Source organism: Maniola jurtina, chromosome 15 (genome assembly GCF_905333055.1).
Source record: "Maniola jurtina chromosome 15, ilManJurt1.1, whole genome shotgun sequence".
Lineage (NCBI taxonomy): Eukaryota > Metazoa > Arthropoda > Insecta > Lepidoptera > Nymphalidae > Maniola > Maniola jurtina.
Genome location: NC_060043.1, coordinates 7,793,391 through 8,081,748, shown reverse-complemented (window position 1 = coordinate 8,081,748; position 288,358 = coordinate 7,793,391). Strand labels below are relative to the sequence as shown.

The 288,358-nt window shown below is 35.5% G+C and overlaps 7 protein-coding genes, 1 long non-coding RNA gene and 1 other non-coding gene across 16 annotated transcripts in view; 2 read left to right on the top strand and 7 right to left on the bottom strand.

Annotated features, from left to right (window-relative positions):
* The window catches only part of LOC123872694, a 15,793-nt gene extending 8,946 nt beyond the window's left edge, over positions 1-6,847 (bottom strand). The window contains exons 1-2 of the long non-coding RNA XR_006797515.1: positions 6,838-6,847; positions 4,867-5,030 (exon numbers count right to left, since the gene is read on the bottom strand). This is a non-coding gene — a long non-coding RNA (uncharacterized LOC123872694). The remainder of the gene's footprint in view (positions 1-4,866; positions 5,031-6,837) is intronic.
* Positions 6,848-125,087: 118,240 nt separating this feature from the next.
* Positions 125,088-125,160, top strand: Trnaa-agc. Its single transcript has one exon. It is a non-coding gene; the product is annotated as a tRNA-Ala (tRNA).
* Positions 125,161-125,883: 723 nt separating this feature from the next.
* LOC123872594 (glutaryl-CoA dehydrogenase, mitochondrial) lies at positions 125,884-127,576 on the bottom strand. Its single transcript, XM_045916961.1, has one exon. The coding sequence runs from the start codon at positions 127,275-127,277 to the stop codon at positions 126,000-126,002; it is 1,278 nt and encodes a 425-aa protein (XP_045772917.1). The 5' UTR covers positions 127,278-127,576; the 3' UTR covers positions 125,884-125,999.
* A 14,374-nt stretch (positions 127,577-141,950) lies between these two features.
* On the bottom strand, positions 141,951-146,029 carry LOC123872591 (UDP-glycosyltransferase UGT5-like). The gene is made up of 5 exons (XM_045916956.1): positions 145,851-146,029; positions 143,890-144,124; positions 143,205-143,803; positions 142,843-143,065; positions 141,951-142,672 (listed from the first exon to the last, which is right to left on the bottom strand). Exons 1-5 carry the CDS (start codon positions 145,851-145,853, stop codon positions 142,161-142,163), a joined length of 1,572 nt encoding a protein of 523 aa, XP_045772912.1. The 5' UTR covers positions 145,854-146,029; the 3' UTR covers positions 141,951-142,160.
* A 574-nt stretch (positions 146,030-146,603) lies between these two features.
* LOC123872590 (UDP-glycosyltransferase UGT5-like) lies at positions 146,604-150,938 on the bottom strand. The gene is made up of 5 exons (XM_045916955.1): positions 150,766-150,938; positions 149,223-149,457; positions 148,538-149,136; positions 147,665-147,887; positions 146,604-147,510 (listed from the first exon to the last, which is right to left on the bottom strand). The coding sequence occupies exons 1-5, from the start codon at positions 150,766-150,768 to the stop codon at positions 146,999-147,001; spliced, it is 1,572 nt and encodes a 523-aa protein (XP_045772911.1). The 5' UTR covers positions 150,769-150,938; the 3' UTR covers positions 146,604-146,998.
* Positions 150,939-151,476: 538 nt separating this feature from the next.
* On the bottom strand, positions 151,477-157,041 carry LOC123872592 (UDP-glycosyltransferase UGT5-like). Of its 2 annotated transcripts, XM_045916957.1 has the most exons (5): positions 156,446-157,041; positions 155,283-155,517; positions 153,761-154,359; positions 153,437-153,659; positions 151,477-153,123 (listed from the first exon to the last, which is right to left on the bottom strand). In XM_045916957.1, the coding sequence occupies exons 1-5, from the start codon at positions 156,446-156,448 to the stop codon at positions 152,615-152,617; spliced, it is 1,569 nt and encodes a 522-aa protein (XP_045772913.1). In that variant the 5' UTR covers positions 156,449-157,041; the 3' UTR covers positions 151,477-152,614. The 2 variants fall into 2 exon arrangements, with proteins under 2 accessions (XP_045772913.1, XP_045772915.1); XM_045916959.1 differs by lacking the exon at positions 156,446-157,041 and having other exon boundaries at positions 155,283-155,606.
* Positions 157,042-161,300: 4,259 nt separating this feature from the next.
* On the bottom strand, positions 161,301-168,912 carry LOC123872589 (UDP-glycosyltransferase UGT5-like). Of its 3 annotated transcripts, none has more exons than XM_045916954.1 (5): positions 168,846-168,912; positions 164,011-164,248; positions 162,923-163,524; positions 162,173-162,395; positions 161,301-162,035 (listed from the first exon to the last, which is right to left on the bottom strand). In XM_045916954.1, the coding sequence occupies exons 2-5, from the start codon at positions 164,147-164,149 to the stop codon at positions 161,527-161,529; spliced, it is 1,473 nt and encodes a 490-aa protein (XP_045772910.1). In that variant the 5' UTR covers positions 164,150-164,248; positions 168,846-168,912; the 3' UTR covers positions 161,301-161,526. The 3 variants fall into 3 exon arrangements, with proteins under 3 accessions (XP_045772910.1, XP_045772908.1, XP_045772909.1); XM_045916952.1 differs by lacking the exon at positions 168,846-168,912 and adding an exon at positions 165,105-165,332; XM_045916953.1 differs by lacking the exon at positions 168,846-168,912 and adding an exon at positions 165,032-165,084.
* Positions 168,913-170,473: 1,561 nt separating this feature from the next.
* On the bottom strand, positions 170,474-281,906 carry LOC123872588. 5 transcript variants are annotated; one of them, XM_045916951.1, is made up of 12 exons: positions 281,594-281,906; positions 265,673-265,773; positions 245,302-245,338; positions 244,805-244,974; positions 244,151-244,226; positions 243,163-243,350; positions 182,999-183,151; positions 182,414-182,515; positions 181,945-182,095; positions 181,700-181,786; positions 175,574-176,792; positions 170,474-172,042 (listed from the first exon to the last, which is right to left on the bottom strand). In XM_045916951.1, exons 2-12 carry the CDS (start codon positions 265,751-265,753, stop codon positions 170,854-170,856), a joined length of 3,453 nt encoding a protein of 1,150 aa, XP_045772907.1. In that variant the 5' UTR covers positions 265,754-265,773; positions 281,594-281,906; the 3' UTR covers positions 170,474-170,853. The 5 variants fall into 5 exon arrangements, with proteins under 5 accessions (XP_045772907.1, XP_045772902.1, XP_045772903.1 ...); XM_045916946.1 differs by lacking the exons at positions 265,673-265,773; positions 281,594-281,906 and adding exons at positions 247,079-247,324; positions 262,081-262,292; XM_045916947.1 differs by lacking the exons at positions 265,673-265,773; positions 281,594-281,906 and adding exons at positions 247,079-247,307; positions 262,095-262,292.
* LOC123872596 (N-terminal Xaa-Pro-Lys N-methyltransferase 1-like) lies at positions 183,694-201,521 on the top strand. Its single transcript, XM_045916964.1, has 2 exons — positions 183,694-184,457; positions 201,509-201,521. The coding sequence occupies exon 1, from the start codon at positions 183,773-183,775 to the stop codon at positions 184,436-184,438; it is 666 nt and encodes a 221-aa protein (XP_045772920.1). The 5' UTR covers positions 183,694-183,772; the 3' UTR covers positions 184,439-184,457; positions 201,509-201,521.
* Positions 281,907-288,358: the final 6,452 nt, after the last annotated feature.

Sequence of the window (288,358 nt, the reverse complement as noted above, 5' to 3'; positions counted from 1 at the left end):
ACAAAATTCAACTCACACGTCTTTCCTAGAAAACAACTGTTTACTTATATGTGGTCTACTAAAAATTAAAATGATAGCGTTTTTTTTTTTTGCTAGACAGATTTTGAAGCTTTTCAGCATGGTATCGTCAACTGCTACAACAACTAGAACTGATGTTTAACTTGACGGATAAGACTTGGCGCAAACGAGCCACTCACGAAAGCCCTACGTCGCGCTGATCCCAGCGAGTGGTGCTCTCACTCGCCCGTATTGGTGCTCCTGTTACAAACGCCGCCGTAGACCGTGCTTGGCGTGGACGCTGGCGTGTAATGCTTATTGTAGGAATGCACTAAAGTGATATTTCTCGCGTAATTTCTTTCGAAAGATCATTTTTGGGCACTTCCATAATAAGCATTTTTGGTCGTTCGCGTTCAGCGTCACGCCGGACAGGCCCTACAGCGTTTGTAATAAACCACGGTCTCAAGTGCCGTACGAGAGCAGTCTTTTTATATCTTTTATATCAGTAGGTCCTTGAAACTGTTTAATTTCCAACTTGTCGCTGGCCACGTGGTAGCGAGTTGCTCGTTTGTGCACACCCTAAGGGTAGGATGATCGATATTTGAGTGGAATTTACCATTCATCAACATTGACATTATCAGTCACTGTTATAATAGCATCCAGGTTTATTGTCGTGATACGACTGTATTGTGACAACGTTAATTACGGGCTCATACTATCCGGTTACATACTTCAAGTATTAGATAACGGGATTATTCGCAATAGCGGAAATTAATCAAGTTAATGGACACTTGCTGATTAAAAATTAACCGTAAAATTATATTAAACTAGCTGATGCCCACAACTTCGTTCGCGTGGATGTAGGTTTTTTAAATTCCCGTGGGAACTCTTTGATTTTCCGGGATAAAAAGTAGCCTATGTGCTAATCCAGGGTATATAATCTATCTCTATTCTAAATTTCAGCCCAATCCGTCCAGTAGTTTTTGCGTGAAGGAGTAACAAACATACACACACACACACACACACACACACACACACACACACATACAAACTTTCTCCTTTATAATATTAGTGTAATGTAATGTAAAGTGTGATGAGACCTGAGATAGGAAAAGTTTTACTAAAAACCACTTATGCGTCGTCGTTTTGAAAGTTGGTCCCGTCCAATGACACATTAGATATGAATATATGACGTACCTATATACTCGTAATTCGACATCGGTGATGAGTAAGACAGAATAAAAGAAACACATAGTGGAATTGTAGTGCTCTACAATTAATGTGAATCATGTGTCCTAGTTTTAAGTCTTCACATAATATGTATTTAACATACGTATTTACTTTTTTTACATATAAATTTTTATGGGTCCCGATAGAAAAGCAGAGCTCAGGTTTCTTAAAACCTGCATCAGGATATGCTGAGTCGAGGCTATTTTCTTTTGTTTCATGTGGATGCAGAACTTCCTTGCTTTACCGAAGGTATGTTGAAATACTTTATATCCCACTTAGCTGTAAGCCTACGATCACAGTTTTATTAGATCGTAAAACTGTGCTAAGATGCCTACCGCATGTTGCGGAACTATTTTTTTTTTTTTTTCATTTTTTCTAATTTCTTCTGCGCGGCAATCTACGTTGTGTGTCTACGAAGAAAAAATTAAGAAGATTCCACGAGGATTCCATGACCCGTAACCTGTGACCCGTGACCCGTAGCCAACTAACCTCCTCCTTATGGTATACCATGGATCATGGAAATATCTAACAAACAAGCATATCGGAATGCCGCATTGGTAATAATTTTCAAAATCCGTATTTTCATGTATTTTCGTTTCGGCTAAATGAAACTCTCGAGAAAACTTATAGATATAGATTTGTTCAAAGAGATAAAATCAAAGTATTTTCGCACACAATCCCGGAAATTTCCATATCTAAATGGAAAACCGACCCTGCACAATCAATTTATCCCCCCAATATCCTCGAGCGGTTTTATATCACCTGTACAGTAAATATTTATATTTCTTTTCTCTCGATTCGTATCCTTCACCATATTCTTGAATAGAATAAGAAAGCGGAAACAAAAATAATCAAGCCCTATGGTATAAGACACAACTCTACTGCATGAATTTTTACATTTGCGTGTTTGCGGGAAAATAAAGATGTGTGCATCCATCAGCTGTAGATAGGTACAGTATACTACAGGTACAGGTACTATTAGTCTGAAATTGACATGCGTGCACTTATGGAGATTTGGAGAGCGTGCCAACAAACACGGTCCTCCTCCTGAATTCTTTATTATCCTGCTAACCGCCACCCTAGCAAGGTGGTCAGGCCAGTAATAATTATCTATTATTATTAATGACTGAGTTTCAGTGTATACCTAGGTACTCATCGCGTCATTATTTCCTACAGTATTTTTTTTTAAATCACCCAGTTAACCAAATTACCAAGACGTACTTATGACGTTGAAGATAAAAAGAGCGAAAGTTATTTAAGTTAATTTAGATTATTAAGTAAAGTTAGTTAGTTACGCATTTTAGAGAACTTAAACTACAATCTACTTTAGCGTCTAAACTATCGTGAGTGATATCCATCAGGTATAGATAAAACTAACTAACAACTACTTATAGTCCGCGACAGGTTGAGATGACAATCGGGGTATGAGGGGGGGGGGGGGACGCCCCGTACACCCGCACGTCCCCCGCAGTCACCCACATCGGGTTAGCGATGTGCAAGGCGTTTCCTCCCCGGTTGAAATTTTAAACCAGTCGCGTACTATTATAGATTAGTCGAAGTAAAGTTTCTAACCCGTTCGAGATCCTTTCTCAAAGGATCTCTGATGCTCGCGAAGCGACAAGAATGAGGGTCAACGGTCGGTTGGATTTACTTCGACTAATCACGTGCGTCTAGCCTTTAATTACATGTATTTACATACAAAATCTACATATTCCAAGACTAAACGATAAACAATTCACTACTTTTATATTAATACTAGGGCCGATTCTGTTGTTCTCTAAACTAAATTTAGAGTATGTGCATCTTTTTCTATTTAATTATGCTAAATTATAAATTAAATTAAATTGAAATGATCTAAATTAAATTTAAAACTGTCAAACTGTGTCTTTTGAACCCCCGACCCAAAAAGAGGGGTGTTATAAGTTTGACGTGTGTATCTGTGTATCTGTCTGTGGCATCGTAGCTCCTAAACTAATTTTAATTTAGTTTGTTTTGTTAGAAAGGTGGCTTGATCGAGAGTGTTCTTAGCTATACCTAATCCAAGAAAATCGGTTCAGCCGTTTGAAAGTTATCAGCTCTTTTCTAGTTACTGTAGCCTTCACTTGTTGGGGGTATTAAATTTTTTTTAATTTACACTTGTAATATTGCTAAATTATAAATTAAAATAACAAACGAAGTACCACATAACCCATTACCAACTCTATTAATCCGACCTATATAACTTAATCGTAGATCGAAATCGCAGTAGCAAATGGGCCATAGCGCCCTCCATACACAGCTGTCCCAAATGTATGCACCCCTTTTTGGTCCGGCTTAAAAAAGAACTTGACTAATACTTTCCCGAAACCCCTGATTGTGTCACGTCTACAGGCATTAGATAGGCTTACGTGTAATGAAACCAGAAACTAAAGTAAAACTTTGGACTGTGATACTGATAAGAAAGGCTTACCTTCTTTAGCAGTGAAAAAGAAAGGGATTATAGTGAGGGAAGAAACGTAAATAACAAAGTAGATACGAGTATCTCTACTTGGTTGTCGGGAAACTTTTTATTAGACCACGGCTTTTCTGACGTTTTGTCCTTTGTCTTTTTCAAGATGGATTTATTTTTGTACGCCCATATAAAAAGTTTGTACCGCAAAACATTTTTGCACACACAAACTTACAAATAAAATTAAATATACGAAAAAAAAAACGGTCAAGTGCAAGTCGGACTCGCGCATCGAGAGTTCCTTACTTGCATATTTTTTTCGACATTTTGCACGATAAATCAAAAACTATTATGCATAAAAATAAATGAAAATCTCTTTTAGAATGTACATGTAAAGTTCTTTCATATGATACCTCACTTGGTATAGTTATCTTACTTTGAAAATTTAGACACATTTTAATTTTTTTTAATGATGTAACCACAAATTCACGGTTTTTGGATTTATACCTTTACTTGTGCTATAAGACCTACCTACCTGCCTTTCATATTTCTAGGTCAACGGGAAGTACCCCATAGGTTTTGACAGACACGACAGACGGACGGTTGAACGGACGGACAAACAGACAGACAGACAACAAAGTAATCCTATAAGGGTTCCGTTTTTCCTTTTGAGGTACGGAACCCTAAAAATCACATAGATATTACGACAATAATGATAAATGGACTACCAATAAAATTAAGTTCGTTATGTTTAATATTACCTAGGGTACTGAGTATAACTTTTGCATACCTTTACCTTTGCCTAATGCCTACCCTATCCTATTCTAACTTGGCTAGATTTAAATTTTCAATTGGTTATTCCGGTTATTGTTTAAATTTGTATTGCTTCCTGAATAATAATGCAAATTGTTTAGGGTCATATGTTTGTTCAGGATGATATTTTCCTAAGGACCCAAATTTAACCGACTTCATTAATAAAGGTGTGCATAATACACTAAGTTGATTTTGCATACTCATAGGTACCCGTGTAACGAACTTAGACTAAAAGGTCAACCTATAGCTTGGGATAAACATTATAATAACATGAGTTATGTGGATCTGGTGTGACCTATAATATAAGTAATAGACGTAAGAGTGGACAGCTAACACAACTCTCATAACAGGCCACCATTTTTTGGAGCACGCTCGAAAGTGCTAAAAGGCGCGTAAACAACAGAATCAGCGTCAATGGCACCGATTCTGTTGTTTTTCGCTAAGCTAAATTTAGAGTATCTGCATCCTTCTCCTTTTAATATTGCTAAAAAAGGACAGAACATGAATTTTACATTGAAAGACTCTTTTCAGTGCACGCTACCAATTTAAACTATAATAGGCTCTGTCACTACGCCTATTGTGTCATGCACATAAGCATACTAATTTGTCATCACATTTTAGAATCTAACTGTATGAGCTTTCATGCCTATCTGGAATTTTATTCTTTGTACTAACACTGCTTAACCACAAAGGATGAAACCAAAGCCACAAAACTTGGCAGCAAAATAATTTTGAAAAGAGATATTAGCGTCCATTTTTTATGTTTTGTAGGGAAATTGGTCGAGGTGAAATAGTCGATTTGCTTCCATGGCTTTAGTATTTAAATAAGGCACGTCTGGTTTGACAATCCTCTCGGGAAATCAATGATCCACATTCATTGCAATCTGCTGTCGCTGACCTACAGAGGACTTCTCTTGCTCGATAAAATTAATGAAGTAGACTTTGAACGAGAAATAAAATAGCTAGGCATATTGTGGAAAATACATTCTCCGGCTGAATCATCATCATCATCATCTTCTTATTCATCAGGTTATTTACAATTCTCTTCGTGCTACAGTTCTCTAAGTGCGGATTGGCAGAATTCATACACCTTTGAGAACATTTTGGAGAACTTTCAGGTATGCAGGCTTCCTCACGATGTTTTCCTTCACTGCTAAGAAAGTGATATTTAAATTCTTAAAACGCACATAACTCCGCAAATTCATCATCAGTTCTCCATTATGTTCTCGGCGGTTTGTCTGTCCGTACTTGGCGAGGGTGGTGGCATAAGCCCTTCTCATTTTAAGAGGAGATTCGTGTTTAATAGTGGGCCGGTGATGGGTTGAGGTGATGATGTGATGATGAAGAACGCTCTATGGTTTGTAGCCACTGCCCATAAAATACTTATAGTAATTTGGAAATAGCTAAAATGCATACCTTTTCTAAATTGTCAAGAGCAAAATACGAACCAATATTTCTTTTCCCGAAATTTCCTTCGCTACTCAGGTATTTCTCGTTAACAGTGTTGCTTGTCGTATTGGTCTCATGGCGGCAATTTGTTATAAAATGCCTGGGGCAACGTAAAACACACTAATCCTCACCTGCGCTCAGCCTAATAAATAAGGAGGCTTGACCCACTTCGGCTTATGAACGAACTAATGGCGTGGCTCCGGAGTAATCAGTACAGAATTTTATTTATTCCTTCATCTCAGCCGAAAGCAATCATCACCGAAAATAAAATATATAATTTGTATAACCTACCTAAATAGGTACGACGGTACGACGATAGGTTTCTTAGGACTTTAAGCTTTATTCTAATGGATCAAGGAAAGAAATAGCTTCAAACTAGCTTACTTTCTTGTTTGGAAATCCTAAATGACCTAAACGATATTTTAAAGATTAGTTTTAAAATTTAAAAGTTATTAATTCAAAAAAGAATAAAAGATCTTATCAAACAAGAGAACATGACCAATTACTTAAAATAATATACAAAAGGGACTAGATGCTTATAAAAGCATCTAGTCCCTTTTGTAAAAATATTTCTAATATAATCAAAATATTTTTTTAAAGTTCGTAGGCCTACCTTCCCACTAGATTAAGTACTATGTACCGCCTTACCAATTTGTCATCATCTTGGTTTCTATACTTTAATTTTTATTGTATAGCTTAACTCAGTGCCCAGTTAAACCAACTGTGGATTTTGTGGCGCTGAATGTAAGAAAAACCCTCTGTATATTTTTTTTTCAGTTAATAAATATACATACATACATACTTACACTTAAAAATTAAATAAATTGAAAAGAATAGGTACCCAATACCAACTACAGCGTTTTCCTACTATCTTGAATGCAGACACAAAATTGGAAACCGGAAAAAGAGGCCCTAAGGACCGCGACTGGGTCTTTATGCAAATTCGAACTGTACAAAAGGTGAAAGTGAGATTGGAATTTCCATACATTTTCACGTCTGGGTGCTGAATTGAACTGAAAAATTAAAATAATACATTAAATGAATTCGGACAAATCTTCGTAAAATAATGTGAAAGTGTGTCTGTCTGCTGTTACTTTTTCACGGCCCATCCAGTTAACTAATTTATTTTGACGTTTGATATACTAGAAGCTTGGATCCCTGAAGGATATAACCTAAGTATTTTCTATTCTATATATCCTATTCTGTAATATAAAAGCATACCCACAGGATTTGCAAAAACCTAAATCTAGGCGGACGATATCTACTCTCAGAAACACTGACAGGTACCTACATTTCAACGTACGTATATATACGTTGGTATAGATATTAGTTTCTAGAATATGTCTGGACTTTGGTTGCTTAATATTCAAATGAAATTGGAACTACGTTTATATGGAGCGAGTGACTGAGAGACCCCTCTTAAGATTTTGCCTATATGAATAAGCTTTCTCAGTAACGTTGATTCCAATTAATAAAGGCTTTTCAGATATTGCAATTGATCGAAGAGTTTGAAGAGAGGTGAGTTGACTAGTTAATTGGATGTAGTTATTAGATTCTTGGATTTCCAAAAATTATTAATTTTAATGATAACAATAACAAAGCAAAATTGTAACTGATAATGAATTTTTTTAATCTATTTTCTAAATTAAATTGTCAAACACAGTAAGAAATCTTTTGAACCAAAAGCTCTTGTGCTTGCTGCACTAGTTGCTAATTAAGAGCAAACAACGCCTCTAGCAACGTATCTCTGTACTCATTTAGAAGTCTTGTTTGTACACAAACTAGATTCTCCCGGAACCTAATTTGTCTTGAACCAAAACTGTTTGTTTACAATATCTATATCTCTAGCTCTTTGCGTCATCTTCTTCATCATGAGATAAGGGCCTACATTGACTCACCCCCGACCAGAGGCGTGCAAAGGATTTAGAGTCAGAGTAGGCATTCAATAGGCAGGAACTTACTGTGTGGCAAATCATATTGAAAATCAGCATTGAACCATTACAACTAGGGTAAGCAGTGCTGTTATGCCTTTATAAACTGCACGCCAGCAGAGGCATGCAAAGGATTTAGAGTCAGAGTAGGCATTCAATAGGCAGGAACCTACTGTGTGGCAAGTCATATTGAAAATCAGCATTGAACCATTACAACTAGGGTAAGCAGTGCTGTTACGCCTTTATGAACTGCACGCCACTGCCCCTGACTGCCCAACACTTTTCGCTATAGGCTGAAATAGTATTGTTGCAGCAAAAATTCACCCAATTACAACAATTATTAAGATAGTAAAAATGATTGATGCAGTTTTTCCGGAATCGACCAGCAAGTCATTCAGGAACTATCCAGTCACAAATTTATAAGTATAGACTATGTATTGAAACTCGGAAACGTACCTAAATAATATAATATCATGTTTCATTTTTCAAAGCGGGAAAGATGAACCCCCTGGGAAAAGAATCCAGCGAGGCGTTTAACGGATAATAATGCGGACGGAATAGGTGTTTCAGCTTTGGAGATTGCGATGTATCAACGAGAAATGGGTTTCGTAACGGATGGAAAATAATACAAAATATGAAAACAGTGCTGCGGAAATTGTAGGAAAATATCCGATTCCTTTTAATGAGTTACACTCGTTCATCGAAGTTAATTGATGTCCTTTCAGTCTTTTAATCGTTTGCATTTCAGGGGTGCGTTATCAATGCTACTCGCCGAAAATATACATACTATAGAGAAGGAGAGCCAGCGCATGCGAGGCCTTCGTTATTTTATAAAAGCTGAAAGTTTCTCTGCGTATTGTCCCCACCCCAGCATAGAGAGGAAGGATGTCAACTATGAACTTTGGATTTTGGTGGTAATGATGGCTTCTTAGACCGCCGAGAACGCAAACCGGCTTCCCACATAAAGACGATCATACCAATCAATCATCTTATTTGGTGAACAGTGGGAAACATGCTGAAGTCAGCGGCGGACTAGAATCATCGGAGACCCGAGGTGGCATGGCATGTCTGAATGAGACCCCTGATTTCTTTTATGGTCTTTCCGTATGTTTTTTTTTTGCGTAGTTCCAAAGAAAGTGAAAAGGAAATACCAGGAAGCAAACGGTTAATAAAAACGCGAGCAAAGAGCCTATCTCTATTCTCTGGCGGCTATGGTTCTTACTGTCATACTCGTAGTATAAAATAAAGAACTAGGGATAAGCTGATTTGAGATAAATAATTCGTTTGTATTCTGACCATTATGATTATTCCTCATCCAAGTTATACTATACTGTTTCAGCAATTGTCGTATAGGTCTCATGTCGCCTATGAGTTATGTACTTTATACCTCGGAGCATCTGGCGTAAACATCCTAGGGTACACCTGTGCATAATAAACAAGCAAGTTGGACTTCCTACGGGACTATAGATCCTGTGTATTCATGGACAATAGTGGGTAGCATTGAGATGGGCCTTATAAGAGAACACGCAAACTTTACAACACGACTTTTCAGTTGAAAAATATAAAACAAAAAGTTATCCGGAACTTATGGTCTATTCTGGAAGATCTTTTACTGATAGATAACTACATTATTCCTGATTCTAATAGGCTATACAGTACGCGAATGAATCGCAAGGAAAAAATTGTATCTTATAATTAGGTACATAGTAATATTTTAAAGCGAAGCTGTGACAGCCTAGTGGTTAGAACGTCCGGCTCCTAACCGGAAGTCGTGGGTTCGATCCCGGGCACGCACCTCTAACTTTTCAGTTATGTGCGTTTTAGGCAATTAAATATCATTTGCTTTAATGGTGAAGGAAAACATTGTGAGGAAACCTGCATGCTTGATAGTTCTCCATGTTCTCAAAGGTGTGTGAAGTCTACCAATCCGCATTGTGCCAGCGTGGTAGACTATGGCCTAAACCCTTCTCACTCTGAGAAGAGACCCGTGCTCAGTAAGTAGTGGGCCGTCAATGGGTTGATCTTGATGATGATGATGAATATTTTAAACTGTACTAAGATAATTAACGAATGATTAATCAAACACGCCATTAAAATGTAAATAAATAATGCAAGCATGTAACTAAGTGATACTCGTGAATGAGCGAAAGTTGTACTAAAAAATATTTTTATTGTAATCAACTTGTGATTAACATAACTCTAAAATGGTGAGCCTCTTATGAAAATATCCTAAATAAATACCTTCCCCAGAATTATGATCTATACATAATTCAACGGGTAAAGATTAGACTACAAACAACATGGTGTATTCCGTTTACATCTTCTCTTTACATAATTAACTAAAAGTAAATTATGCCATATTTAACAGATCCAAAACAAACTTACCTTATGTTGAGTAGAAGTACTTAGTCGTGACCTTGTAAAAGTCTATGATAAACACGAACAAAAAGCTTAATTTTCTATAATAATCCACCAATCCAGAAAAATCGGCGTGATATAGAGTTATAGACTGCAGCATGCTATATGCATCGCCTTCCTCTTGTTTAAATGCAGGAACCGCAAGCAACTAAGTGTCACGCAATATGGCACAAATTCTCCAAAAAACACCTACGCTCCACTCCACTCCAACACCGGAGCATCTTCAGCAGAAGTTGATTCAAAACTATGTACGTAATTCATGACTTGCTTCAACAGATATTAAAATAAAAAAAATCGTTCATTTTAATACTTGCCATTACATACTGAGGCACTAGGTACATAGGTACCTGTAGACATTTGTGTCTGCATCCAGTGCCTTTATATGGGGCTATCAGGCTTTTAAGACATAACCCTCAGCGTGGCAATGGTGATCCCTTCATACTGCGCGTCATAGATGCGTTTCGTTTGCACATCACTTTAAGGTGGATGCGACGGGTCTGGCCGCGAAATTCAAATTTAATTTGGTTTTTCGCAATTTGTAAACTAATACGACAAAGTAGGCTTATGGCACTTGATTTGCGCCAATAACTCACAAACTAGTCGATACTAGAGCTAATTTCTTAAACAGGACCCTTTCAAGTAAAGATTTTTATATAAACCTGTGAGGATGATACTGCCATTGGCGCAATTAAAGTGTCATAAGCCTACTTTGTCGTATTAGTTTACAAATTGCGAAAAACCAAATTAGATTTGAATTTCGCGGCCAGACCCGTCTCATGTTCCTTAAGTCATCTGTTTGCGCGTACGCAAACATCATCCGTTGCACTGCAGCGTCGAGGGAGCCCCCCACTCACTCTGAAGGAGTTACAATTTAAATGAATAATATGACAGTGAAATAGAAAATCTATTCTAGTATCTTATGCATTGTCCTCGTAAATAAGAGTCGAGCAAAGAAACTCGTATGACAAGATAGCTTGGAACATCTCTAATGTTTCCGCAGTCCCGTGGCGGCGCATGCATTACTGGGAGTTCTTTGTTTTCTTACATCTGATAGCGCCTAGACTAGCGATTTAAACGCTAACATTTTTATTATAAAATAGCTATGATACCTAACACTCCACTTCGCTCTGTGAAATTCGTGTCAAACCGTAATATTTTCATTTGTAGAACTTCTAACATACCTACCAGTTTTATACGCTCTGGCACCATTAAGTATGTTTGGCTGAATACGAGTATTACAGCTTTCAAACTATGAAAGTATTATTTCATCAAAAAAATCAAAATTGGAAAGAATAAATTGATAGATGAAGTTTATAAGCTTGAATTAATTTGAAGTTATTCTTTTTACTAAATATACAGTCAGCTAATTTAACACTCTTACAAAACCTATAAACATTCGTTAAAGACAACGCCTTTGTAGGACAACTATAAGTAATATTAATTTTCGGATAATTAACTATTTATTCTAAAAAACAGTTAACGTCTGATTTTCATTTTGCAATACGTATTCCAATACCATAAACATCATCAAAATAATAGGTATCGCACAGCTCAATAGATTTTTCCCACGAAATGTAAAGTTAGCATGACTGTTGCTTATAATAATAATATATACATTGTACACCGTCTGGTTATATGAAGTATTATGTTAAGGATTCGCAGTTGATCACTTCATTACTTATGTTTCTGGAATTAACAAAAACCGACGCGTTAGAAACGTTCGTCTGTTTCTTCACTCGTGAATAAATCATTTCCCATGGGACAAGTAGATAGTGCGTGCTACTTTAGGAAATTTGCTTTTTTAAATTTCGTAAAATTTAAAATATTTTCTTCCGTTTTAAGTCCAATATCATTTCGTGGTAGTTTCTGGATTAAAATTTTGTGTAGCGTTTTTGTGAACCTGCTCTACTTTTTCTAAGCCTAGGTGTATCTTGAACACGTACAAAAGCGTGACATTTTTTTGTTGAGTCCTAAACCAGAAGGAATTTCAATTTACTCGAAACTACTTTATAAATTAAGTTGGATAATTAACTTAAATTGTTTATTGATCCTATGACGCGGACAGTGGGTTTAAATCTCCATAAACGTAGGTAAGTACTTTAAGATTCTCTTAATAAATCATTCGCTAGACGAAATACCGATAATAAAAACCAAATACGACAAAAAATGTAAATTATTTAAAATAATGGCGCATTTTATTAGCCTCAATAGTTATAAAATTTAATATTAAAAGGAACACAAACTTCTTAAATACGAAGCTTGTACAAACTTAACAAGGGCCCCGACAAAAACTTAAAGACTTTAAGCTCATTCCGAAAAGTTCGGCAAATGACAGCGCTCTGAGAATATTTTGTATACCTTCAGAAATGGATTGCTTACGAAAACTTTCCTAAGAAACATTATATTACTTTAGTTAAGCTTTAGGTAGACAGATAGATAGAAATCTTTATTGCACACAAAAACATGTAAACGAACAACACAGAAGGAAGAAAACAGAAAAAACAATTGTGTCCAAAGGCGGCCTTATTGCTTAGAGCAATCTCTACCAGGCAACCTTTAACACTTTCTATTATTTTTTAATCTAAAAATTGAACTCATATTAGTATAAAATCACTTGTATACATAAAAAGGTTATGTATTGGGGTTTTCTGGAAATGATCAGTACTAGCCGAGAGTTTAAAGGTTGGTGGTGTTTTGTCCCGTGCCTCGCAGAAACATCTCTTGGAGATTGGCTACCATGCCCGAAACTCAGTCGTGAATACATTAGATGTAGGTACTACCACAAAATATACTAGTGTGAAGGTTATAATATAACCTAACAGCTGTTCTTTTGAACATGTTATTTTACGAATTCCGCATCAATGAACTCGATCTAAATTAGTACTGTCTGGAGATAATTGCCTACCAATATTGGAAGTTGGTCAGATTACCCATAGGTTTCCGGAAACATTTTTTTTTGCCCAAAGTTTCCAGTACGGATCGTAGGTAGTTACATAGTACTTACATTCTCATAAGTTCAAAATGGCACCTTTTGTGGTTCTATCCAAAGAAAGGCGTAGTCGTTTCTCCGCCAAATTCTGATTATATAGTCTGCCACACTCGACGCGTCGCATTCAGACTCGAAATGGGAAACCCGGAAAAGAGACCCTGAGGACTAAGACTGGCTCTTTATGTAAATGGCGGATTTTACAAAAGCCCGCTTAGTATAAAAGTGAGATTGGAACGTGCATAACTATACTACTTGCACGCTTCCATAATTGACGCTTCACGCTTTATTACACTTACCAAATGAAAATTAGAACTAAACAGGTAGTTTGAAAAGTTTTCAAAAAACCGATTGCGGCTTGCACTGAATCCATGCATGTCTGGATGTTTATCGAATGAATAAAAAATATGTAGAGATGCTATCTACTTAACTTTCAAGAAACATCATCCTGATTTTAAAAGACCAGTTCAAGACATGCGGACTCAATAATATTCACCATCATCATCATCATCAGTCTGTGGATGTCCACTGTTGGACATAGGTCTTCCCTAAAGAGCGCCACCACACCCGGTCCTCAGCCTTCCTCATCTAGCCACTTCCCGCCAGCCGTTTTATATCGTCGGTCCATCGTGCTGGAGGGCGTCCCACACACTACGCTTGCTCAATAATACTCAATAATATGGTACGCCATTTTTCTGTCTCTACCGCAATTTTTTTCGGCCATCGTTTAGGTTTTACAAATGTACCCTTTTAAATGATCCATCCGTAAACCAATTTTGATGAAATTTGGTAAAGAGATAGTTTGCATTCTGGCGAGGGACATGGCTACTTCTTGTCCCCGGAAATCAAAGAGTTTCCATGGTAATTTTAGGATCCTAAATCAACGCGGATGAAGTCGTAGCCATCATATTACAGTTAGTTATAAATAATCGCACTGTGACCAATAGGTACTCAAGCTCTGAAAATAAATTTTATCGCTCCATAGTGGGGTCCAGTCACGTCGGATGCATAATCTGAGTGTGGTTTATCCGGGAAATGAAAATCGGCGTCCTTTTCGAGATATTCGGATTTCGAAAGCAGCACCTGTGTCCGGCGAGTTTTTGGGGCAAAACATTTCCTACTTCGCTTGTAAAGCGTTTACATACTGGCTTTCTTGTTTGTGAATAGTCAGAATACGAGAATACTGCAAATTGTACATTTTAGCTAGTCATTATACTACTAATATACTAATATGAACAAGAATTTCAGCTGGCTAATATATTATGAGGGAGAATTTCAGCTGGTTCAAATTATTATGAGTGAGCATTTCAGCTGGGTCATATTATGAGCGAGAATTTCAGCTTGGTCATATTATGAGCAAGAATTTCAGCTGGTTCATATTATGAGTGAGAATTTCAGCTGGCTCATATTATGAGTGAGAATTTCAGGTGGCTCATAGAGCGAGAATTTCAGCTAGCTGAAAAGTATTATGAGTGAGAATTTCAGCTGGTTCATGAGTGAGAATTTCAGGTGGCTCATATTAAGAGCGAGAAATTTAGCTGGCTCATATTCTAATATAAACAAACAAAGTCAGAGATATAGTTATAGAAGTAATAGATACCTACTAATTAATTACTTTATCATCCATTATAATTTTATTTTTCTACGTTCTGAAATTATCAATTAAATAATAATTAAATTTCTTGGAACAAGGTTTTGTTAAATTGTTTCAGCGAACTTGTTAGCCGTGGTATTAGAAATTCCCTTGAGCAAATTTAATTTCATATTTAGATAGAAACGACCGTGTAAGCTTATTAAACACAATAATTTAATAACTTTGTATAAAGTGTCGCATTATTACACGACAAAATATTATTTTTAAGAGCTCTTATAATTTCATCTACTTATTACAAGTACATATAGGGTTCTGTAAAATTTCATAATTTGTAATTTATTTATATATATTTATTTAGGGGCCTTTATTTCTAAGTACCAACCCGTCAGCCCCATTATTATAATTTTTAGGGTTCTGTAAAATTTCATAATTTAAAAATTAATGTCTTAGGGCTCCGTACCCAGAGTGTGCCAAGGGGACCCTAATACCTTAACTACTAAACCTACGCTCTTCGTCCGTCCGTCCGTCCATCTATCCTTCGTTCGGTAGAGTCGTAGGTAGAGTGTATTTCTATTGCGACTATAACAACAAAATATAATAGAAATTCAAAATGGCCGCACGAAACCCTTCGTTTGCGAATCCAATTCGCACTTGAACGAATTTTACCGCAATCCGAGCTCTAGCTGTATTAAAATTAGGAAGTCAGTGACGCGACCTTGAAGTTTCTACCCGTCCCGAAATTACTCAACGTTACTAAAAAAGTTTTCACTTCAACAGAAGGAATATAAATTAAAAAAGCTTCAGGATCTTCTCAGACAGATTTTATTGATGGTTGTAATTTATTTCATCGGCGCCCGCAGTGTGCTTGAAGAGAAATATGAAAAGCATTATGGCAAAAAGGCCTCTCAGAATTTATGAGAATCTCACTCACTGGTTGATAATATTCGAATTTTCATGATGCTCGATTTTAAGATTGGTTTCATTTGCTTTCATGGTTCTAATATCTAGCGAAATGATCGTGATTTAGCTTTTTAAAGACATCCCTGGTCTGGCATTGGTGAGCGCCGTGGTCTTTATGTTTTCTTACGTTTGATTCTGGGTAGAAGCAATTTCATTAATGATTTTAAATTATCTGTAGTCTGGTGAGGAGTTTTGGTAGTGGCTAGCTACCACCCAACTGACAAAGACGTGCCGCCAAGCGTATTCTGTTCCGGTACCTGGACATTGGCTTAAATAAAACTTCCAAGTTATCCCGCTTCCATCTTAGAATGTAGTCAAATGTTCATTTGCCATAAAGTTTACCTCATCATCAAATTAAAATACCGCTGATCAAGATGGAAAAAGAATGAAATAATACAAGTGTAAATTAAAAATTTATAACACCCCCGACAAGTGAAGGTTACAGTAACTAGAAAAGAGCTGATAACTTTCAAACGGCTGAACCGATTTTCTTGGATTATAGCTAAGAACACTCTCGATCAAGACACCTTTCAAACAAAAAAAACTAAATTAAAACCGGTTCATTCCTTTCCGCGCTACGATGTCACAGACAGATACACAGATACACACGTCAAACTTATAACACCCCTCTTTTTGGGTCGGGGGTTAATTAGGTACCTACAGATAAATCAGAAGTAGCAAACAACAAACATCAAAAAAGCTGTCTAAGTTATATTTACAGTAGGTACTAATTCGCATTATAATTAATTATTCATAAGCGGTTGTAAATAGAAACGAGACGAGACTTTTTAAGACTTCGGCCTCTTGTTTTATTTTCGTTCCAAAATACGGAGACAAACGGCACCACTGGGACATACCTACTCTTTTACTTTCAGAGACGCTCTACTCTTTATTTCAAAGAATCGACTGAATTACAGATAAATATTATACAAACAGGACGATACGCTAAATATAATACCGACGTTGGAGTCCTAGAACTTTCCTATAACGGCGATATTGTACTGGAAAGCATAGCGTTGGCAGATCTACCAACATCTACGTGGCATTGGTTTGTGGTCAGACGACATCAAACGAGTCCTAGGGAGTCGCTGAATTCAAGCACGCAAGACCGTGGCAAGTGAATCTCCCTACCAGAGGCAACGATGATTATTATGATGATGATGATGTTTACGATAATATAAACAAGTAAGTATGTAGTGTTTGACAAAACGGTAACCGTAACGGCGTGACGTAACTCACATTTAAAATTTACATTTTTAACCCCCGACCCAAAAAGAGGGGTATTATAAGTTTGACGTGTGTATCTGTCTGTGGCATCGTAGCTCCTAAACTAATGAACCGTTTTTGTTTGAAAGGTGGCTTGATCGAGAGTGTTCTTAGCTATAATCGAAGAAAATCGGTTCAGCCGTTTGAAAGTTATCAGCTCTTTTCTAGTTTTCTTATAGAGGTTTTTGTGTCGGGGGTATTTTAAATTTTGAGTTATGTTCAATTCGTTCAAATTTTACTTCATACAAAAAGACGCAACTTCGAATACAAATATAAAGCCTGTGCCTTCAGAGCCTCGGCAAAAACTTGAAGATTTTAAGCTTAGTCAGTAAAGTTAAGCAAACGACACCGCCGGGACAGAAATATTTTGCAATCTCTTCAAAGTCGAGCTGCTTTTGAAAACTTTACCAACAGGTCTGAAACATGTAGTGAACGCGAAGTGACTGTATCTTGAGACAACAGACAAAACTAGGAGTTACTCGAGAATATGTACTGGGATATTTTCCTTTACCTTTATGCTTTTCTACATGTACTTTAGAAGTCATACGAGCAGAAAACACGATTCCACTAAGCACTAACTTAAAACATGTGCATAGAATTTATTATGTATCTGATTTTCTGGGATGAAAGTAGCTTATAATGTGTCCGTCCTCGGGATGCAAACTATGTTAGAACCAAATATCATATAAGCCGGTTAAGCGGATGTGCTGTGAAAAGGTAGCAGATAGGCAAACAAACACACTTTCTTATTTTATATTTAGGTACTATATTAGTATGGAAATGTATTTAGCAGGTTTAAGGTAATAGCGGGTGTGCGATTTTTGGTCTAGAACAGATTTAGGACAATAATGCAAAATTGATGTATGACAGCTTAGTACACGACAGGTCGAAATGGCAATCGGAGTGGGGATGCCCCGTACACCCACACAGCCCCTTTTTTGGTCTCGTGAGGAAAATCTGTCATGGATACCACCGACCACGGGGCAGCACAGTGGTTATGTCGGACTCCTACCGACTAAAAACCTCATGAACACAGAAATCCAAGTATTTTATATCTATGCTCACTAAGTTCCATCCCACCGCTGATGACGGAACACAAGGGACGGTAAACACCTCGTTACTCCGCCAGCGGATGCTCAGCAGACCCACCACTGGGACACTACGTGCCCCTAAACACAGTTAGAGGCATGCCGGAACCACAGCACGCAAACCCCTGCCCCTGCGCTAACCCTGTGTGGGATAGCGCGGGTGACATGCGGGTGTGCGGGGTGTCCCTCCAACCTCATACCCCGATTGCCATCTCAACCTGTCGTGTACTATAGATAACTTTACCTATTATTGTTTGATACAATTTGCAGGAGATACAAACCACGAGGATTTAGTATCGGTCGACTGATATTCTTGGCGCACTTGGAAGTTGGGAATTAATTAATCCGGATTACAACCTTCCCTTATGGCAACGTGAGATAAACGATACACACGTATTCGTTTACGAGACTAGAGGAATCCCGTTACTTTATCTGGTTTAAATAAATGCAGAATGATCAAACACGATATATTAAAAACACCTAAGGCAATCCATTTTTGGACACCATTCCAAATGATTTCCTTTATTTGACTGAGTACCTATGTAAGTAGATTTTTTTTGTATTTAGATGTTTGTTCCTAAGATACATTTGAACAAACATCTGCGTCTGTGTTTTTCCGATTTTTTTAAAATTGTGTAATTTTAAAGTGACATCGACGCAAACATTTGTATGGAATTTGAAAAATCACAGACATAATATAATGCTAATTTCTAGATTTATGTTTACAAAATTTCATTGAGTTTGATTGATATGAGCTACGAAGAAATTCCTCTTAAAAGAAGGATACCTCGTATAATGGAGTCTGCAGAATTTGGTGTCAATAAAAACCACGAGTCAGTTTTTTACAACTAAGTCCTTTATTATCATATCCAAATAATTGTTATTCGTAGCCCAACACATAACTCCCTCAATTGCTGTTCGAACAATTCACTTATGTATTAAATCAACTCTCTTGCACAAACCTACACGTACATATAAGTAACAAGTGTAAATTAAAAATTTATAACACCCCTGACAGTTAAGAGGGCTCTCTCCGTCACTCGTTTCCACTCGTTTCATACAATCGTAGTTCCAGTTTCATTTGAATATTAAGCAACCAAAGTCCATGAAATTTTGCAGACATATTCTACAAACTAATATCTATGTCTGTGGTTTTCCAGATTTCTGTTAAAATATTCGGTTTCATAGTTACGCGGTCTTAAAAATTTTCATACAAATCTTTGAGCCCCTGTAATTTTAAAACTACATATTTTTATAAAAATCTAAAACACCACAGACACAGATATTAGTTTCTAGAATATGTCTGCAAAATTTCATGAACTTTGGTTGCTTAATATTCAAATGAAATTGGAACTACGATTGTATGAAACGAGTGGAAACGAGTGACGGAGAGAGCCCTGTTAAAGGTTACTGTAACTAGAAAATAGCTGATAACTTTCAAACGGCTGAACCGGTTTTCTTGAATTATAGCTAAGAACACTCTCGATCAAGCCACCTTTCAAACAAAAAAACTAAATTAAAATCGGTCATTAGTTTAGGAGCTACGATGCCACAGACAGATACACAGATACACACGTCAAACTTATAACACCCCTCTTTTTGGGTCGGGGGTTAAAAAGCAAATACATCTATATCACTAAATTTAACAATTAAGTCTAGCCCTCGCTTCATTTGCCACATTCATCGTCGTTCTCCATTACATATGCCAATAAGGCTTTTGCTCCAGACCGCACGGTAATCCTACTAAAGGTAATTTAGCAATGAGAAGATAGCATTGGTTTCACGTATTATTGATATACAATAGCATATTGGAATACGATTCTGCTATCTAAATGATTACACCTTGGCTAATAATAATACCTACTAAGTAAACTACACAGTCCATAGAGTCTAAACTTTATCAAAGATACCTTCAAAATAAAGCACAATTAATTTCAGATAGTTTCTAGAATATGTCTGCAAAATTTCATGGACTTAGGTTGCTTAATATTCAAATGAAATTGGAACTACGATTGTATGAAACGAGTGACGGAGAGAGCCCTGTTAAACTACAAAAGGGTCTGGTATTTCCCAAATATTTCAATTTTGCCATTTTGGTTCTTTGGCGTCATGCAAACAAGCAATTTTTCTTTCTCGCAAAAATGAATTTTAAGATTTAACTAAGTAGCTACAGTTTTCATATTTGCAAGAACGTGTAAACTTTTAAAGTTAAAAATGCATCTCAAACAGTTATTATTTTACGTTCTATTAAGCATGAAAATACAGCAATAATGAATTAAAATTGACAGAGTAACTAAATAATTCAGAGAACATAAACTTTGTACTTTGCAGTTAAGAGCACCAGATGCCTGTTCTTCTCGCTTAAAAGTTTCGAACTTGATAAAAATGTAGAATACATTACGGGGAAACTCATTGTTTAATGGCGCCTTTTTAAAATTTATGCGTTCAGGGAATTAGGGAGCACGATCCGATATGAAAATGGAAAAGGTGGAAAATTTTACTATGCAATGGAGAGACAATATTGACGAATTAAGTATTTTCGGGCGGGTATTAATTTACTGGCATTAAAATATTTAGTAGAAATATGAGCTCAAGAAATCTAAATAATAATTAATACTTATATAAAATGAATAGGCCCGATTTATGAATGCCCAGCCCAAATACTTGGACCTTGAAACCTGAAATTTCGCATTCTGAAGACCAGGAATAGGAAGACTTGTCTAAATTCCTACAGGAGTAAAACCACGGGCGGTCTACACTTATTATACAGAGGTAATGTAAGGAGGTAATCCCCTACACTATATTTTATTTATTTTATTTATTATTTTAAGGTACGCCCACAGCATGTTCACAAAACACTTAAAAATACAATAGTATAGTCTATATTGATTTAAAAAAATGTTTCACTATTTGGAAGTTCCATTACTCCAGATTCATACAGATAGGCTAATGTATATTAAGTTAATGTATATTAATATGAGCGAATGTATATAAGTTCTATCCGTGCGAAGCCATAAGAATCAGCCCCCCGATTGTGTAAGAAAAACGTATTCATCGTAATCGTAATCGACAGCAAATTCTGCCTCTTGATTGGTTGAATTCTTAAAATTCGCTGTTCACATTTTTTCACAGCCAATCAAAGCGCAGAATTTTCTACCAGATTACAAAGATTACAATTACGATGAATAGCAGATTACAATTACGATGAATAAAAACAGGTTTTTCTCACACAATTAGGGAGCAATTCTGAACGTTAAAATAAAATGATAAAATAAATGGTTTTTTTTGCATTTACATTATAAGAATTTAAATATTCAATGACGATATTTTATAAAGCATCGATATTTGATAAATACGGCTGTGATGGAATATAAATTAAATAAGTCGTAGGATTTCTCGCTGAGATTTTTATTGATGGTCGTAATTTATTTGAACGGCGCTCGTAGAGTGCTTCGGGAGAAATATGAAAGGCATTACGCCAAAAGGCCTCTTTGAATTGATGGAATCCTCTCTTGCTATTTGATAACATTTGAATTTACAGATAAATTCTAAAAACCGGTCAAGGAAGCAAGTCGGACTGGCACACGAAGAGTTCCGTACCATCGTAACAAGAAGTCTCAAACCAGTATAATAAAATATTATCGCACCAACAGCTGTGCATCACTGCAAGTTAATCACGGACAGCGCCATCTATATATGATTTAGGAAACACATTATTTGGTAGTATCTTTTATTTAATGGTTAAAGAAGGCTTTGCCTCGTGGCCCGTACCCCCGCTTGGCCTTTCCGGCCATTTGTGATGTAAGCACAAATTCGTGGTTTTTGGACTTTTCCTTTTACTTGTGCTAGAAGACATTGCAACCTGTCAAATTTCATGGTTCTAGGATAATGATTCCCTTGGCGGGTCTTGACCGACACGACAGACAGACATCAAAAAGGGTTCTCTTTTTCTTTGGAGATATGGAACCCTAAGAATCACAATTGGTTCTAAAGATTAAATAGCGATCATTCGGTCGCTAAAGTAAACCCAAGAGACCAAGAGCCTATAGATTGCGGCTTCGATAAATCTATTAAATGCGGCTGTTCAATACTAATTGCTTAGTTTTGATATACCTCGAGACGTGATCTAATATAATTGAGTTATGAGATAGATTTTTATAAAATACTAGATGAAGCCCGCGATTTCGGCCGCTTGGATTTAGGTTTTTGCTTTTTCGGGATAAAAAGTTGCATGCGTGAATTTCCGGGACGCAAGGTACCTACTTCTGTACCAAATTTCATGTAAATCAGTTAGACGGATGGGCCTTTGAGAATCCCGTGGGAACTCTTACATTTTCCGGGATAAATAGTAGTATAATATTTCCGTCCTCGGGTTGTGTAAGCTAACTCTGTACCAAATTTCATCAAAATAGGTTAAACTGTTATGCCGTGAAAAGTTGTCTGTTAGCAGACAAACAGACAGGCAGACAGACACACTTTCGCACTTATAATATTAATATAGTATCGACTAGCGAATACGGCCTGCGTGTGCAACTATGCTAAAAAAAGAATATGCGTTGCATTGTTTTAGTGGTCTAAAACCATCTTCGCATTATTGCCTTTCTAATGAAACCAGTTAGGGGTACATGGGTTGAATAGTTTCAAAGTCTATAACGAACGTAGGTATATAGAAAGAAGTTTGATTCAATTAACTTTAAAACTAGGTAGGTTAACTAACAAATCAAAAGATACAGGTAAAAATGTCTAAATACTTAGTTTGTTTAGTTGATTGAATAATATTTAAATAAGGAACGTATTTCTTATGTATATCTTATGTCTACATAACCATGAGATAACCAAGGGTGCTCTTAAATTTTTGCAGATTTTTTGTCACGTCTTTTACAATGAGGGCTACAGGCGGATTAAGGTGCCATATTATTAAAGCTCTGCTAATCCACACTCACCAGGTGGATTAAGGCCAAAACCCTTCTTTCTCATTCTGAGATGAGACCCGTTCTCAGCAGTGAGCCGGCAATGGGTTGATCATGATGATAATTATTTATTCTATATATGGAGCTAATAGTTATAGTTATAGTAAGTATAGTTAAAACAAGCACCATTGCTTTATTACTATTAACAGAACATTTAAATGTAGTATTGACTTGTTTAATATATTAAGTAACTCTCTTCATTATTAATTAATGCTTTCAGATTAAACAAATAGGTAAGTACATTCGATAGCAGTAGAAATTATTAACATCGGTTATATCAATTTGAACGTTGAGCAAATTGAAAACCGTTCAGTATTAATTATAATGTGAGTGAATAATACCAGTATGAGTTCGTATTAGAATTACCTGCAAGCTTTATTAAATATTATTCCGATCATTACTTTTATTGAAATTTTAAAAATTATTTGTTAATAAAACGTAGGTATTAAATTGCAAATTATTTTATTTTTTAAACATTTTTCAGAAGACTTAATAATGGTTTATTTTCAAAAAAACTGCTGAGAGGCGAGTTAGCTAGTCCATATTCATATTATATATACTCACTAATATTATAAAATCGAAAGGGTGTTAATCCGTCTGTTTGCTTTTATCTTTTCACGGCCCATTCATTGACTTGATTTTGATGAAATTTAGTAGGTACAGAGATAGCTTGTATCCCGAGGAGGGACATAGGCTAGTTTTTTCCCGGAAAATCAAAGAGTTCTCAGGGGATTCTTAAACAACCTAAAACCAGTCGATAAAGTACCTATTTTTTTTTACAGACAACTTGCATTTTGGAGACGGACTAAGGGCGCCTGTGCACTCATTCGTATTCAATTAGTTCTACGTCGTCGACGAGTCGGGATTCAGACGTAGCGGTTGAAAGGACGAAGTGCGTAAGACACTAGGTTTATTCGTACTATGGAAAGTTATACCAGAGTAGAGTCCCTAACCAGCGTGCCACGGAGTTCCATTTCGCAAAGGTCGGAAGCACACAAAAGTCGAGTCCCTTACGATCGGAACGATCGCAGTGCAAGCGAAAGTCGAAAGCGCGACACATAGCACTGCTGCTGAGTCCGGCGAGTGTCTCTATACGGAAAGCGCTTCGTAAAAAAAACCTTAATCCACGCGGAGCAAGTTGCGGGCATAATCTAGTCTAGTATTTCATAAAAGCTTGTAAAAAGCACAATAGATTCAGTAGGTATATTATATTACACACTTCAAAAGCGACAAGGAAAAAAAGGTGCCATAAATTTTATTTTCCTCGGAGATTTCAGAAAATAAAAGATATTCCGTAAAAATGCCCCAAAACTTTCCCAAGTGTTCTCTACTTAAGTTTTACAAAGAAAATTACTGAGGGTCGGGGTCTTTATAAGAAGTTGGGAATTGTTCGAGAAGAAAACTGTGGCGGGGCGACAAGTTCTTAATATAAACAGTGATAACAAGAAGCTTACCCTATCTCCGTAGGAATCGAATAAATTGTAACTTGTAAGATGTAAATAAAAAAATTTCAAAAGAAAAATAAAACCGACTTCAAAACCACAAACACTAAAAAGTAAAAAATAACTTTTGTTTAGCTACACTTGTAATGTGCCTAGGTATGAAATCGAGCGAGCATATTGAAACAAAATTAGAAATCCAAGAGTGAAGCTCGCCCGACTTCATACCTAGGCACATTACAAGTGTAGCTAAACAAAAGTTATTTTTTACTTTTTAGTGTTTGTGGTTTTGAAGTCGGTTTTATTTTTCTTTTGAAAATTTTTTATTTCACAATTTTTAGTGGCCCCACTGTACTATAATATGCTATGCCCAGTTAAAACCCTACTGTTTACTAAGCTATTACACTGATCGCGAGCTATTTGCTCCTATCCATTGAGGAGTTTTGTTCTCCATCTCCGAAGATATTCATCAGATCTTCACCAAATTTATATGGGACCACCTGCACAGTATACCCTTTCAAACAAAAAAAAAAAATTCCAAATCGGTCCAGGGGTCTTTGAGTAATCGGGGAACATACATTAAAAAAAAAAAAAAAAAAAAAAAAAAATAATAATAAAAAAAAAAGATTCCGACGAATTGAGAACCTCCTCCTTTTTTGGAAGTCGGTTAAAGAGTGTAAAAATAATCGATAACACGGTATGTTATTTTAAACAAATAATTTTGATAAATTTAAAAATCTACTATACTACTACTACTAAAATAAAAATAAACTTTATTGGATCAATGATGGATTGGATACTCTAATCATCATTAGAGTATCCAATCCAGATATAAGCTGATTTCCAGTTCCATTAGAGTCTAATGGAACTAGAAATAAGCTTAGCTTGTTGTATCCATTTGTTCTGTGCTCACACTCGTATTAAAGAAAACATAATATTACTTAAGTTAAACTCATACATAGGATAGGTAGGTAGGTATATGATATTATTATCAGCTATATTGTGGACTACAAAGAAAACAAAGAGAATGCGTGATGAACATCACAAATGATTTGATTTGTGAGATTGGGGATCCACAATACCGCTTTGATGTCTTTATGGCGGCCCTAATAAATAAAACGTTCATGAGCAACGGTCGATCAAACAGACGCAAAAGCCATATTAGGGGTGTGGTTTATATATTAATGGGTTTTGAGAGGCCAGAACCAAGCAATAAATGTAAGAAGCATAGATTTATTCTCTGTAGTGTACCAAGAAAGAGATGGGAATAAAACAATGTTAGCCACCACGAGATCAAAAAATTAAATTATAGCGTTTTAAAAATTAGCTAGGTATGTCATCAAATCAAAAACAATTGGGTAAGTACAATTTTTTTAGTTTGAAAGATATTAGAATTCAGAAGTTGTTCATGTAATTACCTACTCTATTTATTTCTCTTGGCGTAAGTAAAGTACATACCATACATAAATTTAACAATACATAAAAAAGAAAAATATCCAATTAGTACTTACAGATGAAAGAAAATAAGTAAATGATATAAATAAAATACAACAACAGCAATTATTTAAACGTTTATTTGCAATCATTTTGTTGCAGGTACCTACCTACCTACCTATTTACATAAAGTTTTTGATTTCGAATAATGTTTACCTACTAATTACAAACTGCTTATTGCCTAAGTAAATTACTGGCATGCTTGAATTACTAGTAGGTACTTAGGTTTTGTAAAGTTAACCTAAATAGTAAACTGAGCCTACGCTTTGTGGTTTACCAGAAACTACACAAAGGCCTCACACGCGTATGCAGGCATTTACTCCGTAGTTTATATGTGACAATGTTGGGGACATAACTCACATAGTAACACAAATTCCTTTATTTTACTCGTAACTATCTTAAGTTAAACTATCTTAAATGTAGACATATAACCGCGCGTTTCTAAAAAAAAATCGGTCAAGTGCGAGTCGGACTCGCCACGAAGGGTTCTGTACTACAGTACAAGAAATCACACTTTTTATTTTGAAATATTTATTTCTAGCTGATGCCCGCGACTTCGTCCCCGTGGATTTAGATTTTTCAATATCCCGTGGGAACTCTTTGATTTTCCGGGATAAAAAGTAGCCTATGTGCTAATGCAAGATATTATCTATCTCCATGCCAAATTTCAGCCACCTCCGTTCCGAAGTTTTTGCGTGAAGGAGTAACAAACATACACACACACATACACACAAACTTTCGCCTTTGTAATATTAGTGTGATTGTTTGTTGTTATAGCAGCAACAAAAATACACATTCTGTGCAAACCTCAACTCTCTGCCTATTATATCACAGCTGACGAGATACAGCCCGTTGACAGACCAACGGACGGATGGAGAGCGCAGGCTCCCTTCGGATACGGAACCCTAAAAACGTGATTCTCGAAAGTAGTGATACAGAATCGTAGACAAAGGCATAGCATAGACGTAGCATATCAAAGTACAGCTCAAACTACTAGTCTCTAGAAAGTTTTAATTTTTCACGTGTTCGGTCTAATGAAAAACACAAGCATATAATAAGGACGAACTTATGGCTTTCAGTTAGTCAATATACTATACCTAAATGGTTAGGTATTTACTTATTATTAGAACTCGAATACTGAAAGGGTACTTCATCCTAATCGATTGCAGAATCGCTTATAGATTTCAAAATACTTCAGAATGCTTGAGATGAGAGAAAGCCTTTTCAGTGCGCTATTAATAAATAATAATTTACTTCAATCGTGCATTTTAACGAGTAAAACTTAATATTGGGAGAAAATTTATGTTATGTAAATATTTAATAAACAACTTAACTTAATAATAAGGTCAAAAGCTCACTTTCGCAACTGAATATTTTGCTTGGTGAGGAACCATTTTGGAATAAATAGGGACGAATATAATCTTTTCTAAATTAATGCACATCTAGTCATGGCTAAGTGGATATAAAACGCGGTTAGTATAGTTCTGTACTGGCAAAGAGATAATTGTCTACAAGCAATATAAATAATTTCAATATTTTGTAATTTTGTTTTTCTTGGGTTTCAATGTCTCCAAAATGTAAGCTATCTACGAGTATACGTAGCTTTCATCAAGATCAATTGAACAGTTAGGCTGCGAAAAATACCTGGAAAGAATAGGAGAATTGCTGTAAATACCATTAAAGTATTAAAAATTATCTATATCTATTTTATAGTGAGGTGAAGACGCCAATACCGTTCCGTAACGAGATGCAAGACAGTTTTGATTAATCGCTACATAATTAAATTCATGCTCCACCGCAAATTGCTGAGATGAAGGGGGTTATGGTGCATTCTAATTAGGTATCTACTATTCTCAAAATAGCAACAATGTCGTGGACTGGTTAACTAGGTTAACTACTTAAAATATATCACACTAATATTATAAAGGCGAAAGTTTGTGTGTATGTGTGTATGTTTGTTATTCCTTCACGCGAAAACTATTGGATTTGGCTGAAATTTGGAATGAAGATAGATATCCTGGATTAGCACATATGCTACTTTTTATCCCGGAAAATTAAAGAGTTTCCACGGGATTTCGAAAAACCTAAATCCACGCGGGCGAAGTCGCGGGCATCGGCTAGTTTATAAATAATTGCCTAGTTTTAACTATTACTTAGTTTGTATTCAAATTATATGTACACAAACAAACTGCGATGCATTCGTGTCACCAAATCAAATAATTTGCTAGCTTCAGAGAAAGTTTGTGCAGACTTTCAACAGCCCCATATATTTAAAGCTCTGGTTTCCTATAGGATAGCGTTGGAGAGAGCGTTTTTGACCACGATGTTAAAAGCTCTCGAGACAACACCCACAAGATGGAGTGGCGCTGATAAATAATAGGTTTTGTATGTATGCTGACTACCATGCATAACCCAAAGCTTGGTCCTGGTAATTTTTGCTGCTCTCCAGGGCCCACGCTCTGGCAGCGCCCAAGTTACGGCACTGGCCATTTGTTTGGACCATATTACTTATTATAACTATGCACTTACCGCCACTCAAAGCACCGCGAGCACTCGCAATTTCGTTGCATCTCAGTCATTGAACTAAATTACTTAGTAGGTATTATGTACCTATAGAAAGATTACGCTTCTTGTCCTAATTTAAAATCGTATTTAATGAGGCTCTTAAAATAACACTGGATGGACATCGTCATCGCGTGCCCCCATCAATAAGAAGTTTTACGATCATCATACGAAAAGCTTCTCCATCTAAAGCCGCTTCCTTGAACTGGACATCAATTTACCCCAAAAGAAAGACCCGTCTAATGGAGGAGACTGCATAGAGGTAGTTAGTCTCATTTTATCTAGATGTCATCCTTTTCAAGCCTTTAGCCTAAATACTTAAACCCATTTTCTCAATGAGCAGTTGCTAAGTTAAACAATTTAGTTAAGTACTCTTTGTGTTTGCCAATACACTTAAACAACTATGTACAAAGGCTTGTCTTTAGTTAGTACTTAGTTCGCCTCATATTTATTCAGGTTTTCATTAAGTAAGAGGCCATAAGTATATTTTTGAATACAATGGTTGTGTAATTTTATTTCGTTGTGTAATTTTGAGTCCCTCTCTATCTCGTTCACAATAAATAAAGTTATATCCTCATTAAAGCAATCTCACAAAGGAAATGCGAAAATAATGTGGAACCTCGTAGCAATAATAATGATGTAGAGATATTACGTGCAAATGTACTCAAAAGGCTACACTTATTTGGCTGAATTAAACTTTACCAAGTACCTACTTGTTTCAGTTATTATTTTATGAAATTCCCGTGAGAACTCTTTGATTTTCGGGGATAAAAAGTAGCCTATGCCACTGTCCAGGCCTTTAACTATATTATATGCATGCAAAATACCACCTCAATTCGTTGTTCCATTGCGGCGTGATTGAAGGAAAAACCAACAAACAAACATTTGCATTTACTATAGGGGCAGTGGCTAGAATAATGATAAGACATGAAATTGTCTCCGTGTAACCTCCTAAGTAACCTATTTCCATCTTCTAGATGCAAAACTATCTACCTCTGTACCGAATTTCGTCAGATCGGTTCAGCGGATGATCTATTAAAACTAAAGATTGACGCACTTGCATATTTATTGTGTGAGAATGGATAACATGTGTAAGTAAATTGACTAAAAAGCCATTTATTTTATTTTATTCAGATACAAGTTAGCCGATTAGAAATCTCACCTGGTAGTAAGTGATAATGCAGTTTAAGATGGAAGTGGGCTAACCTGGAAGGGGTATGGCAGTTTTCATTAAACACATACTCCTTTGGTTTCTACACGGCATCGTACCGAAACGCTAAATCGCTTGGCGGTACGGCTTTGAAAGTACCGCCAAGCCCCTTTTCGTGAAGCAGTTGGGTGGAATTTGAACCTTTAACATTTTGGATATCTCCGCCTTGTATTATACCTACGCGAGAGAGATGCGTCACGTTGATTATGCTCGGGCTGCTGAAATGATTTTATTATTATCAACCATAACAAGTGTAAGTAAATTAAAAATTTAAAATAGCCCCGACTAGTAAAGGTTACAGTAACTAGAAGAGAGCTGATAACTTTCAAACGGCTAAACCGATTTTCTTGGATTATTAGCTAAGAACACTCTCGATCAAGCCACCTTTCAAATAAAAAAAACTAAATTAAAATTGGTTCATTAGTTTAGGCGCTATGGTGCCACAGGCAGATACACAGATACACAGACACACAGATATACACGTCAAACTTAGAACACCTCTCTTTTTGGGTCGGGGGTTAAAAAGTCAATGACATCGCGTAAAATCTAAGTATATGCTCGAATATGTATGAAATACGAATGTAGGAGCCGTTATTTGGCTAATGTAATTTGCAGAGTACACCGCAAGGATTTATTATCGAAGGGTCGAATTCTCCTCGTACTTCGGAGTTGAGAATTAATTAATCCGGATTTACTGACATTCTAAACGTTAACGTGAGATAAACTGCTACACGCTAGTACGAATATCTTTCTATGTCATATACAGGCTGTAACCAGAACGCTAGCAAAAACTTAGCGTTATTATTATACTGTCTTAACACAATCCAAAGGGAATAACCATTTGCCTTATCTTGTAGTTTTAGTGATTTAATATTTTTCTAACCCGCATTGTATGGCGTGCAAAACTCGGGTCAATACCCAACCTACGACGCGGCATTGACTTTGAGTGACCTATTTACGGGACGTTCATTGACCTCTAGCGTCAGTCAGATGTTTTATCTGTAATATATTGTGAAATTTTAAAAAATACAGGATTAAAAAAAACGTTGTTGTTTTAATGGTATCTTATCAGTAATCATCAGTAGGTACTATCACCTGTCCTCGTTTTTGCTAGCGTTCTGGGTACACCCTGTATTTACAGTACAATAATATATGACTTTTGATCGGTGGTAGCCTAGTAGTTAAGACATCGGTTTCCTATTCGGGAGGTCGCGGGTTCAATTCCGGTCACGCACTTCTAACTTTTCGGAGTGATGTGCATTTTAAGCAATTAAATATCACTTGCTCTAAACCATCATGAGAAAACCTGCATGCCTGAGAGTTCTATTTATGTTCTCAAAGGTGTGTGAAGTATGCTAGTGTGGACTAGGCTAGCGTCACGGACTATGGCCTAAGCCCTTCTCATTCTGATGGGAGGCTGGCATGGGCTAATCAGGATGATGACATAAGTTGATGATGATATGAATATGACCTTTAAAGATGAACACACACTTATCCGAGCCGAACGCGCCGAACGAGTTGAACGAAACGAATTTTAGAATTCTGTATATGATATATTTTTTTTAATTATATAGGCTAGCGCTTGGCTGCAATCAGACCTGCTAGCAAGTGATGATGCAGCCTAAGATAGAGCGCGCTTGCCTAGAAGTTTCCTATTCACTCTTGACTTGAAGGTACCCATATTATACTCCGACTTACTCTTACTTAATCTTCTTCCGATTCGGACGATTCGACGCGGGAAAATGTGCAAGATTTCATGAGAGTTCATATATAGAATTCAAAAATTCGTTTCGTTCGACGCGTTCGGCTCGGATACATGTGCGTTCACCTTTAGTGAGCGTTGGTTGGACCTTGGAATGATAAACTATTCAGTGGTAACAACAGACAGACACACTTTCGTATGATATTGGTATGAATTTGTTTTATACATTTTAGAGAAGAGTGGACTGGACAGGAACAACACCACGAAACCGTGTTTGTACTCGTAATAGTCGATAAAACCTACTAGGAGGAGTTTTGTCGCAAAAACACGGACGCAGGTGTTGTCCGTCCAAATTGAAATGCTCGGAGCGGCGACGATTTTCATTTCCCGAACAAACCACACGCAGATTATGCATCCGACGTGGTTGGACTTTGGAATCATAAACTATTCAGTGGTCACACTTTCTGGAAATAAACAATTTCGAACCTGATGGCACATTATAATATTTTTTCATTTGGTTTTGTTTTTACCCGACTGCGGCAAAGCCAAAAGGAAGCAAGGACTGCGATCATCATTTTAATAAACGCTGAAATATTAGAGTAAAATTGTTATTCTGTCGCTTGGTATATTTTAATGTTGTACATTTATATTCATGAGCCTCAGAATTTTCTCCTCTTTCATTTTGACATCCCTGTCGATACAATAGCAAATAAAAATTTTTGGAGACGTCCACTTTTTTTCATGTAACATCCGATGGGTAAAAATTCTTTTCGTATTAAACATAGCCTATGTTACCCGGACCTTTACAACGAATCAACTGACACCTCATTCATCAAAATCGGTACAAAGACTGCTAAAATCATAACCCTTCCTTTTGGCTTTGCCGCAGTCGGGTAAAAAGAAGAGTGAATAGCGCCTCTATCACCTACAGTTTGTTGTGATTGCAGTCATGTGAAAGCCTTTATAGTTAAATAACCCTTATGAAAAATGGGTATCGAATCATCTCGAAGGCCGGTAAACATCGGGAGTGGAGACCGCGTACCGGTAAGCGCAGTGTGGGACGATCTCCAGCCCGCTGGACCGATAACCTGAAGAAGGTGGCGTGGAGCGATGGATGAGGAAGGCGGAGGACCGTGTTTGGTGACGCACTCTTGGAAATGCCTATGTCCAGCATTGGACGCATACAGGCTGATGGAATGGAAAAAACATCAGGAGATCCTAAGACGAAGAAAATAATTTCAAGCACTAATACTGACACAGTTATGAATTTTTTTAATCCATCCGTATTCCTACATAACCCGGTTCGTTGATCGGATTATACAAAATAGCTTCCGCACCAATAAATCGAGATCGCGATCGCTCGACGTTTGAGCTGATATCCGGGCTTTAAGCCAATTGAAAACATTTTCCAACCTTCAATATCTAGCACTTTACGGAGCTTTATCCAGTGTTTGGTTATTATCGTTAACTAGATTTTACAGGTCACTAGTTTTATTAGGACCAATCATGGTAATCGAAGACTCTTATATTGCTCAAACGGCTTTCACGCGGTGAGCTTTATTGATTTCGATTGTCGATTTCGAGAGCACTGAGTCGGTTGTAGAGAGTCACAAGACGATTGTGAAAATGTGATGTACTCTGTAGAGATACCCTTTCTGTACGTCGTATTCCTCATTAGTGAAGATTGTGATCACTTTCACATGATAGTAGAAGTTTTCTTGGGGTCATAATGCGGTCGGTTCTCAAATCTTTCCGCAACACAAGCTCGACTACTAGAATTCAAGATTTCGACTCTTAAGTACACAGTTATTATTATATGCTAGTGATACAAACCAACCGTGCTCTCTGAGGTAGGTATGGAGATACGAAAAGGTCTTTGATCTCCAAATTCGGTTACCCATCCATTACCGACCGGGGTCAACGTTACTTAACATTCGCAATCGATTGATATGCGTTATCACAACTAGGCTGTGCGCCCCTCCACCAACACCAGACGTACCTACCACTTTGCTAGCAAATTCACCCTTTCATTGTGATTACTCATTACAATATTATTCGCCTCAGTAAATAGTATGAAGGAAACACGACAATCTATTACGCGATACTGTGTGACAATGTTCAAATTTCTAAGACAAAACCTTTGAACATACTTTGAACAGACGTCTTCAAAGTGACAAAATTTAACGAGCCGAGTTTTACATTGGATTATAAAATACAATTAAGTATAATGATGAGTGTCTGAAATACAATATGGTAAGCATTGTCACAGTATGAAGAGAGATACAGTTGTCCAACACCTTTGATCTCGTGGTAAATAACAACCACGACGAGCCTTCAACTTAAGGCCTTAACTTGCGGGTTGGGTCGCTCCTTCGTTCCGCATTTGCTTAGCCCACGATTGCTCTGGCTAGACGGCTTCATAGAACCTCTGTAATGTAATAATATCATATCCTTACTCTGTGGTATTGTACTGTGATGTCGCATGGCGGCGAATTCACTGATATCTAAAAACGATGTTTAAAGACCGTCGTTTCAATCAAAGTTGATGTGGTACAAACCTTATCACATCAGCATTTGATTGAACTCCACCCAGAGGAGTACTATGCAGCAGAGCAAATAATATGTAGGCAGTATATTTTTTTTTAAAGAATAGTAGCCATGCTAATCATGACTAATTTTCCCTTTCCCCAATTAAGCGTAAAGCTTGTGCCAGGAGTGGGTACGACAATAGTGCAACGGGTGGGGTTTGAACCGCCGACATTTCGGAATTCTGTCCGATCCTCAACCGTTGAGCTATCGAGGCTCTTACAGAGAAATTACAGAGATTAAGTAGGTACAAAGCTTAGCTATTTGAAGCTACAAAACGTTGTTATACTGGGAGTGACTAAATCTAGCCATCATTAATATCAACCAACCACATGAATAGTAATCATTCATGACATACATAATTCCGTGGTCACTAGCGGAAACTAATTTTCCAATGTCCAACACAGCGTTATATCAATCCTTTCAGTGTAGATTCAAATGATATTTGATTAGCAATCAAACAGGATTACATTGTACCTATAAGCTCTAAATCAATTGCACGATTTAATAACATTGTTACAATACTGACGTTCGCTAATAGTATCGTAATTGAAAGGCTCAATTTGTGCCACTATTCTATTAATTGTGTATCTACTAACCACTATCTACCTGTATGTAGTCTTTTGGATAACTTTTGCAAGATAATTGGAATAAATAACAAAGGTTGAAAAAGGTCAAAAGGGTTTTGACCATAGTTTACCACGCTGGCCGAGTGTGGATTGGCAGACTTCACACACCGCCGAGAACAATATGGAGAACTCAGGCATGCAGGTTTCCTCAAGATGTTTTCCCGAGTGATATTCAATTACTTAACGCACATAGCTCCGAAAAGATAACGCTGCTTGCCCCGACCCCTTTGAATAAGCGGCCGAACGTCTTAACCACTGGCTTATTCTGAGAGGCGACCCGTGCTCAGTAGTGAAACGGCGATGGGATTATTATGATGACGAACAAAGATTGACGCAACGCCATAGTTTTCGTGATATTAAATGAGTTACTCAAACACTGTAAGACACTAAATCTGAAAAAAAAATCGAGCAGGTTAACCCAAAATCGTAGAAGAAAATGAGTTTAGTTAGTTATATCGAAAAATATTCAATCCTTTTAGAAATACATCTGAGTGTATCAGAAAAAAACAACTTGAATATTTTACTAGTACATTCCATTATTCATAAGAATAACAATTAATAATACATGAATCTGGGTATGGGTAATGAATAATTCTCGTATATATGTATGTGTAAATAATATCTATCATCCTTACATTAGGTAGATACTAGGTATATGAAGGAGTAGGTTCTTAAACGTTGAAGGAGGTATGAAGATAGCATTCAATTCAAATAAAACGGGCTAAAAATAAGCTGGTTATAAAGGTACTTTGAAAGCTTTATAATTTAGCACAGTTCAGTATATACAGGGTGGTCAAAAAGTCGTGGATCAAACGCAATAGGGAGATAGAGGAGGTCATTTCCAGCAAAAAAAAATTCTACAGCATGGCCATATTTAAATTGCCCTAAGAGTTATGAATATTTTTGGGTTTTTAAAAAAAATACCAGATTCTCTTACAATTAGACTAATTAAAAAAAAATGAGATAAAAAACAATAAAACAAACGATGCTCTGTCATTACTAGATAATGTATCAGTACTACAAACCTTCTATTGAGGCTCTGGCTACCAAATTACAGAAGCAATTAATTTTTTTCCAAAACTTTTAAAGCGTTACCAAAAATTAAATGTCACTTTAAAAGCGCACTGTGAAAAAAAAATGTACTACGGAAAAGTGACCCTGTATTAGAAAAACTTGCTGATTTAATGCCAATTCAAATGAGGTATAACACATTACTCTTTGTTTCGTAATTCTGGTATTATAATCGTTTTTTCATATCAAGGTGCAAATTTCAGTAGATTAGTTTACTTCAAAATAATTTTGAAGATTATCATGCTGCTAATTAAACTGCTAGTTTTTTGTACGTTGGAATGCTAGAAACATCACTGTGCTTGTCACACTTAAAATTTGTGAAAAGAACAGAAACTCTTCACTACCACCACGTGCCAGAACTACCCAGAACGCCCGTCTTGCAAGTCTCTTTCAAAATCTTTTCTAGGAAACAAAAGGATAAAAAAACTATGCCTCTCGTTCACACTAATCATCCTTTCTATTTGCATTGTTGGAATAAAGAAGGATGTGAAAGAGAGGCATAGTTTTTTATCCTTTTTTCCTAGAAAAGAGGGCGTTCTGGATAGTTCTGGCACGTGGTGGTAGTGAAGAGTTTCTGTTCTTTTCACAAATTTTAAGTGTGACAAGCACAGTGATGTTTCTAGCATTCGAACGTACAAAAAACTAACAGTTTAACTAGCAGCATGATAATCTTCAAAATTATTTTGAAGTAAACTAATCTACTGAAATTTGCACCTTGATATGAAAAAACGTTTATAATACCAGAATTACGAAACAGAGAGTAATGTGTTATACCTCATTTAAATTGGCATTAAATCAGCAAGTTTTTTTAATACAGGGTCATTTTTCCGTAGTACATTTTTTTTTCACAGTGCGCTTTTAAAGTGACATTTAATTTTTGGTAACGCTTTAAAAGTTTTGGAAAAAAATTAATTGCTCCTGTAATTTGGTAGCCAGAGCCTCAATAGAAGGTTTGTAGTACTGATACATTATCTAGTAATGACACAGCATCATTTGTTTTATTGTTTTTTATCTCATTTTTTTTTAATTAGTCTAATTGTAAGAGAATCTGGTATTTTTTTTAAAAACCCAAAAATATTCATAACTCTTAGGACAATTTAAATATGGCCATGCTGTAGAATTTTTTTTTGCTGGAAATGACCTCCTCTATCTCCCTATTGCGTTTGATCCACGACTTTTTGACCACCCTGTATTTATAGTTAATACCAAGATTGCTGGTTGCAATTAATAAAATTAGTCTAAATCACTGATATATTTTGCTAATGCCTAATGCAAAGAACGATATTTTTGATGAAATTACAATCACAACGATTCTAATTTCTTTATTATCTCAACTCAACATAAAACTAAATGCTGCCTAAGAAAATAATAATAACAATCATGATCATCATCAATCCATTACTGGCTCACTACTGAGTACGGGTCTCCTCTCTGAATGAGAAGGGTTTGACTATAGACTACCACGCTGGCCAGTCTGAATAGTTATCCCAGTCTGAATAGTTAAAATTCACACACCTTTGAGAATATCATGTTGAACTCAGGTATAACTCTCAGGTATAAATGTTTTCCACGCGATGTTTTCATTCACCGTTAAAGTAAGTGATACCTATACATCATTTCTCAAAACGCACATTTTTTAGTCTTGAATTCATTACAGGCACACGCTTGACCACAATCACACCTGCTAATGTGGCCTGAGTAGGCTGTATTTACTTACCTAGAAGATGCCTACACACTCTTGTTTTGAAGATACTCGGATTGCAATTGGTAGGAAACACAGATCGCGGAAAAATATTCTAATTCAGCCATGCGTATGAGGAATGGTAATGCAAAACGTTTCGTGCATGTAGAACTTAACTTCGAAATGTTATGTGCGTAGCCAAGATTGAAGCCCAGACCCTCTGAATAGGAAGCTAACGTCTTAACCATCACGCTATCACCGCTTTAAATAAAATAATAAATCATTGTAATTATTCTTGCAAACAACAACAGGATGGACTCCCATTGTTGAACACTTAAGCACATTGTTTATCTTTATAATCTGCAATACAGACATCAAAACACTATCGATAAATCGTAACAAACGACTGTACCCCGGATGTATCGGACAAGATGTTGAAATAAATAAAAGAATTGTAGAATCGGCGACAAAACTACAAGTGATTCCCGATTTAAAAATATGTACCCTATTTTTAAGGTCATAAGGTTTCTGTGTACAATGCATTGTTTCACAAACCTCGGTTTTCGTTGTACATCCGCTTGCTTTCGACATTGTTAAGTAGGTAAATATATTATAGGTATCTTATTTTCTTTATTGAAAATGTTACAAGCAGAAAATTAAATCATGAGACAAGAGAGGGGGACTAAGATTGCTTTATAGAGCAAATTTTGACTTTACTCAGACTTAAGACACTTAAAACGAGACAGCGTTATGTCACTGATATAAATCTGTCTCGTTTTAGTCAAAGTAGGCTGTATCGATCTCAGTCTAAGATCTCAAACCCTAGCAATTTTACTAAGTACCTGTGAAACTGTCAGTATCCGTAAGGATAAAATAAATGATGTCCGTAACTTTGTCCGCGTTTTACAATTTTTAATAATCCGGTGGGATTTGTCAGGATTAAAATATATCCTATGACTGTTTCACACTTTCACGTTATAGGTTAGGTAAGTAGTAGGTATGGATTTATTATTAGAAGATTTTCGGGTGGTAATCGGGTCAAACTTCGTTTCGAAGAAGGCACGAGGTGATGAGTATGAGATTAAGTGGAATAAGAACTACTACTACAATTATTAATAAAAAGAAAAAAATCTTATGTAATAAATATTAACCGAACAAGTTTCTATAAAAGAACTATACAAGTTTCTATAAAAAGAAAGTTTCTATTCAAAGACGAATTTGTCAATATTTGTTCCTGTCCAAACAGATTGCTAGAGACGACAAAGAGATATTACACCATTTTGTCAAATTATTTCGTCAATTACTTTTGGTTTCACAATCTCTTTTGATACGTACGTACCTATTCGTTATTTTTTAATTTCCTGATAAATATCATGGAAGTCAGAAGTTTTTAGACATATTTTGAAAACATTATGAAAAACTTTTGGCCATGCAGGTTTTCTCACGATGTTTTCTTTCGTTAAAGCAGGCGTTAAAGCAAGTGATAGTATTTAATTACTTAAAACGCACATAGCTCGGAAAAGTTGTAGAGATGCTTGTCCGGGATTATTAAATTATATTGCTTATAGCTGCAAAATTAATTTATATTTTTCGTCCAGCTAACTACGAGCGCCTAGTGCGGACTGGCTTAGGAGCTATAGCGTAGTTACACGCATGGCTGGATAACTTACTCCAAACTTATTGAGGTTGTACGCTGCAGAGTTAGTTACACAACTTGACCTCATCCTGTTAACGTACTCTGATGTTTGAAATTGTTTGTTTAGCAAGCGTTAATTTTATTTTTGTTGTGTTAGTTCCTCAGTATTTTGTAATCAAACTCAATGCATGTGTTTGACTTTTGGTGCTCTTCTGTACATTTATTTCTCAACTCCTTAGATGCCAAAAAACAGGGTTTATGCGGAATTAAAAAGAGAAAACCGGTCAACTACGAGTCAGACTTGCACACGAAGGGTTCCGTACCATCGTGCAAGATAATATACCTACCTAATACTATTTACTTTTCAATTTTCTTTCTAATTTGCATGGACGCCTATTTTAAATTAAAGATCTTGGTTTTTTATTATATTTTTGTCATAGGGGCAACAGAAATACACACTGACCCATTACGGTTCATAAGATACTGCCCGCTGACAGACAGACGGACAGACAACGGAGGCTTGATAATATGACCCCATTAGCACCCTTCAAGTACGGGGGTCCTAAAATAACCTAAATTCACAAAGGCGAAATTGCGTGCAAAAGTTGGAATCAACAATAAAAGTAGAAACGGAGTTATATACCTATTAATGTTAGTATTCACGACCGGAAGGCTATATTCCTAGATCGTAAATCACGCGGCTAATATGGCTTTTGCGTTCACTCGATTGCCCTTAACGCATAAACGTTTCAGTCACGGTCGGCGTAAAGACATCAAAGGTACAATGCAATCCCCCTACTCAGCAGTAATAAAACCATTTGGGGTATTCGTCACGATCTACTTACGTCGGTACTGGCTCCTACAAAACTATACTTACAGGATCCTTTAATTTGTACCCCCGGGAACGTAAAATTTATAAAATAACTTTCTCTACATTGCACTTAAACAAAATATGGTAAATAAAAAAAACCGGCCAAAATCGAGTCAGACTCGCGCAGCGAGGGTTCCGTACTCGGGTATTTTTTCCGACATTGTGCTCGATAAATCAAAAACAACCGTTAAATCAAGTGATATTGCTACGAACAAAGATATGTAACTACGAAAAGTTAGACACTATTTTTTTACAACAGTTTATTATTCATCATCTGATTTAATCAAAAGGCCCTTCGCAAATTGCTATCACTCTACCTCGCTGCTCCCCTAATTAGATAAAAACTGGCAACTTTTTCAAATATGTATCTAAATAATGTGCCAATTTCATGTTTATCTCCCCTTGTATTTTGGCTATTAGGTACCTTTGCTTTTATCTTTAACTCTACAGACATGACATAGGGACCTAATGATCACGGGGGAATGAGATGGAAGGAAAAGAAAATGAATAATGAATGATCACAGCGTGCAGTCTACTGGCGACAAAAATAAAGAATGTTCTTATTTGGTCTGTGTAACAAATAAAGTGAAGAAAAACCGGCCAAGTGCGAATCAGATTCGTGCACCGAGGGTTCCGTACTCAGGTATTTTTTCCGACGTTTTGCACGATAAATCAAAAACTATTACGCATAAAAATAAACAGTAATCTGTTTTAGAATGTACAGACAAAGCCCTTTCATATGATATCCCACTTGGTATAGTTATCTTACTTTGAAAATTTAAACACATTTAAATTTTTTTAAATGATGTAACCACAAATTCACGGTTATAGGATTTATTCCTTTACTCGAACTATAAAACCTACCTACCTGCCAAATTTTATGATTCTAGGTCAACGGGAAGTACCAGGTTTCTTGACAGAAAGGACGGACGGACGGACGGACAGACAGACAGACAACAAAGTGATCCTATAAGGGTTCCGTTTTTCCTTTTGAGGTACAGAACCCTAAAAATTGGTGTTTGCATGTTACATTGTGGTTTCTTTCCATTTGCCTTTTTGTTGCTTTTGTGTCGAACATTGTAAAATACTAAAATATTCGGTTGGTTTGGATATTTTGTTTGTATATTTGCACTAGCTAACCCATTCCGGCTTCGCTCGGTTGGCACTTTTGAAATTCCTTTCTCAGTGGAAGTCGAAGCCCACCAGCCCGGCTAGCATGGGCAGTAGATAAAAATTATATCCCCCGATTATATCCACTGATGTCATAGAAATCAGTGGATATAATCGGGGATATAATTTTTATCTACTGCCCGTGCTAGCCGTGCAGACAGAGATTGTGTTGTTATTATTAGTATAATAGTCTTTAATGCAATTTTTAAAATATTTGTATGACGTTATTATTTTTTATCTTATTTTAGCGCAAAAAAGGTTTTTACACAGCAGATATTATAATTGTTAAAATATAATGTAACAATAATTTTAGGTATGTCATCCCTGTTTTGTATATAGCAACACTGCCCCATATTAACTTCCTTCCCTTTTTTTCTCGTGAAGTGTGAACGACCTGCTGTACCACGGACCTTTGTATTTTGTATCTTATTTTATAATTATTATAATAAAACAGTCATCATAAGTAAATATCTCTTTTTAATTTTTCAATACAATATCAGGTTAGGGCCTAGGTACGTGTGGACAAAAAGCAGGTCGATAAAAATACTACGCTGTGTGACGGCGTGGGTTCGCCATCTTGGAAACACCCGGTGTTAAAACGCAAGTAAAACGTGAATACGTGAAATCCTATCTCAGGACACGGAGTAATCACGGTTGTAAAATATGGAGGACAAAGAAGACTCCAAAATTAAACTACGGGGCGAAGAAAACTGGACGATTTGGAAGTTCCAGGTTACACTTCAACTAAAATCCAAAGGGCTTTACGACACACTTTTAAAGGAAGAAAAAGGTACCGAGAAAGACGCCAAGGCTATGGCATTAATAGTAAATCGAATGACCGAAAATGTAATACCGCACGTGTTATCATGTGACAGTGCAAGCCAAATGTGGACAAAATTACTATCAATATTTGAACAAGACTCTCATGTGAGTATTCATCTCTTGTACCAGCAATTTTATTCCATAACTTACGAAAGTAATATAACAGACTTATTAACAAATATTGAAAACATTAAATCAAAAATTATTGCTCGTGGAGAGAATCTGACAGATAAAATGATCATCACAAAGGTATTGATGAGTTTACCTCAAGAATACAAACACTTTATCTCAGCGTGGGAGTCGCTACCTAAAGAGCGTCAAACTTTGAATGAGTTAAGTGCACGCTTACATTTAGAAGAAACACGGTCAAAAGAAGGCGAGGCCAGCGAGGCACTACTAGTTAAACAAAGAAAACAACATCCAACATACAATAATAAAAATAAAACTCAATGTAAATTTTGTAAAAAGTATAATCACACTATAGAAAATTGCTGGTTCAGACAAAGGAAGGTTCAAAAGAATACACACAAGGATACCAACGCATTTATCCTAGCATCAGATGAGGAAACCGCGGTAATAGCATCTTCTTCAAGCGAGTGGATCCTGGACTCCGGTGCTAGTGAGCATATGTGTTGTGATAGGTCTATATTCTCAAAGTTTAGTGAAAGTTCTCAGCGTAAAGTGAAAATAGGTGACGGCACCTCGTTAGATGTGTTAGGAATTGGTACTGTACAATGCGAGGCTTGGAACGGTATAAAGTGGATTGAAACAAAACTGTCAGACGTATTGTATGTTCCATCATTAAAAGCAAACCTTTTCTCTGTTGGTAAATGTTTAGATAAAGGTTATTTCATGAAAAGTGATCAAAATTATTGTAAAATTTTAGATTCAAATAACTGTGTGCGAGCAATTGCTAAGAGGTTAGATACTAAATTATATAAATTGTTTCTTAGAGTAGAACCACCTACTGCTAACTATGTTTCTAGTTTAACTGAGTGGCATGAAAAGTTTTGTCATCAAAATTATCAATATGTTAAAAAGTATCTTGATCTTCATAATATTAGGTATGAAAATTCCAAAGTGTATCCATGCAAATCCTGTTTACAAGGCAAACAGCACAGAGTGAGCTACAGTAACAGTGAGTCTAGATCTTCAGTGCCAGGTGAGTTGATACATGCTGACTTATGTGGTCCTGTAGAATCTTATTCTATCGGTGGCTCTAGATATTTCTTGTTGCTTAAGGATGACATGTCAGGTTATAGATTTGTTTATTTTCTCAAACATAAAAATGAAGTAAAACAACACTTACAAAATTGCATAAAATTAATTAAAAATCAGACTGGTAATTGTATGAAGTATTTGAGAACTGACAATGGCTTAGAGTTTTGTAATAGTGATATAAAGGCCATGTTAGACAACTTAGGAATCTGCCATCAGAGAACCGTAGCTTACACCCCTCAACAGAACGGCCGAGCAGAACGCGAGAACCGGACTATCATGGAAGCTGCAAGAACATTGATTACAGGTATGTCTAAACGTTTTTGGGCTGAAGCTGTCAACACAGTGGTATTTACATTAAATAGGTGCGGATCCAGTCCAGTGAAGAATAAAACTCCTTATGAGGTATGGTTTAATAAATCTTTTGATATTAATTTTCTTAGGAAGTTTGGTATGCAATGTGCTGTACATGTTCCTAAAGAAAAACGCAGAAAACTGGATGGGAAAACCAAATTTGGGATATTTGTAGGTTATGATACCAATGTCAAAGGCTATAGAGTATATTTCTCTAATACTGATAAAGTTGAGACGGTGAGGGATGTCATCTTTCTGCCGGAAAGTGGGGAAATTCCACTGAAAAATCAGGTAATCAATAGCCATCATGACTCTGATATAATATCTTCCAGTAGTGAAGAGTCCGAAGAGGAATTGCAAAGTCAGAGCAGTAAACACTCTCAGGAGGTATTAAAACACTCTCACAAGGTACTAAAACACTCTACGGAGGAAAAACACTCCCAGGAAGGTCAAGACTCTACAGAGATTACTGGTGAGGTTATAGGCAACAAAACTGATGTATCTTCAGGTAAAAGTTCAGGTCAACGACAAGCGGGAGATATCATGCTGCGAGGTCGTGATAAAATCATCAACCCAAAGAGGTATGAAACTGAATTTTTAAGTTATGCTTACATGACAGAGTTGGAAAATGAACCCCAGTCCTACCAAGAGGCTATGGAATCCAACGAGTCCACTAAATGGAAAGAAGCTATTAATACTGAGCTGAAAGCTTTGGAAGAAAACCATACTTGGGATTTAATAACGGTAAACCCGGAAGAAAATATTATAGACACCAAATGGGTATTTAAAAGAAAGAAAAACAGCGAAGGTAAAGTACAAGTTTATAAGGCTCGCTTGGTCGCTCGAGGTTTCCTTCAAACAGGTGTATCCTATGATGAGGTTTACTCACCTGTCACCAGCTTAACTACGGTAAGAATCTTAATTTCTATAGCTGCATATCATGGCTGGAATATCTATCAACTTGATATATGTAGTGCCTTCCTACATAGTTCTATAAATGAGGATATTTATATTTACTTACCAGAGGGTCATAGTCAGTCAGGCAAAGTTGGAAAACTTAAGAAAGCTATTTATGGGCTAAAGAAGGCACCTAGATACTGGTATGACACTTTCTGTAATTTCATGATTAGTCAGGGTTTCAAAAGGTCTAAAACAGACATGTGTTTATATATTAAAATTTTTGAAAACACAAAAACATTTGTCATACAGTATGTAGATGATATTCTGATAATAAGTTCTCATGAGTCTATGGTAGAATACCTAAAACAACAAATGGGTAAAACTTTCAAAATTAAAGACTTAGGTCTTGCATCATACTACCTAGGCATTCGAGTTATGCAGAATAAGGATTTCATCTCACTAGATCAGTGTGAATACTTAAAAAATATATTACAGGTATTTAACATGTCAGATTGCAAAGGTGTGACTATCCCTTTAGAACCAAATTTCAACAGTTCACACTTGTTAAAAGAAAGCTCTGAAACTCCAGAAATAGAAAATAGATGCAGAAAATTAATAGGTTGCATTATGTATGCTATGTTAGGAACTAGACCTGACTTGTCAATATCCATAAGTATACTAAGTAGATTTCAAAACTGTGCAAGTACAGATCTATGGAAACACTTAAAACATATACTAAGGTATATAAAGGCTACTTTAGATATAAAGTTATTATATAAACGGAATTTAAATAATGTTATTTGTGAAATTCCTTTGAAAGCCTATGTGGATGCTGATTGGGGAGGTGACATGGTTAGTAGAAAGTCAACCTCAGGTTATTGTTTTATGGTTTTTAATAACCTAATACTGTGGTGTAGTAAAAAACAAACATGTGTCTCTCTATCATCCACTGAGGCTGAATATATAGCACTAAGTCAATGTGTCGCTGAAGCATGTTGGTTAAGAAATCTGTTTTCAGATTTGTCGCTGTTATCTGATAGTGAACTTAGTGTTCTGATTTTTGAAGACAATAGGTCTGCAATCTGTGCTGCTAATAATAGTGGCATTTCAAAACGTTTGAAGCATATAGATATAAAATATCATTTTGTTCAAGACAAGTTATCTCAAAATTTAATATTAATAAATTACATAAAAACTGAAGAACAAATTGCAGATCTCTTGACAAAGCCTTTACCTAAACCAAAATTTGATAAGTTTAAAAATTGTCTTAATTTAATTTAGAGTTTACATTTTCGAAGGATTTTGAGCCTATTCATTTTTTTTTTTTTTGTAAAAATTGTTCCATTAAGGGGGGGTGTTAAAATATAATGTAACAATAATTTTAGGTATGTCATCCCTGTTTTGTATATAGCAACACTGCCCCATATTAACTTCCTTCCCTTTTTTTCTCGTGAAGTGTGAACGACCTGCTGTACCACGGACCTTTGTATTTTGTATCTTATTTTATAATTATTATAATAAAACAGTCATCATAAGTAAATATCTCTTTTTAATTTTTCAATACAATATCAATAATAGTTGAATTCAATCTGCTCGTACATTTTTCACCGATACCTGTGAATAATCCTCGCGAACTACGTAATAGATTTTGAGAGACCGGAACAGGAAGCTATAAATTCACAACGGAATGAAAAGCCTTTTAATATATCAGACTATGCGACAGCAATGTAAAAAAAAATCTATTCGCCCTAAAAAATCTATGTAAATACCCGTTTATAAGCTCTTAAATACTGTTTTACAGTAAATAATTTTGGTCTGGACCTGGAGGGCTTCAGCCGTGACTAGTTCCCCTACAGATCCTATCGGCAAAGCCGTGCCGCCTAGCGGTTCACCGTTCCGGTATGACAGAGGGATCATCAGAATTCCTTCCAAGTGGGCCCACTTCCATCTTAGACTGCATCATCATTTACCACCAAGTGAGATAGCAGTCAACTGCTAACTTGTAACGGAATTTAAAAAACGTCAAATTGGGTTTACGCTTGAAAACCATCTGAAAACCTCATAAATATTAATATAAACAATGAAATACTTCTTATTATTTACCAAGCAATCCGAAAACTTTGACTCCTTAACAAAACAGATTGGTTGGGAATGCTCTAACAAAAAAAAATTGGACTTTCAGTGATAAGGCACACAGAGGGGAAACATGAAAGGGATAAGACCACTTTTATCCTTTCAAGTGGCACTTTCTCCCATTTTTCATGGGTTTGTTGAGCGTATATAGGATAGGTAAAGTATAGGTACGTATGCTATTGACATGTTTAATGAAAAAAACTTTTAAAGAATATAATTTCATTTTCTATATAAATACACAAGAGACCCATGGGGTCATGGAGTCTTAGTGCTAAAAAAATTTGACGAGACATTTCATCGCGCCTCATCTGATGACAAAAGGGCTGCATCATTTTTTGCGCAAAGAATCATCCTGGCTGTCCAATGCTGTAATGCAGTCAGTATTATTGACACGTATTCTACGCGAACATGTTTTACTTTAACTTAGAATTTTATGATGGTGGATGAACTTGCTTTTTATAGATTGGTATTTTTCTATCGTATATTTGGTTATCTAACGCAGAATATTTTCTTAGGATTATTGAAATAGGGATCGGTAAATAAGTCATTTTGATAGAGGGACTAAACAAATAGAATTTAGTATCAAGCCTTATTTGAATCAATCTTTGAGGTATATTATAATATTATTTGAATCAATGTTTTAGGTAAAATATAATCTTTTTACTCTCTCGTAATGGTATATTAGTATTGTATGTAGGGCGATGGAGAGAGCTATGCTTGGAGTCTCTCTACGTGATCAAATTAGAAACTAAGAGATCCGTAGAAGAACCGTAACCGATACAGCCCAAATAGGCTGCAAAGCTGAAGTGGCAATGAACAGGGCACATAGGTCGAAAAAACCAAGAGATTTTAAGTGCTGTAATGGCAACCTCGCATCGAAAAACGCAGCGTTAGTAGACCGCCTACTAGACGAACAGACGACATCAAATGAGTCGAAGGGAGCCGCTGGATTCAGGCGGCGCAAGACCGTGGCGTGTGGAAGTCCCTACAAGATACCTATTACCTCTGTCCAGCAATGGACGTATATCAGTTGACGATGATGATAATTTTATGTAGAAATTACGCTTTTCTTTCTTTTAAAAATTCAAAATTCAAAAAAAATTTTATTCAATTAAACTTTTACAAGTGCTTTTGAATCGTCAAAATAATCTACCACTGGTTCGGAATGCTGTTCCTACCGAGAAGCATTAATTAATTTAATTTTACTTCTTTTAGTGTTGGAATTAAGTCTCCTCATTTTTAATACAAAAACTTCCACTTCTATTTTATTTTATCTATAGGTAGCTATCATTTAATTTCAGCAGATGGTATATGTATTTTAGTCTACGATGCCTTCAACAATGGGGTAAATATTTTATGTTCACCCCAGGACAAAACGCGTTTTATCTTATGAAACCAACTTTTTAAACAGCTCCAGTTTTAATTAAAAGAATTCATTTATCTCTGTGGCTCTTTTAAACGGGTGGTAAGATTAGTAGAATTTTTTTAATTATGGCTGTCTAGACAAAACTTCGCCTTTGTGCCGTCGACATAAGCGCTAACAATAACGTGAATTGTGTAATTATAAATGCACACCAGGCTCGCGAGTGGAATATGAAATATTTACCCTTTGTTCAAGATTCGCGCTTATCGTTGGTATACGAGAGTAAAATATTAAATACCTGCTCAAAGATAGGTAAACATCCACACACGTCTTTGGTCTGCACTATAGATTTTTTTTATGTCATGATAAGCTTGCGCTTGCCGAGAATCATGCTTAAGAGGGGTCTCTCCGTCACTCGCTCCATACAAACGTAGTTCGTCTCTCATTGGAATACTAACCAATCATACTCAATGGAATTTTGTAGAAACGTTCCGGGAACCACAGGCACAGATATTAGTTTCTAGAATATACGTCTGCAAAATTTCATGGACTTTGGTTGCTTAATATTCAAATGAAATTGGGACTACGATTGTATGGAGTAAGTGACGGAGAGAGCCCTGTTAAAATAGCGATGATGATGTCTAGGTTGGAGCACGCTTGCCTAGAAGATGCCTATCTTGCTTCTTGCTTTGAAGGTATTTAGGCTATACATGACAGGATATTTTATTCTTTATTCTTTATTTATTTGCATTCATGTTTTACATCATAATAGAAAATAATTATAATATTACTACATGAAGCCCCGTCAGGGCGCTGCAAAGTGATTACATATAAATAAAATGTCACGTATATAAAAATTAAAAAATGTTATGGAAATTCCTAACTAATTATGTCCTATTAATTATATTATTAGTAATCTTTAAAAAAGTATCAATAATTTTTTTGTAACTATATCGTGTTATTGAGGTCTATTCGTTCAAAAATTCTTTCACGCTGTAGAAACATTTTTGTACTAGCTATTTAAAAAGAGACAAAAAAAACCCCAGCTCTGTGGCGGCATCTAACTAATCTTACTATGCATGTTGAATCCTAATGACACTATCTCACTAGCAACCAGTCGCGCTACCAACAAAATGATACAGCTCTATGGAGGGTACCTCACCCCATGTCCGCTTGATTGCGCAACCAAATTGGTGGCGGCGGCCTTGATCACCCACTGGCGTAACCACTAAAATGTAAAGAGCTACTTGGCGTGCCTCACTCATTCGACTACCAGTTGCACTACTAGGGACGTCGTAAGTAGTACGACCGGTAGCGCCGCCATGGTGTCCTAGTATGATATTAGCCTAAACTTATTAATTCACAAATCACACTCTACTCCAAGAACGCTAATTGCGATAGGAATTACTAAGCTAAATCTTGGCAAGCAAGCCCGTCTGGGGTAGAAATCAAGCGGTGTGTGAATTTTTTGCGGATTCCTAGCGGATGTCTACGTCATAATAGCTATTAATTTGTAAGTACTAAGTAGTAGATACTACTAGTAGGTACTAAAATGCATAGTTGTAATACCGAAATCAATCGATTGCAACTCTGTAAAGTTGACCCAAGTTGGTAACTGGACGTAATGACCGACTTTGGAATTCGAATTTGGCCTTTACGTGTCCTCAATGCCTCGGAAAGCACGTTAAGCCATCAGTTGCGGTTACTATCACTAACTTCTGATCATCATCAACCGATAGGCGTCCTCTGTTGGACATAGGTCTCTTGAGGACACGCCTCGGTCTTGCGCCGCCTGAAACCAGCAGTTCATTGTGACTCGTGTCTTGTTGGCTGTTCACATAGAGGGGGGTAGTTCGGATTGCCACTTCCGATGGGGAGGGGGGGGGGGGGGGGTTTCTGATTTGATCTGATAATGAATCTGTAAAAATCTAAGCGTAGTCAATCTCTTAGTCGAGTAGAGTGATGTACAAGATGCGGAAGGATCTGGGAACCCTTTTATTATTATTAAAACACAAACTCAAATTCAAATCATTTATTCAAAGTAGGTACCTTTGCACTCCTTTTGATGGTCAGAATTGTTAGATTTGTAAGATGATATAGCGGTGCTAGTTTAGTACATAACTTAAAACTAAAGCGACGAGGGTTCCAAACGCGCTCAGGTTTGAGAAGATCCCACAACTTTAGCCAAGAAATTCCAAGAAAACCCCTATCGTTATACGATTAATGCAAAGGTGTCACCACCCTCAGCAATGAATATACGACGCACAAAGAGAGAGTTACAATTAACCTACTTATGAAATAATTTCACTCGTTCATAATCAAAAATGTTTAAGGGGTGTTCTAATGTTATCTCCCCGAAATATTTCCAAGCTACATTGTTGACATTGTTCGGACGAAAACTCGTGAAAGTCCCGAGCTCGTAACAGCGACGTGAAGTATCTTTACTGCGCTGTAAGGTGGGATCGCGTCAAAATTCTATTAAGAGAGGCTTAACTTGTTTGCCTTTGCCTTGCGGCACTTTGTTTATGATACATTCTTTCTTGTTGTGTGAACCTCTACCCTGGAAGTGTTGCCATATATGTTTTTTTTTTATTCAGATACAAGTTAGCCCTTGACTGCAATCTCTCCTGGTGGTAAGTGATGATGCAGTCTAAGATTGAAGAGGGCTAACCTGGAAGGGGTATGGCAGTTTCCATGTAGATAGCTAGATGCTGGAAGCGATTTAGTTTTTAGAAAATCTCGGTGACGAGATTTTCTAAAAACTAAATCTTACACTCTTTGAATACACTCTTTGATTTCCCGGGATAAAAGTAATCTATGCCCATCTTCAGGATGCAAGCTATCTCTTTACCAAGATGGTGCCCGCAATGCCACAACGTCATTTATGTTTCATAAACATCCCGTAAGAACTCTTCGATTTTCCCGAAATAAAAGTAGCATATTGTTCTGAAATACAAGCTATCTCGATATAAAATTTTCTTTCAAATCGGTTAAACGGATATAATAGACAAATATAATAAAGATGACACACTTTTGAGTTTATAATCCGAGCATAGCTTTTGAAAACAGTTTCACTTGAAATTTTCAACATAGCTGTACTTAGGTACTTTTTATAAAAATCAGTATTTCTAAATTCTAATGAAATGCGTGATTAGCAAAATTAGATACCATACCTCTACACTTGCTTACGATTTGCTTCAAATCTCAATTCATAATTAATTTGTTTAGAACGTTAAAAAAAACTAAAAGGTCTCTAAAATATTCCTCAGAAGATCTCCTCATATAAATTGTTGACGTTGTCCGATTGAAACGTGGTTCAAAGTCATAACGAGCATGACAGTACTCGTAAAGTAGGTCTATCTGTATTGTTCCTGGAGGTTCTTTTCGAAGATGCCCAAGTTGTATGCTCCGGGCACTTTTTACTTCAGCACAACTCTTGAGTAGGTATAATTTCTTGTGTGAGCTTGTACCGGAAATCCTAAATTTAACTTTTATGTATAATTTTGCGAACAAGAAAACAAAGTCGTGATTGTTTTACCCGAACATGCTATTATTTTATTATGTCCCATCAATTAAATATCCGAGTTTCTTGCTGGTTCTTCTTGGCAGGGACGGTATTCCGAACCAGGAAGTGGTTATTTTGCAAAACCACTTGTAAAAGTTTATCATATTCTAATTTATAAATATTTAATTTCATTAATGTCTTCTAAGCTGAACAAGAAAGGATGCCAAGCGATGGAAATACTTACGGTGGATATGGTAATAACTAATAAGTACTTACCTGATAATATATTGCGAAGATTATGGTTTATTTAATAAGTATGGTTGCATATTCATCAGTCTGAAGCTTTTCTTTTAAGTCCGCGTGCTGTAAAACACATAGGTAACATTTATTCAAAAGTATGAGTATTGAGTAGGTACCTAATGAAAAATCTAAAACTAGACCCAGCAGTTTGAGCTGTGCGATTTGATATTTAATTATCTTAGTTAATCAGTTTATCCTTAAGATTATAATATTATGCCTAATATAATTCCTGAGTCAACTACATCTAAGATTTTTTACGTCGTATTTCAACGATAGTTTCATTCTAGATTCATTCTAAATGTAACACAAATAAACGTAACGTCTTCCGTCTAAAATATTCTCGGTAATCCAAATATAGCCAGGAATATCTAGGCGCTACGCTTCTCAATCAAAAGTCCCAACTCCCGGCTTACCCGCCAAGCCAAAGAGATAGCATGTTACTGGAAGAGCAAACCTCTGCATTTAATGCTTACACAAGCTTACGTTTGTGAACATTTTTAACCAACAGCCAAAAAGGATAGGGTTTTTTGTGTGTTTTAAGTTAACATACACTTATCATGCTACTTACCGTATAAATCAGTTCAGTAATACTCGTGATTTCGCTATCTTTACCATAATATGGAACTATCAGTATAATTATTGTGACAAAGATTGCAATATTATTGACATACAGAATAAAAGCAGGTACGTCAATTTACTGAATGACCAAAAAGCATGACTGATAATTTTAACCGGTTAGGTTAGATCTATTTTGGATATTGTACTCTAGCAGGCCAACGAGTGACGACTCGTACGTGCGATCGACTTCCTGGTTTTAGTCCTCAGAGCTACCACGATCTAAGCAAGTAGACGAGTATTATTCAATCTTAAAGGTACATCGTTATTTTGTAGAGTAATGCAACTTCTGCATGTAGTATTTATTCACGTATTTTGTGGCTCTAGTAATATGACAACTCTCTGCCCGCCACGCCAGCCGACTTGTGCATTACCGAAATTGCAGCGAACCAATTTTCTTTATGCGATATTCGGAAGAAGTCGTTTATCTTGTTTGATCTCTTAACTTAAATCATCTTTCAGATCTGATTTGAAAAAAGGTCTTAAAATAAGCTTCTGATTTTTACTTTTAAATGTACCTACCTGTATTTTTTCTTTGATCTTAATTTTTCTTTAAGGTAAAGTAACAAACGCATATCAATAATCAAAAAACTTTATATACTGGGGCAAATTTTATAAAGTAAAAATGGGAGTATTAAAGAGTTGTCGTTAATATACCTATGTACATTAACTTGTTCAAAACTTAAGTAGGCAATAGGAAGTAGAAAATATAAGCATCTTATAACTCTCAAAATGTCCTTATAACGAATGAAAGCACCCCATCACAAGAAATTCATGCGGACGTCAGCTTTTCAAAAGCACTCGTCTTAAATGTCCCCAATAGTGTTATGCGGAGGGGATGTTGCATTTTAACTGATATATTAAACCGTCCAAGAAATGGGGGATAGTTTACGTCAGCAGTACCCTTAATACCAAACGCGGCTACAAAACCATGAAAAATGGTTACAAGACAGACATGAAAGGGATAAAGATACTCCTTATCTCAAAAGATTCAACAAGGCGTAGGTGAACATTTTTCTTTTTAATAAAAACGAAAATACTTTCGTAGCTACTTTACGTACTATGCTAGCTATACTATACTTTGACCTGTCTTTATTAATGTTAGACTGTTGTTCATTTTTATTTTGTACTCAATAATCTTTATTTTAATCTGGGCATTCAACAACCTTTGATGTAAATTTCAAAAATATTGCAGTAACAACCGCACTGGGTGATTATAGAAAAACAATATCCACCACCCTAAGCTAAAACATCAGTCAATGCCACTATTCAGTTTTCCAAGATCGATTCACTTAAGAATTACACCACATACCTAATATAATAATAGCTTTAGCTTATTACTTAAGTAGGTACGCATCGACATGCACACATGCACTGGTTTGAACAAAAAATCTAACGTAAGTAGGTATACTGCGAATTAAAGAACATTGCGTTTAACAAAACTCAAAATCTGGAAAACCCCCGACAGAAAAACCTCTGTAAGAAAACTAGAAAATAGCTGATAACTTTCAAACGGCTGAACCCATTTTCTTCGATTACAGCTAAGAACACTCTCGATCGACCTTTCAAACAAAAAAAAACTAAGTTAAAATCGGTTCATTCATTTAGGAGCTACGATGCCACAGACAGATACACACGTCAAACTTATAACACCCCTCTTTTTGGAAATTCTTATTCTTATTCGTGACCCAAATCGCGTGTTCCACCATAGCGTGTCGTTATATTAGCAGTCATTACAAAATTTTCCAATAATAAGTCAGTAATATAGAGCGCCGTCGACTCCACGAAAACAGCACTAATCATCCGTCTTTGCGACTTTAGAAGTACGCAATGTACCTACGTGTAATTTATTTACTTGTATAATATATATTTTTTTTTTATTTATTATTATTTACATTAAAAATATACAGAGAGTTTTTGTTACAGTCAGCGCCACAAAAACCACAGTTGGTTTTACCAGGCACTGAGTTTATTAATTATAGCTATACAATACAATTACTTTGTTGTATTGATAGAAAATTTTATACCTACTTCAGTATCCTTTTCTTAGTAGATATAATAGATAGAATAATATGTTGAGGAATTAGCTGCTGCCCTTGAATTCATCCGCATGGAGTTTCCTTTTTTTTCGAGATAAAATTAACCTCTCTTTTATTAATCTCTCCAAGTCTTTATCCGTGCAAAAAAATCACGTAGTCCGTTGCTGCATTGCAGCTCAATTTAAGGATACACCAAAAAATCAACCAGCAAACACACTTTCGCATTTATAATAATGGGTAGTAATACATAATTACCTACTAGATATATATCTTAAAACTGTTCCTGAAAGTAGAAGCTATTTCGGTACTTCCTTAAATTATAATAATACGCACATCATCAAGCAAATCATACACATAAACACAATGAATATACTACTTGTTGAACTAGAACTTTTATCATATTCATAGATTATTTATTATTGCATTTGCATTGTGCATAGGCCCTGAGTTCAATTCACCACAGGCAAATTTGAGAATTTATAATTTCCGAATAGTCGCTAGTGGAAGATTTTGGCTGTGGCTAGTCATCAAATTACCAGCAAAGCCATACTGCCAAATACTTAGCGTAGAAAGCAATAATGGTTTAATGAAACTAGGACTTTCAGGTTAGCCCATTTCCATTTGTTGCATAATCACTAATCACCAGTGAGATCGCATTCAAGAGCTAACTTTTATGGGAATAAAAACAAATTTGCTGCGTGACTGTCTAGACAACGCACATATACAGGAGGATTTTCGAAAGTTAATTACTAGCACTTGACACCTGCCGTCTGCCCGCTACCTGTTAATTGTTTCACGGACAAGCCCGCAACCGATTTGCGATCCGATTTAACTCCGGATTTCGCTGTGGTGTGAATTTTTTATTCTAGCTATGACATAAATAGTTTATCATTATACGTGTGCTATTTTCGATTATTCAATGATTTTTCACACTTACTTAAAAATATGTATTACTAGCTGTTGATGCTTGCAACTTTATCCGCAAGGATCAATTTTAGTGACTGGCTAACCTTGTGAAAACTTTTGATTTTCCGGGATAAAAGTAACCTATATCCGCCTCAGGAAAGCAAGCTATATCTGTACACGTCACAATTGGCTTAATGAGCGGGCCATAAAAAGGTGACAGGACTTAAAAACCGACACACTTGGACATTTAAAATATTAGTATGGATATGGAATATTTAGAAAAAAAATTAAAAAAAAATTCACTATGACGGATTCTGAGGAAGTTCGTCACTTAAGGAACTCAGAAAATGCCCAAGTCCTGAAGTATGAAAGTCCTACAGTGTTAGGTACTTAGGTAGATTATGGACTACTAAGTAACCAAGTTGATTCTATCTAACAACTGTGATTTCAATGGAATATTAATAAAGTCATCATAATTTCAAGTTAGTTCAACCATTCAATAAGTAAAAAGTACTAATCAAGTAACAACACTTGGGCTGGACTTTACTCGTTAGGATCGCTCGATTAGGTCGAATCGTCTAACTTCTCACATTAAAGTCAAAACAAACTCAAAAGTTCTTGCCCGTGCCTGCATTTTAAACAGACCAATCACAAGTCAATCTATTTTCTGGAGAAATGTGTGGCCAGGCTTATGTCGATACATAAATTGATCACCTTATATTCAAAAGGTATTTTAGTCAATGTACCATATTGAAGAGTAAGTAAACTCATTAGGCACCTATGGCCAATGAATAAACGTGTACCTAATGGCTATGGCTTCGGCCATAGTCTGCTACGCCTTGTGCAGATTGTCAGCCTTTGAAAACGTTACGAAGAACTCTCACGCATGCAAGTTTCCTCACGATGCTTTTGTTCTTCGTTAAAGCAAGTGATGTTTAATTGTTTGCTTATCCGAAAAGTTAGAGGTGCGTGTTCGGAATCGAACCCCCGACATTCCGAATAAAAGGCTGACGTAAACCACCTGGCTATCATCGCACGAAAGTGTATGGTTGTGGCAAACCCTTTAACATACGCTAATATACTTAACAACGCTAACATGAAATCGGATTCTATATAAAAGCCCAAAATGTTGTATATACCTACCTATAATAAGAAATAATACCTATATGTAGGATTCTACATTCAGCCAATATCTACCTACGAGCACTAAACCAATACTAAAACCTAAATTTAGCTTCGAATCTCGACGGACTAATTAAAAGCAAACAGTTTCATATTGCCGCTATTGATTTGGTTGACATAATTAATTCTGTCAGTTAATCATAACACCATCTATAATCCTACGGTTTAATTTGACACAACACTAAATTATTTGCTCCCAATACCGACCGCAGAAATATGTGTTCTACGAATATTCAGATACGTGGTTGATTGATCACATTGATAGTACCTATCATTAAGTGACATACTTAATAGTTTTATTTTGTTACTCAATAGGTACCTACAATAATTTTAAAACCAACTTACAAGCACTCTATTTATACCACGTGGTACGGCTAAGGGTGATATCACACTGCACACCGCGCGATTTTCTCCGCAAAGTTCTGTGACATGGAAATTGTATGAAGCCGTTCGCATCTAGGGTTTCACGAGTGTATACGGTTCCATACAATTTTCATTTGTCACAGAAAACTTGCAGTGCGGGCTAACTCTAAGATGCAAAGTACAGAGGCGAGGCGTAGTGTCCTTCTTGATAACAACTTAAACTAAGCTTTATTTTCTTCGGCACAATAGCAGTGGCAGGCGGTAAGCCCAGAAGCGCCTAAGCACAGCGTGCGTCTCTATTATTTTTAGCATATTTACCAATTTCAATGGCATATCTATGTAGCTTTTTTATTATTCTGATTCAAGTTAGAACTTGACTGCGATCTCACATGGTGGTAAGTGATGATGCAACGAATCCGGGACCTCCCTCTTATAAGGCCACAGCGCTCACCACTGCGCACTGTACATAATTAAGATACATGTGTGTATGTATCATAGGGAGCTTTATATAAAACTGAATTTAGGTTGTTATCAAAACTACTCGACTCCACTCATCTGTGAACAACAGGCTTAAGCCTTATTGACTTTAAAAGTCTAATTAAAATGAGAAAAATCTCATTTCAATCATTACTATTTTATTTTCCTTACAGCTGATGTAAGAAATTCAATTCTTTAGTTTGAAAGTTCTTATTGATAGCAAAAAACGTCCAATTAAATCTATCTCTACGTCGAAAAACTGGTATAAGAGGTAAAATGTAGACAGGAGCGCTGGAAAGCACTTTAGAATCGTTCAAATTAACGTTTTAACATATTTAAATGCTTAGTTATTTTGATTCAGAAAATGTGGAGGAATTTAAATTTTTGCGTCGCTAGGTTATTTAATATGTCAGCTAATATAATTATATTATAAGTGAATATCGCGTGATTTAGGTTGAGTCTTGTTTATCTGAGAAGTTCAAACAATTTTCTAACTTATGAAAATATTAAGTGCCAACTCGGCTTTGTCATTACAACCTTAAAACTTAATAAGTTAGATCTTTTAATTCGGCTCCCTTGCCATCATAATTTTATTGAGTAACAATTTTATCAAAACCTTCATTTAAAATTTAATACTAAAATATTTAAATTAATCATTGTTTACACGAACAAAAGAAGTTTAAAGCTTACCTTTTGTTTACGCGGTAAGCGCGTTCTTTATGAACTAAAGTACAAATTAATTAATGTTATAATAAATCCTAGTACCGTTTACGATGTAGTATGTTCGTAAGTATCTTAACATATTGTATAATAGCCAATTAACAACGTGCTTAAAGGTAGAGAAGCCAAAATATTTACAAAGATAACATAAAGTGCTAATAAATCTCCTTAGCAGCGCTTGGCCGGTGTTCTTATACAACTATCTACACGAAGAGTGGCCAACAAACAATGTGCTTGAACAAGAAAAGCCATTTATCGTCCAGCAAAAACTATGTGCAGCCCTAGCTACCAGATTAACTAGAACCGAGTTTATTTGGAAAAGATAATTGTTTACTAAATTAAACTTACATTGAATTACACTTTCGTATTTAGGTACTAGAGGAAATCGCGGATCAACCCACGTTAGCTGAAGTAGAAAAGATTTTTTTTCGTGAGGCAAGTCCTTCATAGATACCACCGGGCTTGGGGAAGTACGATGGTTATGTCATACTACTACCGACAAAAAACCCCACTTACTACTGACGACGGAGCACATCAGGGATCGGCAACTCATTGTAAATCTGCCAGTGGATGTCTGCCAAAGCAGACCCACCACTTAGAACACTAAGGGCCCCAGTAAACACCGTTAGAGGCATGCAGGAACCACAACATGCCAACCAACTTGAGGACGGCATTTTGAACGATGGACCGTACCGTGTTCATCACCTTCAGGTCCTCTTGGAGGACAGAGAGAGCGGTTCCCTCTCCATCCCCAATACGTCCAGCGAGTGATGCCTGCCCGCCCGCCACCTCACCCGTCACCAAACTATGTCAACCATAAGTCCTGTGGAAGTGCTATTATAGCACTTTGGACTTTTACGATTGGATTGCTATAGCAATAAATAGGGTCGTTATGTTTTGGACGGCCGAATGGGAGATGAATGCATCAACCTGAAACATGCTATGCCATAAGACTAATTCGTCGAGCCTCATAGTGGATGCGAATGAGCAAACTCTTCTATTTGACAGCCACTTATGCGTAGGTGATAAATTATCACGTCATCTATAGATAACCTGATTGGCCTCCTTAGCTGCGCTCCGTTTCAGCTGTTCAACACCCAGTTTATGGAGAGGAGTTAAGGTTTCTTTTAAACATTGTAGTGGTATTGAAAGGCGTACGTGCCAGTTACGATGTTTTATTTGCGACTGTTTTAATATAATAATTTAAAATAATGTCTTGATAAAATTATATCTAATTGTGGTTCTTTGTGTGCGTGAAAGGCGTCGAAGTGTGCGTGATGTAGGTGAATAGATGCGAACGATGCATATTTTATGAACCTATCTTATTTATTAAACAGTTTGTCTCTTGTCGTGACAACTTAAATTATTAAACAAAACAAGAGATTTTTTCCTAAACCTTGCGTTTGCTGCATGTTTATTTTATGAAGTTTTCTTTAACGTTTCTAACTAAGCACATTGAACACGAACTTTCATGTTTTCTATGTACTTGCATTCTAATGACCATACTTATGTTATATTTCTAAAACGCTAGTGCGCTATTTTAAGTTTTATAGAAACTATAAAAAATCGGAAAGCTAATGATGCTTTTTAGGGTTCCGTCGGTAGGTAGGTCTTATCGCAGAAATAAAGGCAAAATCCGAAAACCGTGAATACGATGGTACGGGACCCTTCGTGTGCAAGTCTAACTCGCATTTGACTGGTTTTCAAATATATCAGAATAGGCATTTAAGAAACTTTTACATAAGCTACTGAAAAAGATAAGTTATCTAGAATAAATTAGTTAATCCCATGATTAACTAGTTTAGCTCTTCGAAAGCGTTACTTCTAGCATGCATAGAAGCAATAACTTTATTTTTGATTTAGTTCGCTATGCTGTGCTTGGACCGGTTCAGGCCTTGGGTTCATTTGCAACAATACAAGGCACGGAAGTGGCATAATCTGGTATTGAACAAATAAGTTACCGGGCACCAACCCGGTGAAAAACTACCATTTACTCTTTCAGTTTCAATATTAGTAACGCGACCAGCCGAAGGCGCTTGTCCACGTTATAGTAATTACCATCAGTGTTATTTTGTGAACGGTCAGTGAAGCTAAACTTTATTAAACGATTAGAAAATAGAGATAGAGGAATTTGGTCCAAAGATCCATAACGTTTATTTTTTCTAACAATTGTCTTGGAGGAAAGTGCGGGTTGATTCCTAACCTGCGTATGAATAATTTTTTTAAAGAATTACATGTTTGTATCTCTAATAATTTAAATTTTGATCTCACTAATCGCTCTTAAAAGAACACAATAATATTACGTTCTAATCAAAGATAAAACGAAGAAATATATCTAATCCGTTAAGAAACCCTAATTTTTATTTGTGACCCAAATCGCGTGTCGAACCGTAGCGTGTCGTTGTATTAAAAGTCATTACAAAATTTCCCTTTAATAAGCTTGAAACATTAACCGCCCTCGGCTGCACGCAAATACTTTAATAATGGCTCAACTGTGCGATAGTACGTAGGTACCAGTTCGTCATCTGCACAGAATGTTGAAAAGTTTTATACTCCATCCTTATATGAATGTCTTCTCTGCGTTGTAACTTGTAATCCTCATAGCTAAAGGTGGACTTTTGAGTCGAGCGTCGAGCAGTAGATTAACGTACGGTCGGCCTCAGAATTTGAGTAGCAATTCCACGATACTGTTGCATCAAAAATCTGTCGCACTTATGACCTTTTCCTATGAACACAGTACACACCACACACACCTAACGCATGTGCATAACCGTGCCACACGAATATGATCATTAAGATGCTTAACGACTTACGGCCTTTGACTGTACATTACTCTGACGCTCTGTCGCGGCGTCATGGATTCCACAGACGCTCGGGTCGAAAAGATCTGTTTCATTGAATAAAAAAAATGGTGTTAGTTTATTTAGTTATACCAAAAATATAGGCCTCCCACTCAGATCCTTCAGCATAACTCGATCAAGAGTAAAATACGATTTAGATCCTAGACTAATGAAGGGGCAGATGTTATGTTATGATGATATGACACATTCGTAGGAGTTCTGTGGATGATACCTATGATTATACCTATAATCGTGACCGATAAAAGTCGAACTCAAACATCTAAAGTCAGTCAGCCTTCCAGTTATATGTTAGGTCAATGTTCAATTGCCAGCGTACTGCATAATCGATTGATCCACTACGTGCTGCCGCAATTAAGCCACATCAACCTCGATAGGTGTTTAAAAGTGCTTACTGATTTGTTTGACGTTTGACAATCATTAAAATCACACACGATCGATAAACAACCATTACCTACTTAAGTATTGATTTATTGATCAGCAAAAATACCTACTATATCAATGGGTATGTTGCTAAGACATTTAATCGATTTTGTTTGAATACACGTGTCGATCGTAAAAAATTGAGAAAATCTATAGGCACCTATATATAGCAGAACATTAGCTACGCTTCATCGGGAACCAGTATTATTAAATCAAAAGTTCTTCTTTACATTTGCGCCGCGGAGGAGGCGTGGGCTGATTTATCAATGTGTCTATTAACGTCGACCCGGACCGTGTTCGTCGAGTCTTAGGGGACCCATTCTTTCATTTGCTTATAGAATTGGAATAGGCTAAAAAGCCCGCTAATGCTAATGTATTGCATTTACTAAGGGCACCTTTAAGGAATGGGGGAAATTCTTCGAGAAAGACGTTATAAGATTAAATTAATTTAAACGAGGCATTTGAGGCAAATATTTACGCCTTGGATATAAATAACCAAATGTTAGCAAAACTATTAAACTGTCAAAAATACGATGGGCAGGATATGTAAACCATGGTCGACATAAGAATTTGTATTATATTAGCGTAGAATACATAATATTATTGTAATGTAATATTAATAAACTAGCTACTTTTGTTAACGAGAAATATTTTAGTTTCAAAGAGAAGGTTTTTCTATATTTTGGTCCTTTGGCGGGTGCAGTCGTAAATTACATGAAAGGAAATGAGCCGAGCCGACGGAAAGAGGAAAAATGCTAATAAAATTGTACCTCCCTGTTAATCTCAACCCTCGCCCTCGACACTCAATTTGGTTCAGATTTCGGACGGTCTAGCTTATCAGGAAATTTTGTTTTCGCCTATTTTTCCACAGCAATACAGTGAGTTTCTTGCTGGTTCTTCTCGGTAGGAACGGCATTCCGAACAAGCGATAGATTATTTTGACGATTCAAAAGCACTTGTAAAAGTTTAATTGAATAAAAATATTTTGAATTTGAAAAACCACATCATGATATTTTCAGCACACCAGAAAATAGTACAAAATACACACGATTTGTGATATTGTATGTTGCGAAATATGTGAAAAACTCCACCAACAAAACAATTAACTATCTTGGATAAATATATAATCCAGCTGCAAAATTATAAAATGTAACTAAGTCGAAATATCGATTATTTAAGTATAGTGTGCGACAGGTTGAGATGGCAACCGAGGAGGGGGCGCCCCGCACACCCACACAGCCCCCGCGCTAACCCGCTGCGGGTGAGCGTGGGTGACGTGCGGGTGTGCGGGGCGTCTCCCCTTCTCATACCCCGATTGCCATCTCAACCTATCGCGTACCTACTATACTAGTACATGGACATGTACTACGATAAATACAACAATAGTATAGTAGGTACGCGATAGGTTGAGATTAACAGGGAGATAGGATACTTCACATTATATTTTTATGCCGATAAACATTATTCATTCAAATATTTTTCATAAACTAAAGTTGGTTCTACATGGATTTAAATATTATGTACAATGTACATTTTTTTAAATATGCTTATTTATTAGTGGAAACTGAATTCGTTTAGTATTTTTTAAATAGCGCTTTTACACATTTTACCAATATGGCAATTCAATACGTTACACTATATATAGGTACTAATGGTCATAAAATTGATGAAATTGTAAGTTGATATCGGGTTCAATGTGTTAGGTACCCACTGAAAAATAATATATCTCCTCTACCAGTTAATATAATATTTCAAAGCTACAAGTTTCAACAATGCTCCCCAACTTTTCAAGATTTGGCAGAACGTACTGGATCACATTATTCATATTTCCTCTTCCCCGTTCTCCCCTTTAATCATTGCGTTATGATATTGTATCTTCACAATGAAAGTTTGAAGTAATGCAATAAAAGGGGAAGATAAATATAATATTGCCGTATCATTTACATACTTCAGGAAGTAAGTGAAATCTTTATTATGAAGGAGTTGATAGCAAAGTAAGCTCTTTGTTGAGTTTTCAATTTATTTTATTCAGATAAAACTTAGCCACTGACTGCGACCTAGTGACAATTTAAGACTTCAGTGTAAGTCCTAAGATGAATGTGCGCTAACCTGGAAAAGTTATAGCAGTTTTATTAACCCCCGACCCAAAGAGAGGGGTGTTATAAATTTGACGTGTGTATCTGTGTATCTGTCTGTGGCATCATAGCTCGTAAACTGATGAACCGATTTTTGTTTGAAAGGTGGCTTGATCGAGAGTGTTCTTGAGTGAATCTAAGAAAATCGGTTCCGCCGTTTGAAAGTTATCAGCTCTTTTCTAGTTACTTCTTCACGGTAAATAAAAAACAGCAAATACAAAAAATTGTGTCTTGTATTTTTAATACGGATACAACATGGAATAAAATTTAACACACCTACTATAATTATCACGATGATACTTATAACCAGTAACATTTTGCAGCCGAATTCGTTGCAGTAATTTTCACTGTAAATTATAGTCCTACCGCGGAACATAGTTTCAAAGTATTTGCTGGCTGTTTTCAGTATTTTGTAATGAGTTTTTAATTACAATGAAGTATGTTTGCTCTCGACACCTCATCTAGATTTATTTATTGCATTTTATTTCATCTGAGAAACATACATACCTACTTCAACATTCAAATTGTTACAAACGCATAACCGTATTCGCAATCTTTACTGCTTCGTAGGGTAATTTCGACCCCAGATTATTAAAATGATCTAAACCCATTTTTTTTAATGCTAGGCGACTTGACTTGCCGTTACATGACGCATTCGGTCTGCGCTAAGTAAACGAAATGCTTATTAATGTTTTATTGACAAGTGTAAATTAAAAATTTATAACATCCCCGACAAGTGAAGGTTACAGTAACTAGAAAATAGCTAATAATTTTCAAACGGCTGAACTGATTTTCTTGGATTATAGCTAAGAACACTCTCGATCAAGCCACCTTTCAAACAAAAAAAAAACTAAATTAAAATCGGTTCATTCGTTTAGGCGCTACGATGCCACAGACAGATACACAGATACACACGTCAAACTTAAAGCACCCCTCTTTTTGGGTCGGGGGCTAAAAATCATTTATCATTTTAGTGAAATAAAATAAAAAATAAGTTTACCAGCAACTTAGTCACTTACCTGTCTGATTTAATTTCTATGGCATCGGGCATTCTATGTATTTACATAGAATCAGAAACATTGCACTGAAAACGTAGCACACTACGTTATATAGTTATATATTTTCTGACATAGTAGGTAATAGGTACCATCAAACGCACAACATAGGTAACGAAAGACGCATTGCAACTCATGACTAGGATATTAACTAGTATAAAATTTAATTTACACAGCAGTGTACATATAAGGCTACTAAAAAATTACTGTTTTAAATTAAAATTGTTAACATGGAACTTTCTGAGGATATTTCGTATATTTAATTAAGCTGAAAATTCTTTTCATCGTCATTTTGGTGTTTAAAATTTGACTTTGAACATCCCACAAATTCTTTAACGAACAAGTAACTGTTGAAATATTTTAATAATGACATTCTTTTTCAAATTATTTTAAAGTAGCTAATATCCGTGACTTAGTCCGCGGGAATTGAGGTTTTTAACAATCTTTTGGGAACTATTTCATTTTTATATTAAACCAACGAACAAACAGACTTTCGCATTTATTTTGATTATACAGATACTTACATACTCTTTAGCTATTTACTCCAGAACTCCATAAATAATATTGTTACCCAGGTAATAATTATCTTCATAGGGTTCTTCTAATTTTTTTATACCATATCTACAAACAACTACACACACTTAATGGCAGGTATGATGTAATGATGAGCCTAAGGAGGAGCACGATTGCTTATAGGACTCCTATTCATTCTTGATTTGAAAGGTCACCGATACTAAAAGGGAAGGGAAATGGAAACCGGAAGGACATTCGACATCGTAGAGGTGTGAATCAGAAACGAGGAAGCAAATTGCTTCTAACGTGTCAGTGAAATCTTAACTATGTAGGGGTGCAGACTATGATGATGCCGAAGGTAGAAAGGTGAGGGAGGAAGCGGATCAAAAGTTTTTGGATACTCCGACATATTATATCCTGTAGAAAAAAAAATTAGAAATATCCTGTAAAATACTGTCAGATAGGCAACTTTGTTGCCGATGTTCCAAACTGCCGACTGTGCCGATTTTCGAATTACCTACTTTGAAATTAAGATTTATACAAAGTTTTATGTAATTAGATAGACTATCTTAATTCTTAACCTACGTTCACGCTGGAACAAAATTCGCTAACTCAGACCCAGAAATCAGTGTCTAACTTGTTTCAAGTCTGGTTGCCGAACTATTAACTACGCGGGAGTTTGTAACTAAACCACTGACTACTAAACTTGTAAACTAATGCATCACTACTTGCTAACTAGTATAATTATCTTCCCTTGATATTTTTTTCTTTTGAATTACACTGGTTCTCATCATCACCATCAACCACTGCGTGTTTTCTGCAAATTTTCACACAATCTAGAACGCATCTCTTACTATCTTGAAACTCTTATCTCTTTCTCTCAGAAGAGAGTGGCCCCCAAGGGGTGCGCCGCACTAGGTATGTTTCTCAGGGCACGTGACCAAGTGAGCCCGGCTTGGTTAATGAAGTCAATACTGGCTTCATTAACCAGTAGACGGACATGCCTTAAGTCACTTACCTGGATTTAACACTTACGATTCTCCCAGCTCCTCTTGCTAGCTAATTGACGCTATGACGATTCGACATTTGAAATACCAGGAGGTTTACCTTTACTTTTTTTATTGTACAGACAATTTTATTCTTCTCAGAATAAAATTCACTAACATGATAATTTACTCTCGTAAATTATGATAATCATGATAATTTACTCTCGTAAATTATCATGTTTATATTCCTTGGGCCACTGAGTAAGTTGCCGATTTCTCGTTGGTTAGGACATTCCAAATCAGTGAAGTGTTTATTTGACTTTAATTAAACAAATAATTTATATTGAAAAAAGAACTCCGTGAAGAGGGGAACAAATATCGCAACAGCGTCCATGTATTAAGATGTTTTTTCTGTCTTTTTAATCGATATTTTATAAAGCCGTAGGTATATTTTAACCAAAAGGGTACCTATCATAAGCTTGAGAGTGGTAAAGTCTACTTTTATCCCGGAAAAATAAAGGGCTTCTGCGGCGTGGCATGCCATTTGTCACGCCTTGGTCTTTCGAACACGCTGCGAAGTTCAATGGACGTGATTTTTCACTTAGATATACTAATAATAATAATCAAAGACCTTAAAAGTGACACATAGGCTGAGAAAACAAAATGGTTCCCAGGCAATTTTTAAACGCCTGCATACAAGCGTATTCGCAAACATCAGCTAGTTATATCTATAAATGAAACATTTGAGCTTGATCTATAAATCGATGGTCAGAGAAAATTAGCTGGAGTTGTCTATTGACTCCTATTTACGCACAGGCTAACTGTAGCGCCGGCTGTCCCCAAGTTAATTACCAGCACTTGACACTTACCGCCGTCCCTACCTGTTAGCTAATTGACACACGGACAGGTCGACATCTACACTCCGGCCAGATTTACCACAGTATTTTTCTCTAATATTAACTCTAGGGTTATATTGGTTACAGGCTTACGTAAAAATATAGAAAAATATAGTATTCCTTATAATTTACTGACCTGGCACGGCTTCGCTTGAGTGCAATTTTTAAAAATCCGACCGAAAGCCGGCTTGAAAGCTTTTCATGAACAAAACTTGACAATACAAATCCAAATATACAAACTTTTTTCCATGTCATTGTTCACAGTTCATTAAGTACATACTTATCCAAATTATTTAATAATCATATTACGCTAATGCCCGGGACTTTATAGGGGTTTTCATAAGTCCCATGGGAACTCTTTGATTTTCTGGAATAAAAAGAAGCCTATGTTGCCGCTAGAATACAAACGATCTTTGTACCAAATTTCGTCAAAAGCAGCTAAGCATATGGGCCTTACAAAGATGATACACAGACAGACATACACACAGACTGGCACACTTTGTTCTTTCTGTAATATTAGTATGGAAGTATGGATTTTCCATCACATACTGGTAAATATTTCAACACTACCGTTCACTGATATCAGTGAATACTCGTAATTCTCGGGTACACTTCAAAAGGACGGAAGAGAAATCGACTATAAATTCGGGGCGGACTCAAAACCTTTTTTTCAACATTGGAATCCGTGAGAGCGGCGTGTAAAAACTGACTATTAAAAAAGTAACAAAATCTTCTATTTTCCCCTTTTCAACAAATTAAAATTGCATATTCAAAGGAAGGAGTGACACATCCATTAATCGTATCCACTAGCGATAAAGTTTGCAGAAGTCAGCTGTCACATCAATGCCCATTTTTGGAACTTTTCACAGCGTTCAGTGGACTTACCAGAGTTTGGAAATCCAAACGTAATGTAACTTTGACGTAAGCATGTTAATTTGCTGTTTCAGTACTATACAGTTTTTACTGGACTATTTAATATCTCATGGTGGTATTAAATAAATAATAAAACGCAGTCAATGAAGACTGCTGACGGAAGTGAAAACTTAAAATTATGAAATAACAGTGTTTTTTTTTTTAAAGTAGAACTTAGTGATAAAAGTAGGCGTTGCTTTGACATATAATCTATTACAAGTGTAAATTAAAAATTTATAACACCCCCGACAAGTGAAGGTTACAGTAACTAAAAAAGAACTTTCAAACGGCTGAACCGATTTTCTTGGATTATAGCTAAGAACACTCTCGATCAAGCCACCTTTCAAACAAAAAAAACTAAATTTAAATCGGTTCATTAGTTTAGGAGCTACGATGCCAGACACATAGATGTTTTTAAAGCTTTTGCTCGCAACTTCGTCCCACCCGAACGAGAGATTAAAGTTATTCAAAAATCCCGTTCAAAATTCTTAGTTTCCTTTGGATAAAAATATCCAGGAGCTATCTCAGTGCTAAACGTCAAGATACGTTCAGCTTTAGAGTCAGAAAACGTAACTGACAGACAGACATACAGATATAAGTATGAAGGTAGAGCTTGAGAATTCACGTATTAGGTACGTTTTCTCTATAACGAAACTAAAAGGATTTTCAGAAATTCCACGTATGGGTGCCCGCACCGGGGCAGCTATAGTAAATACGAGTAAGTATGCTTTAGATTTTATCATCATTATCTATGTAACCGTCGCTGGCCCACTACTGAGAATGGGTCTCCTCTTATAGTATCTCCTCTCAGAAATAGGGTGAAGCCCACAAAAATCCTACCTAATTCTACATCCACCTCGGATGCATTGGCAACGCAATCACGGATTGGCAGATTCAACACACCTTTGAGAACATTATGGAGAACTCAGGCATGCGGGTTTCCTCAGGATGTTTTCCTTCGCCGTTAAAAGAAGTGATTTTTAATTGCTTAAAACATACATATACTTACTTCTGAAAAGTTTGAGGTGCGCGAATGAACCTTGGACCTCTGACTCCCGGAATCGTAGGCCAAAGTCATTAACCACTAGGCTTTCACTGCTTTTTGCAGTAGGTAGATGTTATGTGCTTATGTGTCAAGAAATAATAGTAAACTTAAGAGGCGTTTATTCGTAGTGCGTCCCAAACTAACGTAAGTAGTTTGGGTCTCATTTGAACAATCAAACTCAGTCAATGTTTAGTTACAAAGTTTCGCGGTCTCAATTTTTTTAAAATTCAGATTACAAGTTAGCCTTGCAACTCAGGAGATTGCAGTGAGACTGCAATCTCACCTGGTGGTAAGTGATGATGCAGTCTAAGATGGAAGCAGGCTTACCGGGAAAGGGTATGGCAGTTTTCATTGAACCCATACTTACTCCTTTGGTTTTTACACGGCATCGTACCGGAATGCTAAATCGCTTGGCGGCACGGCTTTGCCAGTAGGGTGGTAACTAGCCACTGCCTAAGCCTTCCACCAGACAAAACATTGACATAGGTATACAAATCTTTAAACCCGTGTAATTTTAAAATTAGTTATTTTTAAGGAAAGCTGGCAAACCATAGACAGATTTTACATACCAGAACGTGCCTATAAAATAACGTCGAGTTTCACTGGTTATTATTCCAATGAAAACTAAACTACGTTTGTATGGAGCAAGTGACGGAGAGTCCCCTGTTAACTTCTTGCGCGAAAGTTGAACTGGGTACGAAGTAACAACACAAAGTTTGGGCATTATAATCAGTTTATTATAGCTGGCGGCAGCCAAGCTTCAGGCTTGTTATTGGGATATTTTGTAATGACTGCTAATAACACGCTACGACAGGGCACGCGACTTACTTCACGAACGGATCTTAAAAACTTATTTTTGCTTTACCTAATGCATCGTGGAAAGAGGTCACTCACTGCTTTTTCTTTACATTATAATGAATATTAAACCTAAGTGCTAGATTGATGAATGTGACCCAGTTTGAAAAAAAGGAGCTAATATTAAATAACAATAATTAAGAGGGCTCTCTCCGTCACTCGTTTCCACTCGTTTCATACAATCGTAGTTCCAATTTCATTTGAATACTAAGCAACCTAAGTCCATGAAATTTTGCAGACATATTCTAGAAACTAATATCTATGTCTGTGGTTTTCCAGATTTCTGTTAAAATATTCGGTTTCAAAGTTACGCGGTCTTAAAATTTTCATACAAATCTTGGAGCCCCTGTAATTTTAAAACTACATATTTTTAGAAAAATCTAAAACACCACAGACACAGATATTAGTTTCTAGAATATGTCTGCAAAATTTCATGGACTTTGGTTGCTTAATATTCAAATGAAATTGGAACTACGATTGAATGAAACGAGTGGAAACGAGTGACGGAGAGAGCCCTGTTAAGAAACATTGACCTGAAACATTGAACTGTTGTGGCCAGTAGGAAGGTACATAGCCCGCAAATTCATCTACGCGGATTTTTTTTAATACCGTGAGAACTTCTTGATTTTCCAAGATAAAAAAGAGTCCATGCTCTTTAAATCGGAACCAATTTTATTTTTTTATTTCAAAGGGTAAGTAAGTATATCATTAAGTTGCTTCCATTAAAATTTGGTGAAAGTCTGATAAAAATAGGTAGGCATCATCCTTCTCCAGTTCGCAAGTCATCTCTGAACTATCACCGGTTAAGGAATTTTGCCGTGAAGCAAACAGACAGACACTTTTACCGTTAAAATATTAGTGTAGGCACATGTTAAGTTGTAATAATGAATATTAATCATAATATTCTCCCCGAAACGTGCAATTAACACGAAGTTTCATGTAATTTAAATTCAAACACCAAGCATGTTTAATGGCTATAGTTTTATGAACCGGTTTGATTAATAGTTTTTGTTCTGGAAAACAACGCTTCGTCTCTATGTATTCCAACCAAACGGGTAGATTAAAAAAATTAGACATGGTTAGGAAAAAATAAACTATTTAGAATGTATGGTTTGTCTTTTTTGTTGTGAGTTTTACGTCATTCTATCTCCGTTAATATTTTATCAACAGACGATCTAAAATGTAACAAGCACGCCAAAGGGTCATTAAAATTTTTAGTGCAATAAAAGACATGGCGTGTGTAGCGTGCAAAGGATACAGGCGTCATTTTTTGTGTGGTATTTTGTTACACAATTAATACACTTAGATTAAATTATTTAAAATCACACAAATTATTCTAAATCACTCAGTTAAGTATATATGTACTTAATTTTTAAATTAATGATACAGTAGGCATACTCCTGACTCAGGGGTATGCCTAAGTCCTGACCCGACACTCCACAAAAGTGAACTGATTTATTTACTACTACCGAAGCACCGACCTGTACGGACTCGATATTTGCGTTGTGTTATGCGGTTGTAGGATTGAGCGAAGCCAATCTAGCGGTTCGAAGACACCGCTATTCTTGCATAAGTATATCAGTTATTATTACCTATGTGTTCTGTGTGCATGATTTTAATTTTGCACAATTCCATAAGAGGTAAGTATAATTCTGTATTTAAAACTCTACAATGCGAAAAAAATTGGTGCACATCCCTGGTGCGTAGTTTGGGTTCGGGCAGGCTCTAACAGGACTGAAGGCATTAATTTGCTGGCATGTTTTAATAATTATCAGTACATACTTAATTTTTTTTTAAAGAATATTAGCCAAGTTTATTATGCTGACTAATATTCCCCTTTCCCCTCCAACTAAGCTATTAAACTATATTTCTGTATATATATTGCGAAAGATCACAATTCATTACCACGATACTCTAACAAGAATAAGCGAATACATCGAGGAAATGCCGAAAAACCGCGATAGAAAACTTTCTTTTTAAAGTAATAAAAGACTAAAGTCCGAGCTTAGCACAATAGGTTTTTAATGTTTCACTATAGTACTCCAATACGAATGGTAGAGGCGAAAGATTTTAATGAGAGATCGGGTTTTTCAATTATCCTCACTTCAGCCAACTTCACCTCTAATTTCTACGACGTGAAATTTTTATTAGGTCCATTGGAATCGGGCTCATTTGATTTACAACCTTTGAGCTACCTACCCACCTAGCTTGATTTGAAATAGTGGGAAATATTTGAAAAAAAAAAAAAAATCTAGAGATGAACTCCAATAGTTACTACTAGTCCATTCTAATACTATTAAATGTGAAAAGCTGTCTGTTTCTTTTTCACGGTCCATCCACTTTACTGATTATGGCATTAGCTCTTTTTTTTTTACGTGGTCACGTCATTCAATCATCAAAAAATACATCATTATATTTTTAAAAAGTGCTCATGTGTAATAGATCAATTAATATTTTAGAGCATCTAATAATATATTCCCCTCTTTATCTCATACAATGAATCATAGAAATCTCAATACAAGGAACCGAAAAAAAAAATGGATTCCCACAGGATTTTTAAAAACTTAAATCCAATCGAAAAAGTTGCTGGCATCTTTTCCTCTGCTATGTATATCTACATGTAAAATTGTGAAAGTCTGTTTGATAGTAATACCTTTTCACGATTCAATCGCTTAACCAATTTTGACATTTGGTATAGAAGTAGCTTGTATTCTGGAGACGGACATAAGCTATTTTTGTACCAGAAAATTAAAGAGCTCTCATGAGATTCATAAAAACCCTAAATTCACGACCAAATCGCAGGCATCTATACTTATTATATTTTGAACAAGCTTTTTCCTACAATATTACAATTTACCAATAATTTTTTAACGATTATTTTGAAATTTCCTTCTATATTTTTCCATTTAACCAATTGGTTATATGGAAAAATATAGAAGGAAATTTCTCAGTAAGTTTTCTAAGATATATAAATGAGATAGGTATAAGAATTTAATCCAAAAATATATTTCTCGTATATTTTTCCATTCACATTTCAATTTATTTTATTAAAACCTTAATTCAAATGAACCTAAAGTGCTTTTCCGTACTTTATTCTACCTCTTACCATTTCCTAGACGAGGACATAGTTTTAATTAGACTCTTTCAATTTCTTTCAAGAGGTATTTGAATTTTTCGCATTTAATTTGAAGAAATTCCTTTTAACGGAGAAGATTAATTAATTTGTATTTTAAATTTCAGCGTTGGTGGGTACGCTTCACTTATTTAAAGTCAATTTTTACATTTACAATATTAAGAGCAACTAGTGTATTTTATAAGCGTTGAATTCCGTGGACATTTTACTTAACTATTTATTTAAATCCTAGAATTTCAAGAACTTCAGATCTAATAATAGTTTTAAATAGGAACTTTGCAAATAAGGAAATGTAAGTATCTACTCTCGAATATCGTTTAAATTAACGAGTAACGACAAAAAAAAATTAAAAAATATAATTATTGTACTTATTATTGATGAATTAAGATTTTTATTTGTAACGAGGATTCTATGGACAAAAAATCGATTTCTTCCAAAGTGTTGTTCTTTGAAAAAAAAAAAGATTATGCTACTCACTAGCGGTGAGGTTAAAATAACGCAAAAAGTGGTTCCTTAGCTTACACTTTGCTCTTTCTAATAAAAGTTCATTTTAATGACTGTTTAATGACTACTTATTATTATTATGTTTTTGTTTCTTTTGTCGATAGTAATTTGTAGGCTAGTTTCACTAGGGATTGCACTTAATCGAGGGACACACTGTATCTCAGGGACAAAAGAAAATCTAACAATACGCACCCTACTTACCATTCACTGTTGCGTAATTTAACTTATTCATTTGCCTTTGGTTGAACAATACAATAAGCTCCCAATACCTACGTCCTACGCCCAAATCTCAATCTGTAGATTAAAGGGAAGGTAGACGTGATTACGTCACAAATGGTTTGATTCGTCCCGAATGAGACGTCGAATTGAGGCTTTGATGTCTCTAACTTGACATATTATATTACTCGACATCCGTTTATAGTATCCAATAATGGATTGGCAATAAATATATATATAATGTAAAAATTAGATTATATACATACGTTACATACGTACCTATCTCTTAAGAGATAGCGCTCTTAAGAGATAGGTACTCTTCTACTCTCAAGCATTTTTATCTTCTATCTTATTCGTCACTAAGCACGAATTATTTTATACGTCATAATAGTAATATGAACGTAACATGTCTACCATAATACCTATGTGTCATTGTGGCTGGGTATACCAATAGAGCTTTATCAGTAAATAATATAATTATTGATATCTGAACTTACTAGTTCATAATACTAAGAACCCCGACAGAGTTAGGAACTAGTCGCGCTAACACCGATTAAAACATGAATTCAGACGTTTTCTTATTAACAAATTGATTACAAACAACAGCTGTTTTTAATTACTTTGTTAATAAGTTAGTTGTTTGTTTGACTGTGCGGGAATAATTAATTTATTAATTAGATTAGGCTAGCTATGAGTTTTACTGTAAGCTGTAAGGTTTTCAACTAAAACAAATTGAAAACATAATAGTAACTTGTTGTTTTGTACTGTAACTTTTTTGTGCATGCTTCTGTCTACCTGAACCTACGTCTGTGTGTCACAGCCATTTTATTCTGAAACTATTGGAGCTGTAAAATTCCAAAGCAGAGCATGAAAACTTGTAACCTTTACCATTACAAAAAAAAAATGAAATAATGAAAAAAAACACATAACCGTCTGAACATGAAAAGTAAGTGAGAGAATGTCATGTTATACCCTATCTAGTGGGATCTCGTTACGGACAGATACACAGATACACACGTCAAATTTATAACACCCCTCTTTTTAGGTCGGGGGTTAAAAACCAAAACCTAAAATATCTTCGTCGAGAGTTGTATGACACTTCACAATATTTCCGGCCATCTCTCCGTTTAGCTGAACGATAAATAGCTTTTCTTGTTCGAGGACATTGTTTATTGACCGCCACCCATGTTTATTGCTTCGAAATATCGACGCAGCGCTACTAAAAGCGGATTTATATGACCATATTTTTACCTTTGTGAATGTGTTGACCTTTTTCACCGTTAAAACAATAGACGATACATATTTATTTGATACGCTTCAGAGGCTGTTTTAACTTGTAAATACATAACATACATCAGAGGCCATGTACGTGTAACTTTTAAACAGGGCTCTCTCTGTCACTCGTTTCATACAATCGTAGTTCCAATTTCATTTGAATATTAAGCAACCAAAGTCCATGAAATTTTGCAGACATATTCTAGAAACTAATATCTGTGTCTGTGGTGTTTTAGATTTTTCTAAAAATATATAGTTTTAAAATTACAGGGGCTCAAAGATTTGTATGAAAATTTTTAAGACCGCGTAACTTTGAAACCGAATATTTTAACAGAAATCTGGAAAACCACAGACATAGATATTTGTTTTTAGAATATGTCTGCAAAATTTCATGGACTTTGGTTGCTTAATATTCAAATGAAATTGGAACTACGATTGTATGAAACGAGTGACGGAGAGAGCCCTCTGAAGATAGCTAACATTATATTTAGCATTACGTGCGTTTATGTACATCTGTCATCATAAAGAATCCACCGTGGCCTATATTTGTAAAAATATATTGTATTATTGTGTACTTATTTATTGTTTTTGCTCAACGTTTCTCATGGTTTGGAACGCTCTTCCGGCATCAGTGTTTCCTGCTACATAATATAACTTCAAGGCAAGAGTGACTAGGCATCTTCTAGGTAAGCGCGCTCTAACTTAGACCCAGACTATCCGGCAATGATTAAAAAAAAAAAAAACAGTATGTACACTTCTAAAGTTTTGATAAGGTATAGCTAGGTAAATTGCTATATTGTAAATAAGTGGGTGTTAAGAAATTAATAATTCTTCTCTAAATACTTGTATATCGTTAAACTTACCTACATATCGTTTAAGACATTAAAAGAACATCAAGTTTTATCACATACGGCTACAAGCAACGTAGAGATAGCAGGAAAATGGTTCCAAAAACTGAAACCATTAGGATAGATTTAGCGGATAGATCCCCTTTGTTACGGGTACTCTGAAATATAAAAGGCCGTTGGATGCCACTCTCACAACAACGAAGCTTTATCTAATATGTAGAGACAAGCTAGACGTGTGGTGTGGCGTTATCGTGAGATAACAGCGTAGTAATATCATACCTAATGGAGAGCACCGTTGAGTTAAAATATTTCATTCATCATCTTCATGATCAACCTATCGCCTCAACCCACTACTGAGCCCGCATCTCCTCTAAAATGAGAAGAGACCTTAGGCCATAGTCCGCCAGGCTAGCCCAGTGTGGATTGGCAGACTTCACACAAAACTCTCAAGCATGTATAGGTTTCCTAACAATGTTTTCCTTCGCCGTGCAAGACTCTGTGGTGAAAGCAAGTAATATTTGATTACTTAAAACATACATACGAGGTATTTAACTCGAAGTGCCCGGCTTTGAATCCCGATAGGCGCTTGGTAAGCTCAAAAATTATAAAGAGCACATAACAAGGTAGGTATAGAAGTGCTACCGGAGACTTTTTACGACAGAATCAGAAAATTTGCTAAAACTGAGTTGAATAAATGAAGCTTAGTGCATAGTAATTTTGTTCGATATTACTTAAGTTTAATAATACCCTAACTTATTTAATACAAGACAGTTATGTCTTTCTCATTTGAGCTCGTTTTTACCATTTTTACTGAGTGTAAAGACTATTTTAGAAATTATAGGTATATAGCAAATAATTAGTTTGATATCTAATTGTCGAGTATGCAAGTATGCTAGCGAGGTTACGTTAATTCAGGAGCTTAATCGGCATATACGTTAGTAATTAGTTTTGATTACCAATCAAATTCCATTTGACATCAAAGTGATTAATTCTAAGGTGTATTCAATGCTAGATACCTCCAGATTGTAATCAAAATTTATTTATTTATTTATTTATTCAAAGGTACACACAACAGGTTGTAACTAAAAATGGTCCAAACATAAAAACAAAAGATCCTAATCTAAGTGACAACCCCTAATAGGTGTACACAGCAATACTATACCTAAATAAATACATTACACAAGATATACACAGAATTTTTAACATGAAGGCTTAATAAAAATTTACAATAATATTTACAATATAAATATTATTGTAAATTTTTTGATTCATAAGTAATCATAATTAGGCATGAAATCAACTATGTATTATAATAGGCGTAGGTACCTATTAGGTATGTATCATATTATGTATGAGGTATGAGGTATCATATGAAAGAACTTTACCTGTACATTCTAAAACAGATTTTCATTTATTTCTATGAGTAAGTTTATGATTTATCGTGCAGAATGACGGAAAAATACCCGTGTACAGAACCCTCGGTGCGCGAGTCTGACTCGCTCTTGCCGGTTTTTTTTTCCAATAAAAACTGTAGGTAGAGAACAAACTTCATAACATTAAATAAAGGAAAAGTTGGTAGGATGAGGTCAAGCTGCGAAACAGAGTTTGCATTATAGAACCGGAACAAGCTTCACAGTTAGTTAACGTTGTCAAGATTTTGTTGTTATTTAAAAGTTTCAAAGGCTATTATGAAATTTGTTTAATTTTAACAACAGTATTATTTTATGTGGCATAACTTTTAAACATTACAAAATTTTGCAACGGAAAATATTTTCACTGGAGTTATTTTTAAACTACACAACCGAGAATTATAAGTTTAATAAGGTTGGCTTTTATACTGCTGACTTAGGGCCGGCACATACATTCCACAACTGCAGACATTTTCTTTCACGAAAATAGACGTGAAATATTTCATTTCATCTCATTTATTTGCTTAGATTTAGGAGTACAATAGTCGTTATGCTTATGAATACAGTAGGTAACTACAATCTGTCGTAGAGTGGCATTCAAAATAACGTAAATATATCACATACACATGCTAAAATAAATTACGAGACATTTCATCGTGGTTGATAGCCCCAGGGCTGGCTCATTTTTACGCAAAGGATCTGCGTGGCTGTCCAGCGCGAAATGCAGGCAGTATATTCTTGCCACTATTCCACGCAGGCATGGTTTGTACAGTAATTAGAAAAGGCTAGCTCTAAGTTTTATTGTAACATATGTAAAAAAAATATATAAAAAGAAACTTTAAAGAAAAACAAAAATCCTAATAGAAAATTCTGCAAAAGACTAAGGATCTAGCACCAATTCAATCTTGTGTACTATAATATAATTATATCAACTGCTAATACTGAAGCCTAAAAGAATAGTTTTTTTTAAACTATATTTTTTCGATGAGGTAAGTACATTACAAAAATTATACCTAAAGCAGTTCACAAAAAAAGTTCCGTGCCCACAAAGGCTGTTTCATAATAGGTTCACCGTTCATAGTTAAAGATTGGCATGTGCTCAAACTTCCTAACTAAAATAAACATTTTGAACAAGTTATGTGCTTTGTGGCGAGGCACGCTTTTGGCGACCTCCCAGGGCAAACTTCTTCTACAAAGAATTCGCTTCCAATGCCCGGGTTAAAGTTCACGAATGACACAAGAGAGACCGCGATAATTCACAGGCTAATATCAAAGTTGAGACTTGTTAGAAATTTTTACTCTAATAAAAGAGTTCTGTGATACCCTCTCGATCTTTGCAGTAAGAATAGAATAGTGGTGCAAACGTAACAGAAAAAAGTACTGTAATTTTTTTATCGAGGATTCAATTTATATTTTTTCAATACTGCACTCTGAGCATTCACACAAAAAATTCGTTCAAATGGGAGTCGGACTTGCACACGAAAGGTACCGTAGGTATGAAACCCTAAATAACAAAGAAAAGTGTTACCACATATTGGCAATGAGCGCATCAGTGCACTTTATTGTGAAAACAAACATATTTGTATAGCGTTTCAGTTTTATTTCAGTGTCTGGATGCCATTCCTATTATGGATGAATGGATTGCCATAATTCTAAACTCAAACTCAAACTCAAACTCAAATTATTTTTATTCAATTAAACTTTTACAAGTGCTTTTGAATCGTCAAAATAATCTACCACTGGTTCGGAATGCTGTTCCTACCGAGAAGAACCAGCAAGAAACTCGGCGGTTGCTCTTTTCAAATGTACAATTTACAATAATATGCCATACTGTATACAAGCAATTGCAGCGCCGTATATTGCTGGAGCGCATCAAATCCAAGCTTTTTTGTCATTTACATAATCTTCGATTGTATAATAAGCTTTTTTCAGGAGCATACTTTTAATAGATTTTTTAAACTTGTGTAAAGGCAAGTCTAAAATTGATTGTGGAATTTTATTATAAATATGTAATATCATTGGAATGCCTTAACATTAAAATGCCATTATCTAATTATGTGTGGCTACCTACACTAATATAACAGAGGTATAATTTGTAAGTTTGGATGCAAGAGGTAATCTCCAGAACTAATGCTCGAATTGAAAAATTCTTTCACTGGATAGCTACCTATCTCCCCGAGTGATACTGGCTATATATAGTAATTATATCTTACGAACAAAGTCGCGGTAAAAAACTAGTAAACTAAATAAACTTAATAATACCAACTGAATGAATATTTTCATAATAATATTATACCTACATGGTGTAGCACTATATTCCTTATCTTAACTGTTGTCGCCACACAAGCCTGAGGCATTTGTCAACTACATGTACAATATTACACTGCTCTTGCATAACAAGGCTGCTTACGCTATAAAAGCTGTACCTACAACACAAACACTAAGTAAAATACCTAGATGCTTACATGCTATGCACCCTATACTGTAGGGCATGGGACGTGGTGCTAATTCTTCAGCTCGTCGAGGTAAAATGAGCCGAGGCAACGTGAACACAAGAATGTAGTTGAGTCCCACACGTCACCTTCCCTTATCTCAAGTGTGAGTCAAAACAATTTAAGTACGAATACCTTAATAGCTGTATGTTTAACTATACGCGAGTCATAGGGCGCGAAGGCAAGGCGAAACATAACTTTAAGTCCGTCAAGTTTGAAATTGAAATTGAAATGATGATCATTTTATATAAAAAACTAGCTGATGCCCGCGACTTCGTTCGCGTGGATGTAGTTTTTTAAAAATCCCGTGGGAACTCTTTGATTTTCCGGGATAAAAAGTAGCCTATGTGCTAATCCAGAGTATAATCTATCTCCATTCTAAATTTCAGCCCAATCCGTCCAGTAGTTTTTGCGTGAAGGAGTAACAAACACACACACACACACACACACACACACACACATACAAACTTTCGCTTTTATAATATTAGTGTGATATACCTTGACAAAATTATAATATGCATAAGAGAAAATGATCCCAGCAGCTCTTGCTTCGAGCACGTCCATTATTATTGGCGACACGAAGTTCACTGTTGAGTCTTCACAGACACCTCACACCACCTCGTGGGTCTAGCCTCGCCTTACCTTTGAAACTTGACTGGCCTTACTTCGATGAGAATGAAGACCTAACATGATACATGATATAGTGTCTTACACCACAAAATCATTCGCATATGCGCCCGCGTGAAACGTGACGTCGCTTCGGCATATCATTTTTAACCCCCGACCCAAAAAGAAGGGATAAGTTTGACGTGTGTATCTGTGTACCTGTCTGTGGCATCGTAGCTCCTAAAATAATGAACCGATTTTAATTTAGTTTTTTTTTGTTTGAAAGGTGGCTTGATCGAGAGTGCTATAAGAAATCGAAGAAAATCGGTTCAGCCGTTTGAAAGTTATCAGCTATTTTCTAGTTACTGTAACCTTCATTTGTCGGGGGTGTGATAAATTTTTATTTACACTCAATGACTTTTGTTTACACTTGTTATCTTACTTGCCCACTGTGACAAGTTGTGTTTGCAGTCTAGTGGTCAAATCTAAATCCATACTATAATATTATAAATGCGTCTGTCTGTCTGTCTGCTACGTTTTCACGGCCCAACCGCTGAACCGATTTTAATGAAATTTGGTGCAGACTTGGGATACATCCCGGGGAAGGACATCGGCTACTTTTTATCCCGGAAAATCAAAGAGTTCCTACGGGATTTAAAAAAACCGAAATGCACGCGGGCGAAGCCGCGGTCATCCTCTAGTATTACCATAAATATTTTCAATCTCTTCAAATCCATACAAAGGTAACCTGCGAGGTGTTTTACTATCGTACAGAAAACAATTTTAAGAGTAAGTACTATGGATTACACTCGAAGAAAAAATTTTAACGGACGGTGCTCAGAAGTTTCTTTCGAAGACATAAAGCCCCTTGATCTTTCTATAAAAGAAGTCGGTATAAACTTTTGCTTTCTGCTTGTTTAATAGCCGCTTTTAGCTATCGACAAATACAACCGTTTTTAAATACGAGAACAATTTTCTTTTCGTACTTTTTCTTACGAAAAAAATAGCTTTCCCTATTAAATATTCTCCATATTATTTTTTAGACTGAGTACAGCACTTTTGTTATTCTATGCTATGTTATTATAATAATATGTATCTAATCATGTTAATCAATTCAAAGGAAAATAAATTCAAATTCAAATTGAATTTGCGTTTCTTTGAATATTCGAATTAAAGTCCAGAAAATTTCCATCTAAGTTATTTGCTTGATTTAAATCAAAAAGTCGTTATTACTTCATCTAAAAGTTTAATAATTAAGACAGAAAAATGTGCTATGTGGCCAGATATCGTCCTGGCCATCGCCCAATATAAACTTTCCTGGAAAGAATTCCCTCCAAAAAACGCAGGTTCAAGCTGGCTTACAAATGACACCGGAGAGAACGCGATAATTCACAAGGTAATGTCAAAGTTGGGACTTGTTACAAGTTTTTACCCTAATAAAAAAGTTCTTTTATACCTATTCTGCTATTCTATGTTGACCTTAGAATAGTGATGAGATTGCATCGTTGTGATAGTATGAGATTAGAGGAATTTAAATCTAAATAGACAAATAATGTTCCTATATTTATTTCTAAAGTTAATTGTAACGTAACTGACTAATTAAGTATACATGCCAATATTTTTATAAAATCAGAGTTGACCCAGTAAAGCAGTAATAATACTAGGTGACTTGCTCTCTCTTCACACGAGTCTTGGAATAAATTATATTATGTAATTGCACTTCAAACCTTCTCCAATAGACACTTATGGTGAAAACCGTAGAGAAACTCATTCAGTACTTTTTGAGATAGACGCAGATGCTGATCATAAGTACTTAATGATGATCAAAAATTGCAAAACGCTGGGAAAGTGAAAAAAAATCAATAATAAAAATGCATGCGCGATCAATTTAAGCATGCAGTATGCAAAATTTTTAACTTACGTTTTTACAGTAGAGAACAGCATAAAATTCTCGTCTGCATGCAAAATTTAAATGAAATTTTTCACGTGGCTTGACGGATGCTACAGTGGAGCCATTTTGTGATTTCCCCTCGGGAAGGCGTCAAGTTTGAAGTAAATCTACGATATCCCCGGAATGTCTCCCCTGGCGTTCCAACGGAGCTCGCTGACCGTAAAATTGTAAAGTCTGATATAAAACTGAAGCTCTACTTAGTCGAAGACTATCAATCTCTGAAACTTTGAGTTTATCGTTAAAAAAATTGCTGTTAGGCCCAGATCTATACTTAATATTATAAAGGCGAAAGTATGTCTATCTGTCTGTCTGCTACCTTTTCACAGCCCAACAGTTTAACCGATTCTGACGTTTGGTACAGGGTTAGCTTATATCCTGGGGACGGACATAGGCTACTTTTTATCCTGCAAAATCAAAGAGTTTACACAGGATTCATAAAGACCCATCCGCTTAACCGATTTGTATGTTTGGTACCGAGGTAGCTTGCGTCCCTGTAATTGACATAGACAACTTTTTATCCCGAAAGCTGATTTGATAAAATATAAGTTGCAGCAAGACTCGCATAACTTATTACAACAATAATTGCAAGTATTCCAAAGTAAAAAGATGTTTAAGCCTCAATAGCTCAACGGTTATAGGAGCGGCCTGAAATCTTAAAGATCGGTGGTTAAAACCCCGCATCCGTTGCACTATTGTCGTAACCCACTCCTAGCACAAGCTTTACGCTTAGTTGGAGGGGAAAGGGGAATGTTAGTCATGATTAAAATGGGTAATATTCTTTCAAAAAAAAAAAACTTCTCAACACGACTTGAAAATTAGCCCCTCCCACGTCACGTCTTCTCCCTCCTCCCCCCCAATTTCATAAATTGCACATGTTATATAAAGCATCAAATGTATAAGTTGGTTTATTGTCTGCAAAGATGTTACTCTTAATTTTATACAATTACCTGATTATGAAGAGCTATCGCAAGTCGCAATTCATCTATAGTATAATAAGTAAAGGTTCCTTTGAAAAATAATCATCACCATCATCATCATGATGATTAACCCATCACCGGCGCACTACTGAGCACGGCTCTCCTTCCAGAATGATAAGGATTTAGGCCATATTCTGCCACGCTGGCCCAATGCGGGTTGACGATCGAATGAAAAAGTCTTTTAGATCATTGGTAGGTGAGCTCGGTCAGCCAGATACCTTTTTTATAATACAAGTAGGTACACAAAGAAAATAATGTCTTTGGGCTCAGGTTCTATCAAGTACAAATGTCTGTCTTTAAACGTTAACAACAAGTACTTCATATTGCTCACCTCTCTGATTCTGTGTGCTTAGTATGAGATTTTATGAATCACCAACGTTGATAGAAATCGAGCGTCGAAACGTAATAACTTCAGAGTGAAATGGACCTAATTAGATTAGTTTAAAGCCAAAAATTCAGTACTATCGATTTTAATTTGGCAACGTTTCCGCTTAGAGCGTTGGCTGAAGATATATTGGCTCACTTGAACTTTACGATATGGCTGTTAAGGTCCTTTTTACTTTAATGCTGAAGTGTTTTGGCAATCGAATTCTATCAACGTTGCCGTTGGTGAGGTATAAAATCTTATTCTAAGCCCTCTATTAATGCTGTTATATATCACGGCACCTCTTTGTCTGTAGATTTACATAGACAAAGGCCTAGGTTTAGTGGATTACTGCGGGTTAGCTTACTTGATTTAGAAGATTAGTTAAGAAAAGCTTTTCGCCTTTTTGGAAATGGCAAAAACCCCAAAGGCACAAGGCTCACAGACAAGAGGAGTGGAAACTTTAATGAGGTTTACTAGATCAGATCAGCATAAAACTTGTGAAAACTTAGTTTTGCGGTCTCAACTAAAAGGGATTCGGTTTTGAAGCGGTAGATTAATTTAACCAAATAACTATATTTATCGGTTTCTTTCCAAGCTATGCATTGGTATAAAGATGACGATGTTCTACTGCTTCTGTTGAAGTAAGTAGATATTAAAAAAAATTATCAACTCATTTAAAATATGATTAGGCTTATTCTGCTCATAATGATTCTATGGCTCATTTAGAATCGTCATTGGTTATAAATGTAGGTATATTCTTTGATAGCAAGAAACGATTTTCAGAAATCCCAATGGTATTCTAAAAAATGCTTCACACTTTGGCATGATTTTTGATTTGACCAATATTTGTAATTTTTTTTTTTTGATTGCAGCTAAGTGTATAAAACAAAATGTCCCTAAATAAATAAATTAAAAAAAATCTTTCCTCTTTGTAAATAAAATGTTATTTAAGTACGAAGCAAAACTTAGAACAAAGAAATAAAATAGTCTTCTAAAAATTTCAGTTAACATCAGCAGCATTGGCATTGAGATAAATTTAAATTATACATCCACACATGAAAGGGTTGCGGGGTTACCTTTAGAAGGTCTACAAACTTTCAATTCTCTAATCAAACCCGCTTCTGATTGGAATGTTATTGATTTTCATCCCCTACGTTAGATTTTATCTACACACATTCTCTATTGAAGATTATATCGTACATTCGTTTAAAACATTTAATGAAAGACGCTTGGAAGGGTAAAAGGTTGTCAAAATAACCACGTTCACCCTACCTTTGATCACCCTTCAGTAAAATGTATTATTTGCTCTGAGGGACGTCGTTATTTCAGAAATTGAATGTAATGGCCTTTTGATATGCATTTTTTATTTCTTTATCAAATAAATGAGAGACTGAACTGAATTTTCTAACTGATATTTTATCTCTAAGGCTTATCTTGTGAGTTCGATTCCCGTACCTACATGTTAAAAGGCCATTAGGTTTTTTGAAAAGATTCGGATCCTATAGAAATCGAATTGATTTGGTAAATTCTAAATAGTAAATACTTCGATAGTAAAGCAGTCCTATAAATCTAGGGTTTATTCTGACCTATAATATGGAAAGGATGGATTGCATCCATCATTAAGGTAAAATCAAATCTTCATCAAATTGAACGAGTTTTGTATGGAGATTACAGGTGGTAACCAAATAGGATTTGACGAAAAATTACATAACAACTTTTCCTAGCTTACGACTTCGTCCGCGTGGATTTAGGTTTTTCAAAATCCCGTAGGAACTCTTTGACTTTCTGTAATAAAAAAATGTTTTAATCCAGGGTATAATATAATATATCCATTCCGAATTTCAGTCAAATTCGTTCAGTAGTTTTTGCGTGAAAGAGTAACAAACAACACACATACATACATGAAACTTTCGCCCTTATAATATAGTGTCAAGTGTGATAAAGTGTGATAATATTTTTACACACAATATTATTTTCAAAGGAAACGCTGAACGTGAATTTAATAGACATCCAGCTTTAAAAGACGTTATTGTCAGCGCGTCTACGAAATAATGAGGGGGTGTTCTTCCTATCTTTGATCACCCTCACATGAAAACGCAGCCGTTGAAGAGCTTCGTTATTTTATAAATTGAAAATAACGGCTGTTTGGTATGCATTTTCATTTCGTTATCACGTCTGACAAACTGGGGTTGTTTTGAACAAGTCGTAAAGGAAATGAAGCGTATGCATTAGTCTTTAAAAATACGTGTAGTTAGTTACAAAAAGTACAGGTTTAGATAAGAGCCTTGATAGCTCAACGGTTGAGGTGCGGACTGTGATCCGGAAGGTCAGCGGTTCAAACCCAACCCACTCCTGGCACAAGCTTTACGCTTAATTGGAGGGGAAAGGGAAGTCATGATTAGCATGGCTAATATTCTTTAAAAAAAAAATAAGTAACCCGGAAATCAGCGTACCTTGGGAGGAATCATCAAAATAAATGCGAGAGTATGTGTGGTTTGTTCTAAAGTTTACTTTAGGTTCCTACTATTACAGAAAGTTTTGTATAGTTTGTCCTACAATTACATCACAACGGAACAACGGGATCGATGTGATTTTTTGGTTATAGTTAAAGACCTGGAGAGTGACATGGGTTACTTTTTATCCCTGAAAATTATAAAATTCCCATGGAATTTTTGAAACCCTTAATCCAAGCGTTCATGGACCATCCATCCATCCATCCATCAGCCTGTAAGCGTCCACTCCTGGCCTTTCCAAGAGCGCGCCACCAAACACGGTCCTCCGCCTTCCTCATCCACCCGCTCCCCGCCACCTTCTTCAGGTCATCGGTCCAGCGGGCTGGAGGTCGTCCCACACTGACATCATGGACACCGTTCATGGACACCAGCTTATTATATTAATAGAACCGAGCTATAATGGCAGAGTGAACTGTGGCTAATTGGCTATAGTGCTAAATAAATTCAATTACCTTCTTAATTTTTTTATTCATTAGATACTAAACGTTAGTAACTTCTCTCTTAGATTTCTTTCTAAAATGCTGAAAATAGAACCGCATTTCCAGAAAAAAAATACACACTATATTCGGATTAAGTTGGAGTGAAACTAATACGACACGTAACTCGTCATATACCTACACAAACATGTGTTCCCCAAGCTTCACATGACTCAAAGTTTAAGTTAACAAGCACGTAGCAAGCTACTATAATATGCAAAATGGATACATTGCCCAGACTGTGTATCTACGGAGACACTAAGACTAATTTAAGCTTTTTCATTTCCTAATTAAATTTAGGAATGAAAGAGCTTTTTTGAGAAATAATTCAGAGTTTTTTTGTCTATACATACTTATATTTAAAAGCGAAACGCTACTGTCTGATCACGACTAGTACTATAAAGCCTTTTTTTTGTTGACGGGGTGAAATCTTCACAAGATACCCGACCTTTTTGAGTAGAGATCGGGTTATATGGGATTTTTACCCACTTAAACCCTCTCGATGACCATCCTCAGCGCATATTACTCGTAAGAGGCTCCGGGAACTCTTACGAACCGGTACCGCTCTTGCGCGACGACGCCCAGTGAGCTCATCCTGGAGGATGCCCTGGCCCCGAGCACTTTGCATGTAGGCACGACAGCTTAGGTCGTTCTTCCAGGGTCGCCAGCCAGAGCTCCACTCCAGCCACTAGCGGCCCGGTCCCAGTGCCCGGGATTACTGAAATCAGCGCCGCCCTGATGTCGCCGCCTCCGAGTAGGATCGGCTCGCGCGCGATCTACTATAAAGCCTACAAACTGAAAACTAAATCATTTCTAGGTTGTAGGCATCTGCTAAGAAACAGTTTTGAAAAAAGAACTCCTAAGGGGGTTAAATGGAAAAAAGTCTAAATGTAAAATATCATCATGACCAACCAATCGCCATCTCCTCTCAGAATAAGAAGGGTTTAGGCCATAGTCCGCCAAACAAATCGGACTTTACACACCTTTGAGAACATTATGGAGAACTCTAAAGCATGCAGGTTTTCTCACGATGTTTTTTCTCTCCGTTAACGCAAGTTAAATTTAACTGCATGGTTATCATTTTTTATAATATAGCGAGCAAACGAGCAGGCGGGTCACCTGGTGTTAAATGATTACCACCGCCCATGAACATTTGCAGCACCAGAAGTACCGCTGATGCACATAACTCCGAAAAAGACAGGTTCATGCCCTCATGTCGGACCCTTCGACTAGGACGCCGACGTCTTAACTATATACTTGGCTATCCCCACTAATGCACCTTTCGAAACATATTTACATGGGCTTAAAAGTAAGACTTTATTGTCTATTCCGGAAAGGGTCACGCAATGCTCTAAAGTACATAGAGCAATATTAAAGCTTTAAGTAGCTCTAAAAGTAAGTAGAATTTTTTGCCAAGTTTGTGCAAATATCAATCCTTTTACACATTGGTATGCGGGGTACGCGGCACGAAATGCAAAACACTTACCCGCACTAGGGTTCAAAGCGTAAACTTTTTCGCTCTCAAACATTATTCCAGTCTCGTAGTTTCGCTCTGGCTTTGGAGGATTTTTTCGGTTGAGCCCCCTTCATTAAAAACTTCTGAACTAATATTTACAAAGTGATTGGGTATGTTATTCACAGACCTACATTAATTTTAATTTTTTTTTAAACATGTATCTTTATGTACACAAAATAAATTTAAAATAATTGCGAATAAGAAATTAAATTAAAAGCACCTAATGGTCATCGTTAATTCTAATAGCTTATATTGTAAACGTAGTTAAAATCGGATAAAATGAAAACATTCCACAAACTATACCCTGAGGAGTAGCTTAAAAATTTAATTAACTCTCGAAAAAAAGAAGTATAAAAGTTACAGGAGAGCTAACAGTTAATACAGCGCCTTATAATGTCGACTTTAGAAAGAATATAAAAGATATACTTAAGCGGGAAAACTTGGCTACTAAAATACTCTGCGGTATCTATTCTTATGAGAAACGAGATTTTATTAAACCAAAGTAATTTAATGATCTCACATAGCTGCACGGATTTTATTGTCATTTACTGAACGGTCAATTAATTTGTTATAATAAGAGCATCTTAAATAATATAAAGAGCCTGTTTTTGATATTTGTATGGAGACAAAATTTCACAACACATAAAAAATGCAAGATCATCTCTGCAAGTACTTAAATGTTTCCCTAATAAGATATACCTATTTACATATTTGCGAGGGATAGGTAAAGAGACAGATGTGTAAAAAAACAGTCAAATCTTGGGAAAAGTACTAAATTAGATTTTCAAATCTTGTAAATTGCTAGTACGCGACAGGTAGATGGCAATCGAATCGGCCCACACACCCGCATACTTATAGATGGGTATTTCTTAATGTTAAGTTATTGTTGCCACCCATGAACACCCACGGTCTTCAGAACAAGAACCAGTGGGTTTTTAAAGAATTTGTTTATATTTGCTCATTGAAATCATCATCATCATCAAGATTAACCCACTGCTGAGCCACCACAGAGTATGGGTCTCCTCTCCGAATGACAAGGGTTTAGGTCATAACCTGCCACTCTGATCCAGTGCGGATTGGCAGACTTCACACAACTTACCTATGACATTATAGAAAACAACCTTAGAACCTTATGGAGAACTCTCAGGCATGCAAGTTTCCTCACAATGTTTTCATTCACCGTTTAAGCAAGTCACGATTGACTACTAGACTATCACCGCTTCATTATATAATTATTCGTCCATAATATGAGTGGTGTTGGGGAAATTAGTAAATGGGAGCGGATTCTTCAATTCGTATGAGATTTTCTTTGAACGTCTTGTCTCTGAGATCATATACTTAACTAGTTGCCCGCGAATCCATCCACATGGACTACACAAATTTCGAACCCCTATTTTACCCCCTTAGGGATTGAATTTTCGAAAATCCTTTCTTAGCGGATGTCTACGTCATAATAGCTATCTATCTGCATGCCCAGCCCAACCGTCCAGTAGTTTGAGCTGTGCGTTGATAGATCACTCAGTCATAGCTTTTCCTTTTATATCTTTAGATTGCGAGATTATAACTATTGGATACTCGTAATTCAGAAGCCCTTTTTGTTAAGTAACCTTTCCCGATCCCTAAATCTCTGAGAGCTGTGACTAATAGCGGTATTATAGGACTCACACAGCGCGTGTGACAAAATATTACTTGCTGTTAACGTTTAAAGATGGGCATTTGTTTCGTGAAAAGGTCTTACCTTAGTGATCGCCGGTGGTCACAAAGTATTAACAGTTATAGACCGAAGGTGTCTAACTCAGCAGTCCAAAACTTCTGCTTCTATCTACATAATATTATAAAAAGTAAAGTTTGTAAGTTTGGATGTGATGGAAAATCTCCGAAACTACGCATCCGATTTCAAAAATTCTTTCTTCCATTTGCAAGATGCATGAGCCCAGATGGGCCTAAGCTTTTTTTAATCCCAATACAAGTTAGCCTTTGACTGCGATTTTACTTAATGGTAAGTGATGATGCAGTTTAAGATACAAATGGACTAATTTCGAAAGGATATAGCAATTTTACTAAACCCATAGGCCCCTTAACGCTTTTTACACGATATCGTACCGGAGCGTTAAATTGCTCGGCGACACAGCTTTGCTGGTATGATGGCAACTAGCCACGGCCGTAGCCAGACTAGACCAAAGATCAGAAATCGAGCCCGGGACCTTTCACTTATAAGAACACAGCGCTCACCACTGAGGTCATTAAATATAGCTACATTATGAATATTATGTTATAAATTTAGCCGAGCGAAGCTGGGCGGATCAACTAGTTATAAATAAAAAGCAAACTTGTCAGTGAACTGATGCAATTTTACAAATCCTTTAAGCAGGGAGCCGAATTCAATCGGATGCAAGGATGCTCGCTTTGAACGTGCCTTGAACACAGCATTTGCAAAACGAAAAGTAAAACGCTTAACGACATTTTATTTAATGCTTCTGAGCTCCGCTCGGCGCTTGCAAGCACTAAAAATGTGATTTGACGAAACTGGCAACGATTATCTTTTACTCAATTCCACTCGTAAGAACCTGCACAGTCTAAAATCATAGTCTGTAACCTTTTGCAGTTCACAGGAGAAATAGCGCCTCTTTAGTACATCATTTGCTTCTGTTTCTGGTTTTTTTTTAAATACGAGTGTAAATTAAAAACATAACACCCCCGACAAGTGAAGGTTACAGTAACTAGAAAAGAGCTGATAACTTTCAAACGGCTGAACTTCGGCTGAACCGATTTTCTTGAATTATAGCTAAGAACACTCTCGATCAAGCCACCTTTCAAACAAAAAAAAAACAAAATTAAAATTGGTTCACTAGATTAGGAACTACGATGCAACAGACAGATACACGGATACACAGATGGATATAGAATAGAGCAGGCGCGTGCGTCGACTTCACGGTTATTTATGTTCACGTGGAACTAGCGCCGCAGCCACGCGTTGTACGTGAACAAGCACTAGGCCTCGACCGTGGGCGAAGCGGTAGCGGTATTATATTAATACATCTTAGTCATTGCTGAGGGTTGTTACCTCTTGCCATCAAGCACATGGTAAGAGGAATTCTCTTAGTTCTCTATTGGTAGGAGTTCTCTTGGAATAATACCTAATGCAGTGGGTTGCCAAATGTTTCCTGATTTTGTTTTACACTAGGTATTTAGAGAAATGCAATCTTCATCATCATCATCCTCATTTCATTCCAAAATAAATACAATTAAATTTATTTTTAATGAAAAATTAGTTTGGCGAGAATTATGTTTATATTTGTTTGCATTAAATTCTACTTGCTTTTTTGGAAATTCGAATCTGGAAATTAATTCCCGTACTACGGAATGCTATAAATCTGTATGGGGATTTTTACGGCCGCTTAAACGCTTTAATGTAGGCGCCATATTGAATTTAATGGATAAACCGATAAATAATAAATTTATTAAACAGGTAAAATGCGCTTAAAATTGATGTAATGGAATTCGAGCTTATTACACTTGGTACCTATTAACTAATTACTTATTAATTTTACAAAATGTCATGGCTCTTTATTTTTATTCCATATAGATAAAAAGACCTAGTTTTTCCTACATAAAAGGCTTTTAGACAGGTTTTTTTTTCAAACATTTTTTAGGGTTCCGTAGCTGAAGGGTGTAAACGGGACCCTATTACTAAGCCTCCGCTGTCTATCCGTCCGTCCATCCGCCCATCCCTGTATCTCGTGAACCATAATAAATTAGATAGTTGAAATTGAGAATGTGTATTTTATAACAACAACAATAATTTACAACAACAAATAGTAGAAAGTTCAAAATGGTCACAGTGAAAAAAAAATATATTAAAAGTGTTATTTACTGTACAATAATAGTACGGAACCATTAGTGTGCGAGACCGACTCGCAATTGACCAATTTTTCACTTTAATAAAGTTCATACCAAACCCTCTCTGAGACGTGGAATGTGTGACCGAAACGTACCTAAACGATGTTTAAATTTTTATTAGACAGGAGTTCTAATAATTTACCTACAGTTCACATACATTCTGGAAATATATGATTTTCTTTAAAAAAAATCGAGCCTATATCGTTACTTTATACTTGATGTACCTACCTACTTTAGAAAATTCTTAAAATAAATTGTCAAACCTGGACGGTTTCCAGACAAGTTAGTGATTTATCACTGTTGTTTATCTAGATATTTCTTTAGCACGGTTTTGCTCCCTTTATGTAATAGGATTTTCAAGGCAAACCAATAATTCTTCTGATAAATTGCTATAAGAGAAAATCCTTGAAGTGGATTATTGAGCACGTCTGGCTATTACTATTGTTTTACTTGTCATGTATTATTTACTATATATAGAAACATGATGTTCACAACTTTGCCCGCGTGGATGAAGGACCTTTTGATTTTTCGACATAAAAAGTTCGACAATAAAAAAAATTATGTGTGAATTGAAGGTATATAAGTTATCTCCATTTTAAATTTCTGCCAAATCAGTTAAATCTTTGTGGCATGAAGGAGTATCTAATACAAGTTTATAGTTTTATTATATTTTACTAATATTTTTAGGATTAGATGATAATTTCCTTACAATTTCTCATAAATTAAAGTGATAAATAGTGTGAAACAGAAATTTGGTGGTAATTGGAACATTATTAAAATATAGCCACGATAATAAGTTTCTAAATTGTTTGTGACTAGCTGATGTCCAGAACTTCATCTGCGTGTCTGCGTGGGTTTAGGTTTTTAAAACCCCGTGGCAACGCTTTGATTTCCAAAGTAAAAAAAACATTCCAAAGTAAAAAAAACACATGTGGCACTCTCCAGGTCTTTAACTATAAAAACTGGTAAAGCGATCTTTTTTGACAGTGTACTTTGTATAAATCATAATATTATAACGTTCGTTCCGTATAAATATAGGGAAGTAAGCGAATATGAAATTTTTAATATATCCCTCGGCAAACGAATCTCGCTGTCTAGGTGTTTCAATATTTTATGAACACTTTGCGTTACTTTTTATACACGCGTATATTATATACCTACCTACTTTAAAGACTTTACTTTTGACTTTACTTTACTTTACTTCTGCAAGTAATGTATTTTGCTTAGTTTCGTTGTCTGATTTAAAAAAACCCCGTGGAAAACCTTTAATTTTAAAAAGTAGCCTATGTTACTAACTAGGTTGCATGAGTATTGAGTATGTTAAAGATAACATACCCATGCAAAAAATCACATCCTTCCATTGCCCCATTGAAATGCGAACAAAAATAAACCAACGTTAAATCGTAAACGTGCCGTCATGTGCATTCAAAAAAATGACTATGTTATATGATTACATATCACTCATAGTATTATGTATTACATATACATTGTTTTATTTCTAATTGTTATTATTTATATGCTCTATGACACAATAACTAATTTTAAACGCCCTGTAAAGGAACGTATCATGTCTTGGTTAAAAGTAATTGTTGCAACTACTGAGAGTTGAAGCAGAAAATCAAGCAGTCTGACATACCTAAAGGTGAACTCATGAAGTTTCCTTCACGTAATACGTACGTATTGACTAAGTTTTAATTGAGTTTTTGTTACGCCCTTCCGTGACTTACGGTTTTACTCGTGCGTTACGTAATTTCAATCGCTTTTCGTAAACTGGATTAATAGATTTAAACAATACTTCGCTACAACTCGTAACAAAGAGAAATTCTATACTTATGTCGCAGCATTCGGCATCTACTTACTTAATTCATACCTATACCAGTAGCATTTGCAGAACCAAGTCACTAAGCAGATAATATATTATGTGTTCCAAACAGAAAAACTTCTAAACTTCTACAATACAAGCTAAGTATACCTGAGCAATTTTACGAGGTGGCCTTATGACTCCATGCCAAGTACCCTGACTGTGTATGTATGTCTATGATAAAATAGGTATGACTTCGCACCAAGGAGAAATAGTTGTTTTTCAAAGAGTCTTGGTGCAATTCACAAACGCATTGGAACATTGGCTAATGCTCGCCAAATACGTTGAATCAACGTAAAGCTAAGTTTATGTTATTTTTTTAATAAAAATAGTGAGTAAACGAGCAGGTGGGTCACCTGATGTTAAGTGATTACCGCCGTCAGATTACCGTCAGATCAGCCGTTGATTTCACAGTGTGCATGTGCGTAGAAAGGAATGAAGATAAAAAATCTACCATAGACTGAGTTAATAAAGCATTTAAGGTGCGCGACGCGCGTACGTCACTGCGCGCGGCGTAGCTGGAGAGAATATCGTGCGGGGCGATGACGCGACGCGCAGTTCCGCTGCAGTGCAGTTCGAGTGCGTGGGCACCTTTAACATTGACTTTCAATAATAATAAATTTTAAATTATATCCAAGCATTGCCTACAATTTTCTCCAAAAGAAAGACAATCTACAAACTGATTTCATATTTTCAAGAGTTTTACATAGGAGAAAATACATTTTATATGTATTTAGCATTGAAAGACGTTGCGGGCGGCACGTCTTCCATGTAACGAGGGATGTTCACCCTATCTTCGATCACTCCTACGTGAAGGGGCGTTATTTGCTTGAAAGAACATCGTTATTTTCTAAATTGAAAATAAAACAGTTTTTGACTGGACAGGTTTGCGCTTGGTGAAACCAATCTCACTAGATAATGAAAAATGAGAGCGATGAATGGACCGCTGTAAACGATCTCTATGATGACCTCTGTAGTTTTAAATAACCAACGGCATACCTATTAGGTACCTACCACCTGTATTGAAGGATTGAAGATATTTTCTGACATTTGTAAATATTTTTAGTTCATATTAAAAATGGGTATGATACCTACTCAGAGAGACGTGAGGTTCTAATCCTGTATTACAAAACTGTTGGTTAAACACTATAATAAAATATTACAAATAGTATTTACCGAGATTATAGCTTTTCTAACAAAGTCTCAATGCTGGCCACATCATCTTATGTCCGAAGTTCTTTAAAGAAATACCTGTACCTACGAACGGTAGGTACAGTTTATACCGGGGTCCATGTTTCATAGGGAGTAGGGACTCAGCTCGCTGCGCATCGCGATTAAGACGGAAATCACTCACGCATTAAAATTTATATCAAAGCACATACATATAACATATCATTGTACATACATATTATGATAACTGGGGTTATTGTGTAACTATTTAAGTTAACGTTAACTGCGCGTATCTGTCATAAGTTCATATAAGTAGTTTACTTGAGTATTTTAGTATACGCCATTATTTTAGTGATCCCTCCTCGTAGCATGGGTTGGTAGGTACATCAACGTTGAAGTAAATCTACGGCACCCCGTAATGTCTCCCCTGACGTTTCTACCGAACTCACTGACCGGAAAATTGTACGAATATAAATACGATAAATCTCAAGCTTTACTTTTCTGTGACCCACTTATTTATATACATTTAAGTACCTTCGTTTACATTGAAATGAAAAATATGTTTGTATTTACTTTGATTTTCTTAAACACTTTACTCATTATATTTACAACAGCCCCTATGAAACATTTGGTTTGATATTCTTACATTTTAGCCAACCATGATCATTGTGTGGGTGATACCAGATACAAGGGGATAAGTTAAAGCATTAGCCAAGCGAACTAAGGGTGAGATTTATAAAGCGCACTTTGACTTTGCTCAGACTTAAGATTGAGTTAAAACGAGACAGATTTATGTGAGAGATATACATCTGTCTCGTTTTAACTCTGGCTTAAGTCTAAGCAAAGTCTGAGTGCGGTTTATAGATCTCACCCTATGTTTCGATTTAATTTAGAGAATCTGCATCTTTTCTAATAGAAACTGCTTTCCTCGAAATATCTAACATAAACCCTCTTAAATTAGCACATACCTAATTCTAAATATTTCATGAAGGCTTTAGGTAGGTACATGCGGTCGTGATATCATCCTAAGAATACAACTAGTTCATGATCAACCCATTGCCGGCCCACTACTGAACACCGGTCTCTTCTCGGAGTGAGAAGAGTTTAGGTCATAGTCTGCCACGCTGGCCCAATTCGGATTGGCAGACTTCACCAACTTTGAGAACATAGAGAACTCTCAAGCATGCAGGTTTCTTCACGATGTTTTTCTTCACCATTAAAGTGATATTTAATTGCTTAAAACGCATATGACTGAAAAGTTAAGGGTGCGTCCCCGGGATCGAACCCCCGACTTCCGATTAGGAGCCGGACGTTCTAACCACTAGGCTATCACAGCTTTTTCCACTGGTTATAAAGTATAATCTAGGTATATATCGTGATAATATGTGACTACTACTGGTTAGGAAAATATAATCTATAAATTCTTTAGATGTACCTAAGTAGGTTAATGTCGCTAAGAACCTCAGTGAAAGCGGTTTAGATACAGTAAAATAGGTTCAATTAAAACGAAGAAAAATTATGACTTAGCCGAACTACGAGACAGGAAAAATGTTTGAAACAGAAAAAGTTTACTCTTTGAACTGTAGCGAGGTTAAGTGATTTGCATTTTGATCAACGCATCCCGCATACTAATGTGAAGGAATTTCGGGTTTACAAGTTTCCTTTGTTAGGCATAACGCCCACCGCTAGTGTGGAGCCAAGGCGCAGCATCTTTTTTATATCAACATAAACTCAGCTTTATTTACTTTGATAAACAGTTGAAATTGTTATAATGGAATCAAACGAAGGAGACTCAAAGCGGCGTGCAGCGCTTATAAACGTCTCAAATACTTCCTCAAACCTAAAGGATCCGTGAGACCTCAAACCGACTCCCTAATAATTAAAATGACAGTGCATTCTCTAATAAATAGCGAGCACTTTGTAAGAAGTTAAGTATTTATTAGCTCGATAAATATTTTCCGTTCCTAAAACGAAATCCTAAGAATGGTTGAACTTTCTTCGCATTGCAGTGGTGCAGTGCAATAAAAGAATAAAATAAGCAGAACTATTTACCAACTCATACAAAAGGAGCCAAGAATTATAAAGGAAAACCATTCTATACCTACTCATGGATTTTTTAATCTGTGCAAAAATATTATTAGATAATATGAGTACATTGAATGTTTATAGAACTCCCTCGAGAAGATATGACTTCTCAGTTCTCACGTATTTTACAGTGCGCCTGATGGCACTCATGGTTTCTTACATTTTCTGTACTGAAAAACTGATACAAACACGCGTGAGATAGAATTTCTTATGTCATTAGTTTACTGTCATTATTTCTCAAACAGTAGTTCTTGCAAAATCTGTACAGATACCTATTTATCAAGGTATTTATACCTATAGCTCTACATTCGAGAGACTAAATCGTTTTTTTTCGACTCATGCTTATCGTGTTCGGGATACCAGGAAAAATAATAATTTTTTTACTAATTTTAATAAGTAGGTAGGTATGCCTTTTTATGCCATGGTAACAGGTTTCTGTGCTGAATTTCATATCGACTTTACATCCCAAATACTTTATTATTAAAATGGCCGTAACACCCCGACAAATAGACAGACGGACTGACAAATCTATAAGGGTTTCTTGTTTTTTTCTTTGTTTTCTACGTAACCTTAAAAAAAATTAAATGTGTCTCTTGCGCCTCCTTACAGTTATTGCGCGTCTTCCAGTTCCTCCGGGCGCGATTTCCTTAAAGCTTGAGGAAGTAAAAGTTTAAGCCAAGTTCTTTTGTGGAACGATTGCAGGTTTTTAGATGTCTTTAGAAAAAGTTCGCACCGTTCGATAAAATCTTTCCCCGTGTAATCCCGAAATGCTCCTTGATTTGTCTTTGCCGTGATAACGGCGAAAATTAGATTAGGATTTTATTTTTTATCTTTATTTATGGCGTATTTCTTTTGTTGAATCTCTAACTTTCTATGAAAAGTCTTAAAACTAGATTTTTTATTTTAATTGGCTCATTTTTTGCACAGCCTGGCTATTTTACCTGAAAATACAACCGAGCACATGAGCATGATTTGTATAGTAATTAGGACAAGGCTAGTATAAGTATTTCTATTCTATTCTAGTTTCATGTAGTATCTTTTGCTGTTAGTTTTCAGTGAAATAAAAATTAATGAAATGAAGTGGTGCGCTGTTTTGAGCTAAACACTTAAGTAGATTACTTTCAATATGCACCGGCGCTAGCTCCGACATTGTGAACAAGCCCGTGTTTCATACAGAACTGTCAACCGGCTCGTCAGACTATTTGGGCTGCAAATTGCATACACCAGTCTCAGTTTTTATCTAGTACTTTAGTCTACAAAGTTCGGTGTAAAATGTTCACTTTCCATTAGATCTGTAATGAAATAAAATAAAATATAAAACAAATACCCCTACATAACCCACCCATAGAAAGGTTAAAATACAATATTGTCAAGGAAACTAAAGGTACAATTTCCTCTCACCGGAATCAGTGAGTTCAAATAGATGTAACTGCCGTGTGTTGGCAACACGCGTTATTTGTCCTCTGTAATAGAGCTTGTTGCCTTGAAAGGTCCAAATTGCCTCGTAATGCAAGAGCACTGCCTTGTACATGAAGTTGACAAATGCCTCGGGCCGCTAGGTGTTTGTCCACACTCGAGACAAGTACGTGAGATGACTCGAGGACATGCTTGGATATGTTATTTGTTAGTACGAGTATGAGGCATGCACTTGTAAGTAAGTAATAAAAACACTCAACTCATAGGAACAGATTTTATTCCATCTACAACGCTTACTTTAGTTCTAATCATTGATGTTGAAAGAGCCAGGTGCTAACTATTAACTTTAACTAACCACTTTTCTTGCCCTCCATTTTTCCTCTGTCTTTTACATTCCAAATTCAAAAAGATTTATTCTTTCATAACATACCAGCAGCCTTTTTTCGATAGTATATTTCTTTTTTTAATAACTGATAAGTATTATCTGGATTCTAGCATTTTGATCTGATCTGATCTGGTGTTAATAATACTTTAATTAAATTATCCCATAAGTTACCTACTAACGCACTAAGATAGCTGTAAGTCACAAAGGCTTGTGAAAAAGCTTCTACTGAAGGAAAAATTTCGGACTAGCCCAAACTTCGGCATTAAGCTGTGAATTATCGCAGTCTCTCCGGTGTCATTTGTGAACTTTAAGCCTGACCCCGGGTTTGTCAGGCGAATTCTTTGCGGCGGAAGCGCACCCTGGGCGGTCGCCAAAGCGTGCCTCGTCACAACTTGCTCGAAATGTTTAGTTTATACACATTATGCACATGCCAAAGTTCCTAACTATGGAGTGATTATAAAGTTTAAGCCTCTTTGACGAATTTCAGTTTTTAAACTATGTAACAAATTTAACGAAACCTTTGCTTGGTTAGAGAATAAGTTGGTTAAGTACTTTAAAGACTCAATTGAAAATTAAAAGAGATCGAAGAGGTCGTATCGTGTAGTTGACATATCTGATGTCGTCGTCGTGCCGTATGCGAAATGGACGGCTTAAAACTCATGCGTCATTTAAAGAAAACCAATGTGAAAATTATGTACCTATTATTTAATGCCAAGTTTTTTCTAGTAGTTTTCTAGTATCAAGTTAGCACTCACGCGGCCTTTCCAAGAACGTGCCACCAAACACTACTCCAATTAATACTGCCAGCTATTTTCCTTCACGTGTTTATCCATATAGTAATAATATATATAAAATAATAATAGTATAGTAATAATATGTGCAGAAAGGCAGCAAAGCACGAAAATAAATTAATTAAAACATTACCCCAAAAATATATTCACGTGGAAAGTTAAAACGAACAACGGAGCAGAGCAGCACAAAGGTGAAAAGACCAAAAGAATATTTTAATTAATCTATGAAAAATGAAAACGAGCTGGTTCCAAGGACGAAGAGCCATTATCTCGAGGCGAGATAGTAATCTACAAATGGCGCTTCATTTACACGAACAGAAGGACAAATCAAAGAAAAAGTCCGCCCTTTCATTCGCAGATTTCTTTTGTACTGATTATTATTATCTTGTTCACCATTTGTTTTAACTTTTCACTGATTGCGCAGCTTGTGTCTCGTTTTGCATTCTTGTTTCCAATAGAAACAGTTATTACAAAGAAGGAGGTAACTTCTCATAAGGCTGTGATTATACCCGTAAGTTTTACGAACGTAAGTAGCTTAGTGATTAATGTATAACAAATTTACTAATGTAGATGTTCTTATAAGAGCATAAGAGCACGCAAAATATGTCGATCCGTTGCATTCTTGTTTCCAATAGAAACAGTTATTACAAAGAAGGAGGTAACTTCTCATAAGGCCGTGATTATACCCGTAAGTTTTACGAACGTAAGTAGCTTAGTGATTAATGTATAACAAATTTACTAATGTAGATGTTCTTATAAGAGCATAAGAGCACGCAAAATATGTCGATCCGTTGCATTCTTGTTTCCAATAGAAACAATTATTACAAAGAAGGAGGTAACTTCTCATAAGGCTGTGATTTTACCCGTAAGTTTTACTAAGGTAAGTAGCTTAGTGATTAATGTACAACAAAACTCACGTAGATGTTCTTATATAAGAGCACGCAAAATATGTCGATCCCGTTGCTCCATTGCGACGTGATTGAAGGACAAACCAAGAAGCAAAATATACTATTTCGCATTTATAATATTAAATAGTGATTTAGTAGAGCAGCTATACTCTAAGTGTGTTCCGCGGAACCCTAGGGTTCCGCGATACCTCTGTAGGGGTTCCGCAAGAATTTAGAAAAAAAATCAAAACACCTCTCTCTGGTCGAACGTTTTGACTCCGCGGCCGCACGTAGGTATATTTATTTAGGTATTTATTTATTTGTATTTGTAGAAACATGTGTTACCTAGAATAGCTGGTACAATATCTCATAAGTTTGGTATCAACATTTACAATTTACAACCAATTGATGAAAAATAAAAAACAGTTTCATACCTCCCATTAGTTAGATTTTCTCTTTTTTAATAGAATATATTCTATTATTGTATTTGCCATGTGGTAAAGTAAGTAATAATTAGTACCTAACGTTTACATTGTACTTTTATTATGCTTGTTAAAAAAGAATACACTTTTAAAAACTATTGTTTTATTGTAGGGTTCCATCAAGTAGTTTGCTTCCCAAAAGGGTTCCGTCACCAAAAAAGTTTGAGAACCACTGTAGTAGAGTCTTCTTTGTGAAATATTCTAAACTAGCTGATGCCCGCGACTTCACCCGCGTGGAATTAGGTTTTTCAAAATCACGCGAGAACACTTTAATTTTCCGGGATAAAAAGTAGCCTATGTGCTAATCCAGGATATTATCTGTCTCCATTCCAAATTTCTGCCAAATCCGTCTAGTAGTTTTTGCGTGAAGGAGTATCAAACATACACACGCACACACACACACACACACCCATACACACAAACTTTCGCCTTTATAATATTAGTGTGATGTGATGCTGATGAATACCTTACTAAAATCCACTAAGAAAAAAGTAAATAGATAAACTTAAATTAGAATTTTTTACTAAGTATTTAGAGAAGAGAATAGAAAATATATTAAAGCAGATGCGCTTTGCATAAGATAAATAAAATATCAAACCCAGACTATATCTAGCTTGTTTAAAGCTAATTGCACCCTTGTATGCACCATAACATGAAGCGTACTATTTCCCTGCCCCATTTTCTTGATAAATAGTGTATTACGGTATAGCAAAATGTGCGTTTAGCTTTAATAAACAGAGATATTAATTTTCTTAAGCACATTTTATAAAATGCTATGCAATTGCAAGGCAATATACTTACCATAAACAAACTTTATTGTTCTGGAGTGTTCAGATAGCTTTCTTCATTATCACTTCGTACAAGTATATAATAATAAAATTAGCGGTACCTATAGATTTTTCAAACAAATTAGTAACTATTGCCTGTTGCCACTAGCGCAAGTTATTGAGAAAACTCTTAAAAAATTAGATTCATCCACTCGTTTTAGCTGAATAAGTTTGGTCCAACTGAAATAATATATTATGTTATCTAAAAATTCAAAATTATTATTTTTCAATTTACCGGAATTATTATTATAATAACCTATCCAAAAAGAGATAAAAAAATTTTAGACTACATTGACCATAGAATGATTATTAAATTCTGTGAGATGGACTGTGAATGAGTAAAAATGTGCTTTAATTTTTTAAGTGTACCTATTTATTCGATTAACAAGATTTCTGAAATAAAGTCAAATACGCCTGAAATTAATTACGCTATCCGTTATACTAGTCATATAGATCAACTAATATGTTGACCATCAACAAATATGTAACTGACCTTTTAATATTTTAAACAACCCAGAGCCAGTGTTATGATAACCATGACGCGTAAAATTTTATGAAAAATGAGCTACAGGGGCATGATTTTAATATTACAGAGAGCTTTAAACAAAGATTTCTCAATATCCTAGTTCGGGCAAAATTAAAAAACCTTGTCACAGCTGGTCTCCCAAATATTTCGGCTGTATTTTCGTGCTATATTATTATTAAAAAAAATAAAGAAAGGTCAAATTGGAAAAGGCACAACGAAATCATTGTACCTACTTGATTTCCTAGAGCTTCACTTTTGTATAGAACCAATCTGATGCTAAGTCCTTTTTGGAGTTATGTGCGTTTTAAGCTATTAAGTATCACTTAATATCACTTGCTTTTACGGTAAAGGAAAATATCGTAAGGAAACCTGCATGCTTGAGAGTTCTCCATAATGATCGTAGGTACTTGGCCGGCAGCGTGGCGCACTATAGAGGGGTCTCTCCGTCACTCGCTCCATACAAACGTAGTTCCAATTTCATTTGAATATTAAGCAACCAAAGTCCATGAAATTTTGCAGACATATTTCAGAAACAAATATCTATGCCTGTGGTTTTCCAGATTTCTGTTAAAATATTTGGTTTCAAAGTTACGCGGTCTTAAAAATTTACATACAAATCTTTGAGCCCCTGTAATTTTAAAACTACATATTTTTAGAAAAATCTAAAACACCACAGGCACAGATATTAGTTTCTAGAATATGTCTGCAAAATTTCATGGACTTTGGTTGCTTAATATTCAAATGAAATTGGAACTACGATTGTATGGAGTAAGTAACGGAGAGAGCCCTGTTAATGTTCGTACTTGGCCAGCAGCGTTGCGCACTATAAATAATAGCCCTTCAAATAATAACAAGTGTAAATTAAAGTCTACGTAGCTACGCCTGTTCTAAGTAAAAAGTAAAACCGGAAACACGTCTCTATCGTATACCTAAATTAAAAAAGCAAAACGTGTCTGCAGGAAAATTATGTATGCTGAAATCATAATTAAAATCTCTAAAGGGCCAAAATGTTTTAAGTTGAAAATATGGTAATTGTTTAGGTAACTTGAACAAGCTATCCCACTGTGTACTGAGCAAGGATCTGCGTGAACCAGCCTATTATCTTGAAATGTTTTACGTTCAAACAATGTTAAACCATTCTAGATATATAGTGAGTATAAGTAATCTGTTTTATAAAACCAGAACTTATATAATACTGACTGTAAATAAAGACTATGAATATAGGTTAGTCAATCATGTGTGTATGTGTGTGTATGTTTGTTACTCCTTCACGCAAAAACCACTGGACGGATTTGGCTGAAATTCGGAATGGAGATAGATAATATCCTGGATTAGCACATAGGCTACTTTTTATCCAAGAAAACCAAAGAGTTCCCACGGGATTTCAAAAAACTTAAATCCATGCGGACGAAGTCGCGGGCGTCAGCTAGTGATCTAATAAACACTCCAATTCACACGAGACACTTTCATTTTATTCATTCGAGCCTTCCATTGCACTACAATTACTAATACTAATACTATTTACAAATCTCATCAAGTCATATTTTTAAAAATGTTTACAATACTGAAAAAAAAAGAGAAACATTCACTAAATATAATATGATTACATGAGTCCCGCTAGCAACGGGGTAGGACCTAAGCTGCCAGGTGTTCAGGGCATCAAATATATTATTATGATCATAAACCATAGTTATGATGAAATTCCTTCATGAGATAACTACATATAGCAACTTCTAACTATCCTAAAAGAAAATCATTAGAAAATCTTAAAGAAAATTGAACATATATTTTGTACTAATAATACCTATAGCCAAATTAAATTATCATTTAATCGGCTACAGATATAATTTAATATGCTGTATACATATTATGACCTAGGTAAATTAGGATGATCATTCCGTTAAGCCGCTACAATAGAATGCACTAAGCCACAAGCCACTTATCCGTGTAATAGAATATGTTCAGGCCAAACTAACACAAATACGTAATCCATTAGTTATACGATATCTAGGTAGTTATGGTCTGTTATTTACCAATACGCAGCAAAGCGCTGAGCTGGATTTGTGTCGGCATTAGTGCAATGTAGAGATGGATCATTTCATCGTAGTAGCGTGTGAATTGTGAAATGCCTTTTTAACCCCCGACCCAAAAAGAGGGGTGTTATAAGTTTGACGTGTGTATCTGTGTATCTGTGTATCTGTCTGTGGCATCGTAGCTCCTAAACTAATGAACCGATATTAATTCAGTTTTTTTTTGTTTGAAAGGTGACTTGATCGAGAATGTTCTTAGCTATAATCCAAGAAAATCGGTTCAGCCGTTTGAAAGTTATCAGCTCTTTTCTAGTTCTTTCTTCACTTGTCGGGGGTGTTATAAATTTTTAATTTACACTTGTAGCACAACAATAACATAACACTTGCTACCTTACTTAAAGTAGCCTGTGAAAAATCAGGAAACAAAATCTCAAAAAGATTAAAAATTATTACATTTTAATCTCACTTTATTTTTTGAGCATGGTCATCAACTCGAGCTAAGCTGCTAAAGAGATGCGAGCGAAAACACTCGTAACTCTACGTGTAAGAAAGATAAACACCTTGTCAAAAAACGATTGTAAGTGTGAAAATTGCAAAACCACTTTCCGTGTAAAACCATGATCTTGAGCATAATTTTTAATTAATATAACAATCGATTGTAATGTTGATTGTGATAAATTCAAAAAAAGAAGATATCAAATCAAAGCAATTAATTTAAAAGTAGCAATAATACCCATCTTTAGTGCAACGTCAAACCATCAACGACATCCCGAAGTACGAATAGAAGTAAATTTGCGAAGCCGCATAGCTGAACTCCGTTTCGATGCATAATAGGGCAGTATTAACCTACTCGTAGCATCCTATTAGAGGCTCGAGTATCGTATTTTAGTTTGGAACCAAAATTTAGCTGAGCGATTCGATTCGATATATTCAAAAGAATTAAACATAAGAATTAAAAAGAAAAAAAAGAAAGAAAGAAAAGAAAGAAGAAGAAGAAGGTAAGAATTGCACAATAATTACTGTGCTATAGACATGTTACAGGCAAAGTCTGCAGGGTGTGTAAATTGACACTCCCGGGAAATGTCGACTTTGTGACAATCAGGCAGAGTTACGTTAGAGAGTTAATACGGGGTAGTGGAATGACGCATTTATTTTGCTCACCAGAAAAATACAATAGCCAAGATAATTTTGAGATTAGGTAAGTATGATTGATTTTAATCACTAACATTTTTTCTAGACCAGCTAATGTTGATTTTACATAAAATCCAGTGAATTTTGCCCATACCAGACATAATGTACACAGAAAATAATAAATTATTGAGTATTATTCCTACTTTTCAGAGCTATTAATTATTTTAAAAAAACTGTCTAAATGAAATAATATGATCACCTTGACGTCACCCAGGCTCATCTGTCTTACCCTTAGAGTGTTTTTTTGTAAAACGCGAAGCCTGAAGCTGGTGAAGGAAATCCTGAATGAAGCAAACCTACGAGGCCGAGTGGAGAAAAGGGGGCAAGTGGCAAGTGAAACGAGCCGCCGACACCAGTAGGGTTGGGTAGGTGAAGCTGAATGAAGGGACAACGAAGTGAGTCTTCTGGCGTAGTCCATTTTAGCAAATCCGATACACCTAAGTTTAAACAACTGCTACCAACAACGGCTACAAGTGTAAATTAAAAATTTATAACACCCCCGACAAGTGAAGGTTACAGTAACTAGAAAAGAGCTGATAACTTTCAAACGGCTGCACCGATTTTCTTGGATTATAGCTAAGAACACTCTCGATCAAGCCACCTTTCAAACAAAAAACTAAATTAAAATCGGTTCATTAGTTTAGGAGCTACGATGCTACAGACAGATACACGGATACACAGATACACAGATACTTCAAACTTATAACACCCCTCTTTTTGGGTCGGGGGTTAAAAACTAGGTGCAACCGCAGTTCGGATTTCAGCCGTAACGTAAACAAGACAATATAATCGATGTTGAATTTCAAGGCAGTGTTAAACCCTTACCCGTAAAAGGTACTTATGATAGTCGAGTCCTACCCATATTAAACTTTTGTAGGATTTCATAACCAATGTAAAACTCTACAAGTGTATCAAGTAATCATAATTTGATACTAGATATTCCCATTCCAACTGTATTCCAATTTTAACTAGCTCACGTACAATGCCTTAACTAGACGACGGGATATTACTATTCTAGTGCAAAACATTAATTAATACAATGTAACCAACTTGAGCCACCTGAGCTGAAATTGATTAACTAAACCAAAAGCGTTGCGGAAGTCATTTCCCTAAGGCTTACCTACTCGTTTTAGTGTCCTACTGCACACTACAAGCACTGCATGCAGTTCTAATACATTTTATTGCTATAAAATATTATACTAGAAACTTACGTAGTATAATAATTGTAGTGGTATAGTGTAGTGCAGTGTAGTAGCACGCAGCGCTATGCGTGACCAAAACCAAACGATTATCCATGACTCAAGTTGTCCATTTTTACACCATGCATGAATATTCAAGAAATTACAGAAAAAGATTATCACATCACACCTGATGAAAATCAATGCCTTCTTAAGGGTCCTTATAGACAAATTTCCTTATAAAGCAATGCTATCAGTAGAGGCATCTGCAAGGCAACGAGGATCCACCTAACAACGATAACCAGTGATGGCGAAACAGTTGGACCAATTACTTTTGGAGAGGAGCTGTATCTGTAAACACGCTAGAACTGAATCTACTAATTGAAATTCTGACCTTATAGTAAACTTGATAGCAATCCTGAACTCGCCAACAGAGCAAAGAGCAGATTTAGGCAAATATTTCCCTAACTAATCCAACCCGGAATCAAGTCTTGCACAAAAGTTATAACCATAAAGTTATAACAAAGTCCACCGCTGTGTCAAAGAGGTAGTCATTAGGTTCGTAAGAATTGCTTGTAGCCGACCTTTCTCAATTTAAGGCCGACGCTTTACGACCCTCCATAAAAACCCTACACCGGGTGTATCCATCTTTTGCTTAAAAATTCAATATGGCTGAACGTACTTGGACTAGAGGATACCGGATATATCACGTGAAAGCAATTTGAGCACCTCTCCTCCAGCACTAAACGTTATTTATGGTAAGCTTTCTACATTCAGCGGATTGCTCACGTTGAGATGCCGGGGATTTTTGAAAGTGTACTTAGTACTTATTATAATATTATCATAGCAGTTGTAGCATAAGATAGGTTTGACTGCCAACTTTGTCAAAAATTCATCATCATCAGCTCATCGCCAGACCACTACTGAGCACTGGTATCCACTTAAAATGAAAAGCGTTTAGAGTTTAGACCATAGTCTGCCGCGCTGACCAAGTGCGGCCAAGTGCAGATATATCAAAAAAAAACCTTTACACCCAATCTTTCTCTTGTAGATCGAAGTTTTAAAATGTTCATAATCAAAATAAGAAGAAATACGATAAGAAGTTCAACTCGTACCTACTTGCACTGCAAAAAGATCGGTTATTTGCGTTTGAATCATTTAAAAATTGGCAGAGTAATCACTGCGTATATCAAGGACTAGTCGCTAAATTACCAGGCTTCACGAATAACAAACAGGGTCCCTCCTAACGTCAGCTCTCACATAAATTAAATTTATAATTAACTTGCTCCCCTTAAATGAAATTAAATTATACCTGTCACTGGAGACTTCGGCGAAACATTTACATTTTGCTACTTGAAAAACGCTCGCCTTTCATGAGCTTTGCCTTCGCTTCGAGGATCACGAATAATAAGAACTTTTTATCAAAAAAAATGTACGACAAAAGTTTATCAAACGGTAGATTTTTTATGAAATCAAATCAACGTCGTTATCATCAACAAAAGCCAGCCAAAGCTTTAAACCAAACCAAAGCCACTTTAGCTTGTGGCCCTTTGAATATCATAAAGAGAAGAAGAACCCAGCATAAGATCACGAAGCGTATGTTGAATTGCATTGAAATAAAAAAAAATCAGCTGTGAAAATACTTATGTACCTATCATAAACTGGTCAAGTGCCTGTCAAAATATCCATAAGGGGTTCTGTTGGCATGATATATTTACAAAATAGGAAAGTATATTACTATAGTTGCCAAAAACCTTGGCGGTCATTATTTTTTAAATGGTAGCTTTTTCCAAAAACTGTCAAAGGCATCTAATTTTTTTTAGAATAACCATACAAAATATCACTCGAAGAGTAACCCTTTGTTTTCAACTCATACTTTTTGGGTCCAGGAGATGCCCAAAATAATTTATTTGTTTCAAAGTTTAAAATATCCCATGTGCTTTTTAATCTTACAGCTCTTATAGTTGATTTTTGAAATGGGTGTGACAGATGTACAGACGGACAGACCACCAAACCAAACTATAAGGATACCTTGTACTTACCTTCCTTTCTTTTTCTTTAATTCATTTCGTTCGTTGACTCTGGGCAGAGTGGTCATGGTTATAAATTTCATTTCACTGAAGCTCTTACGATCTCTCTTCAGCGACTTTTGTTGGTGGTGTTACGTACACACCGACAAGACAGACGTATTTGTTGTGGAACGTCCTTGTTTTCCTACGGAACCCTAAAAGGGTATAACAATTGATAAATCACTCCACTGCATCTGAAAACCCGTTCACACCAACGCTTCCAGAAGCATGAATAACAAACAATACACTGTGAATCCATTTCATTTCATCCAAGATTGAGATAAACAATATTTGCAAACATGATTTTGTCATGGATGTGTTATAACCAAAAATACTTACTTGTTTTTTTTTTTTGTAAACGTGAATCTAGCACTTACATTTTTAGATATTAGCTTTATTATGATCATGAGTTCAACTTTCTGGCAGGAATTTAGGAATCCATTGAAACCCATTTTATTTGAAGCCCTATGGCACACATGCTAATTATTATCAGCCTGAAATAGACATATAATATAAGGACACCAACCAAGAATTCTACGTATGCTTTATTCCATTATTCTTATGCTTAGATTTGCCATCGCATTTAAGTATGTAATTGTATAGGTAAGTACCTATATATTTACATATATATTTTGAGTAACTGTTGAGTTTTTGCTGGCTCAGGTTTTAGTAGATTCTGTTTTTCGAACTGGTAATAGAATCTGGACTCTGGATGCAGCAGGCGTGGTAGTGGAGTAGTCCTTACATTTAATAAAGTTGTTCATATTACTATTCCTAGCTTAGTGAAGTCTGGTTCTTCTGATTAAACTTGGTGTGGATAAACAAAACCTTCCTCCAATTGATTTAGCTTATGTTTAATTACCTTTAGTACATAAAGATTGTGTTCTTTTGTTTCACAATTTATAATAACAAAGGCACTCTTTATTGGTGTCACCACCGCCGCGCCGCGCATTCTCTACGTGTTTTGAAGAAAATAACACTGCAATATCCATGATACCAGCTGCTGTGAAAGGGGATTTCATTCTCACCCGACCTAGGATAATGAAAAATCTTTGTTTTTAAACTAAAAGCCCGCGGGAATATTAAAATCTCGGTTGCTCATTTTTCACGAAGTTTTACGCGTCATGATTTTCATAGCTCTTGCTTGCATTTTAGTTTTATATATTCAAAAGGATAGCATAAAATTAAAAAAATTGCTTACGCTTATTCCTCTAACTCGTCCATTTTCGTACATACTAAGGCAAGCCTATTCACATAACTATGCTCATAAATTAATCATGTATAATTTTAGTGCATTACGTATTATTAACCGAGGTAGAGTCATTTTATACCCATTAATATGATTTATTTGAAATTCTGACCCAGTCCAATCTTAAATGAGTGTGGTAGACTTTTGCAAGTACCTGAACACGTTAAATCGTATTTTATACCAAAATATTTCATTAGGACGATCAAAAAATAAAGCAGAAGACTAAAAAGTATGGTTCATCTATCATGTCACGATTAATTTATTAATGTAATAGTAATAAAATAGTAGGTACTTATATTATGTATAATAGAGGAAAATATAGAAAGAAAGCGGGGATGTTGTAGACCAAAAATACATAGTATGTAGCATACAAAGGGATAGTTGTAGTCAATACACAGAAAGGTGAAAGAAAGAGCCAAATACAGATGAATATGGAAAAAGCTTCTTCACCAAGGCTGCTGCTCTTAATAAGTGAAAAAAGAAGACTTAAATGTACTGTAGTTAAGTACACGGTTTGACATGCATTAGTGTGTCCACTATTTTTTCTTGGCCATATTATCCAGACTTGAACAGCAGTTATCCTCGTGGAACACGTTACATACCCGACTCATGACCTTTCTTAACATAAAAGGGGCATTTTACGACCCTCCTCAAAAACCCGCATCGAGTGAAGGCTGGGGCATCTTTGCTTAAAAATTCAATACGGCTAAACGTACTTGCACTGTGGGATATATCACGTGAAAGCAATTTGAGCACCTCTCCTCAGAGCACTAAACGTTATTTATGGGAAACCCGGCGCACTCAGTGGATTGCTCACATCGAAGTTCAAAAGATTTTTAGGGGTGCCGTATTGTTATTCATTGCTTTATGGTTGCATGGTAACATACGCTCGCACAATAATAATTAATTAGGCAAAAACTTTTATCTGGTCAAGCTTTGTAACATCTCGAAAAAAGTCAATACTGCAAAAGCTTCCAGCGTAATGTATGTAGATACACATAATCAAATCATGATACAAACTATTACCAATTTCACAAATAGAAATTGACTAAGCTGAAGATAAATGCGGAATTCTTTTACAGGTCAAAATAGAATAATCATCAATGAAACAACAATTCAGAATTTTTCTACAAGAAATTATGATTCTTTGACTATTTGATAGTACTTCCGCCCCTCCAAGCGCATTTTACATGAAAAGGCCTTTTCTTCTTTGATTATAACCCTTACAAGAAGTAACTTCTTCCACAGCAATAGCAAAAAAATGGAAAAAAAGAGTTGAAGGGTCTCCAACTCGGACAAACATTCAAGTCATTAAAAGAAATTTCCACCTAAATACATTTAAGGCTGAAACAAACAGATCACGCAACGAACATATCCAATGCAATCCAAGACATTGTTATACAAGAAACTTGAAGGTGACGTCATCACTCTTAAATTCGCGTGCCATGGGTATCATGTACTGCAGTGTGACACAGTTTCGCAATAAGAAATCATACACACTACGCGAACATTTTCGTATGACATCCTGCGATGCAGTTAGGTACTGGCAGACTGTATGGTTTTCGCGCATTGCATTGTTTATTTCAAGCTTTATGAAACAGGAATTCCTTTAGAAAAACTTTCGAAACGTGCTTTAACTTAATATTTATGATGATATTCTTTTAAAACATTTGCGGATTCACCGTAGTGAGTAATGGTTCTGCAACAGAACCGCTGAACGTTGGCAGAGTAGCGAACTTTATGCTGATAACAATAGCATGGAACCTGGCATGAAAATGAAAAAGATGTAGGTAGGTACTAAAAATAAAATTCTAATTTTATTCTACTTTTTGTCGCTGACAGTTTTAGTTCAAGCTCGATCGCGATCTCTATTCGCTATTGATGGTTTTCATTCGAGATGCATTCTGGCGGTTCACGCCAAAAGGATCGCATATAATATATTATATAGGTTACTTTTTATTGGTCGATATATCTATCAATAAAAATAGTTAAATAATAGAGAACACATTCTGACTGCAGCAGATGTTTAACACTCCAATGATTGCCATCTTTGATCTACCGGATTGAGTTAAGTTGTTACAAAGGATCCAAAATATAAAAATGGCTCCAACCTAGAGATTCAGCAAACAATAGAGCATTTGTATGATTTCCGTTAAGTATTCCAAAATTTTCAAATAATCTAAAACAGGGCTTAGACGTATATTTTATTATTTTCCATTAATAAAGTCCCTGCTGTTCCAGAGCCTGTATTCATTAAGCGCGACTCAAAGCCTCTGTATCTGACAACTATTACACCGCTCTCTGTTTCATCCAATCATTGTGGCGCCTTTGTTTTGTTCCCACCTTCCTTCATTAAGTTCTTGAATATTAAAAGCCTTTGAAGAAAGTTCGATTCGAATTTTCCTAGATTTTCGAACGAGTTTTCAACTTATTTATAACATTGAAGGCTTTTCCACGTCCTAATGATGAATAAAATTTGTATTACTATTATTGTAGAGATGAATATAGTGCCTTGACAACTGAAAACTATAACATTATTAGATGGTGCCCGCAACTTGGTCCGCGTAGATTTAAGGTACCCACGCACTCGAACTGAACTGCAGCTGAACTGCGCGTCGCGGCAGCGCCCCGCACGATATTCTCTCCAGGCGCGACGCGCGGCAGTGACGCGCTACGTGGTACGCGCATCGTGGTTGGAGAGAATTGGGCGCTGCCGCGACGCGCAGTTCAGCTGCAGTTCAGTTCGAGTGAGTGGGCACCTTTAGGTTTTCAAAAATCCCACAGGTTCTTCGAATTAATTAATGAGATGACGAGGTCCTGGATTTGAACTTCGGGTAGAAAAATAAATAATTAAGATCAAAGTATATTTGAAAGTTCAGTGCCTGTAAATATTTAATTTGTTTTAGTCTGGCTTTAAAATTCTTGATAATATTAGGACAAGATTAAAAGTAAAATGGAGTACTTACGTTCAATGGAAAGTTCAACAGCTTAATGAAAAACGTATTCTACAAAATACAGCTGTATTTTACAACAACTTATTTACTAAAACACTTAGCAGGTCTTTGCAAAATTAAATTATATTCTCTTCTAGTTATAAAGCTAAATGGCAAAAACGAATCGTTTTAATTGCATCATCAATGCATTTGTCTGACTGTATATTAGAGGCAGAATAAATAGTAAGTATTTATTTTATTATGACTGTAGAAGCTCTGCGTCCGTGTGATCACATAGAAACATGTTGATAATAGTTAGCGTGCTGCTAGTGTACGATCCGAATCTGAGTTAGGTATATTTACAATTCATAGTACTTAAGTAGCTACGTTCGTTAAAGTAAGGTATATGCATAAAACTGTCTTCCCACGGTGCATGATTCTGCAGATTATCACGCACGGTCGACAACCACGGACAAGACTCTTCCAGCAATGATGCGTTTGTCATACGCTGATTGGACGCGTCGCGACGGAAGTGTCAGCACTACTACGGACCCTTCCCATGGTGCGTCGTAGGCTGATCCGCGTCCATCCGCAATATCACGCACCGTGGGAAGCCGATATTACGAACACAGAGTATTATATTTTTTATTCATAACTGACGTTAAATGTTTCAACTACGGTATTATGAGCCTTTCAGTGCAGAGGGTGGAACACCCTCAACATTTTCAACTAGCAAATGAGCCCCATTAAATCGTGGAATAATTTTATTGCAATGAATATTGAATAGTGTTCAGTTGGCAAATCGTGTCGCTTCAGTATGAGAGCATAATTTGCTTTGCATAATTAACAAAGCCGGGCAGGATTTAATGAAATTTGTGATAAAATAACCAAAATGATCGCGTTATAGCACATTTTGTACTACGGCTATTGAAATAGTTGATAGTTATAAGTGTTATTGTTACAGTATACTTATATTAATATACTTATACATACTTACCCATAACGTATAAAATTTGTAGTGGTGCGGTGTGAACAGAGTGGTGTGCTATAAACCTATTGTATTAGCAGCTCCTATTTAAAAAACCAAGTAAGTCTGAGATGAACTTTCGTAGAGATGGTTCCGATATGGTAAGTTGTACAAACAATATTGAGAGATTATTTTAAGACCATAGACTGCTTAAATATGCTTTTCTGTAATCCTTAGGTATGTGAATTTGCTTGCCTGTTTAAAAAAATTAGTATAAAATATAACTCAAAATTTAAAAATTCCCCAACACAAAGACAACTAGAAAAGAGCTGATAACTTTCAAACGGCTGAACCGATTTTCTTCGATTATAGCTAAAAACACTCTCGATCAAGCCACCTTTCAAACAAAAAAAAAACTAAATTAAAATCGGTTCATTCGTTTAGGAGCTATGATGCCACATACAGGTACACAGATACACACTTCAAACTTATAACACCCCTCTTTTTGGGTCGAGGGTTAAAAATAGTCTCATCCAATTCGTTTATTGTACAAATTATGTTCATGTGGAATGGTGCCGAGAAAACTGGCTGCTATTCCACACTGGATAGCCGGGCTGATTCTTGTCACAAAAATTTTAGCTAGCTCTTTTATTTGTATTTTTCATTTGCAGTATGTCACTCGGTAGGCACAGTTTGCATAAAAACATTAGTTCCGTTAGCATTAACATTACCAATTACCATAAATCCAGGCGTAATCGTTGTTTAAAGTTCATACATTTACAGGGAACGGTCCATTTTCTCCGATCTCCAGGGTTCTCTACAGCGGGGCGCCTGCTAATGTTAATAATTACCATATTTTAATCTCAACATCCCTTGGCTGCCTCTCAATTAAATTAATTTGCAGCCAGATTTTATATGGCTTTTTCCGGGCAGTTATTAAGTACATACTGTCTTCCTCAAAATTCAAACACAAAGCATTTATTATAGAGAGAGAGCCAGCGCGTGCCAGATCTTCGTTATTTTATAAAACTGAAACTTAGTACCTAGCGTGGCACTTCATAGTCATAGTACACTTTGAGATTGTCAGTTGTTGAATTTGTAAAAAAATGGTGTAACTGATTTGTTCATTTAAATAAGAGTGTATAGAAAAGTTAATTTCTTAAATAAACCGACATCAACTCCAAGATATATTTATTCTCAATAACATATTCGCATCACTGCACTAAGGAAACCGGAAAATACGAGAACCTTTGTAGATAGTTATTTCTATTGCCAAAAGCATACGATATATTTCGCTCTATACTGCGGAAGTCGTGAAGTTTAATATCTACCTAGCATCCACCCATACATATTCTACATGTACAATGTAAGTTGAGTGTTTTTACAGCTTTTACGGATAAACACCAACGGTTGCATACTTACATGAAAAAGTTTTAAAACATTGCTTTTTGGGAAGGTGCCAGAAGCATGGACTGAAATCTAAAAATTATCTAATACTACTTAACATAAGATTTAACGGAATAACATTTAACGGCCTTCGTGGAGGAGCAGTTTGAACTTGTTGCGAAAACATGAGGTCTAGAATTCTATTACGTATCTACCTTTAAAAAAAATACACCTGTAGATCCACCAGTTGGACAAAGCGGTGGAATCAGGGACCCGTCACGCAATGGTGGTATATGACCCACCAGTTGCAGTGGGACACAAGTGTAAATCAAAAATTTACAACACCTCCGACAAGTAAAGGTTAAAGTAACTAGAAAAGAGCTGATAACATTTAAAGGGCTGAACCGATTTTCTTGGATTACAGCTAAGAACACTCTCGATTAAGCCTTCTTTGAAACAAAAAAAAACTAAATTAAAATCGATTCATTAGTTTAGGAGCTACGATGCCACAGACAGATACACAGATACACATGTCAAATTTATAACACCCTTCTTTTTGGGTCTGGGGTTAAAAACGGTGGGACCAAGGACCCGTCATCAACGTTACAAACGTAAGGCCGTACGTAAATGAGTAATTTGTCTCATTCTTATGAAATAACTGCATTTATATCTATCTACAAATTCTTGATTACAATACTGTTACGGGGAGTATACGGGACAGGTACCTACTACTTAAGACTGGGGGTATGGCTTGACACACAACACAATAAAATTATCTGGACTTATATAAGCCCAATTGCCTGAGGTTCCACTATTGTTTTTAAAATTGTTTAAATCAGAAAAATTTGGCAACCCGTACATCGAGTTACTTATTACTTAACCGATATTATCGAATGCTTAGAGTTCGACTCGCCACCCGTGCTACTGGCGATCCGCCAAAGCAATGTTTTCAAACTTTTTCAACTATGCAGCCGCTGGTAATACTTGGCTGCAAAAACTTTTTAACTGATGCTATCTACCACAGCAAGAACTTTTCAGCAAAGTAAGTAGATAATTTCAACTTGTTTACGTAACGAGAGTACGGGTACGTACCTACGTTACAGTATCCTACTTTATATTATTATGATGAAGTTTACATCTAGATCCAATAATACATATAAGACGACTATGATGCGTAGAAATGCACAATATACTCTTTTTATAATAGATACAAAGTATCTCCCCTTTTTGGCTCGGGGGTTAAAAAGAGGGGTGTTATAAGTTTGACGTGTGTATCTGTGTATCTGTCTGTGGCATCGTAGCTCCTAATGAACCGATTTTAATCTAGTTTTTTTGTTTGAAAGGTGGCTTGATCGAGAGTGTTCTTAGCTATAATCCAAGAAAATCGGTTCAGCCGTTTGAAAGTTATCAGCTCTTTTCTAGTTACTGTAACCTTCACTTGTCGGAGGTGTTATAAATTTTTAATTAATTATACTTGTTCTGTCATCAGTATTAAACTTCGAAGAAGAAGGTGATACAACCGCAACAGACCGCAATACAACGTTTATTAGTTAGGGGGTTGGTGTTAAAATGCCCGCCCGTGCGAGCCAGTACTTCAAATAAACCTTTGTATGAGGAAATGTGATCTTTAATGCGGGTATAGCGGCATGGCATCTGCTAACAATATCTATACAACGGTAGTGAATAGTATGCCACAAATTTCGATTTAATGTTCATAAATTTTAGGCCGAACAACAAGAATTACTCGGCATGAAATGGAATTATGAATTTATGAGTCCACTACAGCGAACTAATTTGTCCTATGACCTGTTTTACGACATAATCAGTATTGGTTTTACATAGGCACGTGGGTAATTGAAGGTAGGCTACTATAAATAGGTAGGTACATAGTATTCATGTAGTTTATGAATAAACTTATAATAATAATAAGTGTATTCGTAAACTAGATGAAGATGAGATTTAGGCTTTTAAGAATACCATGCGAAAAAAAATTATTTCAAGGGATAAAAGACAGACAGACAGACAGACAACAAAGTGATCCTATAAGGGTTCCGTTTTTCCTTTTGAGGTAAGGAACCTTAAAAATACATGTTTATTCATAATTGTAGACTGGCATGTGGACACATCTGGTCAGAGCTTCAATCAATCAGTTTGTAATCAAGGGAGAACTCAGGATATTAAGTATAGTGGTTTTAGATATTACAAATATACATTTCGGAGTAGGTATGAAACAAAATTTTGTTTCATGATATAACAACTAATCTGCTAAAGTAGTATGTCATACCTAAGTAATAGGTTCATCGTGTGTATCTTAGTGATCAACGAAATAGCCGAGTGAAAGTATCCTAAATCTCATTCTACTTATTTCTAACCATTTTTTTATTAAAAAGGTATCTTAGTAAATGATATCGTCAACTTTCGATTTGCCCTTTGATATGTGGAGTAGAAAATATTGTACAGAAGTATCTGGAAGCCAACCACTTTATTAACTCTAGAAAACCTCTCCATCATATAATAATTATTGATTGAAGGTACCCGACCCTCAGCAATGAGCACAACGACGTAGAGCACCGAACAAGAGACATGTTACAGATAAATATTTACCCCGTCACCCAGAATATGCTTTACATAATAATATTCATATTATAGTGTAACTGTGTCGGTACCAAGGGTTACATTTACCTAATGCATAATGTAGGTAGACTCTCCACAGTGTGTACTGAAGCGTACTACCGAAAATGTTAAATGGACAAACATGTCACCGCTCGTCTGGTAGTAGTCGATAAATTGCACGCTCTGCGAATAACAAGCAGGGCCCCGACGTCAGCCCTCACATAAATTAAATTTATAATCAACCCTCCCGCCCCTCAAATAAAATTAAATTATACAAGTCACAGGACTTTAGTCCCACTTGATACACTCTTGAGATACGCCTTCTTGAGGTTCTTCATGATCTTTCTCAAGAGTGATTTAACTCAAAAATATTATACTTGATCAGGTTTTATGAGTTTACCGCCTTTTTCATTGGGGGTCACATGTTATTTCATTATTTAAATGCCCGCGACTTCGTCCACAAATTTCATAATCTAGTATTTCAGGTAGTGGTTGAATTTTCAAAAATCTTTACGGACTTAAGATATCTGCATGCCCAGCCCAATGCGTCCAGTAGTTTGAGCTTTGCATTGATAGATCAGTCAGTTATACAGTCACCTTTTCCTTTGATATATTTAGACTATTTAGACTTCATTAAAATATATAAATATTCTTTTATTTGCCACTAGCTCAAACACAGTACACAGAACAAAACACAGAAACAATATACCAACTCAAAAAACAACACAAATACTTAGTCTTAAAATACGGCTTTCCATGCATTTTCCATTCAATTCATGATTTATTTATTATTATGTTTCATACTTTATTGTGATGATAAGAAAATGTTCCATTCAAACAGAGCTTATAAGTTAAACAATGCGCGGGTATGTCATTCTACAAAGCGGGCAGACTGTTTTATACGGCTCTGTTTTGTCCAACTTCACCCACTCCAGTTAGAAAAGTGGAACATTTCAGTTTGAAGTCATTTGCATCTCCCACCAAATGTGAATTACAATGAACTACGAAAAGCAATTAATACTTAAAATGACCCCATTCTAACTTGACTCGGCTGCTCTTTTGAATTTTGACTATCCACGTGAATGGAACTTTAAATGCTTTTAGGTGATTGAGTCCACCCAATCAACTAGAAATGACTGTTGGATCTCAATTCAAACGACTCTTAATATATTCAAAGTTATTGGCTATCGTCCTTGGATTCAGCTACTGGAATTCGGAGTCAACAGTTATTTCTAGCTGATTGGATCGACTTAATTGTGTGTGCTTGCGAGCAAACTCTTTTAGTATTTCCGCTTTTGAATCCTCACAACTACACGTTGATGTCATTCAGTATTCAGGTCCATGTTTGTGGAAATGACCATTTAGCGTAGCTTTACCCCTTTATTTAATAAAATGGAAATATAATATTTGGAAGAACCTTCAAACGAGTCGTGTAATACTTTTTAGAGAGAGAGGTTTGAATGATTTTAGAGATTATTTGTAAGTGCCTAGTTTAATGTAATGCATGCACAATCAGTTTTGATAATATTGCTGTACAAGTTTGTATGATAAATTGATTTGCATTTATCGTGAAATCGTAATTTAATTTGTAAGCTGAATAGCTCTCGTTATACGAATTAAAATTAATGATCATGATATTATGAAAACACGTGGATGTTACTGATTGGTATTAAGCCTATTATGGCGATTGTGTGGCACTGGTGTGATAACTTCAATTTCAATTCAATATCTAATTTGAAAGGTTCAATCAAAATCTAAATCGATAAAAAGATAAGTGATACAATACTAAAATAAACAAACTAGCAAGTACGAGAAAAAAGTAACTAATAGTTACGTTTATGCCAAAAATTGGGATTTTCTGTCAAGAAATTCTCAGTAACCCGAAATGAGGAAGTTAGCGGTATTTCACCCTCATGCCTTGGAGAGCTCTATAGATCTCAGCCTCCGAGCCAGTCCTGCGCCTGATCTCATTCCGGTCGTGTCAGATTTGCCGTCCCATTGGACTAAGAAAGTGAGGAAACAGAGAGTGCCGATGTTGTAGTTTGCACACACATTTGTGCGCTATAATACCTCCCGTGCAGAACATGTTAAATCTCTAAGGAGATTCGGCGCCGTGGTTGAAATTTGGTCAAGACGACATTATTATAATAATAGAATAAATAATCAAAAAACTATGTTAAATTAAACTATGCTTTGTTGCCATATTTTTCGCTTGCTTACGAGAAAAAATAAACAGCCTTTTAATAAAATAGTTCTAAGTTCTTAACAGAATGTTCCTTAAACGCCAGAAGTTGAATTTTTAATGAAAAGATTGTTAGCGCTCTAGTAAAGGACTCCAATTAAAACTATGTCTTCGTTCTCTGTAGAGAGTCCGAGATAAAAGAGTTGAGTGGTCGAGGTAAAAAGGCACTGGATAATTGCTCGTTTAGCGCAACAAATTATTCTGTCTTGTCGATTTTAATATACCTTTTAAACTTATTCAGGAATTTTTTATCCAGGTTACAACGTTTATATAATATTGGACGACGTAGAACTGCAGTTTTGCACGAAATTAGCTTTTTCATGGCATTTGCGTAGTTTTAAGCGGAATTTGCTTTTGAGTAGCTTTAGTTTTGCTTGGAAAAAGCGTTTGCGTGGCTTCCGTTTTTCATGGAATCCGCTTTTATACAAAGTTAGTATTATGTAATGTAATTTTAATACGATATGTAGCATAGTGGTTGACTAACTAAAATATACTTTTACACTCTTATAGTGTTTCTTGTTCAGCAGACTCAATAAAGAAAATATATAGTCTTGATTTTTTTCTGCATCATATTAAGTATATCTCAGTTAAGTAGGTTTTTTTGGCCAACTTAATTAATCACCTAAGGTCAATTAATTAAGTTAACGAATTCTAAAATTTTCTGTTCAAACAAATGCTCGCTTATTTCCAACCTGTGTTCATTACAGTTTTGCAAGCGCCTGTGTCTGGCAGCTATTACACCGCTCTGCGAATTTCATCCAATCATTGCACCGCCTTTGTTTTGTGTTGCCTTTATTAGTTTTTGAATATTAAAGCCTTTGAAGCGAGATCGATTGGATTTTCTTCGGGGCTACATCGCGGCACCGTAAGAGAATGTATAGAACACAATATAATATGTAAAACATTCGTCTAAATTGTTGAGAAAGCTATTAAAATATCTTTATCACACTAATATTATAAAGGCTAAAGTTTGTGTGTATGTATGTATGTTTGTTACTCTTTCACGCTAAAACTACTAGATGGATTTGTCTGAAATTAAGAATGGATATAGATTATACCCTGGATTAATACATAGGCTACTTTTTATCCCGAAAAACTAAAGAGTTCCTACGGGATTTTTAAAAAGCTATCTATATCCACGTGAACTAAGTCGCGGGCATCATATCGAGTACCTATGTTATAAAGTTTTTATCTCCATAATATGCTGGGTTATGAAACAGCAAGGTTAGGTAATTTTTACAAATATGTACTTAATGATCTACTTCTTTTTCTTCTGTATAGGCTGGTTTCCGCACCTAAACGTTTCCGTCCGTTGTGCGTGCATTGCCGCTCCCCGCCGAAGTCTTCACTACAGCCATCCGAGCTTGCTCCAGAAGCCTAGTAGACCGCCCAGGTTGCCAGGGGCTTTGTGGAGTGCGTTTGGGGATTTCAAATGGCGCTCGCGTTGTTTCGCCACGCCCGTGCACTCCAGCAGCACGATATCGTATAAGTAAATATGTAGCGATATCGTACAAGCGCATTACGGTAGAGTTATTTTTCTTCACGGCTAAAGCAAGTATTTAATTGCTTCAAACGCATATAAATCCGAAAAGTGTGAATTGCGTAGTCGGGCTCGAACCCCGACCTCCCGAATAAGATGCCGACATCTTAACTACTAGGCTACCACGGCTAAAAACCATAGACAAACTACTAAACCATTTAAAATACTATCAAATATAATAATTCTGTTCACCATGCTATACATGGTACGTTGACACGAATTTAATTAGTAAAATGCTGCGCGCGAATTGCTGCCGTGAATGTCAGCCGTTGTCAATACAGACTGGGTAATGAGAGCGCAAATATTTTAGTACTTCGCGATATATTGACTAGATTTTACGTTAAATTCACCCACTGAGAATTTAATTTGTAAAATAATAATATGATGGTTTTTAACCCCCGAACCAAAAAGAGGGGTGTTATAAGTTTGACGTATGTTTCTGTGTATCTGTGTATCTGTCTGTGGCATCGTAGCTCCTAAACTAATGAACCGATTTTAATTTAGTTTTTTTTTTTTGTTTGAAAGGTGGCTTGATCGAAAGTGTTCTTAACTATAACCGAAGAAAATCGGTTCAGCCGCTTGAAAGTTATCAGCTCTTTTCTAGTTACTGTAACCTTCACTTGTCGGGGGTGTTATAAATTTTTAATTTACACTTGTTACGGAAATAACATCGGCAGTATTGCCGAATTTTCCGATGAATAGATAGATTAAATCGTTGGCCTCCTCTTCGGAGGATCCGGGATGCAATCCCGGGCAATCTCTAGCTTTCTGGAGTTTGCAATTTGATCCCACTTGGGACAAACACTGGTTACCAATTACTATCAGTTAATTTGTAACCAGGAATTGAAATATAAAAGGCTGCTTCAAACGAGATGAAATATTTTACATAAAAACTTACTTCTTTTCACTCTCAAGATAATAAAAATTATTCCTATTTTTTTTTATTGAAAATATTACAATAAAACTTAAAGCTAGCCTTATCTAATTACTATACAAATCATGCCCGCGTGGAATGGTGCCAAGAATACTGGCTGCATTTCCACGTTGGACAGCCAGGCTGATCCGTTGCGCAAAAAATGAGCCAGCCCTTCTGTCACCCGATGAGGCTATTAAACGCGGTGAAATGTCTCGTAAAAATTTCTTTGCACTAAGACTCCATGGCCCCAGGGTCTCCACGGCAAACGGAACAAAAATGTAACTCTCAATAAGAGAGGCATACTTGCGCCGCTTGCCATTTTCAGTTATTTCTGCAATGTGTCAACGCACGTTGCGTCCCACATTAGCGCCCGTCGCCGTTCCCAGGGAACCAGCGTCAATCCATCAGGTCTCTTGCCATCATCCCGACTAATCCCTGCCGGCTCAATGAGCGCAGGAACGTCTATGGTGGCAAGAGCCCTTTTGAACCTTTATATTATTATTATTTAATTATTATTCCTATTTGGAGCTTTTATTATAGGGGCAATAAACAGTTAGGGTGATAGTCACGCACATCAAATGATACTTTGGTAGGTGATCAGTGACAGAACTGTTTGTTAGCATTCCACCATACTCATGTTAAGATGGGATTCGTAAAACTGGATCATGGTTAGAAAATAAATATATTTTTTTAATTTTGAGGACAACTTGCATCATACTAAGCTTAGTTCTAATGTAATTACTAGGCTATATAATATCATAATATTATAACTATACGAATTTGTTGGTTTACTAGCTTGTCCTTTGTCCTTGCAACGGATTGGCGTGATCCTAGTTCGTTCACCTGTTCAGAAGATTTTTATCAATAAAAAAAAGGGTTTAGATGAAATAAAAAGCATTTTCTCATAAAATGTGTTTTAATAGCAAGATAATAATAAAAATGAAATATCTTTATTTGAGACAAAGTACCTACGTACTCATTAAAAAAAAATATGTATGTTTTTTGTAATCAATTTCGCATTCGAATATGAAATTTATACAAATACATTTTTGCTTACAAAAAACAACACACATAACACAATAGAAATAAATCAAGTAACCGTTCATTTCCTTTGTCTATGTCTACACACAAAATGAAATAACTCTGCACTTATTCCGTATTCTCTCACCGTTTCATTAAAATAAATATCCAGAGGTACCGTGATATCGCGGCGCATCTCTAGATCCCGCTGCGGAAAAATTCAGCTATCAACCAAAATTGTGTTCCGGGAGAAAAACGATTTCCCCTTATTATCTTCAAAATAGTCATTCTTGTCTCCAAAGAATAACGCTCCAAGAAAACGTTATTACATAAGTATTTTATGATGGCGTTTAAGGGAACACGTTTTGTATTAAGGGAATATTTTCCTTGTTTAAGACCCTCCTAAATATTGTAGGTACCTACCTACGTTTAAGAAATACGATTACCTCCTAAATACGAGTTAGGCAAAGGTCGTGATCGCGAGGCGAATAGCAATTTGTCTGACAAGAAAAATGTTCGATTGTTACTTACACTTTTTTTTATATTAATAATATATTATATCAATACTAATAATAATTAAATCCATAGTTATGATGAATTCTACTTGGGAAGGTCCGAGACTAAATTGTTTATTAACATTTATTTTATTTTTAAGAAAAATTATTATCATTAATGATATATGAATGACGCATAATATATATTTATGAATAAATGAATAATATTATTACAAATGCTGTTTATCTCTTTGTCTGTTACCTTTTCATCTACTTAACAGCTTTTGACGAAATACACAAAGAATAAACTTAGCTTGCATCCCGGAGACGGAGGGAAAAGTAGCATACTCTTTTTATTATGGAAACCATGACATTTCATGAGATTTTAAGTTTCCATGAGATTTTTATCTATTTAGGTATATTTTGGTTTTGGAAATGTGTAACATAATATTATTATGATAAACAAGTGTAAATTAAAAATTTATAACATCCCCGACAAGTGAAGGTTACAGTAACTAGAAAAGAGCTAATAACTTGCAAATGGCTGAACCGATTTTCATAGATTATAGCTAAGAATACTCTCGATCAAACCACCTTTCAAACAAAAAAAAACTAAATTAAAATTGGTTCATTAGTTTAGGAGCTACGACGCCACAGACAGATACTGACATACACAGATACAAACATACACAGATACACACGTCAAACTTATAACACCCCTCTTTTTGGGTCGGGGGTTAGAAAATAAGAAACAATATACGAACACTCGCCACGTGATTTGTTTCCAGAAAAAAAGATTTTTACAAAATACCACATTCTCAGGCCATTTGCCAAAAATAAATTCTGCTAAATGTCTTAACAAAAAAACTTTTTCAACTAACTCTGTATCAGGGGGCGTAGCTCAGATGGTAGAGCGCTCGCTTAGCATGCGAGAGGTACCGGGATCGATACCCGGCGCCTCCAATTTTTTTATTAAAATTATTATTTGACCTTCAATAGGTATCTTTAATAGGTATAGATTCCAATAACTCTTTGATTATAAAAAAATATTAGACTACTTAATAATTTAATAACATATTCGTGCCTATAGCCGTGATAGCCTAGTGGTTAGGACGTCCACTTCCTACCTGTTTGGGAACCAAAACCTTTCTCATACTGAGAGGAGACCCGTATTTTGTAGTGAGCCAGCGAGGGGTTGATCATGATTATTCGTGCCTTAAAAGTGCCATTTTTAGGGTTCCGTACATCAAAAGGAAAAACGGAACCCTTATAAGATCACTTCGTTGTCTGTCTGTCCGTCGTGTCTGTCAAGAAACCTATAGGGTATTTCCCGTTGACCAAGAATCATGAAATTTGGCAGGTAGGTAGGTCTTATAGCATAAATACAGGAATAAATCTGAAAACCGCGAATTTGTGGTTACATCATTTACAAAAAAATTAAAACGTGTTTCAATTTTCAAAGTAAGATAACTTATACCAAGTGGGGTATCATATGAAAGGGCTTTACCTGTTCATTCTAAAACAGATTTTTATTTATTTTTATGTATAATAATTTTTGAGATATCGTGCAAAATGTGGGAAAAATAACCGAGTACGGAACTCTCAGTGCACGAGTATGACTCGCACTTGGCCGGTTTTTTTCAAATACATTTAACTTATGATGAAATATAGAAATGAAATAAAAACTGGCAATACCTATTGACTTTATTCACAAAAAATAAAATTTTTAGATTACAAAATATCATAATTTATTTATTTACATAAAAAATAATTGCTTAGAACAGAGACGTGATTAGCAACGTTTAGAAAAATGCTTGAATTCCAGTAATTGCTCTCCCTAATATAAGAGCGTGAACATCGTGAGTACCTTCATAAGTATTAACTGCCTCTAAGTTCATAACATGCCTAATAACGTGGTACTCATCAGAAACTCCATTACCGCCGAGCATATCCCGTGCGACTCTCGCAATTTCTAAAGATTTGCCGCAGTTATTTCTTTTGAGAAGGGAAATCATTTCAGGAGCCACGAGTCCCTCATCTTTCAGACGTCCTACGTGTAGGCAAGCTTGCAGACCGAGGCTTATTTCTGTAATCATGTCAGCCAATTTCTTTTGTATCAGCTGGTTCGAAGCGAGTGGTCTGCCAAATTGTTTCCTATCTAATGTGTACTCACGAGCTATCCGCAAACATGTTTCAGCTGAACCGAGGACGCCCCAAGCGATTCCGTATCGCGCATTATTGAGACATCCGAACGGCCCCTTCATACCTACTACGCCAGGCAATAAATTCTCCTCCGGTATAACGACTTCGTCGAGCAATATCATGCCCGTTGCTGAAGCTCTCAAAGAAAATTTACCATTGATTCGGGGCGTGTCCAGTCCCTTTTTAACTTGGGCTCGCTCAACTATAAAACCTCTCACTTTATCGTCCTCAGTTTTGGCCCAGATAATAAGGATATCAGCGATAGGCGAGTTGGTTATCCATGTTTTCGATCCAGTGAGGCTGTAAGTTTTTGATTTAGAATCGTACTTTGCTCTCGTTACTAAAGCCCCAGCATCACTTCCGAAATCCGGTTCGGTCAATCCGAAGCATCCTACTAAGTCCCCTTTAGCCATACTAGATAGATACTTTTGTTTTTGTTCCTCTGAACCGTACATGTATATTGCCCCCATCGCTAAGCTGCTCTGCACACTCATTGCGGATCTATACGAGGAATCTACTCCATCCAATTCCCTTGTAATGAGTCCGTAAGTAATAGATGATACACCCGCACAGTCGTAGCCCTTAATAGTACATCCGAGGATCCCTAACTCGCCCATTTCTTTGTAAATCGCTCGATCGAACACTTCGTTTCTATTTGCTTCTATTACTCTTGGCATAAGTTTCTCTTTACAATAAGCTCTCAATGAGTCCCGAACTGCCTTTTCGTCGTCTTGTAATTGACGATCTAAATTCAAAGGGTCCTCCCAGTTGAAACTTACTTTTGCGTTGTATGAGCTTGTGGTTGACAATGCCCTGATATTGTTAATGTTGCACACAACGGGCCCCAGTTTAGACAATTTAGTAATATTCACAGCCATATTTATACAAAAAACTACTTAACTTATGACCATTAATATACTAATAATAAAATTATCTTGTTTACAACTCTTCACTATATTCTCCGCACTTAAGCCAGTTTTAGGTTAGTTACGTTGTAAGTATTTGTACACTGTTCTTGTTATTTAACAAAGGATAACGTCACAACGCACAATCAACAAGTCATTTAACTTTGATAACAAAAATATTTCCATGCAAAATTATAACCTCACAAGCAACCTAGCGACAACATACTCGTAATATTCTCCAGCTGATATTCTCGCTTTCTACATTCCTGTAGCTATATTCACGCGGTAGACTGTTGCTAACATCGCACTCCTACGCACGTATTCGGGACGTACCAGTATGATACCAGATACTACGTTATCATAAATAATGTTTGCCCACAAAACCCACATACCAAAGAATTGTTGATTGCTAGCTCCAAACTAAAAGGCACAAAGTTTACTTTTGACTAATAAGTAAAACCCAAAACTTATCTATCTTAGCAGTTATCTTTGATAATAATGTTATTGAACTACCTAGCGGCGGTGATTTGTATGGACTAGTTTGTTAAAAAGTAATTATAGAATTTAGTGACGTACCTATAATATTACTTCATACATCTAACTAATAATAATAAGTATAACAAATTAATATCTAAACCTTAAATTAGGAAGGTACAATTAAAATCTTAAAAAACTATTGAATTAATATTTATTACCATTCAATTATGGTAATATGTTAAGTAACCTACTTTCAGTAATGTTATATTAATACTAGTTTTTTTTCGCGACTTTTTCAGCATGAATATAGGTTGTAAAAGCTTCCGTTGGGATTTCTCAAGATTCAGATTCAGATTCAGATTTATTTATTTGCTTTCATGTACATTTACATTAATTGATGGTGGGTGGGTGATCTTTTCTTATAGTTCACACACCTTTGAGAATATTATGGAAACTCTCAGCATACAGTTTTCTTCGCAATGTTTCGTACACTGGTGATATTTAATTGCTTAAAATTTACGTAAACGAAAAGTTAGAGGAATCTGTCCGGGGTCGAACCCCCGAATAGGAGGCTTAGTCTTAACCACTAGGCTATCACCATTTATTGTTATCCATACTCATATTATAAATGCGAAAGTGTGTGTGTCTGTCTGCTAGCTTTTCATGCGCCAACTGTTTAACCGATTTTGGTGATTTGGTTTTTACAGAGTTTTTTGGTTGGTTACAGAGTTAGCTTACATACCAGGGACGGACATAGGCTACTTTTTATCCCGGCAGATCAAAGAGTTCCCTCGGGATTCCTAAAGACCCATCCGCTTAACCGATTTATATGTAATTTGGTACCCAGGCAGCTTGCGTCCCTTTAATTGGCATTGGCAATTTTTTATCCCGGAAAATCAAACAGTCCCCACGGGATCTTCAAAAACCTAAACCCACGCGGAATCGACGAAATCGCGGGCATCTTCTAGTTATAAAAACTCATTGACTATTTCACGAGATTTTATTCCACCATTAAAACTAAAATATTTAATTTTATCATAGCAAAATATAATATTACTATCCATCCATTAGCATGAGTGGTAAAAAAATTCAACGAAAAACACTCGCGGCGTATTTTAAATAGCAATTCCCCAGTTAAAAATTTCTGCCATGCCACGAGTGGCTTTAAATACCCTTCGGCATTAATTGTACGCTTTTAATTAACAAGTATAAAAAACATCGGGTAAATATTTTCAGTGTTAATACTGAGTAACTTTTTCTTAGCAGATGAATGGATAATTCAGGGCTAAGCATTTTCTTTTCCCTGTAAGAACTTTTTAAGCTGCTATCTGTAACTAAGTATTGCCTGGAACTGAAAAGTAATTTTATCCTGTACATTAAAATATTATTTAGAAAATCATCGGACTAAGCTTTATTACTTATGGATATATTATTTTTTACATATATTTTTTTAAATCTTTGTCTATCTGTCTGTTAGCGCATCACGCTGAAAATACAGAACTGATTGATTTGGTATATTTACAGCTAATACACAGGATTAACATCTATACTAATAAATAAAATTGGAGTGTCTGTCTGTAATTTCGAAATAACTACCGCATATTAAGGTCATATGGTTATTTGAACGATACTATAACCGAATCACACGTTTTTAAAATTTTTGTCTGTCTGTCTGTCTGTCTGTCTGTTTGAAAAGGCTAATCTTGGGAACGGCTGAACCGATTTTGACGGGATTTTCACAGACAAGTAGAGAATTGACCAGGGAGTAACATAGGCTACTTTTTTAACCGACTTTCAAAAAGGGAGTTGTGTTTTTCTACCTATGTACACCGAAATCTCCGAGATTTCTGAACCGATTTGCGTCATTTCTTTTTTAATCGATAGAGGAACTTTGTGACATTGTTTCATAAAAAATTTGGAGTCCAACTCCTCAATCCTGATGCTGCAGGGGATCTGACCAATCCACGCGGGCGAAGCTGCGGGCATCAGCTAGTTTAAGAATATTTTTATACCAAAAATAGCGTTCCTTCTCCATTACTCCTTCGATTGTTTCATGTCCGATTTCAACAATTATTTTTTTTATTAAAAGAAAGATTGTTGGAGATAGATATTATCTGACTGAACTGAACTCATCAACAGATAACAGCAAATCACTCGCATAAAGACGTAACAATTCTCAGTAGGTAAGTACGCCTGCATGCCACACATAGGTACTAGTTATAAGGGTCTTGATTAAGTATATGATAGCAGGGATCCGCGTGAATTCAGGCTTTTTTTTTAAATCTGTGGCAGCTGTTTGATTTTTCGGGATAAAAAATATCCTCTGTTAAAAGTTGTAACCAGTAAGTAAGTTTATAATTCCCTGCAAAGTGATTAATCTTAGAGCCGTTTGTAGAGCACTATCTCGTCTACTCTCGAACGTTTTATATTATCTTCTATCCTACCCATCAGCAAGCACGTAACAAACGTATCATTATATATCTATGTATTTATATAGTTGGCCAACACCGTTAAAATAGAGTAAACTAAACAAAATTCTGTACCAAAACCGTGACACAAAAAATATATATATCTAAGCAAAAAATTGAGCTGGACATCGTGCAGCCTGTGGACAGGGTCGGTCCTCTTTATTTATGTCCAAAGCAAAACCCGCGGCATTATGAATGCGAACAAGGCGCGCCATTTTCTCATTGTAAGCATATGTTCGTGTTTTTTTTTTTGTGAAACGGTGGTGTAATCCGTGACTAACGTCTCTCAGTCGTGGACATACAAAGCCCCATTTTTACGGATGCATGATCCTTTATTCTGAAAAATGTATGTCGCGCGTTTATGCAACTGAAATTTAGAATTTTTAACTATTTGAAATCAAGAATAGTTTATATGTCTACATACGTTTTTGTATTGTTATAGGCATACAATACAATATATACATATAATAACTAAAAATATTAATCAAACACATAACCCTTCTTTGGGGTTCGCCGCAGTCGGGTAAAATCTTGACTTTATTATAATTATACCTCATTGCTTCGTCCTTTGAGATTAGGTATACATTGTAGTAATACGTCTAAGTATTGCCTTTCTACCACTTGTTTGAAAGCAGAAAATCTGCACTTCTATTTTTTGTATTTTTTGTTGGTACCACTGGAGCGTTCCCATCTCATTCGCGTTTTAGTGCCTCGCCGATCACCACGTTATTCAAGTTTTAAAAAACGTTACAAAAGCGTAGTCACCAAAACGATAGTGATTTATTTATTTATTTATTTGTTACATATTTTTATGTTATAAGGTTTTATTATAATAGTGTCTGGTGATATGATATCACTATGCAATTAATGTTTTGTGCATTGCGATGTTACCTTGACATATGACAACATGGCGATGTTACTTTCACGTGATTTGGAATTCCGGACCATAAGGTATTTCAGTGAAGACGTGTTACCTAATTCTAAACATATTATGAATAGCTTCTGGGACTGTTTACGAATCAAACTAGTGATATGATATATATGATACGTCACTTGGAATCCCGAAATAAAAAGGTATTTACAGTGAAATGTTGCCTACTTCTAAGGATATTGTGAAAATTTGCTAGGATTATTTCCATATCACACTAATAAAATACGACATTACTTTCCTATTGTGTTGTGTACATCTTGTGGGGATGTGACCTTCACATCAATTAGAATCCCGGAACATGAAGGTGTTTACAGTGAAATGTTATTTATTTCTTAGGATATTGTGAATAGTTGCAAGGACTATTTCCGTATCACACTGAGAATATGACATCACTTTCCTATTGTGTTGTGTACATCTTGTGGGGATGTGACCTTCACGTTAATTGGAATCCCGGAACATGAAGGTATTTAACAGTGAAATGCTGATATTTCCGTATCACACTGGTGATGATATGACATCACTTTCCAATAGTGCTGTGTACATCTCATGGGGATGTAACCTTCACGTCATTTGGAAGCCCAGACCATGAAGGTATTTACAGTAAAACATTACCTATTACTAATGATATTGTGAATAGTTATTAGGACTATTTCCGTATCAGACTAATGGAATGATATCAATTTCCAATCGGTGTTGTGTACATCTCATGGGGATGTTACCTTCACATCATTTGGAATTCCGAAAGCTTTGAAAATATTATCGTGATGGAATACATTTAAAAAGGAATATTATTACCTTTACTTTGATTATTATTTGTGAATGAAATGTGTCTACATGAATCATGAGATAGCAAGTGCTATTATCGAGTAAAAATGAGATCATTTGAGATTTACACATATTAAATACCTTCTTCATACCTTCATATAGTTTATACATTTATGTTGCGGTCTTCTAATAAGGATGTACCCTTTCGCTACTGATAGAAAAGTTAAGGGTAGATGGTTTAAAATACCATTGTACAGACGGATTACAACTCGAACCTGAGTTAGTGCCAATGATTGTTGTCGAAACGCAGCCAAGCACGTCAACCATAAAATTAAGCCATCGTCAAGAAAAAACTAGTCTTCGCTTCGCTTTATCGGATATGCTCATGAGGAAGCTCTCACTCATTTTTTCTCTTTAGAATAAAGTGATCAGTCCGTAAATTAATTATTATTAAAGATCCAGCCAGACTGATGTGCGATACCCAGCACAACGAATCTATGACAAGAAAAAACTTCATATTCTTTTTTAATAAAGAAAAATATTAAAGATCAGCTCATACAGAAATAGACTGTGTCTTATACAGCGTGAAGCTAGCCGATACATTCGGGCTTGTAATATTATGATCCGGTGCCAAGATATGAATAATCCCACCCGCAAGAAAACCTCCTGCAACGCAGAAGCCGACACCGGCTCCTATCCAGACTTTAAACCAGGAGCATCCGCTCCCGGCAATACAACAAGCGGGAGCAACGATTATATACGAAGTACGAACCCACGAAGTCACCGCGCTCACGGCAGCTGTGACAGTCGCCGCGCCGCTGGCTCTGGCAGTGTCACCGGGGACCCTCGTCGCTGCACCCGGTACGTTCCGCAGGAACGTTCATTCTACTTTTAGGACTAATGGCAATTAATTTATGACCCAGTCATACTATTGTGGGTAAGAGGATACGGGATTCCATTTCTAAAACCAGTATCTTAATCTCACGACCCAGCATGTCTCCTATCATCTGAATATAATATCATAGACTTTATGTTTAGTGAAGTTATACTTATCACAATGTGATTCGTGTGAAGGATCGTTTCCTTCTTTTCATTTTTTATTATAAATCCAATGGAAATAACAGACTTATAATAAGTCTAAAATTCTTAAACGAAAAATTCTTAAAGTGGGTGCTTACATAACAACATTAAGGTCAATTACAGCTACATCAATGAATAGTTGGATGGCCACGTTAGATTTATTTCTTAGGAGTTATAAAAGATTTTACTACCTATCTATAGAAAGTATCTACGATTTAAAATGAACGAGAATTATTCCAATTTAATGGTTTACTATTTTGGTCTGAATATACTTTCCGCCTCTCGTCTTTACAAAACTACGAGTACTAAAGCCGGTGATTTATGTATTTACTCAGATTTTTGGGTTACTTGTCAACTAGGTATATACATAACATATATTTACAAGATATAGTTGATTTTTAAAAGTTATCAGGGTTATCTAAAATTATTTTACAAACAATAAATACTTTAGAGTTCTTAAGATTTATCATCAATGTAAAAAAGAGCTGTACAGCCCGAGTACCTACTGTGCGCAAATATTGCAATTACCTGATTAAAAAAAAAAAAAAAAAATACCTTGACCCGTCTGAAGAAAAATGATATTTAATCAATCAAGAGCTAAATTTACATACAAAACTCGTTGTTAATGACTTACTGCGACTTACCCGCGATTTAGTAAGTAGATACGGTACACCTACAAAAACGGACAGAAAGATGTTTTAAATATCTTGTTGTGTAATGCAAATCACTAAGATAGCTCAGCATTGACACATCAGCATTCAGCACAGTCTTTGCAGGATTATTTACATAATGGTAAAAATCTATCGAAGTGACAGTCAATCCTATTTGACAAAATAGACTGTCTAGAATTATTATTTTTTTTTCGGATGCTAACGATATAGGGTAGGGGCGACACGTTGTGAGAAGACCACCGATGGCCAGTGGATTCTGAGTTTAGTTTTGAATCTGTCAAACATATGAAGTAGCTAAAATTACTGACTGTTTTTTTTTGGACTTTCAGGTTTTCAGAAAATGGAATCTATAAAAAAAAAAAAAAAAAAAAGGCATTTTATTGCGTAAGACAATAAAGTGCTCTCTTTCCTATTTAACTATATAGATGGAGTTAGATGTCCACTTCTTACGAGAATATCAAAATCTATAATTATGCTGTGAAGCTCACAGGAGATTTGTGTTCGCTTCATACATTAGTTTAAAAAACAACGAAATGCGGAGTCACGAAGATCTTATCAAGGGAAACGGGAACTAGAAGAACATGTATTTAAATAAATAGTACCAGCCTTAGGGCAACCACATGTTGGTTTTGGCAAAAAGAAAAAAAAAAACCCTGGTTTCCACCATTTCAGAGCCTTCTCTGTTCGGTTCTAAATTCAATTTAGACATAATGATAATGCATTATCTGTTTCAGCCACCCTGTTGATTGCATATTATGTTGGTTGCATGGAAGTTATCAAGACGGTACTACTAGGTAGAGAGGAGCGTAGCACCGTCATCTTTGTATATATTATGATCAACTTCGCAAGATGGTGTTGGGTTAGTTTTTTGTAAAAAAAAAAAAAAAATAGGTGCACACGACAGAACGAACTCTGTGTCCTGAAATAAAGGTATATTGTATATTATGAAGCGTCAACTCCGATGAAAATGTCTATCTGAATTAGCCGGTCAGGCTATAAGCTTGATGGGTTCATAAAACACAGCCATGGCTCAGCTCTATCGTTGATCCTAGGTTCGAGAGTAACGTCTGTTTTTTCATCGTCCTCCAGTCTCAAGATTTGATGTTGTTATACCATGAGATCTGTCCATAGTTTTAGAATTTTTGTTAATTGGAATCCAAATAACAATTTGAATTTAGAATATTTGATTAACGTCACATTACTCATGCTGGTATAATTACACATAAGGTGCAAACCATATTTTGAAAATTAATTTAGATACGTAGTGTAATTGTTAATAATAATATTAATTTAACAAACATCAGTCGAAATACATGACCTAACAAGATCGTCATACCCAGATTCAGCTCAACCTTGCCTAAATGTTCCTTTCTAATAAACATTCACCGAAGATAACTTTATCCAGCAGAAACATTGTTAGAATACATCGATAGAATGTAACCCCTACGAAAAAAAAAAAAAAAAAAAAAAATGCCCCATTACAATAGTAAGATTTAAGAGTCCGCATAAATCGGTATCTACGAACAGTATCAGTCAGTGGATAAAAATATAATACTTCTATATTTTTTTTTTTCGCTTATTCCGTCAGGCATGCAGCTACCTCCGCAGCTCACAGTAAAGGTATCAATATTGATATACCTAATACGAAATACAGCGGCCTTAGCGTGGGCAACTCTATGCTGTGTGCCAGAGTTTATCGTAGAGGTATTCAATGTGATCAATCTAATCAGATTGCTCTATCACTCCTATTATTTATTATTATTTATTATTCATAAATCAATCTGGAACACTGAGCAGCTGATTAAAATTTATTTTAAGTAAAATAAATTTGAATCAGCAGCTTTAAAAGTATTTTATTTTTACTTATAATACAGTGATTATAAAAATCACTAAGTATCTACTTAAATACGGATGAAGTAACCGTAATTATGATAATATCTTTTATTTATTTTTGGCTTTATTTTGCTTGTCAAAATTGATAATATAAATACAATATTATTAAACCTAGAAGTGTTTTAATATTTCACTATCTTTCAAAATCTACAATGTATACCTAATCTCAAAGGACGAAGCAATGAGGTATAATTGATGATTAAACGAACTTACCTGAAGTGAAGTTCTATCCCAATTATACGAGTTGCTTCGTCCGAAGAGATTAGGTCCCTCCCAGCCCTAGGACCCCTGATAAGTGAAATATTAATGTTCCAGGCAGGCTTTCAACTAAATGAGATGGGAACGCTCCAGTGGTACCAACAAAAAATACAAAAAATAGAAGTGCAGATTTTCTGCTTTCAAACAAGTGGTAGAAAGGCAATACTTAGACGTATTACTACAATGTATACCTAATCTCTTCGGACGAAGCAACTCGTATAATTGGGATAGAACTTCACTTCAGGTAAGTTCGTTTAATCATCAATTTTATCATAGTTTTGTTTTTATTTCAGGTGACAAATACCGGGGATGTGTGACTAGTGAAATTTTTAATCATTCGATAATAATTTAGCACATTTTTAGTTAAAACATTATCATGTTTTTTATCGAAATATGTCATTCTGTGGGCTAAGTTACTATAACTTACTGATATTTTAAAATACTTAATTATAAATTACTAGAGGATGCCCGCGACTTCGTCTGCGTGGATTTAGGTTTTTAAAGATCCCGTGGGAACTATTTGATTTTCCAGGATAAAATGCCTATGGCAATTACAGGGACGCAAGCTACCTCGGTACCAAATTTCATACAAATCGGTTAAGCAGATGGGTTTTTAGGAATCTCTTTGATTTTCCGGGATAAAAAGTAGCCAAACTTCGTCAGAATCGGTTAAACTCTTGGACCGTGAAAAGATAGCAGACAGACAGACCGACACACTTTCGCATTTATAATATTAGCATGGATATTATGAGTTAAAAGCTCCGAGTCTATTTCTTAAACTCATAAGTGCTCTTTGAACAATCACGAGGAATCGACATACATTTTGCAAGAATTTCCTACTATAATAGTCAGCCACTTACCAAAGGATATTCCGCTACGAAAATCATAATACTAGAGGCTGAAGTCTTCTATAAATTATTCACTCTCTATTTGCATGACAAACGACGCTTGAGAACGGTGAGGTCTTAGACCTTAATGGCACCTTAGCTACTTGTTAAACTGCCCTTAGTACCCACCTACTCCACCCTTTCACACTTCCAACCTACGACACACTTTAATGGCCGGGTGATTTTTCCACTCATATGCTAATTCTATATTAGCATACATTTTATTCAACGGCCATTTTTCTCATGAAAAAGTTGTTCAGTTTATTCTGTACCTTCTTGGATTAGCGTTTTAATAAACCCTAAATAAGCATCTAAAACCTTATAAAGGCCTTATTTAGGTACGTCATTATACATATTACAATGCTGTGTTAGATAATTAAAAATCAAAAATTTCTAGATAATTTAGAAAAACCAGACATACCTACGTAATTAATTGATTGAAAATAAATTATATGATGAACTAGAGGATGCCCGCGACTTCGTCAAGTCGTGGATTTAGGTTTTTAAAGATCCCGTGGGAACTATTTGATTTTCCGGGATAAAAAGTTGCCTATGTCCGTCTCCGGGATATAATCTAACCCAAATTTCCCAACCAAATTACGTCAAAATCGGTTAAACTGTTGGGCCGTGAAAAGGTAGAGATAGACAGACAGATAGACAGACAGACAGACAGACACTCTTTCGCATCCATATTAGTATGGATAAGAGATATTTAAATGCACTATAGCTCCGAAAAGTTAGAGTTGCGTGCCCGGGATCGAACCGTCGACTTTCGAAAAGGCGGCCACCGACTTAGCCACTTTTGGCCACACACTGTCACAAGCATAGGCTTAGAATGTACGAAAAACTTCTAAGTCTATGGTCACAAGACTGTAATCAGTCAAGGATTTCAATGCATCAATGTATGCATTCTATTGTAAAAGGTGTCTGATTAGCACATAATGGCATTAGGCATCATTGATTTATAAATAATTTGTAACTAATATACGGAATCTGGCAATTCTTCCAGCCGTGCTAAATTTGTACCACGGCATATGTGCGAATATTATCAACGTTTATAATAAATTGAAACGAAATAAATTGAACTGTAAAATTCGACTTCCATTAGCTATTAATGCAGCCGCGACGCGAAGACGTCTAAGAAATTAACTATTAATATAAATAAAACGTCTGACTGAGCAAGATGCATATTACAAAATCACAAGTCGAACTGACACTCCCAAATTAGAACATTACCATGAAACATACCTAAATGGAATAGTCATGTAGTTTGAAACACATGAAATACGTTAATCTTAGCACCTTCCATGTAAGATTATGCATAATATAGTCTTGTAAAGTGATTGAACTAAGTTCTTTTGAAAAATAAATAAATAAATTCTATATTTTTTTTTTTAAAACAAGTAAGTACAAATAATTTCTGCATAGGTATTCTACATCTTGATACATATCTACTTATCTACTTCTATATCTAACATCATACTAATTATACTGGTAATTAGGTATACCTACAGATACCATTACTGCCCATAAGCTAGGTATAAAATTCTGTTATAGGCGACAGTGCTCTCCTTACTCCTGCTATCCTAGGATCGTAAGATAGCTAGCAAGCTTGGAAAACTAGCCTTGGTGTCACCCGGGCATCACTTACCTAGACCCATAATATTACAAATGTGAAAGGGTTTTGTTCATTGGTTTGTCCTTCAATCATGTCGCAAAGGGGCAACGGATCAATTTGATTTTTGTATGGTCATAGTTAAAGACCTGTAGAGATGAGCTATTTTTTATACTGGAAATTCAAAAATATTTTTATAAACTTTCCAAAAACCAAAAAGAGGGGTGTTATAAGTTTGACGTGTGTATCTGTGTATCTGTCTGTGGCATCGTAGGTCCTAAACTAATGAACCGATTTTAATTTAGTTTTTTTTGGTTGAAAGGTGGCTTGATCGAGAGTGTTCTTAGCTATAATCCAAGAAAATTGGTTCAGCCGTTTGAAAGTTATCAGCTCTTTTTTAGTACTACCTTCACTTATCGGGGGTGTTATAAATTTTCAATTGACACTTGTATACAAATTAATAGTACCTACTAGTAGGTATGTCATAACTATCCACTTGCAGCCAAAGAATATTCAGTGGGACAAAGTGTTTCAAAACCTACGAGAAAGCGTCACTTTGCGTTTAGTCTACTGTTATTTTAAAATAGTAATAGAGTAATATTATTCGGCTTATGTTTAAACGCCTACCAGAACAGTACTTATTTTACAACCAAGAAAATTCGAAATACCTGCCAGAATGGATCAATGCTCACCAAATCGTGTTTCATAAAGTATTGTAGAAATGGACCTATTTTCCTTTCTATTCTTATTGCCAAACAATATTCTCAATATGTACCTACGATTGAACTATCGGTTTCTTCTATTAGCTTCAAATGTGGAAATGTTAAAACTATTGGACAGATTCAATCCGTACTTTTCCTAAAATAAAGTAAGCGCAACTACAATGTGTAGGTACACTAAACACTAAAGTGTATTTGTAAAATGAAAAGCTGATACAAGTGACATTCCTGAATTAGCCTACACAAAGTAAATTCTCGCGTAGTATAAATGGAATTGTCGTGTACTTTGAGAGCTCTGAATAACTAGATAATCTAAGCACCTTATTCCTAAGTTGGTTCATGTGTGTATAATGGATTGGAAATTATTAAAAAAATTACTGAAAAACATATTTAAGTACTTAAACTGTCTTTGTTTTCTTATGTTCTAATATTTTAATCAATGACACCGAATAATAGAAACCGATTGCAGGTATGGGTTTAATAAAAACTGCCATACCCCTTCCAAGTTAGCTCAATACCATTTTAGACTGCATCCGTGATATCACAGTCATAGGCTAATTAATAAAAATAATAATAATAACCCACTGAAATCATCCCAATCGTCATATCTGCAAACGGGTTGATCCCAGTCAGCCTCGCTCACCATCTGAGGCGACTGGGGTTCCGTGGCAGTTCGCTCGCAGCCAGGATGCAAAAAGCGGTCTTGCTAGACTCGGCTAGGATAGTCCGCCGCTTTCTCAACCTGTTGCCCTGACCCCCGGCCGTTTGGTCTCCCCTGCCGGGGCGTAATCCTCATATATATATATATATATATATATATATATATATATATATATATATATATATATATATATATATCTATTTTGTAACCGGGCGTGAGAGTAAGTTACATATATAATAATAATAAGCTTTTTATTAAGAGCAACAAAGACTCAATATTGTTAGTATTACAAATCTTATTCTATTTACTTAATCTAACATACTTAATTAAAATTAACTTAAAAAAGATGTGCGTCATCGCTGCACTATTCCGTTAGAAATAGCACAGCAATGACTCACATATCTGCAGTCTAGTCTGCTAGCAATCATGCTCAGGATGCCGTTGGAACTGCTCCGCAATCTGCGCACCAGGGATCCGCATCTTTTCCGCATAGTGGCGTAAAAGCGGTCAACTCGCGCGTTTGCGAACATCCCTGATGCGCTACAAAAACGGGGCAGCCCCATCACCATGAAGGCATTGTTGTACTGAACACGGAGCGCGTTGTAAGCCTTTTGAGTGTACTTAGCCCACAGGTTGCACGTGTAAAAAGTTGTACAGTACGCTCTAAACAACGTGATCTTCACGTTGCCTGAACAACGCGCAAACCTGCGGGCCAGCATATTTGCTCTCACTGACAACGCCCTCCGTTCTCTCTCAATATCAGGGTCGTCTTTGAGGTCGGGAGTTAACATATGCCCAAGGTATTTGACTGTAGACACCCTCTCTAATATTGTACCGTCATTGTAATGTCATTCAATAAAAAATAACACTTTCACAAATTAATCATCTTCCTGGTGAGTTTTAACATTTTGGTGATGTGTAAAGAGAACTGCTTAGTTTCTCGCCGTCTTACATACCTACAACTTATTTTTCAATATTTTTGAACATTGAATTTTCTTGAATTTACTTTTTTCGTTATAAAAAAATTTCAAACCGGTGTGGAGAATTCATTTGAAGCACTTATGATGATAGGAATGTTTAACTTAAAAAAGTTCATACTTATTCTATTCTAAGTATAATTCTATTCTAAATAATTATTCTATACTTAGTCCGCCGAAAAGTTTACTGGAGAGATATAATTCTGTCGCTCAAGATAATATGACTCGCATAACACATTCATCAGTCCCAACTCTCAAGTCCTGTCTGTAACGTTAATAACAGAAGTTGTTTCAAATGGGTTTTCTTCGTTACAGGTCTCGACACTAATTCCGAGTTACAAAGAACTTTCAACTCACAAAAGTCCCAACAAAATTAATGTTAAAACAAATTTCAATTGAACATGAACCCATTACTTTAACGGGGCTCTCTCCGTCACTCGCTCCATACAAACGTAGTTCCAATTTCATTTGATTATTAAGCAACCAAAGTCCATGAAATGCAGACATATTCTAGAAACTAATATCTGTGCCTGTGGTGTTTTAGATTTTTCTAAAAATATGTAGTTTTAAAATAACAGGGGCTTAAAGATTTGTATGGGAATTTTTAAGACCGTGTAACTTTAAAACCGAATATTTTAACGGAAATCTGGAAAACCACAGGCAAAGATATTAGTTCCCGGAATATTCCTACAAAATTTCATTGAGTATGATTGGTTAGTATTACAATGAGAGACGAACTACGTTTGTATGGAGCGAGTGACGGAGAGACCCCTCTTAATCTCAAATTTTGTTCGAGAGAAATTCAAACAATGAAGCGTGTTACAAGAAATTTCAAAAACAATCGCATCGATTTGTATAACAATAGAGTTAATTATACCAAGGACGCTTTTCTTGTTCTAACGTTAATTTTCAAAGCTCTGTTATTATCAAACTCTGTTAAAGATAAATGGGCATTTTAGTATGGAAACCATACCCACCACGACGGACATAAACGAAATTAACAGTATGTAGGTATTCAAATACTACTACAATAACATAGACCACGTTATTGTGGGCCATGGGAATCACGAAAAAATTGAAATTTTGCTTCATGAAAATGTTTAGTAAAACTTCTGACTTGTCATTGACATCTTAGGCTCTACCTGCTTCATTTTATTAGTCAGATTGTGCCCGTTTACCTTTACTTAAAAAAATTGATTTAATCATAATTAATTACATGTAAAGATAAGTTAATTAGACATAAGCTTCGGATATTGTACTGATTTATTCTTCACCAATTTCACATTCATAATAATCTATAAACTCACACAGTACACCCTCACCTCTACCTTTATATTCCTTACTTTAAATTGTACTTAAGAACCTTAGAACTACTTAACGCTTATTTAGATATCAACAAATAGCCACAAGCCGACCAATAATCTCCTAGTTAGAACAAATTTATCTGAAACATATCACGACCGTTTTTTTCTAGTGGATACTTTCACCTGAGGACCAGATAAGACACTTATGACAGTACGTATAAATTTTACAAAAATCGCTACAGCCAGCACGAATATTGCTAATATGAAAGCATAGACATCCATCATATTGTACGCAAACCAACTCATCTTTCTCGCTGGGTTCTTCATATATTCGGCACCTTTATTTCGTATTACATACTCCAACCAAAACATTGCAGTATCTATTGGACTCATTGGCCTATCCTGCCATCTTTGTTGCGAGTCTTTAGCTTTTTTCAAGTAAGAATCATCGTTTAGGACATCACTTAAAATAGTACCTACTGTTTTTTCATTTATATCATGGTAAAGTAATATTTTTCCCATGCCCGCTTTTTGAGCAAGAAGTAAATTGTTGTATTGATCGGCGAATATAGGGATACCAATAACAGGTACTCCATTAAATATTGCTTCCTGCATACTTATCAGCCCTCCGTGTGTAATAAATACTTTGACATTGGGATGTGCTGTGAAACAATAATAAAGAATTAGCAAATTTTTTGGATCAGCAGTGTCCTTAGAAATTATTCTTTGTAATCTTTTACAATAATTTTGAAATAGTGATTCTGATTTGCAATTTTTTTTTAAAAAGGACATTATAATATATGCTCTATCTATGAAAAAAATTTTTACTTACCTAGAATTTCTTTTTGAGGTAACCAATTACGAATAACCACATTTTTTGGTTTTTCTTCTAATTCATCTTCTTCCCATTTCCATAAAACAGTCTGTTTCAGTCGCTTGAAAACATTTAAAAACGCTTTCTTCTTCTCTTCAGGCAGTTCAGTACTTTTGATGTTGGAGCCAAAGTTAACGTACACCACTCCGTGCTTAGATTCATCGAACAGCTTTTGGAGATCCTGGAATTAAATATTTTTTTCGGTGAATATTCAAAATCAATATACCTAAATGTAAAAAATAATGTTTTGAACCCAGTCAGCTTCGACCTTATCTGAAGCGACTGGGGTTCTGTGGCATTGCGAAACAAAATAATCTTACTTTTGGGAGGCTGGCGTTACTTCTTGAAAGATGAGCTCCGCCAATTTCAACAATGTTTGGCAACAACGCAGAAGGAGTATCGTAACTGAAGTGGCTGTTGATCAACATTAGGGAAGCATCCTTTTGCAAATCATATAAGCTTGGAATTTTACCGGCAAGCTCTGGCAGGTATTTTCTAACAAGCTCCTCTTGTTTGTCCAGATACCAATATCTCCACCAAAAATATTCGTAAGTGGTAAAATAGAAGTTCCTCAGTCTGCCCCAAAAAGTTTCAGGATTATTTACATCCAAATATTCGGACAACACTGTGGCTAGCTGAAGGGGATTGCGTGTTATAATATTGTGCCTCATGCAGTTTCCAAACGTGGTAATTATGGCTAAGGGCGCGTTATACTTGACTGATAGTGCATACATGGATTCTTGGAAAAATTGTTCACATAAAACTAAATCAAATGTGTTGTCTTTCTTTAAAAACTCTTTGACTTCTGGTGAATTTAGTGCAACCTCTGTGAAAGCAATACCACCTGGCCAAAGTATTCTTTTATGAAATTCTTCTGCAGATATATCGGCCATTTCAAAGATGTCTGGTGCCCCACCCTCTATAAAAAAGTTACTTGAATCATTAATAATCCTTTGTTAAACTATTTAAGTCTAGTTAACTAGGTTGTTATGGAAACATGCTTACCAATTAGATCCCACAATATTTTATCAACCACCTTCACTTGATGGTAGTTAGGCGGCGGACTTTTTTCTAAGTGTGTCGTTATAACTGTCACATTATGTCCTCTATGAGCCAATTCTACTCCAATTGACCTTAAAAATATATAGTGGGACATAGCCGAAAAAGGTATAATGTATAAAATATTTGCTGATTCAACATGATTTGTCAATAAGGTCAATACCATTAAAGTGACCCCGATCTGTAATGAAAACAGTAGGTAAGTAATAATTTTACACACCTTATTACAAAAAGAGTATTTTTCAGTGAAAGTAATCAAGCTCAAATAACTTTTAAAATTCTTTTTAAATTGTTATATGTACCTACTTAGGTACTTACCTAAAATTTTAAATATAAAGTTTGGATATTGTTCACTCCTTCACATCAGAATGATTCAACCAATTTAGCTTAAATTTGGAATAGAGACAGTTTTGTACCCTGAATTAACCCATACTTCTTACTACTTTTTATAGAGGAAAATCAAAGAGTTTCCGCGGAATTTTAAGATACCTGATATAGGTATCTTAAAAAGTGAGTTTTCAAGATACCTACCTATATTCATATGAAGTCGAAGTTATCATCTAATAGTCGAAAAAGTGTACCACTTTACAGTGAAGACACCAAAGTAGGTCTTCATTAAGCTACTATTATAATCGTATACCTGTTTAGTGAGGTTTAAAAATAAATAAAGGCATCCTCGAGTGAACTGAATGAAAACCAGAAAGAATCTTAAATATTTGCAAACTATTAATTTAGTAGAAAGTTAAGCCTAACTATAAATTAACTATCCATCTTGTACCTTTCTGGCAAATAAATTATCTTATCTTATCTTAAAGATCTTTTGCAAGAACGTTATTAATAATCTCACAGTTAGATAAGTTGTATAATAATTATTAGGTACTATTATCATCTTATCTATATAGATAACACTGTTTATAAAATTTCTATCTAAGTAATCATATCAACATGCCGTTATCACTTTATGTCGGCAAAAATTAAAATCTAAAAAGTTTAGTTTTACGTAATAATTCTTCAATGTAATTGGTATGTTATATACCTACTGACCCTTCACATCTACTGTCTCTACAGTTAATGAGAAACTAATAGAAAGGGCAAACGACAAGAACTTAGTTTACATTTGAGGAGCCAAACAAAAAATTCGTGCAAAAAATACTTTTGCTACTCACAGAAATTAAGATATGTAAGTAAAATAAACATTTCATAATGGAGCTTGAAGCGTGAGACTCAGTGAGACTGCAAGAAGTTTATACCTACATCATAAATATTGTAAAATCGATCACAGAACACCCCCTAAATCGATCAATAGAACCGCCGCCGCCGAGCAACCGCCGAGTTTCTGGGTCTTCACAGTAGGAGTTGCATTCTGAACCATGCAGTGGTAGAATGCATTTGACAATTCAAATATAATTTATTATTTATCGTGCAAATTTTCGAAAAAATACCCGTGTGAGGAAACCTTGGTACGTGAGTCTGACTCGCACTTGCCACTTGGCCGGTTTTTATTACCAAGAAGTCATCGATAATAATTTAAAAATTAATATTAAAACTGCATCAATCATTATGACAGTCGCAATCGATTTGACTGGCTGAATTTATGGTATTCTTGTTGCAACAATACATTGTAGCGAGCATCAACCATTAGAGATGATTGCGATCGTGACATTGTAGCTGTCATTCTACCGCAATCGAGCCACCGTGCTAGGACATACCTACTGTCAAATCTTCACAGACTATATTAAAACTCAAGACTAATATTCTAACAAGATTGAAATAAATTAGTACCATTAAAGTTAAAATCGTAAAAATAAGAAGGTAGGTATTACATAAAGGTCGTTGAGTAGGTATAAATCGTATAATTATGTACATAAGTTTATACTTAGTCAGAAAATTAATAAAATATTACTTACCATTTTAAAGTTTTAGTGAATAAGTTTTTAAATATGATATCCTGCAGTTCAATTTTGACTATTCACTTAAAATAGATAGTAGTAATATTACACATGGTACGACTCGAGATCGCGTGCCCCATAGAGTAAAGTAAATACATGCGTGCCCGCAGTGTCAAGCGGGATGAATGACATGGGCACATGGCACAACTTCATGTAGGTGTGTCACCGAAATGGATAGTGAGTTCATTCAACCTTAAGGTTGCCATGATAAAATGTTACCCCGTTCGATGTCTTAACAATAACGTTTAACTAAGTACAGTAGAAGTGGGTAACATTGGTAGAATAATAGGGGTTTTAGGATGTAATTAAAAGTTCAGCGTAAATAATGTAAATTTTGTAGAATTAGGTGTTCTTAGAAGTTAGATAAGGTTAAATCATACAGTTTCGAATCCCATCGAATCGAACGCCATCGAAGCTCACTAAGGCATCACTCACCCACGGGATGCTCAGCCCTTAAAACCTACCAAAGCAGCACGTATCCCAGGATGGCCGGGCTTCAATGGTGGGAATAACGCACAGCGGTCAACCCGTCCATCAACCACACCAATAGAGTGCTTTTATAAAAGCAAAAAACCGGGAAAATCAAAACCATCCTTATTAGCAACAATCAAAACTTTTTTTTAATAAGTCTGTACCGTTCACCCATACATCCACCACAACGCAATAAATAATTAAAAATTATATTAAAGACAAGTTAATTAAAGATGAGTGTTGGATATTATACTGATTTATTCTTGACCAATTTCGCATAATTATAATAATAATAATTATTAGTTTACAAAATTTTAATTTTTGCCTGTTGCCGAGAAAATTTTTGCAGTTGCTGACTATCTACATATATTATGGTATTTTAAGTTCAATTATAGTTATACTTAATTAGAATTTTTTGATCAGCTCTAGTTTTTGAGTTGCAGATATTACATCTACAACCTCTGTGAAAGCACTGCCGCCCGGCCAAAGTATTCTTCTATGAAATTCGTCTACTACAATATAGTTTTGAATTTGACAAAACTTACGAACTACTTTATTACATCTTTATTTGATATCTACTGAAAGCCGACCAATTATCTCCCAGCTAATATCCAAGCAATTTTATCCAAAACACGTCACGAATGTTTTTTTCTAGTGGATACTTTCAACTGAGGACCACATAAGACACTTATAACAGTACGTATAACTTTTACTAAAATAACTAAAGCCATCACAAATATTGCTAATATGAAAGCATAGACGTCCATCATATTGTACGCAAACCAACTCATATTTCTCGCTGGGTTCTTCATGTATTCGGCACCTTTATTTCTTATAACATATTCCAACCAAAACATTGCAGTATCTATTGGACTCATTGGCCTATCCTGCCATCTTTGTTGCAATTCTTTAGCCTTTTTCAAGTAAGAATCATCGTTTAGGATATCACTTAAAATTGTACCTACGGTTTCTTCATTTATATCATGGTAAGGTAATATTTTTCCCACACCCGCTTTTTGAGCAAGAAGTAAATTGTTGTACTGATCGGCGTAGATTGGGATTCCAACAACAGGCACTCCATTAAATATTGCTTCTTGCATACCTATTAATCCTCCGTGTGCGATAAACACGTTGATATTAGGATGAGCTGTAAAATAATAATTTTGAAAATAAATTTTTGAGTAAGTAGTGTTATTAAAAATAACTCTTTATAATAATTCTGAAATGGTGATTCTGATTTGCGTATTTTTTTAAAAGGACACATTATGATATACTCTTATGAAAAAAAATTGGGTGCTTACCGAGAATTTCTTTTTGGGGTAACCATTTACGAATTACCACATTTTCTGGTTTATCATCTAATTCATCTTCTTCCCATTTCCACAAAACAGTCTGTTTCAGTCGCTTGAAAACATTTAAAAACGCTTTCTTCTTCTCTTCAGGCAGTTCAGCACTTTTGATGTTGGAGCCAAAGCTAACGTACACCACTCCGTGCTTAGATTCATCTAACAGCTTTTGGAGATCCTGAAATTAAATGGTTTTTCTTTCAATATTCAAAATAAATATTAAAAACCCGATTTTCATACCTCTAATTTCAAAAACATAAGACTCATTACTTTCGAACCCCCATTTCACTCCCTTAGAAAGGATTTTCATAAGATCCTTTCTTATCTTATACCTGCCTCCTAGGAAGAACCTACCTTCAAAATTTTAAGTTAAAATAACATTAATTAAGACTTTCATATACAAACTTTCACCACCTATTTTACTACCCTTAAGTGGAGACTTTCTTAAATTATTTATACAAATTTTTCTTACGTAAACCTAAATGTCGACTTTCATATAAACTTCCAACCCCTATTTAACCTACTTTCAATAAGTCCTTTCTTAGTGGAAACCTTATCTTTACAAAAATCATACCCTTCAAATTTCATGTCTCTAGGACCAGCGGTTTAGGCTGTGCGTTGATATACATATAAGTCAATCAGTCAGTTAGTCAATCAGGACTTTGAATTTTGTATATATACAGATGTATATTTTTTTATTTTTACATGGGCGTAAAAGTGAAAGTACCTAGTAATAAAAAATCATATGTTGTTTCTTATTAGTGTGTAATAATGTCTGAAAGTTTCTGCAATATTTTATTTTTACAACCTGCAACAAAACAATCTTACTTTTGGGAGGCTGGCGTTACTTCTTGAAAGATGAGCTCCGCCAATTTCAACAATGTTTGGCAACAACGCAGAAGGTGTATCGTAACTGAAGTGGCTGTTGATCAACATTAGGGAAGCATCCTTTTGCAAATCATATAAGCTTGGAATTTTACCAGCAAGCTCTGGCAGGTATTTTCTAACCAGCTCCTCTTGTTTGTCCAGATACCAATATCTCCACCAAATATATTCGTAAGTGGTAAAATAGAAGTTCCTCAGTCTGCCCCAAAAACTTTCAGGATTATTTACATCCAAATATTCGGACAACACTGTGGCTAGCTGAAGGGGATTGCGTGTTATAATATTGTGCCTCATGCAGTTTCCAAACGTGGTAATTATGGCTAAGGGCGCATTATACTTGACTGATAGTGCATACATGGATTCTTGGAAAAATTGTTCACATAAAACTAAATCAAATGTGTTGTCTTTCTTTAAAAACTCTTTTACTTCTGGTGAATTTAGTGCAACTTCTGTGAAAGCAATGCCACCTGGCCAAAGTATTCTTTTATGAAATTCTTCTGCAGATAAATCTGCCATTTCAAAGATGTCCGGTGCTCCACCCTCTATAAAAAAGTTACTTGAATCATTAATAATCCTTTGTTAAACTATTTAAGTCTAGTTAACTAGGTTGTTAAGGAAACATGCTTACCAATTAGATCCCACAATATTTTATCAACCACTTTCACCTGATGGTAGTTAGGCAGCGGATTTTTTTCTAAGTGTGTCGTTATAACTGTTACATTATGTCCTCTATGAGCCAATTCTACTCCAATTGACCTTAAAAATATATAGTGGGACATAGCCGAAAAAGGCATAATGTATAAAATATTTGCTGATTCAACATGATTTGTTAATAAGGTCAATACCATTAAAGTGACCCCGATCTGTAATGAAAACTGTAGATAAATAATAATTTTACACTTCTTATTACAAAAAAAAAAGCATTTTCTGTGAAAGTAATCATGTACAAATAAACTTTTACAGAATTCTTTTTAAATTCTTATATGTACTTAAGTACCTAAAATTTTAAATATAAAGTTTGGATATTGTTCACTCCTTTACACCACAATGATTATACCAATTCAGCTTTTTGAAATAGAGATAGTTTTGTACACTGAATTTTACTAACACATACTTCTTTCGAAATTCAAAAAATCGTTTCCGCGGATTCTTTTAGTTTTGCCTACCTATCTGTAACCACGTGGATCAGGTGGATCAAGTCGAAGACATTATCTGATAGACGAAAATGTCTACCACTTTACAATGAAGATACCAAAAAGTCTTTAGGAAGTTCTGTATTAGTAAAGACATCATCGAGTCAGTTGAACAAAAAACAAAAAGATCTTCTGCACGGCCGTTATTAATAAACCTCATAGTGGGACTCCCAGGAAGAGTCCTACGTGTCCTCAAAAGTGGTCTTATTAGGTATGATTATTATCATCTTTTCTGATGAGATAACACTGTTTAAAAAAAAAATGGTTACCCAAGTAGTTATATAAACATACCGTTATCACTTTGTGTCGGCAACAGTAAAAAAAAACTAAAAAGTTGCGTTTTACGTTATATGTTACAAACTTTTTACAATGTTTTTTATGTACTGACCTGTGTCAGCTGCTGTCTCTACTACTACTGAAAGAGAAACTAATAGAAAGGGCAAACGACAAGAACTTGGTTAATATTTGAGGAGGCAAACAAATAAATACGTGTAAAAATAATTGTACTTCTTACAGCAAATAAGATAAAGAAATAATATAGAAAATATCAGCGTGCTAAATATTTCATAATGATTTTTCAAGCGCAAAACTGCAATAAGTTTTATACATGGCATTAAATTGTACATCGATCAATTTAATCGAAAAGAGCAACCGCTGAGTTTCTAGTTCTTTTCGGTAGGAAAAGTAATCTGAACCATGCAGTGGTAGAATGCATTTGACGATTCAATGGTACTTATAAAAAAATATTTGTTTAAAACTTTCTGTTTCTATTTCAGAAAATCGTTTTCGTATCAAATGGTCCTGGGATATTTTAAGAGTATAAAGACTGAACTAAATTAGTGGTATTATAATGAGTAGGTACTACATGAAGGTCATTGAGTATAAACGTAGTTGCATTATTAGCTCGTACCTATACGTATATTTGACTTGTAAATACTGAAGTTTATTATATCAGAAAATGAACAAAATATTACTTACCATTTTAAACAGTTTTTTATAAAGACCCTTGTCAAGTTTTAGTTAATAAGTTCTTAAATATGATATCATACAGTTACAACTTTGATTATTCACTTAAATAAAACACTCAGTACACATTGTACGACTACGAGACTGCGCGCCGCAGTGTCATTCGGAATGAATGTCATGGCGCTACTTCATAATCTACGGTTCATATCCAAAATCTGTAGTCTCTACCGAACTTCGTATTTCTTGAATGACAGCTTTTTCATTAACAAATTCGCAATATTACTAAACAATTGTTACAGTAGTACATAATGATTTAGTATTATATATTTTACTCGTATAATTTTGTTGATTATCATCCATTCACATCCAAATAAGCAACATAAACTCAACTTTACTACTTATAATACTTTGATAAATTAGGTTATAACCACTGTTAGGTGTAATATCGGAAATTTGACGGCCTTCGTGGCGCATCGGTAAGCACTGTGGTTTTATTAGTGGGAGGTTACGGGTTCAATTCCCAGCAGGAGTTTGGAAATTAGAAAAATTTGGAAAAATCTGGTGGGAGGCTTCGGCTGTGGCTAGTTACCACCCTTCCGGCAAAGCCGTATCGGCTAAGCGATTTAGCATTCCGCTACCTGCCTTGTAGAAACCAAAGGTATGGGTTTAATAAAAACTGGCATACCCCTTCCAGGTTAGCCCGCTCTTATCACTTACCACCAAGTAAGATTGCAGTCACGGACTGACTTGTATCTGAGTCAAAAGAAATGATTAATCGAATTTGTTATAAATAACTTAAATAAAATCGTTCCGGGGTCCGGGCACTTTTCAGAGATATTTTATATCAAAAATCGTGACGAAACCTGCATTCTTAAAAATTATATTCCTGATTAATGTTTTCAAAGGTGAGTGAAGTCTGCCAATCCGCACTTGGTCAGCGTGGTGGACTAAGGTCTAAACCCTTTTCATTCTGAAATACCGGTCCACTACTGAGCACAGGTCTTGACCTGTGCTCAGTAGTGGACCGGTGTTGGGTTGAAAATGATGATATTGATGAGCAATACCTGTAACTAAGCGTATAAGATGAGTAATACCTATAATAGTTTTTAATACCTTGATACACGAGACAAATAAAGACAATAACGTCGCTTTGTAAGTAGGTGTATATCAATTAGGTATTTTAATTTAATGAAGGGAGCATTTCCATTGTTTTACTGTTTTTGTCTTTCTTATAAAATAAGAATTTAATTATAGTAAAAATACGATCTTTTATTTTTTAAATGATTGCGTGTAGGTACATCTATACAGTATTAATCTTCGTTTCCAATATAGATCTTCGATAGCTCAACGGTGGAGGAGCGGACTGAATTCCAAAAGGTCCGTCGCGATTCGTTCATCTGACTTGAAACTGAGTCGGAATTGAAACTTTGTACAGTTGTTGTCGATCCATGCGTGAAGGTTCTTGACATAATATAGATACCATCAATCGTGGCGGTGCACGAGTCGTATTTATATAAAAAAGACAATTATAGTTTTAAAGTAAATATTTCACAACTATTAAAGTATAAAAACACAATAGCCCGTAGGCCTTGAGGCTGTTTGCTGAAAGTTGGCAGGTAGCTCTTATGCATTGTTTGGCGCATGGTAAATTACGTTACGGGGATTTTTACATAATTACCTGCCGAGATATTATATATTTTATTATGTTATTAAAAAAATTAAATAACTATGACAAAATTTATTGCCATTACAAAAAAAATACTACTTAAATATTTAATATCTTCAGCTGTATCAATAAAATCTGGAAAGAAATTATTAATATCTGTACTAGTTATTGTTTATAATTTTGTATCGAAATACATCAAGATTTTTTAATTTTTTTCCTATCCGTCGTATCAATCTGAGAACCATTTAAGAAAGTTTGTATGAAATTAACTGTTAATGTCACACAAACTACTACAACCACTAATAAAAATGCGTAAACGTCCATCATGCTATACGCAAACCAACTCATATTTCTCGCTGGGTTTTTCATGTATTCGGCACCTTTGTTTCTTATTACATACTCTAACCAAAATATTGTCGTATCTAACGGACTCATTGGCCTGTCTTTCCATCTTTGTTGCAGTTCTTTTGCTTTTTTCAAGTATGATTCATTATTAAGTACTTCGTTAAGTGTTTGCTTTAAAGTTTCTTCATTAATGTCATTATATTGCAATATTTTTCCGACACCCGTTTGTTCAGCGAGAAGTACATTATTATATTGATCGCAAAATATCGGAACACCTACAATAGGTACTCCATTGTATACCGCTTCCTGCATGCCTATTAAGCCTCCATGCGTTATAAACAACTTAATGTTAGGATGTGCTGAAAAATAATAATTTTGTTTCAACTATAATAATACTCTGTGTAAAAAATGTAAGGTAGGTATATTGTATTTTTTTAAATTATAATGTAAGTTAGTAAAAGTTGCCCAGCACAATCTACTGCAATTTAGAATTTCTACAAGAAATAGATGTTTCATAGATTTTATTGATATTGATGGTAATATTATGTGATGATTTTGAATTATTATATTTCGACCCAGTTGCACCTGCAGTACCCGCTATTGAAAGCCTAAAATTATAAGGTTTCAAATTCATAAAAAAAAAGTTATATGAACTGGGTACTTAGCACTTACCGATTATTTCCTGTTGAGGTAACCATCTACCCGTCACTAAATTCTTTGGTTTATTCTCTAATATATCTTCTTCCCATTTCCACAAAACAGTCTGTTTAAGTTGCTTGAACACGTTTATAAACGCTTTCTTCTTCTGTTCAGGTAGATCTGCACTTCTGAGATTGGAACCAAAACTCATATATACAACCCCATTTTTTGATTCATCTAACAGTTTTTGTAAGTCCTAAAAATGCAGTACACAATAATTATTCATATTCTAAAAATCACAATCAATACCTTTTTAGTTAGTTCGATATAAAGTATGTTAAACAAATAAAATCTTACTTCTGGAAGACTCGCATTACTTTGTGTAACATGAACGCCACCAATTTCAATAATATTCGGTAATAATGCAATAGGAGTGTCGAAACTGAAGTGACTGTTGATCAGCATTAGGGAAGCATTCTTCTGTAAGTCATATAAGCTTAGTGTCTCATCGGCTAATTCTGGTAAATATTTCTTAACAAGCTCTTCTTGTTTTCCAAGATACCAATATCTCCACCATAAATATTCATAACCGGTAAAATATAAATTCCTCAGTCTTCCCCAAAAACTTCCAGGATTATATACATTTAAATAATCCGCTATAACTGTGGCTAGTTGAAGAGGATTGCGTGTCATAATATTATGTCTCATACAGTTCCCAAACGTGGATATTATGGCTAAGGGAGCGTTGTATTTTACAGAGAGTGCGTATAAAGCTTCTTGGACAAACTGTTCACATATAACTAAATCAAATGTATTGTCTTTCATTAAAAACTCCTTAACTTCGGGTGAATTTAGTGTTAGCTCTGTAAAAGCAAGTCCACCTGGCCAAACTACTTTATGATGAAATTCTTCAGCAGATAAATCGGCCATATCAAAAATGGTTCCTGTGTCGTCTTCTACAAATAGGATAACATTAATGCAAGTTCTTTTACCTTATATATATATATTAACAGAAAACAGAAAAATCAAAAAAATAATTTTGCCAGTATGTTTGGCAGTTGCAAAAAAGTATTTTTTAACAAACACAAGGACAATATTGTTTTACTCTAAAAACTTTCTTGTAATTTAATCAATGATTTATTAATACAAACAGATTGACTGACATAATAAATATTATCATTTATCACCTCTACAGTGCAAACCGCTAAATCTAGACACTTGATATTCTGAGTGTTAGTTAGTAGGTTCTATAAAATGAAAACACTAACAAATGGTTTTCAAAAATTCCACCCAAGTAAAGCGGGGCGGGCGGGTCAGCTAGTAATTTAAAGCTTACTAATATTTTTTCCTTTTTTTTTCTTTTAAATTTATGATCTGTTACCCCCTTTCAGAATTGCACTTTATCGAAAGTCACACTGCATATAGGTACATAATTTTTTTTTATTCAGATACAAATTAGCCCTTGACTGCCTATCTCACCTGGTGGTAATTGATGATGCAGTCTAAGATTGAAGCGGGCTAACCTGGAAGGTATATGGCAGTTTTTATTAAACCCATACTTTTTTGGTTTCTACACGTCATCGTACCAGAACGCTAAATCGCTTGGCGGTACGGCTTTACCGGTAGGGAGGGTGGTAACTAGCCACGGCCGAAGCCTCCCACCAGACAAGACGTGTATAAGTATATAGAGTAAGTTACTTCTAGATATAAAGTAGATTTCTAATCGTGAAAGAATGATTAAAATCGGTTTAGTAGTTTCAGAGTTTATCGATTAAATACAAATATAAATCTTGTAATATTTTAGTTTTTGTAATATTATATATAAGTATTGTAATATTTTAGTTTTTATAATATTAGTAGAGATAAATAAAATTCTTACCAATTAATTCCCAAATTTTTTTTTGGGTTACTTCTACTTGATTATAGTTAGGCATGGGATTTTTTTCTAAGTGTGTTGTTATGACTGTTACATTATGTCCTCTATGAGCTAATTCTAGTCCTATAGGTCTTAAAAATATATAATGAGACATAGCTGAAAAAGGTATAACAAATAAAATATTTGCGGTTTCAGCATAACCTGCAATTAATAACAACACCGTTAGTAGCACTCCCACCTGCAATAGAAATATTATAACAACACCCAAAATATCAAGTTAAATACTTAAGAGGGGTCTCTCCGTCACTCGCTTCATACAAACGTAGTTCCAATTTCATTTGAATATTAAGCAACCAAAGTCCATGAAATTTTGTAGACATATTCTAGAAACTAATATCTATGGTTTTGGTGTGTATGTTTTATGTGTCTGTGGTTTTCCAGATTTCTGTTGAAATATTCGGTTTCAAAGTTACGCGGTCTTAAAAATTTACATACAAATCTTTGAGCCCCTGTAATTTTGAAACGACATATTTTTAGAAAAATCTAAAACACCACAGACACAGATATTAGTTTCTAGAATATGTCTGCAAAATTTCATGGACTTGGGTTACTTAATATTCAAATGAAATTGGAACTACGATTGTATGAAGCGAGTGACGGAGAGAACCCTGTTAAAATACCTAATGAAAAATATAAACAATATTTCTATTTAGGGTTCCGTACCTTAAAAGGAAGAAATTAAGATCACTTGGTGGTCTGTCTGTCTGTCATTTCTGTCGATCGATAGGGGACTCAAAATCTATAGGGTAGGTACAAGAACCGCAAAATTTCACAAGAGCAGTGTCTTACGAGTACCTATAGCACAAATAAGGGAAAAAATTTGAAAACCGTGAATTTATGCTTATCTTACAAAAATTAAATAAAAAATTTGTGTTCCCGACCAAATAAGTGCCTAATTAGTTAACTTAATCACTGCCTGCCCGTCATCAACTTGCAAATTTTTATCACAATGGTAAGATTTCTTCAAGTACGATGGTGCGGAACCCTTTGACCACGTGACAATTTTTTTCTTATGTCAATTATAAGATAAATTAGATAACAATCTTAAAATACATAAAAGTTATAATTATTGTTTCAAAAAATTAATAAGTATTAACATAACTTACCATATTGGAGCTAAATATTTTTTAACAACCATAAAACCGTAATATTCTTTAGTAAATACTTATTGAGATTTCATTATAAGTGTAATGTTGCACTTTTTATCGTGCTTTTTATTTAAATATCTCGTGATAGATTTCGTTGGACTGGACGTGGAGTTCTCTTATCATTATTATTTGAAACAACATGGCTATTGTTATGATAGGGCCTGACTAGACGAGTATTTTCACACTAGACTCGATAAAATCTTATTTTATTTTGATTTGTTTAGGTCCAAACAGTTTACAAGGACGTTTACATACGAGTACAATCAAAATACACAATAAGCACACACGCACAAGTGAAGCGGTCGCAAGCACGAAACGAACATCTTATAAAAAACTTTAGAAATTTTGTAATATTGAGACAGATAATTTTAGAATCTTTTTTAAGAAAAAAGTAACTTTTTCAGAACTTATAAATTTTGGAAGAATAATGAGACCAAAATATATTTCCCAGAACTTAAATATTTATTAATAAGGGCACACGCAATAAATAGAATATTTAGCTTTCTTTAGCAAAGATTTCATCTATTTTTTATTATTTAATTAATGTTATTTTATTTAGCTCATAGATTTTTTACTGAGTCCAACTGTCAATCTTAATTCTTAGTATTATATAAATGTACACGTGGAGATCGGCTGGGATTTGTACATGTGCAATGTGCATTCTTGGTGAATTACGGGGCACTAAATTTTTTTTATTGCAGCTATAATGTGAACATAATTATTTAACACTTTGTAACCTATAATAGAACTTATTATGTAGGTAATTACCTACATAATAAGTTCTATAAGTAACAACAGTCTACAAATTTGTAGACTGTTACTTATATTTATCTACCTATGTTAGAAAGAAAAAATGACGTATCTGTCTATTTAGATAGTAAGTAGGAATAACGCAGAAAAAATAAATAACTCATCATCTTGGCTAAGTTATATTCTACTAAGTAGGTAGGTACGATAATAATAAATAAAAAGTACTCATTTAAAAAAAATCGAGTTCTAAATTTTTATGTCAGAATATTTTTTTTGTTCTTTTATTGATTTAATAGCAATCAGCAACAAAAAGTATCTAATTTTTTTAACTTACAAGGCTATTTATAATTTTTTTCTTTCAATTTTAATGAAGGAAGTTTTGTTGTTATTTACCATGCATGTTTATTAGACTTCCTTGGATAAAAATAACCAGTCCAAAATAACGAATTAATTGCGGATGTAAAGGTTACTCGTTTTATAAACTAATCCATCAAAACATCTTCAGCAAAAACTAAATACTTAAATGTTATTTAATTTTCATTTTCCGAAGAATCATTTTTCCGGCAACAAAAAAAAATCACAAAAATCGTCATACTTGCTCGCGTTTTTGGGTAGTATGTGGATCAGGAATAATGCTTAAACTAAATGAGTCTTATCATTACACACATTATGGTTCACAATTTATAAATTTTCATTATCATTTATTATTCTTTACTGATATGACCCTTTACAGAGAGTACTTTATGTTCACCAGTGTATTTTATAATATTATGCTCTGTGAGTTGCACATACTCGTAGAATAGGGCAGTGTATCATTAAACCCCGATCCAAAAAGAGGGGTGTTACAAGTTTGACGTGTTTATCTGTGTATCTGTCTGTGGCATCGTAGCTCTTAAACTAATGAACCGATTTTAATTTAGTTTTTTTTTTGTTTGAAAGGTGACTTGATCGAGAGTGTTCCTAGCTATAATCCAAGAAAATCGGTTCAGCCGTTTGAAGGTTATCAGCTCTTTTCTAGTTACTGTAACATTCACTTGTCGGGGGTGTTATAAATTTTTAATTTACACTTGTAACAAAAGCATATTATCTGCTAGCTAGTGCCGACGACCAGTTTTTTTTTTTAAATATTAGCAAAAGTGCGACTCAACTGTTCGTAAGATTAAATAATCCCACCAAAAACATTTCATGTAAAAAGTTAGCCAAGACTCACAAGTTCATAATGTTTTCACTGTTAAAAAGTTATGAGATCTCTAGTAGAGCCAAGCCCCTAGCTGAGCTTAGATTTGTGCTGGCCATGGGACCTATCCCAAGTCCAAAGTAATATAGCTCTTAAATGTTCTTGACTATATCACATTTATAACAATAAATAACAAATCACTCTACTTACAAGTTCTGATTCTACAAACCCTATATCTTGGTAAAAAAATGACGGCTTGGCCGTTTAATAACTTTTAACATATAATATGTTATGTCATGTAATAGTTTTACGAACATTAAACGGCCAAGCCGTACTTTTTTTACCAAGATATAGGGTTTGTAGAATCAGAGCTTGTAAGTAGAGTGATTTGTTATTTATTGTTATAAATGTGATATAGTCAAGAACATTTAAGAGCTATATTACTTTGGACTTGGGATAGGTCCCATGGCCAGCACAAATCTAAGCTCAGCTAGGGGCTTGGCTCTACTAGAGATCTCATAACTTTTTAACAGTGAAAACATTATGAACTTGTGAGTCTTGGCTAACTTTTTACATGAAATGTTTTTGGTGGGATTTCATTTCTTTTTGGCAGGTGCCCTAAATTTTTTTTGGATCTATTTCTTGTAGGTACATCATTTTTTGGCCCACTCTCTATTGTTACCTCTTTTTTTTAAAGCTTTTATTCAACTTGCAATGTACTCGTATGTAAGTATGTTTGTTCGGGTGGAATCTTGCAACTCAATTTTGAAGCAGATATACCAAATTTCAGTCTTTTAGGACTTCAGGAAACACAGATACTTGGTACGTTTGATAAATCTGCCACGGACATCTTATCCTGTAAACTTTAGTATTCGAGCAACAGATTTTACAGATATGCATCTCATATACGAGGGGATGAAGGGGGACCCTTTTTTTTAATTTATCTGTTGTTCATAATTCTTGAAATTCCTACTTAATGCCAAATATCAGTCTTCTAGGACTTCAGAAAGTACCCTAGAATTTGTGACTACAGGTTTTGAATGTCAATAAATCTGAAACTATAAAAGCTAGACAATTGATACTCAGTACGTTTAATGAATCTGCCAAGGACATCTTATCCTGAAAATATCAGCATTCTAGCGGTAGAATTTAAAGATTTGCTTCCCCCATACAGAAGCGTAGAGGGGTGAAATTTCCAATTTCTTAATTTTTTTGTAGTTTGTATGCAATTCCTAGTCTACATACCAAATTTCAGTCTTCTAGGACTTCGGGAAGTACCCTAGAATTACAGACTAGAAGTTTTGACTGCCAATAAATCTGAAACTATATAAGCTAGACAATTGATACTCAGTGCATTTGATAAATCTGCCAAGGACATCTTATCTTGAAAATATCAGCATTCAAGCAACAGAATTTACAGATTTGCTTTTCCCATAAGAGTCGTAGAGAGGGAAAATTTCCAATTTCTTAATTTTCCTGTAGTTTGTATGCAATTTCTAGTCTACATACCAAATTTCAGCCTTCTAGGACTTCGGGAAGTACCCTAGAATTACAGACTAGAAGTTTTGCCTGTCAATAAATCTGAAACTATAAAAGCTAGACAATTGATACTCAATGCGTTTAATAAATCTGCCAAGGACATCTTATCCTGAAAATATCAGCATTCTAGCGACAGAATTTACAGATTTGCTTTTCTCATAAGAGGCGTAGAAGGGGGGAAATTCCAATTTCTCAATTTTTCTGTAGTTTGTATGCAATTTCTAGTCTACACACCAAATTTCAGCCTTCTAGGACTTCGGGAAGTACCCTAGAATTACAGACTAGAAGTTTTGACTGTCAATAAATCTGAAACTATAAAAGCTAGACAATTGATACTCAATGCGTTTAATCAATCTGCCAAGGACATCTTATCCTGAAAATATCAGCATTCTAGCGACAGAATTTACAGATTTGCTTTTCTCATAAGAGGCGTATAGGGGGGGAAATTCCAATTTCTCAATTTTCCTGTAGTTTGTATGCAATTTCTAGTCTACATACCAAATTTCAGCCTTCTAGGACTTCGGGAAGTACCCTAGAATTACAGACTATAATTTTGACTGTCAATAAATCTGAAACTATAAAAGCTAGACAATTGATACTCAATGCGTTTAATCAATCTGCCAAGGACATCTTATCCTGAAAATATCAGCATTCTAGCAACAGAACTTACAGATTTGCTTTTCTCATAAGAGGCGTAGAAGGGGGGAAATTCCAATTTCTCAATTTTTCTGTAGTTTGTATGCAATTTCTAGTCTACACACCAAATTTCAGCCTTCTAGGACTTCGGGAAGTACCCTAGAATTACAGACTAGAAGTTTTGACTGTCAATAAATGTGAAACTATAAAAGCTAGACAATTGATACTCAATGCGTTTAATCAATCTGCCAAGGACATCTTATCCTGAAAATATCAGCATTCTAGCGACAGAACTTACAGATTTGCTTTTCTCATAAGAGGCGTAGAGGGGGGGAAATTCCAATTTCTCAATTTTCCTGTAGTTTGTATGCAATTTCTAGTCTACATACCAAATTTCAGCTTTCTAGGACTTCGGGAAGTACCCTAGAATTACAGACTATGAATAGTGATGATCATCAGTGAGGGACGAAAACGGCGTATTTTAGGTATCAATAAATCTGTAACCATAAAAGCTAGATATTTGATACTTAGTATATTTGGTAAATTTGCTGAGGACACCTTATACTGAAAATTTCAGCTTTCTAGCGTCATCCAGACCGAAGTTATGACGGGTCGAAAATACGGCGAAACACTTCGAGAAAAAGGTACGTAGCGCCCCGGCCGCCGTTTGGCTCGTCTTGGCGGGGGCACTGCCGTGCCCCCTGATATGTTATTTTTAGTGTCTGGTGAAAATTACCGCTGGCAGGTAATGTCTGGCAGTATTGAATATATTAATTATTATAAAAGCAATACTCTACAAAACATGAATAAAACTCAGAACTTATACTTTAAGAAAATTAACTAATGTTTTTACGTAGGTTGCTGTGAATGTATGCAACATCGTTTAATTATGCATACCTAAAAGCTTTACATTATGAAACTATGATAAGTCCATTTATTATAAATGTTTAATTTTTATATCATGAAACTGATACAAAGACCAAATCTTTCTAAGAACTCTAATTAATTTGACAGTGATTAATAAAGCTGCTACAAGTAATACAAGTATGAATGCGTACACATCCATCATGGTGTATGCAATCCAACTCATCTTTCTTGCAGGATTCTTTATAAATTCTGCTCCTTTGTTTCTTATAACGTACTCCAACCAATACATAGCGGTATCCAAGGCAGGCATAGGTCTATCTTTGAATCTACGCGAGACCTCTTTTGCCGTTTTAGCATACTTTTCATCATTGATCACATCAGTAAGAATCTTCTCGAAGGTTTCTTCATTGATGTCGTGGTACTGCAAAATTTTTCCAAAGCCTGCTTGTTCGGCCAGCAGCAAATTGTTATATTGATCGCCATATATTGGCACACCTATGAGAGGTACTCCATTAAATACTGCTTCTTGAGTTCCTATTAACCCTCCGTGAGATATGAATACCTTAACGTTGGGGTGAGCTGAAAATGATTTTTTTTTTACAAAGTTAAAGTGCCCGCGATCAAAACCTGGACCCCCCAATAAAAGACCAAGTTTTTAACCACTATGCTATCAATAATGTACTTTTTATTTATCTTAAACTGTAGGTAAACCTTACCAAGAATTTCCTTTTGTGGTAACCATTTCTGAGTAACTAAGTTCTTAGGTTTGTCTTCTAGCGTATCATCCTCCCATTTCCAGATGATAGTCTGTTTTAGTTTTCTAAACACATTAAGGAACGCATTCTTTTTGTCTTCTGGAAGTTCTGCACTTCTGACATTGGTACCGAAATTCATGTACACAACTCCATGAATTGACTCATCCATAAGTGTTTGTAGGTCCTGAAACACACGATCCAATTTTCTTAGGCTAGTGAATACCTGTCTTTTAACTTTAGGTACTCTAAGTATAACTTGTACGTAGATTTACGTCATGCAGAAATTATTTAATAGACCACATATCCATACTTTATATTATAAATGCGAAAGTGTGTCTGTCTGTCTGCTACTTTTTCACGGCCCAACAGTTTAACCGATTCTGACGAAATTTGGTACAGGGTTAGCTTATATCCCGGGGACGGACATAGGTTACTTTTTATCCCGGAAAATCAAATAGTTCCCACGGGATTCCCAAAAGTCCATCGGCTTAACCGATTTGTATGAAATTTAGTACCTAGGTAACTTATGCGTCCCTGTAATTGACATATTCCATTGTAATTATTTGATTTATTTATAAAATATTATAATTTGTAATAGTTACTTTTATATTCTATGCATAATATTAGCATAAATAATAATTATTGAGAGATAAACAAATAATACACGACTTTATGAATAAGAGATTTCAGACAATTATACGTCTTGCTAACCTTTCGAAGACTTGTATTACTACGTGAAAGGTGAAGACCTCCAACCTCCACTATGTTCGGTAGAAGAGCAGCGGGAGGGTTAAAACTGAAGTGACTGTTTATAAGCATTAAAGAACAGTTCTGTTGTAACTTATATAAACTCGGTCTCTCTTTAGGCAAATCCGTCATATATTCTTGCAATAGCTGTTCCTGTTTCTTGAGGTATATAAACCTCCAATATATATACTCGTACGTAGTAAAATATAAACTTCTCAATCTTCCCCAAAAGCTATCAGGTTCTTTCACAACAATAAACTCAGGAATAACAGTAGCAAGTTGTAAAGGATTGCGCACCACAATATTGTGTCTCATGCAGTTTCCAAAAGTCGTAACTAATGCTAAAGGTGCGTTATATTTGAAAGCTAGCATGTATAAAGCTTCCTGGAAGAATTGTTCACATACAACCAAATCAAAAGCGTTGTCTTTTCTTAAAAATTTCCTGACTTCAGTCGAATTTAAAACAACTTCTGTGAAAGCTAGACCTGCTCCCCACAAAATCTTGTGGTGAAATTCTTCTTCAGATATATCAGTCATGGTAAAGATGTTAGGCCTTCCACCACCGCCTGAAATGAAAATCCGTCAATATTGCTGCGGGTACTGGGTAGTCAATAAATTATTTGCAAAAAGCCTCGTTTTACACGACTGCCTAAAGAAAGGAGATACACTCCAGTTTTCAGGGTTAGTGCATATATGTATGAGAATTTCTGTTCTTCCTCTCTTTTATTTCCTCTAGTTTCCTGTCGTCAGGTAGGCATCGAAAGTGACGACCGCGTCTCGCTTCGTATGGTTGGGCGTGCTCAGAGATTCGCAAGTCCAAAGGAATCAGTTCGGCCAGAACTAGCACTGCAGGCAGTGACACTGTCTGTATAGGTCTTGCAAATCTTCTGGTCGAAGCTTCTTGTATTGTAAAATTATTGAGTCTTTAAAGGGTAACAGACAGACAGATGTACACGCATTTATAATATTAACATGATATAATATGTATTATATTTTAGTAAAAAAAGGAACCCTTACTTAACATCAAAGCGAAATAAATATTATGAACTCACCCGTTAGTTCCCAAATTTTTATATCATCCACCATGACTTGATGATAATTAGGCGGTGGATTCTTTTCCTTATGAGATGTTATTACAGTAACATTATGTCCTCTGCGAGCTAGCTCCAGACCGATCGGCGATAGTAACATGTTATGGGACGTTGAAGTAAATGGTGTCACATACAGGATGTTAGCTGCATCAGCGTGATGCTTCAGAAATATCAAAACGAATACTGCTTTGAGGCCAAACTAGAAAAAGAAAAACACGTGTTTAGATTTTAACAGGGCTCTCTCCGTCACTCGTTTCCACTCGTTTCATACAATCGTAGTTCCAATTTCATTTGAATATTAAGCAACCAAAGTCCATGAAATTTTGCAGACATATTCTAGAAACTAATATCTGTGTCTGTGGTGTTTTAGATTTTTCTAAAAATATGTAGTTTTAAAATTACAGGGGCTTCAAGATTTGTATGAAAATTTTAAGACCGCGTAACTTTGAAACCGAATATTTTAACAGAAATCTGGAAAACCACAGACATAGATATTAGTTTCTAGAATATGTCTGCAAAATTTCATGGACTTAGGTTGCTTAATATTCAAATGAAATTGGAACTACGATTGTATGAAACGAGTGGAAACGAGTGACGGAGAGAGCCCTCTTAAGTTCAACGATTTCAAAGTATTTCATGGTTTCAATCACACTGTTATCCATTTAAATACTAAGTTTATTAGCTCAGGTAACCGAAAATAATTTATCGGCATAATAATTAAATTAATTATAGTAAACATATTGTTACGCATCGAGTGGGTAATTTGTTGATTGATTCACTCAAACTTTTATAGAATTACCACCATACCAACAAATATTGAATAGATAATTTTATAATCTTTAACACCTCTGAATAGAAATGTTTGAATCTGAAGCAGAATATTTATTACATAATTTATTAGCAGATTCTGTCTTAACTTCATTATTTATATTTTACAGAAATTAACAAAATTATTCGAATACACAGTTTTATAATCACAAACCATTATTACACCAATCACTAAACCTTTGCTTTAAATAACACTTGAATTCAGAACTTCTTAAATCACCACTCACCATTTTGTCAATCAGGAAGTAATTAATTTACCTACACGATTTATTCTACGGATAAAACCAAATTATACATATGTATTTTGAGGTGTCCAAACACTAGCCGGACTTGCTATGTGGTTACTCGCGGCCTCCAACTCCTTTTGATATTAATAAAGACGTAATTATCTTAGAGTATATAGGTACATATGAACTTGCATAAGTATTTATATACACTAGCGTTATATCGACAGTTATAAATCTTGCATCCTCAAACTTGCGATAATACTGAGATATTAGCTCGGTTTTAGCTTTCTTCGAATACCTACACATTCATGTTCTACAACCGTAGAACCAACCGTAACACAATTTTCCAAAAACCCTATCATTTTTCTCAAAGGTTTGTTCAAATTTATAAGTAGGTAAAATTAGTAGCTAACCAGTTTTTGTGACAAAACATTCCACTCCATTATTTCCAATTTTTAAACCCCGACCCAAAAAGTGTTATAAGTTTGACGTGTGTATCTGTGTACCTGTTTGTGGCATCGTAGCTCCTAATGAACTGATTTAAATTTAGTTTTTTTTTTTTTTTTTTTTAAAGGTGGCTTGATCGAGAGTGTTCTTAGCTATAATCCAAGAAAATCGGTTCAGCCGTTTGAAAGTTATCAGCTCTTTTATAATTACTGTAACCTTCACTTGTCGGGGGTGTTATAAATTTTTAATTTACACTTGGTTATTGTTATTTCTGAACATTATTTTGAAGGTGCAAAAATAACTGACTCGCACCAACTTCACACGAATGCAAACTGCGAAGTCGCTGAGAACTTATACAGCAGGTAATTGTTGTATTAAGAGGTTATCTACGAGAATAAGTTTAAATATATCATTACTAGAGGATACCCGTGACTTCGTCCGCGTGGGTGTTGGTTTTTCTTTCCTTCCCCGGAATGTGTCCTAAATCTGTACAAAATTTTATTAAAATCGGTTCAGCGGTTGAGCCGTGAAAGCGTAGCAGACAGACAGACACACTTTCACATTTATAATATTAATATGGAGTATGGATATAACATAGGCTTCTAGTATCTTGTACTTCTTCTACTCTGTAACAGTCTGTATTATAAGTTATAACTGCGCCTGCCGGTGTGAGGTCGTTATTCCAACACCTTGGGTCAGACTATGTGCTCTGTCCATTGCCACTTTAACTTCGCAACTCGCAATATTAACATAGACAGATAAAAAAATTGGTAAGAATATAGTCAAGAAGTTTTGTCTCATGGGTCATGACTCGTGACTCTTGAGTAACTTAATGCCAACACGTTTATGATAAGAACAGTCCTTTTATGATAGTTAAATTGACCCATTTAAATTCTTACGAACCTAACATGTGACTCGATTTACTAATTAGAAATTGTACAAGATAAATAGTTTAAATTATTTCAGTCATGTAAGAAAACATCAGCTTTTACTCGTAGGTACATTGTAGGCACTGTAGGCTTTGAGATGTTGGTTTTATAAGATTAGTCAACTAAATAACTCAAAATTGAAAAAACCCCCGACCAAAAACCTCTATAAAAAACTAGAAAAGAGCTGATAACTTTCAAACGGCTGAACCGATTTTTTTCGATTATAGCTAAGAACACTCTTGATCAAGCCACCTTTCAAACAAAAAAAAACTAAATTAAAATCGGTTCATTCGTTTAGAAGCTACGATGCCACAGACAGGTACACACGTCAAACTTATAACACCCCTCTTTTTGGGTTGGGGGTTAAAAACATAACACTGATAAATAAAACTCGAGTGCGTGGTAACCTCTCTAAAGGCTCGCAATTACTTAAATGATGAGAAATATGTGACAGAATGTGAACGAAAACAGAAAAATAGAAAATTAAAAAAATAAAATTTGGCCTCTGTTTTATCGATAGTAAGTAAAGCTTTTTTGCACAAAAACTTCAAAATATAGCTAGGTGGTACATATCTAAAGAAATCATTTAGTTGCGGTTTTATTTTTACGGATATGGTAAGCAACTAATTGACGTTTATGTAATAACTAATAACATTTAACTATACCTCTTTCAACATACATAATAACAGGATATTTACTGATACCAGTACTATTATGGCAAAAAACAAATTGAAGTAGGTATAATTTACTATAAAAAATTCCACTGTTTACTTGAGATCTGCTGTACCTATTGTTAGAAGATTTAATAATTTTAGAAATAACACACATGGTACTTAAAATAATTTTGTAATAATAATTGCGAACAGTTTCGACCAACATCTTAAGAAACTGTCGCTTAACTGTTGGATCAAGGATAAGATACAGAAGGCAGTGGTTCTTGAGACGGCACGCATTGTGAGGAGGTTCCTTACTCTGGAGCCCTGACCACTGGCGGCTTGGGTCCAACGCACCCCGCTGCTAGTGGGACCCATTTTACCTATTTTTAATTATTGTATCTTCTTCAGTTACTTTTTTATTTCTCTTTTGTTTCTGTTATTTAATTATTTTGTTGTTTCTGTGATTTTACTTTTAGTTGTTTCTGTTAATTTTTCTGTTGTTTCTGTTATTTTATTTTTTGTTATATCGGTTATTTTATTTTTGTAAACATGTTTTGAAAATAAGGTATAAAAATAAAAATAAATTAGTAAAAATAAATAATGAAAAATAAATCTCATGTTCTGGAACAAGGAATCGAATCTAACTAAGTAAGGTAATTATCTCCAGCCGCGCCGCGCGGTAGTGACGTACGCGCGCGTCGCGGCTGGAGAGAATATCGTGCGGGGCGCTGACGCGACGCGCAGTTCAGCTGCAGTTCAGTTCAAGTGCGTGGGCGCTTTTATAATGGAAATCATTAAAAAAATTATTTATTACTGATATAATTATCGCGTTCTTAAGGTTGATCCTTTTTTTTAAATGTTTACTGAAGTTTGTAGTCTAATTTTATTTATGTTCACCTATATTTACTTACTAGCTTATGCCCGCGACTTCGTTCGCGTGCACTTTCAAACTACTATTTAAACCCCTTAGGGGTTGGATTTCCAGAAATCCTTTCTTAGCGGATGTTTATGAGTTATTTGCATGCCAAACAGCTCGATCCGTCCAGAAGTTTGAATTGTGCGTCGATTGATAAGAGAGTTCAGTTACCTTTTCCTTTAATATATTTAGACTGGCTTCATCCGCGTGACTATACAAATTTCAAAGCCCTATTTTGCCTCCTTAGGGATTGAATTTTCCAAAATCCTTTCTTAGCGGATGTCTACTTCATATTAATAACCTAGCTGCATGCCTCAGCCCAATCCTTGTAATGGTTTGATCTGTGCGTTGATACTATAAATCAGTCAGTCAGTCAGCTTTTCCTTTTATATATTAAAAATAATAGCGTGCAAACTGAATTTTTACATTTTTAGAATCTTAAAATTATTTTTTTCTCATCTATTTCTTGTATTTCCACAACTTTAGATAAATAAGTCTGTAGGTACTAGTTATGTTCTAGGTTTCAACCACAGACCACAAATCATGGTTTCTCTTATTTTAATATTCATATAATATGTTATGTTATATTCATTATATATTATGTTCATGAGCAATTTTTCAACATTTCAAACATCAAACAACTTATTGTAAGATATTTTCAAGCACTAAGCGCAAGGAAGCGCTGATAAAGGAGTGTGGACCCACTGAGTGGTGGAAAAGCGTGGCTGCTATTTCTTAAAAACTTAAACTGCACTTATTTACTTTGACATACGGTTGGAATATTGTTAAATACCTAATGAAAAACAGCGCATCCAAGCAGTCCCTAGCAAAACTTGCGGGTCAGACCCAGCCGATCCTCGTCCATTATCTGCCACACGAAGTGCCGCGCCGCGCCTCATCTCGCTGCCACTCGTCTCGCTGCGACTTTACTCTCCTCGCCGCCACTCACCGCGCCTCTATTCCATGTCAAACTATCTGAATATTTTTCATTTACCAAGCTTTCAGTAAACTACAAACGTAATGTAAAAAAGAAGCGCCATCTATGTACAAGTCATTAAATTATCTTAAAAACAGGTGTGATAACATGTTTCTACAGTGGACTTGCTTCGTGTTATCTCAGCACATAATATTATTGTGATAGGTACTAGTGTTATAGCTATCCGACAGATGTTACTCTCCACATGGTAGGTACAAAGGCCAGATGCAACGTGATTTCCATTCATCATCATCATCCATCGCCGGGCCACTACTGAGCACAGGTATTCAGGTATTAAGATGAGCTTAGGTCATAGTCCACCACATTCTTAAAACGCATATAATATTATCTCCGAAAAATTAAAGATGCGTGCCCGGAATCGAACCCCTGACTTCCCCGAGCTGACCTACAAGTTTTATTCACTGTGAGATTCTTGCGTTCAGAAAAATTCTAGACGCATTATTTGACGGATCGGGCTATTTGATCGGGCTTGCAGATCGATATGCAATGATGTGATTAATTGACTGCAGATAGGACGTAGAGTGTAGATATCTGATAAGAAAGGATTTTTGAGAATTCAAATCCTACGGGGGTAAAATAGTCGTGGGCATAAACTAAGATAATATACCTACTCGTAGTACCTAAATAGTCTCACAGAAGAAAGTATGTATCTATGTTATTCCTTTCTGAGCTGTTTCATATGCCTGACTTCCTGACGCAGTAGTAGGCATAGTATAATTGGAGGGCGCCGGGTTCGATTCCTGGCAGGGACAATTTATTATTTGTAAATGGTCTCTGGTCCCGTCCCTTCTTCGAGACAGGGAATTAATTAGTAACTTCCTTAGGTGCGTAAGAGAGCCGTGGATGGTCCTAAATTGTTATCAACAACTCCTGATTACAGTACGAAAATGAGATACCCATATTTATTTGTTTTGCAGGTCAGATACATGACTGTTATCCGACAATAATAATATAATGACTTCCATAATATAAAACTTCTAAACTGTTAAAAAATGCTGTAAAATGACAGAACAATGAGCAGGACCTTCTAAGACATACGTCGAAGGATTACCTAGTTAGTAATCTTTTTTATCAGAAGTGGCTATACATTCACATTTCACACATAGACTGTAAATTATGACATAGAAATACATTTTTAATTATTTTGCTCAATTTGAACTAAACTTGAATGATCACTACAATTAATTTCAGTTTAAAACACTTGAACAAAGAGTCGCCAGGCTGAATTGACATTTTGTGTTGAGCTGTTATTGTTTCGGTATGAAAATCTAAAACAATGTAATTAATCAAGGTTATTTCAATATTGAGTAACGTTTATTTATTTAGATATGAAATCATTGTACTTTTTAGTATTGTAGCTCCTATATGTACATAAAATCCAAAAGTTATGAAAAAATAAAACAGTAACAACATTGTGTATTAAAACATTATTTATTTTTACGGGTACAATATTATTAAAATTCTTAATTTTAATATTTCCAATGTTATCAAAATTATTATAAAAAAAAGAATCATACATCAAAAGTTTTCAATACAATACAAGTAGGTAGGTATAATCGTTTAAAATTCTTTACTGGACGGAATTAGATCACTTATTAGGTACAAATATCGAAATAAAATTAGTAAAGCTATATGACTTTTTACATGAAGCAACTAACATTAAATTAACAAATAACATGTTAACGAATGCAGTTAATGACCACCTAACTTAACATGTGATTAAATTTCAACTTTTCAGTCTGTGTGACACTAATTATGTTATATGAAAATATGGCAATTATAATAATCAAGTCGCGCTCGGTGTTCAATAATCCCTTACTTTTTCAGACACTTTGTAATTACTTCTCCTTCGTTCGGGATAGTGCGGCGCCGTTCCATTTCTAGATTCATAGCCATGAGAACTACGAATGCCATTCTCATAGTACTTGGTGCTTGCAATAGGTTCGTTGTAGCCCCGACTCTTTGTCACCGAATTCACCTCCCTTGATTGGATTATTTCTTTAGACCTCCCATCTCTAGATGGAATAACTTTTTTACTAACAGTTTCTACGGTATCTGTTACGCTAGGTCTCTCAGGATCACCTGAGCGCGTGGTATACCGATATGTTTCAGAAAAATTGTCACTGCTGTTACTTTCGCGCCGATTCACTGGTGATTTTATTCTCGTCTCCAAACGCGAGACAAAGGGACTCGACTCTCTATTTAATGATTCAGTTTTATACAATGGTATTTTGCGTTCCTCCGATATCCGTTCTTTATAATGCGGCGACGGGGTGTTGTATCGGGATGATAATCTGCTGCCGTCAGACTCGTCGTCCGCGTGTAAGGTTTGATATAATTCTGGTGCCCTCTCTCGTAGTCCTTTAAGGAATATCTTTTTCTTATCTGTTTCATCGTAAGATTTATTGTACCCATTTGTGTGACCGTTGGTCATCGGCGTAGTTTTCCCGTAACGGGCACCAAATAATCCATCCCGTCGACGCTCAGTTTCGCGTGACACAGCATCCGCTAAATCTCGCTGGCTTCGATTTATGATTGACACAATTCCTGGACTTTTCAGCTGTTCTGGAGTCTCATCCAGCCTACTGAGGTGTGGATTTGATTTGTACATCGTGGAATAATTTCTGCTCATACCAGTAACGTAACGTGGATGTGTCTCCTGTTCGGGTGCTCCCATAGCAAAACTCTTACTCCTATTGAGACCTTTGTAGGTCCGCGCTGGCTTTGCAGGGCCAGGCGGATACCCGTTTATCTTTCCCTCCGGCGCTGCTGATACGTTGTTCGGTATATTAATGGCACTGGTAGACCGTTTGTTGTTTGTGAGTCGCTGCCAGTATTTACTGGAGCTTGGTTTTTCGGTGGGTTTCTCTTTCCGTTCGTGTAGCTTTCGGGGTAGGGTCTGAGCGCTTCGGGTGTAATCTTCGTCTGCTTCACCGGGATTCAGCCGGCTTGTAGAGTGACTGAGCCGACCGAGAGTGCTCGAGAACTGGCCCCTGTAACGGAAAAAAACAGATCGTTAGGAATTTATCACTACATCGTGATCGTAAGACAAGGCGGCCCACGTTCATCCATTGTGTCTCCTTGTATCATAAAAACATGTAATCTTGTGTTTTAGAACGTAATTGGATTCAATGGGGAATCTCAACCCACACGTCTAACGATCGCGCTTTGTTTACACGAATTAAAATACCAGCAAAATCAGCCTGCTTTTAATGCCTGAGGCTAAGATACGTATACATGATATAATTTAGACTGAATCATATACTGATTGACAAATTATGTACGATTTAGCTGAGATCTCTTGTGTGCGAAATTACTTCGTCTCTGAATGTCAGTGTATAACTAATGACAAATTTTTTGCTAGTCAATCAAATAAATGGCATAGCAAGAAGACAAAAACAACCAGGAAACTATATGAATTACAATGCGCAATGATACTTCTCTTAACTAATTTATATCATACCTACTACATACTACACCTAAACTAAACCTACACCTGTTGGAAGAATTTTCATTCAATGAGTCACACTTCGTCATTACCAACAAATAGTTCATATTGAAGACTGTCGCACCCGGCAAATATACGTGACTCAACGTTTGTAAGCTAAATAAGGGCTGTTTTGTCGAGAAACTGCTTATTTATCCATACTAGGCGAAGCCCATGGACAGCAACAGAATTAAATGGCAAGACAACATGTAGGTATTGGAGAGTATCGAGTCGGTACAATCGTAGTTTTGATTGATCTAGCAGACAATTGTTCCTTTTCTTTTTCATTTTAATGGTCTTCGAAACGTCCAACTGATAGCTTTTAAGTGTTTTAAGTTTCCCAAACCTGCAAACTATTTTTCAACATCTAGCTTCTACAAACCTTTCAAAACGATCACCATCATTCATCATCAATCCATCATCATCTAGGTATTCTAGGTGATGGATTGATGATGAATGATGATTAATGGGAGAGACCCATTGGTCTCTCCTCAGAATTTAATACGCTTTAACATAATAAGGACTCTTACTTTCTCTCATAAAAGAGTAAGGAGTGGCCGTAAAACTGAATTTCCATACACGGTTTTAGAATAAAACAGATTAATTAGCATGCAAGACGGCCAAAAGTTTTAAAATAGGAAACGGTTTGAAAGCGTGCAAAATCTGTATTTTGTCATTATATAAAGAAAAAATATTTTACATAACAAAAAATAGTTTTTCGTAACTTCTACGAGTATTCTACGATTTAGTATGCGTTGTAGGTACTTTGTCCTACGCGTTTTTACATAGTTTCGACTTTCGATTATATAACAAAGTTAATTTCGTAATTTCGGTGACCTCTTTGGACAAATTAGAAAAATATAGTTTTAGAGAGTAAACAAGTTCATATTTAGGTTTCTTGTTTATTTTTAATGCGGTCCATAATCTGTGAAATGCTGCCAGCATCTTTGGGTACAATGCCTAGCTGCTGTGGTCCCGATGAGATTTTAGATTTAATTTTATTTATTTCAGTTTTTAATTTGATATTTTTTAAGTTTTAATTTAAATTTTAAATTATTAATTCAAAGGTATGCATAGTGAAAATATTTTCATTTTCATAAATCTTCTATAAATAAACTATGTCTAATCTATGAAATTATCTACAAAATTATTCCTTTAACTGTACCCTTTCCGGACACAAGCAAATATAAATTATGCTAGGTGAGTTATACTCGTGTATAAAATCGTTTATTATTCTCACAAACTACATTTTAATAATTGTAAGTACCTAATTACAAATTGTAATGGACACTAAGTCCACAATAGCAAGTATGCGACCGCAAGGTAAAACACTTGTCGCCGCAATGTTTATTTCATCTTCCGTATCAACAAAAGAATTACTTCCAAATAGTTTTTCACATATTCATGAGATTTGACACTGTAATATTATTAAACCTGGACCTGGCGGGAGTGATTTACATTTTTAATTTACACTTGCATCAACTAAGCAGTTCTAAAGCCTTCATTTAAGTGCACGATACTTTAATCGTGTAAGATATTCCTAAATTCCTAAGTAATTTTTAAATCAAAAGCGCCAAACCGGCAGGATTGGAACCTGCTGCATCTCCCTGAGAACGCCTGGAGCGCCATAGACCGCTTGGATAAGGTTCATTTGAAACCATTGACGTTCTCAGGGAGACGGGAAAAAATTATTTAGAAATGGCCTTGAAGTGTAGGTAGAATTACAATCATAAAAACTATAAATATACCTAAATTACCCAAGTAATATTGTTTTTGCGCCGTAATTGACTTCGTTAAAATTACCCAAGTTTTTGCTAGGGCGCTGTGCTTCATAAAGTTACTAGTAAAACGTATAAAATGACTGATGTCAATTAACAAAGCTATTTATTACGAAGGAATTTTATAATTATTTACTATTCAGAATAAATTGATCGAAGGTAATTAGATCTATATAGTACTGTAGTTTTTCTAACATAAAAACCTGATGCTCTATCTTTATTGCTTCACTTGCTTCACTGTTCAAAACTAATAGTAGTAGTTTATAATTTTTAATAGTAGTATATAATATTATGTGATAGAGTTATTGAAATAGGTATTATTATGCTTTTACAGACTTTGAAAAACGGAAGTTATCGATTCAACAAGTATTTTTGGCAATATTACTGCATAACTGGTAGGTAGGTACTGATTTATATATATTGTTTTTGCTTGAAAGGTTACACTACTGTCAGGTTTCCATTCCATCAGCCTGTAAGCGTCCACTGTCAGGTTGTTGCCATTCATTCATTCCAAGTTGATGAAGAAGATATGTGGATCGAGGATACAACTCGTCAACAGTAAGACATAGAGACTTTTAAGTTTCAACTCTAAGTATATAGGTACTACTAATTACTAATTGGTTTCTAGTAATAAGTAGTAGTAGTACGTAAATAAAAGATAAATTGAATAATTATTATAAAATAGGTACAGTGCTCTACCTTGATCTATCAGGTTTATTTCAATTATTCAATAAATTTAATGTCGCTTGCAATTCTTTTAATTGCTACGGGTAATTATGACCATGGAATTGTATGCTCGTAGTTCGTGATCAAAGGCGTTTATTCTTGGTTTCTGATGTTTAATAATAAAAATTGTAAAAATATTATTAGGTACATTCCTTATGTTTTACTTGCAAATAAACTACTCAATAAGACGTAAAAAGATGATTATAAAAACCGCAGTAAATCTTTGGGCCTATAATTTTATGATAATATCAAAACAAGGAGCATTAATTAAATTTTATGCATGCTATATCTCAGTGTAGGAGGTGGCATGTATCTCCGTAGGACAACATTCTATTTAAGGTCTAAGGATAATAAACAGGTGGGCACAATAAAAATTGAATACTCGTTAACACAAATTTTACAAAAAGCTAATTTATAGTTTCGTTTAACAATACGTCGTAGCAAGCTATTATGTCCATGTAAGACTTTACGATCGTCTGCGTTTACGTTGCGGTCTTTATTAAGGGTTTATCAAATGATTAAGATATTCTCACCTTTCGCGCTGGTCACGCGTGTCGACAGCAGCGGTTCGTCTCGGACTGCCCTCGTACTTGTGCTCACGGCCATAGATGCTGGGCGCGAAAGGGTCCTCGCCGAGGTAGTAGCGGTGCGGGGGCGCGGGGGGCGCCAGCTCGCCGCCGTACTGCTTGTACGTGCGCGACGAGTGCTCCGGCGACGGCGTGCGAGAGCTGCGCCAGCGACTCTTCCGCTCCGAAGACGCCGAGCGAATCTTCCCCACTAGCTTCCTTATCGAGTTGCCGATCGCCGAACCGACCGATTTCCGCACGGGTGAGGGTCGCCTGCCGTTATCAGCGAAGCGGGTCTTTTGATTTTGCTTCCTCTCATCCCTGTCACGCCGGCGCGGCGGTGTCCGTTCCCTATCTGCACTCCCTCTACGGTCTCTGGGAGGGGAATAGTCAGGGGGAGGCTCTACGGCGCCCTCGTCACGACTGTCTCTCGAACGGCCCGAATTATCATTCCGTGATGAGCTTCTGTAGCCACTGTCGTATCGGTGGTCCTCGGACATTATTTTCTTTGAATGGCGTTTCCTTTCGGGAGCTTTCGGTGGTCGATAATCGTCTTCGACCGATGGCTCGCGGAATGATCTATCGGTCTCTAGTGGCCTAAACGGGGATCCACGTGGCGGGCTGTGCATAGTCGACGATGAAACGTAGGCGGAGTCGTCTCGCGAAGGCGGATTACGTCGACCGATCGGCGATGACCTCCCTTGGGGCGAGTCTCGTTTATATACATGTTTAGGTGAGGAGTCATTTAGCCGGTCGTTACTGGTATACGGAGATCGTACAACAGGTGGCGATGGGGACGAACTTCGTGGCTCAGGCATTCTCGGCTTGGTGGCGCGTCGCTGCGACCAATCTGCCACTCCTTTAAAATAGCCGCCTGTTCTGTTCCCCGATACAACAGGACGCTCGTCGGACGGTGTCGAAGATTTTGTTTTGCGAAGAACTCTATCTCCGTAGACCGGTGGAGGTGGGACTGAAGAGGAAGTTTTGCCGTAGTATCCTTCGTCATCGGCTTTCTTAGGGTAATATCCTGGTTTGGGGTGCCGTTCTATTTCTTCAGCTATGGAGTCATGGGAAGAGCGAGATTCGCTGCCGAAATGATTCTCGAGCCACTTGGACGTTTCCTTCTTCCGCGTTTCCTCTTCAATGTCAAAGTTGATTGGTCGTTTCGCGTATTCTTTTTCGAGTTCTGAAAAGGAGCAGCACGTTAGTATTTAAGCGAAAGTGACGTGCGCACGCGCGGTGCTCCACGGTGGAGTGAAGCCGCACCTCGCATCTTCACACATGGTATGGCGTAATCATAAGTCAATAAGTTTGGCAAACCGGCTGAAGGTCAATGCGAGATGCAAACAATCGAGACATTTTACTTAACCTGCGCGCAAGACAGTGCGGTAATTCATGGGCTGAGTATGAATTAATTTCTAGGTCACTACTGGGTCTGTACTATGACGAAGTGCCTGTCTGTTACCTGTTCGTACATAATTATTATTTATTTTATTTATATCCCTGACCCTTCAGGAAATAATTACCTACTGTTAATAATTATTTTCATTTCACGTAGCCCTCAATGTTTACTTACTTCCTAAATATAATGTAAATAGTGTTCTTGATATTTAACTCTTATAGCAAAATGTCCTGCTGAGATAGGTATGAGTAGGGACGCATATGACTAAATTAATAAAAAACTAATTAGTATTACCTATTAATGTTCAGTAATAAGATTATGGAATCAATTTTATTTTTAAATCAATTTCCTATTTTATGCAATACATTATCGTTATTTAGGGGCATTTCGACACACGTTTGACCCAAAACATGCATCTTCGGAGCCGTCGACCGAATTAATTACGCAAAAGTAATTAAGACTTGAATTATGGTAAGTCCACAATCTAATGTCCACTTATTTCCGTTAATAGCGATATGTAATAGTTAACCGGTACTAGAAACCAAACCCACTGCAGAAGTTTCAAAACGCATCTACTTAGGTACATTTTTCCGTATTTGCCTAATATTTTTGTGTGTTTACTACAAATGCAAAAATGTATGTTGTTGGTTTATTGGTTTGTTAGTTTGTCATTCAATAATGTCGCAATGGAGCAACAGATTGACGTGCTTTTTTGCATGAGAGTATAGTTAAGACCTGGAGAGTGTCCTAAGCTACTTTTTATCCAGATAAATCAAAAAGTTTTCTCGGGATTTATTAAAACTAATCCATAAAAAATTCAATTCTAGTATTCTATTCAAGTATGTTTTTGTTGTAATATAATTGTTATAATATAACATAATGTACAAATACAATATCAATACCACTGAACAATTTTGAGACTGTACTTTCGTTGGTTCTTTTAAACAAACATCATTAAAACACTATGTATAAAAGCAAACGTTATTTTGTAATTTAGAAGCATAACATAAGTGGTACCTACTATTAAAGCACCTGAGATAAAATGCTAATATAGTGTAATTTTATTCAATGTATGTTTTTATCTGAGCGGTATTTCCAAGTGCATAGGAAAACGAACGCATAAGACCAATTACCTGGGTACCGTATGAATTTAACCTACAAATAACTCGTTACATATATTTACTTAATGAAAAACTAACATACGAGGAAAAAATAAATCTAGGTTTTTATTATGGTACCTATAATGATCAACGAATCCATACATATATGAAATACCTTGAACAAACACTATGAAACCGCCGCCGCCGCCTCTGTGGTTAGAAAGAAATTATGACAGTGGGTTCCTTTTAAATGATGTAAGGGCTCACTAAGAAAGTATTTTTGGAAATTCCATCCCTAAGAATGTTAAATAGGGGATAAAAGTTTGTATGAAATTCCGTCATTTTTCAAGTTCAATGTACGAAAATTTGTATATAGGCTCCTGGATAACAATGAGGAAATAGGTAAAGTACATGTTTCAAGATTTCCAAAAATTTTACCCCCCAGGGGTACCCCCCGCTCGGATCAACTACTACAATATAATCCATGATAGAGACCCTGATCATACCAAGCATGGTCTTAAACCTCTTGAATATTTGTACATACAAATAAAATTGCCACAAAAATCATTGAGAAACTTTCGCTATATCGAATGTCTGTGCCAAATTCATATTTGCTAAATGTTGAAAATTAACAAACATTACACTATCTTCACCATATTTATTACACCACATTGTTACACAATATCTATCAAGCATATATGTACCTACATTTAAACATAGCTTTTCTCATTTAAACGTACCTACCTCTAATGCACTTAGGTAAAAGCTCTACAGAAGTTAATACTATCACTGTTAACTTAAAAAGTAGGATAAAAAAACTTTATTATGTTAACTTTTTATAAGCACTATTTGTCCGAATATTTAGAGAAAGTGATTCTAAACTTTATTTAAGACAATTCTCAACGTTTCTCAGAGCACAAACTGAACACGTCTAGCGCACAAACCAAGATGTATTTTGCCACAAAGTTGGCTAATTGGGCATGTTAAGTGACCTCAGCCTCCGCGTAGGCTCAACGACACCATATACGGTGGTTGACGGACACAGTTTGACCACGTATAAACTTTTAGAACACTAGGAAAACTTGTTTCAAAACTAAACTTGCTGACAATTTTCTAGAGAAACGAAAAACTTTGATTAACACTATCTCTTGGATGAAAATTTGCTGAAGAAAAGTTAACCAGATTTTTTTCGACTTAGTTCTTATTTCCAGTTTGAGTGGACAATCGATTTTTTCAACAACTTCGTTGTAAATAAATCTAGTTCCGGAGATATTACGACAGGAAGTCGATATTTCGTAACTTTATACTGTTATTCTATAAATGGAAACCTGGAAACAACCGTCCGTGCATCATTCGTCAAATTCTTGAAAAGCCGGCAACGCTTTAGCGGTTCCTCTGGTGCTACAAATATTCATAGGCGGATTTTTTTAAATAGCTTACTACCTATTATTTGCTTAGATATACACCCTTTTTGAAGAAGGCCCTCGATGTAAATATTTATATACACAGTAGGTACAATAATTTGCTCTCCCTAAGGGTGCACTTTACCATTTATTACAAATCTATAGCTATCTTATTTATAAGAAAACTACGTTAAAACTACACTAATCAATCATTATTGTCTTTGTACATAACCCAGCATTGTCCCACAAGGTCGAAATATGTAACGCCACATTAAGTAGACAACCATTATGGTAAATGCAAAATAGCGTGCGTGTCCGTCACATTATGCATATTTTTCTACTAGGTGTACAAGGCCCTTTATTTTATTAACTGTTTAAATGCAGCAGTATTTTTTTATTATTTTTAGACCTAGAACTCTTAATATAGAATATCAGGTCTAACTTTTACAAGTATTTATCTTTTACCTGAAAGGAAAAGTTGACTGACTGACTAACTGACTGGTTGACTGATCTATCAACGCACAGCTCAAACTACAGGTTGGATACGTATTATGACGTAGAAATCCGCTAAAAGATTTTTGAAAATTTAGTCCCTAAGCGGGTAAGATATGGGTTTGAAATTGGTGTAGTCAACGCAGAGTCGCGGACATAAGCTAATTATTATGTAAAAAAGCTGTGGTCCTTGGAATATTCGGAGGGTGTATTTTGAAGGAGTACAAACGCACACTAATAAAGTATTTTGGGAAATTCACACCCAAGGGGTTCAAAAAGAGGGTAATTTTTGTAAATAACTCCACCACTTTGCCGATTCACGCTAGACAGTCAAAATTTTGAACGTAGACTTCAAAGTTAAAATATATGTAGATTGATAGATCTGTTTCAGTATTTTCGGAAATATTTAAAACTTTAGGGTCAGTTTAGCATCAAAAATTAAGAAAATTGTGACATACCTTACATAATAGCTAAAACCCCTAGTTTTTGGGCTTCTACATGAAGTACAAGTCGTCTGTAAAGCGAAATTCCAACTTAATAATATAATTCGTATTTTTCTTTTTGTCTAAAGCTTTTTTCTAACCGTCACAATATTGAATCGTGCCCATATTTGTTCACCTGATATACCTAATACAACGACTACAAAATGCGTAATAATAATATTATTATCTAATTTATGCGAGCATATTCTCGACGAGTTACTGTTTATGGGGATACTGTATTAGCTTTAGTGGGCAGGTATCGGATTCCACTCTATATTTGTTATCCTTTGAGCTTTTAAATCTAGACAAAAGATTAGATAATATTAATAAAGCTAACCCGATTGAATTTATTTCTTTACATTTTAAAATATTAACGCGAATGTTGTACAATGTGTTGCAGCTTATGCTTTTAATATTTTGTTACAAGGAGGATTAGGAATATTTTGTAGAATATAAGTTATGTTTACTATAATACGACTTCATAATATTCCTACTTTCCTCTCAAACTAACCGAAAAGTTTAAAAAATACGATAATACTTAGTCCACCCTCAGACCCGATGATCTGAGCCCTTACATTTTTTACTTAACAGGGAAGCTTGATTAATTGATAAATTAAGGGCAAATAAAGCTATGCGGAAAGGTCGACTAGCCTATAAGCCAAAGTAAATACTTGTACTTAATCACCTAACTTAAAAGCCCACGTCATTATCATGCAATGAATACCTTAAGATGAGGAATGTCGGCTCAGTGCTTGTTTAACTTATCTAATGTGTCTTTAGCTGTGTCAAGGTAAGATTTTATCCCAGCAAAATTACTATTTATATAACAACGAGGACAGCAGTTAACATCGATTAAAAAATACCTAATAGAATTTAGTATAGGAACCTACCTAAAGCAAATAGGTACCTATTTAAGGTATCCTATGATCCTTTATATTTTGTTATCATCGCATTTATTTCTCGTATCCGTACTCTGATAAAAGAATGAATGTGTTCTTAAATAAAAAGAGGTTCAAAATTTTATTTTCCAAAATAATTCTTTTTCATAAAAAAATAAAATTGAAAACGCTAACTCCTGACCTGAATATTTTTGTTAGCGCCATCTATTGAAATATGGTCAAATCACGTAGCAAGCGTACTTCATCAACCTACACTTTTGCTAGTTACACCATCTAGCGTCGAGTAGCTAAGCTAACTTCAGTTTCGAAACTTACCACTTTGTCTTAGACGGCGCTGACGACGCATCCTCACGGATAAACTCTCCCAGTCGTCATCCATGTTCGGTTGGTCCTCTTTTTCAACTGAAACAAGTTTTGTCTTATTATAAAAACTTCTGTTTTTTTTCTCGGATAAACTAAAGTAGGTATGTGCGTAGATGCCTACCTACTTACATGAAAAAATATTATTATTTTAGTAATATAAACTGATTATACCTAATATTATGTTTGTAGGTACATACCTTCCTCAGTTCTAGTCTTTGAATGTACTTGTGTTGCAACTCGCAATCCGCCCGCCATGAGATCGGTTGATTTTTCTAGATCAACTCTTTTTCGTCGCTCCGTGCCACCAGTTTCCTGTACTAAACTCGCGTCACTTGCTAACGATTTCGCCTGGTGAAAGAAAATGATATTATACAATAACAATACAAAAATTCAATAATTTGAGCCTCAATAGCTCAACGGTTGAAAAGCGTTTCAAACGTTCAAGCGTTCAAACCCACCCATTGCACTATTTTCGTACCCACTCCTGAATCAATGTATTGTCTATGTTTACAAAATATATCATCATGATCAACCCACGCCGGTTTACTACTGAGCTGCACTAGTATCCTCCCAGAATGAGAAAGGTTTGGCCATAATCTACCACGTTGGCCAAGTGCAGATTGGTAGTTGAAGGAATTGCCCTTTTGATTATCTCATTATACTCACCTCGTCTTTAGACAGTTCTTCGTCACAGAGTTGTTCTTGCTCCTTCGTGTGACGCGTTTCGGTCACAATCGTACCGTCCGGCCGCAAGGCTCGTAGCTCCTCCTAAAAATAAAATAACTTTCTCATTCACACGTTTACAAAGTATAATTAAAGTAACAAAAAGATATCCTTTCCCTATGTGCAAAATAAAGGAATATTTTGCACAAATAAAGGTCTTCTTCTATTTTACACACTTAGGGAACGAATTTTCAAAAAATCTTTTCTTTATGCTCATCTAGAGTGGGTGGCACTCATTGATTGGAAGCGCCACCCCTAAAGGTGGCATTAGACTTTATAAGGAAGTACTGCGCAAAATTTCACGCTTATGGGCCCACCAGTTTAAACTACGGGTTGGCCGACAGTACAGTATCATTAGTTTTATGTCCAATGAAGCTATCTAATGAAAAAGTAAACATTTGCGACGACACGCGTTTGTGCTAACGTTACTTGATTTAGCCGGTATCATTACCTTATATCAAAATGTATAATGTGCATGAATTGATCAAACTGAAGTCAATCAAAAAAATCTAAATCGAACCCGCATACCGTATCATCAGTAGTGACAGTGGTGTTGTAAGCGACGGTGTCCTTCACGAGTTTCGGGCCGCGCGGCACCAGCGCCAGCTGCTGCTCCGTCTGCACCTTCAGAGCATCTCGGATGTCCTCCTCCTTCGTCTCGTTAACTGCTGTTATAAGAGCCTGGAACAAAGAAAGAGTATTACTAGAAAAGCTGTAAAATATTAACTCAACTTTTAAGACCTACAAACACTTGGAAAAGCCAATCGGTGTGATGTGAAGTAAATTAGTACGAGAGGCTGCTTCGAGTGTTAGAGGTCAAAACCCTCCTAGATATTTAGTAATCCAGCAAAGTAAGCAAACTTTTTTTTCATCATCATTAACGACCTATCAAAGTACTGGTCACGCACGCACTTCTCGATGCAAAGTTCTTATGTAATTTTTGTTTCTGTATCATCAAAACAAGATTCAAGTTATTTGCACCTTAGTTATACCTAGAAACTTGAAACCAACGTTTGGAATTCGTTTTACCACGGGATTGGGATTCGGCTAATTAGTAGTTAAGTACTAAACACTCATTGTTCTGTGGCTTTTATTAATAGCGAGAAAGCAATATTTCTAATTAGGAAGTACCTTATATATACTTAGTCTGAGGGAAGTACCTACTTAAGGATTAAACGAGCAAGAAACTTATGTCAAAAAATTAGTGTCAAACTCTGGTCAAACTAACATGTCATGTTTTTGTAAGTTAGGCAGGTTAGGTCACCAACTCTCGTCAAAGAGTAGTATATTCTTTAGTCAACAATGACCGACAATGTTTTTTATAAGAACGCCGCGAAATACTGGGCTAATATACCAGCAACAATAGACGGAGTACTCGGGGGCTACGGTCACATCTCGGACGTTGACATCGACGGATCAAAACTATTTCTAAACCAGATACTATCGTCAGATAATAATGATCCACCGGGTATGAATCTGGCCTTGGACTGTGGCGCAGGTATCGGAAGAGTGAGCAAAAACCTTTTAATGCCTTATTTTCAGAAGGTTGATTTAGTGGAACAAGACGAAAAGTTCATTAACACCGCTAAAAGATTAATCGGCGCTAACAATGCTAAATTAGGAACACTGTACCAAATTGGACTTCAGGATTTCAAACCGCAAAAGGAATATGATGTCATTTGGTGCCAGTGGGTACTCGGGCACTTGGACGATTACGATTTAATTTCCTTTTTAGAAAGATGTAGTACAGCTTTAGCGAAAAATGGGGTTATTGTCATTAAAGAGAATATAGCTTCCTCTGAAGAAATAGAATACGACGAGGTTGATTCGTCTGTGACGCGTCCTCATAAATTAATGGAACAAATTTTCAAAGAGGCAAATCTTCGTGTTATAAAGTCTGACTTACAAAATGGTTTCCCTGAAGAAATTTATTCAGTTCACATGATCGCTCTTGTGCCTAGTAAATAAACAAAATAAAATATTTATAGTAATTTACTGTGGCTGATTTTGTTGATCTCGAAATCGAATGCTCTCTTTTAACACATGGAATAATACGAAAGATGAAAGGCAAAGCAATACATTTGGACCTGGTTATAGTATTTGTAGTTTATTTTAGCGATTATGTACAACTACATTGTAATACGACGTAAATCCTATTACTTTAATTTATTATAATAATCTCTCTAATATAAGGTACTTTAATATTCATTTCTTTGATTGTAAACGTTCATGATAAACGTCTTGTAAGAAAAAATATCTCAACTGTTCATCTGGTTATCCTTATTCAGTTGGAAGCTCACGTGCATCACTATTGTGATTAGGTCTAACTTAACGGTTTACAGGAATGTTCTCTACATCACATACTGAATGGAGCTTATCTATGATGGAGTGCCTCGTGGGCAGAATTCGTGATTGTGCTGTTAATGTTGGATCTGGGACGTGCCAGCAGTTGTGATATTCGCCAGAGCATTCACCGTTTTAGTTGCGAAATTCTTGCAACAGGCGCGGCAGCCGCAGCGGGCTTTGTGGAATTAGATTTACGTTTTTGCCGACCGTCTGTCCTTATTTCTCGGGAATGATCATTTTCGGATCCTTTAAGTACTTTAAAATCGTTAGGCTTATCGTTCCAACTTTTATGTTTTTACGTATCTATTAGGGTATAAATTAGGCATAGAGGTCTTAAGGTACCTACTATTAATACATCTATCGTAGGCATTCTTCTTCTTAGTTTTATCCGTATGGCATTAAAGCAGGTACCTAGGTACGTAATAAAGAAAATATGCCTAGTAAACTTCATCAGACTCTGAAATATCTAAATTAAAGCTAATTAATTAATTAGTATTATTTTCAGTGCAGAAGCGTACTAATCACTGCCCATAATATAAATATGAGTGTATATGTTGGTTTATCCTTTAACAGGGCTCTCTCCGTCACTCGTTTCATACAATCGTAGTTCCAATTTCATTTGAGAATTAAGCAACCAAAGTCCATGAAATTTTGCAGACATATTCTAGAAACTAATATCTGTGTCTGTGGTGGTTTAGATTTTTCTAAAAATATGTAGTTTTAAAATTACAGGGGCTCAAAAATTTGTATGAAAATTTTTAAGACCGCGTAACTTTGAAACCGAATATTGTAACAGAAATCTGGAAAACCACAGACATAGATATTAGTTTCTAGAATATGTCTGCAAAATTTCATGGACTTTGGTTGCTTAATATTCAAATGAAATTGGAACTACGATTGTATGAAACGAGTGACGGAGAGAGCCCTCTTAATCACACCGCATTGAAAGAATGGATTGACATATTTTGTTCATGGATACTGGATAAAGCTAAAAATAATGACATAGGCTACTTTTAACCCCAGAAAATAAATAAGTTTCCACGAGATTTTAATCCTAAATGCACGCAGACGAGGACAAAGTTGCGGGCTAAACCTAGTTAATGACAATTAACAAGAGTTCATCTCATGGTCAAAGAAAGAACAGTTAGTGATTGGTATCTCACCGCTCTAGCATTAGGGCGTCAGTCCATCTCGGGTAGTAAATAGTAATTTGACGGTACAGTTACATTCCGAAATCAATGCTCTTGAATCTTTAATGTTAGCTTAAATGAATACATTTCAATAGACCAAAAACGTACAATTTGATTGCTATTAAATTTAAATTACATGCATTATGTTATTACAAGAATTAGGTACCACCATATATGTATATCTACACCGTAAAAATGAATGAAATGAACAATAAAGAAAAGATTTTTTTTAAATTGTGTGCTAATTCATGGTTATTTTACATGCGAGATTTTTATATGAAATTAACAAGGAGATGAATAAAAAGATGAACTATTTGAACCCTTGCCTATATAACCTTGGAAAATATAATTAACTGACTGTGAAATATATCTAATGAAGTGATTTAACGAGGATGTTGGCCTGTGAGTGTGGAAGCATTACATCAGATTCGCGGCCAGACATAATAATTTATACAATGATGTAATATTTAATACGTGCTATACAACTGTAATTTTCTTCTCAACAATGTTTTTAATGATTGTTTAAAAAAACAACTTAGGTAGGTACGCCTATTATATCTTAAGATAGAACCATATCTATGAATTTGAAGATTTCGTTGGCCACATAATATTATTAACCTTTATCGTGTTATAGGATCTTTGATTCTTTAATACAGTTTACAAATGTGTCGTTTAGTTTTTAAACTTGAGTTAAAATCACGCACTGCTAACGATTTCTCGTACTATTATTTATATTACTGCCACTACTCATTACTCCTGAGTTTTAATAAGAATTTTCATTAAAAATATTTCATTAGGTATATTAGGTATGTAGATACAATAAAACATCAATGTATTGGCGTCACTCAGAAAAGCAGGTATTAATTAAATATTTTATCGAATTATTGGAATGTCCTCTCCAAAACCAACACAAAAAAAATTATTAAAAAAAAAACTAAAAGTTTTAATCACCAAATCAAACTCAATAAAATTTTTAATCAAATGTGGGTTGTTTACAAAAAGATACCAAAGCGAAATTAAGACAACGTGAGACACGTCCCGCTTCTGAATTATTGGCGTCACTCAGAAAAGCAGGTATTAATTAAATATTTTATCGAATTATTGGAATGTCCTCTCCAAAACCAACACAAAAAAAACACAAGTTTAATGTGTAAGGTTATCCGAGAGTTTTAATCTAAACAAACTAATGCCAAAATAAATAGTTTAATTAGAGCGTGATTGCTATCACAACATCTAATTATTCAGTTCACAATCCAAATACCGAAAATATGCGATATCGCTCCGAATCTCGGAAGGAGACTAAACTTAAACCTTCGAAACACCCGTATTTATGCAAGTTCAATCTTGTTGGCCGCCTAGCAACAGATTGTATGACATCGAATGAGCCAAATATCGATTTTATCAAACTACCTGCATTAGGTAAATTAATAATTTTATATTATTTTTGACAACTCAAATCAATTTTTAAAAATAACCTTACAAATGCTATTTTCAATAAAACTATTCTGAGGAAAAGTATTGAATATAACGTCAGAATAATTAAATTTAATTGGAAATAATTTAAAAAGTTTCACTAACTCGAATTTAAGTAGGTAAGTAGCTTGAATCTTAATTCTAAGCTCCATTTGATAAGTTTTACTTATATTATGACTTTATAGCTTTAGACCCTCAATAATAGAATAGGTTTTTACTTTACAGTGACACATTGATGATTGTGACTTTTACTTTATCCAAACCTTTGCCGATTCGAAATTCTCAAGTACAGTAGGATGACACAGAAAACGAAAATCAACATAAATCGTGTCCCTTTGGTCGTGAGTTGTGACTAAAATACATACAGTGACATTCAAAGTTACATCACCTAATGAGTGCGGCCACAAGATATTAAGAGGTTTCTGCTTAGATTATAAAAGGACTCATTGCATTACTTAAAGCCTTCGTTGGTTAAGGGCAAACACATATAATACGAGTATGTATGTAAGTGGTGATAACTCCATTTATCTCCTGGCCTCGGATATTGTAGCTGTCTATTAGTGAAAGAATTTTCAGAATCGAATCATTATAATATTACTCTCTACAAGCAAACTTACAAACTTTACCTCTTTATAATATTAGTATAGAAAACAAAAAACATTGGATTTTTATACCTATCTGGTTTTTTTTTTGCCGCAGGACTCCAATGTTCAAAAATCTGGAAATAATTTTATATTGCAAAGACAATGCTAAAAGGTTAAGGACTTTGCCATTCATTTTTAACAATATTCCTAATTTGGGCTTAGTTTTGGTAATCGTTACTATATTTAGCGAATTTCCTGTCATTGTAAGTTTTGGAAAGTTCATGGCTTACGCCAGGTCAAGTGAAACTTTATGACAAATTGTTTTACTAAAACAATGCTCGCAAAATGCGTTCACGTGTATTGTTGTTTTAATTATCGCATAGAATAAGGTTACTTATCAATTACATGCTCAATGAAGTTACAAGAAACAAACAATTTATTTATTAACGTTACCGAAACGTAGTCAAAAAGTCTTAGAGGACAGAAGTATAGGTGGACCAATTTGCAGGTAGAATGTCAAAACCACGTTAAAAGCCAATTCATTTATTTAAAGTAGCTTATGAAAAATCACGAAGCAAAATCTCACAAAGGTTGAAAAAGGATTATATGATTTTAATCCCATTATTAAATTTTATCAGTTCACATGGAGATCGAACAGAGATAAGACGCTGAAGAGTGCGAGCGAGAACATACTTGATTGCTTCGTGTTATAATTTAAAGAGAAAAATATATCCGATTCTATTAATGTAGCAATTGTATGTGCGATAATTTAAAAATCACTTTCCATTAAAAATCTCCAGTGAAATCATCTTGAAGAAAAAATAATTTCACTTCATGAAAATTATTTAAAAGTAGCAATATAATGCCCATCTCCAGACAGAAGGTTAATGGAAAAGAAATGAGAGGAGACCAAAGAAGTCGTAGCGCCAAATGAATTAAAAAAGTACCTACCTAAGTAATATCAATGGATCCCATAAATGGATTTTATCAGCAGACATCTCTCAAATCTAGTTTTATTTTATATTAATTAATACTTAATTTATTTATACATAACTTTTTTTGAAAAGTAAAAGTAATGTCAAAGCATGCCGCTGAACCGGTTGTCACATGCTGCGCACACGCATATTTAACCGGATTCTTCAGAACGAAACCCCCTTTTATTCTCATGAATATCAGATTAACAATCGCATTTTGTGAAAGGTCTATATTTTTTCTTAAGGAAGGACAAGTGGTGTATCACTAATGGAACAACCTACAAACTGTATAATTAAAATAAATAAAAAATACATACATTTGGGGATTGGTAAAACTTTAATAGATCAATTACAAAGCGTGTTGGGTATATAGGTACTCGAAGTTACTAAGTAGTTACATTATATAATTTTTTTATCGTAATGTATCTATTACCTACACTTCAAGTAAATTCTTACATATCAAAAATTATGAAACCGGCAGGATTCAAACCTACGTCTCCCTTGGGTATTGCACTCCAGGTTTGATGCAGGCTCAAATTCTGCTGCTGCTTCCGGAATTTTTAATATGTAAATATGTATGTAGGTATTTAAAAATATTTAGTTACCAGTATCCACTACCGTATTTCGATCACATGTGGTGCGGTAAGGGTATCCTAGAGACACTGATGACAACAGAACCAAAGGTCGCTCACCAACAAGATGATTTGACCAGTTGAGAGTATGCAATCCTTGCACATTCTACACGATCCCGAAAGTGGCCACTAACAGAGGACGATGAAAACAGCTGATCAATTCGTGACTGGAATTTTGCCAGGGCCACGATTCTTAGTATTAAAGGAACCGGAAAGATAAACCTACCTTACTAACTTTTTACCATATGAATAAACCTTCTGATGGACATAGGTACATTATTGAGAATCAGAAGCTCAGGCCATTTGGGTCCCAAAAATTACAAATTAAAAAATTGATGTAATTTTTTAATTTGTAATTTTCAGGAATGTTTATTGTTATTTTATAATAACAATAAACATTCCTGAATATATTAAGATATCTTGACACTAGCTGATAAGATCAACGCCTACCAATAAACTGAGAAGCATTCTAAGATTCTAAGCTTCAAAATGTAAATTGAAATTGATTGAAGCTTACAACATTCAGTGCCTATTACCTCTAACTAATTTATATCTGAGGCTATAGAATGCGATATTATTTGAATAATTGTCTTTATTCATGAGGATTGCGAGAGACTGAGATAAGGCGGGAAAATATTATCCGATTCAATGTAATTCAGCCATAATTTTACGTTTATTGTTCAATATTATTATTATATTTATAGCACAGCAATAGTGAGTATAAAACTTATGTTAACGTTTAAAACAGATTTCATACCACAGCATACTTTACTTAATAATACATTTCAGGTTCTAGATTATACCCGGAACTGTCTGAAAATCTAAACTATCTGAAAGATGTCGCATTTTTTCTCTCTTGGGCTTCTTTAACTGGTTACTGGTGGTAATTAGGGGTTGCTACTTTGATCTTGATCTGTTATTCTTATATTTTGAACACTTTATAATAACGAACCTGTTTTGTGTATCTTTTGTACACAATCACATAATTCAAACGTGAGAATTTGTTGATTGCGAGGCGTAAAATGTGTAAGGTAATCAAGTTAGCGTGGGTTAATCCAGAATTAATAGAGCAAAGAAAGCCTATTTTTCTAAACACACGTTAATTGTGTGGTACATACAGTGTTTGTACTTCTTTTAATTCTCCGTGTGCAACTACACGACTTAATTAAACTATTCAAGCAACAAGTAACAAGACATTTCGCATAAGCAAGACTGAGCTCCTGATTCAAGTAGCTTTGTCAAAGACAGCTACTAAGTGGATATTCGTGTCCTCCCCAACTAAACGCTATTTTGCCTTAAGCTAAATGTAGTCGTTGTAACAATATCATGTTAAAATATGTTTTCATGATCAACCCATTTCCACCCCACTACTGAGTACGGGTCTCTTCACAGAATGAGAGGGTTTAGGCCATAGTCTGCCACGCTGACCCATTGCGGATTGGCAGACTTCACACACCTTTGAGAACATGGAGAACTCTCAGGCATGCAGGTTTTCTCACGATGTTATCCTTCACCGTTAAAGAAAGTGATATTTAATTGCTTAAAACGCACATAACTGAAAAGTTAGTGCGTGCCCGGGATCGAACCCCCGACCTCCGATTAGGAGGCGGACGTTCTAACCACTAGGCTATCACAGTTATTTTACTGTAATTATGTTTTACTGTAAATATATGTTTTACTGTTTTACTGGTTTTTATATGTTTTATTAGGATGGCAAATGAATTCAAATGAACGTTCACAAGTGATTTTGAATCATCAAAAGAATCCACCACGGGTTTGGGATGCCATTCTTTACCGAGAAGAAACAGCAAGAAACTCTTTTATTTATTGAAAGTGTGTAGTCGGTAAGGTAAAGCAAAATATGATTTTCAAAAAAAATTACAGACGATAAAATTTTATATCGAAATCAATACTAATTTTATGACGCAGTATAAATTTTGAAACCATTAAAATATATGTCATGGGTATAACCTTCCTGAGTAATTTAAATCGTACGTGACATTATTTGTAAATCAATTTTGGAAATAATAAATAGTGAATTTTACTAAGATAGTAGCACCTGCTTGCTACTTCATCCGTGTGATATAATTTTTATACTCGGCCTCGCAGCAATTAAAGAAGCTATATATTATTGAATGCATTTAGAATCGGATCATTAGTGTCGGAGGTTAAGTATCCCCTGCGTATCCATACGTACAAACTTTGCCTCTGTATAATATTATAGTGTGCATGGAGTGAAATCGTGCTTTATTCAAATAAGAACTTGCTGTCACGACATTTGAAAAAACCAATGGAGCATCGATTCGGATGTTATAAGTAAAATATGCGATACTAAACGTTATTGGACAAACTTGTTGAACAAGTCTTTCCAAGACGATTTATACGACGAGACGAAAAGCTAGTCATAGAATAATTGCTAAATTCCCAGGAAAATTTATCTAGTGTTTCATCTCTGCAGATGTCGCTAGAAAGCCCGTGAAGCTGCGACAGTGTGATCCATTAGATAGTAGAGGTCACATCAATTGTAATTTGTATATGTTGTATGCAACCCACGTAAACATTGTCGTTTAAGTACCGATTTAAATATATGAATAGTCAAATGGGAAATCTCGATCAATTTATTTCATCTGAAATAGCAATGCAGAAGATTAAAGTTCGTACTGAAACCCGAATTGAAAGCAATTTACCAACTAGGCAAATAGGTAAGTATTACAATTATTATCAACGTTGTACTGATTCTTAAATAATATGTATACTGTATAGGTATAACAAGTGTAAATTAAAAATTTATAACACCCCCGACAAGTGAAGGTTACAGTAACTAGAAAAGAGCTGATAACTTTCAAATGGCTAAACCGCTTATTTGGATTATAGCTAAGAGCACCTCGATCAAGCCACCTTTCAAACAAAAAAACTAAATTAAAATCGGTTCATTAGTTTAGGAGCTACGATATACCACAGACAGATACACAGATAGATGGATACAAAGATATACAGAAGTTTGAACGTTACTCCCGTTTTAAAAAAATTAATCGATTGCTCTACTCAAAATACCTTTCATAATTCGTACCGCATATTCAGTTTAAACATTTTACAAATGTAGAGCTTCTGCATCACTAAGTATTCTCGGTACAATAAATTCAGAGGAGCTTATTTTAAATTACACAATTATACGCACGCAATACCTTACTCCTTGCAGGCACATTTACCGGTATTCGCTAGCCATGAATGAAATTCCGAAAGCTATCTCCAGCGTGGGTCGTAGACCAGGCGTTAGATAAACGAACGTCTCATTAATACCTCTCTTCCTTAATGGTGTACTGCGAAACGGGGAGCCATTTGTTAGAACTAATTTTGCAATATTCCACAGCCCCATACCCATACCTATTAATTGTTTTCATGTAAGCGTATGGCACGTACAAGTTTCTATTGCCTACATGCACACGTCTTTTACTTGCAATCCACTACCTACACACTTTTTCATCTATACATATAGTAAAATTGTAGAAAAGTGGTGTCTGTACAATGGAAATATATAAAAAAAAAGTAGCAGGGGTTGTTATTATATCGATGCCGAACCCGAAATTGTAATTAATTTTTTTTTTGTCTGTTTGTCTGTTTGTCTGTTTGTCTGTTTGTCTGTTTGTCTGTGTGTTTGTGCACGTTAATCTCAGAAACGGCTTATTCGATTTAGATACGGTTTTCACTAATATATTGTAGTAAGCTTCACTTAGGATTTAGTGTTTATTTCATGTCAATCGGTTCATAAATAAAAAAGTTATGTCAATTTAAAGAATCACGGCGCCTCGCGCCTGAGCGTCCGTGGCTATATAAAGCGCGAAAAGTCACTATTCCACGCGAACGAAGTCGCGGGCACAGCTAGTTGTAAAATAAACCTATCTAGGTATTATATTGAAAAGTTGATAATAATATACCTATATTATTATCAACTTTTCAATATAGTACCTAGATAGGTAGGTAGGATATTTAGTACCAGAATTTACCTAAATTCTGTCGTAAATTTTCGTAAAGTATGATTTTTTTAGGATAGACTTAAATGTAGATGATGTTCATGACTTCATGAACATGGATTTAAAAGTTTTTAAAAACCCCGAGGGAATTCGTTGACTTTCCGGGGTAAAAAGTAGGGCCTGCGTCCGTTTGTTCGTTGAAATTGGTGTGGAGAGCCGTGAAAAGACTTACGTATTCATAATATTAGTATGAATCGACATACAAATATTATAGGTATAGTATATGTAGTAGTATAATAAAGTAATACATGATTTCCGACATGATACGAAGATACATGATACAGTGAAGTATGTATTGACAAAGTATTATTGGCTAAGCTGCTTATTGGAACATAACCTGACAATCTCCCTTCGACAGAACGACCGACCTTCAATAGGTAACTATAATGTAGATGTAGATATATAAACAATAAACATTCTGTTGGAGCATGGAAAATATGCAACAGGTTTACGTTACGATTTTTCAAAACTATTTTGTTAATCATTTTTATAAGCTTAATTTAAGATTTATCAATTACTACTTTTTAAGGACGCCTTTAAAAGTTTTTGAACTCTATCTTTAGTGGAGATCTATCTTATAGAGAAAACCTTTACATGCAGTCGCAAGTTTTGTTTGACGATTTCAGCTGATAAAATATATCAACCAGTCAGCTTTTCTTTCATATATAAATGTGTATACTAATTATATGGTAAGTTCTCTTACCCCCTTGCCCCCAAATGCTCTGTCGTGATAATGGTCAAAAGCTCACGTCTTGTTATCGTTAATACATGGTAGTTGAATGCTTGTTATCAATAAACGAAACATTGATAGGTAAATATTTTGATTAAGTACTACCAAAAAATGCTGTAGCTATAATAAGGTACAACAAAATAATCTCGATGTTGTAAGGACATAGTTTAGTAACGGAACAAGGGAGAGTATTAGCCAATAGCCTGTATTATAACAATTGTACACTAGCCTTGAGTGGGCAGCCGTCTGACCTTTGCACTACCTGTTTCATTTAAAAATCATCAAGAGTAAAGCACTTGGAGTTTCTAAGTTCCGTACCTATTTTTTGATTTTGATACTTTTGTTTTCTTTCAAAATGTACCTACGTAGCTTATTTACGACTAGTCGCAAGATAACTTACTGCACAGTTATCTTGCGACTTGTCAACGTTTATGTCCTTGTTTTCCCAGATAGCTGAAATATTAATTTTGAAGGATTGCAAAAATGTATTTCAACATTCTTGGAGATAGGTTAGAACGTTTATCATTTTTAGTTTTTCTACTAAAGACCCGAGACTTCCTCGTATTATACACACAAACCACCATTACCACTCAACGGTTCATCTCAACAATAAATAAATATTTACGGTATCCTAAAACATCCGCATCGTTTAATCTCCGTAAGTATCGGTATTCGGTATTTGCAACTGGTATAATATTAATATTGTTATTGCTTCACATTGCCAGTGCGAAATATCTGGGAATATTATTAGGCAATGTTTTATTACGACTGTGGTTGGGCCCACAAACTACTAACCTGCATTTCGGCCTTGAGAAATCCATTTCGTACGCCCTTTCTCGATGATGGTTGAGAGCAATAAATCCTTTGCTATGTGCCAAGGATAATGATATACAAAATACAAAATATCTTATAAACTGGTACCTATACAATCTCTTGAGTTTGGAATGTAGGTCCAGAAGAAACTGAAGGCACTTGAGTTACAGGTGTTGTCTGAGCTGAAGTTCGCTTTCACAAATATGTACTTTGTTCTTGACAAAAAATAATAACGTACTTTTTTTAATTGTTACTTCTTATATTGCAACACAAGAATTCACTCTGGCATAACTTTTAGAATCTGCTAAGCTTACGTGAAGTGCAAAAATTGCTGAATATCTTGCTGTTTTTTTTTTCTGAAACAGATACTGATTGTGATAGATAAGTGCGCTTTTGATATTATATGTAGAAACCGAAGCGAAAATTGTATGTCTATGGTAGAAACATAAACAACTAAATGATTGAGAAATATTTCTATCATATTTTTAAAAACACTATGCTGCAAGCTACAATTAGTAATGATCTACAAAACCTTTAATGGCTTTCAGTTGTCTCATTATTTAAAGCTATTTTCTCTTTCATGTCTTGTAAACGACACCACTGGATGGCACCACTGGACTGGAATGAGGTTGTAAGTTAAATAAAACAATACAAGCGTAAATTAAAAATTTATAACACCCCCGACAAGTGAAGGTTACAGTAACTAGAAAAGAGCTGATAACTTTCAAACGGCTGAACCGATTTTTTTGGATTATAGCTAAGAACACTCTCGATCAGACCACCTTTCAAACAAAAAAACTAAATTAAAATCGGTTCATTAGTTTAGGAGCTACGATGCCACAGACAGATACACAGATACACACGTCGAACTTATAACACCCCTCTTTTTGGGTCGGGAGTTAAAAATTATAGTCAGCGGTGGTGTGGTTAGCCAAAAATAATTAATTATTGTACGCGGACACACTAGTGGTGATGACTGGCGTTGATTGTGTTGTTGAAGACATGTTCTCTTCTACTAAGGTCATCTCTCATCTCCCTCTGTTCTATGCAACCATCTAACCTTTATTTAGCAAGCCTTTCGTCCTCGACATCCATATTTGCTTACATAAGGCTTGCACTTAAATTAAAACGACACAAAACGATCCTCAATAAATAACCTGGTATGGTAGATAAAAAGACAGTTTCGCAACAGACGGCACAAAGTTGAAATTTGATAGCGGATCTTGAAAAGCGTACAAGACTAACACAGCGGGACTATACTTTAGACTATTTTCGCCTCTATTATATTTCTAACGATTGAAGACACTTCCGAAGACCGTAAATAACGCTTATCTCTGTACATGAGGCTCTCTTCTTATTAGGTAAGATGGTCATTTGAACTTTAAATAATTGTATAATATTGCCGGGCGGTAATGTATTGATATTGTCATATTTGCGATTGCTTTACATTCATAACTAACATTAAGAAATCTTTATAACCTATAAGCACCGTTTCTGAAAGTACAGTGAACTTATAATTTATTTTTCATGTTTAAAAAACAGTTGTGACCCACTATCGATCAGTTAGTGCCTGTTAGTACTACATACGAGTAGAAGTAAACTGTGTCATACCTAAAATAATATACAATAAAGTTTCTTACAGGGTGATAAAACCTAGATCAGAATGTTTCGGAACGTCTACCTAGCTTTAATGATAAACTGGTTCCGATAAGATGTGATTTATTAGACTTGTATGGATTCCTTCATCCGGATCAACCCATCGCCGTGCCGGCCCATTACTGAGCACAGGTCTCCTCTCAGAATAAGAAGGGCTTAGTCCACCACGCTAATGCCCGGTATTCAACACCCGACCTCACGACTAGTAAGTGAATGTCTTGAGGCCGTCACTGCTCAATAAATTCCTTAATTGCCGCTAATTATCAAAAATCGAAGAAACAACACAGCACACTGACGGAAAACAACGATATTAAGTATATTGGTTACAAGGCGTATCAGCACAAGTTATATTCCAGTTATCAGATCAGGATTCACTATAGTAGTTTAATAAATAAACACTTGTAAAACTTGATCTAATAGATACCCGGGTACGTCTAGTTACGCCGCGCCCTGTACAAGTCGATAGTCATTCAAAACGTGTAATTTCATCGAGAGAAATCAAACTCAGTAACCTAGATAAATTTCACAGGAAAGAAAATGCTGGGATATCATCCAAGCCCAATAAGTCAAGTAGAAATTACTTGATCGAGCAAGGTAGACCAGTTGTCAGCAATGTCCGCGAAAGTTATTGTGGTCACAGACTAAAGATGAACAAGACACAGGCTGCTAATAAGCGAAGTAAGAAAATAGTACTGTAAAAACTCACCGAATGTGAACCTTTTTTTTAAATGTAACATACCTACCTGGAAACCTGAAGTTGGTTCCCCAGGCAATTAAGGAGTATATGCTCTACCAACATTTTCCATTTCGAGCTTAGAATGTTTGACGTTAAAAAGTTTGATGTGTCGACTGTCAAGCCCGAACAAGTGGAGGCTAAGGATCAGGTCTACCTATTTATTAATTTATTCTAATGTTAGCCGCGTAAGTAGGTGCTTAATATGTGCAGTCAACATACAATTATCAGCACACTATTATAAAAATTAAATAATCTAATAATAATAAATAAAAAAATAAATATAATCGGCCTTTCTTTTATTAAAACTTGTATCTGCACGCGAGGCTTGTTCCACCTTTTTCCTTTAGTCTGTGTGTGAAGTTGCGAACATAGTTGTAAGATAAACCTGTCTATGTTACTGTCTGCATTTATTATTTTAGCAAGGAAATACTTATGTTTTTGCTCGCCGTATAGAAATTTTCTATGAAGACTTGTCATTCCGAACAAAATTTTTATGGAACCATACTCGTTTTTACTTGTTTTTGCTAACAACTTGATATCCAGTGTCATACTAATTTTAATAGATTTTTGTACAGAATAGCTATTCTAAAATGTATTTTGATCAATGATTACTGTACTTCATAAGTGGCCTAAAAATTTTAATAGGTAAAACTTTGACTTAAAAATCAAACAATCAACAAATCAGTGGCAAAATATCATAGACTAGCGACCCGCCCCGGCTTCGCACGGGTGGACATTTATTTTTTCTATTTTCCGGGATAAAATATAGCCTATACGGATTCGGAAGAATCCCTCTAAGTAATGGTAAAAGAAATTTTGAAATCGGTCCAGTAGTTTTTGAGCCTATTCAATACAAACATACAAAAATACAAAGGTTTCCTCTTTATAATATTATAGTAGTCGAGAGAAGAAAACTAGTATAGATTCAGATTTAAGGGTAATAAACAAAGCTGGGATTTCAAACTTATTCTACCAAAGTACTTGTAAGTAGGACTCTGCTTTAGAAAGAATTTGTATAAAAGTTCGTTACGTAACTACAACTACACAGTATTCACTGATAACTTTGTAAAAACAAATCTAACGAGTACTGTAATGATACTTTAGCATGACTACACTGTTCGGAGAAAGATTTCTACTATATTAAGTGCACAATAGGTGAGTTAATGAGGTATCGAGACTCGAGTTATGCCTTACATGGGGCGTAAAAAGTCATGATGCTCTTAACCTTTCCCACTTAGGGCTGTTATGTAATAATGATAAGTGAAAAATTTAAATATCACTACATAAGATAAGTTTCCCTAGCGCACTCCCCAGGACTCTCCATACAGACATACGAGTAGTTTGCATCTCTTTGAATATAAAGTAATCAAGTTTTGCAAATACTTTCTAGAAACAAATTTCTGTGCCATGTGATTCACCAGAATTCCATAAAAATGTGTAGTTTCAAAGTTACAAAGAAAAGTGAAAAAGATGTGTAGGTATACATCTTTGAGCCCGTGTAACTTTAAACTACACATTTGTACAGATATCTGGAAAACTACAAAGACAGATATTGATCTTTAGAACGTCTCTTGAACATTTCGTTGAGTTTGATCGGTTAATATTTTCAAATGAGAACAAAAATACGTTTGTTGGGAGCGCGCTAGGGATGAACTCCTCTTAAAGTTCGTAACAAAACTAAATATTGACAAGAAAAATCGTTTTAATAATATTATTATATACTACGCATAATTTGAAAATATATTATAATATGTACAGTGTACACCGAAACCTTTCCCTAGTATGACATCATAATATTAACAACCTGATCAAATCATCTATACTAATAAATAAAATTGGAGTGTCTGTCTGTCTGTCTGTCTGTCTGTCTGTCTGTCTGTCTGTCTGTCTGTCTGTCTGTCTGTCTGTCTGTCTGTCTGTCTGTCTGTCTGTCTGTCTGTCTGTCTGTCTGTCTGTCTGTCTGTCTGTCTGTCTGTCTGTCTGTCTGTCTGTCTGTCTGTCTGTCTGTCTGTCTGTCTGTCTGTCTGTCTGTCTGTCTGTCTGTCTGTCTGTCTGTCTGTCTGTCTGTCTGTCTGTCTGTCTGTCTGTCTGTCTGTCTGTCTGTCTGTCTGTCTGTCTGTCTGTCTGTCTGTCTGTCTGTCTGTCTGTCTGTCTGTCTGTCTGTCTGTCTGTCTGTCTGTCTGTCTGTCTGTCTGTCTGTCTGTCTGTCTGTCTGTCTGTCTGTCTGTCTGTCTGTCTGTCTGTCTGTCTGTCTGTCTGTCTGTCTGTCTGTCTGTCTGTCTGTCTGTCTGTCTGTCTGTCTGTCTGTCTGTCTGTCTGTCTGTCTGTCTGTCTGTCTGTCTGTCTGTCTGTCTGTCTGTCTGTCTGTCTGTCTGTCTGTCTGTCTGTCTGTCTGTCTGTCTGTCTGTCTGTCTGTCTGTCTGTCTGTCTGTCTGTCTGTCTGTCTGTCTGTCTGTCTGTCTGTCTGTCTGTCTGTCTGTCTGTCTGTCTGTCTGTCTGTCTGTCTGTCTGTCTGTCTGTCTGTCTGTCTGTCTGTCTGTCTGTCTGTCTGTCTGTCTGTCTGTCTGTCTGTCTGTCTGTCTGTCTGTCTGTCTGTCTGTCTGTCTGTCTGTCTGTCTGTCTGTCTGTCTGTCTGTCTGTCTGTCTGTCTGTCTGTCTGTCTGTCTGTCTGTCTGTCTGTCTGTCTGTCTGTCTGTCTGTCTGTCTGTCTGTCTGTCTGTCTGTCTGTCTGTCTGTCTGTCTGTCTGTCTGTCTGTCTGTCTGTCTGTCTGTCTGTCTGTCTGTCTGTCTGTCTGTCTGTCTGTCTGTCTGTCTGTCTGTCTGTCTGTCTGTCTGTCTGTCTGTCTGTCTGTCTGTCTGTCTGTCTGTCTGTCTGTCTGTCTGTCTGTCTGTCTGTCTGTCTGTCTGTCTGTCTGTCTGTCTGTCTGTCTGTCTGTCTGTCTGTCTGTCTGTCTGTCTGTCTGTCTGTCTGTCTGTCTGTCTGTCTGTCTGTCTGTCTGTCTGTCTGTCTGTCTGTCTGTCTGTCTGTCTGTCTGTCTGTCTGTCTGTCTGTCTGTCTGTCTGTCTGTCTGTCTGTCTGTCTGTCTGTCTGTCTGTCTGTCTGTCTGTCTGTCTGTCTGTCTGTCTGTCTGTCTGTCTGTCTGTCTGTCTGTCTGTCTGTCTGTCTGTCTGTCTGTCTGTCTGTCTGTCTGTCTGTCTGTCTGTCTGTCTGTCTGTCTGTCTGTCTGTCTGTCTGTCTGTCTGTCTGTCTGTCTGTCTGTCTGTCTGTCTGTCTGTCTGTCTGTCTGTCTGTCTGTCTGTCTGTCTGTCTGTCTGTCTGTCTGTCTGTCTGTCTGTCTGTCTGTCTGTCTGTCTGTCTGTCTGTCTGTCTGTCTGTCTGTCTGTCTGTCTGTCTGTCTGTCTGTCTGTCTGTCTGTCTGTCTGTCTGTCTGTCTGTCTGTCTGTCTGTCTGTCTGTCTGTCTGTCTGTCTGTCTGTCTGTCTGTCTGTCTGTCTGTCTGTCTGTCTGTCTGTCTGTCTGTCTGTCTGTCTGTCTGTCTGTCTGTCTGTCTGTCTGTCTGTCTGTCTGTTTGAAAAGGCTAATCTTGGGAACGGCTGAACCGATTTTGACGGGATTTTCACAGACAAGTAGAGAATTGACCAGGGAGTAACATAGGCTACTTTTTTAACCGACTTTCAAAAAGGGAGTTGTGTTTTTCTACCTTTGTACACCGAAATCTCCGAGATTTCTGAACCGATTTGCGTCATTTCTTTTTTAATCGATAGAGAAACTTTGCGACATTGTTTCATAAAAAATTTGGAGTCCAACTCCTCAATCCTGATGCTGCAAGGGATCTGACCAATCCACGCAGGCGAAGCTGCGGGCATCAGCTAGTAATATTATAAAAGTCACCGCATTACAGGTAACCTAATAACTCTAAATATGTTACTGCAACATTCGTGGCTGTTTGACCGAATCGTGTTAAAAATGTAGCCTCACTGAATATGAAATCGTTAGCCCAAATACCGACATGTACCAAACAATGCCACACAATAACTATATTATTATGCGTTTGTATTTCGGAAATCAAATCGATAACGATTCGTGCTACTAACCTTCCAATTTAATAGTTAATTACAAAGCTATAAATATCTATCAAATAAATAATAATTCATAATATAACTATTAAAAATATGGCCCCGATTCTAATTCAAATAAAATGGAACTGAAGTTCTAGGCAATCGGTGTCGACATCACTATTACGATAATCTGAGAAACAATAAGGTATACTTGCTTGAACATTTATTATTAAAAGAATCTTTGAATGCTATTAGAACTATTAATGCTTTTAAAGGGACTTACATTTACATATTTCTAGATAATACTACGTAAGTTTCGGTCTTTTAAAAATATCGCGGAATCTCTTTGATTTTCCAGGTTTAAAAGTTCGTTTCCAAGATGCTTAAGCTATCTCTGTACCAAAAGATGATGCCCCTGACTTCTTCGGTGCGTATGAATTACTTTTTTATCCCGTGTAAACTCTTTGGATTTCCGTGATCAAAAGTTGCCTATGCAGGCTGCAAGCTTTTTCTCTGTGGCTTTCGCGAAAATCGGTTAAACAGTCGTTGGTTTGTTGGTTTATCCTTCAATACCGTCACAACGGAGCAACGGATCGACGTGATTTTTTGCATGCGTAACGGGTATAGTGACCTGGAGAGGTGACATAGGCTACTTTTTATCCCCGATAATCAAAAAGATTTCCCACGAGATTTTTAAAAACCTTTGATGACTATATTGAGTTAAAATTGAATTAATTAATCAATGAGATCTTTGACTAGCCTTAAAATACAAAAGTCGAACTAATTACACATAGAAAATGTAATATTACACAAAGGGAATGAACCGATGATTCCTTTCTTATGGCAGCTGGTTCAACCACTTTATTATTTATAAAGATTGCATTTAAGGATTCAAGACGCGTCTATGGACATACATTATATTCCACGAATACAACCTGTTTACAATGTACCATGTATTGTAGAGTGACGAGTGTGTGATAAAATTGGGTGGAACATTTTACACTCGAGAAATCATGGGCTTGACTGTTTGGCACTTGTTTGGCACTAGGACACGGGTTATCATCACCATGCTTTTCATTATCAACATTGGTTAACTGATTGGTTACGTAGTAATTTTAAGAAGCTATAATTGTTCTTTCATCACTGGTAGATATTTATTTTATAGAGATATGTGCTTCACTTTTTATCTTTTTACTATTGTTAATTTTTGGTAGGTACAATAAGTAAATAAAAAAATTATATAACCAACCCGTAGCATCTTTGGATTTGGTCCGAGAAAATTGTAGACCCCTGCTAGCTATTAATAATTTTCACTTAACCTATTGAAGTTGTTGCTAACCACGTACGGGAAAATTTTACTTATACAATAGTTAGGTACTTCTGCTCATAAACTACTATGACTGTGCGTTAAATAATAGAAAGTTCTGAATGGTAGGAAACTCGAAATTTGCACGTCTAGCATTATATGCATTTATGACAATAGAAAATATTATGGAAATTCAAATTCACTATTATACTTAATTCTATTGTACGTGATACACCAACAAAACCAAAAATTATTCAAATTAAATCTTCAGTTTTGAGCAAGTGCGCAGATTTTTCTTTTTTGATTCTTTGTTAAATTCCTTTACTATTACCAAAGAGAGGATATTACAAATATCACAGCCATATGTAACTGTATAAAATACTTTTTAATTTTTCAAAATCTAAGAAAAACTGATTTGTGATAATCTACAGATGTTAGAATTTTCAAAAGATTTTAATTGCGACTTAGAGTCAGGGTTCAGAAAATGAGGTTATCTCAATAGGCAAGGATTTTGAGTTTAACCAGTTTTGATATAAACTTTAGTTTTGTTATTAGAGCGATGTAAGTAGGTATTTACTTTTAATAATTGCAATAGAAATAGTAATTTCCGTCGACATTTTACTCAAATTCAACAGTTAGCTGTTGCATTTGAACTTAGACTAAACTAGTGTGAAATAGAAATCAATGAACAATAGATAGGCTGAGAGTTGTAGAATAGATAATGCGTATGCAGACAACTTAACTGTATTGAAGGAAGCACAATTGCGTTAAAGGTTCCGTTAACTGAACCGTGCAATATTGAACCCCGTTATTAAATGCAGTTTCGCATAATAACGTTTTATAATTAAAATTTAATGTGGGCGATATTCTATAAAGCCTGAAGATATTTAGAACGATTAATTTCGCAACTGTAATAGGTACATTTGAATAATAACTTCGAACCACATTCCGATTATGCAGTAGAGTAGCCCATTTCAATCAGTAGGTCGCTATGACAATACAAAAGAGCATGACGAAGAAATGTATCTTTTTAACCCCCGAATCAAAAAAAGGGGTGTTATAAGTTTGACGTGTGTATCTGTGTATCTGTCTGTGGCATCGTAGCTCCTAAACTAATGAACCGATTTTAATTTAGTTTTTTTTTGTTTGAAAGGTGGCTTGATCGAGAGTGTTTTCAGCTATAATAATCCAAGAAAATCGGTTCAGCCGTTTGAAAGTTATCAGCTCTTTTCTAGTTACTGTAACCTTCACTTGTCGGGGGTGTTATAATTTTTTTAATTTACACTTGTTAATTAGACTCTATAGTTCGTACCACGTACCTATGTACGTACATACGTATCTATACATAGCGTCGAGTAATCTTAGTAAGTAATATTTTGAGTTGAGCTGGTTTATTTCCTTGTCTGCCATCTATATTCTGGTAAATTATGACACATTCTAAGATGTAATAGATAACCTAAAAAGTTTTCTTTTTATTTGCCTTACTGCCGGTTAAGAGCAATGCCCTTTTTTAGTTCGTCCAAGATTGGCCGCTTTATATTTTAACACGTTTGCAGGCAACTACTTAGGTGTTTTTGAGCAAAAAACCGGTAATCTCGTGTGCTACTTATTCGCAGAATATTTAGAAAGTAAAACTCATTTTTGGTAATAAGGTTTCTTTTATTAGCATTGTCAAACATACTAATCTGAGATTAACGGCTAAAATATGCTAACATGGTCGACTGTATAGCCTGTGAAATATGCGCATGATAAACAAAAACATACTATTCAAACAAACCCAAGGAAAAAGTGTGGCTTCTTTCAGGCGGATGTATATTTCCTTTATAGGCACTGTAAGAGATTTTATCAAACCGCTACAGTGAATAATATCGATACATCGATACTGATAAACAACCTACAGCAAAAAAATGATCAATATTCTGTAGGTGCCAAGAGTAACCTAGAAGAGATTGCTTCATCAATAGGGCTGCTTTAAGTAAGTACCTAAGTATGCATGCTCACTTAATTTAATTTTTAACCCCCGACCCAAAAAGAGGGGTGTTATACGTTTGACGTGTGTATCTGTGTATCTGTCTGTGCCATTGTAGCTCCTAAACGAATGAACCGATTTTAATTTAGTTTTTTTTGTTTGAAAGGTGGCTTGATCGAGAGTGCTTTTAGCTATAATCGAAGAAAATCGGTTCAGCCGTTTGAAAGTTATCAGCTCTTTTTTTCTTATAGAGGTTTTCGTGTCGGGGTTTTTTAAATTTTAAGTTATAGGTACTGTATTTTATTCATGGCTTTTTATTTGGTCTACAATGTTTTATATTATTATATTTTCCTCTACATTACATTCCATTTTAAGATATACATATAATAACGGGGCAACACTTTAGTTGCAGAAAAAATTTCAAGAAAACAAAACATCCAAAGAGAAAAAGGGTTGCGAAAATAGTTAATTTTCAGCTAGAGTTCAAATTATTTTAGCAGTCAAGCAATCTGAAAGGTATGTAAATACTAAATATACTTATATTATGGAAACGCAGACATATGCAGCAATGAGTAATGGTATAGGTATTTTTACAGCGTTTAAATATATTCAATTCCTCCGATATAACCAAGGAGTGCCAACACGAAAAGCTTTGTTGTAATACAAACTATGTGCCTACTAACATAATAGGTAATGTCTTTATTACCTCCTACTACTTGATATTCAATACGTAAACTCTATTGAGTTCTACGTAAAAATAAATGACAATGGCCTACACAACTCTTATCGCATGTTATGCGCCGAATGCCAGGGAATGAAAATGAATGGAAAAAAAACCTGCCAAATGTAAGTCAGGCCTCCCTCTTTTAGGGTTTCATACACAATTCCGTATAGTTTAACAATTTTGATAAAAAGTGTATTCGAACTCTCTAGAATATGTCTGCAAAATTTCATGGACTTTGGTTGCTTAATATTCAAATGAAATTGGAACTACGTTTGTATGAAGCGAGTGACGGAGAGACCCCTCTTAATGATTGACAGACAACAAAATAGAGAAGTGATCAACTAATTAGGAATTTGCGCACGTAGAAAGTATATGCAAATAAGATGCTCTAATTAGTGAGGGAGTTCACAAGGAAATCTTACGGTTTATTCTTTCAGCTTCCGACTCAAATGCTTGCATACTATTAGTGCTATTATGTTTTGTATTATAGGTTTTGCACTGTTAGATTGGTTTAAAATCATTAATAACTAGATCTAACGAACGATAATAATAATCATTTTAAGTATGGTGGTTAGGTAGAGTTCTAAGTTCAGGTTTCTAATCATGTATTTTGACCTGTTTATAATGAAAACTTTTACACATTAGGAAATAAGAAATTGTCAACATTAGCAAAACTATTAATTTTATACTAAGTATAGATGCTATTATAACATCCATATCCAAAGCTCCATAATAATATTATCTCTTTGTCTGTCTGTCTGTGTACTACGTTTTCACTGCTCATCTGTCCGATTTTGACAAAAATTGTTACAGAGTAACCTTGCATCCCAGGAGCTGATATAAACCTTTTTTTTGTACCCGAAAACCAAAGAGTTCCCAAGGGATTTTCCGAAACCTAAATCCACCTGAATGAAGGTACAGACATCATCTATTTTGCTTGCATCGTAGAGATTGACGTAGGCTACTTTTTATCCTGGAAAAATAAAGATTTTCCACGGGATTTTCAAAAACCTAAATCCACGCAGACTCATCTAATCTTATACATGCATTCATCACGTCACAGTATCCATCTGGACATCAGATATCTAGATGTATCCGTGAAGATAAATAAAAACACAGCATGGTATAACTTGATTGGTCACAGTCTTCAGTCTAAGGAGGATTGGCATCTCACATTCACACAAAAACCAAACGATAGTCAGACCTAACCACAGTCAATGTTACCGTATACCAGCTAATTATGCGACATCGCATTAGATAGGTGCACAATAGAGGTTAGCAACCTCGAGAGCACCTTCGCATCGACATGGGAATGCAAGCGTAGGTAACACGTGAGGAATATCGATGGCTCGATTCATGAGAATGTCATTGACGAATCCTACGATGAAATGTGTAAACGATTATTGGTAACTACACAACTTCTTTCGCATGAAATCATATTTACTACTATCGCAAAACCACATATCATTTTAACAGGGCTCTCTCCGTCACTCGTTTCATACAATCGTAGTTCCAATTTCATTTGAATATTAAGCAACCAAAGTCCATGAAATTTTGCAAACATATTCTAGAAACTAATATCTGTGTCTGTGGTGTTTTAGATTTTTCTAAAAATATGTAGTTTTAAAATTACAGGGGCTCAAAGATTTGTATGAAATTTTTTAAGACCGCGTAACTTTGAAACCGAATATTTTAACAGAAATCTGGTAAACCACAGACATAGATATTAGTTTTTAGAATATGTCTGCAAAATTTCATGGACTTTGGTTGCTTAATATTCATATGAAATTGGAACTACGATTGTATGAAACGAGTGACGGATAGAGCCCTCTTAATGGAATTCCAAACAAGAATCGTGTTCTATGAACATGTCAAAGCTAGTACGACACTGGGCATCTAGTTGTAGGCAAAGGGTAACAAGTGTAAATTAAAAATTTATAACACCTCCGTCAAGTGAACGTTACAGTAACTAGAAAAGAGCTGATAACTTTCAAACGGCTGAACCGATTTTCTTGGATTATAACTAAGAACACTCTCGATTAAGCCACCTTTCAAACAGGAAAAACTAAATTAAAATCGGTTCATTAGTTTAGGAGCTACGATGCCACAGACAGATACACAGATACACGTCAAACTTATAACACCCCTATTTTTGGGTCAGGGGTTAAAAAAGAGTTGCAGCCTCCAAAAATTGTCGTACGAAATGACCTGTGTAGTGCGTAGTAAAATAACCACATAATAATATAGTGGTGGTGTTTTTAGCCACCACGTCACCAATTAATGTTACTTTTTAACCCCCGACCCAAAAAGCCCCTCTTTTTGGTCAAGTTATAAGTTTGACGTGTGTATCTGTGTATCTGTGTATCTGTCTGTGGCATCGTAGCTCCTAAACTAATAAACCGATTTTAATTTAGTTTTTTTTTGTTTGAAAGGTAGCTTGATCGAGAGTGTTCTTAGCTATAATTCAAGAAAATCGGTTCAGCTTTGAAAGTTATCAGCTCTTTTCTAGTTACTGTAACTTTCACTTGTCGGAGGTGTTATAAATTTTTAATTTACACTTGTGCTTTGAAATGTCCAGCACTGCAATGGGTTTTGCTTTGATAGATTAATCAGTAAGGTATCCGTTTACTAAGTTTAGATTTTAAGATGGTAACAAGTGTAAATTAAAAATTTATAACACCCCCGACAAGTCAAGGTCACAGTAACTAGTCCAAAGTATCTGAGTTTTCCAAAACATCATTTTCAAATAAATAATTATGTATCTAGGCAACGTCGATCTTGACAGCTTGACATTTGTCAATTGACATAATATTATGAACCTAACGGTTATCTAACCTTCTTTTCTACAAGAAAACTGGAAAAGAGCTGATAACTTTTAAACGGCTGAACCAATTTTTTCGGATTATAGCTAAGAACACTCTCGATTAAGCCACCTTTTAAACAAAAAAAAGTAAATTAAAATCGGTTCATTCGTTTAGGCGCTACGATGCCACAGACAGATACACAGATACACAGACACACAGATACACAGATACACACGTCAAACTTATAACACCCCTCTTTTTGGGTCGGGGGTTAAAAAAACTAGAAGTAACATACGTACACGCCATCATTACTTCAGTAGAAGACATAGGTAATAACTATGTGAATATCTTTGGTCTATTGTTACTTTGTTTGTATACGTCTAAGTAATTTAGCAAATTAATTACAAAGTTTTTTTAATTTTAGATTACAGGGTAACTGAAGCGTGTAAGCAACGTATCAACATTCAAAGATCACGCTGTGAATCGAATCTTGACGCAATTGACCATTTTGCTAAAGAGTTTAATCAAGTTTTTTCTGTAAGTAATGAAAAATACAAGCAATTAGTCCCCCTGGCAAGTATCAGATTACACAGGAATTGAAGCGTGTAAATATCGTACCTACATTAAACACCGCGTTTTCTTAGTCGCAATTAAGCTATAGCCACACCTGCGCGTCAAGATCGTGAGATGCAGGACGCGATGCGGGAGCGTCCCGTATCCCGCATCTCCCGTAAACTGTTATCTAGTAGTTTTGGTTCCATAATAATTATTATAATACAAGAGAATAGAAGAGTGAGATTTGCACGTTTTGCATGAAGTGGCAATTTTTGTAGAACATTTAAAATTACAATCATAAACGAAGTAGGTATGTTGATTAAGCAAATTAATTTCCATTTAAGTGTCAGATTACATGGTAACCGAAGCATGTAAACACCGCGCCAACATCAAAGATCGTACAACGCATCTCGTCGCAAATGAGCAATTTTCCAAAGAGTGAACGCACACGTTTTGCTCGCTTTCATTCCTACTCGTAATTGCGTTGTAATGATTATTATTATATTGTATTTTTAATTGAGGGTATTATTTGAATACAGATTTAATTAATAAGCATTTAAATGTTACTAAAAATAAAACTAAATTATAACTAATCTATAAAATAATTTAAATCTAAATAAAAATTAGGTTAAATTAACTAAAGTAATAAAACCTCATAATTGAGATCATAAATATTAACGCACTTGTGCGATAATGAATATTACCGCACATCTTTGTAAGCTAATAACTGTGCGATTATACTTTTGTTGCTCAAGTGTAATAAAACTAAGTATATCATAGTTTTAATATCCGGGCCTATTTATTTAACGTCTCTCCACACCTTTCACCTGTTTGACCTTTTACACAACCACGTCGCAGACATCTGTGAGTTATGGTTTTTACGTAGTTTGCAAATATTATGTTCTTCGCACTTTCTCCGAGTCTTAAGCCTAACATATAGAAAGCAAATTATATATACGAGCCCACTATGTTGTTCGATTAAAACCTTCACTCCGAAGTCCAAATAGGCCGGCAGTTTTCGTAATTGCATTTCCTGCATACATGGGAAATAATATTACATTAAGTTACAGTAATATCCGTTTCATTTTGATCAGTTTTCATGAGTTAACGCAATATTTGTACGAGTTCCTACAATTTAATTTTAATTTTGTACATATCACTTCCTCGTTATATTTTGTTAAATTTATTGTTTTAGGGTTCCGTACCTCAATAGGAAAAATGTGTTGTCTGTCCGTCTGCCTGACGTGTTTGTCAAGAAAACCTATAGGGTACTTCCCGTTGACCTAGAATCATGAAAGGCAGGTAGGCCTTAGGCACAAGTAAAGAAAAATCCGAAAACTGTGAATTTGAGGTTATATCACAAAAAAAATTAAAATGTGGTGACGAAAAAATTAATTTACTAAATCTACATAAAAAAATTATGTAGGCATACCTTGTACGATAGTACGCAACCCTTGTGCGAGTCCGACTCACACTTGACCAGTTTTTAAATATTGGAATGTGATTGCAAGATCCTTGATAATGACTTTCGTGCCTTATAATTAAAGTTCAACCGATTTTAAACGTTACAGAAGCGTATCAAATAAACACCGACAAATATTTTCGAGTATTTAATAAGAAATATGCAAATAAAAAAAATAACCAAAGGGAAAGCGAATCTTGCGTGTAGCTTACCGAAAAAATATTGGCATTCTTAAAGACCTATCTGTTTACCCACCAATTTTTATGAAATTTGGTACCTACAGGACTTTGGACTAACATTGATTTGCGACTTTTTATCTCAGAAATTCATGGGATTTTAAAAACCTAAATCCGCGCGGACAAAGCTGCGGGCATTATCTAGTTAACAAATAAATACCAGCAAGCCCTGGGGTATATAAGTATAAGACATTTTCTAACGTACAATAAGAAAGGAACTAGTTAGTAGGTAGGACATTAATTTAGCAGCAACTCTTCTTAGAAATTATACCAATGGACTGAGGCCTATAAACAACGCCGCAGATGGTATATAATCACAAGGCATTGAGTGCACTTAGAGGCTTCACTTGGACCAATGATTCAGGTTGAATGGACTAGGGCTGACAATAGATTTCCGCATTTTTACACATCGCAAGACTGTACTGGGAATCTAAACATATAATATAACAAGTGTAAATTAAAAATTTATAACACCCCCGACGATCCAAAGTATTTGAGTTTTCCAAAACATCATTTTCAAATAAATAATTATGTATTTAGGCAACGTCCATCTTGACAGCTTGACATTTGTCTATTGACATAATATTATGAACCTAACGGTTATCTAACCTTCTTTTCTAAAAGAAAACTAGAAAAGAGCTGATAACTCTTAAACGGCTGAACCAATTTTTTTAGATTATAGCTAAGAACACTCTCGATCAAGCCACCTTTCAAACAAAAAAAACTAAATTAAAATCGGTTCATTCGTTTAGGCGCTACGATGCCACAGACAGATACACAGATACACAGATACACAGATACACAGATACACAGATACATAGATACATAGATACACAGACACACAGATACACAGATACACACGTCAAACTTATAACACCCCTCTTTTTGGGTCGGGGGTTAAAAAAAAGTCTCGACGCATTTATTGATCATCAACGCCCAGCCCAACCTCTTGGGCCTTGAAAGCTGTATTACACAGAGGTTTCATAATATCTATAGACAAAGACTAAAGCCAGATATCGAAATTCCCACTGGTTAAGAGGATTTATGATATTTTCACTGAACGGAGCCGCGGACGATCGCTAATATACCTAAGTATATTCGAAAAAAGAAGAGAGATCCAAGCCACACAAGAGCCTAGAGCGTGCTAATCCCTACGATAGACAGTTAAGACGGAGACTGACTTTCAATTAAACTTTAATCACTCCTAGAACCTCATACGAATTTCAAGATAGAATTTAACGAAACGCCCAATTAAACTGAAATAAGACAAGCCCATATACAAAGGTCGGATGGCACATACTCGCAAGGCCATTGAGCGCGCACTTACAATCTACTTGGGCTTGCGATTAAGCTCGACAGGCCAGGGTTGTCATCAAAAACAAACTCAGAATTTAATCATCAATTAACAACAGTTTACATACTTTAAATAGGGTTAGAAGATAGGCTTTGACTAACCCTAAATGGGCATAAAAGGTATTTAGCGGTAGAGTAAGAAAAAACTATACTGATCATGAGCAACAGTTTGTTGGTTAAGAAAAACTTTTCGATAAAGCATAAAAACTCTCCTTGCGAATACTTTATTCATTCTAGTTATTCCTAAACCTATGAGCCACTTTATTCGTTTTAGGGTACATAATTCAAAAATATTTATTTCATGTAGGCCTGTTATTATCTGTTTTTGATAAACTAGTTATTTGCTCTATTCTACGTATAGGGAAAAAAATTGAGCTTGAAACTCGGCAGGTGTTCTTTTCAAAAAGATAAAATGTTGCACTTATTTGATTAAAGAGTAATTTTATTCAAATAAAAACAGAAATAGAAACTAATTTGTGTCAGCCCTTAACCGCAAAGCTTGCACCAGCGCGGGCGGCAATCCCGGCGGGCGCGACAACTCGTCGCTTCCTCATTGCTTTACTAGCTAGCGGGTGATGTGCGTACAAGGTTTCACAGGGCTGTGAAAAGGGCTTTTAAATATATGTTTAAAGGGCTTTTAAACTATGAACTATTTTTGGAAACCTCTAGAGTCTCGACTTACAGTATATAATCCCGCCTCCACGCTTCTAAACAGCTCAAAAGACGTCGTCTTCGCGTTCGAACACAACCATTCAATTGATGAGTTTTAGGCAGTACAGTAAGTATTATAAATTATCTGCGTTACTCGGAAAAATTGACAAATAGAAAGATAGCCAGACCAATTCTATATTGCCACACATAACACTTTGCATACGAAGGAAATAAACAAATAGAAAAATAAAGTGTGCAAAAGATGCTTTTGACGATTCAAAAGAACTTGTAAAAGTCTAATTGAATAAAAATATTTTGAATTTGAATTTGAAAAGCGGTATTATCACTAAACCGGAAAACCGGACAAGTCTACTTCTTCTCTACTCCAGACAATCATTTTTAATTACCTATAATAATATTATATGTATAGAAATAACTATATAGAAAGTATGTAAAGTAGATTATTAATATAGAATTGTCTGAGTAAATAATTGATATCGATCAGCGAAGAAATCTTCGACAGTACTTACCTATATTATTTCGCATAAACGTCAACGTTTGAGCAAATAAAGTCAGAATTAATAGTTTCCGTCCTTCCGTTCCAATATCTAAGTAACAAGAGTACAAAGTAACAATATTATATTGATTTTCACATCAAAGTACCGCTACTTGTTATATCAGCCAATTAAATGTGTCTATTTCTTAATATGATACGTGTGCGGAACACAAAGATGGACAAATTAAATGTTTGACTACAGTTAACTTTACAGTTGATGACGGGTCAATAACATACGTCTGTCGGCTGTACGCAATGAAGATACAGGTTTTTATTACTTTATCGTCCAAAATTTGATTGGATATGAGAATTATGTAGTTGTATCAGTTTATTTCAAATATTAGCTTTTTGCTATGGTTGTTAAGCGTAACAACTTAACTCAGATGCCCGCACAGAAGCTTGTCCTAACTCCTAAGGTACCTATCAGACGGTTCATTCAAGTGAATTCGAGTGATTGTTTAATTCTGTTCTCATTTCACACGTCACTGACAAAACGATACTGAACGTTTTCTATGTCGTTTTTTAATCTCATGTGATTTATCCTGGTTTGTCCTTCAATCATGTCGCAACGAAGCAATAGATTGGCGCGATTTTATGCATGAATAGCTATAGTTAAAGTCATAGGCTACTTTTTATCTCTCAAAATCAAAGAGTTCCAACGGGATTTTTAAAAACCTAAATCTGTGAAGTCGCAGCGTATCAGTTAATCTCCTATAATATAAACAGACACAGACAGACAGTTAAATTGCATCCACTTTTACATAAAAGTATACGTTAAATATATAGGTAAAATTGAAAGATAAACTATTATTTTCGCACATTACATTGAGTAAAAATAGAAAACCTATCAAATATTCAAATTGCATACATAACGATCGCCACGATAAGAAAACGTTGCTTTGATTACATGCACGGACGGCTGTTATTAAAACCTATCAACATACATTCATTTTCTAAGCGTTCGATAAAGAGTTAATAACTTTTAATATAAATGACCGGTTGCTTTACGTATGATTAGTTCGAACTCAAAATCGGTTATGCAATAGACTTTCACCTAGACCATTCTTCAGTTTGTCCATATTCCAATTAGCAACGAAATGTTTGAAACAAGAAAACAACGAAGTGTTTCTGTTTGCCAAACTGGGGGATTGCGTAATGTTGTACCTACTGTACGCATCCCACTTGTAACAATTTGCAACAGATACAACTACATCATTGAAGCCACATCCAATATGAAGAAATCAATCTACAAACGAATCAATATACACAAAATATAATCCATACTAATATAATAAATGCGAATGTGTGTCTGCCTATCTTTTTGTCTGTCTGCTACGTTTTGTCGGTCCATCCGTTTAACAGAGAGATAGAGATAGTTTGCATCCTGGAGACAGACATAGGCTACTTTTTATATATCAAAAAGTTCAAGAGAGATTTTAAAAACCAAATCCAAGATGAAGTCGCAGGCGTCATCAAGTACGGAAACTTGCTAGCAAAGAATCCTGGTCGGGAAGTTATTGATAACAAGTGTTAATTAAAAATTTATAACACCCCCGACAAGTGAAGGTTACAGGAACTAGAAAAGAGCTGATAACTTTCAAACGGCTGAACCGATTTTCTTGAACTATAGCCAAGAACGCTCTCGATCAAGCCACCTTTCAAACAAAAAAAAACTAAATTAAAATCAGTTCATTAGTTTAGGAGCTACGATGCCACAGACAGATACACAGATAAACAGGTCAAACTAATAACACCCCTCTTTTTGGGTCGGGGGTTAAAAATTGACAGAATTCTTACAACTATAAAATACATCTTGATTCTTTGACACGCTTAACCCGCCTGCTCGAAATTCGAATAACTAAAAACGTATCACCCGATCAACTATTCGACGAACTGATTACATAACAAGATCTACTAGTCCTAACTCCTAATCTACCATCATACACGCCCTCGCCCTGATATGATCTGCATACTTTCACGCGCCGACACATTAGTGACAACACATGCACGTGGGGTAATGACAGGTGAGGTAATTCAAATCTGACAGATGAATTAGATTCGAGTGATTCAAAATGGATTCAAACTTGTTCTATATTCAAATTCATCTTTTATATTCAAATTATAATATTACCATTATTGCGTCCTTCTATTACAGAATGTTTAGTAGTACCGTCGGTTTTACTGAAATGATGCATAGGAGTCATTAGTGCGTTTGGGGTCCTAAAAACTTTATAAATAGAGAAGCTTTTTCAATAAATGAGCGATAAGAACGAGTCATAAATAATATAGTTCTTTTTGGAATAAGCAAATGATGCCAATACTCATGGTATTGGCATCATTTGCTTATTCCAAAAAGAATTACTTAGGGCCGATTTCACCAACATAAAATAAGACTTATCCGAGAATAAATTTGATATTTTGGCAGGTTTTTAGTACAAAAACTGTCATTACGTCCAATTTATTCCTCGAGTAAACATCACTCGACGTTGGTGAAATCGGCACTTTATTAATCAAACTAATCTATGTAATACTAAAATACAAAAGTAGATTCTTTATCTGTTACCTTGTCCCATCCGCTTAACTGATTTCAACAAAAAGTTGCATCCCGGAAACCAGACATAGACTACTTTTATTTAGGTAATCAAAGAACTCTCACGGGATTTCCAAAAACCGAAATCCATGCGGTCACGGTTATTATCCCTAAAAGTTATTATATATTTTTTTAAATAATTCATGGAACTTATTGCCCAATCGATCTACCAGGTATCTATATACGATTTTATCCGTCCTTGCCACCCACATTGTTACTTTGTGCATACTTTCACGTGCATTTAAGTGACACTATTCGTAAGTGGGTTCGTGACAGGTGAAAATCTTATATCGAAATCTGACAGACCATAAACACATACACCACCTTACTAGATACGATATCTCGACATATTTTTAACCCCCGACCCAAAAAGAGGGGTGTTATAAGTTTGACGTGTGTATCTGTGTATCTGTTTGTGGCATCGTAGCTCCTCTCCTAACCTACCGATTTTAATTCAGTTTTTTTTTTGTTTGAAAGGTGGCTTGATCGAGAGTGTTCTTAGGTATAATCCAAGAAAATCGGTTGAGCCGTTTGAAAGTTATCAGCTCTTGTCTAGTTACAGTAACCTTCACCTGTCGGGGGTGTTATAAATTTTTAATTTACACTTATTACTGTCGGCAACTACATACGTGTGCTGAATAGGTAAATGTACTTTAAATCGCAGTATCATTTATTATATGTATACTCTTTCATGTTTCTCACGTTATATTTAACACTGCAACGTCAGTGTAGGAAGTTGGTCAAGCGCAAACTTGTTATAAATATCTCTAAAATTGCTTACTTAACTATGACAACTCGTATTAGCAACACTGTTACTATTTTGATCAATCGCGTTACAAAAGTTACACGTTAAAGAATTTCGCCATCATTATTATGTATGAAGTACGACAAAGATTGTAAATTAATCAGAGGTAAAGATTTACATAACATCTACTAGCCCGCACTCCTTTCTCTGGTCGTTGACCAGGGCCACACAAGGCCGTCTATCCATAGAGATATACTTTAGTACATAATAGTTCAATGCGTCTATGTTGGACTTACAATCCAATGATGACCGCGACTTCGTCCGCGTGGATTTAGTTTTAGAAATTTCGTAGGTTTCATCCCGTGAATCCCATTGAATTCTGGGATAAAAAATAGCCTATATGACATAGACTTTTATTTCAATCTACAAGCCTTTAATTCTAAATTGTATATTCATAGGAAAATCAAGTTGGAATCAATCCGTTGGTCCGTTACCGCGTGATTGAAAGACAAACCAGCAAACTTTCGCATTATAATACAGGCAGTGATTTTCATAATGAGCATAATATCTATATTTCTATTTAGAATATTATAGTCCTTATTTAAAAAAAAATTAATTGTTAGGCTTTCAAACTCTACAAGTAAGTATTCGTTTATTCACTTCTTTATCCACAATATTTTACCTGTCCTTTTGTTTTTTTAAGTTCTTATTTATTGCATTAAGATTTAAATAATCTTTATTTAAAAAAATGTTCCAACTCTTTTATCTGTAATATACATAGTCACAAACACATATTTTATGATCATTTTTAGATAAACGAACAAAGTTATAAAATTAACAGTGCAGTCTTAGAAAGTATCAAACAGGTTTGGGTACATACCCACACGTACAGTGATTTAATCATAGCTAATTTGAATAATATTAAAATTTGAATTTATGTTGGACGTACAGATATCATTTGTAGTCAGACATCAACACCTACCTGACGACATACAGTTCACGTTCAGTATAATGCCCATTCACATCCTGTTAGACGTGAAACTACACATCATAATATGGTAGCTAAGGAATAGCTGTCTCCCAAATGATAGTATATACCTAATAACGGTTTTTCAGACTTAAATATTTTAATAATTCCCAAATTAAACAGATTTTCCATGTCATACTAATAATTCTTTTTTTCAATTGTAAATGATTTCAAGAAGCTACTCGTATAGTAAAATTATTTAGAGAAACTGATACTACTCATACCTAATTCTCCTAACTACTTCTTCTACTTTTTCCTAATTGAAAAATATACTTGGAACTATTCTCTTAAATTCTCAAATGATTTCCTATTAAAATTTTGTTGCCAAGCTTTAAGAGGGCTCTCTCCGTCACTCGTTTCATACAATCGTAGTTCTAATTTCATTTGAATATTAAGCAACCAAAGTCCATGAAATTTTGCAGACATATTCTAGAAACTAATATGTCTGTGGTTTTCTAGATTTCTGTTAAAATATTCGGTTTCAAAGTTACGCGGTCTTAAAAATTTACATACAAATCTTTGAGCCCCTGTAATTTTAAAACGCCATATTTTTAGAAAAATCTAAAACACCACAGACACAGATATTAGTTTTTAGAATATGTCTGCAAAATTTCATGGACTTTGGTTCAAATATTCAAATGAAATTGGAACTACGATTGTATGAAACGAGTGACGGAGAGAGCCCTGTTAAAAGGATTCTTAGAAGCTAACACAACCAAAGAAACCAAATTCGATACGATACGAATCGCAACAGACGCGAATAAAAAATTGCATTAAGAGTTGCAAAAAGGAATGACCATCGCTTCATTGTAGATTAGTTAGAACCCCGACTTGGAATAGACTCCGTAAAATCGGTAGCAGGTGAGTTCGAGTGAAGTGAAGTGTTACAAGTGGCAGACAATAAAGTTCGTTTTGCTGAATTGCGTAATGTCAGTCATGCTACATCACCGGTCATTATCACGTCGCATTTTCTATTTAAGTTTAGTTTTGACAAGCGTGGGTGAAAGGTGAGCGTGCGTCGTATCACCATCACAAGGTGACATGCGTTTCGCTTCAACAGTTATTTCAATTATTATGTTACGACGTTTGATCTTTACAAGTGTAAATTAAAACAAGTGTTACAAGTGTAAATTAAAAATTTATAACACCCCCGATAAGTGAAGGTTACAGTAACTAGAAAAGAGCTAATAACCTTCAAACGGCTCAACCGATTTTCTTGGATTATAGCTAAGAACACTCTCGATCAAGCCACCTTTCAAACCAAAAAAACTTAATTATTTAATTAATTAAAATCGTTTCATTAGTTTAGGAGCTACACAGATACACACACGACAGGACACAGACACGAGACAGTTACACAGATACACACGTCAAACTTATAACACCCCTCTTTTTGGGTCGGGGGTTAAAAAGACTTGCCCCCTAACATGATCTAACAAGTATCACCGCACTGCAGCTAACTGTGGGGTCAGAAACTTGAAATTGTGACAGAGGGCCATTTTGATGTTGTAGAATTTTTGGAAATACGGGTGGTATTCCCATAAATTCTTCATCATCAAGGAGGTTAAATAGGAGATGAAATGTATGAAAGTCTACTAATATTTTCAAAAAGTAATCACCTAATCGTTGTACATTAGATTGGTTGTATCAACTTCATAAGGTGCTTTGGATAGTTGTTTGGTTTCGCTTCAACGATTATTATTATTACAATCATGTTATGGACTCACGTTACTATGATTAGTTCTTGCCGCTTTGACATCAATAGTTAATACTTATAGATTTCACGTTTTATGTTATACTTATATTACAAGTATATTTTTAATATGATTGCTAAACGTTCTTTATTTATTTAACAAATACATAGTCGCTTTACCACTTTTAAAAACTACGTAAAGTGCCACCAGAAATAATAGCAATCTTTCATATAGGTACCGTATTTATTAATTAGCCTCCGCTTACCATTCGCCTGTCCGCCCGTCCATTTGTCTGTCAGCGAGCTGTATTTCGTGGACCGTAATAGTTATAATTAAAATTTTCACAGTATGTGTATTTCTATTGCCGCTAATTTAATTTCAAAATAGCCGCCATAAAATTAAAAAGTTTTATCTCCTGTGCGATAGTACGGAACCCAAATGTGCGAGTCCAACTAGCTCTTAGCCACTGTTTTTTTTTAATTAATGTCATTAACTATTTAAAATCATATTGTAAAAACAATACAAACACCAATCATGAACGTTACCGAAAACAAGATGCATTTTACAAGAATGATTGATAAACTACAATCTTAACGCTGATGGTTTGTATGTGAGAGGTAATCACGCGCAAGTCAACGCATCAATAAGCTAGTCCGCAGTGCAAGGGGAGGCGATTCATCAAACGTGATAACATCGCACTCCTGTCACTCGCTACTAAACTGCGCAATTATCCGATGAATTACACGTACACCGCCCAAGAGAGAAATTAAAGCCGTTAAGAAATAAATTATTATTGATAATAGCAGATATAGGTACAAGTTGTTAGGTAAAACGCAGACCAACCGGCAAGCTTTCGGATCTTTCGTGGGAAAAGTCGTGCATGTAAGCATTATGCCACTTAATCTCCCGTCTTTAAAGGAGCCTTATCGTAAAAGTACTTTCAATTAATTTTTGATGTTAAGCCGAATTTACATTACGAAATTAGTGGTGCGAAATCAGTTTCACGACATTAATTTCATTAAATTGCACTTAAACTTCTAATTTCATAATTTAAGAAATTACGCATTACGAAATTAGACATTTACATGTGCACTTGATAATGAAATTAATGTCGTGAAACTAATTTCGTGCCACTAATTCCGTAATGTAAATTCCGCTACACTTTCCGTCCGGTCCGCAAAGATTTAAAACTCTTTACCCGCCCGTCTGATAATGAAATTAATGTCGTGAAACTAATTTCGTGCCACTAATCCGTAATGTAAATTCCGCTTAACTTTCCGTCCGGTCCGCGAAGATTTAAAACTCTTTACCCGCCCGTCTCAAAACTCTACTCCATTGAAAGTATGATAAAAATAAAAAAGTTATCTTGATAGTGTTATGCATAAAAATATTACGTCTCTATTTTCTAGATGTATGGTTGGTTTTCAAACAGTTAAACAATAACATCCAAAAATTGTGTAGGTGTTTCATAACATATTATAATTACAATTTATAGGAAGTGTAATTAAATTGTTAGAGCTCTACCAATATTTCAACCAAAACCAAAACAACCTGATTTCTCTTTTATAATCATCCAAGTGTCAATTGATGAGGATGTGCATCAAGTAGTTCAAAACAATTATAACTACATACCTACTTTATATGGCGCTATGAATGCTTTCAAATCAATACTGTGAAATCGCAATTACTACGTATACAATTAATCAACTTTCTCAGTATTTTATTTAATAACTAGCTTATTCTCGAGACTCCATCCACGTGGACTACACAAATTTCAAACCCCTATTTTACCCCCTTAGGTGTTGCCTTTTTTAAAAATCTTTTCCTAGCGGATGTCTACGTCATAATAGCTAATTGCATGCCGAATTTCAACCCGATCCGCCCAGTAGTTTGAGCTGTACGTTCATAGATCAGTCAGTCAGTCAGCCAGTCAGTCACTCAGTCAGTCAATCAGTCAGTTTTTCCTTTTTTATATTGAGATATTTTGTCTTAGTTATTAGTTTTAGACTTAAAAATCCTATGGTAGGTATATTTCGCATCATAGTAAACCTTAGGCGCCTTCGTCCATCTTAAAATCGTTTTAGCGGATGAGACATGGAAAGGCAGGTATTGGATAGACAGACAGATTGATAAACAGACATACACACTTTCATATTTATAACAAAATTAGTAGAGTATGGATATGGACTTTATCTATTAATATTATGATTGATTTATTTGCCTTTAATAATAACCAACAACCATTAAATACTAGTCGTGTTTCAGTAATGATCGTCTATAAACTACAGAAATGTCAAGATTTAACTCACTTATGTAGTTAAACTTATTACCATTTATCATGCGAACAAATAGGTAACAAAGCGCAACGCAGAATAACGTCCGAAATATTAATAAATCAATCTATCGATATGCTACTTACCAAACGTGAATTATTTTCAAAAAAACCATACCATTTTTGACAAATAACAACAATACTACGAGTAAGTAATCTATCGACAGATTAAAGATAGGGCTAGGGTTGATTATTTATTATTAATTTTGGCCATTAATTACTCGTTTATGCCGAAGTATTTGTGCTATTATAATGCTCCGAAGAATATCCCTAAGTCAATAATATCCAAATAGATTTTGTGGTAGGCAACTACTGAATTTTACTTAACTAGCACTGTAAGAGCACTGATCATCTCATCATAGAGCATTGATGACCTAAGCGACCTTTTGAGCAAATCTAGGATAATCAAAATAATTTACATAACAACCTTCTGCTGACCTAACCACACCTTGGGCTCCTTAAAACACTGACATTAGAATACCTACCATAGAACCAAATGAGTCACGCGATGACATTTCAACCGAAAACAGAATAATAATGTTTCCATTCGAGTGTAATTTTTTTACCATCGCTAAAACAAGCCAGTTTCATTTAAATACTCGTAATTTGCGACCAGCCGCCTTGAGCTCTCAACTTTTATACAACGTCTCGGAATATTATACCGGCTCATACTACGACAAAAGCGTCATGAATTCATCCATATTAATATTATAAATGCGAAATGTGTCTGTCTGTCTGTTTGTCTTCCTATCTATCTGTCTGTCTGTCTGCTTGTCTGCCAGCTTTTCACGATCCTTGTGTCTAAACGATTTTTACGAAAGATACTGAGATAACTTGCATGCCGGGGATTGACATAGGCTAATTTTACGAAAACGAAATCGAAAATAACATATACTAGGTATCATCATCAGTTTGTATTCCTATACGGATATAGGCTAATTTTTATTCCGGAAAATCGAAGAAATCCACTGGGTTTTTAAAAACCTAAATCCACAGGAATAAAGTCGCGGGCGTCATCCAGTACCGAAATATAATATTATGTTAGCATGAAACAAGATACAGTGGATAGCGAGTTAGAAAGATGATAAATCATTAGCAGATTATACAAGTATAAATTCTATGCAATGAATCCTGTATGAATCCTGATGAATATGCAAATTAGCTGTATTTAAAAAGCTTTGATTTACTGCATCCTGTAAACGTGTGAGTACCAAGTACTTATTTAATTATACTGGTAAAGCTTGGACACAATATTAATTCCTCAGATTAATTACGCATATATACGTACTCGTAGGTATTAAAATAATTTTCATTTGTTTGAATAACACTTGAAAGATAATATCTGTTTTAAGCCTTAGTTAGAGCAAACCAAGAAAATTTTTGTTGGAAAGTCGGAAGATAATAATATTAGAATAATATGATTTATATAACGATATCACTTGAATAAGTAGGTACTCTTTATGTGCTTTTCTTTTAATCTATATTCTATATCTACTGATAATATAAAGGAAGAATGTGAATTTTGTGAGCTTATTGTTTCGGATGGAAGCTATGTTGTTTAGTCCAGACGAAGTTAGGGCGGGCGGCTAGTAGTTCTAAAAAGGTTGTAAAAAAATCTTATTAGAAATCCCTTTAAGTTACAAACGTCATGTTTAAATAAAAAAACTTTTGTGATCGACTCTCCAATAAGAGACCAGTTTGGAAATATGTCCAACTTGTCGGTACGGTAAGTATTGTTAAAATAATTCATATTCAATTGTAATCATAAAAGTAATTGTATTCATTTTCAATTATTTGAAAGGGTTTCAGTTTTGTCCAAGCTAAACTATTATTATTTACCTATTCCTAAAACTTTATTTATCTTCAAAATCTTGGATGAGCTACGTAAGCTTTCATATTCTTCTAATATATCACTTACTAGTTGATGCCCACGACTTCGTTCCCGTGGATCTGGGTTTTTAAAAATCCCATGGGAATTCATTGATTTTCCGAGATAAAAAGTAGCCTATGTGTTAATCCAGGGTATAATCTATTACCATTCCAAATTTCAGCAAAATCGGTCCAGTAGTTTTTGCGTGAAAGAGTAACAAACATCCATCCATACATACAAACTTTCGCGTTTATAATATTAAGTGTGATGTTAGGTTCCAAGTTTTTTGGCTAGAATGTGCAGAACTGAAACAGGTTGGGGAGTTCATCTAAAGATGGCGGCTTCCCTGTCCAGGCCGGTCAGACGAGCTTTAAGATTCCTGAGAGCAGCTTGGTTGGCTTTCAAACCGAACTTTGTGTCGATAGTAATTAACTGGTATCAGAAACAACTTTGCCACCAATTATAGATCTTCGATACTTAAAATGCATATTATATTAAGTGAGACGATGAATATTTTAACTTTATGATCTTAGTAATTATACCTACTAGTTCAAGTTTCACAACAAATTAATGCCAAATACCTTAAAAAACGATTATGTATAAGCTTAACTTTAAAAATGTATAGTAGGTACAAAAAGTCCAGGCCTGGTAAATATTTTTAAATGACATAAAATTTAAATATAAATAGATAGATTAATCTCCATAACACAATCTCCATAATATAATAATCCAATTAATATTAAGTTAATATTAAGCTTCTTAATGGATCGTTATAATTATATGAATTTCCTGTGTTAATTGGGCACAAAACGAATATGCTTACTTAAGAATTACTTAATAAGTACTTTTTATACCAAATTTAAACATAATATGAGTAAAAGCAAAGAATTATTTAGCGTCTGAAGCTTTTATGTTACATTTGCTACCTGAAATGCTATCTCGAATATAAATTATTCTTATTTTTTAAATTCCCTTACCTGTCTGATTCCAGCTGTTAATCGAAGTTTCTCACTCAATTAGAAAGCACTGAATATTCACTAATCACACTATCATATTTCGTTTTTCTTGAATATAACTTTGCTACTTTTATTTGAGTCTCTGAAACCGTTTGCTACACGCTTTCGAATGTTCGAATGAACTGAGACGCGCGTCCCCACGGCCACCTGAACGTTGACTGGAACTCGAGATCGCTATACTATCTCCTGTAAAGCTGTGATAACGGGCGAATAAAGCTTTTTTTTAATAAAAATGCATTTTTTATACTCTTTGTGATACGGCACAACTTTAAAACCCCAATTAAGGAGAATATTTTTCCTCATAACCGAAGCTTTGCTTACTCATAAAGTGAAGGTTTGTGTAATAGGTAGGTAATCGTTTTAAGTTCAAGGATATATAAAATCTTTGTATTGTAGCAACAATAGTATGTACCTACGTTAGTAGTTTTATATCTATTTAATCAAAAACAAAAAAGTACAGGTTTTTTGATGAAATTAATTCAGACAGACTCTTAAATCTCATTCTGGCAATAAACTTTTACACCTTTTAGGGTTCCGTACCCAAAGGGTACCAACAGGACCCTATTATTAAGAGTCCGCTGTCCGTCCTTCCGTCCGTCCATCCGTCTGTCTGTCAGCGGGCTGTATCTCGTGAACCATAATAGGTAAAGACCTGAAATTTTCACAGAATGTGAATTTCCGGTAAGCACAGTGTGCGATGACCTCCAGCTCACTGGACCGATGACCTGAAGAAGGTGACGGGGAGCGGATGGATGAGGAAGGCGGAGGACCGTGTTTAGTGGCACGCTCTTGGAAAGGCCTATGTCCAGCAGTAGACGCATATAGGCTGATGGAATGGAATGGTGTATTTCTACTGCCACTATAACAACATATACTCTTTTAAAATTGCCGCAATAAAACTAAAAATAAAGGTATTTCTCGTACAATGGTACGGAACCCTTCATGTGCGAGTCGACTCGCACTTGACTGATTTTTTATTATTCGCCGCCTTTGCCTTGCGTACAGCTCGCAATTGATACAATCATAGCAGAAAGTGAACGATTCTTATATGATACACAATTTACAACTCTCATAAAAAACCAACACAACTCAGTAAAACTCCTTTTTGACGCAAGTAAGTCGTGTAAGTCACGTTTAGCAACGAACGTATAAGTACTTTTATTTAGTAGGTACATTACAACTTCGTTAATAACGCTTTAAATTTCAAAAAAAAATAACTTAATATTACCGGAAAAATTTGACGTTGATCGTGCACATGCTGAAATTGTGCATATGACTACTTCACAAACAACGTGATTCTCAATTCATCTTACAATAATTATGTAACTAAACATTTTGTATTCAAGGTATTTTTAATCGTTATTAGATGATGCTCGCGATTTCGTCCACGTGAATGAATGTAAGTTTTTAAAAATCTTGAGAGAACTTTGATTTTCCGAGATAAATGTTGCCTGTCTTAAATCAAGTTATAAGCTATGTTCAATCCAAACAGCCAAATTAATTCACTCATTGTTGTGTGAAGGATTCATCATTCAAACATCCAAACTTTCTCGTATTATGCTATAGCGGCATTAGATCTTATGTCATTAACGTATTTTTTTACAAAAAATAACTTTTAATAAGAATATCTCGATCTGTAACTTACGACACTTTGACTTGAGCGTTCTAGAACTTTTATCTGAACCTTAAGCCCGGCGGTGAATTAAATAAAGTGCTTTTTCTAAATATAAACGCTATCTCGACAGACCATTGGCATATGCGTCTACGTCCCTCTTTGCCGTTTTTATACATTTATTTTTTCGACGATATTTTATAATTAAGCCTGCGAATTTGTTGTCTCCGTTTTACTAAGAAACCGTGTGTACTCTTTAAGCTTATCGAGATTATGTCGCAGAGTACAAGACCATACACAAAAGTGCTTTTCATTATCACACTGTTTAGTAACATGCAAGCTATTTAATTATAATAACTTAACATAGTCAAGTCAAGTGCGAGACGTACTTAACAATTTTTACCCTTCGGGAACGGGACCCTGTTACTAAGCCTCCAATGTCTGTCCGTCCGTCTGTCTGACTGTCTGTGAGCGGGCTGTAATCTCATGAACCGTAATAGGAAAGTTGAATTTTTCAGTGTCTATTTTCATTGCCGCTATAACGGCCAAATGAAAAGACCAAGATGGCGAATTTCAAAATGGCCTCAAAGCATCGATGCCTCAAAGCCATTAAAAAAAAATGTACATGTCATATTATTATATCTTGTGCGATGGTACGCAATCCTTTGTGTGAGAGTCCGTTTCGCACTTAACCGGTTACGTGCGAAACCAATCAACTATGACAGAACCAAAATTAAAAAAGGCTTTTTATTTACTATCGATTATTATCGATCCCTAAACAAAATAGTAAGTACTTTAACATTCTCAACAACAAATTATATAGCAAAGTGACAACATGGTAAGAGGTTACCTATATTATTTACGACACGAGTATCTATGATTAACATTAATTCATTTCAACTTAACCTTTATCCGGCGGTAAAATGAAATGCGTGTGCTTCAATTTCTTATTGTAAGCAATAATTATACGGAATCAAGCACTCCCACGGCACCGTACCTACTCGCTAGTCGCTACAAGGGAATACAGATGCGGAAGAATGAATGTGAAAAATACCTCTTTCTTGTAAATACTTGTTGCTACAAGTTTTTTTTTTTTTGATAATACGATTCCCCTATTCATCAGTATCTATTACACCTTACACAAGCAGCAAACACGTATCTACCCGATTTAGGACCCTCAGATATCTTTAAGATAAAATAACCACGAATTTCTAATTAGGATTTGATCTTTCTTAATTTAAAATAGTTTCGAAGACAGTAACACTTCTACAAAGTATATTCAAACTTCAAAGTTCTACAATTGTTAAAATAATTCAATAAAACAAGCTGATGTTCATTTAAATATCCCCAATAACAATAACGAAACTTACTAAGTCTGAATGCCCTTGACCTTAAAAGCCTCATATCATTTTGCTAAGCTTCCGCCTATACTTAGATCAGGATGCGAACACGCACGCGAAATAGCAAGCGAGCCTAATAATAGTGGGTAACACTCGCAGCTTGCATCTAAAATAACTTTAATCTTCCATTGCTAATATTATCTACTCAAAAGTTTGAACATCAATGATGAAAGTATAGGTGGTCTAATTTTACTAAACGAATTTAGATCGGCAAGTCTTTGTCAAAGAAATTTCGACTTTCCCTAATTAAAAATAAAGCACATTTTATTGCCTCTACTACAGACGCTGCATTGAATAGTTACAAATTCTTATCTAATCGTTGGAGTCATCAACCTTATAAATTTTTTGGGAAGCTGTGATACAAAGCGTAAGCACCATCGTACTCAAGTGATTCACGATAATGTACTTGAATTCTTGATAATTAGTTTATATTATAGTGGGAAATGGGATTGTGAAGGTCAGAGACCTTGCACGGAATTTGGGATACAGTTATTTTATCATTTCAGATGGAATGAGAAGATTTTGACAGCGTCATCTAGATAGTAGCATCGTGTTTATGTTCCGCATAATGCCTCGTACGTACCTGATCGTCTCGAATGTAGTGAAGGAGGCAACTATAATAAAGAACAAGTGTAAATTAAAAATTTATAACACCCCCGACAAGTGAAGGTTACAGTAACCAGAAAAGAGCTGATAACTTTCAAACGGCTGAACCGATTTTCTTGGATTATAGCTAAGAACACTCTCGATCAAGCCACCTTTCAAACAAAAAAAACTAAATTTAAATCGGTTCATTAGTTTAGGCGCTACGGTGCCACAGACAGATACACAGATACACAGACACACAGATACACACGTCAAACTTATAACACCCCTCTTTTTGGGTCGGGGGTTAAAAAGCTAAATGTGTCATTCAATGAAAGTCTAGATCTTACCAAAAACTAACATAAACTTCAATAAATTAGATCTAAGTACATAAAATATCGATAACAACTTGTAGAGTCTCAAGAAGACATAGTAAACGTGAATTACCATTACCAATCCTTCTCGAAAAATTCTTGGTTTTATTTTCAGGGCACCCCTATATATACCTACCTACCTAAATATTTCAGATAATTTACCTTTTTTTTAAATATATTTTACCTATGTAAATTATTTTATTATTATAATAATTATATTGAAGATAAATTGTTTTAAAGTAGTTACCTACTCTTTAAACTAACTCTAATTAGTAGGTAAATGGTACAAACATTTTTTTTTTAAGATCAAAAAAATCCAAACTCTAGAGCCTATAGAGTGAATTTTGACTTTGCTCAGTCTTTCAGTTTCAGATAAAAAGAGATAGATTTCTGTCTGAAAAGGAAATCTGAACAAAGCCAAAATATCAGCTCTACAGGTCTCAGCCCCATTGACGTAGTCTAAATGCGGCGCTAAACGAAACAGCAGCAAAACGTGATTCAATGCCAATTATATTTTATTTTTATTCGTCAACGTTTTAAGAAATTAAGTGCGAATGGTAGTGATGACATTTTGGCAATCGTTTTAGTAATCGTTTGACGAAATATAAAATGGTCATTTTAATTTCACATTCATCTTATTGGCTATAGATTTAACAGTAAAAATCCGAATTAATTTATCGATCAAACTAAAGTCAAGTTATCTACCTCTTTTTATATATCCAAATAAAATGTACTATTTATGTAATTTATTAATCTCAGAAATTTTTTATAATTTTGATCAATAAAAGCAGAAAAGTCCGGTAGGCCGTAAGCAGTACCTGCCATTACACAAGTTCATTTAGTAACAAAAAGTTACGAAAAGGGAATCTGACTCTAAATTACCTTCAACTACCTTTGAAAATGATGTATGCTCTCTTTAAGAACTTCTTCTTAGAAGTTTCCTAACTGCCTTCCTTCAGCGCTACACTTCCCTATAATTCAAACTATTCATATGTCAGAATGTGCGGATGTAAGTAATAACAAGAAAGGCAGAGCGACATCAAAGGAAAGCGGCGTGACAGTTTCCACGGCACATCGGGGTCGGGCATTGTCATATTGTCTGCTTCACTTAATTGTTTACTCAATTAGAGTAAATACGAGTATTGCGAATGATAATGACAGATAAAGAAAACAAAGTTGAAAAAAACACGACGCAAAAATGATAAATAATCTAAGAATCTACAAATTATTCTGTGAACCTGACAAAGGTGACTATCGTCGTCATCATTATCGTAAATCGATAGATGTCCAATGCTGCATATATCTGATCTCTTGTAGGAACGTCCACATTCCACGGTCTGGTGCTGCCTAATTCCAGCGGCTCACTTCGACTCGTCTGATATCATCTATCTAGTGGGTTTCTAGCGCTGGATCTTCCAACACTGCTCTTTCCGGTGCGAAGTTACTATACTAGCACTTAGGATCCCAGCGCCTATTGGTTTTTAGGGTTCCGTACCTCAAAAGGAAAAGCGGAACCCTTATAGGATCACTTTGTTGTCTGTCTGTCTGTTCATCCGTCCGTCCGTCTGTCCGTCCGTCGTGTCTGTGAAGAAAACCTATGGGGTACTTCTCGTCGACCTAGAATCATGAAATTTGACAGGTAGGTAGGTCTTATAGTACAAGTACAGGAATAAATCTGAAAACCGCGAATTTGTGGTTACATCATCTAAAAAAATTAAAATGTGTTTCAATTTTCAAATTAAGACCATAACAAGTGGGCTTTCATGTGAAAGAGCTTTTTTTCTAACATAACGAACATTCTAAAACAGATTTTTGATTTATTTTGCAAAATGTTGGAAACATACCTGAGTACGAACCCTCAGTGCGCGAGTCTGACTCGCACTTAGTCGGTTCTTTTGAACTATGGGCCCTGCTCTTTGCGGTTTGTCATTTCAGCATCGTAGCCCATTGAGCTACGTCAGTTACTCTGGTGCTCCTACGGATCTCCTCATTTCTGATTTGATAATGAAGAAATACCGAGCACAGCTCTGTATATCGCCCGCTAAGTTCTTATGAGTTAGTGACTATAAGTACAAGATCAAGCTTATTGATTTTCTAAACCAGTTTGCCTAACTCTAGAATACTGCTATAATAATGATTAAAACCAAAGTACGGATGCTGAATAAAATTTTATCGTAATCTAAATCTATCTGACTATTTGTTGTAATTAAAACTTTGCGGACTATTAAAAATAACAGTCTTCGAAAAACAAAACAATAAGTAATACAGTTGTTCAGATAAATATAAAAGAATCAATTACATGTACAGTAAATAACCGAAGTAATCACACATATCTATCAAGTTATCGACAGATACCACAGAAGGATTTAGGCCTGACTAAGATCGTATTTTAGTTGGCGATAAGCGTGGGTGTGAGAACTGAGAACTGCAAACCAGTGAGTTTATTATTCTATTAAATGTATCTAGCAGATACGCTACTTGAAACAATTAAGTAATTAATTCAGAGGCTGATTCACTAACGCCTCAAGTGTAAGCTTTGATTCACATAGTAAACTTTAAACTTTCACGATTTAATTTTTTAATAGACTTGCTTTTACAAACCTAGACTCCGATTAAAATTAAGTTTGGGTAAATTCGTAACTTTTAAAATTTATTCTTCGGGAACTGCATCGGGCAGTTGCATTTTTACCAGAAGTCGAACTGTCAAAAAAATGTTAAAAAGAATCGAATTTATTCACGGTGTGACCAGAAAATATCAAAACTGAGATTTTTTTTAATGTATAATTTGTAACAGAATAACATTAAGAATTAAGATTGTTAGTGCCTTGCTGGCTTGGGCTGATTGATACATACTGCATAATCCATTATATTATTTCGTTTAAGGGTAAAATTGAAATTAAATTATGACCAAAATAACTTTAATGCTCAAAACTAAGTACAAATAACTCACATACAAAATGGACTCATATAATTTACTTCTGATTAAACTTATATTTCCTATAATAATTAGATAGTGAAATAGATAAATAGATCATTTACGAACGTAGAATCACCATATCTAATTAAAACGCAAGCGCAAGTTTCAATGCATGAGATTTGTTTGCTAAAAAGCACTTACCCATACCAAATATCATTATTGATACTTTACCATAATGGTTTGATCGTTATCAAAACCTAGACCATACCACACCCTTTTGTAACTGGAATTCACAATCTGCTTAATCACAACGGAGAGTCAATGTAACCTTTCCGAGGCACACCTACTAACAACGCCTTAATAAACCAATTATTTCAAAATGAGCTGGAATATTCCAGAGGCCCGGCCGCCAGACGATAGGTAAATATGTAATCAAAGATTCTGCCCACAAAAAGACCCGACTCCTTCGCAAATTGCCTGCTTACAACGAAATTTCGTGTATCATTAACTCAGTATTATATTAGCGAAACACGCAATGGCTCTACGTTTATGCAAAATATTTGAAAATGAAATGCGTGTCTGTACATTTTTGTAAATCAAATCAGTTATGTAGTACACCACATATAACAACAATAACTTTTCCCTTTTTCTCTTGTAGGCATATCAAATCAATCACAAAAATCTAAATCTTTTTCCTACATTGGTATCTACCATAACTTTTCCAGTTTTCTCTATTTTCATTTTTTCGAACCCCACTCTCATGAAGAAGGAGATCCTGGATCCATAATATTTTACCATTATTCTCCTACGTCTACTTACCTAGTTCTTTGCAAATTTTGTTATATTATCATTAAGACGGTCTCTTTCAGACAAAATCGCAAAAATCCGCTAGTTTGAATCAAGCTCAAAACGACCGGAAATCAGTCGGCGAAGTTATGTAATAAGAATCTTTTTATTGCTACAGGGCAAAGGCCGGATAAAACAGGCCTTTTTCCGAACGATGACTGGCGGGCTTTGTCGTTATGGAGATATTTTTATTAAGGAATGATAATTTTACATCGACAACTTCAGATAATTTTAGAAATATCTTGTAAAATAAAAACCACCATACCATTCTGATACAACACCATCAGATGTCCCTCATCCAACCATCCATTAAAACTCTATTAAAATCAAAATCAAAACTATTGATTCAATACGGAACAAATAAAACTACAGCTATATGATCAAAATAGGCCGTATCTTTCAAGCCAGTGGAAAGTAGTTACCAGTTAAATGGAAAATTGAATGGTTAAGTTGAATGGAAAATAGCATAGTGTAACCGGGTCTTCTATTACGAATAAAACCGCCCCCTAAACACAACAAGGAACAGATTGCTTATTATTATATTAATTACTAACATTGTCTGAAGCTTACGCATAAACCTATAATAAAACATTCTAGTAATATTTTAGAAATAGCTTAAATGTAAGCCACTTCGATGCTAATACCAGTACTCTTCATCATTTCTAATAAGTGTATCCTAATGTAATATTATAAATGTGAACTTTGGATGTTTATTACTCCTTTACCCTACAATGACTTAACTGATTTACCGATTTAGTCCTAGATATTTCTCCTAGATATTTTTAGTTTTCTAAGTCTTTTATTTATCAAATATTTCATTGCGGTAAGCCACTAAAATCAATGAAATAACCTCTCAAAAACATAACTAGACACAGCGCTTGATTTGTAAGCTTTCTCTCTTTTGTACAAAGTAGGACATAGTATACAATCCGCAAAAACTTAATCATTTATTGCAAAATTTTTGTATCAAACACCTGCGTCAACTGCTAACACTTTCTTTCTACAGAGACAACCTCTATAACTAGCAATTGAAAACTGAACACTGATAAAATATTGGTTTCATTTAATGGTTTTTTTCTTTAGATAACTTCGAACGATGAATTCATCATCAGCCATTTGAATACCGGCTCAATTGCTTCACTCACGCGAATCGACGATTCATCATTTTTTTATTTTGTTTTGATTCGACGTAATACCGAAGCGTTGCCGTCGTCGTCGACTAGGTATGAGAACTGACTATGTGCAAGAAAGTTGCATTGTATTTGCTGAAAGAGGACAAAACATACGAAAAATATCTTATGGTTTCGATCTCTTAATTGAGAGTGACAACTCGTTTAGGTACCTATTATTATTAATAAGTTAGAGAACGCATATGAAGAGACCGCAGGAACGTAAGGCAACTAAAAAGGGTGCACTGCGTTCGTTTCTTGCGGTTATTTCAAGGGGTTTTGGTCTATATATCCTTCCAGATATAATAATAATCATAATACAACAAAATCTAATCATTCACATTAGTGTACAATGTTTTTATTCAACCACTCAATAAACTTCTCACAAGGAGCTTAATATTTTCATAACTTACAAAATTAGCAAGAAACAGTTAAAAATTATTTTGCTATAATCCGCCAACAGAAAAATTCTGTATGGTCAAACATGCAGTTACAAGCTAAGCACCGCTTACCTCCCCAACCAAGCAATAAAGCCAAGTTCCCAAGCAAGCACTGCCACCACCACTCACATATATAATTACGCTATTAGCATCGTAGCAATAAAATGGTTCATAATATTTTATCTTAGTAGATACAGAATCTTAATAAAACGTATCCACATAATTATTTAACGATTTGATAAAGATTTCTCCTTGCACAAAAAGATAGTCATGTTCATTTAAAACTGGTTTTAATAATTCCATGAACTTACAAAATCTCACGGAGTTTAATGAACTACTTAATTAGTAGGTACCTAAAGGCTCGCTAATAATAATAAAATGAGTTGGAATTCAACGTAACTCAAAAGTCAGAAATCTACCAATTAGTTACCATTATTCTTTTCACATACACTTTACATACCTACCTACAATTTTGCAAACTGTACTTACTCCTTCTTCTTTTTTCATTAATCTGCTTGTTTTACTTATTTTTTATTTTATAACTTTTGTAACATATAACTAATACTTTTGTAAATGAACTATTTGTAAATATTTTCCCAGCTCTCTTTTTTAACTTTTTTCTTTCAAAGAATATCTGTTAGAGATTGCTAGCAGGAGTATTGTCTTTTCTTTAATTAATGATGATTGTTTCTTTAGTACTAGTACTTAATATTTCTTTTATTTCTTTGATGTTTCCATTATGATTTGGGTATGCAATAACGTTTTCTTTCCTTCCTAACCAGGAGTCCTCCTCCTTGCACCCCTTCTTCGTTACTGAGGATCGTGGCTCCTTTCTGATAACATCCTTATAATAATGTTTTTCCAACGACGTTTCATGATAAAGTTCTCCAACCAGGAGTTATAGGTAAGATAATAAATTCATATCATTTATACGCATATGAACGAAGTAGCGGACATCTTATAGGTAATATGCAATAAATAATACGTTAATGATTTATAAAATATTGTTTACTAAGCAGGCTCGCCCATTCAAATCGCATATTAGATAACCGGCCATACATCAGGATGATACAATCGATTCAAAGGTTAGATGTCACTAAATTCAATATCCTATTTACATACAGTGGTCTCTCTGAAGACACTAGCATATATCAACCTTTGTGTATTGCAAATAATAAATTATTAGGTATATTATTTCATATCGTTGATTCTACTAGACATTTTCGCATCTAATATTTTACTGGCAAGTTAACGTTCAAAAGACTGCAATGATCTAAGTTAGGCGCCTATATTGGTACCAATTCTGTTTGGTATCAAACTAAAATGAGAATTCTAAATATAAGTAATGTTATCCTTTTCAGTATATTTTGTATTTAGAGAGAATTAGATTTAGATCAGCCAATTTAGTTTGGTTTTAATATTGAATTTGTACCATTTGAATTGGTACCATTGGTGGACATGAACGATGGATTGTTTTGTTTTCACGTCGACATAATTATTATAATTTTATCTTCTCTTAATGAGTGCCTATGCGATATTATCAGTTACTAAGCTTCGCACATTTCTGCATCCATAGTATAATAGTATGTATAGTTAAATCACAAAATTATTTCCAACAAGATACAAAACTTATCTTAATTACGTACACTAATCATTGTAACTGTCTACGAAATACCTCGGCTTGCTTTTATCCTAATAAAAATCAATCTTTACTTCCATAAAATTATACGTTGAGGTTATATATTTTACACGTCACCTTTGTACTAATTTATCTCGCTTATCCGTTACATCAATTTCTCTTTAAAAAACTTAGACCTATCAGCGTTTAGATCTCAATATAATATTATTATCTTCTACATATATTGCTTACCTAAGCACCTACCTACCTACCTACTCCACTACCTACAACATTCTAGAAAGTGCACACAAACTTTACTATGTTCACCAATCTTTGTATCCCTCTGCAAGACACCTCTGACTGCATTTATGCTAATAGAATATAATAAAATCAATCTTAACTTCCATAAAGTTATACGTAGCAAATATTTCAAGCTTTATGAATATTTATATCCAGCGTTGTATATATTTCAAGAGTTTGCCAAAGAACATGGACGAAGGGATAATTTTTCCTAGCATCACCTTGTTCGACCTATCTAGAATTGAATCTGGCTTGATCACAAGGATTCTTGTGTACAGCGTGCCTTGTAGATTGTATCTAGAACTCTTAAATTATTGTACCGGACGATGCTCATGCTCATCGAGCATTATAATCGTAGTAAATGACATTAGCGTCGTGTAGGCACCTAGTATATCTTGTCTAAATTCCGTCCACAGGTTTTTGTTTTAATTTAGTATGAGGATTTAGTAGAAATAAACGGATTCCATATCCATACTAATATTATAAACGCAAGAGTCTGTAGAGCATGTATGTTTGTCTGTTAGTCTGTTTGCGTGTCTGTTAGCTATATATTGAGAGAGCATATGGAAAAAACAGCCCATAAGTAAATAAATAAATCTTTATTAATTTTACAAAAAATAGTATAAACAAGATAATTTGAAGCCCTTCCTAAGGACGTAATTACTGTGTTGCAAGAAGCATTTGTCTTCCTTAAATATTAACAAACACCAATCACTGAAATATTAATAATAACTAGGTAAGTATAGGTGCCTACATAATATTATGTTTATGCAATAATTTATTATAGTGAAAATAATCTCACCGAAATAGCAGTCACACACATTTTTACACAGTAAACACAAATTGAAGCTTGTGCTTGGAAGCAAATTATATCCTGAGCAGAACTTTTAAGTTTTTTTAGCAGTTTTGTTACTCTTAGCTTCACGCCTGTAGTATAGTATAAACTGAACCAGCTCGATATTATTTCCAATCGCCAGGCAAATCAGTACGTATTACTATTCAATGTTTTTTTCATCATTACTCCAATAAACGTTTTCACTCTATGATTGGATATCGAGATTGCAAATTCTTTTCCAATTGAATTATTTTTAGCAAAAAATATGCTCTAACCATTGAAATTGAAGTCTCAATAGCTGAATGATTGAAAGGTGGATTGAAATGCGAAAGCTCGTGAATTCGAATACATGTCGCACCTACCGAGCATAGCGAGCTTTATCGATGACTAGCTGAAACCCGCGACTTTGTTCGCGTGTAGGTTTAGGTTGTAGGTTTTTAAAATTCCCGTGGGAACTCTTTGATTTTCCGGGATAAAAAGTAGCCTATGTGCTAATCCAGGGTATAATCTATCTCCATTCTAAATTTCAGCCCAATCCGTCCAGTAGTTTTTGCGTGAAGGAGTAACAAACATACACACACACACACACACACACACACACACACACACATACAAACTTTCTCCTTTATAATATTAGTGTGATTGAATACTGTTAAAAAAATTATACCTGTTACTTAGTTCAATGATATAAGTAATATCATTGAACTTAGTACTATGCTTGGTACTCACAGAACAAAATTTGGCTTTGACATCGATGTAGGTTCTTACAATAATATTTTACCATCAACAGTTCCTGGATCATCACGGTTTAGGAGTGCTGTCCCTTCTTCAGAATTTTAAAGAGTTGGATTCGGAAATTGAGATTCCAGAATTACTTATTCCTCTTCTACAGAGTAAAAAAAAAATTGCGAGTCGGTTCAAAAATCTCGGGGAAATCGCTGCACGTATCTATGTGTATTGAAAAACAAAAACCGGCCAAGTGCGAGTCGGTCTGTCACATGAATGTCTATATCATTGTACAAGAAATAACACCTTTTAATTTTTTTTAATTTTCATGGCGGCCCTTTACAAATTTCTACTAGGTATTCGTTGTTATAGCGGCAAAGAAATATTATACATATTCTGTGAAAATTTCACCTCTCTACCTATTACGGTTAACGAGATAGAGTCCATTGACAGACAGCCGGACGGATGGACGGACGGACAGACAGCAGCAAAGGCTTGGTAATAAGGTCCCGTTGGCACCTTTCAGATACGGAACCCTAAAACGCATCAAAATTGAGAATCTCCGCCTTTTTTGAAAGTCGTTTTAAAATGATACCCAATTAGAATGTAAGTACCAAATTATTTTGTTACCTACTACCTACATAACAACATAATTTTTGCAACATGTGCTATGTTGCAAAAATTATGTTGTTAGCAGGTAATAATGAGTACATCGATTCAATTGACCCGTTACAAAGTAGTTACGTTGGACACGTAATACTAACAAAATACCGACAAGACACGCTTTTATTGTATAACTGCATTCAATTAATGCAAAGCTCTACTTATTGCAGTCGCACTGAATATTGTTATAGACAGGCACATAATATTGTTAGTACACTTAGCCATAACTTCCAAGTTAAACAATTAGCAAACAATCACAATAACATTAATAAATAGGTATAATAATAAAGGTATAGGTAATAATGCTAGTAATAGAGTAAGTTAGGTAGAAAGCAACGACTTTTAGAAATTGGCAATGGGCAGGCATGTTTTGAAGCATGATTGTAGGTGCCGTTTTACCCGAATTTGCGTAAATACTACGCCAATATCTATGTAGTCTGAGCCACTACGCGCTTGCGTATCACACACACAAACTTACAATTTTGTCTTCACTTTTTAAAATACGAACGTACGAGATTCTCTTTCTTCGGGTGACAAATCTAACAAAAATATTATGATCAGGATATCAACAAATATTCTTAGGTATTTTACCCTGATTACAGGTTTGTTTCAAGAATTTAATTCCCTATTATTATATCTCTCTAATAAATAATCAAATGTATTGCAAACAAAAGCTGGATCTTCATAAGCTACACAAGTGTAGTTGCGAAAGCAATTGCCGTTGAGGTCACTAAACGGACTGCTAGGCAAACAGAATAGCTTTTAGCGTTCTAACTCTAATATTTGAACCTGTTATTGGTACGCAATTAATTTTAATATGTGTACTATGAGGCATTAGGTATATTATGTAGCATCTCTACCTATATTAAAAACCTAAAGCCACGCGGATGCAATTGCAAGCATCAACTAGTAATAAAACCGGCCAAGTGCGAGTCAGACTCGCGCACCGAGGATTCCGTACTCGGGTATTTTTCCGACATTTTGCACGATAAATGAAAACTATTATGCATTATCCGAAAACCGTGAATTTGTAGTTTCATCACAAAAAAAAATTAGATTTGTGTTCCCGAAATAATTAGTTTACTAAATCATACCTAGACGCTGTCCGTCATTAACTTACAAATTTTTATTATACTGGTTTGAGACGATGGTGCGGAACCCTGTCCGTCCGATTCCTACTCGCACTTGACCGGTTTTTATGATCTACAATTCTATATTTGAACTTTAGAGCGCTTCTTAGTTGCAGACTGCAGACCGCTAGGTGCGCGGCGCGGCGTGGGCGCGGCGCCCGCGGCGATCTATCTCCGTGCAAATTATAATTTCAAAATCCCATCGATTTATGTGGACGCTCATCTGAATAAACGCTGCTCCATTTTATGCGTATCCCTTACCTTAGTAACTCGATCCTACATCCAAACTATCGCTACTCATATTACAAATGCAAAAGTCTATTTGTTTGTTTCTTAGTTTGTCCTTCAATCATTGCCTAGCAATACTGGACCCCGATTTTACCATTAAAAAATCGGTCAAGTCTGAGTCGGACTAGCACAGAAAGGGTTCCGTACCATTGTAAGTATAAGAAATAATACTTTTTTATTTTTTTATTTTCATGGTTGCGATTTCAAATAGACAATAGAAATCCACATTCTCTGAAAATTTCAGGTCTCTACCTATTATGGTTCTTGAGAGACAGCACGCTGACAGACTGACGGACGGATGGACGGACGGCGGAGTCTTAGTTATAGGGTCCCATTGGCACTCTTCGGGTACGGAACCCTAAAAACACACACACATTCTTAGTGAAGTCAAGTATGAGATAGTTTATACGAAAAGTAAACAGTAGTAAAACGTAGCTGAGGTTTTTTAAATAAAAATACCGGGCAAAGCGGCGCCAGTCACTTACAAATTAAAACGCCTTTTAAAGATTTAAACCGCAGATATTTATGTATATTAAAGTTGTAAGTTAAAAAATAATTCCATGTTCGACGTTTAATCAGATTCGTTATTTGGAAATAAATCTTGAGCATTCTTCATGTTTTGCTTACTAGACAAATTACTGCGACTCCGTCTGCATGAATTCCCATGTCTTTTAATACAAACTTTTGCAAACTGTTTCTAGGATGGTTTAAAGTATTTATAACGTTAGATTGAGTGTTTTCACTAGTCTTTTAATACTTCTAGGTATACTTAATGAGATAAAATTCTTAAGTTTGGATGTTGGAGGTAATCTCCGAAATTACTCATCTGATTTCAAAATTCTTTCAGTGATTGATAGCTACATTATCTTCGAGAGATATAGGCTATAAATTATGTACCGATGTATTTATTGCAAACGTAATCGTGATCAAAAGTTAATTTAGTAATATTTTATAAAATCGACTAGAATCGAATACAGGACCTTCTGGATACTTAATATGGATGCTAGCAGCCACGTTCAATAAAGGTACCAAAAAGTTTGAATACGATTTACATATTTAAATGAGCCACGTTTAAATCATGATATACCTACTGAATTCATTCCACAGTTTGCGATAATATCATTCATTGTTTGTTCTAGCAGGTACAGTTTAGGTCTGGTATGCGGTCGCCCTTATCATAGCAACAGGTTTGCCTTCAAAAGATTCAGATGACCTCCGATATGAGCAAGGAACTTGCTGCACGACCTGCTAAAGATCATACGGATCTAAATGCCTGTTAAACACACGTATCTACATTTACATTATGACTGCAAACTGATAGAAACACTAACTTACATTAAAATAGGTATCATATAGGTATTATGTGCTTAGAAATCATATTAAGTATGTTTCTACACCATTGCACTAAAACACTGAGTAGGTCGCTTATCAATGCCCTCACACACTGGCTAAACGAGTCTTAGATAGAATCGAGGTAAACTTAAAATCTAAGCATGGAACCCCAAGTTAGAGTCAAGTCTTTAGGAGTCCAAGATTAATCTACTTCAACTTTTCAAGTCACATACTTAATATCGCTAAGTTTCAAACTTATGAGTAGGTACCTACCTAATAATTTACTTTTCGTAGCACCGTTTTGAAAGATACGATTGATATATTATTTCGATTTCAATCGCCATTTCTCACTGGAATTTGTGTGAGGATTCTGACATAGTCCAATCATCGATGTAGTCCAATCGACGTGCAATGAGTGGCGCGTGAATCAAAAAACTCAAAAAGGCAGAGCAACGCATGCCAAGCATTAGCTATAGTAGGTAATAAGAAAAATCAAGAACTCTTTCGTCATTTTAAATTACCTACTAAATAGGAACAACTCAAATTCAAATGCTTTTTGATCATATATTAAATCTGTCAATAGGCAAAACGCATTATCGCTAAATACCTAGGATCCAGGACAAGTTGCGCCAAGTCCACAATTCAGTTCCCAGGGCTCCATTAGTGGGTACAAGATACCGCGTGCTCTGAATGGAATCGATCCTTGACACCCTATCAACATGTCTTCTCGTGAGATAAGAGGCTACGCAGACAACAGACAAGACAGTTTTCATATCAAAAATTCAACTATATCGACTATATGAGTCATCTTGAATATTTGTTTAAATTTTAAGACTATAGAAGGATTTAGCAGCAGCAGATTTTTAACTGGGTCTGCTTAGTATAAAAACTGCTGTAGAATTAACCGTAAGCCAAACAATTTGCAGGACAATGCCGCATAGAGTTGGTGGAGTTATTATGATTTTTCCAAAAACCCGTAGCTTGCCTATTCAAAAAAAAATTTGAAATAAAATTCTATTCATATCCGACGGGAAAGATTTAGTACAAATCAATCCTTAGGCAGAGATAATTGGCATATTCGCTTTTGGTTTCTCCAACTTGTCAGTCTCAACAACAGAAACAGTGCTCCACGAAAGCGAAGCTGCCGATTATCTCTTTCTAAAATTCAATACGTAATCTTTCCTGACGTATACTGTAACTTTATGTGCTATATGAACCCGCGACTTCTTCCGCGTTGATTTAGGTTCTTATAATTCCGTGGGAACTCTTTGCTTTTCCGGAATAAAAAGTAGCCTAAACCGCCAGGATGTAAGCTAACGCTGTACCAAAATTCATTAAAATCGGTTGAGCTGTTGGGCCGGGAAAAGCAAGCAGACAGACAAACAGACTGATACACTTTCTCATTTGTAATATTAGTATGGATTAGCTATTAGAATTCATCATTGTTTTATTCGTCCTAAGACTGTATTAGGTCTGCGCTCAGTACAACTCTCGTCATCGTTGCAGGACCGAAAGCCTTCGTAAATTGCGTCAACTTTGACGGCAAATATTTTTATGTGATATAGTAGCGATTTTAATGGAATAACTTGTTCTAACGCGGCGAAGTACTTGTTTTTCTTTTCTTTTTTTTTATCGCATATCACCTACTTCTATTACCATAAAACATTTTATAAAGCATTTTCGACGTTTCTATCTTAAATGCAACATATTGTCTGTAATAATTCAAATGGGTAACAATCGATTATTACTATCAAAACTGGAAGATTAAGAAGTTTTGAATGCTAAAAAAAGATTGATGTAAATGGCAGTGGTATATCCTACTAGGTAGGTAGATAGACTTAAGAATGCATAAAAGTTGTACTCACATCATGAGTGGTATCCTCTTGATGTATTCTCGCCTCCATCTCTCTCACTCTATTAGTAAGTAACCTGTCACTCATTTCACTGCCAGTCTTTTCCACCAGGTTAACACCATAAGGGAAATGGTTGAGAGTCTGCTTAATATTCGGCTGGTCCAAGGCCCGAACTTATCATCCCAAACACGCTCTAATATTTGGGTTCATTTGCATTTTCAGCTATCAAATATCACTTGCTTTAACCTTGAAGAAAAAACATCTTGAGGAAACATACATGCCTCCATAATGATTTTAAAGGTATGTGAGGTTAACGTAGTGGACTATGACCTAAATAAACCCTTTGCATTTTGAGCAGAGACCCGTGGTTATTATAGGGGGCCAGAGATGGGCTGAGATATCTAACACAATGGTGTTAAGAAAATTCCGCAGCCTCTTTGTAGGTGCGTCCTCATATTATTATCTGGAGAAGGTGCACAAGTTGTACTCACATCATGAGTGGTATCCCCTCGATGTATCCTCTCCTCCGTTTCCCGGACTCTGTCAGTGACGTTCCTGGTAAGGACTCGTCGCTCGTGGCTCTCCCGCACTTTTCCATCGGGGTTCGCGACCACGCTGGACGATACCAAGACTTTAGCGCCCGCTGGGGCAATCGAACCGTCTGGTGCATCTTGTATTTCTGTAAAAGAGCGAAAGTCATTGTGTTTTATAAAATAGTAGCTGATGCGAGCGAATTCGTCCGCGTGGATTTAGTTTTTTTTAATTCCGTGGGGACTCTTTGATGTTCCGCGATAAAAAATTGCCTGGCACTCTCCAGGTGTTTAACTATAACTGTGCATAAATCACGCCGACCTGTTGTTCCGTAGCGGCGTGACTGAAGGACAAACCAATAGACCAACAAACCAACAATCAAACACACTGTCACATTCATAATATTATGGGTATTGATTGATTAGACGGTTCTAGCCACTTTGCGTGAATTTAGGGTTTTAAAAATTCGAGGGAACTCCGTCGTAATATTTGAGGACCCCACAAGCCGTTTCAGACAATCCGTACTCCTTCATTCTTAGAGGGTCCCATATCGTACAATAAATACCACTTTTAATTTTCATTTTTTACAGGGCAGCCATTTTGATTTTTTTAGTATTAGTTGATATAGCGGCGGCACATTCTGTAAAAATTTCAACTCTCTACCTATTTTATGGTTCACGATATATGCAGCCCGCTGACAGACAGACGAACAAACGGACGGACGGACGGACGGACGGCGGAAGCTTAATTATAGGGTCCCCTTGGCACCCTTCAGATACGGATCCCTCAAAACGGATCTCAGCCGGACTTACGAGTCCTGCACAAATCACCATGTTCAACTTTAACTTTTTGTGCGATTAACCAATTATTTATTCAATAAGTACCTAGTTACTAATAATGATTGTTTTGCGATTTTTTGCGAATAGCTTAAATTCCAATGTTACCTACCCTCTATGTGTACAGCGTTCTGCCCTTTGATCTGTTCAGCCTCAGTCTCCCCCTTTTGATCTTCAGGTATTCTGTGCTGTGAAAGAAAAACAGGTGAAATATAATATACATTTCAATAATTTAATTAAAGGTCACTGGTAGAGATCTCTTACAGAGATAAGTGCTTCCCTGTCCACTTACAACATATTACGGTTTCTTTTTAGTAAAATGAAATATTAGGTCTGTAGTTACGTAGTTCAGTTTTTGATAGTTTGTGGTGTGCGTATCCTCGTTGACGGAGGTAGATATCTTTGGGTCCTGGAGTATGCGGCTGTCTTCCAGCACTAGTTCCCTCTTGACGTGAGTCGTACCTACCCGTCCTCAGTAGTGGGCCAGCGAAGGCTTGTCATAACGATGAGGATTACCACCCCCCTAAATAACCTCTCGTGTCTGTTTGGTACGTACTTCAGTTTGTTGATAGTTTGTGGTGTGCGAATCCTCGTTGACGGAGGTAGATATCTTTGGGTCCTGGAGTATGCGGCTGTCTTCCAGCACAAGTTCCCGCTTGACGTGAGTCGTACCTACCCGTCCTCAGTAGTGGGCCAGTGAAGGCTTGTCATGACGATGAGGATGACCACCCCCTAAATAATCTCTCGTGTCGTGTTAGGTACGTACTTCAGTTTGTTGATAGTTTGTGGTGTGTGTATCCTCATTGACGGAGGTAGATATCTTTGGCCCGGAGTCCTGGAGGATGCGGCCGTCTTCCAGCACAAGCTCGCGCTTGACGTGAGTCGCGATCTGTCGTGTGGTCGTTACTTCACTCGTTTTACGAGTCACCCATTCCTCTGAAAATGTATAATAATATAACTTTCATAAAAATAGGTTCAATTTGCTCAGATTACACAGTTGACACATAAAGCAAAATATGGCAAGTGCGTTCTTAAAATGTATAATATCACTTTAATATAGTATCACTATGTTATTTTGCTTTTCAAGTATTAAATTGTAGGTAAGTATGCATTTATCTACCGCTGTAACTACCTTTCCGACCACCGACCAATAAAAGAAAACAATAAAATTGCTAACGCTTGCCTTGAGTGTACACGCACCTTAATAAATTTTGAAATTGGTCAAGGAAAAATTATTCATTAAAAAAATTAATAAAACCTTACCTTCTTTGGTTGTAGCTATCGTTTCCCCCGGCTCGGCCTGCGAAAAAACAATGTGAGATTTTAGTTTTTAAAATAGTTAATAATATAAATACCTATTTGTAATAAGAAAATCTGTGTGTGTGCTTTTCCAATATAGACTACAGGCCCATGTTTAAAAATGGGTGGGTCATATGAACCACCAGGTGACGTATACAGGACGATATAAGAGCATAAAATAATAAGTTTCAGCACTATGCCGTCACTTGTAAGCTGTCCAACAGAGTGCTGGTGAGAATTGAAAAGTGCAGGTAGAGTGAGTACATTTTGGTCATATATTTTTGTACGGCATTTTTACCATCGATAGATCCATGAAAAATAATAAGAAAGCGCGCAGTGCCGTAAAAAAATGGTGCGCCACAAAGTCAGTAAATGTTTTGATTTTCTGACAATTTCCGGGGTAAATTTGGTCATTTAATTCTGTACGGCACTAGTTTCATACTGTTTCAATACAGCCTCTAATCCATTATTCCGCAACGCCGTACAAAAATCATGCGACAAGGGGAAAAAATTGAGGGTAGCAACCCCCTCTCTTTCCGTGGTCCGGGGGGTGATTTGAGAAAGTACGGCTTTGGTTCCAAAACATTATCTAGCACTCAAAAGTACTATTAAAAATAATGCCGTAAAAAAATTAGTGTTCATTTGAATGTGTATCAATAATTATCTTAATTTCATGGTATACTTAATTTTTAAAGCTGTAAAATCATTTGACTCTGTATGGCAACTTTTTTTTTAACATGATAGTGTAAAATACTATTGTTATATAGTATTGCCGTTCAAAAGAAACTGTTCTAAAAAAAATTATAGATAAATACAAAAACTGAAATTTTTCAAATTATTGCAAAAGTTTAAATATTCATAGATTAATAAAATATAGCAATTTTCTACGCTTTTCCCTTGTTTTAAATAGTATTAAGATAAATAAATTAGGAAAAAATTATGCCGTACATTTTAATGCAGACCATATCTTTTAGGCTGATGAAAATGACGCTACCATTTTAAGGGTAGTACTTTATGGCCATCTGATACTGTACGGCATTAACATATTTTTGAAGAGAACAATTGATAATATGATAAAATCACTATGCCGTCTAACTGAAGTGAACGGGTGTGTATATAATATCCACATCCCCTACAAACCTTTGGACCAACGAAAATGTACGGCATGTAAAAAAATATTATCTATGCATAAAACACTTTCAAAATAAATTAATTTTATGTTGTTTCAAATCACCCCCCGGACCACGGAAAGAGAGGGGGTTGCTACCCTCAATTTTTTCCCCTTGTCGCATGATTTTTGTACGGCGTTGCGGAATAATGGATTAGAGGCTGTATTGAAACAGTATGAAACTAGTGCCGTACAGAATTAAATGACCAAATTTACCCCGGAAATTGTCAGAAAATCAAAACATTTACTGACTTTGTGGCGCACCATTTTTTTACGGCACTGCGCGCTTTCTTATTATTTTTCATGGATCTATCGATGGTAAATATGCCGTACAAAAATATATGACCAAAATGTACTCACTCTACCTGCACTTTTCAATTCTCACCAGCACTCTGTTGGACAGCTTACAAGTGACGGCATAGTGCTGAAACTTATTATTTTATGCTCTTATATCGTCCTGTATACGTCACCTGGTGGTTCATATGACCCACCCATTTTTAAACATGGGCCTGTAGTCTAATAGACTTGAAACTTTCAGAATTAAAATTAGAGACTAACAGCGCCATCTCTTACCGAGTAGCTAAAGCTCTTAAAACTAGGGTTGGCACGCTCCGGCGATTTGGACGTGTACTGCAAAAGTATTCGCGGCCGCCGCTTGATGGCGCCATGTTCACTTAGAGTAAAAACTGTCACCATCAAAATACATAAAAACTGCGAGACAAGTTAATTATTTTGCACTTTGCACTTTGTCCTTTGATTTAGTCTTTTTACACACATTTTATTTCAAAACGCATATAAATCTCTAAAAGTATAAAAAAGCTAAATAAAATAGGCTTTGTAACTTAACACTAACTTAATTTTATTACAGATTGGTACCCGTATTTATATTATATATAATTACGTAGCTTAAACAAAATATGAATATGAATAAGAACAGATGAAGCAAATTAGAACGATGATAACAATGATTCGCGTGTTCTAACGCCTTACCGATTATTGACTGACGCAAACTAAAGGTAAACTGCAATACAATTAACAGGGCACGTGGATTATAATTTTCTTTTGGCAACGTATCAATCGTAGGGTTGCCGATTGTGACTTTTCCGATAAATACAAAATTTGCACGTAAAATCATATTTATTAATTGGAACTGACTAAGTTTATTTTTCAACAGTTTATGCAAAGAACTTTCGACCGCTTCAGTGCTGTCCGAATACATAGGTACAACGCCTATTTGCAACCACCGTGCTAACTATAGAGTCGTCCGTACGTTCGCGTCGCAAGTTTTCATAAGTAACGGCTAATATTGGTGAACGTGAGCAGTTAAGTATTCACATAACATGCTTGAATGCAGGATTGTACGACGAAAATTCACGCAAATCTGATGATTTGCAATCAATACACTATTACATTTAGTAAACGCGATTACGCGATTGTCGCAGATACGCGCGAATTTTGAGGAGAACTACTATGAATATATTATGTACGACGACTAACTTAGTAGTACTTAACAGGAGCAGAAGAATCATTCGGGAAAGACGTTAAAGAAAATAAATAGCGAATCTTGTTACGACTCAAGAAAGGGTACTTTAGGCTTTAGTTCGCCCAGCGCTGCGTCTTATTTAATAAATAGGTCTATTTCTATCGCATAAGCTATCTTTTTCTGTCTGTCGAAGTGGTGCACCGCGCCGCTTAGGTATGTTTTTCGTGTCTCATTGCTTATTTTCTTTTAATTTTCTTCTAATCCTAATCGCTTGATTGTATGATGCCTGTCAGTATGTGGATAATGTTTTGTCATAAAATGTAGCTGGCTACATATTTGACGTACTCGTAGGATAACTTTCAGCTCCTAACTAATTCTATGGCGATGTTTCTTATGCCTCTCGCATCCCTGTCCACATTTCGCGCTGAGTATTCCACGTAGTGGCGGTTTCCGGTGGGATCGCACGACCGTACCTACTGAACGAGCACCTCGCTTCATATTAAACACCTCACCGTAACTTTGACAGCTCAATGACAACGGCCACAGCCTAATCACTACACATATTATAACTGCGTATAAATATATGCGTATAATTAAAGTATATTTGTTTGGTTTGTCCATCAATTACGTAGCAACGGATTGACGTGTTTTTTTTTTGCATGGATTAAAAGACCTGGAGAGTGACGACTTATAACCTCGGAAAATCAAAGAGTTTCCACGGGATTTTCACGAACATAAATCCATGCGGACGCAGTCGCGGACAACAGCTAGTTTGAAATAAATGAGCAATTTTGTGTGTATTAGGTACGTAGAGAAACTCCATACCTCTGTATCCGCTGAGTAACACTGAATTTTCTTTTTTTGTAACTACATAATATATGGTTACAATGTTGGCTCCGTTTGTCATCAGTGATGAGTGATCACAATATGGACTCCTTAACAGGGCTCTCTCCGTCACTTACTCCATACAATCGTAGTTCCAATTTCATTTGAATACCAAGCAACCAAAGTCCATGAAACTTTGCAAACATATTCTAGAAATTAATATCTGTGCCTGTGGTGTTTTAGATTTTTCTACAAATGTGTAGTTTTAAAATTTCAGGGGCTCAAAGATTTGTATGTGAATTTTTAAGACCGCGTAACTTTGAAACCGAATATTTTAACAGAAATCTGGAAAACCACAGGCATAGATATTGGTTTCTAGAATATGTCTGCAAAATTTCATGGACTTTGGTTGCTTAATATTCAAATAAAATTGGAACTACGTTTGTATGGAGCGAGTGACGGAGAGACCCCTCTTAAAGACCGGAAACTATTAACCATAATTAAATCACTATAGATCTCAAATAGACATTGGTATTACAGGAGTCGCTGAAGCTTCACCCACGTGCGGTCGGCCGCGCCCTTGCAGCGGCCAACGCAGCGCGACGCGCCGAGGCCGACACACCGCGATTGTTATTGGCGATGCACCGTGTCAATACGCATTGTTCCCATCAATTGGGTCACGGCTCATATTGAACAGATCAACATTTTCGAGAGCTTCCACTTTGTTATGGTCTCTATGAAACAGATCAGCATTTTTGCCTGAAAAAGTGGCCACCACCATGCATATAGAGAACCTACCACCGCACCGTGGGCATAGTCCGGATCGTCCTTCGACCTAACCTAAACATATCTCCTGACCTTCAGTCTTCGCTGGACTAACTTGTATTAACTATTTATCTGTAGGTAGACAAACTGTATATTAAAGCAGCAAAAAATTTTTAAGTAACCGTTTCTTGAAATATTTTCAGCCGGAAAAGTCATAGGTCTCGTCATTGATGTTGGAAGCGCCATCCCTCAAGTCACGTCTAAGTACTTGTGTCCTTTTTAATGCGCAGAAATATTTTTAGTACAATAGTTACTAGTCTTAATATACATACCTGCATAGTGCATACATAGCTATAATTATAAGGTTCGTTATTGGATCAAATTAACCTTATCCTCACTGCACAATCATTGCATCCGGTTATTTGTTAAAATATGCATTCTTCAACCGTTTTAATCGAAATTCGTTTAATTTAAACACTAGCGTGTTTTTTATTCGTTTCAAAAAATTTGTAACAATTAGAAAGAAAAAAATTAAGTGGACAAGGAAGCACTAATGCTAAGCACCTACTATGCTACACATAAAAGATACTATGTACCAGTGATCTTGGGCATTGGGAGAGGTTGTAAAAGAAAACAAATAGGTACAACAAAGGTGTTTGTATGTCCCTCTACCTATATATTCTTCTGTCAGCCTGCTTATTATTCTAGCTGGTATTGGATGCGTCATCAGATTTCCGCAACCCGTCACGAAGGGTGGAAATACTTCCAGAAATATTTTGACACAGGTTGCACTACTGTGATTACTTAGACTAGCATGTTTGTGAGTTCATCTGTTTAAAACTTTTGTCGGCTTGCTTGTTATAGCCGGTATGGGATTAGTTTTCTATCAGATTTCCACAACAGTTGAGTTGGAAATATAGAGAAATATATTTACAACATATGGAGCAAGTATCTGATCACTAATGTAATAATAATTTACTTACAGTGATTGAAGATTGTGCAATTAATAATTAACCTGTACTTTATGGTTACAAAGAGCCTTCAACTCCACATTTCGCTTACGGCTAAAATTGGAATCAATATCGGAGGCATGACTTTGAAACAATGAGTTTTAGCCAAGAGATTAATTCAGGTCCACCGCACGCGCATAGATGTTATTAATGTTTTAAATAATTATAGCACTTCTGAATGATAATAATACAGTACATTTTAGCGTAAATTGTTTTGAATATACCTTAGGGCTATGATGGTTGTAAAAGGTAATAGATACAGTTCACCTACATGCATAACTCATAGAATATTTGACAGCAAAACGGTACTTAAGATGTGTGTCATAAGGTTTATTTTCGTCATGCTATTTATATTATATCTTAAGGCTTTGATGGTATTTATATACTGAGATGGTCACTAATTTGGAACTCCTTGTCGAATACAATGCAGTTTATCAAGCTATCTTGTTCTAGGCTATTTAGTGGAGAGGCTGTTTAGTAAACAATAAATAATAATTAATTATACACCTTTCATGATAGGTTGCTCAAGAAGTTTTTGGTAACAAAGAGCTTTAAATTCAATTTCTCAATAGTAACACCTACTACATATCGGCAAGTTAATTTTATGAGTAAGCGTGTTGGGTTTTAGTCTAAGTAAGCCTTGGAAAGAAGACCAAGGCTCAATCAATTAGAAGATTACACACGAAACAACTATTTAAGCATCTAAATAGGTATAATACGAGTAGGTACACCAAAAATCAGTGTTCAGATTAAAAATCTTCACTTTTTGTTTAAAGGATAAATGAGATCCAATAAGCAAAGTGCTATAAATCTAAATTTCAAGCCAAGATTATTAACATACATGATTTACACTCTCAGATAAAATGTTATCCGAGTGCCCAAGTCGTATGTGATCATATCAAATATTTTCTAGTGTTCTTTGTAATATTAAAAGTAAGTATGAATAGATTTTTATTTATAACTAGACGATGCCCGCGGCTTCGCCCGCGTGGATTTAGGTTTTTAAAAATCCCGTGAAAACTTTTGATTTCCCAGGACAAAAGTAGCCTATCCGTAATAGCCCGTCCCCGGGATGCAACGTGTTTCTGTACCACATAAAAACATTTAAACGGATGTCCTTTAAAAATCCCGATGGATCACCAGGATTTAGGAATGCAATTCCTTACAGCATCAGGGTTGAGGAGTTGGGTCCTCGAGGTCAACGACAAAGCCTTTACTTGGTACAGATACCTTCAATATCAATCAATTAATAACTGACAGTTTCTAAATCCCATCAGTATTGATGGTGAGATCCCCTGCAGCATCAGGATTGAGGAGTTGGAATCCAATTTTTTTATGAAACACAATGTCACAAAGTTCCTCTATTGATTAAAAAAATTTACGCAAATCGGTCCAGAAATCTCGGAGATTTCGGTGTACATAGGTAGAAAAACACAACTCCCTTTTGAAAGTTGGTTAAAAAAGTAGCCTATGTTACTCCCTGGCCAAGCCTCTACTTGTCTGTGAAAATCCCGTCAAAATCGGTTCAGCTGTTTCGAAGATTAACCTTTTTAAACAGACAGACAGTAGACACACAGACAGACAGACAAAAATTTTAAAAACGGATGGATATGAACGGTTAGCATTTTTTATTAACCCCCGACCCAAAAAGAAGGGTGTTATAAGTTTGACGTGTGTATCTGTGTATCTGTCTGTGGCATCGTAGCTCCTAAACTAATGAACCGATTTTAATTTAATTTTTTTTTTTTGTTTGAAAGGTGGCTTGATCGAGAGTGTCCTTAGCTATAATTATTCAAGAAAATCGGTTCAGCCGTTTGAAAGTTATCAGCTCTTTTCTAGTTACTGTAACCTTCACTTGTCGGGGGTGTTATAAATTTTTAATTTACACTTGTTATGCCTAATGCAAACATTCATGTCGCAATAAACTCATTTATAGGCTCTTGTTTTGAAAGGTCAAGCCAAATAAGGAGCTAGATGATTGCCAAATTGTAGACACAAGAAGCTAAATTAGGTATACACCTTGACTTTGACGAGAAAGGTTAATCGAAATATAGCAAAACTGTTTGATATAATAAGAATATTTCAAAGCAAAAATAATAGACTCGATAAAAATAAACAATCGAATAACGATTATAAAACTAGAAAATAAATACAGGAAAGTATAAATTTATGCTGATGTTACAAGTTAGCAATTTCAATTTCGTTCATTCAGTTTACAAAACTGAATGAATTTGGACTGTAGAGTCGATATATTTCTATTATAGTAGATTCTCTATTAGGTAATCATATAAGTAGCTTATCTTGTTATTACAGCACAGCCATAAAATTTCGCAAAGTCATTGTACAGTAATATTAAATGTCTTTGGTTATATCTTTAAAAAAATTGAGTTATTTTAATAAATAAATAAATCTTTTATTGTTATGATAAAATTACAGCCAAAACTAGATTGAGCTTCTGATGTCTAAAATAAGTTGCAGGCATCACTGCTCTCTCCTTACAGACTAGAGTAATTTAGTAAGTATCTCATATTACTATCAGTCTAGTTTAGTCTGGGACTGTCGCTAGTTACGCGCCTATAACTTTTATGGCAAGAAGAGACAAGGAACTTCCTATATATAGGTAGATACGTTATATGTATAAAACAATACTGTGATTGAGATTATCGACAGACAATGCACAATCTACACCGGAGGATCTAGAGATTTGTCGGACATATTCCTTGAGTACCCAAGAGATGAGCTAAGGAAGGATTTCGAGATATCTTAACGGTTAAAAACCCCAGCCAAGTGCGAATCAGACTCGCGCACTGAGGGTTCCGTAGTCATAGTCATAGTCTTAGTATATTTTCCAACATTTTGCACAATAAATCAAAAACTATTATTTATATATAAAAATAAATAAAAATCTGTTTTAGAATGTACAGGTAAAGCCCTTTCATATGATACCACTTGGTATAGTTATCTTACTTTGAAAATTGAAACACATTTTAATATTTTTTTAAATGATGTAACCACAATTAATTCGCGGTTTTCAGATTTATTCCTGTACTTGTGCTATAATACTTACCTACCTGCCAAATTTCATGAATATAGGTTAACGGGAAGTACCCTATAGGTTTCTTGACAGACACGACGGACGGACGGACGGACGGACAGACAGACAGACAGACAACAAAGTGATCCTATAAGGGTTCCGTTTTTCATTTTGATGTACGGAACCCAAAAAACGTACCTAAATATACGCGGACGAAGTCGCGGAATTAGTAATAAGTGTATTGAATACAAAAGCCTTACAAGATATTGAAATCTAAACAAAATCGACCTACATTGCATAACAACGTTCACAAGTCCACCGAGCCCACCTGTAACAAGCATTTAAAAGCGAGAGTATTTGTAAAGTGGTCCATCGACCGACCAGTGGCTGACCCTTACCGCAAGGACGTTCGGCGGATGACGAAGTGATATAATAGATTAGCTAAAAACTCATTTATGTAATAGTGGTAATAAAATATACATGACAAATCATAGGAATGCGGACTTCAAGAGTCATGGTCTTGGCGGAAACGGTTAGTGCACCGAGCGAACAAGTAGCGTAGATATTTCTCACTAATTAGAAGCTACATTTTTGGGACGATTGCAGTTAAATACTAGGGCAGAAAGCCAGTGAAATATTTCTTATGCAACAGAGCTCGATGAGTGAGGTATAAGATTAGACTAAAGCCTATACGCTATAGGTACCTACTTAGGTATTATTCTGAAGATTGTCGACGTAATTTTCGTTATTCCCGTAGAAGTAGGTAAATCCTTTACTGCGATCTTAGGCAGATGCAGTTTAAGATAGAAGCGGGCTAACCTGCATGGGTCATAGGGCAGTTATGTTCAACCCATCACAAAACTCATACTCCTAATCGGTCTCTACGCAATATCGTACCGAGACGCTAAATTGCCTGGCGGTACCTTTTCACCGGTAGGGCGTTAACTAGCCACGGCCCAAAGTCTCTCACTAGACCAGACCAGACACAATCAAACCCAAAATCTCCTACAGTATAAAAACACAGTAAGTAGGTACCTGCCTATGTACCTACTTAGCATTGCGCTCCAGTGAGTTCGTTATTAACCCCCGACCAAAAAAGAGCTGTGTTATAAGTTTGACGTGTGTATGTGTGTATCTGTGTATCTGTGTATCTGTCTGTGGTATCGTAGCTCCTAAACTAATGAACCGATTTTAATTTAGTTTTTTTTGTTTGAAAGGTGGCTTGATCGAGAGTGTTCTTAGCCATAATTCAAGAAAATCGGATCAGCCGTTTGAAAGTTATCAGCTCTTTTCTAGATATTACTGTAACCTTCACTTGTCGGGGGTGTTATTTAATTTACACTTGTTTAAAATTGTCGTGTGTAAACTGAAAATATGAATGTATTTCGGTTGTAATTGTCATGTAGATTAATTAATTACTTATTAGGTATAAATTATTTCAAACATACATGCTCCGATATGGGTCTCATGAGCTATATAGTCTTAGCTAAATAGACTAGGTACTATAAGTACCTACCTACAACTAGTAGGCATTATTATAATAGATATACTTATTATGTAAATAATCAATTTCAAATTATAATAATATGCGACTCGTGGTGGTATTCATGTAGGTTGATAATAATATAACATATTCATAAGGAATTTGTTGATAATAAAATACTTATATATGCTATATTTATCAGTGTTAGGTATAACTTATAAACCTTGCAATAACTAGATGTAATTGCTTATTCAATTCATCATACAGCATCATAGAAGGCTCAATATATCCTCAATTAAAAAACCTCTTTAAAAACAAGTTTTTAATGAAGCTATAATATAATAAGTACTAAATAAAAGCCAAACACGACAGAGTTAAGTAAGTTGAGAAGTTCCTATGGCCACCTCCATGGTAGGTATTATTGCATTATCTCAAAGTTACATTTATAAAGAAATATTCTGAAAGTTTATGAGGGCAGACGTAAACCGCATTTACACTTGAAGATTCACCTGGGACCGGAAAATACTCAGGAAGTAGACTGTATGCAAAGGATGACCGCAATGTCACCATGTGGTCATCCTTTGTACGATCTAATATTTCGCACCTTGTATGATATATTGTAAGAGTAGATAGATACGTACCTACTACATTAGGTGTACCATACAAAATTACAGATTTTTAGCGCCGAGCATACACCGATAATTAATTAAAGCCACCAAGCAAGCCACATGCACCACCACCACGCAGCACCACACAAATCCCAACACCACTCAATGTGTCATTTGTGTGGTGCTGCGTGGTGGTGGTGCGTGTGGTTTGCTTGGTGGCTGGCTTTTCCTGCATGTTTATCAGTGGGAGGGCGGGCGGTGCATGTCGCATGCTGCATGTTGCACCATACAGATTTCTTTGGTTTGACGGATCATAACAAATTAAGCTTTTGGTTCCTTGTATATCATGGTCTTCCGCAAAATAACGCCTGCTTCTATACTACATATTTGAAGCACTACGAGCATCCTGAAAAAAGTTATTGTTTGTTAACATTTCCTCAAAGATAAAATATATATTCTGGTACAACTTGTAGGCTTCTAGATAAACAGTATTTTACCTGGTATTAGCTACTTATGCACATCTGTTTACTTATTTTATGTAAAGTAATGTTAATGTATGCTGATTTCTTATTCAGCTCGATTGTTTTGATGACATCGTCAGCCCTGCCAGCTTAGCCAGTTAGCCTTCGCTTATTTACAATCTTTCTACTTATATGAATGTGTGATTCATAATTTGAGACTCTCACGGTAAACTAAAGAAAATCAGCAGATAGTAGCAATACTGTTCGATAGAACGGGGAATACAAAATACTACTCGTATGTAGGTATGCATTTATCCTGAAAACTCAGTTTGCAAATGGTTTCAGCTTGAAAAACAGATGAAAGTTATTTGTTAAACTGATATTGCGTTTGAGTAAAATTGCATGAAAACTAAATTTTATCTGTCCGGGTGGATTTATTAAGCTGTGTCCTTCTACAGGTAAGTACTTACCTAGTTTTTATGTTTTTTATGTTTAGTTTTTATGCTTTGTGCGGTTGCCTGATTTCAATTAGGTGGTTTAGGCCTAAGAGCTAAAATACATAAATAGTGAGATGATGCCCTTGATGTTTGCGGACAAGCTGGTTATACCGTCATATATCAACAAACCCAAATGATTGGTCAATTATTCATAAATTCAAATTCAAAATATTTTTATTCAATTACACTTTTACAAGTTCTTTTGAATCGTCAAAAGCATCTACCACTGGTTCGGAATGCCTTTCCTACCGAGAAGAACCAGCAAGAAACTCGGCTGTAGCTCTTTTCAAAGATTTGATATACAATATTATGCCATGTATAAAAGCAATTGAAGTCCTGCGCATTATTATCTCTTATCTGTGGTATTGGCACATGAGTAGATAGCCCTAGTATTGGTATAGTTATGGATTATGTTGCTTGTTTTTGATAGCCGTGCTTGATTGAGCTCAACTCACATATAATATGTCTATGCTGTGAATCTAGCTGAAAAGCGATCTTAGCGTCAAGGCAATGCGTGGCCGCGGTATAGCCGTATAGTTCAAAGCAAGAGTGAATAGTTAGGCATTTTCTAGGCAAGTGCGCTCTAACCTAAACTTCTTCACTGTTTTTTCAAGCATGATTGTGGTCAAGCGCAAGCCTATGATGCAATACGTAAATAATAAGTTATTTTCATACGAATAATGGTTACATCTGGGGTTTTATTCCAAGGGTTACATTAAATGCAATCATGTGGTCAAGCGTGTGCCTACAGTGAATAAAAAATCGGGATCGCGGTCCATCTACTATCGCTTACTTAAAACTTTGCGTATCAAAGTATCAAAACATCGCTAAAATTACGCGATAAGTATGTTTATTAAAACTAGTAAAAATACGGTCTACGACCTTAAAGAAACCTGACTTCATCCGCGGCTTTCACAAGCTTTATCTTAAACTACACATGCCTAATATGCTGTAAATAACATAATAACATTTTTTTTAAAAAGAATATTAGCCATTTGAATCATGACTAACATTCCCCTTTCCCCTCCAACTAAGCGTAAAGCTTGTGCTAGGAGTGGGTACGACAATAGTGCAACGGGTGGGGTTTGAACCGCCGACCTTTCGGATTTCAGTCCGCTCCTATAACCGTTGAGCTATTGAGGCTTAAATAAAACATAATATCCACACCTCTTTACTAATACCTATTATAAATGCGACAATATGTCTGTCTGTCTGCTAGCTTTTCACGACCTATCCATTTAACCGATTCAAATGAGAACAGAGTTAGCTTACGTCCCGGGGACTGATATAAGTTTTATCCAGAAAAATAGCATATTCTTGCATGATTTTTGAAAACCTAAATCTACGCGGACAAAGTCGCGGGCATTATCTAGTTGGGTTACAATTATTATAACAAGGCTCCCCCGTACCTATCTATACTCAATACGCATCTAAGGACAGTATTTATATTTTCATTTACAGTAAAGTACCTACATTGTATGCAGAAATTGAATACTTTGCGGAATTTTGATACGACGCGTCGTATTATGTTTAAAAGTTAAATTATTTAATATTTTGACTGTCTGTCAGTTTTTATAAAGTTAAATCGGATCGATTACATTACAGGCTCGTGTTACGTGTTATCGAAAAATATTTTGGAAATAAATAATTGAGATGCATGTCAGTATTAAATTACGACCTTGGATACTAAAGCCATTGACTCTAATGAAAAAGATATTTGATTTTTAATTTCTTACTCTTGAAAGTACTTTTACATTAATGTAATTCAAATTTATGTACGAGTATGTTAGTTCAATTAGTTAAATCTTTACAGGCAGACAACCTGTATAGATTTAGATTAGTTTGGAGTGGTCTACTATGATAGTAATATGAAAAAGCAACCTAAAGAACTACAGCAGTTGAAAAAATCTAACTCTAGTAACTTGTCACTATTTAAAAACCTAATTAAGCTCTTGTGCTGGTAATTAAATCCAAAGGGTCATTAAAGAAAGAGCTTTCAAGATAGCAGTAACGTGCTAAATGCCTATACACAATTTAGAAATGCGGTAGTTAACGTAGATTGTGGAATTTACATAAAATAGCGCTCCCACGGAGTAACAAGGTGAACGGGCTATTCTTAAAATATTGTTAGAGTTCGTTTGCATTGTAAGGACCTCGGCATTTTTTTAATCTCGCAAATACGCTAACGTTCTTGATAAGCTTTTTATGGTCAGTTGTACAGATTTGTGTACCAGGGTCTGCTTAATATTCTGATCCATATTTGAAAAGCTGTAGTATTATCACAGTTTAACAATCTATTTTTATGAGCTATAAACACGAGCGCTTACTAGTACTTCCTTTTAAATATTTCCAATGTCAAACTGGGGTCTGTTAAATATTCTCATCCAAATTTGACTGAGGCTACCAGTTGTGGGACCAAAATTAGCATCTGACTTCCGCGACCCGTTAAGGATTAGTGTGTGGCTCATATTATATTAAGCCTGAAGTATTAATTTAAGCACGTTGCAGATATTTTCAACTACGCATATAAATAACAAGTGTTAATAAGTGTATAGATAAGTGTTTTATTTGGTAGTTAATATTTTTCAATCATCTCACTATTGCACTTGATTTTCGAATATTAGGTAAGTAGTCTATACAATGAAATTTTGTTCGTGATGAAGTTTTTTTTTTTTGAGTTTGCTTTATGTATGAAGCCGCAATCCATGGTGTTATAATCAACAATCTACGATACGGTAATCCGTATCGTGGATATACAATGGAAACGCGGTTCTTCTGTTGAACCATAGATTGTGGATATGGTGTTCTTAAATAGTCATTGTGCAGCGATTTCCCCTAATTACAGGGTAATTTAAAGTGTGTGGAGCTTTGCCTCTAATGCCTCAATGTAAAGTTAAATGTCAAGTATGTCGTCTCGCGTCTAGAATCTACTCGTAGATAGATACAGTACCTTTAATTTGGGGCGTCATATAAAATACATGTTTTATAAAATTTATTGTCGTAACAAAGTAATAAAGATAAATTATGACAAAAAGCTTTTCGGCATATTGCTAAAGCCTTTGACTGAGTGCCTATTTGGTTTTTTTTTATATTGCTTATGATTTTATGGTAATAAATTGTTTTGGCATATCGATATTAAATTTTGATTTGGTTTTCCACGTGATTATTTTTGTTATTTGATTGCTTTTTTTGCTACATCAAAACGACAGACATAGTTCAAATAGATTCACCTAGCTTCTTTATTATAGTTTCTCAGTAGGTATATATATTAAATAAAAATGTATAAAAAAATCATCGTGTAGCCTAGCTAGTGGTTCAAACATTGACATCGTATTTGGGGGGTCCGGGATTCGATTCCAGGCAATTACCTTAGCTTTTGGAGTTATAGACGTGTGTTTAAATACGTTGAAAGAAAATATCATGAGGAAACCTGTATTTCTGAGAGTTCTCCAAAGTTTACAAAGATGTCAACTAGTGGGCAGTATGGTGGAGTATGGTTTAAACCCTTCGCATTCTAAGAACACTTTATGTTCAGCAGGTTAGTATATAATGATGAAGATCAAAGTCTTTGAACAGTGCATGTTAACCAGTGATGACATAGGTATGGATTTGATAATAAGATGGGCCTCATAATAAGCTTAGAGTCACTCAGCGGGCAATCCGTAGGAGAACTAGAGACATCGACATAGCTTGCGGTTGTGAAGCTGAAGTGGCAATGGCCAAGGTTCATAATTCGAGAAATCGATAGTGTTGGGATCCCAAGGTACTGGAATAGTGATCTCGAACCGTATAGAACGTCACTAGGCTCAGTATTTGAAATGAAATGAATTTATTTATTTCATGTACCTAATGTGCCACTTATGATAATATGTCGAGACCACTTAACACAGATTTTACCAAGATGATAATTTACCTACGTAAACTCTGCTCACGCATTTTAACAACGCGCCCGATGCTGTTAATTTATTCGCATTACCAATATGAAATATGAGCCCTTTGCGGCCTTTAACGTTTAGCTATTGGTAACCCTGCAGGTAGTTTGCTGTGAATGGAATTGCTTAATGGAGATAGATACTTACGTGAGATCAATGCGCAGTAACACCTTAACTAATTGTATTGATAATGATTTCATCAGACACAATTGATTTGTTTTTATTGATTTTATATTGCAATTCTAACGTTGTTTGACGCACGTTTCAATGGAATCTTGTTATGGACCACACATACAGACATGTATCTTGTAATCTTCATTTTTTTAAAGCAGGTGCATATGCAAGACACTTGTATGGCGATATACTTACCTATTGGCACCCTATTGGCAATGATTTTATACCAAAGACGTGAATGTTCATATTACATGGTGCATAAAATTCGTGCTCTGTGATGATTAAAACAAAAAATCAAACCGTACGAGAGTAGAAGAGAGAGCGCTCTACAAATGTGTTAGTTATGACCCAAGTGTCGTAGTTTTAAATCTTCACTTTAGATACATACCTACCTATACCTAATATTATGTCTATAGGTGTATTTATTCTTTCCATTCTAGATCGTTGAAGACGCAACGTGATTTTCACCCCGAACGGACGGCTATGGGATCGTCTCGTCCAAACTTACAACTGACTAAATGAGTTCATTTACATTATTAGGTGAAACGTTCTACCTACACAACAAACTAGTCACAGAACTCACAGAACGGAACGGTCTACAAGTAAAACCATAAAGATTTTCTTTGAATTTTCCAGTTGTGACGTCATTCATGTGTTTGCAATGTGTTCGTCATTTAGCAAACAATAGTAAACAAACAGCTGTCAAAATAAGTCGTGAATATGAACATACTACTAACTACCACGATAGGTAAAGTTTCTATACTTATACTTGGATACTTATAAGTTATAATTATTATAAGTATCCAAGTATTTGTAGTAAGTTTTTAGTTATTATTATAATGATTAAAAATTGTATTGCAGTTTACGAACCTATTGAAAAAAATCTAAACGTTCCTCAAAGTATTTTGGGCTCTCGTTTTTAAATCTCTATCGTATCTATACTCGTAAATCTTATGAAACAATTCACTAATGCACATAAATATTGTCGTCCAATTCAATTCAGCAATACGGAGGACCATTAATATGCGCGGTTGACTAATTTCGTGACTGATAACGATTAGCAACGTAGACGTATCGTGAGAATAATGTAGCGTAACACTGGACGAGGTATTCGTACTTGATAAAACAACATACAATAGTCAAGGCCCTATAAATAATATGTTATATACGCGATTATATTCAAACACGCAAATACACGTCTTTTTTTTCATTGATACACAATTCGCAATCAATAATCGTTAAACAAAACAAATATTATAGTTTTTATGATCGCTCGTAAATCTAATCGTTTTCAATGGCATACGAAAACTAAAATACTTGCTGCACTTTTGATTTCAACACAAACACTTTACACTTTACAGTCCAATGTTTATGTTTACACTAGCACCTGTGTCACACAAATTTCGCACGTAATCTCAAACTGGATATTGAGTTTTATGGAAATTTGTTTAATTTTATAATAAACCGCGAGGCCGGGCGTCAGAAGCTGAGAACTGCACCAAACTACTAGCTATTGTATGCAGTTGGATTGTAGTACACGTCCGCTTGCCTTGTTATGGACATTTTCCATTCACACAATGGGGCAATCCGTTCGCTTACTTTGATCCGTGGAAAGGCTGCCTCGGGAATTGTGAAAATTTTGACGATTGTACAACTTTCTACAAGATGTTTGATATTACAAGATAGTTTTGTTTTTTGACATAAGTAATTTAAAACGTGAATGCGTCCATTGTAGAGGGCTTTATCTAATTCGGGCTGGTCAACTGCATTTTCATAATTATAAATTACGCACTAGTACCTAAAAGTCGACTCGCCCTGGATTTGTATCAGTCGCAGTAAGTAGGCTTGCTAAATTTTATAGACTGAAATATTACGAATGTACTAGATAATTATTTATGCTATCTCTTGACATCAAAGGTAATCAGGTGAAAATAGCTTTAGTTAATAATTGTTACTCGACAAAAAAATTGAAGTAATAAGTAGGTACATACTTAACTACATAGACGAACTTTGGCTTGTGACTTTGTTTTATTTGAATAAGAAACCTGCTAAAATTTTAGAGTGGAGGTTCCAGAAGGCTTAGGTTCCACGGATGTACAAAGTTTAAACTGCGGAAGTTTGTCCAGGAAAAAATTAGATGACACTACATGGGAGTCGGAACACCATAATAAACGAGATAAATAGGCACAAATTTTATTCTCTAGTTTTCTGACCTAAATTACCTATTTATACATGTATACCTAATGATACAATGATGCAAGAATGAACCTATATCAAAATATTAGACTAAGAATACACATTCTATATTGTATGGTGCTATTTCAAAGTTTTGCCATAAAACGGACGTAAAAGTTGTTTACACACTTCATATAATAACTACGATCGACTATTATAATAACTACGTTCATATTGCGCAACTTTCAATAAAAATCTCACGACTATTGCTAATAACGGAAACCTTTCGTAAATCCTGAAAATTACGAATCGTCTGTGTTCGCGTGCTAAATTAATGCGATTAAAAATCAATTATTATCGGACATGTTTATCTATTTCTCAACTTCTGACACTATGTTTACCTAACACAATAACGAAATATTTACCTAGCATATTACCTATACGAACACAAATAATAAGTACTTACTTCTCTATTTTTAACCCCAACCCAAAAAGAGGGGTGTTATAAGTTTGACGTGTGTATCTGTGCCTGAGAGTTGTAGCTCCATAATGTTCTTAAAGGTGTGTGAATTCTGCCAATTTGCACTTCGTCAGCGTGGTAGACTACGGCCAACCCTTCTTATTTTGAGAGGAGACCCGTGTTCAGAAATGAGCCGACGATGGGTAGTTGATGATGATGATGATTCCGGTTGACTCTTTGATCTTACCCAATACAAAGGCTTTAAAAATCAATCATTTAGGGTATTGAAAATTTTTTAAATATGCATATTAAATTACGCAAAAACCATCTCCACAGTAGGTCCGTCACGCTCGATCAATCGCGTTGGTAGCTGCCGCAAATGGATCGCAATAAACCGCACGTTTTTGCGGAGCCATACGATATTTTACAACCCATCAACATCGGTTATTTATCGCATCAATATCGTTAATATTAATTAATAATTGACTCTAAAAATACACGCGGTCTCTTTTTTGTTTGTCTGATCTATGGCAACCACTGACCTTTATACCTGACCTTTAAATATTAAATCTCATTAAATATAGTTTTTTTGTAACTAAGAATTTTTTGGCTGCACCTTGGTTATTGATGACACAAAGTAGGTGCAATCTACCAGAAATATATTTTATACTGTAAACTATTCAAATCGTCTAATTTGCAAAGAAGACCAGGATCTACTATAGCAACTTTTTAGTGATTAGATCATATATGTATATTATTATGTTAACATAATAATTATCTACATAGTATGTCTATTAAATATCCAAGCTTACGTCTTTGTAATTATTGTAATCATTAGATGCACCTACCTATAATCAAACACTGTATTTTGTTGTCGCCTAATGCACGTATGAAATTTTAAATCGAGACATTAAATTTGAAATCTGAAGGCAGCTACCTACCTTTATTATGCAAATAAATTCAGCATCGTATTTAATCAGATCAGCGCGAATAGAGATATTAGGCACAAGACAATTTCATGGTTCATTGGATCTCTGTGCGACGCATCCTGTAGTTCTTAATCGACAGTGACCATTGAGGTCGTACCTATATTGGCAATGTGACCTTGGAATACTGTGGTGACATAATGCATAATCACAACTGATTTATAAAGGCCGTTCGTCTTTGTATACATTTTATAGTCATAATATGCCTAGATATTAAGTAAAATATTAAGTAAGTATAACTTTATTAGCTCAGTGCTTGAAGACCAGTCTTTGAACAGTGTGTGTTGCTAGTGGTATGAATCGGGTCTCATAAAAAACTCAGGAGTCAGAATCACTCAGCGGGCATGGAGAGAGCTATGCTTGGAGTTTCTCTACTCATCAAATACGAAATGAGATCTGTAGGAGAACCAAAGTAGCTCAATAGGTCGCGAAGGTGAAGTGGCAATGGACAGGGAACAAAATCAAAAAACCGATAGACATTGGGATACCAAGGTGCTAGAAAGGCAACCTCGTACCGTAAGGCACAGGGTTGGAAGACCTCTCAGTAGTAGGTAGATCAAACGAGTCACAGGCGGCCGCTAGGATCAGACGGAGCAAGACGTTGGCATGTCGAAGTCCCTACAAGAGACATATACACCTAGCAGGAGACATCTATCGTTTGATAATAACGATGAACTAATGTTTCAATTTGCGTTACACGCATGCGCTAACTACCCAGACGTATGCCTGTGCACATGCCTTATTTTGCTAGCAATAGAGCATTCATCAAACTGTGTGATGCACACCATAATGCACGCACTCTCCCTCGTTTGTGACGCACACGCAACACGCGCTATACGTTAATGTATGCGCTACTGCATGCGTTGCTTCGGCAGCTGACGACAGCTGCATGACGCACAGTGCACACCTATGTTAAAAGCGCACCAAATGTAGTTACACCAATAGCTAAATTAATAAACATAAACTATGTACAATTTTTCTGCAGCGTCCAAATCCTTGACAAGCAATTATTTTACATTGATTAATTAATTCTTCGAAAATTTTAGTATGACGCGGATTTTTAATCTAATCAGTTTTTTTTTTTTTGCATTAATTCAGCTGATATTATGTGTTCTATAAAAACTAAAAGAATAAAATATTTTTCTGTAGATTTTAACTATCGAAGGAATGAAACTTCGCGGAAGTTTAAAGGTCGGTTATCTATTCGAATAAATTATAAATTATAGATTTATTAACTAAAAGCAGGTAAAAACAAAATATCACAATATACATACCGTAGCCAATGCCTCATCATAAGAAGTAGGACCAGTAGGTGTCAAGGACTTCGCGTCCTGGTAGATCGCTGTGCTGGGCATTTCAACGCATCACTGGCCACCTGGTAAAGATAACGATACAAAGTTCAATTTGCATAGTTTAATGTTTGTAAACCAAATCTTTTTAAAGCAGCCGGCCTCCTAGTCCGGGGGTCCGGGATTTGATCCCTCTAACTTTTCGGAGTTGTTTGCGTTTTAAGCAACTAAGTATCACTTGCTGTAACGATGAAGGAAAACATCGTGAGCAAACCTACATGTTTGAGAGTTCTCCATAATGTTTTCAGGTGTGTGAAGTAAATGTGTTTGAAGTTACCCAATCCGTACTTGGGCAGCGTGGTAGACTATGGCCAATCCGTTCTCATTCTAATAGGAACTGGAAAAGAAATGGTTTGATGATTTTTTTTTGCCTGAACGAAGTATTTTTTAACCTCCGACCCAAAAAGATTATAAGTTTGACGTGTGTATCTGTGTATCTGTCTGTGGCATCGTAGCTCCTAAACGAAGAAACCGATTTTAATTTAGTTTTTTTTTGTTTGAAAGGTGACTTGATCGAGAGTGTTCTTAGCTATAATCGAAGAAAATCGATTAAGCAGTTTGAAAGTTATCAGCTCTTTTCTAGTTTTCTTATAGAGGTTTTTGTGTCGGGGTTTTTTTTAATTTTGTGTTATTAAATACTGTTCATAGCCAGAACAATAATTTAACAACTATGGGATATTTTGCAAACAATTACCCAGTCGTTTACGTATGATACAGTTACCTACGCCACGCCACGGAACTAAAATTGACTCATACTCAGTTCTTCTAAAACAAAAAAGACTAACCCAAGTTAAATAGTTTCACTCTAACAAATAACCACTTAAACGGTGAAAAGTAAACAGATTTCGCGTCTTGGAACGTGTTATGATGTATCTACAGGTGACCTTGTGTTGAGTCGTGGAGTCGCGTAACGACTGTGTAAATATGTACCACATAGGTACCTACTCAAACACTACGGCTAACATACTCTGACACAACACGGGCTTAAGCGATAATACCTATTCATCTTACGATTGCGATATACCTACTTACATTGAAGTACTTTTAAGTTCTAAATACAGATGCCGTTAGGTAATAAAAATTCTTTCTCTTTGCAGCATCAAGAAGCTGGAAGTTCGAGATCAATAATGAAGGCTATGTTATGCACCTACAATATAATTTCACAATCAATAGTTCCTAAATCCTATGGTTTCCTATCACGAAGTTTTTGATTGGTAGACCTACAATATTTATTCACCATCAACAGTTCCAGTTCCATAGATAACAAAGAATTGCACTGGGCAGTATCCGTGTAACATCAGGATTAATAACTTGGAACTAAAAAAAATGCAAACTTCCTCTATTGATTAAAACATTTTGCTAATCAGGCCAGCAACTTCGGAAGTTTTTTTATGTACAGAAAATAGGGCAAAATTAAGGACCTCCTCCTTTTCGGAAGCCTGTTAAAAAGAGCTCTGAAGGGCAGTAGGTGACGAGTCAGCGTATGGGTACCTTACTAAGCAACCAAGCACTAATCAGAATAGCAGCTTTTGCTAGCTTTATCCACGAGAAGCCCGCAAAAAGCGTCGCACTAATGGTCCTTTGCGTGCAGAGTGAGATTGAAATCAACGTATTACCTGTCAGCAGTACCTACTCATAAATAAGTTTATCATTCACTAGCTGATGCCCGCGACTTCGTTCGGGTGGATGTTAGTTTTTTAATAATTCCGTGGGAACTCTATGATGTGTTAATCCAGGGTATAATCTATCTCCATTCTAAATTTTAGGCAAATCCGTCCAATAATTTTTCGTGAACGAGTAACAAACATACACACACACACATACACACATACCTACATACATACAAACTTTCGCCTTTATAATTTTAGTGTGACTAGCAAGTAGTGAGGTGACCCGCCCGCCCTGGCTTCACATGGAACTATTCCACTATACTTTGAATGTTTATGCAGCGCACGCGACGGAAGCTCTCAGATAGAACGATTTTTTCCGGCATAATTCACAATAATTATCATCATACCAGTTAATAGCTGATTTTCAGAAAATGATCATAAATTATACCTTTTAGATAATTCCACTTTTTATTGATGAAAACCTGATGAAAATCCGTACTTTTCTGAATTAGTCAGAACAAACACGAACTCAGCGCAGCGGGGGACTTTTAAAATTTATAATGTGTAGTGCTAAAAATATATGTGTGTGTGTATGTTTAAAACAACTGCATGCACCTACCTATCTATAATATTATCAGACGTCGAACAAAGGTGTTAATTATTCAATTATATTCTTTTTTATACTAACGATGCGTCAGAGCGAAGATTTTTATAAATTCCTTACACACCAACACATTCCGTTTTTGCGCTTAAAATACAATGATAATATTAAGCAACACAGGCCTAACTTCATTATACCTATCAAGTAGCTGTATGCGTAGGTGAAAAAGAAAAGATTACATTTTTGGCAACAATCGATCGATTATAAATGCCACCTTTACTTTTTATGATCATCCCAATTCGGAAACGTCGCTTTTCTGTATAGCTTTCTCTACTAAATACTGAATACAGCGTTTCTGCACACAGGCAGTGACGGATTAACCCTTAATCAAATTAAGCAATTGCCTAGGGCATCACGTCTGAGGGGGCACCAGAAGGAGCACAAAAAAACCGTCCTTAGGGCATCACGTCTCACTCTCACGTCACCAAAAACCACACCAAAAAAAGTTTCTAGGACTAATTTGAAAATTCGCGCGTTTTACGTTGACATAGAGATTAGAGTCCGACCTAGAGTCATAACCCCACTCCCACTAGCCCACTCGCTGCCCGCTTATGCATTCGACAATTCGAATACCCCCAAAAGCCGCAAGGAGCATTTCAATAAATAAATAAATTATGCTTTGGTTTTTATCGTTGTCGCACCTACTCCACTTCTAAAGTACGTTACATCTCAGCTTCTTAATTTACAAAAAACTAATGTTTTTAGGCGGTAAAGGTTTATAGACCGATTCTAGTTGACATACGGATAGGAGGGCCCACAGGCATGGATTGCTTAGGGCATCAAGTAGTCTTAATCCGTCACTGCACACAGGCAGAATTTAAAGCACGCCACCGCAAGTTTTTTTTTATCTCTGGCAGCTATGCTATCACAAGTCTATTCGAATTGATAAAGTTGATATTTAATTCTGAAACTGCTCGCTGCATTCTGCCTACGCTGGTCCTAACGTTCAACCATTGATTTTAGAAGCGCCCCCTATTTATTCTGAGGGTTCAACGCATGCTACCTACGTAGTAGATGTGGAGGAGATTGACTGAGGCACAACGCAAAACATCGTAAACTCAGCTTCACGTATAATAATTAATCAATCCGACAAGACAGTCGCAGTGGCATGTCGTCATAACAGCTACAGGGAAAAGCTGACCTTTGACATCGGCGCTGTCGTCGCTTCCTCATTACAACGAGTATGATGCATGTGCACTTCTAAGTAATAAAGCGACTCAGCTATATCTGTAATATCCTATAATTATAGTTTATGAGTATGGCTTAAAGACAAATTACTTGTTTACCTAACATCTAATTCCTTGGTAGACTACCGTTTAAAGTATATTGAAGGAATTTTGTTCGTATATTTTAGTTAGCTGTACATGATTTGAATAGTTTTATTGCTATGCTATAAGTATGAAATGTCTTCGTCTAGTAAATTTTTGTAAACCTTGACCATAAATCAAACTTTATTAAAATCAATCAGTCGCGGCTGCAAGGGAAGGCATCGCGCCTTATTCAGCGCGGCAGCTCAAGTTAAAGAAATTCGACCTCAAGCACGCCGCGCCATATGCCAACTTTCCTCGAGTCAAGTTTTCTCGCGCACAAAGGAAGCAGTTCGAGCCGCGCAGGAACTTCTCAAGGCTGTCACTACTAACTTCTACTGCTACTACTCATTCTACTGCTACTGCAGCCACTTGAATGGAAATTATCTATATTATCTATGCTACAAAAAGTTAATCTCGTTTACGCCCACAAGAGCAATCGTCACCTGTTTCCATAAAAATTTAACGATTCCAAAGTTTCTCAACTGCCACTGCCACAAAAAATATAACAGGTGTTGCCATATAAGCATTCGGAAGCGATGAGTCAACCTGGCCTCCGCACTTACTAGAAAGGAAACTTGCCATACGCACACTTTCTTGGCATGCAATAGAATCTTGTTTTGCTGACCCACATACTATTTTATTCCTTTATCACTATCTCAGTAAAAGATAAGCTTTCTAAATCATTTGAAGTGCCTAAGTGCAATATTATAGCTAAGTTACAATAATTGCGATTTCATTTATTGCTTTCGTTTACAAATATTCTTGCAACCGGATGTATTGGTAAAGGTTTTTATTTATTTATGTCGAACAAGAATTATGGTCCACAATTTATGTTATTAATATTGTTGTTTTGTAGTAGGCCAGTGTACAAGGGTAGATTCTCTTCATGATTCAAAAGTTTATTCGAATAAAAAAAAACTATTTCTTTTTTTTTATACGTACAATGTAATAGCAACGATACACGAGGGCAACAGTTCCTACAAGGTTTCAGAAGGTCACCTGTATTCAGTTAGGTACGTAGTGAAAATTATACTTAGATAATTGGCAGAAAATTCCAGGTTCAAATCCTGGCACGGTCGCCGTGTAGAGTTGTAGTCTTGTAGATTTATAAGACTAAGATAATTGAAACACGTCCGTTGTTAAGCAAAAACCCGTTCATTACTATTCTTATAACTAAGTAGGTATACAGTAAACCACTACAATCGAATAAGTTAAACATATTATCTTAGGTAACTAAGAGTATGCTCCTGGCAAAAGCATATTACACAATCGAAGATTATGTATTTGATAAAAAAGCATGGATTTGACTCGCTCCAGCAATGCGCGGGCTGCAATTGCTTGTATAGTATGGAATATTATTGTAAATTGAACAATTGAAAAGAGCAACCGCCTAGTTTCTTGCTGGTTCTTCTCGGTAGGAACGGCATTCCAAACCAGTGGTAAATTATTTGATGATTCAATAGCACTTGTAAAAGTTTATTCGAATAAAAATCTATTCTATTCTATTTTTATTACTGACATATTATTATGGAGCAGAAGACACGGTTTTGTTTATCATTACATTTATTTATAGAAACATGGTCGTCAACGAAAAAACTTTTATTTTGTTTTATTTAAGACATGTCCAATACATTTCCAAGAATGTCTCACGCAAAGTGCAATCGGCCATTTGACGATAAATCGTAATACACGCCCATAATTACGTATGCTATCCCAACTTGTAAGTGCTCAATCTGTTTACGAAATCTTGCCAAACTCGTCCATATCAGATTTTGGAAGCATAAATAATTCATGAGCCTTCGACCGCACAATGGGGGTGGCGGAATCAATATTTATGAACTTATTAAGGCAAATATATCTTAATATACATATAAATAAAAGAGACATTATGATTGACATGGCAATGTCCACAGTTTCACAAAACTCAAGACTGAGGATAATAATGTTATACGACCAAGATAAGAGCAATACATATTGACATGATATCTATTTACTTGCAAGAACGGATGTTTTTACAATACCTAAATATTTAATAATATTTTTTACCTACTAGATGAATAAATAGTAGTTATGTAATGATATAGAACAAAGAAAATTAAAGCTTTTCACCATCGTTAAAACACTTTTTATCAAATGCATTGCTAGTGAGTGATGAGTCCCACATACCCGCTTTTGCGCGGGATGCGTAACTGCATTTTTACCAGCGGAAAAGAAAAGATAAAGAATTTCAAAGACCCAAAAACCTATTTATTATTAATTAATCATAATATGAACAAAATATATTGATCTCTTTGTTTGTTTATTAAGAAATCATATTAATAAAGATATTAAGATTCAAAGTAATTAATGTAATATTGAGCTCTACATTTAATGATCATTTCATTTGCAATTAAATATTCAGGTCAATGGTTTGATTCTAAATTTGTGCATCTAATCAATCAAAATCGTAAATTAATGAGGCTAGCACCAATATAATCTGTTCTCTAATGATGAGAACACAATACACGTATATTGACACAGTATCGCCGAATAAAACAAAATCGTACCTTGTAATTATTACAAATAAAACTAAGTAGGTAATAATGCCACAATAGAGATACTCGTAATATTATTGTGCCAGGGTTCGAAATTATCGAAATAAATATCTGTCTTGCTAATTAAAAAAATAATTTATGCTTCTGAGTGTCAAACAGACATTTATTAGCCTAGCGACACTTATAAACCTACCTAAGTAACTATTATATATATAATTGTGTATATATATAATTGTGTAGCTATATATGTATATGGGTATAACTTACCTGAGTACTTATAACTTTTTTTGTTAACAGCAAGTAGTTTCAAGCGATCTAAAATCCTTTGCAATTTTTTTTTTTGACTTTTTTTGCATCGAACCCAAAATCCAGCTATTGCTTGATTGTTAAATAATTTTGAAGCAGTCAGGATCGAGATTCGAGCCAAATTATGAGAAGGATTACTTTTTTATAGACCTCAAGTCAAATGATAGTAATTATCACTTCGAACTATGTATTCAAAGCTTTATTTTGAACATAGTGCTTATTGTTTTAACCCGGATTTGGTAATTAACTTCTGTACTGGTCGATTGCTACATCCGCAAATGGATTCCGCAAACTAATGATTTTTTAGTTTAGGTAGATGTGAATAAAGCACAGACGACCACCTCCCTATTATTTCTATTTTACATAGTTAAACAACATATCTATATCCCTCTACGTTTTATCTTGGGGTTTTCATCAAAAAATTATTGAAAAGCCGGCAACGCATTGGCAGTTCCTCTGGTGCTGCAAATGTGGAAGCGGTAATCACTTAACATCCAGGTGACCTGCCAGCTCGTTTGCTCGCTCTTTAGATTAAAAAAATATAATGTATCCTTTCCTAGACGCCCTCCAGCACGATGGAACGAGCCGGGAAGTGGCTGGATGAGGAAGGCTGAGGACCGGGTGTGGTGGCGCTCTTTATGGAAGGCCTATGTCCAGCAGTGGACGTCCACAGGCCGATGATGATGATGAATATATCCTTTATCATTTACAACTTTACGAATACCTAGGTAGTTTAAGATTACAAAGCCTAGATTAAAAATTAAAGAAACATCTAAACTTTAAACCATTTGCAACATAGGATTACGTAAACATTTTGACAAGTTGTTAGTCGTGTCGTATCTATTCATGCGTCTATTTTTATCACTCAACCAGGTATAAAAGGTCTCTGAACAGTCTTCTATGATCTTGCTTTTAATAACAAATTACAAGGTCGATGTTTGCTCAGAGGTCATGTTAATTTGGTTTATTCTGCGTGAGAAAAACTTAACATCCTAAGTAACACAATATTAGTGTATGAAAAACGTGTTCCGTAAAGTACGAGCAGCTAGGCACTTAGTGTGATTACTATATTAAAAATGATATCAGTCACATAATATAATTAAACGGTGTAAGAGTTTCCTTAAGACTATGACACCATTGAAACAATACTGTAGCCTGCCCCTGTATTTTCAAACGAGAAAGACATCAAGATCTATTAGAGGAAGACCTATGTATTATCATCACTTACTACTTAGTTACTATATATGAGATTGCAATCAAGGGTTAGCCCTTAATTGCGAGTCGTCGAGGATATTATATCTCCACGTCTCTGTTTACGTACATTATATTTTATCTACATTACGTATCTACATATATCATCATCATCAACATCTCTGCCCCCTTATTGATAAGATTACGGTAGGGGTAGATTCCTTCTATTATCAATAGATTTGGCCATAGTCTACCACGCTAGTCAAGTGAGAGTTCTCCGTAATATTCTCAAAGATGTATTAAGTCTACTAAGACTTAACACATCTTTGAGAATATTACGGAGAACTCTCAGGCAAAGCGTATCTAGACTCCTAGAATAATGTTTATTTTGACCAAAAACCAGAAAGACAAATGTTTGAGGAAACGTCCCCAAGAACACCGTCGTCTTATCTAATTCACACGTCCTTAACTGTCATTTGTTAATGCGCTGGATGCCACTAACCTATGTCCGTCCTTACATGTCGGTCAAGAGCCAATGTTTCGCACGGATAATTTATTTTCCTCATTTGTTTTACGTTGTTACTAATCCGACACTGACATGTGACGCATCTATTTGACAGTGTGATTCCGATGTCCTTGGTTTCTTGTAAGGGATAGCGTCTACCAACCAGGCGGAGTCGGACCGCAAAAATTGGCCTGCTTATATATAGGTATTTTATATAATACTGCGTTGCAGGGATGGGTAAAATACAAACATACATACATAAAAAATGATCGCCGCACCGTTGCGGTCCGACCCGTCAAATTACTTTTCTCCGAAATAACACGTTTAGTTCCAAACAGGCGAAATATGCAAGAAAAGTAAGGTACGTCCTGATAGCATCCATGAACCAATGTTTGTGAAAATGACTTTGTTATTATAGGAATAGAAATGATGTTCAGGTTCTTAGCTAGCAATGTCAAACAACTGAACGCCTTTGCCAAAAAATAAAGATAGCAAAAACTCTGACAATATCAAATGAAAGAAATATGATTAATGTGTTGGCGTAAAGTCTGAGATACGCCTGCTACCTGAGTCACTCCTTAACAAGTCCGCCTACTGGACACATGAATATGACTGGATTTGTGTATTACCATTCTATAAAATACAAAAATCTAGCTAGGTAGCTAGGCTTCATAAATATTTAACTACACTTCAAGAGTAAGAATAATTTGACTGTAACCATAATTTTGTCTGGCTAACCTTTAACATTTGCTACAGTTTCTTTAACCATTCGTTAAGATTTAGGAATATGCGAGTGGCGAATGTATGCTAACAAGGAAATGGCTCTGAGGCGGTAGCGATGGTTCGAGCATATTTTACGAAGAGACGAGGGAAACGATGCTCTAGTGGCATTTCAATGGCAGCCTGTCAGTCGAAGGAGACTTCGTCAAACAACCCAACATCTTGAGGGCACTGAGACAGACCTTAAAAGAGTGACACTTTTAGGGAATCATGCCAAGGCAATAGCCTAAGACAGGAGGACATGGAAAAATACTTCTGTTCCAGGGAGGAATAAAAGGACTCAATCATCATCATCGTCAAATGTTACTGTAAAACGTAACATTTGATAGGTAGATGTCTAACTTCTGAAGTTGAAGGTTCAGGAACTTCTTTGATAAGTGATTAGATAGGTCAAGTAGGTGCGAGAATTTCCTTGATTGATAAATCCCAAAAATACTTATTATGTCTTAGGGTTTTCCTAAGTTAGTGATTGTAAACTTCCACCTAGATCTTGTTTAGTTAATTAATCTTAATTTTATAGGAGTTGACCGTAGTTGGAAAAAAGGTTAAACGATGGTATCAGTCATTAATCGCATGTTTTTATAAAGGTTGCAATTTCAATGAAGCCATGGCGATTAAAATAAATGAGCCCACAACATCTAGTTTTTACCATAAATAACCAAGACCATGTTGGTCATCAATGACAACGTCGCTTCCGAATTCCAAGCGACGTGAGGCCACATTCGCAAAATACGAGACCATTCGTAGGGTCAGGCCGTAACCTCGTCTGCGAACTCGTACGTGCTGGATTCATGCCAGGCTCACGTGACATGAATTACTGGTTGGTTACTCAAATAAAGGCTTAATAGTTTAGACGTCAACGCGTTACGAATTGAATTATTTATCAATAGTTACCTACTGCGTATTATTGCCATCCTAATTTTATGCTTTATTGCAAGGAGACGCACCATGGAAATTAAGGAATTATTTTATAATAATTAATTAATTTCCATGGTGCGTCTCCTCCTTATGGAGGTTTTCCTCCTCCTTATGGAAAAGAAAAACCTTTTTTTTATGTATGTTCCTTGATTACTCGAAGACGCCTGGACCGATTTGGATTTTTTTTGTTTGAAAGGGTATACTTTCCAGGTGGTCCCATATTTTTGTGAAGATCTGATGAATATCTTCGGAGATGGAGAACAGAACTCCTCAATAAATAAGAGTAGGTATGCAAAAAAATCGGCTCGATCTGTTGATCCGTTGCGACAGGATTGAAAGACAAATCAGCTAACCAATCAACCAACACACCAAAAGCACTCTCGCATTATATTATAATATATGGGAAGTGATGGGTTGTGATTTCTAGTTTTTGCCATCGTCTTTATAAAAGTTAGAAGTTAAAGGTTGGAAGACGCTTTCTAACACTGAAAATTTCATGCAGTGCAGTATTATAAATGGTGATGGTTCTTTTTGGATAGTTTAAATTGATTGTCTAACTACTACATAATTTGGTACATAACCTATCTAATCAAGTGTTACTAAGAAGTAAAGAAGAACTAATGAAAAACTTAATTTTAAACAGTCACAATGCACCTAACATTTAAATAAATAAAATGGTCGTAATTCCCGCTTGAGTAGTGATTTTACAAAAACGTAGCAAGGTTAGTGTCGGTTACGGGTATGACTATCAAGTTCCTATTAAATAAATAAACAACAATTTAACTTTAGATGAATCTATACTTCAATACTAATATGTGCTAATATTATAGAGAGGTAACATTAGTAAGTTTGTTTGTAAGAAGTAATATCAGGAACTACAGAACTGATTTTGAAAATTCTTTCACCAGTAGAAAGCTACATCATTCCTGAGTGACATAGGCTACATTATTCCTGAGTGGTATATTTTATTTTCAAAAAAAATAGAGATCCCTACGAAAATTTTAATAAGTTACCGGTGTGAAGCCGGGACGAGTCGCTAGTTAAGTATTAAATATTTTATATAAAAAACCCGGCTTCGAGACCGCTAGCTGGGTACTTATTTAAAAGAGTAGTCTTTTCAATGAAAATAATTGAAGCATAGGTAGAGTTTTTCTCAACTTTAATTAGACATCAAGATAAAAAATAACAATGATAGAAGATAATTTATTATATCATTTAAATACTGACTATAAGACAAGGAATATGATTGATCACTATTTAGAGACGCAAAAAATTTTACTCATTTGTGATCTATGGGTACCACATACCAAGTGGTTCAAGAGGGGAATATATAACTTCATAGTCTCTCTATTACTGTTCAAGTTGATCAGATTAAAACACAGGGCTATAAATATTCTAAAGGAACATACTACGACTGTTTACTGCTCTTGTATTGGGTGTGCCCAAGACGTGGACCTATTTTTTTTTTTTTGGAACTTTCTTGCTGTATCGCGATCATGTAGACGTATCGTATGGTGCAGTTTCCAATTTTCTATGACAGAGAATGAGTGAAGAGATCAATGATCTACATGTATCTACGCAGTGAACAATAACATTAAACTTGAAACCAATCACCTCGCGATGCGTGGGCGCAACAATGACAAACAACAGCTGTCATTATTTTACAATCTAATATAATAACGCCCCTGCATCATACTTCTTGTCTCGTTTTTTGTGACGGACGCGAGACGTTTGAAGTGGTAAAGGATTCAATCTGACAAACTGTCATTTATAGTTTTTAGGGTTCCGTAACAAAATTGTAATAAAAAACGAACCCTGCTTAGCTCATGGCTATGAATTACTACTGATGCTATATGGACTTTTTTGGATATTATAAATAACTAGATGATGCCCGCGACTTCGTCCGCGTGGATTTAAGTTTTTTGTAATCCCGTGGGAACTCTTTGATTTTCCGGGATAAAAAGTAGCCTATATGCTAATCCTGGATCCTGGATATATACACACACACATACAAACTTTCACCTTTATAATATTAGTGTGATCCTCACGAAAAAGTATTTTTATTTTCTTGATAAATAGGGGTTTAAATGGAGGATTAAAATTTTAAAGTAGCTTTGATGAGAAAGGGCATTATTTGCACATTCTAAAATAGATTTTTGTTACTTTTAAAACCACAGAATTTTTACTCATGATGAAAAATGGTGAAAAAATTGTCCCCTTATTTCTGAAAGCAAATCGTAAAATCTGAAATACTTTTCTGTAGTTTGATAGCTTGTGTTTTTATTGAAAAAGTGAAACGATGCTTCTGACTAGTAGTTATAGCTAATAGTTACAGGTTATAAATGAAATCTTGTTTTTGAGGCAGTCCGATAAACCAAATAAGTATTTACGAGTATATTATGTTTCCTGTCTACGGAGCCCTCGCTGCGAGTCTGATTCGCACATGGCCAGTTTTTAACCCTATAATTTAGTAAGTAAACAATTTATTTGTGTTTTATTATTCTTGTTGATTGCCGACTAGAGACTTGGACCGAATATTTTTTGTGATTTTGTCATTTTGTTCTCATCGTTGAAAAACATATCAAACTTCATATCAAATGGGGATAGACGTATAATTCATCAAATAATAGGTTGCTAAATATTGCTAAATGATTACCCTTCTAAGTTAATACTTTGGAATATTACTTCAAAATCTATTGGAACTAAAAAAAGTAAATTTAGCAACTAGCACTTTTGCTCAAAGAGTCGATGGAACGATTGTAATATGATCAAGATTTTTTCGGAAAATGTAATGTCATGTAAAATGACACACGTTATACATAAGGTGTTTTCTCACTAAGCGTAAAGCTTGTCCTAGGACTACTACGTACAAAAGTATTACAGAGTAGAACATAGATGGAAGGACTCGCTGGAAGAGGTATACCATACAAAATGATAGTTATTTTTTTGCAAAGCCAAAACACTCCGCCGAGCGTACCGGAATCAAAATTGACGCTATATATCAAATGGTCTTCATGTTGACACTACGAGTATATTGACAAATGTCTCATCACACATTTAGTTCCGATTACGCTCACATGACCGTCTCTACTGCTCGACAAAATGGCCAAAATCAATCTGCTTCAAAAACAGGTTGGCAATCGCCGTTCCAGCGTTCTTGACTTAGTAGATGTCAGTGGGTCAAACTGAGTTGAACACTGAGTGAACCATCAATCAATTGGAGTTCAGTCGGCTCCTTGAATGTTGAGCTATTGAGGTTGAATAGCTAAAATTAATAAACGATTTTGAACTGCGTTTCACAATGTCCGTAGGTATGTATAGGTTACAGTCAAATAAACTATGCCAACTTTATATACAAGAGATTTTTAAAAAACAATTAGGATTTTTACCTTTGAATTATATTTTTGAAATTAGTCTAGACCGCAATTATGGTAAACCACAATATCAACAGTAATTGCCCTAAAAATTATAGGTGATATTTAAGACAAAAAAGCTTATTATAAAAGCTCTATCATTAACCTTAAATTATAACAAAAGGATTGTTATAGTGGCGTTCATTTTCTATGGCGTAGGTAACAACTGCAGTTTAACCTACCTATTACCTACCTATTGCATTCACCAGTTCAGCAGTGGGATATTTAATATTTTATATGCTTCACGATAGAAGTTTACTTTCCTAGTTGACTTAACTTGCTTTTTCACTGATGGCCTTAAGTATAAAAATGTTTATAGGAATCTTCTCTGAGGGACAATTTGTTATTATTTATAGGTTCATGCACGCGGACGAAGTCGCAGGCATCAACTAGTGAGCAATGTGTTACAGAGAATCTGACTCATAACTACCATAACATGCCTGAAAGATGCCTAATAACCTCTAATTAAACATTTTCTTAGGTAGACAGACTACTTATAATAATTAAAAAAAAAATGCACAAATAATTATGTATGTCTCATTAAAAAACTACAAATATGTAAAAATTACACGTAGGTATGGGCCCTTGCATTAGATATTTAAGGAAAACTCGCATTTGCTTTATAAAGAAGTTCGTGTTTTTCTAAGGACGACATTAATTGATTCAATTACAGTTGCTCTACATTTTTTTAACAAGCCAAAGGTTGGCTTTTTTTAACTAAATAAACATGGACTTGACTGCAATCACACCAAATAGTAGGTGATGATGCAGTGAGATAATGAGTTTGGGGCATGTCGGCCTATGAGATGCCTAGGTTTTCAATCTTCAGGTCCCGATGAATTGTAACTAGCGGGGAAAACGGAAGCCGGAGCGGCATTCCATGCCTTATTTTCAGGTGGAATATTAGAACGATTTGAAGCTTATCATCATTTACAATCGACAAAATTTTGCGCCTATACGTGAATTACTTAGGTTTTGAACTTCTCCGGAAGGTAACGGCCTAAACTTATAATGGACTCAGATGTATTATTATGAAGTAGGTCTGCCGATCCGCATTTGGCCAGTGTGGTAGACTATGGCCAACGCTTGAGAAGAGACTCGGGCTCAGTATTAGTACAGAACCCTCGTAGCTTTAGTTTTAAGTAACGTAATTAATTATCACCACTATATCGTACAAGTTTAACAATTTCGACCATCAAAAGGAGTACAATTGTACCTACTTTGAATAAATGATTTTGACTTTGACTATTAAGCCAGCGGCAGCGATGGGTTAGTGATGATGGTGATGATTCAGAAGGTAGATATTCAATTTTTATGTATAAGTAGATCAATAGTTTTTGCTCGATTTAAATAAGTTAGTAAATATAAAATCAAATAAATTATGCATGGACAAAAATATACCTACATTAACTGATAAAATAAGATAAAGGCTTTGTTAATTGAGACGAATACTTAATATTCGAACATCGGTCGTGCGTCAATGAATAAACATTGGCTTTGCGTATTTGCATACATCGTACCGTGTACCTTCGTCGTAGAGTTCGTACCTCAGCGACGCGTTATGTCATCTCTAATCTTAACAACTTACTGTGACGGAAAAGGCCTTAAAAGGACATTCTGCTTATCTATGACGAAGAGCTTTTGATCGTACCTACCTGCTAAGAATTACACCTATGCATTGTACACTAATTGAAATGAACTTTCTTGACTCACTTTGACTACTCTTTTAATGTTTACTAGCTGACGCCCGCGACTTCGTCCGCGTGGACTGCACTTTCAAATCACTAGGTTACACCTTTAGGGGTTGAATTTCATAAAACCTTTCTTGCGGATGTTTACGTCATAATAGCAATATGCACACATTTCAGCCCGACCCGTCCAGTAGATGGAGCCATGCGCTGATAGGATCATTCAGTCAGTCAGTCAGTTTTTCCTTTTATGTACACAGAAAAATCATAAATTGTAGCAAGTATCGCCTCATAAGGATCCATCGCCGGCTCACTACTGAGCACGGGTCTCCGCAGAAAGAGAAGGGTTTGGAGTTTGAACATGGTACCACGCACATAACATGATAGAGAACACTCCGGCGTACAGGTTTTCACACGATATTTTCCTTCACCGTTAAAGCAAGTGATATTTAATTGCTTAAAACGAAACTTAACTCTAAGAGTTAGAAGTGCGTGCGCGGGATGCAACTCCGGACCTCCAGACTAGGAGGCCGATGTTTTAACCATTTGACTATCACCCTACCGATCCACATTTTAATCGTATTTAATTAAGGTTAATTAATTTCATATTACTCACAGCTAATTAACACAGCTGTTAATCTATAACTTATACGTATTATAAGGCCGAGAATTTGTGCAACAAACTGCCAGTATTTCTTCAAATATGAATATTAAAACATTTTCTAATTTATTCATATATTTAGCAATATAACGCCTGTTGATTATAATATTAATGACAAAATTAATAATCAAAGCTTAGCGAAATAAATAAGTATGAATCTTTGGAATGAATAAAAATGAGCAGAATAAAATATAAAGATGTAGAGATCGTTAAAATCATCTCTTATGTAAATTAATATGTCGGACATAGTTTCCAAAATGTACACATACCTATTATGAATATAACGCCGGGGCACGTGCACGCTGAATGAATGAGATAATTCACACTTGTTTACAAAACAGCCACTGAAACGTAGAGCTACACAGATTCGTACATAACCTTGTTAAAGTTGCAATAAAATGTTTACATTTATTCCAACACTGCACTTGAACACTGGGGGATATTAATCGGACACTTCACTTCGACTTTTCATTCAGAAAAGTCGATAAATCGATTCGGAAAATTGTGGCGAGCGATCGATCAAAGACGCGCGTTCGCGACAGAGCGATACGACATGACAAGCGCAGAAACCTGCGCGCGCGCCGGAGTGGGGGCCTCGAGGATCAACGCGCGTGGACGCAACCTTACCATTAACAGGCTCCATAAATAAACACAATATAACACCTTCGCACTACTGCAATTCCAGTATTAAATAAATATGAAAATGTGTTGAAAAATTATCAACTATGGTGAGAAGTAGGTATACTCATAATAATTAGCACCTACATATGGTTTTTGGGGTGTATGCCCTGACGCCATCGATCGACGAACTCATCCAACAATCACCATATTGATGTCGCATCAGGACTGCTACGAGCTTAGGTATTATGTCTGAGCGCCCTCAACGCAATGAGCTATAGAATCTTAGATTTTTAGAACCTTAACCTGGAAGTTAGAACCTTATCGAGTATACTTACTTTTAAGTATTGAAGTTTAAGATCATTGAACACATTTATTTTATTTTCTACGAGCTTATCGAAAAGTTAATTTCGAAATCCCATATAGCAAGTAATATGATATCATCGACTAAAATTCACTTTTCAACCGCACTCCCAATCTTGTTTTGCTGGTTTCTAATACAGGTTTCGTACTTTATGTCGATTTTATTCGTTAATATTCTAAACAAGGGATATAAAAATTTTGTGTTTATTATACCTACCTACTCGTCCTCAACTTTGCAATGCTAACCAATAATGTTTTTATTGGAAAGATTTTTTTATCACTTTTATCTTCAAATAGGTATAAAGGGGCAGATTTAATATCCTCCGAATAAAGTTTCTCTGTTTCAACTGTTAATAAAGTCAGTCCTGTTGTACGGATGCTAAACGTGGCCAATTAAATCACCGCATAACAAAATCCAGGACTTTACAGCTGATATCAGCTAATGACAATGCTAAGATGGAAACTAGCTGGCCTGGAAGAGGTAAGGCAGTTTTTACTAAACCCCTAAACAGTTTCTGCACGGATTAGTACCGCTAGAATGGTCAGCTAGTCACGGCCCTCTCAAGAAGACCAGACCAGAGCTAAATTAGAAATTATAAATACGCAAACTACGCAAATTGCTCCTGCCGGGGAAAGGACCCCTAACTTCAATGTTAAGTTCAATATATAAGCAGGTGTTACTTTGCGGAAGTCCATGATACCCAAGGAACAATATAAGCGTTAAAAGTTAGTCGTTATAATCCGCCAAAACAGACAAATTTGTATGGTAAAACGTGCCCGCCCTCCTTCAACTAAACATGTAAGAAAAATCAAGCAAGAGATACACACATCGATATACCATACAGATTTGTCTGCATTTTAGCGGACGAACTAAACTTGTTCCTTGACGCTTATAATACGTCGCCATCCAGGGACGAGGATTAAGCTAGTAGTTAATAGGGATTTTAAGATTCGCAAAACACAACCAGTGGGAGGACAAGCTTCCTGGCAATTCACTTCGCAAACCCAGATGCATACAAATGAGGCGTAGGCGCCGCTCTACATGAATATTATCGTCTATTTCATAACACTTACTTCAATTACGGCTTAAAAGGTAGGTACACTATCTATGAGTAAAATCAGGACACGTCATTTTCGAAATAATATTATGGATAGGATTAAATAAATAATTTGAGTTAAATATTCTGTTTTCGATTACAATTGACTTTTGGTTAATTTTGAATATACTTTGGTTATACTTAATTATATTTAATTTAAATATACTTAACAGAACTGAACCTTGATGGAATCATGTTTTGGATTTGGCGACTGAAAACTGTGATCGAAAATATTTCTGCCTGGTTAAAAATGAACTTCGTTACAAAGATAACTTAAATTTTTTAAGTAAGTATATTTTTCTACAACGAATGTGGGTGGTGTAACAATCTCATCTCAAAAATTGCTTCTGTTAAAAAATAGCATAGCTTAAGCTAACTATATTTTCCCCAGAGCTATAATAAAATAAACTATGTTTAAATGAAACACACTTTTCTGGCTATGCATCAAATCTTTAATGGAAAAGCATACTAATATGCTAAAGGAATCTCTGTCAATAGAAGACATGGCTCTAAAGGTCGCCGTCGACCCTATATTAACATGAAATAATAATAAAAAATATGTAGATAAGACAATTGCTAAGAAATCCAATGGCTGAAAACATGGCGCAAGTATGCCTCTCTTATCGAGAGTTACATTTTTGTTCCGTTTGCCGTGGAGACACCGGGGACCATGGAGTCTTAGTGCTAAAAAAATTACGAGACATTTCACCGCGTTTAATAGCCTCATCGAGTGACAGAAGGGCTGGCATATTTATTGCACAACGCCTTGCCTGGCTGTCCAGCGTGGAAATGCAGCCAGTATTCTTGGCACCATTCCACGCGGGCATGATTTGCATGATCTTAAGTAATTATTAGATAAGGCTAGCTTTAAGTTTTAGAAACCCCGACAGATGGCTACCCTATTCTTAAATTGCCGTTTCGCAGAAGTGGTTTATATTTTATGGCTTTGGAAAAATATCTCTGATAGTTGATCAAATAAATGTTTAATTTAATGTCGAAAGGCTCTCGTAGTATCCATACTATAATATTATAAATGCGAAAGTGTGTCTGTCTGTCTGCTAGCTTTTCACGGCTTAACAGTTTAACCGATTTTGATTTTTGGTACAGAGTTAGCTTGCATCCCGGAAATTGACATAGGCAACTTTTTATCCCGGAAAATCAAAGAGTTCCCATGGGATTTTCAAAAAAAAAAACTAAATCCACGCGGACGAAGTCGCGGGCATCACCTAGTATATAAGTATATCTCACTTCAAGATTTTATTTTAAATCACGTTATAATATGCTAATATTGTAACATTAATATGAATGAAAATTCAAATTTTTAAAATCGATTTAACATTTAACAAGTTTTAAAGATTTTGTCAGAACATGGGTCTCACCTGTTAACTTGAAATATCTACCTAATAATAAATAATTAATTAAGAGTAGCCATAGCAATAGTTCTTAGGTATTGCAGCTGATACAAAATGACTTCAAAAGCACTGGAAAGTATAAATTCATTTTTAAATTATAGGTACTTCAAACCAATTTTGATAACAAGCTGAACTAAAAATCAAAACTTATAAGTATTGTAGTCAGTTTTGATGTCGGCGCCGAAGTAATCTATTAGTACCTATCTATCTTTCCCCTTTTTGGTTTGGCTAGGTAACCATTATAATATAAGTATATTTTGCCTAGATAAGTATATCATAATAATGTTTATTTTCTTTTCGCTGCGCATGTTTGAGTCAATAGGTAAAGAAACAATTCACGCATAGCCAATAAAACCTGAACGACCATCAAGTATTTAGCTTTTTTCTGGCAATACCACACGTAATTGGTCGTAATAACCATGCATAATCACTGCTTTCCTGTTCTTCGTACGAGGTTCACGTAATGTTCTAAAATAATGCAACAATTATGACAATAATGTTTTAGAGTCATCAGTTACGCCTAATTGCGAACGCACGCTCTGTAATCGCTCCATTGAACTCTACTACGATTATAACTTAAAAATGACAAAGTGTATCGCCAACTAACTATACCTAACTATGTATAGCTTACCTACTGAAAAAGAAAATATTTCGCTTAGGCACAAATACCAACTGAAATCTACCTAATTATAATTAACCTAGGCACAGCTATTTATCTTATCCATCGTAATCAAATCGTAATATTATAAATGCCTGTATGTCTGTCTGTCTGTCTGCTAGCTTTCCACAGCTTATCAGCTTGATATCAGACCGATTTTGATGAGGTACACAGATGGCTTGTATCCCAGGGATTCATATATTATGTTACATTTAAAACTAGTGTGTTATGAATTTGTCTTTATTTGTTGATTTAAATATGAATATATCCTTAAAACTTTACTTTAATTAACCAAAATAAAATAAGTTGGCAATTTCTTATCTCTATTACTTTAGTATTATTATTCATTTATGTAAGTTTATGTATATAAACAGTTAATAAACATTATAATAAAATTTGGCTTAAAGTTATTATTGTAAGGTCACCGACTTCCAGAAAAGGCTCAGTCCGGTTCGCAATTCACATCGCCCACATACTTACTTACAAATTCGATAATAATCGGTCTTTATTATATTCTAGGTATCAATGTTGCTGCGGGTGCGCTGAAGAATCGATACCATGCCAGTGAACAATGAACAGAAGCAGCCGATCGTCCTCGACGGACTACATCAGCTCACAGATGATGCTTCACATAGGAACATGAAACCGGGGAACACGAAGTTGTTGAAAATTGAAGTGCAAGCAAGCGTTTCAACCTGCAGCTGAGAAAATGGATCGGCCGTGGATCCTGCATGTGAAGCCATCCGTACAAGATACAACTGAGTCGTCGCCTTTTGGTGTGGTGCCACAGATAAAAATTTTGCATTTGTATGCCTTGTTTTTATCTGTGACACCAACAACAAATCAATGCATTTTCTTTCTTTCGTCCGAACAAGCCAGTATGTCAGTAAAGTTAGGCAGCCCCTCTTACAATAGGCATGAGCTCCACCAAGAAGCTGTGAAGATTCAAGGTTATCCCCTCCTAAAAAGGGGACGAATCTTGCCTGGAAACGCTGCACTCCGATGGAGTTGAATGCTCGGCCTTTTACACATGTGTAAAATACTGATCAAACCTGCGTGATACCGATTTACTTAATAGAATTGTTTTAAAAGCTTAGTTTTGTAGTAATAAATAATAATAAATATCTAAACTCTACGTGTGGATATCGACTCGTGTGCTTTACGTATAATACTTGCTTTCCTCACTTATTTCGAGCCCCATTAATTAAGCAATCAATTCCAAATGTGTCGTAGTAAGCATGAACAACAATGAGCTTGTAAATCTTGATTACACCTATTAAGTTGTTAGTAAGGACGTTGATTGTAAGGCAATAGGCGTAGCTCCATAAACGGAGTCTAATGTAGGCAAAACATGGCTCACAATACAATAAACTAGGTAGCAAATCGTGGTGGGTGCTTGGGTGCTATTTTAGACATATAAAAAGCTACCAAAATTGCATACTTCTGACTCATTTCTAGTTGAAACGAAAAGGCACAGGTTTTGGCATTGATAGTTGATACACAATATAGGTATATAAATATTTTTGCAAGGTTTCCGATTTGTACTGAGCCTCAACTATTCATAATAATTTATAATTAACCATTAAATAATTAAAAATTACTTTCTAAATCAATAATTGAAATAATTTTAGTACAACTCAAAAATTCTTAATCAATTTTTGAATTGAAAATTCAGAAAACCGATTAAGAATATTTAAAACATGAACGAATAGTCATCTTCTAGGCAAACGTGTTCCATGAAGATGGTGTGGCCTAAGGGTCACATCATCACATTCCATCAGGTGTGATTGTAGTCAAGCATATGCCTTTAGTGAATTTAAAAAAAAACTTATTACAATCAACATTTTTATCTGTCGGCTTTTCAATAAAAATTCATTGATTAAAATTCCTTCACTTTTGTCACCGCTAAAGTGCCAACGTTTTTATTTTTATGTAGAACTAGGGGATGCCCGCGGCTTCGCCCGCGTGGATTTCGATTTTTTTAGATCCCATGGGAACTCTTTGATTTTCCGGGATAAAAAGTAGCCTATGTCCTTCCCTGGAATGTATTCCAAGTCTGTACCAAATTTCATTAAAATCGGTTCAGCGGTTGGGCCGTGAAAACGTAGCAGACAGACAGACAGACAGACAGACAGACAGACAGACAGACACACTTTCGCATTTATAATATTAGTATGGATTCGTTTTTGAACGCACAAACGTATAGAAAAAACATATAGAAAAAACACAGAAGAAACTATATGGGAGGTGCAATGGCAGCCTTATTCCTAAAGCAATCTCTTACAGGCAACCATTGGTGAAACGTTATACAACTTTCAAGACCAAGATTTAGTCTCTAGGTCATCTTCAGTATTTTTTGGATGCGATCGAAGCGGCTATAACATGTATTTTCAGTAGACATTGAAGAACTTTCGACCTTGCACCTCCTGCATAAGCCGTGTGCAAATTCCTGACTGGTGAGCAACAGGTTTTGTTATTGAGAGCAAACGATTCCTACGTCATTCCCATAAGCATATTTTATGGAAGTTACTATTGTAGTCAACCACAGAGAATAAGCTCTAAGTCCTAAACATTCAGCGTTAGCCTTTACACGTTTCCTCAATATTTATCTCACCCTATCTGTTTTGGGATCGCACGTCTAAACACTTTTAACCGCAAAAACACATTGTGCGACTCTCTCACATCTCAAGTTTAAGTTTACGACCGAAAGTTGCAAGTGCTTAGTAGTAAAAACGTTCCCACTTGTGTGAATCTACGTCATAATGTGTAATTAGGTAAGTACCTAGATAGACGTAGTTCATTTCACATGAGAGCGCCGTGATGGCCTGATTATTCATCACCATCAACAACAGCAACCGATAGATGTTGGACATACCACATAGATCT

Bases quoted from the DNA above. Each gene is read 5' to 3' on its own strand.
- LOC123872594 (XM_045916961.1), bottom strand. From the start codon at position 127,277: ATGGCTGTGAATATTACTAAATTGTCTAAACTGGGGCCCGTTGTGTGC.
- LOC123872591 (XM_045916956.1), bottom strand. The intron at 143,804-143,889 runs GTAAGCATGTTT...ACTTTTTTATAG, and splicing joins AATATTGTGGGATCTAATTG to AGGGTGGGGCACCAGACATC. The intron at 143,066-143,204 runs GTAAGATTATTT...ATTTAATTCCAG, and splicing joins GTAACGCCAGCCTCCCAAAA to GATCTCCAAAAGCTGTTCGA.
- LOC123872590 (XM_045916955.1), bottom strand. The intron at 147,888-148,537 runs GTAAGATTGTTT...ATTTAATTTCAG, and splicing joins GTAACGCCAGCCTCCCAAAA to GATCTCCAAAAGCTGTTAGA. The intron at 147,511-147,664 runs GTAAGCACCCAA...ATTATTTTACAG, and splicing joins ACCCCAAAAAGAAATTCTCG to CTCATCCTAATATCAACGTG.
- LOC123872592 (XM_045916957.1), bottom strand. The intron at 153,660-153,760 runs GTAAGATTTTAT...CTGCATTTTTAG, and splicing joins GTAATGCGAGTCTTCCAGAA to GACTTACAAAAACTGTTAGA. The intron at 153,124-153,436 runs GTAAGTGCTAAG...ATTATTTTTCAG, and splicing joins ACCTCAACAGGAAATAATCG to CACATCCTAACATTAAGTTG.
- LOC123872589 (XM_045916952.1), bottom strand. The intron at 163,525-164,010 runs GTGAGTTCATAA...TTTTCATTTCAG, and splicing joins AAAAATTTGGGAACTAACGG to GCGGTGGTGGAAGGCCTAAC. The intron at 162,036-162,172 runs GTAAGGTTTACC...AATCATTTTCAG, and splicing joins ACCACAAAAGGAAATTCTTG to CTCACCCCAACGTTAAGGTA.
- LOC123872596 (XM_045916964.1), top strand. From the start codon at position 183,773: ATGACCGACAATGTTTTTTATAAGAACGCCGCGAAATACTGGGCTAAT.
- LOC123872588 (XM_045916946.1), bottom strand. From the start codon at position 247,201: ATGGTGACAGTTTTTACTCTAAGTGAACATGGCGCCATCAAGCGGCGG. The intron at 245,339-247,078 runs GTAAGAGATGGC...GTTTTTTCGCAG, and splicing joins TTAAGAGCTTTAGCTACTCG to GCCGAGCCGGGGGAAACGAT. The intron at 182,516-182,998 runs GTATGCGGGTTC...TTTTATTTTTAG, and splicing joins CTGTCACTACTGATGATACG to GAGGAGCTACGAGCCTTGCG.